Consider the following 279,183-nt stretch of genomic DNA (forward strand, 5'->3'; position numbering starts at 1 on the left):
TTTTGTTTTCCTTACTAACAAAATAGTTGGATTCTTTTTCTGAAGTGCATACGCCTTTGGTACAAGCTGTTCTGGGCTCGATACACGATGGGGACACTCGGTCAAAAAGATGTAACAGCTTTTTCAGGCCAGTGACCGTAAGTTTTTTTCTTCACCAAGCAAATGTCGGAATAGTATTTTACATACAGGTCCCAGGCCGTTTCCTTCCCCTTCCCTGGACAGTGGGTTCGTCGAGGAACGTCATCCCTTGTACGTGGCTGATTTAAGACCATAGTTGCTGGTCATGCCCGGACATAGGTATAAATGAGTAATTGTGACCGGAGAAAAGAAGTGCAGAAATACAGTATGCGCCAAAATATACAATACCGAAATGAATAACAAATAATACCTTGTTGTCACATTAACATACAAACAATTAGCGTATTAATTTACTCCAGTGTGTTTAATGTTAAGTTTCAATGCAGTTCATCGTGGCGAATGCGACATCTGCCGAAGAACACTTGTGTAATTCTCAGTTGTTGAAACTTACTGGTCGATCAGAGTACCCTTCTGTTGACATGGTACACTACGAGCAGGATGGGTCAGAGATAGAGCGGTCACCTCTACTGCGAGAAGTCCTTGGTTCGATTCTAGGGAGAGGACGCGGTGGCTCAGTGGTAGAGCGTTCACCTCCGGTGCCTGGGGTCCCTGGTTTGATCCCAGGTCGTGCCGTGTGGACTTTGTGGTGAACAAACACCGTGCTCGTGGGTTTTCTCAGAGTTCTCCCGTTTCCTCCCACTTTCTCCATTCCACCATTTCACTCATCCCTCATCATCACCGTCTCCATTAGCCTAACCGGCATAACCGTGGGACGTAAAACTTAAAAGATTTCATTTCATTTCGATTCTAGGCAGTGTTTATGGAGGACATGATGTCCGTAGCTCTTCTTGGGGGTTATCATCCCACCATTTATTTCATAACCATTCATTTTCATTATTTATCCGTCTGTTTAAGCCAAAAGGGCATGACCATTTCACTTTTTACCAAAACCGTTAAATATTGTAGTAGACAGCATAACTGTTACTTTGAACCATGTTATTAAATTTCCCTCAAAATTGTTGTTCCATCTTTTGTAAGCTCGGAGGGGGACTTGGTGGCTGAGTGGTAGAGCACTTACCCCTGGTGCATGGGGTCCCTGGTTCGATTCCAGCCCAAGTTTGTAGTAGACAATATCGTCCATGGGTTTTCTCGGGCCACTCTGTTCCTCCCACATTCTCATTCCACGAATTCTTTCATCATTCACTTACCTTAATCTTAGTTTCCCTTAGCCTAAAGGGTATAATCATGGGACATTAAGCTGAAATTTTAATTTTTACAAGCTCGCCCCCCCCTCCCCTCCCCATTCACAACCCCTTCCGTATAAGGAGAAATAAACTCAACTATAGATGCTTTTTTTTCTCGTTAGACAGACCCATTTCCAACAATTCCATAACACATCATCCTTTACACTACTGAGAACACTTTGCGCCTGGATCAACAAATGGATATCCAAGAGTTGCAGTACTGTAGATTTTGGCGTATTCCCTACCTTGTGTATATTGCTGTAGTTCTTTCGTCAAATGCCAGTAGTTAACTGTGAAATAGCAGGGAAAGGCTATCGGAACAGCTATTTGACTAGTAAACCACAGCAATACAGAATGTAGTTTGATCCTTACGGTTCGGAATTGGACCTGCTTGTCCTAGGTTGTGAAAACCCTCTTTCACCACCGATCATGTTCAATATGATGTCCTTGGCGATGAACAATTGGATGACATCGGAGCTTCTATGCAGCAGAGCACAGCCTCACCCAGTTCAGCGTACACATCCTTGCATACTTTCCTCAGTTCCTCAAATATCGTGGTTTGACGTTCTGTGACGCTCTCTTTTAATAGGCCAAAGGCATTTGAAGATTTAACAAGGTTGTCTAAATGGGATAGTCTTCATACTTGTCTCCTCTCCATTCAATTCATGTAGGCTAGTGCTTGGCGCCTTAATTCTTACCGATGATACCATATGTCTCAAAAGATTTTCCCCCTCGTCTTTTATAACTTTTCCCCCCCAATTCTGAACGGTTTGGATTTTATTTGGGTTTACATTTTTGGACCACCCTGTATATTACATGTACTTATAACAAGAGGAAAGATATAAAATATTTATGGAGATAAATTCAATGGTAATACAAAGGTGGCAAGGAAAAAGTACTATAGCAATATGAAAACTAAGGATGGAAACGAGTGTTTAAGGATTTATGGTAACTTTTGTTACCATGGCGTGGTGTTGTCTTTCACCGCTTATTTGGGTTCTACAACAGGTATTTAAGCCGTTTATTATTATTATTATTAAAGTCAAGCATAGACCAAAGAACGCCCCCAGATGCGTATTGGAACCGGATGGTCAACTTGGCAACGCCAAGTGGGAGTAGAGAGGCATGACTTTCTTTTTCTTAAGGTAAATTTGAAGAATTTTTCGCGCCCTTAGTTTCAAGATGATATATTGAAATTTTGCATACGGATAGTGTGCACCTTTGAGTAATTTTTTTTTTTTAAGATCCCTAGGTGAACCCGGGCCCGACGGGGTGATTTTTATAGAAAAATTACTGGTTTTCCAAAATTTTTCGGTTCAGTTGTAGATACGGACATGTGAGTGGCATCGTTGGAAAGGGCTCGTTATAGGGAAGAAAATGGCGTTTGAACCATGACTAGGCTAAACAGTAATGCCGCAGTAAATTTTTTATATATATAATGGGTCACCTTCAGACATTCAAAAATTTTTTCCGCCCTTAGTTTTCAAGATACAATAACTACGTATTTTGCAAAAAAAATTTCAGATCCCTACGTGAACCCGGGCCAGAGAAGCGCAAATATATGAAAAAATTCCTGGGTTTCCTTGATTTTGCCATTTGTAGTGTATAATACGGACAAGCAAGTGGTACCGTTGGAAGAACATAAAAAGAAATATTCGGAATTTGCAATCAAATAAGGAGTTGTTATAAAACTACTTACAAAGAGACAACCTCTTCGGACGCCAAGTGTCTTATACGACACACAAAATTAGCATTGTTTGTCCTGATAGAGCGACAACATGGCACATACGCGTATTTTGCTTCTCTTCCTTGTCGCCAGAATCGGCGCTGCATTTGATAGAAGCTTGTCAACTGAAGAACGCTTTCCGTTGATCGCAGATAGTGTTTTTGGAGGGAAGAAAATATCGCAACAATCGAAAAATGACACGATTGCGTCAAGTATTCTACTTCTCTGTAACGCGTTATTTTTTGTAATACATGTTGATTTATCTTCTTAAAGCCTTGGGGATAAATACGCACTTGATTATTTTACTCTTCTACTGTGTGGGGAGGGAAATGGAGACCTGTTTTATCATGTGTCATATGCGACACTAGGAAAACAACCGCTACAAAAGATGATTATTCATAATCGAGAAATACCACAGGTTTTCAAACTCATCATTTGGGTTTTATGAACATATGACCGTGTTTTAGGTATTAGATATTATTGCTGTATAGATGTATTAAGTGTGTAATACACATAGGCATACGTAGTGGCAAGGCAAGGTGGGCAAATCACTACCAAAACATCGCTTTTTCACTCTATTGGTCGAGTTCCAGTGTGTCCTATATGACACATGATCGTCACTACTATATATATACGAAGGGCATTCAATAAGTAAAGAGACAAATTGCTATAGCTCAATAAAGATTTATTTCAATCTTTCAAAACTAAGGCTATTTTTCAATATAATCACCCTTTACAGTTATGCATTTGTCCCATCTTTCTTGCAGCTTCCTAATTCCCTTGGCGAAGAAATATTTCGATTTACCCCGAAGCCACCTTTGCACCGCTGCCTTAACTTCCTCATTGTTAGCAAATCTTTTTCCACGTAGGGCGTCTTTGAGTGGTCCAAACAGGTAAAAATCAGATGGGGCGAGGTCTGGGCTGTAGGCAGGATGAGGTAAGACCTCCCAACCCAATTCTTGAAGCTTATCTCGGGTCAGCTAGGCTGTATGAGGGCGGGCGTTATCGTGCTGAAGAATAACTCCTTTTGACAAGAGTCCACGGCGTTTGCTCCTGATAGCTGGTTTAACTTTGTGTTCTAACATCTCAGAATAGTATAGGCTATTGATAGTTCGCTGATCTTCAAGGAAATCGCAATAGTTTGGTCCTGTGAGTCCCAAAAGATGGTCAGCAGCACTTTACCAGTGGAAGGTTGAACCTTGAATTTTTTGCGAACTGGAGAGCTAGTGTGTTTCCACTCTATACTCTGCCTTTTGGTCTCAGGGTCGTAGTGATGGATCCAGGCCTCGTCGCAAGTCACTATTCTTTCAAAAAAAAGCGTCTCCTTCAATCAAACTTCGTTGCGTTAAGGCTTGACAAATGGAAAGCCTTGATTCTTTATGAGCGTCAGTAAGCTGTCTGGGAACCCATCTGTCACACGTTTTTCTGTACTTTAAAATGTTCCTAATGACATTGTGAACAGTTCCAACACTTACTTGAACTTCCTCAGCTATCATTTCAACAGTAATTCTTCTGTTATCACGAATAAGTCCGTCAATCCTCGATTCCAACGAAGAACCAGAAACTTCCACTGGACGTCCACATCGGGGTTCATCACCTACACTTGTTCGGACACTTTTAAACTGATCAACCCACTTGTACACATTCGCACGGTTCATACAACTGTTGCCGTACTGTCTCAACATTCGAGAAAAAATTTCACTTGGTTTTACACCTTCTGCGACTAAAAACCTAATAACTGAGCGCTGTTCTTCTAAGGTGCAATCTTCTAGAGGACTTGCCATGATGAATTGATATTTTTGAAGTTATGTTGACATAAAATTACGAAGCAGCAGATCAGAGCATATCCCAAGGTTGCCAGCTAACACCCCTGAAACAAAAAAAAAAAAAAAAAAAAAAAATGATTAGTGTTAAAAATATAGACTTTGTCTCTTTACTTATTGAATGATCCTCGTATATATATATAATGTAATTTCTCTTACTTTTTGCATGTATGGAACGAAAGCATTAGGAAAATACAAAATTTACAAGACAAAACTATTTTGATCTACTAGTGACACTGAAGAGATTAAGACATCATTAGCTAAAATCTCAAATACATATTAGGACTATAGAACTACACTGCTGCAACCGCATTTAAGAACTCAGTAGGAATTCACAGACCTGGCTGAAAGTTGGTATACAAAACGAAGACGATGGTATTCGTAAATTAAAATATGATAAAGACAAAAATGCGTGAGTTCAATTAAACTAATATAAATATGTTATTTTATTCTCAAAATAATAAAAATAAAACTTTTTTACAATACTTTTTGCATGATGTAGCCTTTACAAGACATTATATATACAGCTTTGTTGCATACTTTAACAGTAAATTGTCCTTCAGAAAGTCGTCAAAATATGACCACGTTTATCATAAAATTCTTGGCACTGTACAGTTCATTCAAAACACTACTAATTGACAGAAAAACTTACGCTTATGAAAAACTAAATTTTCCCTTACATTTCACCCACATCGTTAAGCATCTTTGAAAGACAGGGCATGACGGAGATGCAGTGAACATTGAAAAAACTAGATACACAGGTAATGCATTTTCTTGCGACGTAACAAGTATACATAGAGCAAACAAGTGATACACACGATCGATGACACAAGAATCTCTAGGGATAAATACCCGAGCGATGAACAGAGAGGAAGCATTGCAGCCAAACATAATTTTGAATGCTTTACTATATGGCAAAGTCAGGAGAGATGCCGCGGTAGGATAGCTTTCATGAGGGCCAGATGGGGGGTAGGAGAGTGGCGAGTTGTAACAATTTCGAATGCTTACTATATGGTAAAGTTAGGAGAGTTGGCGCGGTAAGGTAGTTTTCGTGAGGACCAGATAGGCGCAAAAAAAAGAGCAGCGAACTGCAACAGAGAATTGGCAATATTGCGAATAGAATCGTCAGTTAAATTCATGTGCCGATAGGAGCTATTCCCTGACAAATATGTTCCACGTTTCGCGTAAATAGTGGAAAGTGCGTACGTCTTTCCTAACTTTCGGTATAAATTTACAGTAAGGCTCAGGTGTCAAATAATCAGAAAGTGATGAGTATCAATGTCGAAACTAGAGTTGTACGTAATTTAGAGGCAATTTAGCAAATTTCACTCAAACTACGCAAATTCGTTTCCTTTTGCCCAAATAGAATAAATCGCGCAAATATGAAGCAGAAGAAACAGCACAGACATTCACTGGATACAATTGGAAATGTTTCTGCTTTTCTAACAAATAATGACTGAAAAAGTGCGATTAACCAAATAACAAAATGCGCGTTTGAGAACAGAATGTTACCATATCCGTCCGTAGAGTAACCACATATTCTCACTTATGAGATTTCTCCTTGTTCAGGCTCGAAAAATTCCTATCAATATGGGTTAAAACACTGGAAATTAATGCGTTACCGACAACAATTCAAAAATAAAATTTTAAAAATCCATTGAGTCATCGCGACCCAAATAAAAGAACACTCCACTTTTAATTATTAGGAAAAATTAAAACACTCCACTTTCAATCACTAGGTAACAAAAGCACTCTAGTTTCAATCATAGCCAAAAAAAAAAAAAAATACCACTTTCAATCCTAGGTAAATAAAAACCATAAGAACAGTTTCAAAGTTACGAAGAAAATAACTATATTGAAATCTTACCTTCGAGTAAAGGTATATATATAAAATCCAAAAGAGATAATATCATATATAGAAACTCTCAAGCACAATGATAATGTCTTAGTTAATAGAAAAATAGAATACAATTCATGAAGAAACTGCGAATCAGTATTACTAAAATTTAAAAAAAAACTTAATACAGTATAAATATTTACAATCACAAAGGCAACTTATTTCTATTTACAATCAAACAGAAGCTAATACATTTATAGAAAAATGTACATGAACACACAAAATAATACTCGGAAATATACATTTATATTTACATAATAAACACTTGAGATCTTTTCTTCAGTCTTCTGATTTCAAGTTCTGCTTGTTAGGAGTAAATCAGATACTTCCCAGAATTTCTTCCGTGGCGTCCCTAAAAGCAAAAGAAAATAATAATGAAAATGTAATCCTTTACTACTTCCCAGTCTCTCGAAGAGTTAAATTGAATAAGCGTCAAACTCAGTCTGGTAACATTAAATTTGCGATCTAGCCTGGAAAAGTAGTGATTATTATATACAGTGGCGTATTTAGGGGGGGGAGCTTCCGGGCTTAAGCCCCCGAAACAAAATCGTAAATACGCCACTGATTATATACTAAAGTCAGGGCGCAAAATTTCAAAGTCAGACGCACTCGCCAACCCAAAAATGATGGTCACCAGTATCTCCCACGTACAAATTGAGACCCCCGTCTTCGGTTTGACAAAGAAAGAGATTACATCAGGGTATAAAATTTCAAAACCAGACAATCAATTTTGAATTGGACAATTCACATACATGTTAACATATATCTTACCTTAAGATTTCACGTTTGTGTAACACCCTGTGGAAAAGGAGGGGCAAATTACAACGTTATTAACATTTCACTTTCCATGTCTGTTGTGAAGACTTCACATTCCATGTTTTCTCTCACTCACACGGAATGTACTTGAACCTGAACCCACAAAGTGAGGGGTGGTGTATATATTTCCTGAAAGCTTGGGTCAAGGTAAGATCAAAACCGGTTACCAAAATTGGGGAGGTCTCAAGCATTCCGCTTGAGGGCAGCACGTTTCTCATTTTTATTAACACCTTTAAACGTGTCTTAAAGTCTGTTGCAACCCCGAAAAATCTGAAATGGTGGGACAAATATGAAAACAGAAAAATATTTCTTTCGTCATTTCAAAAGTATAACGTATCAAAGTAAAATAATTGTCCCAGACGGGGTCCAACTCAAAATGTTTAAATGGAAAGGGGGGTCAACTTGCATATCCTATGAAAGTTGGTTTTAAATAAAAGAAGATAAACCAAGTCGCGACTCTCTACATTAAGCCTGTGCAAAATAGCGGTGGGTCAAAATATCAACACAATCTTTATTGCAAAGTCTATGACCACTCGTATGAATCTGAAACGGTGGAATAGGTGTAGAAACAAAAACACGGATATGTCATTATTTCAAAAGTATAATGGTTCAAAGTAAAAAAAAAAGTTCCAAGGTCCCTCGCAGGGACCCAGACGGGGTCCAACTCAAAATGTTGAAATGGAAAGGGGTTCAAGTTGAGTATCGTATGAAAGTTTATGTTGAGAGAGAGAGAAGAGAAAACAAGTCTCGACTCTTGACGAAAAAGTCTATTGCCACTACTATTAATCTGAAGCGGTGAGACAGGTGCAAAAATAAAACAAAACAAAAACTAGAATGTATCAAAGGAAATGATTCGTGCCATTTTGCAATGCTTATCGAGGGTCGAGACTTGTCCAATGTCCAATTCTGTATCATTTAACACGAGCTTTCACATGCTGTGCTTATTTACACCCCTTCGAATTGAAACTTTTGAGTTGGACCCCGTCTGGGATCCTGCAGTTGAAACTGGGAATCTGGGATATTTGTTTTTTCCTTTGATACATTCTAGTTTTTGTTTTGTTGTGTTTTTACACCTGTCTCACTGTTTCAGATTAATAGGAGTGGCAATAGACTTTTTCATCAAGAGTCGAGACTTGATTTATCTTCTTTTATTTAACACCAACTTTCATAAGATGTGCAAGTTGATTCCCTTTTCCATTTAAAAATTTTGAGTTGGACCCCATCTGGGACCCTGCGGGGAACCCTGGGATAATTTATTTTACTTTGATACGTTATACTTTTGAAATGACGAAAGACATGTTTTTCTGTTTTCATATCTGTCTCACCGTTTCAGATTTTTCGGAGTTGCAACGGACTGTAAGACACGCTTAAAAGTGTTAATAAAAATGAGTAATGTGCTGCCCTCAAGCGGAATGCTTGAGACCTCCCCAATTTTGGTAACCGGTTTTGATCTTGCCTTGACCCAAGCTTTTAGGAAATATATACATCACCCCCACTTTGTGGGTTCAGGTTCAAGTACATCCTTGTCAGTGACAAATATTTTCGTGCGAAACAGAAACTGCGCAGCCCTCTGAGTTTAGAAACCATTCATACTGAACACTCGTCGCCAGCTCTAAATTTCTAGTTGCCAATGGCGACCGTAAATTTTGCGCCCTGCTAAAGTCAAAGTGATCTCTGTTCGGGAACCTAGTATGTTAAAAGGGAAAGAAAACCAGCACTGCCAGAACGAACTTAAAAAGAATTCATTTTTCTTGTTAACTTCTACAGGCTTTATGCCAATTGTTTTATGTACTTTATTATTATACTCATTAAACAATTCTTGTAATATATCTAACCATTTATAATTTCCTTCAGTACTAAATGTTTTCCACATGTTTTGTTTAAGAGTTCTGTTAAAGCGTTCTACGATATGTTGTTTTACGAAGACACATGCTCAAAATTGAAAAGTCCGCACAATACTATTTCTCTACCACTTATTCCCGAGGTTTTTTTTTTTTTTTTTTTTTTTTTTTTTTTTTTTTTTTTTTTTTTTTTTAACAGGTTTCAGATACAGCACTAGGCCATTTTACACTGAAATACTTTAACAATTTGAGATCAAGATGGTACAACACAACAGCGACATTACAAAAATAGCTTATTTATAGATGATCTGAAAGTATACTCACTTGAAAAAACGTCTACAGTGTCTGGTAACTGATTATAGGTACTGATAATTCGGTTTAGGGACCTATGGACAATATTAACTCTCGCCGCTCGAGTGTAAAAGAGATCACTAGACCGTGTTATTCTAGCGAGTACGCGAAAATTGATCTGACTTCACAACTGTTCACATGATATGTGGCCCATTTACAATTTTTTGCAAAAATATTAGGTCAGAAATGTTTCTCACTAGGGGAGGTTTGATATTGAGGGATTTTAAAAGGTCATTTTTTGGAAGTGTTCGGAGATGAGGTACTCGGTAGGATACAATGGTTAAAAAGAAATTAATTACGGAATTTAATTTTTTAAATGAGTAGGGCAGGCCTTAGACCAGATAGGAGAACAGTACTCAATAGTGGGAGCAATATATGACTTACAGAACAAGCTTAAGGAATTGGGATTTTTTGTCAGTGAAGCGATAAAGGAGTCCCAGTTTTCTCATAGCAGTACAAGATATTGTGCTTATGGATTATATCTCCCGAAATCAGAACTTTTTTGTCCAATATCTGGAGAACGGTGGCCAGTTGGCCAATGGCCACCGGTTACTACTTGGTACCAAAATGTTCACCATCCTCTTAGGTACTGGTCAATACCAATATCACCTCTCTATGACTTAGGGTTTCCGTGATATGGCTCCTTAAATCTCCCGAAATCGGAACTTTTTTTGGTCAGTATCTCGGGAACGGTAAGAAAGACGCGAAAAATTCCATTACTTCTTTGAGATTGTTTTTGACGATCTATCGAATGGAGGACTCAAAATTGAAAAATTCGCAAATATATATATTCGTAATATATAGTGAAAGATCTAGACGTAAATTTTAAATGTGGAGAGGCTAAGATTCTTTTCTCTCCAAACTGGTAAATGTATACGCAGGGCTCATAGCGAGTCACTTTTTTTTTTTAAAAAAACTAAAAGTTTTTTTTTTTCAAGTTGGTCACTAAAAGTTACTTTTTTCCAAGTTGGTCACTAAAAGTTACTTTTTTTCAAATTTGTCACTAAAAGTTACTTTTCTGGAAGGTAAAGTGACTTTTTCGTGTGATTTATGTTTTGTATTGGCAGTTTTCTAAGAAAAATATAAAAAGAAATGGAAAAAGGCAGAAACTTGTTACTCATTACTCTTCTGAAAGCTTCAGAACTTGCTGCCACATGTGAAACAGTCAGCTTTATTCTCACTTCAGCTTTTATTCTTTCTAAAGCACAATGGATGGTTGGTGGATGCTTAAGCTCTCAAGGTGGGATTGAGAACCCTTCTGTGTCTATTCTTTCTTCTATCATATCTTTTAGTTTTCTATCGTAATAGTTAACGCTCCGCTCAACGTTTTGTGTGGTTCATCATGTTCGTCTTGTGTTATGCTTCTTGTATGTTCTTCTTAAGAGTAGTTGATGAATTTGAATATTTCATGGCTTTGAGAACTCTCAATGCTAAGTTAAATATAATGTCTGGGATGAAGAACTTCGGAAATAGCCCACAAAAAGAAGAAAAGATGAAACAAAACAACAAACAAAGAGAGATGTGATGGAGAAATTGACAAAGGAAAAAAGGGGCATGATGAGCTTTTGGTCACTTTTCAACTATTTACAAGAGACCAGACCACTATGAGCCCTGTATACGCAATAATGTAGGAGGTGCATGAAATATCAACAACCATATATAAGAAATTTGAATACGTTAGCTGGATATTGATATTTCAAGGAAACGTTATATGAAATTATAATACATTGAACACTTTCAAGCATTAAGCACTATACAGGGTTAGCATAAATAATTCACTCGTTTTGAAAAGGCTATATTTTCAAAAGTATTACACGTACACTCATGTCCAAAATTATTGTCGCATGTCTATAAATATGTTGTTGTAGGAATATAATTTGATAACGAATTCGCCCTATATTTCTTATAATGTTAGTATCTGTATAATCGGCAAAGACATGCATGTGGCAAAATTCATGTCAAAAGAGCAGTAAATAAAAACAATAAAACGAAAATAAAAAACTTTCTTATCCATTTAGCAACATTTTGTTTTACTCATTCTAATTTTCGTATTTATAATTCTTTTCCTATGAAATTTACCACAAATATATATTTCCCGATTATACACATAGTATCAGCATCAAAAGTACCCTGCAAAATCATTATCAAATTATATTCTTACAAGAAGACAGTTATAGATATGCGACAATTATTTTGTACATGAGTGTACATACATGAAAGATATATGAAGAGAATCACAAACTCAGCAGGTTTGTATTGTGACAGCATGAGTCCGTTATCTTTCCGATCCGGTGTGGCAGTACGATGTCAGTACCTGTCGAAAATGGAGGGAAAGAAAGAAAAACAGTTTTTGTGTGCTTGAATATGCCAGATGTTCGTCTGCTATAGCTGTGCTACGCGCTTTCAAAAAAGAGTATGGAAAAGAACGGCCATGTAAACAAAGCATTTTGCGCTGGTATCGGCAATTCAAGACTACCCGCTCGGGAGAGTAATACTCCCGGAAGTACGTTTTTCCGCGCACGCGCTATCCTAGCCAGTTCTTTTAAGTTGGTCACAAAATTTATATCATGGAGTACAAGGGGAACAAAACGAGCCCTGCGGAGCTTCTAACCCGTTAAATCACTTTTTTGAGTATTATTTTTATATTATTTTAATTTAATAAGTGTTGTAAAAATGTAAAAAAAAAAAAAACCTTTCCTCGGGCCGGGTTTGAACTCACGCCAAAAGAGACTTTTCTTGCTAGCATATAGCGCTAGCCCACTCGGCCACGAAGACCGACAGCAGCAAGCGTTTGATTTCTGCTATTTCAATGCAACGTGGCAAGAAGTGGATAACGCCAACCAATCAGAACTGTGTTTCTCGTTTTTACTTCCGGGAGCATTACTCTCCTGAGCTAGTCCTAATTCAAGGACACTGGTTGCTTGTGTAAAGCTAAAAGGACAGGTCGAACCAAAAGTGCAGAAAAAACAGTGGAGGGAGTGAGGGATAGTTTCCTGCGTTAAGGACCTTGTATACGTACCTCCACAGCCACAGTCCTTAGTCGAATTCAAAGAACGCAACAGTGCTGCAGTGCAGACAATTGACAAGACTATGCTATAATACAGAAATTAAAATCGAATTAATAAATAAACACCGGCTATTTTGAAAAGCTACAGACCTCTACTTGAATGACATGTACGAGGGACGTTCAATTTATAACCGGATTCTCCCCAGGTGTTGCTGTCCCCAGTTTGGCGTCCGTGTCCCATCCTGTGATAGGGTAGACCTGGCACTCTTCTGCGTCAACGAGCAGTTGAGGAGATAATATCTTGTAAAGTAAATAATCTCTTTCTGCTGGCAGTGAACAGGTGAGGAACTCCAGAGTCTCAGGGGGTGGCGATGGACGATAGCAAAAAGCCTGGCAGTATGAAGCTGGCGGCCCCAGTGAAGTAAGGCCTGAAACCTGCTGAAATCTTCAGAACATTAAGTGCGCAATATGGCGAAGAAACTCTCACTCGCAAGTGTATGAGTGCTGTTCAAAATTCAGGGTAGGAAGAAAATATGTTCTCAATGTGGCCCGTACTCCACGCCGAGCTACTGCAGTAAACGAAACAAACATTCGTCAGGCGGAGCGGCTCATTCTGAGTAATCGACCATCAATGTGAGACATTTGAGTACGTAAACAAACATCAGCGTAGGGAATGTGGAAACGATCATAACGAACACCTGTACTTCCGAAAAATCACAACCAGATGGTTCCAAAAATGCTAACGCTCGACCAGAAGCAGTGTAAGGAAAACGTCTCGGATCAGCATCTGCAGCGATTTCAGAGAGAAGGCTAAAGTTTCTTTGCGAAGATAATCACCTGCGATGAGCGTGGATGCATCATTACACTCCGAAGTCAAAACGCTCCAGAATGAAGTGGAGACATCGCCACCGACGAAAAATTTCAAGGTACAAAAGTCCACTAGCAAAGTGACGCTGACGGTATTCTGGGACAAAGACGAGATGATATGCACTGATTTCCTGGCACGCAGAGCCACAATCAATGCGGGATACTACAGCAAACTCCTCCGGACCAAAGTTAAAGCTTTGGGAAGAAAACGGCCACAGACGGTGAACGATGGCGTCATCATATTTCGCGTCCTCATACAGCTACAACAATGATCACAACTATCAACAAACTTGGTTGAGAGATCTTAGACCACCCCCTGTATAGCCCCGATCTGTCGCCTTGCGACTTTCTTTTTGGTCCCCTCAAGGAGCACTTGGGAGGACAAAAGGTTCCACATCGACGACAAAGTCAAAGCGTGTGGACGAAATGGCTGAAAAACCGTCCCAAAGAATTCTATGCCAGAGGTATACGAGCACTTCTACACCAATGGGACAAGAGTGTGCGTCTACATGGGGAATAAAAGAACAGTAATTGATTCGCATGTTATCTTCTCTATGTAATAGAAAAAAAATGAAATTCCCGTTACAGGGTGTCTACTAAAATTCCAAAATGAAATTTCGTAACTTTTTCGTGACTTTTTTTTAATACCAAATCATAAAATTTCTTAACATTTTCAATAGCGAATTCGGGTGCGAATTAGCCGAATTTTCATCCATGGGATAGAAACGTACTTTGCTTGCGATTTGGTAGCGTCTAAAGCCGACCATAGACTTTTTGGTGGTGAATTCTTACGTTTTATAGAACAAAAATTTCCAATCTGTACTTACATTTGCACAGTTAAAAAAAAATCGTGACCCAAACGCTAAATTTCGTGACTTTTTCGTGACTTTCATGACCGTTTTCTGATTTCGTGACTTTTTCGTGACATTCGTGACCGATAGACACCCTGCGTTATAACTTGAACGTCCCCGTGTAATAGCAAACAATCATTATACCTAGCTGGACTGTCAAATTACGCTATTTGCCAGATGTCTCGTTTTTAGTTTTATAAATGTAATCGCCCTAAGCATGGGGAATGTTGAACTTTCGTTGGAACTATCCGAGATGCGTCCTATTATTTAATTAACCAACGAAATACCTTGCGAATGTCTCTGTTGTCTTCGTAAACTTGTCCTTGATGTAATAGCTTCACCACACATGGTACAACCGAAGGCCGACGAAGCAGTTTTTTCAACCCCAGGTACTGAAAAAAATGCAAATATTAATATTATTATATGAAACTATAAGCGTTGAATATTAAAATAAAAATTACTTATGTGTATGTGTGTTTTTTTATATATATAAGTTTCAAAACTACAAGCATGAAGTTGTAGCTTACCAGCGCCATCTTGATTTTACAGTACATTGACTTATTTTTTCTATCATTTTTCAAATTGAATGAGGTTTTACTATTTTCTAACGTAAGTCTATTTATTTAATTGTTCCCTGTTTGAAGAAAGTAAGATATACACAACCGCTCAAAAGTTTTCGAACACCACGATTTACTGTGATCCTATTATTTTGACACGAGAACTTTACCACCTTACATCAGAAATGTTCCTGCATAAAGCATAAAACTTTACGACAGTTGAATTGAGGTCTGAAAGGTACTGCAAATGATATGTCAAATTATAATTATTAAAATTGAAACAAACAAACAAAAAAAAAAAAAAAAAGACAATTTGATGTAGATATTGCATATTATAGACAAAAGTGTGCAAGGTGAGGCAAGATATTAGTTTTGTTTGGAAATGTAGACATAGAGGGTCAATGTAGTGACAAAAATTTGAAAGAGAAAGTTTTGCAGATTTTGTAGTTACCTATACCTTATAGGTATGCTGGCATTTAAAAAGCTAAAAACGCCATTCTTTGAAAAATGTCTACGATGGTCAATACACATTCTTCTCTGTTAAACTGTCGCTCAGTGAAAGCGTATATGCAATGCTCGTCGTTACTATTTCAACAAGCAACAGTGGAGCATATGAAACCATTGTAAGGACCAGTGTTCGAAGTGGGAAAAAAAAAAAAAAGCAGAGGCGATATGATTTATTACGATTTTGACTCGACATACCGGCTATCTAAATGTTGAAATGCAGTGAGGATATGTTGCCTAAATGATTGCATTTCTGTTTACATAATGACTGAAAACCATTGGAGAACTTCTCTGTAGTAACGGGTGAGGGATACTGAGAGATTTTGAATCCCCGGCAAACACTTTCTGAAAAAAATAAAAATATCCCGTTGTTCAAAAACCGAATGAAGATATGAACTATTTCCTGCGGGAAAACTCCCGGTCCCCCCACTCTACTGTGGGGGGAAAACGGGATACGGACAAAATCTCGCGGCCGAAACCTCGCCGGCCAAAACATCGCGGGACAAAATCTCGCCGGGCCAAAACCTCGCGGGACAAAATTTCGCCGGGCCAAAACCTCGCCACCCAAAAAAAAACATCGCGTGGGCAAAACCTCGCCGCGAATGAAACTTTTCTTTAAAATTTAGTCAATGAATTTCTTAATATGCAATTCCACATTACAAATAATAATAATAATAATAATAATAATAATAATAATAATAATAATATGATGATGATGATGATGATGATACAAAACATAGTGTGCGTGGGCGTTCTAGGGTTATTCCCGTTTCCTCCCACTTTCTTTATCAGATCATTTCCTTCATCCTGGTCATCTACGTCTCCTTTAACCTACAGGACATAATCAAGGGACGTCGTAAAAAAATCATATATTCTTTCATACTTTCATAAATGTTATTAGATTTTTGTTAAAATTTTAAGTTTTTGGATGTTCCAAAGTTCACGAAACTAACCCCGTTAGTTGTCATTACTTTCCTTATGCAGACTTTCTTTCCCTATAACCAGTTTAAAAACATCCTGTCGCCCTACCTTCAAATTGAAATCCTCTAATACAGAAATAGAATTTTCATATGGTATCAGGGACTTGGTCAAATACCCGTGATACTTCTTCTGAAACAGCGTCTTTTATACCGTCATCCTTATCATCTGTTGGAACATTTACATTTCGGTCAGGCGAGATTTTGGGTATGGCGATATTTTGGGGCGCGAGGTTTTGGCAAGGCGAGATTTTGGTCCGCGAGGTTTTGTCCCGCGAGGTTTTGGCCCGGCGAGATTTTGGGCCGCGAGGTTTTGGTCCGCGAGGTTGTCGCCGCGAGGTTTTGTACCCAAACCACTGTGGGGTACTCCAAACCCCCGAATGGTCCGCCCCCACAACAAACAATTCCGTCCATGCTCAAAGCACTGCATTCATAAGCATTAAGACACGATGAACACACATACATAAGAAAGAAACAATTCAATATGGTACATCAAAACAAAAACTAGGCGAACTTCTTTGAACACATTTCATTTTAAAAAGAAATGGTAGGAGAAAATAACAAAAATGTCGGAATTGTCAACTTAGGAATTGTTTCTACATAAGAAATAAAATCTCTAAAAATTGATTTATTAAAGGTTATTTAGCATGTATTTTTCAGTGACGGTATGTCTTTGGATCACTGAAAAAACAGAGGTGGTATGCCTTCATCACTGAAAAACCTGAGGAGGTATGGCATACCACCGCATACCGTCTCACTTCGACCACTGGTAAGGACTTCTCAAAATATGGTATTTTTTGGCGTTTTAAACGTTAACATATCAACAAATTATAAAGAACTGCAAAATTTGGAAAGCTACTTTCTCTTTTTGTCACTACATTCACCCTCTGTCTACACTAACTTACTACATAAAACAAAATTAATACCTTGCCTCAACTTCCACACTTTTGTTTATACAATATCTATATTAAATTTTCTTTTTTGGTTTCAATTTTAATACTTATGATTTGACATATCATCTGCAGTACCTCTCATACTTCGATTCAACTTTCGTCAAATTTGATGCTATAGGCAGAAGTACTCCTGGTGCAGGGCGATAAAGTTCTCCTGCTAAAATAATAGGATCATAGTAGATTCTTAACAAAAGTCCGGGGAATTCGAGAACTTTCGAGCGGTAGTGTATATATACTGCAAAAGTCTGAGCACTACTGATTTTTCAGCATTAAAAAAATATATATATATATATCCACACAAAACTCAGTTGGATTTGTTCTGTTCTGTAACATCATCGCTTATATGAAAAAATTACAATATATGATCCCATTTTCACTGAGAAAAAATTTATCGAGTAAGTTTGTGTTCAATGAAATTCCGACCTTTACTCTCGATAAGAGCTTTACACATTCTAGGAAATCGTTTAATTAATTTATCCAACTTGTGCGAATCCATGGGACTCCAGTAGCTCTGAAGAGCCTTCCGAAGACTTTCAGTATTTGCTGACATCTATTTACGGACTGTACTGTCAAGTTCATCTTACAAGATCTCGTTAAAAAGAACGAAATTCGGAGACTGTAGCGACTATTTTCTTTGTTTGTGATGGAAGTGTTTTCTTTGCATTCCAGATAATCACTGCAAAGCTTGGGAGAATGTTTGGGATGGTAATTCTGTTGTGGTACAAAGCTACTGCCCCAAATTCGCGTTCTTGATTAAATTCCATGTCTCACTTAAACGTCGTGAAACATGTTTTTTGTCATTATTCCATTACTTCGAACTAAATTATCAACTTGGTAGTTGCTGTAGGTATTAAATAGTCAGGGTGAACCGTATATCGATGGCTGCGGGTGAACACGCTTTTCGGGACGACGATGCACAAACTTCTAGCATTGGGTGGGTTAAAGTTGGAATTTAGGTATGTCGGTGCAGAGCGCTCTCTTTCATTGTTCATTGTTTCAGTCTTTATTTTAATTTTATTTTGTTGGCCTAGGAATATCTTTGTCTAATGTTTCCTGCTTGAAGGGATTGTTTCTTTACCGCAATCTTATCCCCAAGATCATTGTTCTGAAGACGCTGAAACACCGTCCTATTTGATATCGACTGGAAATGGCTCTTTCATAGCCCTATTGGTTCTTCCGGAGGGGTTAACATCTATTACGTTTGCTTGTTTTTCCAGTGAACTTGTCCTCAAGGGAAGTTATTTTTGGGTGTAAAGGGGGTGTTTCTGTGTAATAATTTACACCACTTTCTGACTAGTCTGACGCATTGCTCTGCTAGATCACTGAGTAGTTGTTTGGAAAGTGTGACTCTTTTCTCTGGAAATAACCATCTGCCCGTGTGCTTCGATTCATAGTTAACAGTTTCTCTTCCGCATTTTATAATATTTGCATGTTCTTCACACTATTCAACTGGTTCACGTGAATGAAAACAGTAAGATCGCATGTCAAAGATTTGTATTCAATTTTGTCTATGTTATGATACGATTAAATAGCGCATATACAACTGTTTGTTGAAGTTGGACGACAACTACTGACAAAAGTTCACACACACACACTACTAGGTGTCACTGAAAGTTGCACAAAAACTGTTGCTGGAAACATTCGTAAATGCATTGAGTTTTCCCCAGGACAAGTCCGTGACTGTTTGCTACACATGATTCCCGATGTTACCGCTTGGCGACACTATACACCCATTGACATTCGGTATACGACTTAAAGTTTTTTCAACACAGCAGCAGTCAGGCTTGTAGTTCCAAATTCGTATGTCGGAGCGCTTGATGGGTGATGAGAGAACCGACGACACAATTTAAACATAAACACAAAACTCACATCAAATTATGAATGTTTATTTATGAATTAACAAACTTTTAAAGCATAACTTTGAACTATGGTGTAAGTTAAAAGTATGTTTTTCATCTTTACTTCATGTTCCCACAAATAAAAAAAGCATTTGTTCTTGACTCTGTATCGAAACGTTGCTCCGGCTCTACTACACCCCTGCCAACGGTTATGTTCGAGAAGTTGCTAACAGTGTACGTCTATGAGAATGGCGCAAAGAAACCATATTGATGATGTCACGCGTGAAAGAATCAATGGATGAAAGGAAAGGGGTTAGACCCAGTTGGTCGCGTGAGAATGGTGTCCCACAGAGTGTCATTTGAAGGATATGGCTACGATTCCAACAGGTTGAAAATGTCTCTTGGAAGTTTGATGGGGGCCGTCCATGCAGTAGCGCTGCCTAAAACGACCGTTCACGATTAACAGCCAGGTGTAATAGACACAGTACCGCCTCAGATTCTCAATAGGGATCTTGCAGTTGTTACAGGCACCATCAATTCAGGGTTTCGAGTGTACAAGTGCTTTGCTGAGGGACACTTGTATGTGAAGCGACTAGTAACGCGTGCTTCATTGACCCGTTTGAATGTGCAGAAAACATGACGCATGAACTCAGGAGCAATGAAGCCATGTTCTGTTCATAAATGAATTCCGGTGTAATTCCAGTAGTAATTCTGGACTCTCATCTGGGGAGAGTCTGGAACGCGGTTCCAGCTAAAATTACTGAACTCACAAGGGTGGAGGATTCATGGAGTGGTGTCGGATTTTCACGAGGTCTCGCAAACCCCTGCATGTCTTCCCATAAGGTACCATCATATGTGTGCGGTATCGGGATGGCATCCTACACCAGTATGCTTGACTCTTGTAGTGTTGTGGGTCCTGATCTCATTCTAATGGATAATAATACATATCCCCATCGAGCTGGCATAATAGATGGCTACCTTGAGACACAGAACATTAGAGAATTCGGTTTACTCAATCGATCACCAGACTTCAATCCATTAGAACATGCGTGGGATATGCTTAGTAGGCGAACTGCACTTCAGCAAATGACTCTTAAATACAGGGTTAGCATAAATGATTCACTCATTTGGAAAAAAGTTATATTTTCAAAAGTATTACAAGTACACACATGAAATATATATATGAAAAGAACCACAAACTCACCAATACAAGTGTGCATTGTGTGGCAGCACGAATCCATTAGCTTTCCAATCGTGTGTAGAAGTGTTGCAATACGTGGTTAATACATGTCGAAAATGGAGGGAAAGCAAGAAAGAAAAAAAAAAAAAAAGATCGTCTGGACGTATGTCGTGTCACCAAAAGGGCATATATTGACGAACATTTGTAAAAGGTGTATAACTTGGTGAGTTTGTGGTTCTTTTCATATATCTTTCAAGTGTCACTCCCCTATCTACGGTAATTCAATAGACCATAGGCTACCCCAATCAGTACTGAAAACCAAACTGTAAGAAGCTGTTTAAAATGTCTGCTATATCTTTCACCGCATGTTTAAGTAAGTTTCTACAATTACTTGATACGCATCCTATTATGTCTCCCAGTAATAGGCCTACCACACATGTTAAGCGTACCACATCCATGAGAGGTTCTACTATAGGTTATAAAAAAAGCACGCCGGTTTTGTTACATCAAATTATGACCTTTATTTTTTCAAAACACACTAACAAAATTCATAAGCATGTTTATCACACATTCCGAGTTCAGGTATGGTAAATGACGTCGGGCACATGACCTCCTCTACTGCGCTGGCATGCAGTAACTCTGTTCGTGAAATTCGCTAGGACTGCCTGACACCGCAATGTTTTGCTCAGAACGACCATTACGACGACGCCCAGGACTTGTAATGTTCATTGTTGAACCGGTTTCAATTAACTTTTTCGTAAGTCTGCGAACTGTTGATTCATTCGGTGCCTCATTTTGCTCTAGAACCGCGCGAAGTCACCTGACAGTTGCTGCATAACTTTCTCCGTCCTGATCATAAAAAAAATCACAATTAGCACACGTTGCCCTATAGTAAACTGCTCCACGGCTAGACATAGACTGAAGAAATGCGAAAAATTCAGGCTAAGACGACATAGGAATGTTTGTAGGTAGAGCAACAATATAAAATAATCTCGGCAATCGAGAAACAAACATTTGCCAGACGATCCAAAACCGGCGCGCTTTTTGAATAATCCTATACTTCTACTGATTAGTACGAAATTAAACATGCAATTCGAAGAAAGAATAAACAAACTATTTATTGCAGTGCATCTCGAAATTTTTTACAGTCATGCAAGCGATAAGAACACATGAAGAAAATATAATAGGTTTTAAAACATACATAAACAGATCCCATGCTTAAAACACACAATTCCTAACACAATTTACAATACTACATGCAAAATTAGAATTAGGTTACTTTAGAAAGATGACATTTGTCACTGTTTTCATGCAATGAACTTTCTATTTAATCAGATGCTCCACTGCTAGCTCTTTCGCAATTATCTTTCCGAAATTGTTTAGTAAACTGTATTGAACATGCACTCTGCATTCAGTAACACAACCTAATGCACAATTTTCCCATTGTGTTTGAATAGAAATAGTCAACATGTATTAATACAATAAAGCTGGCCATTGATGAAGGCAATGTTACATTACAGAAACCATTAACACAAGTGTTTATAATATATTTACTGCTTTTGTCATCTTTGTTTTAATAGTACATGTTGAATATTTCCAAGCCTATAATGAACAATATATATAGACGATCATTTATTATACGATTTTCAATAGCAAATACCGAAATTTTGTAATCGATAATCTCACACGATAAGGATGGGGCGTAAAGCATTCATCATTACTTAAGGAAATAAAGTGGCGTTAAAAATATCAAGTTAAATTTCTGTATACATCAATTTATTTATTTAATTGCCCGAACTTTCAATGGAACTCCTACTAGCAGCGGTGACTTTCTTTTCTCGCAAAAACCTACTGTTGTATTTTGCAGCGAAATTTTTAAAATTTCTTAAAAGGTTGTTCTGATCTGCAACCAATTCGAATGAAGTTATGGAATTAACAGACTATAAATTTTAGCTTAATACCGACATATACCAAATTTTAACTTAATATTTGTAATCACAGGGGAGGTCAATTTCTCAAGTTGTTATTTAAGTTGGTTGCAAAATCACAGCAACCTTTAAGCAATTTAAAATCTTTCATTTTAACGTCCAACGAAATTATGTCTGTTAGACTAAGGGAGACACGCGATTTACGCAATTTAATGCTGATGGAAGAGCTGGTGGAAAATGAGAATGAGGGAGAAAACGGGAGTACCCCGAGAAAACACACGGACACGATGTTGTCCACCACAAACTTACATGGCCGGGGATCGAACCAGGGACCCTATGCACCAGAGGTAAGCGCTCTACCACTGAACCATCGTGTTCCCTTTTCAAGCAATTTGACACATTTCGGTGCAATATACAGCAGTGAGAATTTCGATAAAAGAAAATTACCGCTGCTGATGATGGGAATCCACTGAAAATTTAAGTCAATATTTGTAAAGTATTTATATTTCATGACACTCATTTTTCAGCATAAAACCACTCTCATATAATGACCAATTATTCAAAATAAGAGTATAGTTATTGATTTCACTGTTGTTACCCAATTACAGTGTTCTCAATCGGAGGGATGGGGAGGAACCATCCAGTGCCGTGTTATGCATCATTCCACACCAAACATTAGCTGTAGTAGATGGCAGCACAGGTTGTGGCAAAATCTTGAAGTATCATAAAAGCGGTTTTCAGATCGCATGCTTCTATCATTCTTTGTTTTCTTATTATTAACGTTTGTTATCAGGGAGAGACTTCATCCACCCTGTATTATTTTTACGGATATAAGTTTACTAATATTTTATTTATAAATATGAATCCTATAGTGTCTACTAGCAAAAACTCACCTTAATATTTCCTCGAAGCACATATAAGCGAAATATCGGTTGTATTTTAGAAAAGAACCGCCTTCCATCCTCACGTATGACATTTCTCACTTAGCATACTATGCGGGAAGAGAAGAAAGCGGCCCTGTGACCTGTATGTTAGATACCATCCTAACATCTGCCTGGTGTGAATGACGAAAACCCAGGAAAAACTTCACTCACTCAGGGTGGCTGGGTTGAAAAATCTGTTGCACGTTTTCGAGCTAATATCCTCACCGGGGACCAAACCCGGAACCGCTCGCACCGGAGGCGAGAGTTAACAACTACGCTACGCGCCGTCACAATGATCTTTTGCACAAATGTATGAACATGATAGAGAAGAATTCGATGTATTTTGTTACACAGAATACAAATTTCGAAATCTACGACAACTGACCGCGCCAATCTTTTTGTTATAGGCAAAACCTTGAGCGAGTTTGGATAGGGAGGATACACGTAACAAACAAACAAACAAATAAATAAATAAATAAATAAATGTATGTGTTCCGTGCAGTGAGCCCCAGGGTATGAATTCAATGTATTTTGGTACACAGAATCCAAATTTCGAAACCCCACAACGATCGACCGTGTCGATTTCGTTCTATGAGCGAAAAACGTGTGTCCTCTCTATCCAAAATCCCTCAAGTTTTTCGCCCATAACAAAAAATTAACACGATCGGTCGTCCTGGGGTTTCGAAATTTGGATTCTGTGTACCAAAATACATTGAACCCATATCATGGAGTCCGGTGCACTGAACGTTTTTATTATTATTATTATTATTATTATTATTATTATTATTGTGTGTGTGTGTGTGTGTGTAATACATTAGAAAAGAAACCGACATTTTATAAATAAAACTAATAAAATAACCCAACTGATCAGCAACATGAAGATTCAAAAAATGGTGGAAAACACTAACCCTCCCTCCCTCTCTCTCTCTCTCTCTCTCTCTCTCTCACACACACACACACACACACACACACACACACACACACACACACACACACACACACACACACACACACACACACTCACACACTCACACACACTCTCTCTCTCTCTCTCTCTCTCTCTCTCTCTCTCTCTCTCTCTCTCTCTCTCTCTCTCTCTCTCTCTCTCTCTCTCTCTCAAAAAGAAAGAAGAAAGTAGCTCCATTACATTACCATTTCCCTTCATTCCTGGTCAGGAAAGTAGTTTCAAACAAATGGGTAAAGATAAAACGTAGAAATATTCATAAAAGATGTAAACAATAAAAAGACTTCTTTCCTGCCTGTATGTGTGCGCTTACGTCTTTAAACTTCTTAATCTTTTTAATTAGGGTCAATGAGGGTAATTATGAGGCACTCCCTATGAAGGGTAATTATGAAACAGGCCTATTATAGTCCCTATATAGCCTATATAGCCTATTATAGGCCTATTATAGTCAACTGACAAAAGTGTTTGAATAACATCAGTAGCTATTTCCACTTTCTTTCTTGGTTATTTTCTTGTAACTCAGTCAAATATTTGTATATCTTTATGTAATAAATACAAAATAACGAAGACTTCTTTGCCTCACAATTGGACTCCTGCATACCTCAAAATATCACATACAGAAAGCTAGAGACAACAGTTGTCTCATAATTACCCTTTTGGAGAGAATTTATGAGACAGCACAAATTTGACATTTACTCATCAACTTATGAGATGACAGGAAATTTCTTGGCAGCAAATTGGCACTATAAACTGCTACCTAGGTTAACTGCTTTCAAAATTAATGTAAGCTGAGTAACGTGGAAAAGTAGTGAAATCTGTCTAATAATTACCCTCACTAACCCTATCATCTACTTGAGTTGTTATTTTATCTTGACAATGGCAGCGAACGTGATCTGCTGAATTTATAGCGTGATTTTTTTTTCTTTTCTCATGGGAGCTGTAAACTTGATATTCTTCCTTAGTAACCTAAAACTTTTCATTTCATTACTACAGACCATTTTGGAGACATAAAAATAATATATTTATAACATAAGTTTCATTTTGGTTGAATACTTACATCGTTCAACATTTTCCTTATATCTGAATCACTTTCACATGCGTCGTCATCGGACTCCTGTACTACATCAAAACTTCCTGCTTCGTTCAATGTTTCTGTGTTTTTGCAATGTTTCGTTGATTTTCTCTTTACATCATCTTCAGCGCTTCTTTTGTTACGCAAAGCTTGAGGCACCTCGGGGAACAAAACTCGTCTTGCACTTTCTTTACAAAGGTTCTCACCGGTTTGTGAGGAGCTATCACAATTATTAAGGTGTATGTCACGCTGCACGTTAAGGGCTTTTGTTACACACTGTCCTTCCTGCACTTTCAGCTGTTTGTTGCGAGTTCTTGACGCTACCACACTGACGTGTGGTGCGTCAGTCTGAACGCAAGAGTTCTCAGTAAAAAATTTTGTTTGCACACAGAAATCACTGAATTGTTTCTTTGATGACTGTTCTCCCATCGCATGAGTTTGCACGGACGAATCTTTACATCCTAGGTTCTTCTCTGCATTTCCTCTTTTCAAGTGTTCATGTTGTGTATTAAAAGCGAGACGCAATATATCAGAATCCTTAGCACGGTTATTGAATCCCGTTTTACACTCTCCTTCCTGAACTTTTATCCGTTTGCTGCGAGTTCTTGACGCTACCGAACTAAGAACATTCTCACTGCCGTGTGGTGCATCAGTCTGAATGCAAGAGTCCTCAGTAAAAAATGTTGTTTGTACACAGAGATCTTTGTATTGTTTGTTTGATGTGTGTTCTACCATTGAATGAGTTTGTACGGCCGAATCTTTACACTTGGCGTTCTCTTGTGCACTTCTTTTTCTTAAGCGTTCATGTTGAATATCGCAAGTGAGAGGCATTATATCACAATCACTAGCACGTTTAACGAATCTGTTATTACTGTTATTAGACGGTAGTTCGCGACAAATACCTATGGGTTCACATACTGGTTTGCAGTTGTTTCTCAAGTACACAGTGTTTTGTTCACAAGTCTTGACTCCATCTCCGATATATTTTATAAAATCACAATTCTTATGAGATTCTCTTTGATTCAGCTCTTCTAATCGGCATGATTGTATGAATATTCTCTTTGAACTTTGAGGCACGAAACGCGTTTGACTAGTCACTACTCCAATTTGTGAGGATGACGTCTCGCTAGCAAGTGGTGCCCACATACGCCGATTTGGGCAAAAGTTTTTATCAGGATTACTTGAGCATCCGGGTTCTAAAGCCTTTACGTTGACATTCGTTTCCGAGACTAAATTGCATTTTAAATTTCCAGGACTGCACCTTGAGTAATGTTCATTACCTGCTTCTTTATCACTACTATTACTCATCGTTAACAGTGGACATAAACTCCTGGCACATTTAAGCTGCGGCCCATTCATGTTTTTCGACGTTCCAGGGGTGGACTGCTTTTCTAAAGCACAAGCACGCGATGATGAGGGTTCTTTTTTCACATTACTGTTTTCACTTCTATCAGAAATATGTTCGAATCGAAAAGTTAACTTCCCATCTTCTCTTCTATATAGAATTGCAGATATACGGGGACGTGAGCAGGAAGATACTTCGTTCGTGATTCTTTTTTCATTTCTATCCCACACATTTCGACTGTCTAATATGTCATTATCTCTTTTATACATGGAAGCGGACTCATACTGATGTGAAATAGATGGAGTGAACTCTCTTTTTGAAGTACACGCACGTAATGACGACAGTTTACTATTTATGCTATCATCTTTTTTACCATCAACTCTACGAATTAATCGTGAAATACCTAATTTACCATCTCTTCTTTTATGTAATTTGGCATATATACGCTGCACTGGACGAGATAACGCTATATTCGGGCATGTTTTGAGTTTACCAGAATTCTCCATTGGTGTTTTGGATGTACTAAGAAAGGTTTCACATAACTCATCACAAATACGACACTCTTCAACACAAGATCCATCGTGTTCCATTTGTCTATCGATTGCACTTTTTAATTCCTCTTCGCTTCTGGTAGTACATACCAGCTCATCGGCACACTCTTTACATATGGTTCCTTTCGGGTTGTCACACGACGGAGGAACACAAAATTTACAAATATTGCGAGCAAATTTCTCACGATCTTCTTCTGTAAGACAATAATTCGCATGTTTGAAATATATCCTTTGTGGATCTTCTTGTTCACATCGCGGCCTTAGGTGTACGCGCCGTTTATCGGCATTCTGTCTGATGATGTCAGAAAGTCTTGGCTGAGAATAAAATCGGGTCCTAATCATGTCAACAAATTTTGAATTTACACTCTCACGACGAACCACTGGGCTAACACTAACACTCTGAACCTCTGGAGCGCTTCTTTCGATATTGTGGCTTGTTGGTGTTGAATTATGAATAACAAGATGTTTTACTTTAGCTTCAGTACTTTCCTCACTGGTCTGAAAGGAAAAATAAAAATAATAAATAAATAAGTAAATATAGGATTGCGAAATCTAATCGAGATTAAAAACTAATAAAGAAAAGACACGTACAAAAAAAAAAAAAAAAGTTATTTCATATAGAAGAATGTTGATGCAATTTTTATATTATTTCTTTACATTTAACCCTTGGAATCCCAAGCTCCTTTTGGTTCACGAAAGCCCAGTGGAGGTACATTTTGTACCCCAATTAATTTTTTTACCTTAATATTGCGGGGGGGGGACATTAAGATTATTATTATTTTGTTTGCGTACACAACTTTTATTGATAATTGATAAATTCAAACAATATGATACAATGTTTTGAAAAGCAAAAAGAGATTAAGACCATTGTAATAGCAGTAGATTTTGTTGAGTAAATAAACGCATGGACCTAGAAAAGCAAACTCCAAGAAACAAAAATGCAAAAGATTGAAGGAAATATCCATTTACGTTACATTTTTAAAAGTTCTCAAATGTTTGCATTGATGATGAATAACATCTTATTAATATCGCAAAGAACAGAGCCATCTGTTGCAAAAAAAAAACTTTTACATGGAAGCTCATAGGAGTACATTTTGGACCCCAGTAGTACAAACTTCCAATTATTTCAATAATTAATTACATTAACCGGGGCTTTCATGTAGAAAATGTACAAGGGCCAAAAATATTCAGCTAGGAAAAGAACAGCCAAGATCGCAGAAAAAAATACAGGAAACAGAAACCAATTTGAAAGTGTGGGGTACAAAATGTACTCCACTGGGCTTCCGAGAGTTAAGCATTAATTTGGAAAATTGTTCTAATTTCATCGTCAGGAAAAGGAAAAATAATGTATTAATCCAGCGTTTCTGTAATTTTTCTCAAATGGGAGCTTCTTTTATTAGTCAGAATATTGTATGGATCACCCTACATTTGTCGCCTTCGAAAGCAAATTTATTTGTTTTTCTTTTTTTTCTTTTTCAATTTATTTAAAAAAAAAAGTTTTGAGCATTTTGAGTATGTGGTGTGTTAGAAAAGTAATGAGACTTTTTTTTTTTTTCAAATCAAGGATTTTCCATTCGTAGCAATACTGGAAGGCCTCTGCTGGAATATCTTCCAGCTCATCGGTTACCCTTTTCTGGATATTATCCGAAGTACCAAAATTGATCCCTTTCAAGTAATTTTTGAGGAAAAAGAAAAAAACAACACGTCAAAGAGACTGAGATCCGGCAAACATCGGGTCTGAGGAAGCATAAGAGTGCTTTTTTCTCCTAAAAACCATTTATAAGACTGTCGTATAACACGGTTAACTGCCGCGGTGCTGCATACAAGTGCGTATTAAAATTTGATGGATGGTAAACACGTTCAAATTTACCTCCCTACTAATCATTCTAACCATTAATCAATAATCCGACCTCACAAGAGACTTCATCATCATCCGGTATAGAGGTTGAAGGTCCTCCCGCACGAAGTTCTTCTTCCACTTGTTCTTGGCCTTACAAAAAAAATGACTTGTGCCATCTGAATACTTGTGCTCCAGATAGGAAATGTTCTGCATGGAAGCCCTTTGTAACTTCTCATAAGTCACAGTAGCGGATTCGCCAAGCTTTGCATAAAATTTGATGGCACAACGTTACTCAAACTTCTGCGGTCTATTTTCGAAGCAATTTCACTCCAGATGCTCTGAATAATCAGGAGGCAACTAAAGCAAGTTCAAACTTGTACTGAGTCAACGAGAAGGGTTCATTTAACTGTCCTGTGAAGGTGGAGGCAGCAACGTTGTCGGTTCGTGCACTGTATTGTCAGCCTCATTACTTTCCTAACACACCACGTATGTTGACAGCAATATACTTATATTTTTAATTTGGTCTGCGAAAACCATGCTATTTCAATTTTTTGACAGGAAATCACTAAAGTTCTACAGCAACGGGACAGATTCGGACTGGGGGAATAGGGTCCCGGCAGGAGCCTCACTTGGAGGCCCCATCATCAATACACATTTAGACAATATGATGCTACGGTTCTTATATTGTTGAAATATATTCTTACTAGGCCACAAACAAAGGGCCCTAAATAGACTTTATAATACTGTTATTTTCATTCTAATAATCGGACTTAAAGACTACATTCAATGCTGGGGGCCACCGAACTCTGGGAACGGATAGAGGGCCCAGGCAGGGATTCCTGCCCTCCTGCCCTGGCCAGTCCAAGCCTGCAACGGGACTATAATGTCGTTTCAAAAATAGCAGGAGGTCGTTAAACAAAATGGTGCATATGTGGTTTAGAACATTATTTTCAAACCACAATAACTGTATTCTCAAGTTTGACCTCTAGAGGCTCAATACTGTTTGGACAACCTAATATATGGCGGAAATTACATTTTAAATATGGACAACTGTCTGAGGTGCAACGTAAGATTTAGATTCCGAATAATGCACCTTGAATCAAACATTAGCAATTATCCTATTAGCTTTCTCTAAACTAAGATTCGGTTATTTTTAACAGAACAAATTAATTCTCGAAAATCAGCGGAAACAAACCCAAGGCTAGTCAATCTCTTACAGGTATTATATATTTGAATCCTTGAAATTTTATATACTTTTAAGCGTCTTTATCCAATAAGAAAAAGATAACGAAACCTTACTTTTCCTTAACGAATCGGACGGGCGCATTCTGTTGATTTTACTTAATGAGTGTAGGTTAGTTGGTTGAAGTTTATAGAGATCCTTTTCAGTACAGAGACTATATGAAACATGGACTTACAGTTTAAAGTGGAATCCGAACCACCGTAACAACTAATTAACTTTACGGCCTATGGAAACCGGAAGTTCAATGCCTCGTTCACAACAGCTCTCCATTGACTTCTGTCCTTAGCCAACTGGATCCAGTTTCTACTTTGTATTCCTATTTCTGCGAAATCCATCTTAATATTGTCCTACCATTTGTGCCTCGATTTTCCCAATAGTCGTTTTCCGATTGGATTTCGAGTTAAAACCTTGAAACCGATCCTACTTTCTTACATACTGCCTACATGAATTTCCCACTGAGCCTCGTAGATTTGATGACCCTAACAATGTTTGGTAAGCAGTATAAAGTATGTAATTTCTCGTTATGAAGTTTCCGTCATTCCCCACTCCGGTTCCTCTTAGGTCCAAAAATTCGTCTCAGGATTTTGTTCTCAAATACTTTCAGCCTACGTTCTTCCCTCAGAGTAAACAACCATGTTTCGCAATCATGTAGAACGGCAGGTTTTATGATTATAGTTTTATATATTTTAAGCTTCAACCACCGTAATAACTTTCAAATTTGAAGCCTCTCAACAGGAAATCGAACCCAGGACCCTATACTTAATGAATATGTTGACATTTGACAGTGATAATGAAATTATGCAACTTCTGATTAGGCGAGCGATGGAAGTCCATAGCAGCTTGTCAATCTGGATTCTTTAATTAACTTTTGTATGCCTGTCTCTTCATTACACTAATAAAAAAAATAAAATAAAATAAAAGAGCAAACAAATTTCACCTACTTTCATTGAGTATGATTTCTGCTGCAAGGTATTCCAAACGTTAAGTAAAGAATCCTCTGAAGCGCCACCTTTCTCCAGCTGTGCCAACAAAATTTGTATCTCAATATCGTCACTGTACTTGAGATCATCGTAAGCTCCATCCAATATCTGAAACATTTATTTTACACTTATTATTATATTACATAATATATACGTAGACGAAGTTAGGACAAAGAAATTCCAACGTAGGCATATGAACATCAAAATAAGATACATGATACTGCGTAATGAGTTAATAGGATGCATATCTAATAATTGGTACTCACTAAAGCACCCACACAGTAAGAATGATAATCTTGACCGTAGATGTTTGACGTTTGACGACTAATCGCTTTGTTCAGTTCGAGACTTCAGATAATACGTTAACATGCTCAGGAATTTTTATAACCATTTTACTTACATACAACTGTGGTTTTTAAAAATTCCTTTCGTTTCTGGCTCCCCCTAGAGCCTCGTTCACAAAGGATAAAAATACAGGAAAGAACAATAAAAACACCCGGAAAATAAACATAACGGACCTACGGGGGTAAAGTAGTGTGAAGAACACCTTGTCTTAGCTCCCAGTCGCATGTCGAATGGTGGAACAGAAAACTATGAAATAGTACTCTCAATTGGTGTATTCTTTTGTTCAAGAAGGGAAAGTTGTCAGGTATTTTCCCCCTCAATATTGTATAACTAACTTTATGGCCTATGGAACCCGGAGGTTCAATGCCGCGTTCACAAAAGCTCTCCACTGACTTCTATTCTTAGCCAAATGGATCCAGTTTCTACTTTGTATTTCTATTTCTGCGAGATCCATCTTAATATTGTCCTCCCATCTGCTCCTAGGTCTTCCTAATGGTCGTTTTCCGATTGGTCTTCCAGTTAAGGCTTTGAAAGCATTCTTACTTTCTTCCATTCTGGCTACATGACCCGCCCACCTGAGTCTCCTAACATTGTTTGGTAAACCGTATAAATTATGTACTTCCACGTTATGAAGTTTCCGACATTCCTCTTGGGTCAGGATCTTGTTCTCAGAGTAAGTGTTTTCGAAACCATACAGAACAACAGACATGATTATCGTTTTATATATTGTATGTATGTTTCCTCAATATTGTATGCACTTTTTAATTACTATCTTCCATTCCACAACATTGGAACCCCCAAAACTCTGAAAAAGAATAACACTCAATTTAAGAGAATTTAAGAGTTATTATACCAACTCCAATTAAAAATCATGAGTTTACAAGATTTAACTTCAGTTGCCTGGAGGATTATATAGACATGACAAAAAGAAACTTAAAAATACGTTTCAAAGAAGATCTCAGAAATGCTAAAACAGAACACTCAGTTTCAGGCCTTTCGAAATATCTAAAGGAAATACGATACAATATTGTTCATTCAAGAATTTTGTCTGGAGCCAAAAATGAAAGACTTGCTTTTTGAAACTTTGATTGTTTCCCTTTTTAAAAAAGTCCAAAGCCCAACATAGATAAGGCAGGGGCGTCATTTAGAGAGGGCAGGAGAGGGCGATTGCCCCCCTTCCCCCAAGAGTTTGGGAAATAGAAATACTTAAATCGATTGTCTACTAATATACTAGTACAAAACGTGGAAGTCCTACGTCGGTGGTGCTCCTGCCTCCCCCCACAAGCGAAGTGTGAGATGAAGCCCCTGTCCATTCTAATACTTTATATAGGAGAGCCGTCCAGAAATTAACAGACGTTTTGAAATTAAAAAAAAAAAAGCAACAGCTTAAACAAACCAAATTGTATTATATACATTTGAAAGGCATACTCTTAAGCTATTTTTCCACATAATTGCCATGTACATTAATTCACTTATACCATGGCACAAGTTTTTCAATACCGTCGCGGTAGAAATCTGCCACCTGCAATTTCAACCACTGGCTTATACCGGCATGCAGTTCGGCGTTAGTATCAAAGCGTTGTGTAGCGAGCCACGTCTTCATCAATCGGAAGAAGTGGTAATCGCTCAGCGCCAAATACGGGCTGTATGGTGGATGATCGAACACCTCCCTTCCAAAACCATCCAAGAGCTCTCGGGTACGCTTGGCCCTGTGTAGACGTGCGTTATGAAAAACCAACATCTTCGCGCTAAATTTTCCCCGGCACTTATTTTGAATCGCCTGGCTTTTTTTTTTTTTCTGAACAAAAACCTAATTACAGAACGCACCTCACAAGGGGCGGGATTTTTTTTATTGCAGCGCACATTGTAACGTCACAGAAAGCACAGTAAGAGCGTCACAACACTCATGCTACCACACCTGGATACGTACTGACTGACACAAAGATGGCGACTGTATCCCCGACCACTGCCGCGATAGGCTAAAACGTCTGGAACTTTCTGGACAGCTCTCGTATTCCTTTTCTTTTATTTATTTATTTATTCCAAATGAAAATACACACTGGATAGACAAACACTATAATGTAATGAAAATACACATTGGATAGACAAACACTATAATGTATTATAATGTGCTAAGAATCAGTTATGGTCAGTCAGATTGATTAACTGATTATCATATTTTGTTTTTGTTGCTGATTTAAGTGTTCCTTCCAGCAGTGGACCTACAGCTTAACCTGGAATCCAAACTACATGAGCTCCCGCCGGGAATCGAACCTGGGTCTCCCATGCTAAAGCCGTGTACGCTAACCGCTTAGCCACGAGGGAGCTCTTATTATATTTTGTATTTAGGTTAATTGTAAATTCATTTCACTTTGAATTTCACACGCTGCTTTCCGCTGGTGCTGTAGGTTAATCACACTAAACTCTCGCTAACAAGTACATATAAACAAACACACAAATATTCAAGACATTCTTTAACCCAATGTTTCTCAAATGGTGTGGGGCAACACACTGGTATGTCACGCAATACCATAGGGTGTGTCGCAAAATTTTAGAATTTAAAAATTATTTTAAGATAGACTGTATCAGTCAACGCCTCCTGCGGGAGAGCAACAATCCACAGCACTACATACAGTCATTACTTATAGATCCTTACAGACTTAGAATATCATAATTAACGAAAAATTAGTTACTTACCAATATATTCTCCCGTGGGAAAACTAAATATTCCCCAGACGTACCAGAATAGGTACCAGAACCAACAAACTAGTTCCATTTTCAGTGGTAACGTAACAAGGATAAAAATGCATAAAAATATGCTTGGAGACAGGAATACATACTCCCAAATGAATGTAGAGGGCACGGTGGCTCAGTGGTAGAGCGTTCACCTCCAGTGCTTGGGGTCCCTGGTTCGATCACAGCTCGCGCCGTGTGGACTTTGTGGTGGACAAACATCGTGCTCGTGGGTTTTCTCGGGGTTCTCCCGTTTCCTCCCACTTTCTTCATTCCACCATTTCATTCATTTCTCATCTTCACCGTCTCCTTTAGCCTAACCGGCATAACCGTGAGACGTAAAACTTAAAGATTTCATTTTCATTTTAATGCTTCAAGATTAGGTGTAGGATGATCTTTCGGTTGAAATTTAAACATTTCATTTCCTTTTTTTTTTTTTTCAAATGAATGTAACGTAAAAAAGAGGATACAAAAAAGAACGAGCAGAGCACAGTGGACGAACGGAAGAGGCAGAGAGAGAGAGAGAGAGAGAGAGACAACAGGAAAGGAAATAAAGAAAACACAAAAGTAAGTAAGTAAGTGAATGGATGGATTGATTGATTGATTGATTGATTCAGTAAAGTGTGTCACCAGTTTTAAAAAAATTGGAATCCACTACTTTAACCAGGAAACAAGCCATGGTATGGAGACATTGTCAAATAGGATAAATAAAGCTGTCTTTTCATGTTCCTCCAAAACAGACTCAAAAGACTAAATTCAGGTAAGTTGTGGAAAAGAATATTTACTTGAACTGCGACCAAAATGATTCAGCTCACACATACGATTCCCAGAATAAACATGAAATTTTTTGAGTTTTACATCCCACGCTTAGGCCGGCTAGGCTAAAGGAAACGATGATGAAAAGTGAATGCAAAATGAAATGAAATCTTTAAGTTTTACGTTCCACGGTTATGCCGGTTAGGCTAAAGAAGAGGGCGATGATGAGAAATGAATGACATGATGGACTGAAGAAAGTGGGAAGAAACGGAAGAACCCGAAGAAAACCCACATATACGGTGTGTTTGTCCACCACAAAGTTCGAAATGAATGTAATGATGGAATAAATAAAGTTGGAAAAATTGGGAGAACCCCAAGAAAACCCATGTATAAGGTGTTTTTCACCACTAAACTCACTTGCGCAAACTGGAATCGAACCAGGGACCTCACGCACTAGAGGTGAACCGTCTACCAGTGAACACCGCGACCCCCTACAAGAAATAACTATTGTCTGCTGAGGATGTCTATACGAATAACTTGGAAAGTTTATTTGCACGGTTTAATGGACATCTTGAACGTAATAAACATACCCGTGATGAACCTCCTAATACCTGCATAGCAGAGCAACGATTGGACGTATGGGCGACTAAGAGAATAGTAGTCAATACAGGAATACTTCAAAATTTGATGAGTACATACATATTAAAATTCATATTTCGATTAATATTATTACCTTTTCAATAGCAGTAGGCGGAAGAGCATGTTCCAGCTTCTGAATAACACTTAACTCGAAACTTTCCAAAATTTCGCTTAACAGCGTATAATGATCCTTTTGTTCGTCAGGTGTTCCCTGCAATATGCGCCGACAACGATAAATAAAATATTTCCTCGCCCGCTCGTGGAGTTGTCTGTAACGTCCTTTTGATCCATAATAATCCTGAAATGAAGAAGAAACAAACAAAATGAGGCTACAAGAACTTTGCACAGCGTCATTTTATGACTAGATTAAAAAAAAAAAAAAAAGACTTAATATACCGCTATAGTAGAACACATTTTACGACCTCCTTCCCAGTTCACATTACAAAATAATCTGGATTACAGAAAAAACCTAACAACTTGCCTATCAAACCAACTAATTTTTGTGTAACCTTCAATTTTGCATACAACATACACAAAGTGCTCTAAATAACGTTCTCAATTTAAACTGCTTATTATGCAAAATGTAACAAGTCTTTCCTGCTGAAAGTTGCTTAGGAAGATCTTTCCTACTGCCAGTTTTATGTTAGCCAAGACGAAATGAAATCTTTGTTTAACGTCCTACGTTTATGCCCTTTAACCCAGGTAGCAAAATGTCAAAGTCAGGCGCACTCGCCAATCCAAAAATGATGGTTGCCAGTATATCTCACGTACAAAGTATGAGATGCCCCCCTTTCAAGGCTGTGGGTTTGACAAAGAAAGATATTACAACAGTGAATAAAATTTCAAAACCAGATAACTAGATTCAAGATAATGAATTTTGAATTGGACAATTCATATACATGTTAAAAAAATATCTTACCTTAAGACTTCATGTATGTGTAACGCTCTCTCTATCTGCATTGAAGTATCAGTTGTCGTTTGTAGTTTTCGGATCAAAGTTCTTAAGTGAAGGGCCATTGATGGAGATTGTCAGCAAATCATCCAGTGTGTCAGTCTTCAGTGAATTTCTATAGGCAGTCTTAATTCTGTGGAGACTGCTGAAGCTTCTTTCACATGAAGCAGTGCTCACAGGTAAAATTGCAAAAAAAAAAAAATGTGACAATTGAAAAGCAAATTTGGGAATCTCGTAATGAAGGAGGGCTGAATTACAACTCTGTGAAGACTTCACTTCCCACGTCCGTTGTGAAAACTTTACATTCCCTGTTTTTCTCTCATTCAGTGACAATTACTTTCGTGCTTAACAGAAACTGCGCAGCCGTGTGAGTTTAGACAGATACTATTCCTACTGAACACGGGTCGCCAGCTCTAAATATTTAGTCGCCAATGGCGACCGGAAATTTTACTTTAACCTAAAGAAGATGATAATTAAAGTAAGTGAATGATGGGAGAATTTGGTGGAATGAGAATGTGGGAGGAAACAGGAGTACCCCAGAAAACCCACGTACACGATGTTGTCCACCACAAACTTGCTTGACCGGGGATCGAACCAGGGACCTTGCACATCATAGGTAAGCTACCACTGAGCCACCGTGCCCCTACTACTAAGTCGTTACTATAGTAATCATACACTGAATGTTCACTGAACTGCGACCACCCCTCCACACAAGTGTGGCCAGCAGCCGAGTTGATTACACGACCACCGCGACTGGCAGTATTGCAGAGAAAGAACACACTCGAGGCTACATGTTGACAGATAGCATACTGTTATAATGGGAGGTGGGCAGGATTTATCCGCATTCAAATAGGGGATGATTGTAGGTACCCGATCAATAGGTGCATCAATAACCCAGACACCAATACTTGTCGGATGCCCGTTCCTGTCTGGTGCAGGTGTATAAGGAGTGGGAAGAAATAGGACGGAACTGCAAGGGCGTACGGAAGTTCAAAACGTGGGGCGAGCGTCGCGTCAAACAGCTCGTGATAGCCAAACGAACCGGTTCGGGAATTACGTAACCAATACAATGGTGGGTGGATACACAACACCCATATCCCACGCAACTATACGGCGTACACTGACACGCAGGAAGTTCCACAGCAAACGACCCTCTCCTTACGACTTATCACCGCTACTTCGTCGCGCATGGGCATAGGAACACGCTAATTGGACCGTGGATGATTGGAAAAGGGTGTGTTGGTCCGGTAAATTACGGTTTGTGCTATTTCTCTCGGACAGGCGTGTGCATGTATGGCGCCAACAGCACGAAGCTACGGATCCCTCGTGCATGGTGCGTACTGTACAGGCAGCTGGGGGCGGCTGTATGGTTTGGGATGCTTCTGTTGGTATGGACTGGGACCGTTGGTGTGCATGGTCTACAGCGAGACATTCGTTGTCTACCTGCACATGTTAAAGGATCACGTAAACCCTACAATGCAACACTTCTACCCACACGAAGACGGCATTTTCCAGGATGACAATACAAGGTGCAACCAATTCAGTATTGTGCTTGCTTAGCTTAAGAAACATTCCACGGAGCTGCAGCACATGAATTGGCCCCCTAATTCACCAGATCTTAATCCTATAGAACATCTATGGGATGCTGTGGAACAATATCTTCGCACCATGACTCCTGTACTGACATCTGTGGGCTCATTGTAAAATGTCATCAGGAATATATGGAGTCAGATCCTCGTGGAAACATATCAGCAACTACCAGAAACCGTGCCACGCCGTGTCCAAGCCGTCCTCTGCGCACAAGGTCGACCAACAAAGTATTAGGTAAGTGGTCGCAATTCAGTTAGCACTCCGTGTAGAAACGGCTAATGGACGATTTGAATGACGTCACTCATAATGTTAAAAGGAAACCCTTGAAAAAAAGCAAGTCAGAATGGTCAGCCCCATGAATCGGACTCCGGACATGCCAATTACGAAGCAAAAACGTTAATCATTCACCTATGTACGCTAAGAATTGAGTTGAGTTGATTTTAGTTTAGCGTCCCGTTTAGCAGAGAGGCTATATGAGGCGTGGACATATTGATTAACGTGGAATCCAAACTACATTAGCTCCCGCCGGGAATCGAACCCGGGTCTCGCACGCCAAAGGCGCGTACGCTAACCGCTTAGCCACGAGAGAGCTCATATGTACGCTAAGAAATGTAGCGGCAGGACTGACTGTTGACCACCAAATGGCGAATACATTGAACTAAATAGCGTTTAATTAGTCAACCCCTATACAAAAAAAAATCACTTAATATACACTTGCGAATTAATTTAATGATTTTTCTTAGTTGCTTTTTCGTTAAATATGTTAATCAACTAAATTACCGTGAGCAGAAATCGTTTCCTAACAAGTTGCCAAGTCCCATTGTCTATTGTTGGGAAGTAACATCTGCTATAAACCATACAATCATGAACCTGGGAGCTTCTTACTTTCTGGTTTACAATCTGGAACAAGAAAAAAAAAATCAATTAACTTTCTCTTTGGTGGAAATGATAAAGAAACATTTGGTCATTGAATTGATGAGGGCTCAATCTCCAACTTCCGGCTTGTAAAGCAATTTACAACGATAGTACGACAAAATCAGTTATAAATAAAGCATTTTTCGACAACTAGAACCTCTTGCTTTGTGAAACATATTGTGGTTGTACGTTGATATACACTCATGTCCAAACTTACTGTCGCATGTCTATAAATATGTTGTTGTACGAATATAATTTGATAACGAATTCGTCCGGTATTTCTTATAATGTTAGTATGTGTATAATTGGCAAAAACATGCATGTGGCAAATTTCATGTCAAAAGAGCAGTAAATATGAACAATAAAACCAAAAAAAAAAAAACTTTCTTGTCCATTTAGCAACATTTTATTTTACTCATTATAATTTTCGTATTTATAATTCTTTTCCTATGAAATTTACCACAAATATACATTTCCCAATTATACACATAGTATCAGTATTAAAAATAAACTGCAAAATCATTATCAAATTATATTCTTACAAGACAGCTATAGATATGCGACAATCATTTTGGACATGAGTGTACCACTTCGTCCTCATCGACATACCCAACTACGTGACATGTCAGGAAAACAAATTAAATGAAATCTTTGAGTTTTACGTTCCATGGTTATGCCGGTTAGGCTAAAGGAGACGGTGATTATGAGAAATGAATGAAATGAAGAAAGTGGAAGGAAACGGGAGAACCCCGAGAAAACGCACGCACCCGGTGTTTGTTCACCACAAAGTTCACTTGGCGCGAGCTGGGATCGAACCAGGGACCCCACACCACCAGAGGTGAACACTCTACTACTGAGCCATCGCGGCCCCTTTGTCAGGAAAAGGTACAAACATAAAATAAGATATCTAACAGATGTATTAGACACAAAGAAAGCTACACTGTGTACGCTGGTACGAAGGTATTTCTCCACACACAGGTAAGTATCATCATTGTTCGAACGCTTGTTCAAACGCGAAACAAGTTTTTGTATCCCAGAATCGTAATAATCTAGCACCGGCAGAATCGTAATAATAACTGGAATAACTGTTACTTCATTCCTGACCTCACCGACGCCGTTGAAGCCTTTTCCTAAATGGCAGTCACGGGTGCGAGGTCGGGGATGTATGGTGGATGTTCAAGGACGTACAATTGAAAATGAACGCTTTCCTTGTGTCTTCTAAATCCTGATCACGCTGTGCACTTCACACTTGGCGGGATTGGGTATGGCTGCTGCCATCTCCAACACAAGCTCCTTGAGCAAAACTCAGCGCAGCACTGAAGCATCACTCCCAATCTTTTTCGAATGGATGAAGGTTACTATTAGTGTTGCCAACTTTAGTATACACCCACCCACCCTAACATGCAAATATGTTTGTATTTTTCATTATCCTTGCAAGTTTTGTAGCTTTTGTGCGTATTTTGACGTTTGTATCCTACAAAGATGAATTTATTAAGTCATTATAAATATATGAGTGGCAATGATTCCTCAAGTGAAGTATCTACTGCTGCTCGATTATTTTACAGATGATGAAAGTTCGTAGAATTTGGTAGAACAAAGCATAAAACCACAGAGAAAGTGGTCGTGTTGTTGTATGCTTAATTGATACAATAGTAGTCAACTGGACATTACAAGATGGGACTTTGAGTTTCCACCAACTTCACGGCCATTTTTCCGACCGCTAATGTTATTTCATAAAAACCGCTAATGTTTGTCATCTTACGTGTTTAGATTTTTACATACTTCTCTTTTAACTTACGAACTCTAATTCTACAACCTTAATTCTTTCCCTACATCATACAATTATGATTATTATTATTATTATTATTAAAATGTTTTCTTTAAAAAAGAAAACAAATCGTACTAACCCATCACTAAAAAGAAAAAAATGAAATGAAATCTTTAAGTTTTACGTCCCACGGTTATGCCGGTTAGGCTAAAGGAGACGGTGATGATGAGAGATGAGTGAAATGGTGGAATGAAGAAAGTGGGAGGAAACGGGAGAACCCCGAGAAAACCCACGAGCACGGTGTTTGTCCACCACAAAGTTCACTTGGCGGGGGCTGGGATCGAACCCGGGACCCCAAGCACCAGAGGTGAACGCTCTACCACTGAGCCACCGCGCCCCCCTCACTAAAAAGAGTAGGGGAAGCGTTCTTACGCATGACTACAAAGAAAAACATGGGGAGCGTTCTTATGCATGACTAAAAAGAAAAAACATGCAGTGCGCTCTTATGTATGACTACAAGTAAAAGCAGAGTGCGCTCTTATGCATGACTAAAAAGAAACACATGGGGAGCGTTCTTATGCATGACTAAAAATAAAAGCGTGGGAAGCATTCTTATGAATGACTAAAAAATAAATGCTCGGGGAGCGTTCTTATGCATGATTAAAAATAAAAGCTTGGGGAGCGTTCTTATGCATGACTAAAAAGAAAAGCACGAGGAGTGTTTTTGTGCATGGCTAAAAAGAAAAGCACGGAGCATGTTTTTATGTATGACTAAAAAGATAAGCAAGGGGAGTGTTTTATGCATGACTAAAAAGAAAAACACGGGGAGTGTTTTATGCATGACTAAAAAGAAGAGCACGGGGTGTTTTTATGCATGACTAAAAAGAAAAGAATGCAGAACACTTTTATACACGTATATTATAAATTGTTGTACATAAGAGCGCTCCTCATTCTTTTCTTTTTGTCATGCATAAATAGAAATTCTATTTAGAAGTAATTTTCTTGAATAAAAAATTATATTTTTTAAAATTTTATTTTATTCTTGTATCTGTTATACTTATGTATTCGCTAACAAGTTCGTATAGCGAAGCTAATGTTGGAAAGTTATGCTGCAAGTGAATTATATAGAAAGTTACAGTGTTAAGATCTATTTTAGCTAAAAAAAAATAAACTGAAACACAAAAGATACAGCATATTAAGCAATAATAGTAATACGATTTATGGTAGATTTACACCCCATTTACGGCCTTAGAAAATACAGCAAAACAACCTGGTTTATTTTAGTGGAATTCACAACTTCGGACTTTTAATAACATTTAGATAAATGATATAGCTTTAACAGAAAGAGGCGCTGAAAAAAGAAATTGTTTCACAATATCAAAATTGGTTTTCACGTTAGAGGTATTCAATGAGAGTCCTCCTTTATCATTTGACACACATCAAATCAGTAATCAAGTTCATGTCATACACATTAAAGCATACCACGACTGATTGATGCAATGGTTTCTGTCATCCTTAATGTTGCAAATTATGTATTCGTATGGGTGGATTCTAGACTCTATCACACTCTCGTTATAAAGAACACGAAGCAGTGTTATGTGTACACCAAGTGAGAAAGTTTGGTTTGTATGGCGTGATGTTTTCTTAATTCATATTGAAACAGCACATGGTAGCAGATTTGTACCACTTCCAGTTTTAGTAGAGAGATATGGATGAAAATTAAACGTATTCTTGGGACGTTTAATAGATTGCAGAACACTCTTCTCGCTATCTATTATCGTTTGACCTCTATAGTGATCAACGTTTAAAACCAGGAATAGTTTGATTTCTACGAAGAAAATCCCTCGATTCAATAAAGATAGATGGCGAATCGCCTAAATGTATCTTTAGGAACTGTGAAACGCACCTGCCGCCAAGAACTGAATCTTGAAAAGCTGTTCAAGGCTAGCGATTATCGTCTTACCAATGCTCACCAACGGAAATGCAACTGTAACGCTCGCAAATTGTACGAGCGCCATCTGACAAACTAAGAGTGGTAGATCGTTGCTACGTTGGATGGGACGTGAGTCGGCAAATCATACAGAGAGAAAGATGTAAAGAGCTTCACAAAATGGGTCTGAGCATGTAATGAGGCTTTCCTGAAAGGGTTCATGTTGCTTACCGGCTACTATTATCGAACTGAAGATTCGCAGGTTGACGAACTGCAAAATCAGCTCACAGTGCTACGACAAGGAGATCCTGAGCCCAATCTAAGAGCAGAAGATTCCAGAAATTCAAGGAAATGAGATCAACATAATCCACATCCATCAAGACAAGGCTTCATACGTATCTTAAGACTGTCACTCGCATTCTAGCAGGGTTGGAATACACGCCATATTTTTCAACGAGATACTTGCAAAGTCTTCCGATGGACTTATGATGTGGATTTAAATTGTTTAAAAAGAGTTTGGGCAGGACATGTGTGACTACTGTGAGGAGACTCTGGACAGATGTGAAAGAGGAATGGAAGAAGATCCCCTTCGTAATCCTCCAAAGAGCGCTAGCAATGAAAATTACGTTGTCGGGTCATCCTTTGATACACGAGAAGACACATCGAGTAATATCGCACCTGGCGCCATGGATTTTCTAAACTATTTGGAAATCACAATTTGGTCACATATACATGGAACAGCCTGTGCATTTGTTTTTGTAAAGCACATTTGTCAACTGCTTTATTTTCCGCTTCTTGCCACTCTTTCGTCACTTACCCACAAGATATAAGAAAAGTCGAATGAAGGCTGCTAAACTATTAGAAGGAATGAAGAAATTCGTAGCTATTATGTAACTGGACTACTGATGGTTGCTAAGTGAACTCCAACAACTTGTCAATAATAACAGAAGATAGGAACGATGTAGGTATAAATATGCTTACCTATGTTACGAAATAGAAGCTCCTTGACATATGCTCGATGTTAAGAATGTAGTTGCAAAGCTTATGCAACCACAAACGTTCCTTTTCTTTCACATTTTTTCATACGAATTTCTGAAAGATGCAACAAAATTTTCTTGTGCTTCAGAGCAAAATTTAATGTTTACTTCAACACTTCACAAACATTTTGGGGGGAGGGGTTTGAAAAACAGGTGGTTGCACGACCACACAATTGACAGCAATGCCGAACTTGATATATTATCTGTAAGTTGGCTAATTTATACTGGATCCAAAGGTGGACAATCGAAGGTTCACTATGCACGCATACGGTAAAGATATGCCACACTGTTTAATGACAACTATCCGAAGCCTGTCCACAAAATTAAACCAATCAACTTAGATAAATACGACTCACCCATTTCTTTTGCATTTACTTACCAAAAACTTGATATCAAACAATATATGAATGCAATGTTCTAACCCGACGATGTCCACAATATTAGAGACTTGTTTTATAATCGTGCATACACTTTCCAGAAGAAACTCCAGCTCCTCCACCGACTCAAATTTACAATTCTCCTTCTCTATTTTTTCCCTAATGTATCTACATATGGCGATCGCTATGCGTACATCTTTCGACGGTATAGCTGGGACGAAATCTCTGTAGTACTCTGCAAGAGCTGGAATACAGTATAATTAAAATAATTATAGTACCCTTAACCATATAATGGCTCAAAATTACATAACTAAACAAGACAAAAGGGTGAACCTGGAAGATGTGTACAAGCTTTGGGATGTGATTCGTAACATCAAAAGACAAAAAGTCCTTTTGCATGTCCATGTCGTGTACGAGTGACAGGGGTGCCAACTTGGAATCGAAACTCGAATAATGACAATTGGAACGAAACAGAAAAATGTGTAGAGCGTACACGATGCGGTATTCGACAACATGCAAGAGGACTTTTTGTCTTCTTTTGATATTAAGAATCATCTTCCGGAGTTTGTGCACATCTTTTAGATTCATCTCGTATCTATATTGGTATACATATATATCGAATAATCTAAAACTCGCACCCATGCTCAGCGCGGGGTCATCCTAGAGGTAAACAGAAAACGAAAACATAATATAACGAATTACTATTATGAATCATTTGGCTATTATCTGGCACTGGAACACTATACTAAAGATATATCAAGTAAATTTCTTTTCCATTCTTTAATTATACTGCAGGGGGGGGCGCGATGGCTCAGTGATACAGCGTTCACCTCCGGTGCTTGGGGTCCATGGTTCGATTCCAGCTCGCGCCGTGTGGACTTTGTTGGTGGATCAACACAGTGCTCGTGGATTTTCTCGGGGTTCTCCCGTTTCCTCCCACTTTCTTCATTTCACCATTTCATTCGTTTCTCACCATCTCCTTTAGCCTAACCAGCATAAGCGTGGGACGTAAAACTGAAAGATTTCATTTCATTTTTAATTATATTGCATAATGTTTGTTTGCAACACATTTATTGATGTAATTGAAATGTGAGAACTGAGAAGGATAGCTAACTTTACTGTTACTTACAGAAATAAAATGTAATTTCAAACCCAAAATTTTCTTTTATTTATCAAAGATTAATCTAATGAAGAATATATTAGCTAGTTAAGGTAAATCTTAAATGAATAAATGTTGGTAAGCATGTAATTGGGTTCAGTGTGATTGGAAAGAATTCTGGTAACTAACCAGAAAGTTTTTTTTAATTTTTTTTATTTCTTAGCTACTTTTTCAGTCCTTCACCCACGCACCCTCCCCATTCCAAATTCTTTCGTTACTATTAAGACATTCTTTTTTTTTAAATTGCTGTTTATGGCAACATAAATTAATTATTCCGAAGGAAAGGCTGGTCTACTTCTTAGTTAATTATAACAATAAATTCAAACTTTTTATTTTCTTGTTGACCATGCACACTCTTTCCAGCTGGGCTATTTATTTTGAGGATTGATGTACCGCGACCACAGAGCCTAGATCAGAAGAAATCTTTCTCGAGCCCTGTAAATACATTAAAAAATCTTTCTTAGTATTATTTGAAGTTCGATTCATTCTCAATGCCTTTGAAGAATTTGAAATTCCGAAGAAGGTTACAGGGTTTGGGGGAAGGCGTGTCCTACTTTAGTGAAACGAGAACGACCTACAGTACGAATACATAGAAAGCTATCCCATCTTGACTAGATTTATGATAAGGGATGCTTATCCCCGTTACTTTTTAACTTCACTTTACCATATGCGATAGAAAAACTAAAGATAACAACAGTGGAGATTCTTGTATAGCGCGATGTAGAACTGATCTGAAAGGTATATGAGGTTTCCCCAGAAAGAAACCAAACTTTTTAAAAAAAATACAATCAAGAAAGCTATTTTTGACATTCTGATTGCTAGTCTGGGTTTTGAAATATTTGCCAAGCGTTTTAATGGCAATTACATTATCCTACCTTGCGTCATTATGAATCTGCGAGCGTTGAAGTAAAGCTTTGTTTCGTACTTGTAGCGATTTTATAGTATGACGAAAATTATTTATTTATAAATGTTTCAGATACAGATCAATGTCCATTTTCCACTCAAACAATGTAACAACTGTGAAGTAACTGTGTATTGGATGTAAAGTGACGATGAGATAATTGTATAAACTCTAATTTAATTCACTAAATTCGATTATTTTATTAAATTACTTTATTAACGAAAGAATCATGAACTCTTGAAAACTTATTGGAAGAAAACTTTGATCAGGATTGTACATTCTCAGACACCTGTTGTAAACACATTTTTGTTAATAAACTCGACTAGCTTCCTTCTTTCCTTTCCGCATACCTTCAAGCATAGCCTGAAACTTCCCGATTCATTGGACTCTTAGGTCATCATTCTGCAGCCAAACAAAACCACGAGGAACAGAACAACAAGGGGTATTCGTCACGAAGTTGAGGAAGGTGCTGGATCATTGGAGACAAGCAGATCCCACCATTGGAGGACGACGGATTCCATGTTTAAAGAATACCATTCTGCCGGTTCATCGCCGCAGACACTTTTGTCAGTTGAGATTAGTAGAATGAAAATGTAAAAGGACATCCTAAAGACGCATTATTGTCGAGACGCATCACGGAAAGAGTTCGACGCCCCTAGCAGTCCAGCAGGATTGAGTTCCAGTTGTTGGCTGTTACCAGAACATCCAGGTTCCTTCACGGCAAACCCTTCATCGTTCCAGATGACCAGGACGACGCCAGCCTCATTGGAATTATCAGGCTAGTGCTCATCCCTATTTCTTAGTTACATCATTTCTCTTTCTCACCTGTTTCCCATAACTAGTCATTTTTCAAAATTAGAAACATTTGAATTTTATTTACATTCAACCATAATTTTACAGTTAAGTACCGTGTTGTGCATCAGTTCCATCCCCATTTGTTTGCATTTATTCATTACGTATTTGAGCTACAACTGATGGCACAGCACCGGCACACAACGTATAAAGAAATAACAAAAAAAAAAAAAAAAATAATAATAATAATAATAAAAAAATAACAAAAAATATATATAATTTTACCATATTTACAGAGACTTTAATTTGTTTTTAAAATGATTCTCAGAATCAAAAATATCAACATCTGACGAGAAACTATTATACAATAATGCCAGCATGAAGTATAGGGAACGTTGTATAATTGGTAGTCTGGGTATTATATAATGTTGGTAGCGTATGACTGCGAGAAAGGCAAGAAGTTACGCGAAAATTGAGAACGGAAACCAACAATTCGGTGTTATTTTTCCCATTGATAATTTTATGGAAAAACAGCAAGTTTACAACCATGCGTCGAGTAACAGGAGTCTGAATATTAAGTTTGTTTAGGAGCTCTGTTTTATTAAGACTACATACTGAAGGAACTCTTTGTTTGAGAATGATAAGAAAAAAGTTAAGGACAGAATCAAAACGGGAGAAAGTTTGAAGCAGAAGCCATTTCCCATATCGGTAAGCAATATTCAATTTTAGGAGATACGAAAGCTTTGAAGAAAATACTGAGTGATTTAAGATCGCGAATTTCAGTAATCTGTAAAGGATACCCAGTATTCTCATAGCACTGTTCACAGTAACAGTGCTGTAATCAGCAAATAAAAGTTTCTCATCGAATAATATTTCGAGGTCTTTATGTGTTGCAACTCTTTCGATAGGACTATTATTAATACAATATCTGTGATAAATTTTATTATTCTTCAAAGATATACTGAGAGTGCAACAAAATGAAATGAATTTTTTGAGTTTTACGTCCCACGCGTATGCCGGTTAGGCTAAAGGAGACGGTGATGATGAGTAATGAATGAAATGGTGGAATGAAGAAAGTGGGAGGAAACGGGAGAACCCCGAGAAAACCTACGCACACGGTGTTTGTCCACCACAAAGTTCACTTGGCAGGGACTGGGATTGAACCCGGGACCCCAAGCACCAGAGGTGAACGCTCTATGAGAGTGCAACATTTTGAGGGTTTAGTTTCAAATTCCAAGTCGCACAGCAGTCAGTAAGTTTAGCAAGAAAATTATGTTGGAAGAGCAGCATGTGTGCATCAAATTTGATTTGAAATTGGGCAACAAAAACTTTGGGAAATTTCCAGAAGTGTACGAGGCAGAACGTTTGAGCTGAACCCAGTATTATGAGAGGATTCAGCGTTTCAAAGCAGGAAGAACATGCATGGAAGATCAGACAAAATTTGGATGCCCATCAACATCAAGTGATGACGTTTACATTCAGAAAGTGTGTGATCTTGTACAAAAGAAAAAAAAATGTTTTTTGTAGTCCGCAAAATAGTTGAGGAAGCAGAAATCAGTAAATCGTCTCATCATTTAATCTTAGTGGAAAAACTGAACATGTATTATGTTGCTGAAAAGTACGTCAGCTTCTTGAAAAACATTGTAACAAGTGACAAGATTTGAGTCTATGTATGTAATGTTAAAACACAGCAACAGTCATCCAAATGGATATGAAAAGCTTCCCCGACACCGCAAAAAGACATCAAAATAGCTTAAATGTTAAATTGATACTTTTATGGTTCTCTTTGATTTTTGTGGTGTAGTTCATTACGAATTTGTCGCACGTGGACAAAGGAGCAACAAAAAAATATTATTTAGAAGCGACAAGACGTTTGAGAGAAGCTATGAGGAAGAAGAGGCCGGAAGCTTAGAAAAATGAACACGGATGCTGCATCACAACAATGCTCCTGCCCACTAGGAATTTTTGACGAAGAACAATATGACTGCTGTACCTCAATCTCTCTAACTTACTGTGGTGCTTGGGGTCCCGGGTTCGATCGCAGCCCCCGCCAAGTGAACTTTGTGGTGGACAAACACCGTGTGCGTGGCTTTCCCCCGGGGTTCTCCCGTTTCCTCACACTTTCTTCATTCCACCATTTCATTTATTACTCATCATCACCGTCTCCTTTAGTCTAACCAGCATAACAGTGGGACGTAAAACTCAAAGATTTCATTTATTTTTTTTCTCTAACTTACTTTCCTGATTTGATACCTACAGATTTTTTTCTATTCCCAAAGTAGAAATCCAACCTCATAGATCACCGTTTCCAATCCACAGAAGATGTAAGAAAAGAATTTACTACGAGACCTCTAGGCTATTCCAAAAAGTTCGTGCTAGAAAAGGAATATTTTCTGAGAACGGTGTATTAATAGTGGAGGGAACTCTTGAAAGAGATAAATCTGAATAAATTTCATAAAATCTAGCCAAGTATCATTATATTAACGAAGTTCAGTTTCTTTCAGGAAGATCACGTATCGCCAACTTCCTTGTGCAATGTCCCTCGCAGAGTAAAGGGTGGATGCACCCAAATCGCTAACAGAATACGAGAACATTGAAAGAACATTGAGGCAAGGAACGATTTTTGTACACTAGCCATCCTTGCTGGTCTAGTGGTTTGTGTGCGTGCTTTAGGTGCACGAACTCCTCGGTTCAATTCCCGGCGCCAAAGCATCAAATACACTACAATTTTCTCCATTCGTTAAGTGGTACAGATCCCACTTTAAACTGGACGGCTTGTCCCGTAGACAAAGTACATGAAAATAAATCAATCCATACGCATAAAAACCTATTGTCTACGTACGATAAAGAGTACAAACATACTACTAAAATACGACGTTTAAAAGCATTAGGATCGACTGCTTGTTGACAATATTAGTATATATATATATATATATATATATATATATATATACATATATATATATATATATATTTGATAACCTAAATTTTACTTACATAATAAATGTTCCGTATAAATTTAAAATAATCCACTCAATTCAAAATGTTTAAATTAAAATAATCCACCCAATTCACTTTTCTTGCTTCAAATGATTCCCTAACATATTGTGCATTGTTTGTGTTCTCGGCACATTCTCTAATAATTGCGTATAGATTGATAACGTGACCAAACCCATGCGATATAAAATAATATTTATGGCAAAACCATGCATCAACCTGACCTCTTTTTCCCTTTAAACTTATTTTTGTCCAGCATGGCTAAATAATTACGATTGATTATATGCGTGCAATCTGATATGCTATTAATACAATTATTCATGTGAAATACAGGTACTAGTCTGTGCTAATTGGCCACTAAAAGCAAGAATTATATCTATTCCGCGTTCAGGTACAGCAAGGTTGGTTTTTCCTACGTCCGTAGGTAGCAAAGGTGTGAAGGTGGAAAAACGAAGAAAAAAGTTATCCACGAGAAAAAAACGCACAAAACTGTACTAGGAGGACACTACAAACAAAAATTCGACGGAGGTCCTCCTGCCACGTTCCTGTTGCTGACTCAGTTAGATCGAATTCGTGCTTTGTAGTGAAAACCTAGCACAAGTTGACATATGGCATATGTCGCACGGTATATTTATTCACATAAAGGTTAGAATTTCAACTTAAAATCAGTTTGCAGGGAGGGCAACCACGAAATAATATAACGTAACTATGTAAGTGTACTGCAGAGTGAAAAATTAAATTTCAAAACAATCTGTTAAGCGAAACATACTTGTCACATCTGGAGAATACATATCCCAATTCTATTCCGCGTCAGGGCAGGGCGAAGATGCATCTGCAGTGAGTAGACACGAACCGACGGTGGATATACGCAAAACACGATACACGAACAAATCTATGCTAGTTAGCTATTACAAGCAGCAGTTCGGTCGTTCTTGTATGTTGTGTTTACAAGTATCTTAATTTTATGTCCGAAGTGTTTTAATGTGCTTGACATATACGAATTAACTTCAGTAACAGAGACTATCTCCTGTAAACATTATTATACGTACTCAGAACTATCACCAAGTATACGATTTTCTATAGCAGTTCTAATTGTCTGATAATTGTAACCTAATTTTGTAACATAAATTACATTTTGCTTATACAATCCACCGTAAAATTACCATTTTAATGGTGTATGTTATAAATAAGCACCCTGAACGAATTATCTAAAATAAAATCTTGCTAGGACTTTTAAGTTCTTATCAATTATTAATTAACTTTAGTATGAATACAAAGTTAATATTGTGATCATGCCAGGGTTTGAAAAAACGTGTTTTTATTGGGGGGGGAGGAAGCCCAACCCACCTGGGCACATATAGGTTTTTTTCGGATTTAACTGGGTGTTTTCGGGTTTAATTCGGTTTTTCGAAATATTTCAATGTCTTCGGGGTGAAAGTACTAAAATGTGATTTATATTTCAAGATTGTCATTGTCACAACATGCAACATTTTTCTGTTCATTGCTTTTTTTTTCTGCTCCCATTTTGAAATTTTGAAATTATACATTGGATCGAAGAGAAAATTATACAGCAAATTTAGAATGTCTCGTGCCTCTACCCTCAAAATTTCAACTTAAAAGTCTGAAAATTGCACCCTGTAGCATGGATACCCACTGTTTTGTTAAATGGCTGCCACTTTGAAATTTTACGTTGGATAGCCGCCAAAATATGTACAGCTAATTAAAAAAAAAAAAAAAATTAAACTTAAAAGACAGCAAGTTGTATCCTGTAGTATGTGCGGTACAGGCAGCCAAACGAACAAATGTAGATTGAGTCATCTCAGGAGCCTCAGTGACGTTCGCCAAATATGAATACCAAAGATACAATTCACGTTTTATAAAATAAATGGTCTTATTGCTCAAGTTCACTTACGGGCTTTCATTTACGAGAATTTCCCGAGTACTTGTTTCAAGTCGGTTCTTTCCCGAAAATTAATTTAAAACAATTAACAAAGATATAATTCATATTTTATAAAGTAAACGTTTCAAAATGTCTTAAATGAAATTAAATATCGTCATGGGTAAAATATAGTTTTATTGTTGAAGTATTCACAGTTCCGATGTTTGGTGCGTTCAATTAGGGAATTTCCCCAGCACTTGTTTCACGATAGGTTTTTTCCGAAAATGCAGCTTTCTTTACTGTACATCGAAATTCCCACTAGTACGGAAGTTTGAATTCAGCATGAATTGAATTTAGTAGCATGCGTTACGTAGTTTTCGGAACTCCAAGCATTAAGCTTCTTAAATTTGACAAGAATTTTTAAGCTATTGCTGGTGTTGATTCTACAGAATGCTTATTTCAAGAGCGGGAACAAATGACTAAACTAAATTGTTGTTGTTGGAAAACCAAATATTACTGAATAATAGACCTACTTGGGTAATCATCAATAGTAAGAAATAATACTATTAGTTTTACTAATGTATTTACATATTTACTGGTAGTACCGGAACTTATGGCATTAAGCTCATCAAACGTATGAGGAATAACGTCCCTCGGCGTCGCCGAGTTGGTGAGCACACTATTCACGGAAAGTATTCTCTAAAATATAAAATCGCATATTTATTTCTTTGAACAGGCTATAAGCATAATCTATACATTAATTTGTTTTGTAATTATCTTATGGTAATGGGTTCACTCGAGTAGACGACTCTACCAAAAACAAAATTTATAGGTAAAATACGATGTCAAACACTTTTCGTAAAAGAAGAGGAAATGAAATCTTTAAGTTTTACGTCCTATGGTTATGCCGGTTAGACTAAAGGAGACTGTGATGATGAGTGAAATGGTGGAATGAAGACAGTGGGAGGAAACGGGAGAACCCCGAGAAAACCCACGAGCACGGTGTTTGTCCACCACAAAGTCCACACAGCCAGAGCTGGGATCGAACCAGGGACCCCAAGCACCGGAGGTGAACGCTCTACCACTAAGCCACCGCGCCCCCCGTAAAAGAAGAGGAGTGTGAATATACGTAATTTCTGTTAATGGATATCATATTGAAATACATTTTGAATGGTAGTGAACATATTCTAAGTGTAACTATTTACTGAAGCGGAAGAATACAAGCGAAGGTGGAAATAAACGGCGGGAATGTTCTGTTCGTGTCAGCAATTGATGTAATGCTAATATACGGTTCTATTACAAAGAATTCTGCGATGAAGAGCGTAATATTATAAATTTTTTGCAGCGTCATAGCATATCGAAACGTAAAATAAACTGAGCAAAGTGTGGAAAAGAAGTAAAAATTCAGAAGAGAGGCATTACATATACTTTTTTACTGTCGTAAAGGTAAGAAAGGAAGGTAGTGTAACACACTTGTATCAGCTGTGAAAGGTACTTTTTTTGAAGGATCGAAGTTAACTGTAGAGAAAATATTGGTATTTGTAATACATTAGTACATTTTGCCATATCCAACATATGAAATAATACAAAATGACCTGGAAATAACCTCATCAACTGTTAGTGACTTAAGCTCGTATTGTAGGGAAGTGTGTGTGTATTGGGCATTTCAAAATTCGCAGGTATGAATTTTTTCACTATCCTTGTTTATTTGTCACCCCCCGTCGCTAACGCGCCTGCTCCCTACGGACGCACGCCGTCAATTCGCTCCGGCCCTCCTGCCCTGACTTGGTTAGATAGCGTTCGTGCTTTTAGGGGCCACCTAGCTCAACCTGGCTCGTGGTTTATGCATTAGCTCCTCATTTAATGCATACCCTGCAAGAAGAAACCGGAAAATGCAAAAAATGTGTGAAAATTTGGTAGAGCAGTCTGCTCGAGTAATGTCAAGGTGAATTTTGTTTTGTTCATCCAATGTATTATGGTGAATGTTGTTGTATACCTTAACGTCAAAGCATCTAATTCGCTCACGGAAAGTCCAAAATCTGTTAAAAATCTATACTAACAAAAATCTCAAAAACCAATTTTTTTTTTTTTTTTTTTTTTTTATGTGGATCCAACCCGAAACGACCCGGCGAGTCTTTTCGGATTAGGCCCACTTGGGTAAACCCTGGACCATCAAACCTTTCCACTTGGGTTTACGGGTCCTTTAAACTTAAACAGAACACTACAGTGACTGATATTAAACTTACCATCCAGTAACCTTTTATGAGAAGAACGTAAGCCCTCTTCCCAAAGCCAAGCGATTATTTGTTCTTTAATTTCATTGACAGTTTCCATTTCTAAATAATATTAATAATAGCAATAATAAAAGACAATATTCAAAATTCTACATTTAAACTCAATCTACATCCGATCGGACGCAGCTGTTCACTTGTTCACTTTTTCCTTCTTAAATCTCCTGTTCCAAACATGTTCATGCTGATGAGCAATTCTAAGTTACAAAGAGAATTTAGCTTCTGGGGACCATTCTGCAACGGTTTGCGTTTAAGCAACGCAAGATGTATGTTCTAGTTTACTAGAATAAAGATAGCAGATATGCGTTTTGCGTTGCGTTTTTCAATTCTTTCGAGAGCGAGTTCAGAAATAGTCCATTTTGTTATCACGAGTGTTATGCATATTTGAAAATTTTCTAAGTCGGAAAGCTTCATTTCCTAACATTCTTCGCAAATTGGCGAACTTGAACCCTACGCAAAATTGCAAGAGACTATTTAAACTGCTGTACCGATTGTTGTAAACTAAAACACAAATTTTGCGTTGCATTGACATAACAGCTATGGAATAAGGTCCACAGAGTTGCGTAATCGTTTTTCGCAAAATTAGTAGATGTAACGAACACAAATAATACAAGAAACAGTTATTAGTCATCGCTCTCTAACGCAAATTTAGCGTTGCAAACTTTATCGGAATAAAGCCCAATGACGATTCTGATTCATAACTCATCTCTCAATACCTAAAAATTTAATTTTCTCAGCACTGTTCCAAGTTTAGAGCATATGTTTGTTCCGAGAGCTATATTTCTTATTGTACAGTATATATATGAACCAAGCGATAATCCAGGTCCAGATAGTCATTTAGGCAGAGAACCAGAATCAATAAGATGCAGGGAAGATTGCTACTTGACACCATTGGTCTTATATAAAATTCTTTGCAGTGCATATAAGATACCGAAATGTATGCAAAGTCTCTAGTGTTTATCTAGAAAATATCACATAGTAATGACGTTTACACGATTTATGTTACTACTTTATTTACAAGACGTTATCTAAAATAATATACGAATTGGATAATTTTTCTTTGTGAACTAACCAGGGGTAAAAGTGGATCTGAAAAGGTAGGGAGACGCATGACGTCACGACGTCCCCCGTGCCTATCTTTGCCGATTCAATTTTATACTCAGAAAGTTGGGGAACGCCACAGATATTTTCTGGAAGCGGGGCGACGGCGTCCCCACGCTTTCCCCCTCACTTTTACCCCTGAAAATAACACACATGATCTCTGAAACCTATATTTAATACTTACAAGAATTCTCAATTTGCATTGTTTTTATCTCTCTTCTTATTATTACTTTCCCTTTATTTATGTCAAGTAATCTGTCCTACAAAAAAAAAGAGGAAGAAGTACAAGTTTGTTTTGAAGTGTTCGAAAATAAATTACGATTTCCACTATTTTTATAATTTATTTTAATTTAAATAATAGCATGCGGAATTAATAAATATTCTTTCTATTATATATGCAATATTAACGAAGTAAATGAACTTTGAAGAGTATTTTAATTTACAGTAACTGAAAATAGTTCCGTGCCATGTTTCTACGAAAATGATGTAATGATGTCCAAGAGGTTATAGGAAGACTGGTTATAAAGCAAATAGAAGGAGTTCGTTTCTTTTTAATTTGAGGACATTGTAAACCTTCACGTAAAATAATCTCCTTTCTACTACCTACGTTAAAGAAAAGTCACTCTTGCCGAAAAAAAAGATAGTTATATTACCCACGATTGAATGGAGTGAATTAAACAGAGTATACTATGTTCTTCTAATTTTACAATTACAGACAGGCTTAAATTATATTACTACATTAGTTTATTGAACTTCTTCATATGCCGAATCAAATTCACTTCGAGAGACTTGCTTACAAATTACCTTTACACTATCACAGTCAAGCACGCATTTAGAGGGGGTACGAACCCCACTTGAAATGTGTTTGATTATTCTTAAAGTTATCTCTTCTTAATAAATAATAAATGTAAATTTAACTATGAAAATAAATCAGAAACCTAAAATGGGATTGAAGGGGAAAAACCCCTCGTTGGAAAGTTCAAAAGTTATATGAGATGACGATAGGCACTTTCTTCTTGTTTTCGTTTTGATAGTACGATTCTGAAATATGCTGCATTATCACAACACATGTTTTGTAGTATTCCTACTAAGCTGATTATAAAGGGAACTTGGGTAAATAGTGGGTTGCACAAATGCCCATATATATTGCTTATATTGCTATTGTTCACGTTCTTTCTATTCCTTTTGACAATTTATTTATTTATTTTTCCTTTTAACTTATCATTCATTTTTCATAAACTTACCATTTAGAACTGCTCAATGTATTCACTTTCTAGAAGCAATTGTTTATTGGTTATATTGGTAATATAGAATTAGTTAAAGAGGAAGAAGAATAAGAAAGGAGCTAATATCAACATTCAAGATGGCTGCTCCAGCGCTGGAGAATTTGGAAACGCAGTTGGAAATGTTTATTGAAAATGTTAGACAAATAAGAATTATAGTTAGTGATTTTCAGCCCCAGGGACAGAATGTCTTAAATCAAAAAATGTAAGTTAACCTTCATGGTTCGCCCTATTTTATGCAGCGGAGGTTAATTTTGTGATTTCCTATTGCTATTTTTAAATGTATATGTCAACAAATCAATGATTTCAGTATAAAATCCACATAATATTCATTTAGAGGAGGGTATTGTATAACCATATTTAGAGTTCATATGCATTTTTGGAATATTTTAGTTTGAACACTACATAAATTTCGTTATTGATCTCTGCAATACTGCGGAAGCCGTTGTGAAACTATCCTAACCGAAAGTAAACTGGGCTAACGTTTAGCAGAAGGCGTCCAGCAATTGTTTCTAAAAAATGTTACAATTTCAGTAATTCCTGTTCACATTAGGTGAGTTTGGGTTAGTTTAGGTTAGTTTGTTAGATTATATTAGTGTAGGAGTCCAGCATAATTTTCCATTTTTTATTTTTTTATTTTTTTTAATGGTAGAATTTCCCTTATTTCTGCTTATATTGCGTTAGTTCAGGTTAGCTTAGGTTAGATTTGGCTACGTTACGTATTTTAGGTCTAAGTCAGGGATGTAAAGAAGCACTCGCCTAGGGCGAGTGGTTCATCGGTGCGGGCGAGTATTTGATATCATACCGAAGGTAAGTAAATCATTTCTGTTGTGGGATATGGGCGAATAGCTTTTTTCTTGGGCGATTAAAATTGTGTTGCTTATTTGCATTCCTGGTCTAAGTACTTGTATCATCCATTTCGGCTTAAGCTTAGAGTTGCCCCTCCAGTTTCAAACCTACAAAATAGCAGTAAAAACATTAAAACGTGGAATTATATTATACAGACCCGTAGTAGTAGTTGTAGTAGTAGGAACAGGTTAGAAGCCCCGCAGGGTTTCGTTGGGTTCTGTTCTCGACATAAAATGGGCATGCTGCTGAATCATGAAATCTTCCGCGTTTTGCAAATAGTACCAACTTCCACACATCTTTCCTCGTATTAAACATACCTTTACTACCAAACTTACACATCTAAACATCACATAAGAACAAACTTAGTTTTCGTCTTACATATTTCTTTCCACTTTTTTTTTTTTTTTTTTTTTTTTTTTTTTAATTTGTTTGTTTCCCATCTGCACAACTGAACGCGTATTAGATATAAGGACAATGTTTAGCAGTTTTTTTTTTTAAGTTACAATCTCGATAGTTTCTGTTCACAGTAGGTTAATTTCCACTCTATTGTTCGACGGTATATTATTATGAGGTAATTCAACTGGTGCTCAATCCGTTTTTAAATGTCCAAAAAAGAAAAGAAAAAAGAAAAAGAAATATGAGTGTTAAAGGGACTACGTGATAATGACCTTGCAGAGAGATGCAAATCATGACAGTGCCCTCAATGTATATCTATAGCTGTCTCATGTATATTAAAGAAAACTTGGAAAATATCAGTAACCGAAATAAAATTCTCTGCTATAATACATGATACGGAGACGACCTCGATACGCCATATTTCAGGTTAAGTAAAACACAAAAGAGTTATAAATACACTGTGATGAAGATATGTAATCTTTTACCTACAGAAATTCGTGGTATGTGTAATAGAAACTTTGGGAAACACTGTAAATCTTGGCTCATTGAAACAGCTGGGTATAGTGTTTTAGAATTTGAGAAAGAATTAAAAAATAATAAAAAAAATAAAAAGTGACTTCTTTTGTACTTATAGATACTTAATGTATATATTTTGTATACTCTCTTGACGTTGTCTATTGCAACAAATGTTGTTTAACGACAATAAAATATTCTATTCTATAATTCAATTCATGTTAGATTATGTTAGTGTAGGGGTCTAGCCTTATAGAATTTCCGTAATTTCTATTATTATTAGGATAGTTCAGGTTACTTTACGTTAGGTTAGATTTGGTTAGGTTATGTTAGGTCTAAGTACTTGCATGTTCCGTTTCCCTCCAAAATTTTGAATTTCTTACCTACTTCTGGACCCCGTCTGCTAAACATTTACCAAATATAATACTAATATTCTTGCTTTGGGTTAAATGCTGTATCGCCGTACCAATTTTAAGAAATTTACCGGGTCAATTGGAGAATTTATTTAAGTTTATGAGGAAGAATGAGTGCAAGTCAGGTAAGAGGAATTATAAATGTTAAGAAAGTGGTTGTTTTTGATGTAAGCAGCATTGTATGTAGAGGCGGATGGACTATTTCGCGAGGGGGTACACTTGTTTTACTATACGGATTGTAAAAAGGAAAGAAAAATTTGGGCAAGTCTTTAATTTATAATTACATGGGCGCATGGGGGGGATATTCAAAATTAACAAAATATTGGCTACTTACCAATGAATCCTCCCTTGAAAAATTTAAATATTTTGACGTTTCGGAACTTTCAACTGGTTCCTTCCTCAGTATATTAATAAAGTAAAGTACAAGTACCAATACTTGCATAATCCTTGCACTTTCATATGAGCGCCAATCCACCATTTTTGGTGGAAAAAGATTATAATTACATGGGCGCATGGGGGGGGGGGCGCATAAAATGGGGTAATTAAGGAAACAAGCTTTAATTTTGATGTTTTTAATGTAATCTAGAGTAGCATGTGTCGGTATGTATATGAATTACTGGAGATGCTGTTTGAAGACAATATGTCTTGTTACACGAAGGATATTCATCTCATTTCAGATAAGAATATTTGTTCGTATGGTTTGACAGGATAATCCCTCAGCTTATTTGTTGAGAATGATATCAGCTTGTTCTGCATCTCGGATTGTTCAGGTAGTCACCCTGTAGCTATCTAGCTTGCTACAGGTTCAGTAGTACCGGTAAATGTTATTGTAATCTAATTAGTAGAGAATGGATAGCGTAGGCGTTGGTCAGATCTAAATCTGAGGTCCTTCTAACTGAGTGTGACCAGATCTAAAAATCAAGAAAATGGGACACTCAGGAGACTAGAATAATAATAATTTAACTCAATATATGAAAGCTGTAAAAATTGTACTACCATACGTAACTACGAGCCAGTATCGGGACTTTTTTTAAGAGACAATTTGTATCCTGTTTCAATTTTTCTCGGGACACTAGGCGATTTTCTGGAAGAAGAAAAAAAATCCTATTAAAAACGAAGTGTCCGGCCACCTTACTCTAACTCCTGATATTCGTAATGATATGAATTCTTCAAACTTGTTCTCCATTTTAGATTTCTGACCAGAGATTAACAAATAAAAATAAATGCTGAGGTGTTTTTGTCTGTATCATCATCATTTAACATAATTCACATGTGCAGCGCTGTGCCTTTCGAATTCACTTTATGGAATCTTGGATTGTGGAAAATTAAAATGTTTATACATACACATATAACAATACGTTTTTACGGTATTGGAAAAAAAAATCAAGGTTATATTAGATTTAATGTTCAGGTTGCATTAGCTTTAGCAAAAGAAAAGGAAAACACAACGATAAAGCTATTATTTATCATCAGAAGTTTCCAGATTCTTGTTTTGTGGCCAACCAAGAATAAGAGTCAACATTGTTCAGCTTAGTACTTTTAAGAAAAAAAAAAAAACTTCATAAATTCTAATTGTATAGATTATATTTGAAATTATAGAGCTAAATTTTTATGACTATTTATTCGTGCCAATTTATTAACAATTTACATCATAACAGATTGAAAGAGAAAAAAAAAAATTAAACATTTGCCTCCATTGTGGTATCTCTAAGATACTTTATCAACATTTTATAAAATGATATTGTTATATTGTTTTAACATATCCAGTCTCCAACATGATTCTCAAACATATCTCATTAATACATATAAAACTCATTATCAATCAAAGAATTGGCGATCCATCCCCTCTACTTATGTAGTTACAGAAGATTCTTTTACTTGGGCGTTCATTGCTTATAATGTCCCTGTCCTTCATCAAACAATATGCAAGTTATGCAGACATAGGCAGTATCATCGCTACTACAATTCCATTTTTCAATTAAATAATAAAAAAAAAAAGTACGAGTAGCATCATGTATTACTTTACGTTAGCCTATGCATCATTCGCATAATACATCTACTATGAAAGCACTACTATTAATGAAAATGATATATATATACAAATGTCTAGCGAGAACGAAAGAAAAGAAAAAAAAATCTACATATGCTCGACAGGGTCCAATTACTGAAACGCCTCTTTAAAGAATTATTATTATTTTTAACTTATTATCTCTGTTTACAACTAATTAAACTTATAGAGGGATGGATACGCTCTACTGGAGAATAGCAAGTTGAAAAACATTCCAACGTTATTGGTTTCCAACGAGGCAAATATCAATGTAGGCACGAACATTTAATTCCGCACTGTAGTTATGGCACGTTCAAAGTAAATATCTACCTAACTGAAAATAAACAAACATAGCACGAAATAGTATTTTGTAAATAGTAATGTCGAACTCCGGAGGTATGTCCAGAGTAAAGTTCTCCCACATCGGCACAGATCTATTACTCGCACTCATCAAGATACGATATTAACATCGGAGGATATGTTATATTCAATTTTTCCTAACTTACAAAACTAAATATATGGTGCAACGAAATGAGATCATACCTACGAAAGAAGATTTTAAACCACTAATGTATTAAAAGATACTATAAAAGGGCACACGACAAAATAATAATAATAGACACGTTTGAAATGCAATTTTATCGACATTACACGTATTGAATACGCACATGACAAAATATGGCAAGCACGGATACAAAAATACATTACAAATTAATATCAAAGGGACACACGACAAAATATAATAATAATAGACACGTTTGAAATGCAATTTTATCGACATTACACGTATTGAATATGCACATGACAAAATATGGCAAGCACGGATACAAAAATACGTTACAAATTAATATCAAAGGGACACACAACAAAATATAGGAAAGCACGCTCAAATCACAATTGTTACCGGTTCTACACGTAAGAAATGGAAATTTTATCTAATCTACATGCATGTATTACAAATACGATTAAAAGACACGTTAATATATATATCAGAGCACTCTCAAAGAAATTTCATCTTAATGTTTACGACTGACATACATCATGAAGCAATATTGAAGCGAATGAAATGAATTACGAAATACTTAAATTCTCAGACGCGGAATATTCGCATGTGCGTTCATGATAAAGATTTCCCAACAAAATAGCATATATCACATTGCAATATATAAAAGACACGTATTAAATTTGGAAACACGGGTAAAAGCGAATCTAACCTAATCTACATAGATATTATGGATCACACATTTGCAAAATTAGACCTAACCTAACCTACAGCAACTATTTCACAAAATAAGGCATCATCACGCGACATAATTCGAGACATAATTCAGTAATGTAGTTAACATAACCGATCTAATCTAAATATTCAAAATTTTCAAGGTACATTGCCATCGAAAGGTACGTACAAAGTAAAATATTACCCTAATATCAACATACATATTTTTCAAATTTACGTAGAGGCACACATAAGATTTAATAATTCAATTATACATGCTTGTAGCATAAGTGGATAATGACGATTGACAAGTTCAGAGACGCGTAACGCCCGCTAACTTAGTTACACATCCTGATTCTTAAAGATGCCATTTGCTGAACTGCTATACTGTTTATAAGAAAAATAAGAAAAGATGTTACCAGATTATCCGCAGGTTTCACAGAATAAGAGTTCTCAGATTGAGCTGGGCGATCAAACTTCGCAAAGTAGGTTTCATCTACTTGCTTATTTAAAATCGAGAGATGACTCCTTCGGTACACCGGCTACACACTCCACGAACGTAGAATATCTTTCCGGTCCGCCGCAGCAATCAGCTTCGATAAATTACATCTCCCATTCCATTACTGCATATGTCTAGTAATGGCGGAGATGACATTCGATGGCTTGTGGCCGAAAAAGGTTTCACTAAATTTTGACTTTTGTTAGACTCCTCCGTATCTATTTCTTCCTAAATAACATCTTAGGTTAGTCTAAACCACGATTTTTACTAGATTACAGGCCGAATTACACTTTTGGTTACAGAATTTCTAAATTTTTGAAGGAGCTAACAAGCCATCGTTTTTCCACACTGATATCTGTTAATTCACTACGTCATCTTACACTCGTAGCCAGGCCTCTATAAACGCGGTTTCTACTATTATATCTTTGATTATAATTCGCATAATTTTACCATAAATACATATCAACACAAAAATCTAACTATAAAAATCATGAATTTCTATATCTATTTTAATATCTAACTTACCGAAAACTCTATTCAATAAATAAATAATTAAAAGATTATTCTCTCCCGGCAATTATTTAGAAATTGCCATAGTAACGGAGAACTTCCTTTCACCGCCGAGCCGCCATCTTTTACACTGTTATTTCCACGTATAGCGATTCGAACGCCCTCTTGCGGCAATAACCAAAGAAATCGCCATGTTAGCAGTAATATAGTGTAACAAGTGACCATCGAGCTAATTCACAAACGAATGAAATCTAATAATAAAACTATATCAAAATATTCGGTAAGCTTTAGTTGTATCTAGTCTTACTTATACTAATTGTTCTAAAATACTGTATAAACTGTAAAGAAGCAGTCACCGGTAAGAGTTAGATTTAGAAGATTTCCGAATGTGTTTATATGCGTATATCATATCAAAATTGAGTGCGTGTATTCTTTTGGTGCCATTCCTTGTACTAACAATACAAAACAAATTAACATTAAATTAGTGTAGACTTACACGTAACGAAACTGAAAACAAATTAACATTAAATTAGTGTAGACTTACACGTAACAAAACTGGGCACAGTATTATTATGCGGGAACCAACTTCGACTTCAACCGGTACACATAACAATACGGATCCAATGTAAACAAACCAGTAATTGGTTTGTTACACACATTTATGTAAAGAATATCCCCCGTCACATAAAGGTTGCAGTATCAGCGTCTCCTATTTCATTCACATTTTACACAAAAATGGAATATTACAAATTTTAGGGCAAATTTTCAGACGGACAGAACACTTAATTTCTTTTATGCATTGATAACAATAATAAAATTTAATTCAATAGATTATTGATTCTTTACAGCATTGATAATAGGAACCATTTCAATATACGAAGAAACTGCTGTGATTTGATTTAATTAAATTTGATTGTTTAATGTACCTAGGTATTATATATTTAGTAGTGTGCTATTTATAATTTTTTAAAATTACTTTCTTTTCAGTCAAGCTTTAGTACAAGGATTGCAGGAAGTTGACAAGTTGAAAACGCAGGTTCAGGACATGAATGTACCTTTGGAAGTATTTGAGTAAGTATATTACCATCCTTGTAAAAGTTTGAAATTATTAGAAACAGTGGTGATTTTAAAGGTAACTTCCGAAGAATTCTCCCGTAGGAATTGATAATCTCCTTCGTGGAATTTTTAATTTTAGTTGACCCCTGTTGTGAACTCCCGTTTTTTCCACCAATTTCTTCAGTTCCTTTCTCAAACAGGGCCGGATCTACCGTATATGCAACACGTGCATTTGCACGGGCGGCAAAATCTGTCATAACTATATTATTTAAAATAAATATTCCTTGTTGGAAACAGGCTTCATAATGATGGTAGTTAAATTTCCTAGATGGTAGTTAAATTTAATAGATGGTAAGTTGACCTTCTATTTGAATATTACATTGATAAATCATGTTTAGGTTTAGGTCGCATTAGTTTAAGGTCACAAGGACAATGCTAAAGCAAATGGTCAAACAAATACTAGCATGAATTGCTTGATTTTTTTGTCAAATGCAAAGACTCAATTCACGATCAGTAGCGACCTGTTCCATTTGGTTAGTTATCACAGTTTTGATATGAAAACTAGTCTTGTCTTTGTCACAAAGAAGTTCCTTACCATTGAAGGTGAAAACAAGTATGTAGATGTAGATAATTTTAACAGATGTAGAAGGAAAATCAAGAAATAAAGATCAAAAGAGCTAGTTGCACTGGAATTGCAAATTAACATATTGAGATCGAAGCTCGATATTGAATTCTGTATAAAGGTTTACTATCTTTTCTCTACAGGTGTGTTTGCTTTATCATTCACTAACATAATGATTATTATTTAAGGGTCTTCACTACAGCAAAATTAAACTAACGCTAATTTTAGAGTTTTTCTGTAATATCTTCAAAACAAATAAAAATATTCAAAAAGCGGAAACTTAGTGAACTAAACAATACGATTTTGCATGTGATACCCTTACCACAACTCTTTTATAAGCTTTCGATTTGCAACTGTAGATAGATTTAGAATATTTTGTGGGTTCTGTAAATAGCGGCATACAAAAGGCAGATAGATGAATTGTGGTAAAGGTACCACATGCAAAATCCTATTGACTAGTTCACTACGTTTGTTTTTCGAATGTTTTTATTTGTTCTGAAGATATTACAGAAAATCTAAAATTAGCGGTAGTTTAATTTTGCTGTAGTGAAGACCCTTAAAGAATAAAGACAAATACAACGGATTGTATTTATAGTGTTTAGGCCTTTCTGAGTGCGAGCGCACGTTCCCTCCTATTTGTTGTTCATGGTGGAGTAGCATATTTAAAATCGTGGCTCTTAAAGTTTGCTCTTTCTGTAGAAAGGGGGGCGGCAGATTGCCTAGGGCCGGCCCTGTTCTCAGGAAAACTGGTCTCATTGCTGATCCAGCGTGCAATATCCAGGATGCACTCCTACAAATTGCAAGCTAAACATATTGTCTGTAGTATATTTTAATTTCCACTATATCATAAACTAGTTTTGAGGTAAACAATTCAATATGCTCCGCACTCAATAGTTCAAGGACTTAGTTTGAAAGTGCAGTGGCTGAGTAGTAGAACGCTCACATGTGATGCTTTAGGGGATTTGCTTCGATTCCAAGGAGGGTGAATTAATTTAAATCAATCTGATTTAAATCACTTGATTTTTTAAAAAATAAAAATCGTAGATTTAAATCAAATTCCGAAATAAATTAATTTAAAGTGAAAATAAGTAAGATCCCGTTCCTGTTCTGTTATTCCGATTATGGAAGATAATAATCATAATCCAATGAGACTCCATGTATGTACAGCACAATATGAAAACGAGTGTCATGCAGAGGATGATTAGAGAATATCCCGTTTTGAACGGGTAACGGGAAAATCCTGTTTTCTTCTCTTCGTAACATAGGGTTTTTAAATCGTTAACTATTCAGACGGAGAAATCACCATGGACGTTTAACGCGAAACTTTTTTTGTGTCCACGTCTATTTGTTTGCTTCCAGATAATAGAGGTTGTATTTAGAGGGGTCCAGTTCCCTCTCCGAAACTTTTTAGGTTTTATAACTTCAGGCGAAATTTACGTATTTTATATGAATTTCGTGCTGCAAGCTAGTTCCGACTTTTTAAAAATATGCCGCTGCCAAATATCAGTAACTTTTGTGAAAAAAATGTCACGCTGATAAATGTTGCTCTACTTTTTCCTTAATGCTTAAGAAACATTGTTTGGGATTGAAATAAGTTAACGATTGGGGATTAATTCAAACTTCAACCCCAATACTTTCACTTAAATGGCATAATTAGCATGTAATATAATTTCTTTTTCTTTTTTTTTTTTTTTTTTTTTTCAATTCGCGTCGTGTATTATACGAGGAGAAAGATTTTATTTAAATGAAGAAAGATCGATTTAAATTTTAAAAAATCAACAAAAATGATCTTTTTAAAAAATTATGATTTTTTTTCACCCTGATTCCAAGTCATGTGAGTTTATGGGGAACAACACTAGATCCGTAAATTTTCTCGTAGTTCTTCCGTTTCCACCGACCTGAGAAAGCCAGGGAATTCAACTTTAAAAAGCTAAAAATTCTGGAAAAGACAGGGAATTTCGTGAAAAGCTAAAAATCTGGAAGAAATCAGGAAAGTTGAAGTAACGGTTTTTTTGATTCGCAGAACTCATTTTGCCTTAACCTGTCTATATGGTAGGGAATATTATACGAAAGAAATTACTTTGTCTTGCAAAACCTTCTCTACCTACAAACACTATACAGGATGTTTCAAAACAACACCAAGATAAGACGAAAAGTATAGACCAACTTGGGTCCACAAATGCTTCCTTTCGGAGTTACATGCTGCCGAAACCATGAAAAAATGAACTTTAAAGGTCCATAGCTCCAAAACTATCGGATGCACCGTAGTCGGGTCAAGACTTCACTTAGGAACTAATGTGTGTCCTACCCAAAAATGCACATTTCAGAATTCTAAGGTACATCTGCAACAATTTTTATAGAGATAGTTTGTGACTACTTCAAATTATATGTCCGTAGCCAAACTCCTTCTATAAAAATTGTTGTGGAAGTACTTCAGGATTCTGAAACATGCATTTTTGGATAAGACAGACACATATTAGTTTCTAAGTGAAGTCTTGACTCGACTACGGTAGGTCCCATAGTATTGGAGCTATGGATCTTTTAAAGTTCATTTTTTCATGGTTTCGGCAGCCTCTTAACTACGAAAGGAAGCATTTGTGCACCCAAGTTAGTCTATACTTTTCGTCTTATCTTTGGTGTCAGGAATCCCTCTCAAACGTTGTCAGTGTTGTTTTGAAACACCCTATATATAGGTTTCTATACTTGCATAGTTAATTAGAAACCCTCTGCTCAAAAAACCAAACAAAAAAAGTTTGTCTTTTTACAGTATATATATACTGTTCAAAAAGTACCGAATCTGGTTGGCAAAACTACATTTATTGATTTGGAAATCCGAAACACTAATACCCTTCAAAATAGTCTCCCTGGTAATGCACATGCCTCTTCCAGCGCTCTCGTCAGTATTGAAAACACTTCTGGAATGCACCTTTTGGAATGGTGAACAACCGTGCCGTCGCATTTGCATGTCTTCTCTTGACTCAAATCGGGTCTCTGTCAGTGGCATTTTCAGCCTGGGAAATAACCAAAAGTCAGACGGAACCATGTCGGATGAGTAGGGAGCCTGATGATACACAGGAATGTTGTATTTGGCGATGAAAGCCTGAATCAAATTTCACGGACACTCATACAGAAATTCTCGTTCAAAATTGAATGTACCAATCCCATTGAATGGTTTCCGGTTGCGAATCGCCAAGCTTTTGGCAAAATTTGATGCAATATCGCTGTTCAGGTTTTTCTGTCATTTTACAAAAAGCAGAAATTCAACGACCGTTCACTACACATTTCACTCGTTGACCGACTGCGAGCGACTGACGCTGTTTGCGGGTGTGAAAAAATTCATCACTACACGTTTCACTCGTTGACCGACTGCGAGCGACTGACGCTGTTTGCGGGTGTGAAAAAATTCATGATTGCGCATGAGTGTTCCCTTTACATGTACACTGAAGAAGGTCTCCCGCACTTCATTGGTTTACGCGGGGAAAAAATAAGGTTCGATACATTTTGAACATTCCTCGTAGATCCAGAAATCCATAAATAGCGACCTGTAAAAGTCAGGGAATCTGTTCTAGCTATAACGACCACTAAATGTATATTGCTATGAAAATCACCAGTTTGTAATTAGCTTAATGATTGTTCTGCATATTTTATATGTCGTTATAGCCCTCAGTCCGTATATTTACATAATCTAGGTTACTGTTCTATCAAAATCCATCTAAACACTTCATTTAGATATTACCTTTTTTATTGTAGTACGTAATAAATTAAACATTTACACACTTTTAAATATTGTACATGTATATATCACAAGATGGATTCTCTATATATTATATGTTTTCCGTTGCTATGACGACTTACAAAACATGTCATATCACTATCACAACAGAACATCAATCATAATAACAGAAAAGAAATTCCATTTATTTCTCTTTATATTTCCTTTTTCCTTTTGAACAGCTTGTGCCTATTTTAAAAGCACATTTTGCCCGTAAATACAAGTTATTATATAAAAATTACACAATACCGTTACATAGCCAAATAAGTGGGAATCGTGATCATACAACTCCTTTAGCCTAAAGGGCATAATAATGAAGCCTTAAATTAAAGATTTCATTTCATAAAGATTACTTAAATAAAAATTTTCGTTTTGTTGCTTACAGACACTATTGAATGCATATTAAAGTATTCAAATAGACAAAAAGAGCTATAACACCCATAAAGATTAATTTCACAATTTCAAGGCATAGTCGCCTCTCCTTCCGTGTACCTGATTATGTTTAGCTGGTAAACGGATACGATATTATAGAGATTTGTGACAGAAGAAGAGCGAGTTTGCCTTGAAACTACTTGTGAGCTTAATCTTTATAGAGTATGACTAGGTTGCAATCACAAATTCAGCTCCTTGCTCTTAATGGATATTCTTTTGCCTCACTAGATTGTTTACTTGAAGTAAATTTGATTACATGGTAGATATTTTTATAAATAACGTAAGAATAATACTATGATAAACTTATTCCTTACTGAAGGTTTGTATTTTTGTCAGTTTCTTGTTTTCAATGATGGCTTTCTCTTTAGCGTCAAAATTGAAATCGTGGATAGCTATGGATGACGCTTATACCACAGACGGTAAAATTGTTTCTTTGTTAAGTATGCGATAAGAAAGTGGGCTGTTCAATGAAGTCGCAATTGGATCAGCACATGAAAACAGCTATTCACATGAAAAACAAGGTGTTACAGCGTGCCGCAAAGCAAAAACTTTTAACCCAAACAACACCAGCATCTGAAAACAGTGAATTTTACAAAGACCTTGCCAGTGCGTTCATAGCAGCAGACATACCGTGGTACAAATTGCAAGTTCCATAGTTCGCGTCCTTTTTGGAAAAATATTGCAAGAGACATTCCTGACGAATTTACTATCCGCAAGAATTATTTGGATGTGTGCTATGAAGATGCTATCAAACACATTCGAGCTGAAATTGGTGATTCGCATATATGGTTTGCGGTGGATGAAACTACAGACGTATTAGGACGTTTCGTTGCCAATCTGGTGGTAGGAAAGCTTGACCATGATTCTCCATCACGACCATTTCTGATCAGTTCAAAAGTTTTGGACAAAACAAACAATTCCACAGTTGCACGTTTCGTAAATGATGGACTGAGAGGGTTGTGGCCACAAAGTGTTCCTGCAGAAAAAGTGCTTCTGATGTGTTCTGATGCTGCGGCGTACATGTTAAGAGCTTCCGATGAGCTTAAAGTGTTCTACCCAAACCTCATTCATATGTGCTGTTTGGTCCATGGATTACATCGTGTAGCAGAGGAAGTGCGGATCAACTTCCCTGAAGTCAATGAGCTTGTGTCTTCTACTAAGAAAGTTTTTGTGAAAACCCATGGTCGTGTGGCTGCAACAATATGCTACCAAATGTGTCGCTACCACCGCAGCCTGTACTGATACGGTGGGGCACGTGGATACAGGCTGTTAACTTCTACAGTGAAAATTTTGATGCTGTTAAGTCAGTTGTCACCACATTTCCTGCAGAGTCCAGTGCAGCAGTGCGTGATTCTCAAAGTGCGTTCAAAAATCCTGTTGTTCAATGTTCACTAGCGTACATTGCAAGTAATTTCCGGTGGGTTGCAAACGTTATCGAGAAACTAGAAACTTCAGGACTTACTTTGAAAGAAGCGATGACAACAATGGATGATGTGGAGAAGAAACTTAACATTGTGCAGGGAGAAACAGGTGCGAAAATTGCCCGGAAGTTCCGGTCAGTTTTGAAGAGGAATCCAGGATACCTAACATTGAGGACTGCATGCAGGATATTGGATGGAGAAGAAACTGAGGCCCCTGAGGAAATCAGCCCTGGAAAACGTCATTTGTTGAAGTTCGCGTCTGTCACTTCCTGCGACATGGAAAGGTCTTTCTCAGCCTATAAAGGGATCCTGACTGACCAACGACTCTCTTTAGCTCCTGAACAATTGGAAAAGTATGTAGTGGTTTATTGTGCATCAGCAAAGTAAGCGCTTTTTATCTAAGTTTTTTTTCATCATATACAATAATGTGGTTTTCATTTTTCTGTGAGACAATTTCATTTGTTACTAGTGAAAGCTTGAAGTATCTGTGGCAAGTTAGTGAATATTTTGAATACCATAATATAAAATACTTAGTGGTTCATGGTGCGCTCCGAAACTAAGCGCTCATTATTTTAAATAATATTTTTTTCTATTTCGATATTCAATAATGTGATTTTCATTTCCCTACTAGACAATTTCATTCATTCTTTAAAAAAAAAAAAAAAAAAAAAAAAAATTAAACGTATTTGTGTCAAGTTAGTGACATGAAGTGTTTGAATACGCAGTTCATTATATAAAACATTTAGTGTTTTATTTTTCGTCTGGAAAGTAAGCGCTTTTTGTTTTGAAGATTTTTTTTTTCTATTTTGATATACAATAAAGTGATTTTCATTTCTCCACGAGACAATTTATTTGTTCTTAGTGAAAAGTTGAACGTATCAGTGACAAGTTAGTGACAAAGTTTTTCCATTGCGTAAAATTATTTAGTGGTTCATTGTTCGTCCCAAAAGTATGTTTTTTTTTTTTTTTTTTTTTTTTGTTTTGTTTAAATAAATATTTTTTTATGTTTATATGTTCAATAATGTGATTTTTTTACTTCTTGATACATATTTTCATTTGTTTCTCCTGAAAATTTGTACGTATCTGTAGGAAGTTATTTACACTTGTTAAGCTTTTATTACATAAATATGTTACAGCATATTTATTAGCTAAGAAAATAGCACAGACACAAAGTAAACACGAAAAAATATTTTTACATATTTTCATATTTTTAACATATTTCTTACATATTTCATTGATTTTTGTTACATATTTATGTACATATTTCGGTACTTTGTACTACATAAAAATCCGGGCCTTATATATATATATATATATATATATATATATATATATATATATATATATATCACTGAACGTTTTATCGATATACAGGGTATTCTGTTCAAATCCTCGTAATTTCAATTAATCGTAGAAAAGAAAGTATAAATTATAGGGGAATGTAATTTCAAAAATTTCAAGAAGAATTTATAAATTGTATTTTACGCAATAATACACATGTAGCCGCGTGTAGCCACATACCTTCACGTGCACCATTGGTAGCATAAGAACTGTATCTTGTCTATTAAATTTCTTGCCGTGTTTTCTCCAACGTGTCCGCTGTTGCTGTTACAATCATATCTTTGATCCAAGTTTATAACTCCTGGGTATTATTCAGTGAAATCGCGAATATAGGATACTTGACGTAATTCCAGAGAAAGGAGTCCAGCGAAGTGAGATTTGATGAACGTGGTGTCAACCATGGATTCATCGCGTCCAATCCAGCGATTAGGAAATGTCGAATTTAAGGACAGCCGAACATCCATATTCCAGTTGTAGAAACTCCATCGTGTTGGAAAATGATGCCCGGTACTTACCTTGGGACACATGAACTCTCCAATAAATACACAAGGCCTTTTACTGTATCTTCGGTGGTAAAAGAAAGAAAGAAAGAAAAAAAAAGAAAGAAACTGGACCAATGATCCTGCCTTCATTAGACCACAACAAACATTCAATTTTGGGCTTTCGCGGCTGCACATGTGTGTTTTTAAATTCCCAGGTCGGTACGTTATGCCGATTGGCAATCCTTAACACATAAAACGTTGATTCGTCTGAAAACTGGACGTTGCTAAGGAAGTGAGGATTCATACCGATACGCTGTAACATTTCCATTGCAAATTATTTGCGACGCGGCTCGTCAACTGGTTTCAATTGTTGCACAATCTGCACTTTATACGGATACATTCGAACCGCTTGTGCAGAACTGGATGTACTGTTGTTAGAAGCACATTGAATTGTCTAGATGCCTTGAAACCTCGCTCGAACTTCGTACACATTTTCATCTGACATACGACACCGAGCTCCACCAGGTTGTTTTAGGACACTGCCGGTTGTTAGAAACGTACTGACCCACAACTTAATTGATTTACCATTAGCTGCAACTCCTCCGTACACTCGTTTGAAATCACGTATTTTGTCTGAGCATCCTACACCACTATCTGTGCGCGTTGTGCGTGTTGTTCAACAGTTCACATTTTCAACGAACTCAAAAAGTTTGTTACTGAATTCTCTATGTCTGTGTGTGTGTGTGTGTGTGTGTGTGTAATTTGCGTTTTTTTCTTCTTCTTCAATTTTTAGTCCTCCATTCGATAGAGCATCAGAACCTATCTCAAACAAGTGATGGAATTTTTCGCTTCACTTTTACCGTTCCCGAGATATTGGCCAAAAAATGACCGATTTCCAGAGGTTTAAGGAGCCGTATCTCGGAAACCATAAGTTATAGAGATATCATATTGGTGTTGATCAATATCTAAGAGGATGGTGAACATTTTGGTACCAAATAGTAACCGGTGGCTACTGGCCAACTGACCACCGTTCACCCAGATATTGGCCAAAAAGTTCGAATTTCGGGAGATTTAAGGAGCCATATCTCGGGAATTGTAAGTCATAGACAGGGTGCGAATTACCGGGGGGATGAGGGGGATTTTTCCCCTCAATCACATTTTGTTCCCCCCCCCCCCCAAAGAAGTCAGCTGAAGTATCCCCACCGGGGATGCTCGCTTTCCCCCTCAAACTATGCTTAGTGTAACTCCAAATTTCACTGATTTTTGTTATTTCTTGTAAATTTAATCTTCTAGCTGTGTTTCGAAATGATCGAAACTGTTCAATTTTGGTCATTTCTACTTACCACCTAATTACCCACTATTTTCAACGTTGTTTAGTAGAACTATATTATTATGACTACGGTTATTACTTGCAACTGTACCTTCGTACCCTTCAGTTCGTCATCGTTTGTGAATTTGAATGTACTAATTGCGTATAACAAAGCCACATATAGATTTATAAATGTTCTTAGCGGTTGGCCAAGAAGAAGTAAACTAATAGCTTCTTCTACCATACTTGGTGAAGTTCGGATATGTCTTATTCATCCTCTATATTTGTATCGATTATCATCTTATTTTAATTTTTGTTATAACATGTTATTTCATTTTCCAGTGTACTCTTTGTTAGCACATGGTCTTCATTCCCTAGTAGGTTGTGTGTATGCAACTCAAAAGTTGCATTTAATTTGTGATAATTAGCATAGTAATCACTGCTTTTACAGTTTACGGAAATGAACTTTTGAAACTGTACTCAAAATCTGAGATATAGGTATTCTCTCGTAAGCATATGTTAACGTACACGCTGGGGGATACGCTCCTAGTGAGCAGACATGTTAATGAAGGTGATTTTTAGGTGAATAAGCGAATAATTCAAGATTTGTTTCAGCATTTGTTAATACGACTGGTTCTCCGTGTCATTGTCCGTGTCTGTATAAGCATTTCAACTGGAGCGGGTTTTTTTTTAAAGTTAACCCTTCATTTTTCCATCTTTTCGCTGTACAGTTTGCTGTCCACGCAATTAATGTTGTCTGAAAAACTTCAGTGTAATGTTTTACTTTATTTGAATAACGTAGCCCATAGTGAATCAACTCATCTTCAACCTAACAGTAAAGTAATTTTTAAGTGTTGACTTTCCGTGCCCATCACGGAATCGATATTTGGAGAAAAAAAGTCGTGATGAGCACAGCTTTAGCGGTAAGTAGAAGCACAAGCTCGAAATTTGAATTGAGAGATTTTAAATATTTGGCCTTCGATTTGACCTTGATGTGAGAAATCGGGACCAGCAACAATCCATTTCTTATTTGATAGGCTAATATCTAAATTTTCTTAAAAAAAAAAAAAAAAAAAAAGTCCGGTTTAACTGATAATTTTAGTGGTTTTCACAAGACTGAAGTAGGTTTCTTTTCGCAACCTGTATGTATTAATGCAAAGTGGAAGCTTTCAATATGAGTGGAAAAATTAACATGCTTGTGATCATGGCTATCGCTCGAGCCAAATTATTAACTAAATAAACCTTAGAGAGCTACGGGGACAAGAGTGAGTACAACATTAAAACACGTTCAGAAAGGTTTAGTGGGGTGTGTGTGATGTCAGACAATATATATGTGCATAGTTATTGTCGGTAGATTTATTAAATTAATAAATCTCTCATTTATTACAGGTCACACACACACACACACACACACACACACACACACATATATATATATATATATATATATATATATATATATATATATATATATATAGATATATATATATATATATATAGGGGTAAGGCATTTATTGTCTCATTTTGAAATTTGAACCTTCAGACTATGTCCTTTGGCCTAATTTTATCCCCCCCAATATAGATTATCTAATTCGCACACTGGTCATAGAGAATGATATTTTGCAAATTTTTGCGAGAAACGGAACAAGGTGCAGATAAAAAGACTTACTTTTACATGTAGGAACAATCACAGCTTTCCTTCCCACTCCATCTCTTCATTCTTTTTAAGTCCGTTCTGGCAATGCTCTTGGAGCATTCTCAACTGGTTATTTATGCGACTGTAGCAATGCATAGTGAGCAAACGGATGATCTTACCTTATTACTCTTGTCAGAGTTAAGATCCGCATATATTTTTATTACTTATATATTCCTCTTTTGATGTCAGAATAAATATTGTATAAATTTTACAGAACTTTGCATCCATAAAATAGGATTGTACCCTCATTTTCGTCCCCTAACATACAAGAAAACCCTTCATAATTTACAGATACTTTGATTTCTTGTAACCTGTACATTGTAATTTTTTTTCTTTCTTTCTAGCTATATTGATCAAGGACGTAACCCACAATTGTACACGAAGGACTGCATAGAGAAGGCCCTGGCTAAGAATGAGCAGGTGAAGGGGAAGATTGACGCCTACAGAAAGTTCAAAGCCCACATGCTGGTGGAATTGACGAGTGTTTTCCCGAATGAACTGGCCAAGTATCGAGCTATTCGTGGCGATGAACGTCCCTTAAGCAACTGAGAACTTGTCAAATAAGTGGAAGTGTGGTGGAATTGATTTCAATTATTATTATTATTTTTAAAACAACTGCATTTTGTATCAAAAAATTTCTATTGGTGTTGTAAAAGATATTTTGTATTGGTGGCGTGTAAGATTTCAAGGACAAGATCAGCTCCATTTTGTGTAATGGCGTTTGTGTAAATAACTTTTTTTTTCTCCTCTTCCTTGTTAGCATGTTGTTGAAGGAAAAGACACAAGAACAGTATCAGTTCATAGTAATTAGGACTTAAATAAGAAAATGGTTTCGGTATATAAAATACATTGATTAACATTGTAATGACCCTCCATAGTTAACTGAAATTGTATAGTGTGTGTGCTAAAAGATGATGATGAAATGTTATTTATGAAAAATTAAAATAAATTGTAAAAACTTTTTCTCTCTGTCTCTCTCTCTCAAAGAAAAAATAATCATAACATTCTAAGTTGTAAAATAGTGATGTCCTTTCCCTTGAGATAAATGTGTTTGTTAGAAATAAATTCCTTAAAAGCAGAGATATAATATACAATTTAAGAGTGTACATTTTTCATATACAGTGCATACGGAGAAATTAAATGTCGACTAAAAGCAGGGAATTCGTATTACTATTCGGTTCAAAATCTCTTTTCGTCGCGAATTCTGTCGAGGAATTTGAAGCTTAAAATATACAAAACGATAATCATGCCTGTTGTTCTGTAAGGTTGCAAAACATGGTCACTTACACTGAGGGAAGAACATAGACTGAAGTATTTGAGAACAAGATCCTGAGACGAATATTCGGACCCAAGAGGAACGGGAATGGGGAATGGTGGAAACTTCATAACGAGGAACTACATAATTTATACGGTTTACCCAACATTGTTAGGGTCGTCAAGTCTAGGAGGCTTAGGTGGGCGGGTCATGTAGCTAGGATGGAAGAAAGTAGAAACGCTTTCAAAGTCTTAACTGGAAGACCAATCGGAAAACGACCATTAGGAAGACCTAGGCGCAGATAGGAGGACAATATTAAGATGGATCTTTCAGAGATTGGAATAGAAAGTAGAAACTGGATGCAGTTAGCTAAGGATGGAAGTCAGTGGAGAGCTTTTGTGAACGCGGCATTGAACCTCCGGGTTCCATAGGCCATAGAGTTAGTTAGTTGGTTAGTGCATAAATAAGTAAATACGAAGATCATCCAGAGAATCAAGACCATTTAGTTATACAAAATGAAAAACATAATATTTATTTTTTAAAAAAGAAAACAATTCTGTTATATACTTGAAACTTCCTTCTCTTCTCTACATAATCACCACCTTCATTTGTCGTTTCTGTTCACGAACTTCAGAATTCCTATGTTACACTATACTGCCGCCAGTGGTCACTGCATTCTCCAATTCTTCATCACTTTCAGAACGTTTATCGCCCAGAAATCCTTTCAACTTAGGGAAAAGGTGGAAATCATTAGGAGTAAGGTCCGCGCTATAAGGTAAGATGATCATCAAAAATTTCCCATCCGATTTGATCCAGCAATTCTTGAGTTATAGCAGTATGTGGACGGGCATTGTGAAGAAGCACAATTCCTCCAGAAAGCATTCCTTGCCTTTTGTTTTGAATGGCTCCGTAGTTTTCTTAGTCCCACAATAACGATTTGCATTGAGCGACAAATGAAGGTGGTGGTTAGGTAGAGAAGTGAAAGCTTCAGGTATGTAAGATTTTTTAAAAAAAAATAAAATATTGTATATTTTTCATTTTGTGTAATTAAATGGTCTTTATTTTTTGGATAACCTTCGTAAGTAGTCTGTTACGGTAAAATAAAAGCTACAACTGCATCAGACTGGTAATGAACGTCATAGTTTTTATAACGTCTCAAAAATTCATTTCATTTGATTTTCTCAAAAACTGCGCATGATAATTTATCCTGAAGTGTGCCATTTTCTTCAGTTCAATATGATGTATCCATTGAGACATGACTTATCTTTGAACACCATTTTAGTTGATCATACTTTTAAATTGTATGTCATTCACCATAATGTAAACTGTCCTCTTGCTCTTGGTATAATTTAAAACTTTATTAGTGTATACATCAATATCAGTGGGATTTTAACAGGTGGCATAGTTATTATACAACATCGTTTTTTAAGTTTACAAAAAAATCGTTTGTGTGAATTTTTTTCGAAAACTGCGCCTCAGGATTGATACCCATCCACATCATTTTCTTCATCTCTACCGATCAGTGTATCTGTCATTTTCGGACATAACAATATTTTAGACTTTTTAAAATGGGCTCTGTACTATTAACAACCAACCAATAATGGGCACGGTAGCTCATTAATGGGGGTACTGACTTCCGGTACAAGGGTTCTCTGGTTCGATTTTCGATAATGAGAGTTTTGTGGCGGGCAGCATCGTGTCAGGGGTTTTCTCGTGGTTCTCCTACATTCTCATTCTACCATATTTTTTTACGAACACTTACTTTCAATCATCCATCTCCTTTAGCCTAAAGACTACAATTGCAGGACGTAAAATGGAATGTTTAATTTCATTTCAGAAACAATCAATGATATGAAGCTTTTAATTTACGTTTTTATTCCATTTTTGAACAAAATCTAAAAAAAAAAAGTTAAGTGAAAACGTTAAAGCTGTTCTAAGTTTTATAAACATTAAGAGACCTTATCACTGCGAAATTAAAATACCGCTAATTTTGCAGTAATTATGAGATATCTTAAAATAGATAAAAGATAACCGAAATGTAAAACAAGAACGCCCTAGACAATATTATTTTGCGTGAGGTACCGTTATCACAAGTCACCTAGTAGTTTCCCGTTTGCAGCCATTTAGAAACGCGAAAATAAATGCCGATTTTCAAAATGGCTGGAAATCAGAAGCAGATAAGTGAATCGTGATAACGGTATCTCATGTAAAATAATATTGTCTAGGGAGCTCTTGTTCCACTTTTCGATTATTTTTTATCTATTTAAAGATATCACATAATTACTGTAAAATTAGCTGTATTTTAATTTCGCCGTGAGCGTGACCAACAAGAAAATCGTGGATCGAAGAATATCTGAATGTAAAGGGGACTCAAGTTAGCCACCCAAAAATGGTCTTGTCCCTTCTGTCTTAGTGTTCTGGTACGGGCCTGGATAGCACAGGACATTATTAGAACAGATTGCAGGCAATATGGATATTACTCAGACGAAATAGCTTGGAAAATCAGATGAATTGGGAGTGATATCTGGGTAAATTAATATGGACATCCATGGATACTATTCAATGCAAGTAGCTTGTAAAATTGTAACTCAACACAGCACACCATAATATTGGGATACGTTGCACGCAATCATTGTGTGGTGTAGAGACAAAACCTTTAAGTGTTAGTAGTTCAGTACAGTATTACTTAGTCATAATATGTGCCGATACCTTGTACAATGGAGCGTGAGTACCCAGGGCTCAATTAACCAGTAAGCAAAATAATCACGTACTTAGGGCATCAAGAAAAACGGAGCACCGCAGAAATAGCCGAATTTACGAAGGTCCATGGGCAACAAATGGTGCGGACATGTCCATTACGCAGTGCTGTTATTCTAAATTTTAACAGCCGGTTCTGTATGGTCTGATATTGTAAGGATCCCCACATCATATAGTGAGCACATGTTTACAAGCAACATGTGCTATTGTTTATAAGCAGCAGACTATACACAAACCAGGAAAACAACACGATAAGAACCGAAAGAGAACTAACCACCAGAAGAGGGTCTATAAAAGTGGAACCAAAGAAGACGGAGGCATCAGTTCACCACTGATCGCTATTTAATAATAGCTCTGGAGGTCGCATTGGGCGAAGGGGCTCTACCTTCCCTAAAATCACTGGAGGCTGTCATGAGCCGAGGAGGTTACCTAAGGACCATAACCTGAAGTCGCTACAAGGCATCCCGGTGGCTGCCCTGAGTGAAGGGGTTCCAGTATAAAACATTACTTCCTTCACCTCTGGACATAAGGAGGAATAAGATACATCTACTTTGTAGACACTAAGACTATTTTGTATTTTGTAAAATAGATGAAGGGCTAGGATCTCGGGTTATCATTGCCTCTACCTAAACAAACTAATTACATAGTGGAGCGGAAGTTTTATACGGGAACCCCTTCGCTCATGGCATCCACCGGGGTGTTTTGTAGCGACTTCAGGTTATGGTCCTTAGGTAACCTCCTCAGATCGTGGCAGCCTTGTGAGGTATAGTTTGTATTGAGGAATCCACTTTGCTTCAAAGCAGCCTCCAGGGATGTTAGGATAGGTAGAGCCCCTTCGTCCAATGCGACCTCCAGAACTGTTATTGGTTAGCGATCAGTGGTCAACTGATGCCTCTATCTTCTTTGGTTCCACTTTTATAGGCCCTCTCCAGGTGGCTAGTTTTCTTTCGGTTCTTTTGTTTTCCTGGTTTGTGTATTGTTTGCTGCTTATAAACAATAGCACAAGTTTTACAATTATAACATGTGCTTAAAGAAGTAATACACACTGGAAGGTGGTGATCCTTACAATACAGGGTTCCTGCTGGTCCGGGAAGATCAGGGGAAAAAAATTGAATCAAGGAAAGTCAGGGAAATTTTATAAAATATATTTTTTCTAACAATAGTACACCAATTTCAGCTTAGCCAAGCATTAATGATCACAGTATGAGACGTTGCTCATTTTTTTATGGATCGTAAGTGGAATGTACGTATGAACAATTGAGTATTATTTATCTCTGTAGAATAAATGTTCTCATATATAAATATTCACCGTTATTTATTCCTTATTTATATGCCAACGTCATCCGACACCTGTCATCAAAGTCAGGGAATTTCCTACCAAAGGTCAGGGAAATAGATTTTTCCAGATCAGTAGAAACCCTGCAATATATAATAAGAGCACTCGAAGTGCAGACCTCCAGAATGGTTACGAAACTGAAGGGTGAAATCCCCCCCCCCCCCACACACACACACACTCATAGTCTAAATAAAAGCCTTAAAAGGAGAAACTTATTTGCAGTCTGTGAAATTTGTAAACTCTCTCTACAACATCAGTTGAAAAAACGCACACTTATACAGGATATTTGTCAAAAACAACCTTCTTGGCGGAAGTAATAATAATAGTAATGATAATGATTGATAATAGTAAGGAATGTAAATCTGATCAAAGACTTTGCAACTTAGAAAATGGAGAAAAGATTTCAAATATAAAGTGAAAGTATACAAAAATAAACTTTATTTTCCATCTTATTGTAAGCTTTGTTTAGCTTCTGTAAGTCAAGTTTTATTTTGGGAATTATTATTGTTCATATTTTGAATTACATAAAACAAATATACACACGCCCAGCGGCGCAAATCTGTCTTCAACATCCGGGGGGACGTGCAAGACCGTTCCCATATTTTTTAAGCGATATTCAAAATATTTATGAAGTTGAAAAACAATGCTGTGGAGGATGAGGGGAGCAGAGTTGTCTTCAACATCGGGAGGCGGGAAGATTTGAGGGTTATTCTGTGGGGAGATCAATTTAATCTCATTTTCCTTTGTGGCAATCGGACAAAAATCATCACATTTCTCCCCAAAACAGTACATTTCAAATCGGATTATTGCGGGTACAGTTCCTCCCCAGTCCCAGGGGACATGTCCCCTCCAGTGCACACATCTATATATATGGAGATACCAAAATCTTTCAAGTGCTCAGGGCTTCTGAGCGCCTTTATCCGGCCCAGTGACTACCATAGTCAAAAGTAGATAGCTCAATTGCTGTGGAAGAAGGGCTCAGCTCAATTGCTGTGTTTCTGATATTCACATCAACCTCAGCGCTATTTACGATAATCTACATTCTTGTCACTCAAATATTGACATTACGAGAGTGGCCATCTTTCTATCTCAAAAGAGTGAGCCACGATACAGTCCTACACTGAATGTGTGTAATATACAGTGTGTTTCAAAACAACACCGACAATGTTTGGGAAGTGATTCATGACACCAAGATAAGACGAAAAGTATAGACCAACCTGGGTGTACAAATGCTTCCTTTCGGAGTTATAGGCTGCCGAAAACATGAAAAAAAAGAACTTTAAAGGTCCATAGCACCAAACCTATGGGACCTACCGTAGTCAGGTCAAGATATCACTTAGGAACTAGTATGTGCCCCATCCAAATATCCAAGTTTCATGATCCTGCAGTACTTCCGCAACAATTTTTCTAGAGGTAGTTGGTGAGTACTTCAAATTATATGCCTGTAGCCAAAATCCCCCTACAAAAATTGTTGCGTGAGTACCTTAGGATTGAGAAACATGTATTTTTGGATAACGCACATATTAATTCCTAAGTGAAGTGTTAACTCGACTACGGTAGGTCGGCTTTTGGAGCTATGAACCTTTAACCCCTTCGGGATCCTATGGTACAATTTGTACCATATGCACTTTTCATGGTACATTGCGTTATTTCTCTTCTATTTGAGCTTTTTCGTCCGTTTTTTTTTTGTTTGTTTTTTTGTTTTTTTCAAGTTTAGAGGCCTTGCAGAAGACATTACGTATGGTTTCAGACCGTCCTGCGTCCAGACATAGGAGGTGATGACGTCATAAGTCAAAAATTTCTTTTCTCATTTTCTAAGCCTATGTTCAATATTTTTTGGCGGGCTTATTTTTCTACGTAGAAGATTGAAATTTTGCACAAACATTCAGTCCACGGAGTAGTATGTACCAGATTTTTTGTTCCGATGTCAGTGCTAAAACAGGGGGGAACCAGAGGGGCAAAGTGGTAAAAATAGGGATTTTTAACCCCAAAAATCCCGTTTTTCGTCATTTTCCCGCCTTACATACATGATAGGACCACGTGAGTCATACCGTCTGAAAGGCAGTTCCATTCTGAAGAGAACGACGGTCGAATTATTATTCTAGGGTAATTAGGGCCGTCTCAGTGAATTTTTATCCAAATATACTTCTGTATAGGGTAAAAGTGGGGCATGGTAGGGAAATTTTTTCTGGCGCGCCTATTTTTTCACGTAGAAGATTGAAATTTTGCACAAACATTCAGTCCACCGAGTAGTATTTACCAGAAGTTTTTTTCCGATTTCTGCGTAAAAACAGGGGGGTCCAGAGGGGCAAAAATTGAAAAAAGGGAAAATTTGCCCCCAAAAGTCCATTTTTTCAGGAATTTCCCGCCTTAGATACATGATGGAGACATGTGAATGGTACTGCCTGAAAGACAGTTCTATTCTGAAGAGAATGATTGACGGATTATAGTCCTAGGGTAATTAGGGATGTCTCAGGATTTTTTTCCCCTGAGATCATAGTGTTTTATGGTACTTTGGGGCATTGTGGGAATTTTTGATAAAAAATATCCCGCCCTTACTATTCAAGATAGAAACTTGAAATTTGGCACACACATTTAGTATACCAAGTACTATTTATCAGATTTTTTTTTGATGGCTACGATTACACAGGAGGGGTCCAGGGGAAGCCAAAGTTCGAGAAAAAAATTTTCCCTCCGAAATTTTCACTTTGACATTTTTCCCCGCTTCTGGTATATGGTATGAGCATGCAAGTGGTACCATTCGAAAGCCAGCTCTATTTTGAAGAGAATGAGGTATGAACCATGATCCTAGGATAAATAGTGACGATACAGTAGCTGCTTGACTGAAAGTCTAAAAAATAGCCCAAAAAGCCAGGATCCGGAAAGGGTTAAAGTTCATTTTTTCATGTTTTCGTCAACCTATAACTCCGAAAGGAAGCATTTGTGTACCCAAGTTGGTCTATACTTTTTGTCTTATCTTGGTGTCAGGAATCACCTACAAAACGTTGTCGGTGTTGTTTTAAAACACCTTGTATGTATTTTTTCACAAGGAACAGACTCATATCAAGAAAGGGGTGATGTAGAAGTAACTTCTCTGTCGCATGGAACAGTTCATACAATATATTAGACGTTTAAGTTGAAAACAGCATGCATACACGACAAATAATACGAACCTTGATCTTTGAATGCCAATAGGATGAAGTGTTAGTATGAACCTTACTTTTTTTTTCTCATCTGACAATGGTGGACTGACTATCATATAGCTGAATTGTAGCAAACCTAAAGAATGAAACAATGCTAGATATAGGCTAAAGAGATTCTTTTAGTAGCACCCGGGTATGCAGCGCCGAAAGTTGATATGTTAACCATATAGCAATTTTTATCTCCATTGGAATACCTGTTTCAGTGAATTCTTGCTCCATTCTATTGTTTAAGTTGAGGAACCTCTCCGTGAAATAAAATGTTCAACATTTGGCGTACTTCGAACTTATCTATTATATAAATGTCGGCTTACTGGCAAAGAAATTGTCAACTGCAAGCTGCAAGCATCAGAATGCTGCAAATGGCGTGATTGATCACGTTGAACAGTTTATCATATTGTAAGGATCCTCACATCATGACAAAAGCACATCCCCACACCACATCACAAAAGCATCCCCACATCACAAGACATTTTTTTACTGAAATGAACCCACGACTCATTTTTGTTTTATTTACCTTTTGTGTGCTGTTTTGTTTATGTAATGTAGTGAATCTGTTTGATGCTTCAGTTATAATTTCACGTTCGCATCGTATATGGAGTAAGAAAATTTTGTCTTAAAATGGGCCCCCTCGAACGGCGGGAAGTTTTCCTGGGGGCACTTGCTCTCCACAAGTTACGGCCCTGAAGGTGGAGTAAAACAATGTGCCATTAAAAAAAACTACTGAAGTGAAAGTCAAGCAATTGATGATAACTAGCCCGGATTTCCATGCACAAACAAACCCCAACATATGCATGCAAATATGCACGAAAAAATATCAAAAATATGGATTTTAAAAAATTAACATATACACTAACAAAATAAAATGTCAGTTTCTCACAAAAATATCTTATCTTAATTATCTCTGTTGCAATGAACTATTAATATTTCTTAGGTTTTCTTCTGTCAACCCTCTGCGTTTATCAGTAAGAAACGTTTTGTAGGTCGTTCTACATCAGCAGGTCACTGGTTCATATGAAAAAACACCAAAGGTCTTCCTGTGTTACGTTCTCTTCCAATTCCATGTTCTCACCATTAAGTATATTTGCAATGGCACAGATTGTTTTGTACCCGGGATTTTTGCCTAATACTTTGCAAAGTTTATCTTATGCTATTTTCGCAAGACCGTGAGTTGTTTCAGTGGACAAAGTCTGCGATAATTCACCCAAGGAGAGTGAATGCTGCAAAACATTCTTACGGAATTCCAACTGTCTGATAATTTCAGGTATTCTCGAGAGGTGGTTGTATATGTACTTAATTTTGTTCTCAATGTCACTTGTAGAAAAACATTTTTTAGACACATGTAAACAGAAGCTGCATCATCGGGACTTAGTGAGTTTACAACTGTCTTTACTTGATTTAAGAGTCTTCAGCCCGGCGAAATTAAAATACCGCTAATTTTACAGTAATTATGTGATATCTTCAAATACATAAAAGATAATTGAAATATGGAACAAGAGCGCCCTAGACAATATTATTTTGCGTGAGGTACCGTTATCACAAGTCACCTAGTGGCTTTATGTTTTCAGCTGTTTAGAAAAGCGAAAATAAATGCCGATTTTCAAAATGGCTCGAAATCGAAAGCAGATAAGTGTGCCGTGATAACGGTTTCTCATGTAAAATGATATTGTCTAGGGCGCTTTTGTTCCACATTTCGATTATCTTTTATCTATTTGAAGATATCACATAATTAATGTAAAATTAGCGGTATTTTGATTTCGCCGGGATGAAGACTCTTAAGTTAACTTCATAATATAGCACAGCTTCTAGCCACGAGCTCCACTGGTTGAGAAGGTACTGGAAAATTTTTCGCAACTTCGCGAAAGATACGTATACGCGATGGATCTTTCACAAATACTTTCTTTAAATTTGATACTTAAGCGCGTCTACTGCTAGATATTAGCATCTGATTGTTTTTGCTACGCAATCGAGACCGTGTGCAAGCCAAGTCAGGTGGACTAATTTAGGATATGATACAACACTATCTTCTGTTAAACTATACAACATTTTATTCTACATCTGCGTTTACAAAGTGAGTCAGTTCACTTTAAATATAACCTACTTTCTTGTGATATACTCTGAAATATGCTAGTATGCAGCAATAAAATTCGGAAATATGCAGTATCCTGCAAAGTTTACGAAATATGCATACACATCGAAATTCACTCAAAATATGCACTTATATGCACCAACACACGTCTCAAACGAATCCTTGCAAATTCGTCGGAAAGAAGAAAACATTTTCCATGCGTTTCTACATGTTACTATAAACATGCATTTTCATATAAATCTGGGCTGTAATGATAACACTTCATAACGACGTAATTTACATCCTCTTAATGATTTATGAAGATAATACTTTTTGCCATTTCTATGTTTGAATTTTGATATTTAGTGGTTTATTATGGATTCTAAAGTCGGAACTATTTTCTGTAGGTACCTCCCCTATATTAAAAGTGTCCCGAAACCTGTTTAACTGGGTTAGGTTCGGTTTAAGGTTCAAACCGAATGTGTTGGTTTATTTCAGAAACCGAACCGGAATTTGGTTCGGTTCGGTTCGGTTTGAAAACACACACTAACTAGATTGACACTTTTCAGAATATTCTTACATATTTTGGAAAAGTTCCGAAAGATGTAATGATTTCTTTTTAGGTTAAGTAATTGTGGATCGGCTGTTTCACTTTTGAACGAATTTACAATTTCCCATGCTTTTCTGCTAATATTTTTGAGAGAACACGTTAATGATTAATAGAAAATAGAACCGTTTTCGATTCTGTTAAACGTTTCAAACCGGTTCATATTACAAACCGCAACTGAGGTTTACGAGACTCCTCGAACCGTCCAGCTCTATCTTATATGTTCCATTTCAGTTGCTGTAGCCAAACAAGTACCAATGGACCACGTGCTTTTGTTTTGATTGAGATCACTAATACTGAACACGGTTTACAAAGATTATGACTGGTCCTCGTACATTAACAAAGCATTTCGAGTTCTTCACAATATTAATCTTATATCTATCTATATCTATATATCATCAGGAGCACAGTCCTTCATTTTGGTAACACCACTGAGGTTGAAGAGAATCAGCCCTAACTCCTCTGTTGACCATTCTTTCCCTGTGAAACATCATCCTATACCTAGCAGATTTCCAGTCAGTATCTGGATTACTCCACGCCCTCTCTGCAAACGCAGCCGTACGCGGCCACAGTTTTCCTTCTGCAGCGAACTCATCGGCCATTTCAGACCACAACACACTCTCTACACCAATAACATTTTGCCGTGCAATAGTAGAGTTTACACCAAAATTATTTAGTATTTTATACGGATTATTGTTGTAGACGATTTGCCACGGATGAAATCCGTAACCACTATAAGAAGTTCCTTTCCAATTACCAAATCCGTGATCCATGTACCAAGTGTTTTTAGTTGAGAAAATGACTTTGTATCCTTTGTTTACAAGATCTGCTGCCAAAGCGTCACTATCTTCAATCCACATTTGGATTATATAACGACTCTTGTTCAAGTAAGTCTCAACAACATCTGCACCAGTTAAATCACTTGTCCACAAAATAACAGGAATCGAAAATGAGTGATTGTTGGCTTCGTCCAAAGCTTGCAGTGCTTTGTTTTGGAATATTGACCAAGCATCTAGGAAATCTTTCTTCGTTCGCCCTAAGCCAATGTCACTCATCCACTGTACGACTTCTGTACTTGTGTTCCAACAATTAACAAACACTTCATCGCCTCCCATATGAAAAACACTCGTGTTAAACGTTTCTAGAAAATCTTTATACAATTCTTGCAGAACTAGGTATACATTTTCGTTACCTGGATTTAGTTGTCCACACGGAGGTTCAATACAATACTGTGACCATGGTTCATGATTTACACAAACCGCCAGTTTCCCTAAATTTGCTATCTCTCCCCACTGCCATCCGTTACCCGCGTGTGCTGGGGCATCTAATTCTGGTATAATTCTCACACCGCGGACGCGTGCGTATTCAATTAATTCTTGTATTTCCGTTGGTGAGTACGTTTGGTCTGTAGAATAGGCACCCCATTGACTCATCTGAGGAACCCTTTTGGACACAAAGGGGAAGCTTTGAGCGTCAGTTAAATGCCAATGGAAAAAGTTTAACTTATTTGTTGCCATAACATCTAAAACCTTTCTAATAAAATTTATACTGTAAAAATTCCTGGATGTATCTAATAGGACTCCTCGGAAAGGAAACACGGGTTTATCCTGGAGTTCTGCTTCGGCTATGATGACATGGGTTTGTGCTACAGAGTCCCATGTGACTAGTTGACTTAGCGTTTCCAAACCATGTCGAGCACCGAAAAAAGTCTGCGATCCAATAGAGGCAGTTACTGATTCATCTCTTGAAACCACTGTTAAATTATAACTCTCGTCTGTTTCCCAAGCCATAGCTTCTAATGAAGAGTTTATATTTAATTGTACACGTAAAGGTTTCAAACTTTGCTGTGTACAATTTGTTTGTTCGGTCATGCCAAGTAAATACCCTCGAAATATCTCCACAGCTTGTTGAACATAGCTTCTCTCCTCTTCTGGAACATTTTCGTATTCGAATGTTACAGTCTGAGGATCAATCGGGACAATATTTGTTGACAAATCAACTTTTCCGGTGGGGACAGGCCACAAAACTCCATTAGACGCACACGTTAAGCGACACCTCTCAAGAGATTGAATGTTTGTGTCATTTCCCGCTCTTTCTTTCTGACACTTTTGGTTGTTGCATCTCCATGTCCATTGAATATCAACCCTAAAACAAAGAGAATTTCTTATTAGTACAGAATAATTACATTAGTACAGAATAATTTCTTATTAGTACATTGAACAATTCAAGCAATCGTCGTAATCGTGGATCGACTTAAATCGAAGTTTATAGTAGTTACAGAAATCACACACCTAATGTGCTAATGGTCTAGCATCCCCGTAACAACGGGAAAATCAAAGACCTATTTTTCAAAACTAGTAGTCTTACAATGCTAGTGTTAAAGCTTTCAAAATCAGACATTTTACAGTTGTATAATATCATAAAATTATGACAAATTAGGAGTCTTAGCATTAATATTTAGAAATATAACTTGTACTATCATTGTAACGGGGCAGGATTTCTGTAGGCAGAGCAGGCTTTAGCGTAGAGCGGCAAATTTTATTATTTTGGGGGGGGGGGATAGGAAAATGTATATAAAACAAAACTTGTTTACTTATTTATTTTTTAGTACTGATATATTAGTAAATTAACCATATTTTGATATCTACAAGTAATAAATTGTCGGTGTATTTTTTTTTATTGAGTATATAAATAATACTAAACAAAAATTGAATATTGATCCGATAGATCACTATATGTTTTGAGTTCGGTATCTCACGCCTAGAATTAAATGCAGGCCAGGTCGAGCGAAAAGAAAATTGATTTTGACATTAAGAATGTAACCGATGTGGCAACTACATAGGAAGCCAGGATTTAAAAATCTGTGAGGTACTCTCACAGTTCACGACCGGAGGATCTAGGAGTTTGGAATACAACTTAAGCTTAGCGGGTGATTCTACTCCGGATTATTTTTAATTGACCCTTTTGAAAATGGAGTTTTAGGTAGGTATTTTTAAATAAAAATGGAATTCTTTCATGTTTGTTTTCTGTTATATTCTTTTTCCCACAGTGAAAAACGTATTCTTGATTAAGAGTATGGCTCCATAACCATGGAGGTTGTAGAATTCTAAGGATCTATCCTCTGATTTAAATTCTGGTCGTGCCATTTGAACGTCAACCATTTGTGACATAAGACGTGTGAACAATCTTAGCTGAAAATAGTACTAAGAAACGCTCATTTAATTTGTCAAATTAAAAAATTCTCAGCGCCATAATTCCGGAATTTTATGTGTTTAATACATTCCTGATAAGTATGCACAAACATCTCCCCTCCCCTCTCCGACCTATGAAATAGCAAACCCTAATATAATTTAAGAAATACGTGAAATACTAGAATTTCACTCTTTGTTCTCTCTTTAGTTTTCCATTCTTGTTTCTTATTTTCATTTCTCTTTTTTATTTTTCTTCCCTCCTTTCTGTGTGGGTGCTGAGCATCTTCTCTAAAGAAAATCTGGGGAGGGAGTTGGAATACTGTGCTTCATAAAATTCACAAAACAAGTAAAACTATTCAAAGTGGATCTACAGGTGTTTTGATGGTACGAGATCTGTGTGGGTCACTTGAAAACTATTTCAATTAACAAAGAAACAGCTTTGAATTCTTGGAAACAGTGGCAATGGATTTAACAAAAACTGCTATGTACGAAAAGCATGCTAAAAGGCAGTCTACAAAGAAAGTTTGACATGATGAAGTTCAAGACAGAAAGGGAGGAAGTGGGTAAAGATCGGTCATTTTACACTCTATAATACTCCCAAAAATAAGTGTTCCTAAAAGGCAGTATATCGTATGAATGAAGCTCAAGCATTAAACGTTACATCTATGTGAGATGCATATGAAATATATTGTAGCAAGAACTTCAAGCATTAAACGTTACATCTATGTAAGATGGATATGATATATATTGTAGCAAGAACTTCAAGCATTAAACGTTACATCTACGTAACATCCATACGAAATATATTGTAGCAATAACTTCAAGCATTAAACGTTATATACGTAAGATGCATATGAAATATATTGTAGCAAGAACTTCAAGCATTAAACGTTACAGCTAAGTAAGATCCATATGAAATATAGTGTAGCATAAACTTCAAGCATTAAACGTTACATCTATGTAAGATGGATATGAAATATATTGTAGCAAGAACTTCAAGCATTAAACGTTACAGCTAAGTAAGATCCGTATGAAATATATTTTAGCAAGAACTTCAAGCATTAAACGTTACATTACGTAAGATCCGTATGAAATATATTTTAGCAAGAACTTCAAGCATTAAACGTTACATCTATGTAAGATCTATATGAAATGTATTCTAACACGAACTTCAAGTATTAAACGTTACATCTATATAAGATACATATTGTAGCAAGAACTTCAAGCATTAAACGTTACATCTATGTAAGATCTATATGAAATGTATTCTAGCACGAACTTCAAGGATTAAATGTTACATCTATGTAAGATATATATATGCAGCAAGAACTTCAAGGATTAAACGTTACAGCTAAGTAAGATCCACATGAAATAAGTGTAGCATAAACTTCAAGCATTAAACGTTACATCTATGTAAGATGGATATGAAATATATTGTAGCAAGAACTTCAAGCATTAAACGTTACATCTACGTAACATCCATACGAAATATATTGTAGCAAGAACTTCAAGCATTAAACGTTATATACGTAAGATGCATATGAAATATATTGTAGCAAGAACTTCAAACATTAAACGTTACATCTAAGTTAGAGGAATATGAAACATATTGTAGCAAGAACTTCAAGCATTAAACGTTACATCTATGTAAGATGGATATGAGATATATTGTAGCAAGAACTTCAAGCATTAAACGTTACATCTATATAGGATCCATATGCAACATTGCAGCAAGAACTTTAAAGAATAAATGTTACAACTATATAAGATACATATTATATATATTGTAGCAAGAACTTCAAGGATTAAACGGTGTGTCTATGTAAAGTGCAAATGAAATATATTGTAGCAAGAACTTCAAGGATTAAATGTTAAATCTGTTTAAGATACATATGAAATATATTGCGGTAAGGTCTTCAAGGTTTATATGTTACATCTATGTAAGATCTATGTGAAATATAATGCAGCAAGGACTTGAAGCATTAAACGTTACATCTATGTAAGATACATATGAAATATAATGCAGGAATGACTTGAAGGATTAAGTGTTACATCTATGTAAGATGCATATGAAATATATTGTAGAAAGAACTTCAAGGATTAAACGTTAAATCTATGTAAGATCTATATGAAACATATTGTAGTAAGAACTTCAAGCAATAAACGTTACATCTATGTAAGATCTATTTGAAATATATTTTAGCAAGAACTTCAAGCATTACACGTTACATCTATGTAAAATCTATATGAAATGTATTCTAGCATGAACTTCAAGTATTAAACGTTACATCTATGTAAGATACATATTGTAGCAAGAACTTCGAGGATTAAACTTTACATATATGTAAGATCTATATGAAATATAATGCAGCAAGGACTTGAAGCATCAAACATTTCATCTATGTAAGATGGATATGAAATATATTGTGGCAAGAAGTTCAAGCATTAAACGTTACATCTATGTAAGATACATATGAAATATAATGAAGGAAGGACTTGAAGGATTAAGTGTCACATCTATGTAAGATGCATATGAAATATATTGTAGAAAGAACTTCAAGGATTAAACGTTAAATCTATGTAAGATCTATATGAAACATATTGTAGTAAGAACTTCAGGCAATAAACGTTACATCTATGTAAGATCCATTTGAAATATATTGTAGCAAGAACTTCAAGGATTAAACGTTACATGTATGTAAGATCCACTCCACATGAAATATATTTTAGCAAGAACTTGAAGCATTAAACGTTACATCTAAGTAAGAGGAATATAAAACATATTGTAGCAAGAACTTCAAGCATTAAACATTACATCTATGTAAGATGCACATGAGATATATTGTAGCAAGAACTTCTAGCATTAAACATTACATCTATGTAAGATCCACATGCAACATTGTAGCAAGAACTTCAAAGAATAAATGTTACAACTATATAAGATACATATTATATATATTGTAGCAAGAACTTCAAGGATTAAACGTTATGTCTATGTAAGGTGCATATGAAATATATTGTAGCAAGAACTTCAAGGATTAAACGTTAAATCTATTTAAGATACATATGAAATATATTGTGGTAAGGTCTTCAAGGTTTAAACGTTACATATATGTAAGATCTATGTGAAATATAATGCAGCAAGGACGTGAAGGGTTAAACGGTACATCTATGTAAGATGCATATGAAATATATATTGTAGAAAGAACTTCAAGGATTAAACGTTACAACTATGTAAGATCCATATGAAACATATTGTAGCAAGAAATTCAAGCATATTGTAGCGAGTCACAAAATACGCCACTGTTCTTCTAGTTTTGCCTAAAATTAGAGTATACCGGTACAAGTTTGCCAATAAGTATTAGCGTACTGTGGTTCATAAAGCGCTTCATACTGAAATTGTTGTTGCAAGTTCGGAAAAAAACGTCAACTGGTGGAATGTTAACAACCATGCTATACTTGAGGTGTTCTTTTCTTCTGACTAGCTACAATATTCTTCATACGTATTTTACAGAGACATAACGCGTTTAATGCTAGAACTTTAAATAATACGATATACTGGTTTTTTATGATACTTATACTTTTTTATAACTATGATAGGCTGAAGGGCCGTTCTTTACAACCTCCTTTTACTGAAAGAGTAATCACAAAAGAAAATAATCAGCAATCACAGCAGGTGTAGCAAGCACTGTAATTGAGATAATATGTTTATTTGCAATTCATTTTCATAAAAAATTACACATTGTGTAAATATTATTTGATTCTGTCTATTCTATTTTATTTTTCTAGTTACATCTAAGACAACTTTTACTAGGGAATTTTTTATAGGCGGCTTAAGGTCACAAAAAAGAACAAAATAAACCAGTTGACTTACGATCTTTTTGTTATTTAAATGGGACAAATAAACCATTTTCTTTTTTGTTTTGTAGTCTGCTTCATGATCTTGAGCCGTCTACAGAAAATCTTTGAACTATAGTTAAATTTCAGTCCTTACATTTAAAAATTAGATTTTCTCGTAGTTTAGTTTTAAAGTTTGCTATTCAGGCTTAAATTCCATAAATCTCGTTTTCAGATATTGGCAAAATTTTCCGAAAAGAAGCAATATATATATATATATATATTTTAAAAAAACTGTAGGGTTGGCAAATAGACTCTAGCTTATAGGTGGCAAAACTCTAAATCTAGTCTAGTCCTACATTGTAACGTTTCTGTTTCATATACTTTAATACATGTAAAAACCGAAGTGCAAGGCTAGTAGCTTTGAAAAATGGGTTGTTTCCAGGCCTATTTATAGCCCTTACCTAATCTGGAGTATTTATAAGGGGCAGCAGTGGATAGAGTATGAATGCAATTAGAGTATTTTTTTTTTAAACATGAGTCATGATCACTTTTCATTGTCTGTCTTGGATCTATGAAAATTAGAGCGAGCGGAAGTGTATACTACCAATATGATATAACAGCTCTTTTATAAACATGGATCGATAAGCATTGCATTTACAAAGACATGTGTCGGATGAGGAGGATTGCGTGCACTTCTGGTGCTATGTCTGATAAAATTTGGTACTATGTCTGTGGTAGTTCACTACCAGAACGGTCACCTGTACCAAATTGGTTTAAATGGAGCAGGCAGACGAAATGTTTTCTGGAAGAAGGTATCAATTTTTCAGTAGCAAAGTTGGCGAAAACATAGTAATTGGTAGTTCAACTTGGACGTTAGTTCCAGATGTGGTCAGAGTGACGGCTGCAGGATGGAAGGCAACTGTGAACCACCACTCTCCCCTAGTCTACCGACAGCAACAAGAGAACGTTATACAATGGTCTTTTGCAGGTCAAAATATAGTCTCGGTAACAAAATATCCCTGCATTCGAATCTCCGGGAGGGGAAGGACTATGGACGAGAGAGTAACAATGTGGGGAAAATAGGAGAGACAAGAAGACAAGAAGCAAGAACAAAAAGTTTAGAATAGGGACTTGGAACATACGTACTGTGTTACAAGGAGGAAAATTAGAAAATCTTAAAGAGGAAATGAAACAGAATAATCTAGACTTGGTAGGTATTTGTGAAGCTAGAATAAAAAAGGTAATGAGGAGTGGAAAAACGAGGGAATGTTTTCTCAGGTAATGAAAAAGATTGCCATAATAGTGTGGAAATAATTCTTGGTAAGCGGTTAAAAGAGAGGGTAGGGAAAGTAAACTTTTAATGATGATGATGTGAAGACGTAAATGAAAAAAAGGACCTAGTGATGATACAGACATACGCCCCGACCACTTCACTTACGACAGAAGAAGTAGAGGTAAATTATGAGAATATAGATGAATTATAGAGAATGCGTAATTCTCGTGAGATATTTCAATTCATTTGTGGGAGAAAAACAGGAAGGTAGAGTCACAGATAAATATGGTTTAGGCGAACGAAATGAAAGGGGACAGGGACTGGTCAATTTTTGTAGACAGAATTCACTAGTAATTAGGAACACGTGGTTCAATCAGAAGAAAAGAAGATGTACTTGAAAATTTTCAATAGCTGGCCAAAGATATCAGACTGTTATGATTCAGGACACGTATCGGAATAGCTTGAGGAACGCGAAAGCCCTTCCCGGGTCCATTTCCTCTGATTATAACCTTATGGTGGCCAAAGTGGATATTCAATTGAAAAATGTAGGCAGAAGAAGAGTAGGCAACAAGATGTTGAATACTGAAAAGTTGAAAAACGAGGAAGTAAGAAATCTTTTCGTTGAAAAATTCTAAGAAAAATACTCAAACGAGGAAAGTCTAGGTGCAGGTAGTAACAGACGACGGGGTCATAAACTTTCCATAAAGTAGGCTGCAGAAGAAGCAATAGGTTACAGCGAACATAACACTACTAAGAAACCATGGGTTACAGAACAGATATTGCTGAAAATGAGGGAAAGAAAGGCATGGGAAATAGACCTCACATTTTCTTTTGTAAAACTCTCCCTTGCTATGTATACTTTCCTTCGTAACTCGTTGCTTAACTTTCTGTACATCTTTCTACCCTCTTCTGTATCAACCTGTTTCCACATCTTCCTATGATCTATGCTGAAATCGAAAGATCTAGTGTTTTGAGTTGTTTTGTTTAAATTGTGTTACCCATTCATTTCACCCAGAGGGAGAGGACCAGTCATTGCTGCAGCAAATAGCCCTGAGGAAAGAAGGGTCCGCCATATAAACCGGGGACCCATACATATAAATTAATTCAATAGAGCCCGCTGCTATGGCTTCTGACCAGAGGATCAAGCTTCAATTGTTATATTTTCAAAACTGATGGGGAAGATTGGGAAGCAAGTAACAAATACTTTTCTGTGCCGAGGCCAACTTGCTGATTCGAGAGCCCCAAAATACTTTTCTCCGAAGACTTGTTATGGCACCACTCTTTTGCACAAGAAACAATGTATAAATTAAAAATTTACGAGTCTGGGATTTAGGGTTTAAGCAGACATTTGATCCTAAATATTAAAGATCTGAACCACTTCTCCTAATGTTCGTAGGTGATTCAGAAAGAAATGCCTCGAAGTCCACTACTTGGCCAATAGTATATTGCAAACATTCTGAACTGTTTATCATTAATGCACTAATGTTTAAGCAATAGAATGTCACTTGTTTCACTTTCCTATCTCTTCTCGTTCCAGAGTAATGGAGCAATCCATGGTATCCAGTAGTGGCATCCGGTTGAAACAGTGGCTGTCATTGAATTTCTGACTGCGAGATTCAGATGTCTAACCTGACACTCTAAAGAGACTGCAGGCCACAGTAAAGATCTAAACTTAAGGATCACCTTCAGGGCCAACGCTACAGTTGTGATGCGGAGGTGGAACAGGAGTTCGCCAGCAGCTACCGCAATTCTTCGCCAACTGCATGAAAAACCTTGTTTCGCGTTGGCTCAAGTGAGTTGCCCGTAATGGGGACTATGTTGAAAAATGATGCCACCATTTGTAGCTGACATTACAAGCCTTCCGCTGATACCTGTATCGCTGCTATCTCATCTGTCAAACACAAATAAAGGTATCGTCTTGGAGGCATTACTTTTTGAATAACCCTCGTAGCACACAAATAATACAGGGGTCCGAGAAGTCCTTCCCTGATTACAGAAATTGATAACTCAGGCTAGAAATACGATAGAAATATGAAACTGGTGTTGAATTGTTTACAAACTATAAAAGTTTTGGTCACATCAGTACACTTCCACATGAGCACCCTTGGTAGCACGTAGCACATCTAGGCGATATTCAATTTCCATCCACACATTAGCCAACATCACCGGAGGGATCGATGCAACGACTGTGGTTATTCGTTGCTGCAGGGTTTCAAGATCTGGTACACGTGTTCGGTAGACCTCATCCTTGACATAACCCCATAAAAAGAAGTCTAATGGGGTTATGTCAGGAGAGCGTGGAGGCCAAGCTGTTGGTCCATCACGACCAATCCATCGCCCAGGAAATGTCCTATCGAGCGAAACAGAACAAACCCAACACAGACAAAAACTTTTATAGTTTGTAAACAATTCAACACCAGTTTCATATTTCTATCTTATTTCTAGCCTGAGTTATCAATTTCTGTAATCAGGGAAGGACTTCTCGGACACCCTGTAAATTAAGTGAAAATATTGATTCCAAATGAATGGAATTGTGCATTAACCACAAGGAAACTATTTATTTTAGAGAAATGCAGGAGACGGCGATGAATTCTTACCGTAGTCGAGTAAAGTCAATATCCGCTTGTACTGGGGCGAACAAGAGAGCTGTTACCACAATTAGTCCTTGCAGGACTGGCTTCTGAAAGTAAAAGAAGACCATCGTTGAGTAAATCGTTCTACGTAATCCACAATTGGAGTCTGGCATAAAATAGTGTGGCAATGGAGCTCTCGGACTAATTTCATCAAGTGAAAAATATTACCTGCAAGAAGGTGATGCCCCTTCAGTTTATTACGTAGTTACCTGTTGTGGTGGACGTACAACTTCTCTCTAGGGTTGCCAAGTCGGAAAATAAAAGTACCAACATCCCTTCGAAATTCCCTATGATATAGGCCGAAGAGTGAAGTAACTTTGTTCGGACTCACCCATGGGAAGAAAATGTATTATTGTGGACAAAAATTGCATTAGCACCTGTATTCTGCATATCTCCAGTACTTTCACTAATAAGCTTAATAGATACATGGTGCTAAAAATGAGAAACTGAAGTTGTTGTGACATTTTATTGTATTTATCAGTAACTGACATTTCTTTAAAATTATCAAAACAGATGAACAAAAGTATATTAATCTATATATGACAATCTTTGATTTACAAAATGAAATTTACTTTTTGAACTTATACTTCAACTACAGGAAATTGCTTTAAGAAGTCCTTTTTCACTTTCAATAAATATAAAATATCTTACAAGTAAATTTCAAGTTTTCACAGATACAGTCCCTGTCATCTTTTTAAAATTATGTAAACATATAAACATGATATATTAATTGTTGATAGATGGTAAAAGATACGACACTTTTGGATTTAAAGAATGAAAGTTACTTTTTAAAATATTACTTCGAACTAGATGAAATTGCTTCTCACTAGATACAGATTTCAAAATACCGGTCATAAAATGTCTCGTAATAAGTTTGTACCGGTCTTAATCAAAGTAACAGCAATATTTCCGGCCAGGCTGGTTTAATACCGGTCAGTTGGCAACCTTACTTCTCTCGTTGATACAGCGACTGGAAGCTGTTGGAGAACTCATATGTTTCGGATACCCTTTAATTGTCTTTGAGCTGAAGTTCCAATCTCGGGCACAGGAGGTGACTACGTGGTAAGCTGAAAAGCATCGCGTTCTTGCACGTAATATTTTTCACTTGATAAAATTATTCTGATAACTTGGTTACATTATTTTATTCCAGACGTCAATTATGGAATACTTACAAACAACCACTTTTGATCGTGAGGATACAGACATTTTAAAATGATAAATTTTGTCAGAAACCTGTTAACCTAAAAGTGGGCGATTTCAAATCGGTTGACCCACATACGACATATGTATACAAAATATGAAGAAATCTGAAGATCTTTACAAAGAACAAACTTTGTCAAAATATTACGAAATATGAATATTTAAAATAGGCTATTTCTATTTAACATAACCATGAGACATAAGCTGCTTCTTTTCATTATCCTACGAGGTGTGATTCAAAACATATTTTATATTTGCCTCTCTCTAAGTATATATATATAGGCTATATCTTTTTTCTTATTTCTAGCCAGATCTAAATTTGGGTGGTTTAAGTGGAGATCGGAAGAGGAGTCAGACAAGGATGTAGTATGTCGCCCCAATTATTCAATATTTATAGTGAATGTTTAATGAAGAAAGCATCAATGGGAATTGAAGACTTTAAGATTGGAGGCCAGATCATTAACAAGATCAGGTACACAGATTGATACGGTTATTATAGGTAGAACCGAAGAAAAACTACAGGAGATGATTGACAAATTAATTGACACTGGGAAATTATATGGAGTGGAAATCAACATCAAAAAATCAAAAGTCATGTTCATGAGAATATCCCGTTGAAATGCGCCCTTACAGGTCAGAGTAGAACAAAGAGAACTTGAAGAGGTCGATCATTTCAAGTATCTGGGAAGTATTTTGACGAGAGATGCTTACTGCACCAAAGAGATCAGGTCAAGAATTGTCAAGGCCAAAGAAGGATTCAACAAGAAAAGGTAATTCTTAACTAGCAACCTTAATATTGGACTAAAGAAGTTTGTCAAGAGTTATATATGGAGTATTGGACTGTATGGTTCAGAGACTTGGACATTACGGAAGTTGGAGAAGAAATATTTAGAAAGTTTTGAAATATGGTGTTGGAGGAAGATGAAGAATATAAAATGGACAGAAAGTAACAAACAAAGACGTTTTAAAACGGGTAGGAGAGAAGAGGACACTTTTAGCCACCATCCTTCGTAGGAGAACAGTTGGATTAAACACATCTTGCGAAGAAATTATCTTCTTCATACCACCATGGAAGGAAAGAGGGAAGGAAAGTGAGGAATAGGATTAAAAAGAAGAACAGAAGTGATCGATGATTTGAAAAATAGAAGAAAATAATGGAAGTTAATAGAGGAAGCTGAAAATCGAGAAACATGAAGAAACATTTCCCGGTCCAAACTGAAATTAATAATAATAATAATAATAATAATAATAATAATAATAATAATAATAATAATAATAATAATAATAATAATAATAAAACTCATTAGTCCCAGGACTTGTCAAAAGGCAGAATACTTAATAATAAAATGTAGGCAACAAAACTCTAGAAACAATCCTGAAAACTTCAAATACTGGATAATTCAGTGGAGTAACTACTTACCATACTAAAGTAGTTTTCTTAACTATGAGACTAGGAGTTATACTCGAACTTTGACGCTAGTATGATTGTATCGAAATCCTTATAGTTCTAAGAAGTCGTCTTATTGGAGAAAGTTGTATTTTATCAGAGTTAGAAAACGAAACTGGTGTGAACAGATAAATCAGTTGAAATATATCGTAATCATTTTTTTGTTCTAAATCATTTTCGTGACATCTTGACATTATTTAATGAACAAATAATTTTATACTATCTCTTGCTCTCCGTTTTTTTCGTCAAGAGTCTTCTTTTGTAGGATAACTTCTGAACTACTAGCTATTTGTATAAATAAACAGTGAAATTAACAATGTATTTAGATAAGGAATTAGAACAATTCAATAATACAAGCATTTAAAGCGTGTTATGAACCTGTAATATGTGTTGTTTGGTATTTACTTTTATTTTAATTTTAAACTGATTTATTTTTGTCGTGTGAAGATAAGATGTTATTCTTCTTTCGTATATTTTGTTTAATTAGGTTAAGATGTTTATGTTCTTATTCTTATCTTGCGTACTTTATATATGTAGAACATCTCTTGGTTTGTTGACCTTCGCTGAGGAAATAAATAGGAAGTTTGTCGTTGTAGAAACACTCTTTCTGTTGCTTAATGTTGGAGACAGCTGCAGTGGTTCGGCTGAGATCAGGCACACAGCCAGAAATTTATTTCGGGAGGAGTCCAAAGCTTTTGAGAGTGTCAAAATTCAATTTGAGGACAAATTATATGAAAATTTATAAAATCACCCCTAAAATTTGACTAATTTATAGAAAAATCGGAAATTCGGAGAGAGTTCTGACCCCATGACCCACCCCTTGACTACGTCCCTGGCTGATATGTATCTGTAGTTCAGCACACGAATCGTTTGCGTCAGTCGAAACGAGGGCCGCGGTGACTAAGTGATAAGACGTTGATCTCTGTGCGTGGGGTCCCTCGTTCGATCCCAGCTCGTGCCAAATGAACTTTGTAGTGAACAAACCGTATACGTTGGTTTTCTCTGGTTTCTTCCATTTCCTCCTATTTTATTCATGTCACTCATTTCTAATCATCACCGTCTCCTTTAGCTTAGCCGGCATAATCGTGGGACGTAAGAATGAAAGATTTCATTTTTCTTCAGTGGAAGCAAACGCTATTGCAGAAGCCAGGCGCTCCCTCGCACCCAGATTTTTTTATTGAGAACGGTCCTAGCTTTGAAAGGGAAGAGGGAGATCCAACACTACAAGCCACTACTTCTATGCAGTGTTGAAAATATGATAAGTAATTGTAAAATATTTCCACATATATTTTCAGGGTGGAAAAATGATAGAACTAAACGGCGTGACAAACATCTTGGCATTTGAAGGCGGCACTCCAAGTTCCCGTTAAATGTTGCTAACAAATGAGAGTATTGCCACGTTTATTTTGTACACATTCACTTCAGTCTATTCCCTGCCACCTGATCGTGCTGTAGTTCGTCTGCTTAGCCAATTCATAGTCGCACCCCTTTATTACTTGGCAACGTCGCGTCAGAGCTTGCGTTTTATTTGTTTAGCTGAAATGCCAAGATGTTTGTCACAGACTTTAGATTGTTTTTATAACAGAAATAGTACAGATAAAGTGTAAAATCAAAATTTTCATGCTACATCAATCATTTCCCTGTTAAACAAGTATAGTTTTATTGAGAAAGTACTGTATACAAATGAATGTTGAGTTAGGAAGTTTTGGGGGTGTTATTATTGAGTCGCGAATTCTGTTAAGGAATTTAAAGTTTAAAATATATAAAACGATAATCATGCCTGTTCTTATGTATGGTTGCGAAACATGGTCGCTTACTCTGAGGGAAGAGCGTAGAATAGAAGTATTTGAGAACAAGATCCTGACGACGAATATTCGGAGATCCAAGAGGAACGGGAATGGGGAATGGCGGAAACTTCATAATGAGGTACTACTTAAGTTATATGGTTCACCAAATATTATTAGGGTTATCAAGTCTAGGAGGCTTAGGTGGGCTGGTCAAGTAGCCAGAATGGAAGAAAGTAGAAACGTTTTCAAAGTCTTGACTGGAAGTCCAATTGGAAAACGGCCATTAGGAAGACCTAGGCGCAGATAGGGGGACAGCATTAAGATGGATCTCGCAGAAATAGGAATAGAAACTACAAACTGGCTAAGAATAGAAGTCAATGGAGAGCTTTAGTAAACGCGACCTTGAACCTCCGGGCTACATACGCCATAGAGTTAGTAAGACTATTGGATAACAGTGCCTAAATGGGATCTTACATTAATTTTCGATTGTCCCACTTGTTAAAATTGAGGAGTTCTATGTGATAAGGGCACGTAACGAGAAATCATGTTCTGAGAAAATCGCGTGTAAACATTTCAAATATAGATATATTTTTTTTTTAATTTAACGTTTGTACATGTGCACCCTAGAAGAGAAACAAAGATTTATTCTTTTTCTTCCACAAAATACAAAGAAACTAACAGTTTGTTTCACTATAACATAAATATGAATGTTAGAGAGAATGACCTTGCAGGATTCTCGCGTGTATATATATATATATACGAGTATATATATATATATATATATATATATATATATATATATATATATATATATATATATATATATATATATATATATATATATATATATATATATATTTGCAAAGTAAGGAACAAAGTATAAAATAAACAGGACAATATATGTGTAACAATAATACATTAAAATAGTCAATTTATTATGTAGAAACTGGATATGTAATAGTCCTGGACACTAGAAATAGTTTATGCATTATGTAGGGCTGGTAAAGCATACTCATGAAAATCATCTCCATCACCGCTGTTTGGTTCTTGGTTTCCGATTTGGGCTTGACGGAACACTTCTTCATACCAATCAACAGCATCTGGGTCCAGAAAAGGGAACAAACTCCATGCGTATCGTTCTTTGGCTCCGTACGTCTACTCTGTAGTAAGCCTGACAGCAGGGCATCTTGTTCTTTTGAACCACTTCCGTAAAATTGAGCAAACGATTTTTCTTGTTCCCTAGCATTTAAATGATTGCAATATTTACCTTTACAACACCTGTCCACTAATGGAAACTGCTTTTCGCTAATATCTTTGCCACTAATGGCTGTATAGCTCTCATTAAGTTCCTTTTATCTTTCTTTGCATTAGACCGCATTGCCACGTTACATGAATCTTGTAGCTGTCATTTAAAAAAAAATCTTGAAACCCTACCATATTTCACCATGTAAACATAGTCCTGAAAGGGACAACATTTTCTTTTTTTCTCCATCTTGCAAGGAGTTGAACCATGTGCAACTTTCTGGGACGTCTTGCTTGCTACCTGCTATTGGCCTCCCGCTGACATAAAGGAAAAAACAGTTTCGCCGCTTCCGAAACGACGGATTCTTTTGGACAAGGAGGGAAAGTGTGCCAAAATAAACGTTTTTAATGAGGAGGTTCACTATTTGTCCACTAGAGTGCAGTGCTGCATGGCTGGAGATACCTCTCTTGCTTTCAGGAAGTTGTAACACGTAAACAGTAAATAGAAAGATTGGGTTGCAAGTTGTTGTTGTTGTTTTTTTTTATGACAGCTACAAAATTCATGTAAAATAGAAAGGTAGTCTAAGACCACTTTTTGACTGTATTGTCTGTTTCTTCGGATTATAATCGAACTCATGCTAGCATCCTGTGACAAGTTCAACGTTGTTCAAACAACTTTCCTATCAGCATAACTGCAGCAGATATTCGCTTTCGTCTCACAACGACCTCTACACAACATTTAACACACAGGCTGTGTGTCATTTCAACTACCAGCATTTGACACACAACTCCAAATGGAGGGTGAGTTGTTCTAACCAACTGTTTGTGTTATATTTTAACACAATTGTGTTAAGACATAGGCATGTCGTTGAAATAACACAACGATTTTTTAAAATGTAACAAAACTTAAAACTGTATATTTCCGTACAGGTAAAATAAAAATTAAAAAATGCAAAAATACCAGAAATACTCTTTTTTATTTTTTATCCATATCATTTATGTGCTAAGATGATTCTATAAAAAAAAGTTTCAAAAGTTTCATAGTTGTAACTTACGAGCGATGACACAATTTGTAACAAAACAAAACTGTACATATATCTCCGTACATGTAAAATGCCTTGAAAAAAATTACAAAAATACCAAAAGTACTCTTTTTATTTTTTTAACCATATCATGTATGTGCTAAGATGATTCTATTAAAAAGGTTTTAAAAATTTCATAGTTGTAATTTATGAGCAATGACATAATTTGTAACAAAACTTAAAACTGTATATTTCCGTACATGTAATATATATATATATATATATATATATATATATATATATATATATATATATATATATATATATATATATATATATATATATATATATATATATATATACAATAATTACAAAAATACAAAAAACACCCTCTTTATTTTCTAACCATACCACGTAGTGTTAAGATTAATGTACAAAAAAGTTTCAAAAGTTTCAAAGTTGTAACTTGCCCCTTAATGTTTGACAGTGTAACCTTTTGCAAGGTTTCTTAGGATCTGCTGAAAGAGCAAAAATTAAGCTTTCATTTGATACCTGGATGAGCCAAATAACTTCAAAAATAAGGAAGTTATGATAATTTTAGTTCCATGATGCTGAGTGGCGAAAAGTGAAATTGGCAGACAATTCATATATTTCAAAAATTTCATCTCGGCCCATTTTTCATACAAAAAATCGCAGAAAATTAATTTAGCATAATGTCATTGGTATTTATGAATGAAAAAAATTTGAAGAGAATCTGAGAGATTGAAGCACGGTCATGTTTTAAAATTACGTGATTTCACATGAAATGACTCTGTTGTAATTTCTATTCCAAAAAAAAAAAAAAAAAAAAAAAAGTTTTTATAAACCCTATCGCGTAATCTGACAGAGATCATTCCATAGATTGAGAAACTGTTGAAGGTCAATTTAGCAAAAAAAACTGAAAATAAAAATGTTCATTTTTGTAAACAAGCTCGTCATATATGTTTTCTTCTCCCTTATCACCACTTCAAAATAAAGAGGATTCAGCAAAGTTACTAAAGCGATATATACAGGGTGTTTGAAAACAACATAGACAACGTTTGGGAGGTGATTCCTGACACCAAAATAAGACCAAAAGTATAGACCAACCTGGGTGCACAATTGCTCCCTCTCGGAGTTATAGGCTGACGAAAACTGAAAAAATGAACTTTAATGGTCCATAGGTCCAAAACTATGGAACCTACTATAGTCGGGTGAAGACTTCACTATGGAGCTAACTTGTGCGCTATACAAAAATACATGTTTCAGAATCCTGTGGCACTCACGCAACAATTTTTATGGAGGGAGTTTGCCTACGGGCATATAACTTGAAGTACTCACCAACTACCTCTATAAAAATTGTTGGGGAAGTACCGCATGATTCTGAAACATGGATATTTGGATAGGGCACATACTAGTTCTAAGTGAAGTCTTCACCCGATTATAGTAGGTTCCATAGTATTGGAGCTATGAAAGATTAAAGTTCAGATTTTCATGTTTTCGGCAGACTATAACTCCGAAAGGAAGTATTTGTGCACCCAGGTTGGTCTATACTTTTTGTCTTATCTTGGCGTCAGGAATCACCTCCCAAACGTTGCTGTTGTTTTGAAACACCCTGTATAATGAAATTATTCACTTTTACCTTCCACGGATATGCTCTCTGGCTAAAGGAAAAACCTTTCAGTTTAACGTCCCATGATATCTCTTTAGGCTAAGAGAGGTGATGATTAAAGCAAGTGAATGGTGATGATGGAAGAATTGGTGGAATGAGAAAGTGGAAGGAAACGGGAGTGCTCCAAGAAAACCCACAGACACCATATTGTCCACCACAAACTTGCTTGGCCAGAGATCGAGCCAGGGACCCCAGGCCCATATCCATGGGGGTCTATTGGGCCGGGCCCTCTAAATTTTTCACGGTAGGCTTGCAAGAGAACTTTAATATGGATGGATGTATCGGCCCACCCTCTACATTTTTTGGCTGGCTACGGGCCAGGGGACCTCACGCATCAGAGGCATTAGCTACACCACTGACTCACCGTGTCCTCCTCTGGCTAGAGGAGATGGGTAATTACTTAATGATAGTCAATTATTGTGGAAAAAGTAATGAAATAAGAATAAATTGGAATAGATTGGAATAGAAGTCCTTCACTTGCATGTCCCACGAATATGCCTTTTACACTAAGGGAGACGGATGATTAAGGCAAGTGAATGATAATGGAAGAACCAGTGGGATCAGAATGTGGGAGGAAACGGGAGAACACAGAAAAAAGTCTTCGACAAGATATCCAAGATGTAACCAAGTTTCTGTAAGAGTATGGAAAATATCCAAATATCTTAATATCGAAAACTATCGAAATACATCAAAATATTGACATACGTGGATACCAATCAATAAAATATCCAATGTCGATATTTTGATATTTGAAAATATCACTCGAGCAATTAATATATCGAAATAACGTATAGTACTGGTGCCCAACTTGAAGTCATCATGTTGTTGGCTTAAACCTTTCTGGTGACAACAAAGGGTAAGGGCTCCATTTCCTACAAGTAACGCATGCAGGCAGTGAGGTTGATAACCTTAACAGGTTGGGGGGCGTTCTTTGACATTTTCAACTTTACAATGGAATGCAGATGCATTGGGTGATGTGAAGCAACACGTGATGGATGCACTTGTCTGGTCAGTCACTAAGTATATACATTCCGTGTACATACTATGCTTCCTAAAACCTGTTTATGATGCTAGACATGTTTTAACATATCACAGTTAGCTGTCTTATCTATTACGTATGGTGTCTTCTTTTGACAGGAGGGAAACGATGGAGTATTACAGAAAAAAAGCAGAATGATTTAACCTCGACCTGACTTGAACTTCGGACTACAAAGAAGAGGCGGTATTAGGTTCTCGAACCCGAGATCATATTCCCAGTTACATCATTTTCAAGTCACAAGATAATTTGTAACAACCTGTTTAGGCACTCCGTATGAGTCTGAATGCAAGCCAAAGAAGAAAAAAGTGTCTTTTTTTAAAAAAAATCTCTTGAGAATATATGTATATTTTTTAAAACTTTTTTTGTTTTTGGTTCCGGCTGGTGATTTCCATTCGCCCTGCAGAGGACCAATAACGGTTCAGGTGGAAGAAGGAGAGAGAGAGACATTGGGCAATTTCTTTGCACGCTCAGTTAGTTAGTTGGATGCTTGGTTTGCTGCGAGACGAGTTCAGGAACTTTTCAAGGCAAAAGGAACTGTGTAAGAAGCATAGAGCCCAGGTGCACTGGCATCCGACAGGTGCTTGTATTAAGCCCACACACATGCCAATTGGCACCTTCGAAACAAAAATTAACCTGTGAGATATTTAACTGCAGTAAGTATTGTTTCTGCACGTTTGCTTTTCTTTTTGCACGTTTCTTTGCTTGGTACGGAAAACGTTAAAAAAATACAAGAAGTGTGTCACTTTCGTTTCTTGGTCTTGATGCATGCAAGGATGCGAACTTTCACTGAAACAAAATGTTGCTAACAGCAGACACATGGCCACGCATAAAGAAAGACTATGAATCATTTTTGACCTTCATACATACATTGACAGAAGAGGCTGTCGCTATATTTAATAATGTTTCTTCAACATTTGATACCATATTACAGATTTGTCACGTTTTTATTTCTAATTTTGATTTAGACATAAACAAAAACATATGTTTTAAAGTTCTTTATTTATTTATTTATTTTTTACTTTTAAAAGGGAAAACTAAATTGTCTCTTCTTAATATCATTCGTACTGGCGCATAAACTGTAACTAGCTTTATTTTTTAAAAAATATAACTAAATCGTTGGCAAATACAGTTACAGGACATTGTTATAAAACAACGTTTTGCTTGCAAGTTTAATATATTTCAATAACAAGTGGCACCCTGCACGGTCGAAACGAGCAAAAGTTTTTTTTTTTTTTTATTTTTTTTTAAACATTTCTAAGTTCTGCGAATTTTCTCACTTGGACCTTTACCAGCAGGTTGGCGTGATCGAATGATTTAAGGCATTTAGGCTAGTGAGAACAAGATCTAGCTAACGGGCCGTAGATTCGAATCCCGCTCGCATCGGTTCGCTTTATCAATCATTTCATATAGTTATGGCCAGAGTTTGGCTCTATCATATGTGCAACACGTGCATTTGCACGAAGCGACAAGTTTCGAGGGGCGATAAAATCTGTCATAACTATATTATTTAAAATAAATATTTCTTGTTGGAAACAGACTTCATGGTGATTGTAGTTGAATTTACTAAGTTGACCTTCTATTTGAATTCTACATTCATAAATCATGTTTAGGTCGCATTAGTTTAAGGTCACATGGACAGTGGTGAAGCAGATGGTCAAATAAATCCCAGCATAAATTGCTTGATTCTTCACACAAATACTAGAACTCAATTCTCGAACAGTTGTGACCTGTTCCATTTGATTAGTTATCACAATTTTGATATGAAAACTAGTCTTGCCTTTGTCACAAAGAAGTTCCTGATCATTGAAGGTAGAAACAAGTTTTTCTTTTTTTAAAAAAAAAAAAATTAACAGATGTAGAAGGACAATTAAGAAATAAAGATAAAAGAATTAGTTGCACTGGAATTGCACACTGATATACAGAGATTGAAGCTCGATATTGAATTCTATAAAAAGAATTACCATCTTTCGTCTGCAGGTGTGTTTGCTTTATCTTTCACTAATATAGTAGATTCTTATTTAAAGGGAAAAAAACAGTCACAACGAGATTGTATTTGTAGTGTTTAGGCCTTTCTGAGTGCGACTGCACTTTCCCTCCCATTGCGTTATTCATGATAGCGTAGCATACTTAAAATCGTGGCTTTTAATATTTGTTCTTACTGGAGAAAGGGAGGGGGTGGGAAACAATGACATTGCACGGGGCGGTAAATTGCTTAGGGCCGGTTCTGGTTATGGCATAAATGATAATATTTTTCTCCGTAAATTTAGGCGAACTACGAGTCATTATTTAGCCTAAGCATTGTTTTACCTAAAATGTCAGCGAACAGAAATTTTAAAAATATCGCTAAATAAAAACAGGAAAAAATTACATTAGAAGCAAGAGAAAAAAAAATAAATTTCCTACTATGTGAAGAATTTACTAATTGATATGTTGGTTATGATTAGTGCTGTTGAATTTTTGTGACATTTGCGGTTTTCGGTTTTTGAGAAAACCGATTTTCTGAAAACCGAAAACCGCAAATGCGGTTTTCAAAACCGAAACCGCAAATGCGGTTTTCAAAACCGAAACCGCAAATGCGGTTTTCAAAACCGAAACCGCAAAAGCGGTTTTCAAAACCGAAACCGCAGATGCGGTTTTCAAAACCGAAACCGCAAAAGCGGTTTTCAAAACCGAAACCGCAAATGCGGTTTTCAAAACCGAAACCGCAAAAGCGGTTTTCAAAACCGAAACCGCAAAAGCGGTTTTCGAAACCGAAACCGCAAAAGCGGTTTTCGAAACCGAAACCGCAAAAGCGGTTTTCGAAACCGAAACCGCAAAAGCGGTTTTCGAAACCGAAACCGCAAATGCGGTTTTCAAAACCGAAACTGCAAAAGTGGTTTTCAAAACCGAAACCGCAAAAGCGGTTTTCCAAACTGAAACCGAAAAAGCTCTTTTCGAAAGCGAAAGCCGCCCGAAACTGTGCTTGCGGTTTTATAAGGGATTGTCCTTTTCAAAGCAGAAACAATGTTTGCTGTTTTTCATTACACCTTTTAAGAATTGTGAAAGCATCTATCGATCGAGACAAATGTATTGATTTATATGTGTGTTTTAACTTTTTTTATTTGCTGCAAGACTATTATGGTAATATGTGCAGCACAGTGCGAAAGGGATAGTTCGATGGTTGTAAAAGTCACAGCTAAATTAGGGTGACAAATACTGACGTTCGATCCTTAGCTTTTTTTTTTTTTAGTTATTTCTTTGACGACACTTTCAATGTACTTTTCGGCTGCAGGGAAGCAAACTGGACCCCACTTGATTTACATATATGTTGTAAATTAAACCACCAGGAACACGAATCTGAAGGAATTTTGACATTTCGAATGTAGGAACTCGAGATATTCGAACATAAATTGACCATGGAAGCAAACTGGGCCCCACCTGATTTTTATATATTTTGTAAAGTAGACCACAAGGAACACGTATCTGAAGGAATTTTGACATTCCGAATTTCGGAACTCGAGATATTCGAACATCAAGTGAAAACGGAAGCAAACTAGACCCCAACTGATTTTTATATATTTTGTAAACTAAACCACGAGAAACACGAATCTGAAGGAATTTTGACATTCCGAATTTCGGAACTCGAGATATTCGAACATAAAGTAACCAGGAAGCAAAAAGGACACTATTTGATTTTTATATATTTTGTAAACTGGACCAAAATTAGCAATTATCTGAACGAATTTTGACATTCCGATTTCCCGATCTCGAGATACTAGAACTTATACAGTAGTTTTATGTAATATGTATAAAAGTAACGAAGAAAGTTCTGTCGCTTTTTGACCTATCACTTAGAGCATCGATATGTCACCTAAGACGTACCTGGAAGATCAAAAATAGTACCCATCAGTATCAATGACCTTCTGCCAACGTTCGGGATGGGCATGGATTCCTTCGCGGTAGAACTTGGTTTGCCGTGAAGCGAAGAAGGTATCAAGTGCATTTAGCACCTCTACTACGGAGTTGAACTGGAGTCCTCTAAAGTGAGTGTCCAAGGAAAGGAACAGGTGATAACCGGACGGTATAATGTCCGGACAGTATGGCGGATGCAATAGTGTTTCCCATCCAAGGTGTAGGATGGTGTTCCGGCTCATTCTAGCTATGTGGGGCATAGCGTTGTCCCGTAATGGGGGAACCCCTTAGCGATTGAGAAGTGTTGGCTCCAGGGTTTTGAGTTTTTCTTGAACACGGCTCATCTGCTGACAGTAGACAGTTGCATTGATGTTCTTCTCTGACCGCCCGGTAGCAGTTCCCGATGCACGATGTCATGAGCAGTCCACCAAACACACAGGAGGACTTTCTGTTGCATTGCTGATTTCAGCTGTTTTGGAACCGGTTCATGGGATTTTAACCAATGATGACGGCGCCGTGGAGCTTCGTACAGGACCCAGTTCTCATCACATGTCAACATCCTGTCCAGAAATGGCTCCTTCCTCAGACGAGACAGCAAAGAATCACAAGTGTCTGCACGCGTAGCCTTCTGGCCCGGAAACAAATCATCTGGGACACATAGACCCAACTTGTAGTGCTTCCCAAATTGATGGAGGTGCTGGCGAATGGTTTCTCGACTAACATTGAATGTTAGCACCAGTTCCTCACATGTCTGTTCGGCTCAATTGCTACCTGAAGATCCTCATTTTGTACATGTGTTGGTCTTCCGGCACGTGTGGTGCGTCTTTCGTAAGTGTTTCGTCACCGTTCTTAAACTTGCTAAACCACCCTTGCACTGTCTGCGTAATCACGACACCCTCACCAAAGGCCTGAGGTATCTTCCGCCCCGCTACAGTGGCGTTTGATCCAAGTTGAAACTCGTACAGCATACACGCCCCTATGACGCTCTGTGGAGGTTCCATATTCACTCCGTCCTTACATACATTTACGTTGTAACTGAACTTCCACAACCAGGTAGAATGTCGGCTATACCCACACCAACAACTGACCTTCGCCTTATCTCCATTTGCATTCAACTCACGGTATGAGGGTCAATTTTACACAGAACTCCACAAAAACCGACAGAACTTTCTTGGTTACCTTTATATATCTCACAGGACATAATATGTTTCGTATAGAGAATATTGTGTTTTTTTCATATAGCGTCTATATTAAACTTTAAGTTTTAATATCTCGAGTTCCGGAGGTCGGAATGTCAAAACGCCTTCAGATTCGTGTTCCTCGTGATCAAGTTTACAAAATATATAAAAATCAGGGGAGGTCCAATTTGCTTCCCTGCATCCTACTTTTCAAACGAAACAGTTTTCCAGAGTGTACATTTTGCTTCAAACTCAGTTCTGCCCTGGCTAAGAAACGTAAATTCGCTTCTATAAGAGTCTTTAAAGTTACACTTGAAATTGTCGTTCGGCATTCTTGTAGCTTGTGAAGGCATGAATAATTCAAGTATGTTTGTTACAACATCTACAAACGAATATTCATTCGTATAGAACCTCCAATACATTACATAGAAAACACATGAACTATACAAAGAAAACCATTGTGCATTAGAGCAGATCTCTTATTAGCAAATGATTCTGCACACGCGCACTGCTCAGACAGTCCAGAGCCTGAGCCTGAGCGCGAGTCCAAATTTAACTCAATCGCGATTGAGATTGTCAAAGGTGTAGCGGTTTACGTTGAATATACCATACCAACACTTTATCAACTAAGTCCTCTTAGATTTTTCTCCAATCCCAAAAAGCGGGTGGTTTTTCGTGATTAAGATATGTTTAAGCGGGGGACGAATATATAACCTGAAAATCGGGTGGTACCCGCTAAAATAGGGTAATAAGCCAACACTCAATAGAAATAAGGTATATCCATATTTAAGATCACTACACATGCAACTCACGAAATTCAATTTGAAATATCATCCACTTAGACTAACATCTTTTATATTATTATTACTCTTTCCCCATATTTTTAAAAATAGTACTGCCACTCTTTCTTTTGTTAACAAACAGGCACCACCTCCCTTTCTTAATATAAAGAAAGAGAGAGAGAGAGAAAAAAAGAAAGAAAATCTCTATCGCAATACACAATTTTATTGTTGATTTGTTGCTACTCCGATAAATGTGAATGTTGTGGTTTTGCATGTGTCGACTGGCTTCTTATCGCAAGTCCCAGACACCTGCAATAGTTTATACTAGACGGAAACACCGATCATATTTTATTCTGTATCTTTTTACTTCCCAATAACGATAGCCGTGCCTCTTTGAGAAATTGCAACTTATATATTTTTTTTTTATTCTGCCAATTGTAAAAGTATAGAATTTCCCTACACTTTAGGACATTTTAAGAAAAAATACCTTCTTTTCCTTCTGCAAATTTTGATCATTTTTCCCTACGCCGCCGAGGGAAATTTCCCTCCATCTGGCAACTGTAAGCCGGTGTGGGGAAAGATTCTTTGCTGTTTTCTCGTCGTTACTTGATATTAGTGCTGTAGAATTTTTGTGACATTTGCGGTTTTCGGTTTTTCAGAAAACCGATTTTCTGAAAACCGAAAACCGCAAATGCGGTTTTCGAAACCGAAACCGCAAAAGCGGTTTTCGAAACCGAAACCGCAAATGCGGTTTTCAAAACCGAAACCGCAAATGCGGTTTTCAAAACCGAAACCGCAAATGCGGTTTTCAAAACCGAAACCGCAAAAGCGGTTTTCAAAACCGAAACCGCAAAAACGGTTTTCGAAACCGAAACCGCAAAAGCGGTTTTCAAAACCGAAACCGCAAATGCGGTTTTCAAAACCGAAACCGCAAATGCGGTTTTCAAAACCGAAACCGCAAATGCGGTTTTCAAAACCGACATTTCGGTTTTATGAAATTTCACTTTTTTCAAAAACCGGTTTTCGGTTTTTTCAAAAACCGATTTCGACAGCACTAGTTATGATATTGTATTGGCGCAGTTTTTTTTCTCTCTCTCTCTCTGGTAAGTTTAATCTTCGTAAGCTAAACTAACGGAAAATGAGACGCTATTACGTTCTTATTGTAACGAAGCCTACTTTTATTTCCTATTATGTGTCTAAAGTAAATAAGTAAATAAATAAATTTAACGTCTTTCTAGCCTCATTCACTCACAAACTCGCTTTCTTTGGACACACTAACTCAGCGTTTCCTAACCGGTGTGCCGTGAATGGGCCGCTGGTGTGCCGCGAGGAATCGAAACAAAATTATTAATTTTATAGCAATCAAATTGCAAAACGTAGGGAAATGTGTATATTTGTATTTCACCTACTATGAATCTACAATTATAAGTTTCATACAGGGTTACTGTTCTGTACATTTCTAATGTTGAAAAAAGTATTTGTTATCATTGTTATGACGATTATTGCTTCTTTATTGTTGCAGACTATTTCGTAACTTGAAAATTTAAAATATCGTTAAATCCTTTCGACAAATTACCTACATTTGTGTTTTAAAACTAAAAGAGATTTGTTTGTTCGTTCGTTATTTAGTGATCTTCCTTCTTAGTAAAAGGTTGGATACAGTTTTTAAAAAGAAAGCGTATTTTTAAAAACCTGAATCCAGAATTTCATTGCAATTGTTTTCTATTTTTAAATTAGAATGAAAAATAAGCATAATGATTTACCAGGGGGGAAGGGGACAGTGAAAGAGCTTTCTTCTTTGTGAGAAGGAGATCAATAATCACAGAAAAAATACCACTGTGTTTTATATTTATAAATAATAATATCTATAAGTGTGCCGCGAGAGTCCAAGTAACACTCGTAGTGTGCAGCAAATTGAAAAAGGTTGGGAAACGCTGCACTAACTGGTTCATTTTTTCTCAGTTTTAAACCTAAGAAATAGAAGATGATTCGTCACACGTAATCCGGAACATATTCCTATTATGACATGACCTTGGATGTAGAGTATTTCCTATTCAATAACAAAAATATACCGAAATCTAAATGAGTTATGTTTATAAATAGGGATGCGCACGAGTCAAGTCGAGACAGGATTTTCCTGAGAAAATTCGAGTCGAGACACAGCTCTTCCAATAGAAAAATATACGTTTTTCGAGTCGAGATATCACTTTTACAGCACATGTTAGAGGGTTCACCTCTGGTGCATGGGGTCCTTGGTTCGATCCCAACTCGCGTCAAGTAAACTTTATAGTGGACAAACACTGTGTGCATGGGTTTTCTCGGGATTGCCCCCTCTCACTTTCTTCATTCCACCATTTCATTCATTTCTCATCATCACCATCTCCTTTAGCCTCGCCGGCATAACCATCATACGTAAAACTCAAAGATTGCTTTTCATTTCATTTTTCCAACCGGAAGTAGGCTCAAATTTTGCAAACGGTACGAGATATTGAAAAAATAATCGAAACAATCTCCCATTTATGGTACCCCTTGCCGATTTTTCTGAAGACTTCTTTCCTTTTGTGTCTGTAAAGGGACATGTACAGATGTTGTGAGGAATGACAAGGAGATTCATGCTCATATGTGAATGATGCCCTCTGTAGAGAACGCAGGTTCAGCTAGTACTTATAGGGTCTATAATTCTTTTAGACTTACCTTAACCAAGCTTTAACACAAGTATCCGATCAATGAATACGAATGTCATCACGATTCTCACATCAACTCTGAGGGAAAATGTGGATAAATACTCCGTACGAAATCTCTTTAAGCTTTTTCACTTGCACAGAATATAATTTAATATTTTGTGCAGTCCACTTACAAATAGTGTACATATGTATTCCTTCCTGTATATGTATAGTGTATATATACTAGGAATGGGCAAAACCGGTTTTTATAAAAATCGCAAACCGTTTTCTAAAAAAACCGAAACCCGAAAAACTGATATTTCGGTTTTCTCCAAAACCGGTTCGGTTTTTCACCGAAACTAGGTATATATTAGTGGTGGGCACAAAAAACGGTTTTTCGGTTTTAAGAAAAACCGGAACCGGTTTTTAAAAATTTTGAAAAAAACGGTTCGGTTTCTCACCGAAGCCGGTTTTCGGTTTTCTTCAAAACCGGTTCGGTTTTCACCGAAACTGGTTTCGGTGAAAACTTTTGGAAAACATAAAACTATTTCTGTGGAAACGGATTAGGTTTCCGGAGAAAAACAAAACACTATTCTGGTCAAAAATAGAACAAAATTGAAAAAAAAAACAATCGGTTTTGAAGAAAACCGAAACTGAATCCGGTGAAAACTGGACCGGTTTTGAAGGAAACCGAAACTGGCTTCGGTAAGAAACCGAGCCTTTTTTTCAAAATTTTCAAAAACCGGTTCCGGTTTTTCTTAAAACCGAAAAGCCGGTTTTTGTGCCCACCACTAATATATACCTAGGTATATATTCCCTTCTTCATCCACAATTCATGAAAGACACTTAGCAAGCACAAATTGAACTTTTACAAATAAATAATTTTTTTTGTTGTTCATATAAACATGTTGTATGCTTAATTTTGTACTGAACATACAGTGCCTTCTTGTCCTTGTTTCTCAAAGAACCAAATTGCTATTGCCTCTACATTTTGTTCTGAGAGCAGTGGCGCAAATCTGTCTTCGACATTAGGGGGGGGGGTAAGACCGTTCCTCTCTCTCTCTCTCTCTCATATATATATATATATATATATATATATATATATATATATATATATATATATATATATATATATATATATATATATATATATATATATAGATATAGATATAGATATATATATATATACCCTAATTATAACACTGGGGTCCACAGGACCCCACCAAGAATCACTTATTTTAGTAACTTCTTTATTTATTATTTAGTTCCTTTTTCCATCCACGTAAATTTACTTGGCAACACTAGGTCATCAATGCATGACAAAACTTATTTCAGTTTGCGCCGGGAAACTTACAGTGAACAGCGGAAGTGTGTTTGGGGTCTCTCTTACCCCAGTGTTATATTTGCGGTTGCGTTTACTGAGCTAGTGTTGTTGAGTGTGATTTTAGTTTTTGCTCAAAAATGAACAAAAATATTGCAAATAACGTTGATGCCATAAGACAGCAAATAGAAGAATCTGATGACAGTTCATCCGGCGATGAAAGTGTTTTTGGTAATGATGATTCAGACATGGATTCTGACTATGTTTTAGAAGAAAGTGAACAAGATGATGAATCAAGTGCACAAGACGAAGATAACGTTGTATCGAGTGCTTCGCAAGGACAAAGTGCTTCGTTGAAAGGAAAGAATCGTTACCGTTGGTCATGTCAGGAATCGGATCGCAGAGGTCGGCGACTTCAAAGAAATTTGCATTCTCATTTTCCAGGCGCAAAGGGTCCTGCAAAACTGTAAGTACTCCAGCTGAAGCTTGGCGATTGTTGTTTGACGAAAACATCATAAAAGAAATTACTTTGAGAAGTAATTAAGAAATGGAAAGAAAGTGGCAGAAGTTAGAAAGGCAGTCATACTACAACAATACAAATGAAACTGAGATTTTGGCCTTTTTTGGTCTTCTTTATTTCTCTGGTGTAGAGAAAAACAGTCGAAGGCATTTGGCAGATTTGTGGGACACAAAATTTGGAGTTTCCCTTTACAGCCTGACTATGTCTTTACACGATTTAAATGGTTGTGTGTGTGTTTGAGATTTGATGATAAATCTACCCGAGAGCAAAGGAAAGAAAACAACAAATTTGCGCCAATTAGAAACATCTGGGAACAATTTAGAATTGAGAATTGTAAGAACTTGTACACGCCTTATGAGAACTGTACTGTAGATGAACAACTTGTTAGTTTCAGAGGAAGATGTCCGTTTAAAGTATATATGCGATCAAAACCAGACAAATATGGTATCAAGATTGTAATGATAAATGACTCAAAGACTTATTACATGGTAAATGTTATCCCTTATGTTGGTCGTGTTCATACTGAAAAGGGGGAAAGTGTACCGTCATTCTATACCAAAAAACTTTCTGAGCTTATTCATGGAACAAACAGAAACCTAACTGTTGACAATTGGTTCGGATCTGTTCCTCTCTTCCAAGAAATGCTAACTGAACATAAATTGACAATGGTAGGCACACTGAGACACAACAAACCAGAAATACCACCTAAGTTCTTAGCTAAAAAGCGGCAAGGGGAATGTCTTTTTGCATTTGACCAAAATAAAACACTGGTATCTTACAGCCCAAGAGAGAAGAAAAATGTTTTTTGCTGTCATCTATGCACTATTCTGCAGATATTGACGAAACTACAGGAAAGCCAGACATTGTTCTTTACTATAATGCCACAAAGGGAGGAACAGGCAAATTTGATGAGCTTTGTAAGACATTTAGTGTTTCGCGTAAGACAAACAGGTGGCCAATGAGAATTTTGTTTGCAATGCTGGATCAATGTGGTATAAACTCTATGGTCTTATATAGTTTGAACATGCAGAATCCGCGACTGCCACGTAGGAAGTACCTTGAGGACTTGGCTATGGCTTTGATCAAACCTTGGCTACACAAAAGACTGGAGACGTCTACACTTCGAAGAAGCATTCGCTTAGCAATACAAGATATTCTAAATCTACCTTTGCCAGTACTGAATCAAGGAACACTCCAAAGGAAGCAGAGATGTGGTCTGTGCCCACGTTCGAAGGACCGCAAGACAAAAATGCAATGCACCAGTTGCCTTATTCCTATCTGCGATTAGCACCGTAGTGTGTTGTGTATTGATTGTTCTCAGTATGAACAGATGACTCTCAATCCTTTCCCCCTAAAAAGGAACTTCTAGTTTCGGTTTGATTTACCTTGCGTTTATTAGATTTGTGTAAAAAGCTTATAAGTATTCTTTGCTTATAAGAGTAGACAATGCAAAATGCGAAGCGCATAACAAGGTTCAGCACAAGTTATGTAGCTCAAGAGTTTTGGGTGCCACATATTTGGAATAAAGTTAATGTATTACCCTTTCATTTTGGTGGCGTGTGCTGTTATTTTATCAAAAAATTCTGAATGTAACAGAAATAGTTTTAGATTTTGGGGGTTTTAAAACAGTAGAATAGCATTATCTACATATAATCAAATTTCTTACTCAAAGATAGTTCACATTTTTGAGTAATGTCATTAATATACATTTACAATGAAACAATTATATATATAAAATATTTCGTTTACATAAATATTTATAAACATGCTCATGAGAATAAAAATAGTAATGGGGTTCCTCAGACCCCAGTGTTATATTTGCGTGACAATTTATGAAGTGTTATAAAGGAGGGATATATATATATATATATATATATATATATATATATATATATATATATATATGTGTGTGTGTGTGTGTGTGTATGTGTGTGTGTGTGTGTGTGTGTAGGATCAGGGTAGCAGAGTTGTCTTCACACTGGGAGTCGGGCAGATTTGAGCCTCATTCTGGGAGAACATCAATTTCATCTTACTTTTCTTTGTGGGGGGAGGCGTGGTGGCTCAGTGGTAGAGCGTTCACCTCTTGTGCTTGGGGTCCCGGGTTCGATCCCAGCCCTCGCCAAGTGAACCTTGTGATGGACAAACACCGTGTGCGTGGGTTTTCTCGGGGTTCTTGCGTTTCCTTCCACTTTCTTCATTCCACCATTTCATTCATTATTCATCATCACGGTCTCCTTTAGCTTAACCGGCATAATCGTGGGACGTAAAACTCAAAGATTTCATTTCATTTTTTCCTTTGTGGCAATCAGACACAAATGATCACATTTCTTCCCAAAAACACATTTCAAATTTGATTATTAAGGGGTAACAGTCCCCCAGTTCCAAGATTGGAGGGGGCATGTCATCTTCTTCCCCCCGGTATTTGCGCCAATGTCTGAGAGACTTTTCCTTCTCACTGTCACCACAACATTGTACTATGAGAAAGATCTTTCAGAGTCACGTTCAAAGCACAATTCCAAGTGCACACTAATTTTCCCAAAGGTTTACTTTTTTAGAGAAACATAGGTTTCCATTAACTTTTGAGGTGAGATTATCTCCATTCCCCTTACACTTTTCAATCGATATACAATTGAGGCCTATTCCGGAAGAAGGGCACATAGACCGTTTCCGTGAATGGAGAAAATGAGCCTTAAAGATTTTATCAGAGCATATAACAGTAACATATGCTCTAATAAAATCTTTAAGGCTCATTTTCTCCATTCACGGAAACGGTCTATGTGCCATTCTTCCGGAATAGACCTCAATTGCTGGTGTTGAGTCTCTTTGCAGAATAGATTGAATATATCATGTAATAGTTGAAACAATTCTTTATAAGGATCTGTTTCCATAAGAATATGCAGCAACGTAACTGTACCTTTGAAGGTGCCAATAAGTTTGTCCTGTACACTGAGATTTGTCAAAGCTTCATCGCAATCTTTTTGTCTTGAAATGCAACGTTTATGCACACTGTCAAAAATAAATCACCATTTAAGCACTTTTAGTACAAATGTTGAGGCACAATTAATCAAATAGTGTTTATAAAGTGTGCTTGGTGTGTACAAAAGCGTTAATTCTCCGAAAACTGTATCTAGTATGACATATTTAAATCACTTCTTCTGAGCAAACAGTTCGAAAACAAAATTACGACATACACGTTGCACATTTTGTACAAACATCTGGAACATAGTTGGACAACACAGTATCTACAAGGAATGAGTAATTGTCATCTGAAGGTGTTCAAAGAGTGTCGATAATGTGCACAGTGTCCTACTGTGTCTAAAAGTAGTTTCTTTATATTTTGGAATGCAGGAAGTATCTTCAGCTGCCAATTTCTTCAGGTATCTCTCTCGCAATGAATGTCACGGGAATCTAAAACATAAAGCAAGATTAAAAAAAAAAAAAAAAAAATAGAAACTTACGTGAATATAAGCGTTGCATATCGAATACCTACAAATTACAACTACTGTAAAAAAAAAAAAAAAAAAAAATGCCAAGTGCATACTTGTCTCTTAAATTTGGGACTATTTAACATTGAATTGGGAAACTTATTAAAACTTCTTGATTGAATTTAAAGTAGAGAACTCAAGTGGTTTGGACAGTAAAGTGTCTAAATGAAACCACCGACTGTTAGGGGCGGATCCAGGACGAACTTCTGGGGGAGGGGGTTGTAATACTGCCACATAGAGCTACTTTTAAGAGTTCCAAACTGTGGGATGGGTGTTGTTCATATATAAAACAAGAAAAAGTTTCCTCTTCTGGGGAGAATCCGCTCCTGGATCCGCCCCTGCCGACTGTTCGATCGTAAGTACGAAAGAGCAGTCTGAGTTTTGTACTGATCACACCATTTCATTGAGGTGTGAATTGATCTTGTGGATGTGGACCCTCTTTACGCATAATCTTTCGGAGGAGGAATACATAATTCTATATTTTTATTTCAATATAACTTCTATGTTGCAGTTTCCGGTGAAACCAGAAACATCCCACAAGTTGAAACAGAAGTTAAATCAAGTCCATCTACAGAAATAAAAACCATGTACCAATAATTATTGATATTGATCAATAAAATGTAATGTATGAAGTAAAGGAGAGGAAAATCCTAAATCGTACTTAGATTGCTTAGGATTGGATTGCAGTTTATCGCCCTTTTCAGCACTGAAGCTATATTAGACATGGACCTACGGTTTCATGTGCCATCTAAATCGTATTGGTTCCTACAGGGAATTTAACCCCAGTCTTCCGCGCAAGAAGCGCATACGCCAAGCACGAGAGAGCTCTAGGTGAAATCTGAACAATTTTAATACACTCAAATTTTAATGTTGTTCCACTTGGAATCAAATGTAGGATTCCATCTGCAGTAAAGGCGCGCGTGTTAGCCACTGGTCCAACGGAAATAGCTTTTTTTTCTTTAACTAGACCATTGATTGTAGAAGATAGGGAAGATTAATGCGTATATCTCTCTCTTGGTAGATCAGGTGGAGCAGCAAGAGGCCAAACTGGAATTCTTGTTTCGCCTACATCTAAGCAGGGCCGGCCCGTAGGCAATTTGCCGCCCAGTGCAATGGCATCATTCGCACCCTTCCCTTTCTCCAGAACGAACAAATCTTAAAAGACACGATTTTAAGTATGCTACGGTACAGTGGCGTATTTAGGGGGGGGGCTTCTGGGCTTAACCCCCCCCCGAAATCTTACTTACTATAGTAAAGTACAGTAAATATCTTGCAGAATTTTCACATTTTCAGGCAAAGCCCCCCCGAAAGAGGAAAAGCCCCTCCCGAAACAAAATCGTAAATACGCCACTGCTACGGTATCATGAACAATGAAGGGGAGGGAAAGTACACTTGCACTCAGGAAGGCCCTAAACACTACAAACACAAACTTGTTGCTTTTTTTTTTTTTTTTTTTTTGCTTTCTTTTAATACAATATATTATGTTAGTGAAATATAAAGCAAGCACACCTGCAGAAGACAAATGATAATTCTTTTAATATAATTCAATATCGACCTCCAGTCTCAATATATCAGTTTGCAAGTCCAGTGCAACTAGCTCTTTTAGCTTTATTTCTTGATTTTCCTTCTACATCTGTTAAAAAAATTTAAAAAAAAAAAACTTGTTTCCACCTTCAATTATAAGGAACTTGTTTGTGACAAAGACAAGACTAGTTTTCATATCAAAATTGTGATAACTAACCAAATGGAACAGGTCGCTACTGTTCGAGAATTGAGTTCTTGTATTTGACAACAATCAAACAAATAACGCTGGGATTTGTTGAAATAAAAGGATGTAGTGTTGAAATAAAGGGTCAGCTTAGTAAATTTAACTACCATTATTATGAAGTCTGCTTCCAATAAGAAATATTTATTTTAAATAATATAGTTTTGACAGATTATGGTGCCCCGTGCAAATGCACGTGTTGCACATTTGTTAGAGCCGGCTCTGCATCTAAGATGAGGTAATTTTCAGGAGGCTGTAGACGAAACAACAAGTCAAACAGAAAGACGCCCTCTTATACGCTGTAGGATGCAACTGAATAAGAATAGAATAATTGATGTAATCAGAGAATGCAAGGAAGGGGAGAATCCCGAGAAAACGCACAGAAAGGATATCCACCACAAATTCATAAGATTCAGAGTAAGTCATGGGCCCTTTACAATGGCAATGGACTCTCCACAGCTCACTACAAAACCACGGTAGACCTTGAGTCTTCTGCAATAATAATAATAATAATAATAATAATAATAATAATAATAATAATAATAATAATAATAATAATAATAATAATAATAATAATAATAATAATAATAAAACTACTGACAACACTGTCTGGTCTCGAAAATGTATCATGAAACTTAAAGAGCGTATAATGTTTCTATCGGAAGAGCTGTCTGCTCTCCAAATCTCGTCACGAGATTCTGTTTTGTCTCATATAGTGTGCAACTCCGTCCACTAAGGATGTTTACACGTGGATGTGGACAAAAAATAAACTCCAAAGATCGTTGGGTGAAAAACAAATGAAGACGTACCTCGAAATTGAGCAATTTGTAACTCCGTGAAATGAAATCCCTAAGTTTTACGTCTCATGGTTATATTGGCAAGGCTAAAGGAGACGGTGAGGATGAGAAATAAATGAAATGGTGAAATGAAGAAAGTGGGAAGAAACTGCAGAACCACCAGAAAACCCCCACATACGGTGTTTTTTCACAACAAAGGTCGCTTGGCGCGAGCTGGAATCGAACCAAGGACTCGATGCACCAGAGGTGAACGCTTACCACTGTAACTCCTTAAAATACGAAATACAAAATGTATTTAAAAAAAAAAAAACATTTTCCAAGTATAATGACGTCCAATGTCGTCTGCAGTCCGCAGTACTTTCTTTTTTGTTCATTTTTCTTAATCTTCTTTTTCTTCTTCTTTTTGTTGCGTATTTGCAGAAACATGAGATACATGTGCTAGTGTGCTTAAATAACTTATTGATGTCGATACTTTTCGTTCAGTCCTCGTATAAACACTTTATAAAGGAATAAAAAGAAATTGCATAATTCCAATACTGAACACGGAAAGGAAATAAAGTTATTTGAATTACCAGATAAGATCTTACGTTTTTTTCTTCTTTTGTACGGTATTATACCTTTATCTTCCTGTTACTAGCAAATGTCCTTGAAACCGGTTGGTTGTTCCAGATAGTTATCGAATAGTTCACTGTTGTGTTGTGAGCCTCTCCCCTCCGATGCACCCCCTCCGTTTATGAAACACCTGAGTTTTCTGGTCGCAATGTAAAAATTCCTTTGACAGTATGTATGCTTTCTTTGTCTGTGCGCGTGTGAGTGTTTCTAGATCGCTTGGTTTGCTATACATGCTTAACCTACACATCATTATTCAACGCACGAAGTTTACTTTTCCTATAAAGTATTTATCCGTTAATGACTCTTGATGAGTGCAGTTTTCTGGTTCACAAATGAATCGCAGAAGTCACAAAATTATGAGGCTGTATTCTCTTGTGAGTTATTAATAGTTTATATGTGATTAAATATATATTTTTTGAGTCATTTTATGTTCAATTTAAACCTCTTTAACTTTTCTTCCCTGTCAGTTTGTCCGTTTGAGTCGATATGCCGTATTTACCCGACTATAAGACGACGCAGGGGCGTCATTTGGGGAGGACAGGGGACAATTGCACCCCCTCCCACGAGTCTGAGGAACATATGCTTTTTTAATAATTGTATACGAAAATACTAATAAAAAGATGAAAGTTGTATGTCAGTGGACAATGTTGCTCTTTCCCGTGGCAAAACCTAAGTGACGCTACTGAATCGGTGGCGTGTTGTTTGCCACGTTGTTGTTGACCACGACTCGATTTTTGTGTTGTTTGTCACGATTTTGCCACAATCTTTGCATTCTGATCTTATCAGATCTGATTATCGTGAAGATATGTACACACTTGGAGTGAAAGAAAGGGTTGCCAGGCACTTTTGTTTTTGATTCCCTGGGACAAATGGTAAGTGTTTTCGCCTTTGGAACGAGAGAGATCTCATTAGACACGCTGCAGAAAGAGAACATCAAGCTCCAAACAAATGAACAGAAAACATCATTAATATCACAATAGCTTAGTAAAGTGATAGCCCTATAATTGCATTTTCTCTTTTAACGAATATCTTAAAATCATCTCCTGTTACATAATGTTCTGTTTTTCGTTATGCTACACGACTGAAGAACTGAATATTGTTATAGTTAAGAAAAATGAAATGAAATATTTCCGTTTTACGTCTCATGATTATGCCGCGTAAGCTAAAAGATATGATGATGATGAGAATGAATAAAAAAAATAGTGTATTGAAGAAAGTGGGAGCAAAACAGAACGCCGAGAAAATTCACGTACATGGTGTTTGTTCACCACAAAGCCCACTTCGTGCGAGCTGAAATCTGACCTGAGAGCCTGATAGTATGAAACAACAGCAAGCAAATATATGTAGAAAAGCTCAATAAACACAAATGTAAACGGAAGATCACACTTCAAACTGATGAAATGGAGATATTCCCTTGCATGACTATAAACGCGAAACAGTATTCCTTCTGATTTTTTTCATACTGTGCTTAAATATAAATATATCTGAAAAGAATTAGCCTAAACAAACTCATTAAAACATAAACTAATAAGCAGTCGAGTGTTGTCTAATGTCAAACGACCAAAAATATAAATTCACTAAAATGGCTTACAGTCAAATTCAGATATAATTTAAATTTTGAGAATAAACTAAAACACTCCTAAAAGTCCCTTTGGAGAGAAATGTTTAATGAATACTCAAAACTTGGGTTCGGAATAGGAGCAGTAACCCAATAACGTGTTTGGGACCGTTGGTATTGTATGTATTTTGTTTATAAATATAATAGATTTGATCGTTATAATATAGTCATCTGGCAACCCTCAACTTCTGAGTCGATTTTCTATAAATATTCACGATTATGATATAAGATAAATCAGAGAGAACAATACCGTGGCAAACAACACCAAAATCGAGTCGTGGCAAACAACGCGTAATCACTGAGTCGACCCCCTATTTTGAAGAGACTTGAGAATATTCACAAGATATTCTGAGTAATCAAAATTACAAATGGTTTTATTGCACAGGCGGCTCTAGAAAGTAAAAACTCGGGGGGGAGGCAGTCAGAATCCAGACTATGATAGGTATATCATGAGTTTACTATAACTTTCAAAAAAATATAAATAATAGCCTGAATTATTTTTGTGGTTCAATAAATTGAGGGGCTTGGGCTCCCCCCTGCCTCGGGCTAGATCCGCCACTGTTTTACTTGTATAAAATATTTTCAGAATACCAAAAGAAAGTCAACATTATATATTGTAAACTTATGCTAATTATTGGTTGCCTAAATTGTGATAATAAAGGAACAAATATCTCTAAAATACGGTACCACAAAGAAATAAACAAATACTTTTGTTTACGGTACATGCACTTTTCCGGTAAAGTTGACGGAAATTGCAACTACTAAACTTAAAATCAAAACAACAAAACACCGAGTTGCTTCTTTATAAACTCTCTGATTGATATAACATTAATGGCAAGATCCTTTCCTTCCTAGATTGTTATCTTTCAGAGAGAGAACAACATGTTACTCTTCCTCGATTCCTGTCTTCAATTAGTCCCGTTTTATTCGGAGTGCCACAAGGTAGCGTGATTGGTCCACTTTTATTTTTAATCTACATTGACGACTAACCTAGTATCTTCTCAACCTTTTCATCAAATACTTTGCTTTTCGCTGAAGACTGTAAACACTTTAGAGTTATTGACACCGTAGATGATGCTTCTTCACTATAAGTTGGCATAGATATGTTAAGAGGCCTCATCCCGGCGAAATTAAAATACCGCTAATTTTACAGTAATTATGTGATATCTTCAAATAGATAACAGATAATCGAAATGTGGAACAAGAACGCCCTGGACAATATCATTTTACATGAGATACCGTTATCACGACCCACTTATCTGCTTTCGATTTCGAGCCATTTTGAAAATCGGCATTTATTTTTGCGTTTCTAAACGGCTGAAAACGGAAAGCTACTAAGTGACTTGTGATAACGGTATCTCACACAAAATAATATTGTCTAGGGCGCTCTTGTTCCACATTTCAATTGTCTTTTATCTATTTGAAGATATCACATAATTACTGTAAAATTAGCGGTATTTTAATTTCGCCGGGATGAGGCTTCTTAAGCAACTGGTGCTTACCCAAATGGAATCGGTCTTTAAGCCCCAACAAATGTTCCACTCTCTCTATCTCCGTAAGAAAGAATGTACGTCGTTAGATATATAATGTCAACAATGTACCCGTCAAACAAGTTTCTTCTCAGAAAGATCTATTCGCTGTCTTTGACGAAAAACTTCCCTTTGCGGATTACACCATGTCGACCTTATCCAGAATTTTGGAGCTACTTGGTCTACTTTTTAGATTTCTGAAAATACAAGATCTTCCTGCCCTTACGATGTTTTATAAGGCTTTCATCTCCTCGAATATTGTTCACCTGTGTGGAATATGGCTGTACCTACTAATCTTTCTCGCATTGTCTCGGTTTTAAACTTTTTTTCTTGCTATAATAATTAGATTTAGAATTCCTGAGTTACGTGATCACTCGAAACAGGAACTAGTCTCTTGAATGAATTCAAGTACTCCTCACAAACGACGTCGCGCTGCTGATTTACTTTACCTATTATATATAAGATCAACAATGGTAAAATTGATTCGGAATTCTTATCACAGATTAACTTTCATATTCCTCCGCGGCGAACTCGTTCTCTAAATTTACTAGCGTACTCTTAGGAGCGATAGGCTCCTAGGTTATCAATTGTTCATTCATTCATTCATTTCGGCCTCCAATTGGACACCTTCTTCATAGGCACGACCGTTCAGATCCAGATGCCTTCTTCCTATTTATGTAATAAATATAACTGTAAAATGGTAACATTCGAATTAGTGTTTCACATGAATCTTTGATCTTTAGAATTCCCGGGATTCAATGGGTTAATTTCTGTAGGTTTGAAAAATTGTATTAGATAAAGTTGTTAATAGCACTAACTTGTTGCAATGAGTTTGTTTTAGTGTAAATAGTAATTTCCCGGCTATCCTTTTTTTAAAGGTGGTTTATTATCTACAGTTCTTGCAAATGTACTTTTTTTTCTTATAAATTTATATTGTTGTCTTGGATGAATTGTAATAATTTTTTAATTAATTCCCAATTTTTTGTGTATAAAATCATATTTGTGGAGACTGGAAAAGTATGGAAATAATTAAGAAGATGTTTATTAAAAATATTTCTTTTTTGTTGTAACAGTTCACATTGGAATATTAGGTGGTTGATGTTTCCTATTTCTTTTCCACACTAGCACTTGTTTGTTTCTCTTTTTTTATTATTATATTCAACTTATAGGGCGTTAAAGCAGTATTAAATATTAAACGGTAATATAAAATTATTTTTGATCTAGGCCAGATTTTGAGAGAATCCCAAGTATACTCCTTTGTTATGTCTGTTAGGTTCCAATAATGGATGCCAGGTCCGCGCTTTCTTTTACAAACTAGCGTATGATTTACAAAATACAGCTTCAACAGGTATACCAACGTTTTTACTTCTGAACGAAACTTTAAAACTCAACTGAAGAGAATATTGTAAATTGAAAGGTGAACTTTCTTTGTTTTTTTCTTTTTTCTTTTTCTTATGTTGTTCAGTTTCGGCCAAATGCCCTTGTACTGTATGAAACTTAGTGAATAAATAAATACATAAATAAGTAAATAATGACCTTAACTACTGTCTTCACTACAGCGAAATTAAAACAACTGCTAATTTTAGAGTTTTTCTGTAATATCTTCAAAACAAGTAATAAATATTCGAGAAGCAGAAACGTAGTGAACTAGACTATACGATTTTGCATGTGAATCCGTTATCACACTCTTCTATCTGCTTTCGATTTGCAAGTGCAGATAAATTTAGTATATTTTTTTTTCGGGTTTTGTAAATAGCGGCAAACCAAAAGCAGATAGGTGAATTGTGGTAAAGGTATCGCATGCAAAATCGTATTGTCTAGTTCACTACGTTTCTGCTTTTCGAATATTTTTGTTTGCTTTGAAGATATTACAGAAAAACTAAAATTAGGGGTACTTTAATTTCGCTGTAGTGAAGACCCTTAATCTGCGAGTATAACACGATCTCCAGTTTTCGAATCACAAATCTTGAAAAAGAACAAAAACTTGTCTTGTCTTCTAGTTGGGGGGGGGGGGGACAATTATCTTTAATTGTTAATGACACAATTGAGTTTTAAGTACAAAATAATGATGCTTTTACGAACGTTAAATTAAACAAAATTTAGTCTGCAAATCAAATTATCAAGGTTTTATCACAATCACCTCTGGCTTCCTCTATTACACATTTTTCGGAAGTGGATTGAAATTTGGGGTGATTGCGCCCAAGTACTGGGGGTAATGGGTACCATTGCGTCAATTTGCGTAATTCTGGTTTTGCCTAATAGCCTACTTTATTAGCTGCCATTTACAGATTAAAAACATACGGTATCCGTCATTTTAGACTAAATGCGAGTTCGCATTTGGGCTAATTCTTATTCCGCCTAACGATCTTATCAAGGGCGAAATACGCAGTGACATCAGGTTTAATTTCTTCGGGGGCAAGTGAACTGGTAGAGAATTTTTTCGGGGATATCCATTTTTTATAGCCTAACGAAAATAATAGTTCTATAGGATCTACCGTACAATATAACATGTCTGGGGGGCAGTTGGGTCAGGAAGCAGAGAATACCACCGAGGAAACCCGACCCATTGCCCTTTCTAGTGTCGTTAACGGAAATACCCTTTATATAATTGATCTGACAGCTTTTCTATAGACCCATAGTTTTCCACTCACTAAACACTAAACTAAATCACTAGGATTACATTATTGCATTTCCGATCTTCACGTGTTCGGGGAACAACTAGGTGCCATTTTCGCACCAAGCAAAGGCAATACGATCCAGCTACGGAGTGCAAATGAAATAGGTATAATTACCAGTAGCAAAAGAAGAATCTCACATTCGCAGAGCACAACTACCTGTACTTATAATGTTGTTTATGAGATACACTTTGCTTATCTTGTATCTAAACGACTTCTACTAGAAGCACAGGAATAATATAATCCCACAACAGACTTCTCCAACAGGTTTTTGCGTCTATTTACGTTCATATTGATACATCGCATGATCCTCTTCTCATTTACACCAATCGCATCAGCTTCAACATGGCCTCTTTTAAGATGGCGAATGTTCCTTTTATCACTTTTAACAGATCATATCTACCATCTCGTGTCCATGTATGCTTATTTCGTGTCGTTGCAATGACAAGTTTTAAAGAAAAACGTGTATTTTCTCACCATATTCTTAATGTACTGACGTTCCACTTTTGATCTTTCTCGAGCCCTAGTGTCCCAATGTCTGGGACATTGCAGCTACAATTTTGGCTGTGGGAGTTTCCCGAGGCACTCTCTCTATATACAAAGTTTCATGATCATCGGGCTCTGATAGATACCTAGGGTTTCCTTGTAAGTTTTTGCAAACTGCAGGACACAAAACGCTTTCTGTTGAGTGGACGCCATCTTACTTCTGACTAACTGTAAACTGAGAAGATGCATTGACTAACATGCACTGAAGTCTCTGACGTCTAAAATTTGGACGGGGACATAAAAGAAAGTGATTTAGACCCTAAATGTATTACCTAACCCAACTTGTGTATTATCTTCGATTCCATTTCTTACTTTTCTGCTTACCTTCACGGATGCGTCTCCCTCGTCCCCTCTAATATCTCCCATGTTCCGTAATTATTACCGTTCAAAATCAAGTTATTCTTCTTGAAACACGGTGTATTTATATTAAATACCATAGCACGATAGTTTATTTACTGTAGTTAATAAGAATAGGGTATATGTATGTAAATAACTGTTGTTTTGCATTATACGTATATTATGTTCACGCATGCATTCAAGTGTATGTGTATTCGTGACTGAGCTTACGTGTCGAATTTTTGATCCCATTGGAACTGGTCTTTTGACCCTGCATGGAAAAATCCTGCAGGCGCCCCTGTCTGTAACTTAGGATTTGGATGTATGACGCGATCCGCCAGTAGGGATGCGCAGAGACAAGATTTGTGGCTGTCTCGTCTCGAAAAGGTGCTGTAAAAGTAATGTCTCGACTCCAAAAATGTATATTTTTCTATTGGAAGAGCCGTGTCTCGACTCAAATTTTGTCAGGAAAATCCTGTCTCGACTCGTCTCGTGCGCATCCCCATCTCCCAGAACGTTCATAACAGCGTAGTTTCCAGGTGAACAGTACAGTTAGTAAATAAATGTAACACAAAATGTATTGATAAAACTTACAGAATACTGTCGTAGGAAAAAAAAAAAAAGAAGGTATTATAAAATAAAGAACAGTATTATAAAAGTGTAAACTTATCGTTTTTAGTTGAGAAACGTCGTGACCATGTCATAACGTCTTAAAGTTACCATGTCACATTTCCGAGCTGAACAAACCGTGAATGAGCTGACATCTATTATGAAATATCAGTGCTGCTTTCAAACACTATCAGAACTTTATATATAAGTGGCATTTCCTCCTTGATTAGATAGTGAGGCGAAATGAAAATTAGGGCAAATGTCAATTCGCATTTCGCCTGAAATTATGGATATAGTTTTTAACTATGAATGTTAGATGAAGAAGTGTTATGCTTAATGAAAATTAGACAAAGTGGAAAGACGCCTTGAACCACAGTTTTCATCAAATACGTCTAGGATGTCAGCATTACTGTGCCCATTCTCATTAGAATTGATCATGACATTCCCTCCACCTGCCGAAGCTCTGAAGGTAGGGATAATGTTGAAGTAATGAGGCTGAAGTCCGCAGCCAGAATCCATCCATCGTTATGTTGCCAAGTTTCGTCCGACCCTGAACCTGTGTACCCGCCCGCAAAGACTCCAAATGATGTAACCCGGGTTCGATTCCCGGCGGGAGCTCATGTGGTTCGGATTCCACGTTAATCAGTAGGTCCACGTCTCATATAGCCTCGCTGCTGAACGGGACGCTAAACTAAAAGATCAAATCAAATCAAATCCAAATGATGTAATAAATGCAAGCAAGCAAAAAAAAAAAAAAAAAAAAAAAAAAAAAAAAAAAAAACAGTGTTAGTTTTTGAACAATAGCTAAACACTTTTCCTTCGTATTGTGAATTGTTCAAGTTCTGTAGTATTCGGAGTCCAGGGCGGGAGAGACAGTACTGGAAATCTTAATTAATATTACGAGAAAGCAAGCAGGATGCAAACATATTTATGTCATCGCCATCTTCATATTTCTCCTTTCGAAAACCTGCGTGTTGTCATATTTTGCTTTCATCAGTGAAAGCTTCAAGAGTAATTGCACTCCAGGACACATGTAGTTTTTTTTTTTTTTTTTTTTGCCTTCACATCTCAATAAGATTTCCTTTATTCTTCTATAATATGTTGTAACCTTCCTTACATACGCCATTGGTGTTAATAAAGATTTAAATCTTTGTATAAAAGTAACGTCTGCATTTGACCTCTGACGACAATTAGCATTTGAGTTGGAAACAGACTATGGGATTTGAGTAGAAAATTAACTTATCATCTGGTAATATTGCGTGAATAACAAACACTATTTTGAGAAGGAAAACTCCCAGTAGATAAGATCTTGTTTTGATAGCTTATCGTATCTGAGTAATCGTGAATCCTTAGCAACAGTATGTAATTAGGTCATATGTAAAAAAATTATTTGTAACTCGTACATGTTTTGCTCAAGTAAGGCCAAAACAACTTACAAAAATACTTGAGTGAGTTACTGAACAGTATACTATATAAACATACTGTATCTAAGGTTTTGTCAAACTAAAAGTGTTTTTGTGTTTTGCTTATTGAACGAAGACATTGAACATCAAATTACGATCTTGCTATTGCAGAGGAGGGTTATCTAAACGTAAGTACTTCTTCATAGATTTTCCGTGAATAACCACACGAGGGACGCTCAGCCGATTCTCATTTCTATAGACAAGGAATTTACGTCTTTCAGCATTATACAGTTAAACCTGTCAAAAAGTTGATCTCCTGCCTGAAAAGTTGATAAACTATCCCTATCTTATGGACCCTGTGTTTTATTTTCTTTTTCATATGACTTGTGTACCTCATTACTCTGTAAGATAGGCAACATTGAAACTGGAAATGATAGGAAATTTCTATCAGTTGCGGTAATAGTACTGTAGAGAGATAAGGAAGAAGTTGGGACGCAGTCGCGGATCTAGCCCGGAGCAGGGGGGAGCTAGCTCCCAAGTTTTTTTTTTTCAGTAACCAAAATAATTTAAGCTATTATTTATATATTTTTTAAGTTTATAGTAAACTCATGATATATCTATCATAGTGTGGATTCTGGTTTTCTTCCACTTTTTACCCCATGTGTAAGACGTAGTCGGATCGACCGTGAAACGTGGCGGTCTGCCGTCAAAAATTTGGTGCGGCGGTACCGTTACGAAATTACACAAATGCCACAATTTTACCGCCATGGCGGTAGAGGTGCGAGGTCTAGAAAAAAACTTTTTCAAACCGCGTTTTTTCCACAGCTTTTTTGCCTGGGAAAGTTTTAGTCTTTTTTTTAAAAAAAATCAATTTTAATGAAGAAAGAACAGTATGTTCTGTCTTTCTTTTTTCATCACACTACGAAATAACACACTGTTGATGAAGGAAAAATCCACGAAAAATTTAAGAATCAAAGAAAACTATGTTGTTAAGTAGGAAGGGAAAAAAAAGACGAAGGCAGTAGATTTTTCAAGTTGTAACGAATTGCTTCTACAGCTTTAAATAGTAATTTTCTTAGAGACAAAACTGTTTTAGTAAATATTTTCATAGTGTTTAGCAACAACTATTCTCAAAATGGAGTTGTTAGGTTTTTTGAAACAACAACATTTACAATTTATGTACAACATTTACAATTTAAGCACAACAACATTTACAATTTATGCATAAACGAAAGCTTCAGTTACCAACATTTCAAGAGCTAAACACACATTTTACGAAGGCGATAACGCGAAATAGGCCTATACGTAACATTTATAGAGGTTGTTAAAATTCACGGGCGGGGAAGAGAGAGATATAAAAGAGCCATATCCAAACCAGTTTCCTATTTCAAACATTTTCGAATGATATAACAATCATGGCCGACTCTTATCATTTATGCAACACGCGGCAAGTTTCGAGGAGCTGCAAAATCTGTAATAACTATATCATTTAAAATAAAATATTTCTTGTTGGAAACAGACTTCATGATGATGGTAGTTAAATTTACTAAGCTGACCGACCTTCTATTTGAATACCACATTCATAAATCATGTTTAGGTCACATTAGTTTAAGGTCACGTGGACAGTGCTAAAGCAAATGGTCAAACAAATCCCATCATAAATTACTTGATTCTTGTCAAATATAAGAACTCAATTCTCGAGCAGTAGCGAAAACCTGTTCCATTTAGTTAGTTATCACAGTTTTGATATAAAAACTAGCAAACTGATATATTAAGATTGAAGCTTGATATTGAATTCTATAAAAGGATTACTATCTTTCCTCTGCAGGTGTGTTTGCTTTATCTTTCTCTAATATAATAGATTATTATTTAGAGAAAAAAAAACACAAGGAGATTTTATTTGTAATGTTTAGGCCTTTCTGAGTGCGAGTGCTTTCCCCTCCCCGTTCGTTGTTTATGATGGGGTAGCATGCTTAAAATCGTGATTTTTAAGATTCGTTCTTTCTGGAGAAAGGGGTGGCCAATGATGTCATTGTAGTGGGCGGTAAATTGGCTAAGGCCGGTCATGATAAAAGTAAAGGAAGTGCGAGTTCTGTAAATAATTTTTACTTGCGTTATTTTCACATTATACTCTAAATTGCCATTAATATATTTAATTTTGTAAAGTGGTCTTAAGTTATTCTAGGTTCTAATAGAATGTCTGAAGCTAAAAATAGTACTTCATACGGACAAGGAAATGCAAACGAAATTTTATATGGAAACCAAAAATGTGTATCTATTTGTAAATTTTATGACACCTTTTACTTGTCTGCTAGTTTGAATTTAGGTAACCCGCAAAAACCTATGTATATGGCAAGATGCATAATTTACATGTACTTGATTAGGTGCTTAGCAAACCAAATTGACACCATGAATATGTTGGGTTGCATAACTATACTTTCTAGCACCCAAAGAAATGCCAGTATAAAACATCAATCAATGTAACCAGTTCCTGGCGGACCATAGGATTCACAATTATAAATATGCCACATTGACTTGATCCCTAGTCTTCCGTAGCAAGCAGCTGAAGGAATTCCACTCGCTTTCTCTCGCTTAGCAACAGCTGAACCCTTATTGGCTCAACGCGTGGGTGTGTGAGGGTATGAGCTTCAGTTCGCATTTTTGCCACGGCTTAAGACATTTTGGCAGCACTATAGTGACTGTTATTAAGGCACTTTCTCAATAATTGTAGAATCCAGTGCAGGGTAACGGAAGTGGTACTTGAATAAGAAAGTCACAGAATCTTTTTCTTTTTTAAATGCCTACTTTTTATGAAAAAAAAACCTATATCCAGCAAGAGTCAGTATTTTTCCATGTTTAAACAAGACTAAGATGTTAAAACACTTGTTTTTGTTAAATATCGTTCGGTTCTACCGAGCACAGGTGCGCACCCAGAAATTTTTATCAGGAGGGGTCCAAGCTTTGGGGGAGGGGGTATACAATACTACAAGCCACTACATGTATGTAGTATTAAAAAAGTATTATTCTGCACTCGAAAAGACGATACGTAATTGTAAAATACCTCCATTTATATCTTCAGAAAGAAAATGATAGAACTAGTTTGTTTTTATAAGAGAAAGAGTACAGATGAAGTGTAAAATTAAATTTTCATGCTACATCAATCATTTCTCTATTAAACAAGAATAGTTTTATCGAAAAAGTGTACAAAAGTATGGTGAATTAGTAAGTTTTTTTCTGGGCTGTCCGAACCCGGTAAACCCCCCGTAGCTGCCTCCCTGACCTCAACACCATTAATTAAAGGATAGCCCTTTAATGTGTAGGAAAATACTTTTATATCACCAAATTGTTTACCGCACTTTTTTTTTATCATTTCTGACTTGACATAACCAAAGTAATTAAGACAAGAACATAATTTGAAGAATTTCAAGGCTACTAACGCCTGTTAACGTAATTAATGGTTTGTCCTTGTAAAATCTCGACTTTCTGTTACTGTATAGCAGTGGTTGTCAACCATTTCTGCTGACGTATTACCATCTCCATTAAATATTTTTTAAAATATGTATATGTAGTGATGCGCACGAGACAATCTGTCTCGTCTCGAAAATGTGCTATAAAAGCAATGTCTCGACTCGAAAAATGTATATTTCTCTATTGGAAGAGCTGTGTCTCGGCTCGAATTTTGTCAGAAAAATTCTGTCTCGACTCGTCTCGTGCGCATCCCTATATATATATATATATATATATATATATATATATATATATATATGTTTATGCAGTAGCGTAGCCAGGATGTGTGTTTGGGGGGGCCAAGTGCTGTTATAGGGACATATAGAAAAACTATAAATAAAAAATATATAAACATAAAAATATATAAAAAATTACAAACATCACAGTACCAAAGTACATTGTCGGACCTCTTTGGGGGGCCCGGCCCCTCTGGGCCCCTCTTCCCTACGCCACTATGTTTATGTGTGTCCGTCAGCAGATTTTCCCATAGAGGAATCACCTACAGGTACCAGATTTTATAGATAGATAAATATTCATCAGATCTATAATAATCGTGACGACTCATGAAGCCTGGGCTCTACACGAATCATAGAACTGCTTTAACTCACATGTGATAAATCGGAAGAATTCGGTACAATTCGTAGAACTGCCTTCCCGAAGGGACACGTCAGAGAAAGTGAAACAACAGAAGCGAACCAACAACGTCGCAAAAACACAAGACATGGTGAACGAGCAACAAAAACCATCACTAAAAGGTCTATAACACAGACACTAACTATTATTCCAATTAAAGTGTAACAATAATAATAGCAAATGAATAAAAAACAATAAAACTAAACTTAGTGACAATGTGAGGACAATGCACCATCAGATGTTCTCTGTTTATCGCGAGAGACAAGACTGGCAAAATTTCATTGCTGGAGGTTGACTACCGGAAAACACCCTCACATTCTATTGGCTGATGAAATTGGTAAATCTAGATCAAGCTTCATGATTCCTTGCGATCACTATAATTGTATATGAAATCCTTTTTTTCGATTTTTGACTCGAGGGAAGATTGGAGGATCGAAATTTACGGAAAAAAATATATAAAGTACATATATATGTACAGTGAACCAAAGTACGTGTGACGTAATCAGTCCAACCGTTTACCTTGTGGTCCGTGTTGCATACCTTTCAGATCTTTGAGGGTTATTTATTTATTTATTTATTTATTGCATTAACCCTATTCTCCCCGTGCAAAGATCTGGCATAAATCAGCTGAGACAATATCATGGGCGCCGATCCAGGGAAGGCGAAGGTGATCCAAAATTTTCTTGATCACCCAAAAGTCTGGATATATTTGCATGAATATCTGAAAACGAAACATACATACGATCTCGCTCTCCCTGGAAATTATACACAAAGCTGCACCGTTGGACAATACTGAAACTATTGCTCGTCATTCTATACTTCATTCATTCATTTACTTTCAAAAATTTTGCATAAACATTGTTTATCCCGTGACATTTCTACTATTATTTACATATAGAGAGTATTAATGTACTAGTAATCAAACATATTCTACCAAACCATGCTTTCTTTGTTCCAGGAGCAAAATTACACACTTGTTCACGCATTTTGTAACTAAGTAACTATATTTGTATATTTAGTTTATTTTTAGTGTACATATAGCTACAGGGGGAGTTTTTAACTTGAGTCTGCAGAATATCTATCTATTTATTTAACAATCACCAGATACAGCTCAAAGGCCATTTTATACTGGATATCTAACAACAACAATGGAAAGGATTTGGGAAGGTATCGGACAGGGCCTGGTGAGTAGGTACCATCCCGGCATTTGCCTGGTAGGACTGAGGAAAACACTGGAAAACCCCAGTCAGGATGGTCGGCAGCGGGAATGGAACCCACGATCTCCCGAAGGCGAAGCCAACACTTTACCACTTGAGCAATTTCGCTTTCTGGAGAAATAATCATCGGGTGAAAAAAAATCTGTATTTTTAAGGAGGAAATTTACCTGTGAGGGGAAATACCTTGAAAACACCTTATTACACTAGTGAGAACCACATCAAAATGTCACGTGGTCTAAAATGTAAATTTCCTTTTTGCTCCCGAAACGCCATTACTACCCCAAATCGCAGAGTATATAAGTCACAGCGAAATTGGCCTAACGTCATTTGAGAGTTGAAGCTAGCAGATGTGCAAATAGTGTTAGAATTCTTATAATTATACGTAAGGTATTGCGCTACGAAGATTAAGTGAAATTTCCCGCAAAATTGCGCTACATTTGGCAATTTTACTTCGATAACGTTAGAAGTGTTGCACAGGCCTGAGAACACATTTGTGCTTTGTGTTGGCAAGATACGTTAGCAGAAGCAACAGCTAAAAGACAATTCATTCGGTTTCATTCGGGAAGTTTCGATGTTCATAATGCTCCTGGCAATAGGCTATCAATCACAGAAAAAATGGATGATATTCTGGTAAAAGTTTAGCAACACCGACATATAAACAGTGATGACATCGCCAATAACCTAATACCCATCATTAGTGTTAAGTCATTCAGAGAAAGTTGGCTGGAAAATGTCATTATCCCGTGGTTTATGCAACCCACCTTACTTTGTTGAATTTCTGGTTGTAGTATATTTTAGGATATTTTCTCAGCCGTTGTAAAAATTATTTGATTTTTAAAACTTAATTATTACTTTTTTTTAAAAAAAAAATATGTGTATAAATCTTCGTTGGGAATAGCTTTTTCAATTAGTGAAGACCGCATCAAAATATGACCAATGCTTCTTCATTTGGAGATAATCATTTGGAGGAAGCGAGCTTAAAAGTGTACTTCCCACTTGCTTGCATGCAACTCACTTTACTTTGTTGATTTATTTTTGCGGTATATGTTAGGATATTTTCTCAACCGTTGTAGAAATTATTTTATTTTTAAAACTTAATTATTACTTTTTTTCAAATTTTGTATGTGTTTAAACCTTCGTTGGGAATAGCTTATTCCAGTAGTTCTCAAAGTGGGGTTCGTGGGACCTAGCCAGGGGGTCCGCGACGCCTTAATGTTGAAATCTGATGTAATAAAATGGAACTCACAGTTGTTATGCAAGAAGTATTTTTTTCAGTTACCAAAAACAAAGCTATTAGAAGTTATGCCTATGTTTGTAAATTTAAATGTTTTCCTACTTTACTAAATTTCTGCCCTGAAGCCGGTCAACCGTTATATAGGACTACTTCAAGTGAGAGAAATTCTTTGTTAGGGCACTTTTTCAAAAGCTGTTGTACATTAACTACATGATGCCTCGGAATTTCATGGATTCCGTCTTCAAGTGGCGGAAAGCTCCCACCACTACTACCAATTCCAGACTTTTTTTTTAAGAATTAAATTTAGTCATTCTTATACTTATAAACATAAGCCCAACACCATAACTTTGATTTTTCTGGGGGAGGGGAAGCAGTAATAATAGTAAAAGTTGTTTTTCTAATTCTTGGTCCCCCTCTTTCCATGTTTCTCTTACTCTTTATGAGCTCCCCGGAGCATGTGGGCCCTTCCGCACGGCAAGGTCTGCAGGGCCGTTAGTTACGCCCCTGGGCCCGTTCCATACATGACAAATTAATTAAGGGGACAATATTGACAAATCTCAAAGCCATATGAATAAATATTATTTCTAGGGTCCCTAATTGTAGACATTTTTACTGAAATGAGCCTACGATTCGTTTTTGTTTTATTTACCTTTTGTGTGCTGTTTTGTTTATGTAATGTAGTGAACCTGTTTGATGCTTCATTTATAATTTCATGTTCGTACCGTGTATGGAGTAAGAAAATTTTATCTTAAAGCAGGCCCCCCTCGAACGGCGAGAAGCCTCCCCGAGGGGCAGTTGCCCCTGCCCCCCACAAGTTACGGCCCTGCATAAGCCTCTCCCCTAATTCTGGGATTTCTAAAAAAAAAAATCTATGAGAAACCCCTCCCAAAATATGTTCCTAGATCTGCCACTTCGAGTAACTCTTGACCCAAATTGGTTCGCGTGTGCGCTGTGAGTATATCGAGTAGTCTAAAAAGGGCATTGCAACATTTGATGCCTTTCCCTACTACATATTTATGTGAGCAGACCTTTTCTGCTCTTTGCAGTATTAAAACTTTAAAGCGAATTCGTCTTAATGTGAAATCGGACCTAAGTTTGATGGTGATAAAAACTTATTCTAGATTTCAATACAAATATTTAAAAACACAAAGAATTTCATTCCTCACATTAGTGACCTCACATTGGAGAACATTGTTTATCAAGTGGATTTTCTTAGATAAAAAAAAAAAAAAAAACCTGATTCTCAGTCTTGAAAGTTTGCTGTATTTTCAATTGCAATTTCATTCATTAGGAAATAATCACGTATCTTTAGAATAAATTACTTATTGCATTATTTTTCTTGATCTTTTTCCTTATCAGTGATAATTCTAATTAGTATATATATTTTTTAATGCCATGTGAAGTTTCAGATAGCATTGCAGATCACTTCCTGAGTGAATAGGGGGTCCGTGTTATCGGAAAGTTTGTGAACCACTGTCTTATTCAATTAGTGAACCGGTTCTGGAGATAAACGAGTACAAACAAACAAACAAATATATATATATATATATATATATATATATATATATATATATATATATATATATATATATATATATATATATATATATATATATATATATATAAACATACATTCATACACGTTAAACTGAGAATCTCTTTTTCTTATTTCTTCTAAGTTGCTGATTAATAACTTAATATACTTATTTGTGATTATGACACTTCACAAAGCCTTCTCACCTCTCGAAGCCCTATACTCCTATTAAAATTGTATCATTTTTCTGTTGTGATAATTCTACCTAAGTGCTGCTTGCAATAAAGTGCATTTCGTAATTAGTTTTCGATATCATGAAGGGATCAAATTTCGGAAGGCAAAACGATGTACATCAGAAAAGAAGTTCTTTTTATGCACTATGTAATAAGAAACTAAAGTTGAATTAATGGTCCTGCAAAACATAAAATAATTCCCTGAAGAAATTATCCATCGCAATCTACGTCCTCATCACGCAACGTCATCAATATTGCACTAGTATCAGTCGCTGACTGTGACCAATGTAACGATCACACACGCCATCTACACCCGTGGTTTCGCATAGAACATTGGGGTCAAGGTTTTTCTCTTCAGCCTTAGTTCACTTATATGTCAGCTCAATAATCATAAAATCATCCATTCTGTACTTCACGCAAGCATTGATTTCATTCTTGTGTCGGAGGAGAACATACGACGTACGAGCTTATTACATTTCAAAACTATGGCAAAATCGTAAGTAACGTTAAAACTACAGAAAGGCTGTATCCGACTGTCCGTCCGTTTGTTGAGATATAATAGACTTGCACCACAAATAGTAAGATATAGCGAGAAATGATTTTGTTAACCCTGCGTTACCCGCGCTAGAAAAGTTACACTAATACCCGCGCACGGACTTAGAGACCGTGTTTTCTTTTTATTGCTAAAATTGGGTTATAATGAAAAACAAACGTTGAAATTTATGGCAAACTTTAATATTACATACGTACTATATATACGTATGCTAGTGGTAATTGCATGTTTTACGTAATTACATGCCTACAATAATAGGTGTACTTAAAAAATGTCTACTAAAAAAACTTGTAACTAAATACAAGTATCTAACTACAAAAAAGCTTTTTACTGAAAATAACTTATCAAAAAACATTGCTTTTGGGCCCGTATGCTCCCCACAGATGTATTTACTGCATCTGACACTTGTAAATCTGATTTTTCTGTTCTGATTCCAAGAGCAAAACGAACATCTTGCAGCGTTACCTTCGACAGAGGTTGCTGATGATCTGGAACTCCAGCGGCTCTTTGAACCCTCATTTACAGTTCACGAGTAAAGGCCAACATACACTAGCGTATTTTCAGCGCGCATTTTCGGTCCGTAAAATGATGTCGTAAATTTCGGTCCGTAAGTTGGCCCATACACCTAGCGTAAAAATAGGCGCGTAAAAGAAGAAGGAAAAGAAGCGGTCAGTTTTCGCTCTTCCTTTTGCCTGTTGTTTCAGCACGCGGTCGTTTTCCAGTTTGCTCAAGTTGTTTGAACAGGACAGATCTATGTTTTAAATGCAGGTCCTATAAACATTATGCTATTAAGGAAACGAATAAAAAGAAAGAACAAAACAATAGAAATATTTGGACTAGCAAGTGATATTCAATGTAGGAGTACATTTTATTTCTTTTCATAGTATCGGAATGTGAAAATTCCCATAGAATGTTTTAACAAAGTTAAGTCAGACAGATTTAAAAAAAAAAGAAAGAAAGAAAGAAAGAAAGAAAGAAAAAACAAAAGCTAAATCCATGATTTTGCGAAAGCAGTAATTCAATTTAATAAATTTTCTCACTAAAATTGTTAGATTTCTCGAATAAATAAATAAATAAATCTACTCTCTGTGGCGTAACATATCTCATGGAATCAGGGCCTACCATCCAGCTTGTGCCACTTATGCCTTTAGGGCAGGGTGCGAATCCTGGGGCGGAATTTCCTTCTATTTTGTTTTAATCCCTTCCAAAAGCAACAAATTGAAACATTGGTCCCTCACAAAGCAATCAACTATCTCCTGTTAGGAACTATTTTATCCCCCTTCAAATATATACAACCTAATTCGCGCACTGCTATTGGGTAATATATGCTCAGCACATCTGCTGCTCTTGTAGAATCTAGTCCTTAATGAAAGGGTTAACAAAAAGAAGGAAAGTCAACCGTCTCCAAGTACAAACAAACCAAGTTTTAATTTCGAAGTGTGACTTGACAAGCTATTTAAAAGTTACAAAGAATATCTAGAATAATTAAAATTTTATATTTAGAAAACGAATTAACACTTAATCTGGGATATAACCAAATGAAAACAATATCAATTGTATTGTTGTACTTTACTAATATGAAATGCGGCAATTAATTCACTCTCCTGTTTTCTTTCACAATCTCTGAAGCATAGCATTTGTTCTAACAGTGACGATATTAATGCACCATGCTACATTACATTGGATAGTATATACATTTGCTCATAATAAGAAGTTTTTGGAAGTTAAAATATCTTTTAATACAACTAATTTTTAAATATATAAGTGCTTGCGTTATCCCTTATCCATTTAGCAACTGTAGAATAGATTGCTTTATATTTAGAATAGTTCTCATCAGAGTCGTAGCTAAGTTGGGGGGCCAGCGGGGCGGTTGCCCCGGGCGCTGATAGCAAGAGGGTGCCGAAGAAGCAAGAAGAAAGGAAAGTATTGGAAATGAAAATAGATTTGTTAAAAATTTTCTTGCTCGCTACGCCCGCAATCCAAATGTTTCAATAACAGTTAGAACAAGTTTTTACTTATTACTTTAAAAAAAAGCTATTATATATGATTTCTTAATGACGATGTGACATACATGCTGCCAAGTAATGACTTACAGTGTAAACAAGAGCGTTTTCAAAATCAGAAACGGTCACTGTCTTACATACGTACGTATTCGGCATTTTGATGATGATGAGTTTGGTTAGTTAATCACGTTTTTCTAACCAATCGTTTTAATCATGACGGTGAGAATAAAGGTATGAAAAATGAAAGGAGTGAAGAGACACACAAGTTGTTGTTTGCGCGGGAATATTAAAAATGAAGGTAAACAAGGAGAATAATAACGTTCTTGAATGTGAAACAGTTGTAGAATAGGATCTTAATTGGTCAGAACTTTACTCCACGAATTTCGTCTTTTTCAAAGACTGATCGCTACCAGTGTTTTTTTTTTTTTTTTATTTCATTGACATGAAATGCTTCCAATGTAAAGAAATTTATTGGGATCATTTCTCCATTAACTACTTATATCGCCAGGATTCTTTTTTGTGCTTACATATCTAGTTGTGAGATATTTTTTATTTATCTACATACATACAAAATACACACACACACATTATATATATGTGTGTTTTAATATTTTTATTAATAAAAGTAACCTTAAATTCAGAATTTTCAGTCATTAAGAAATTAAGTAAGTACTATAATTTTAAACATACACTATGTGATCAAAAGTATCCGGACACCCGGCTGAAAATGACTTAGAAGTTCGTGGCGTCCTCCATCGGTACTGCTGGAATTCAATATGGTGTTGGCCCACCCTTAGCCTTGATAACAGCTTCCACCCTTGCAGGCATACTTTCAATCAGTGCTGGAAGGTTTCTTGGGGAATGGCAGCCCATTCTTCACGGAGTACTGAACTGAGGAGAGGTATCGATGTAGGTTGGTGAGGCCTGGCACAGTCGGCGTTCCAAAACTCCCAAAGGTGTTCTATGGGATACAAGTCAGGACTCTGTGCAGGCCAGTCCATCACAGGGATGTTGTGGTTGTGTAACCACTCCGCCACAGGCCATGCAGTATGAACAGGTGTTCGATCGTGTTGAAAGATGCAATCGCCATCCCCGAATTGCTCTTCAACAGTGGGAAGCAAGAAGGTGCTTAAAACATCAATGTAGGTCTGCGCTGTGAGAGTGTCATGCAAAACAACAAGGGGTGCAAGCCCCCTCCAAGAAAAACACGACCACACAATAACATCATCACCTCCGAATTTTACTGTTGGCACTACACGTGCTGACAGATGACGTTTACCGGGCATTCGCCATACCCACACCCTGCCATCGGATCGCCACGTTGTGTATCGTGATTCGTCATCCCACACAACGTTTTTCCACTGTTCAATCGTCCAATGTTTACGCTCCTTACACCAAGCGAGGTATTTACCTGCGTGATGTGTGGCTTTTGAGCAGCCGCTCGACCATGAAATCCAAGTTTTCTCATCTCACGCCTAACTGTCATAGTACTTGGAGTGGATCCTGATGCAGTTTGGAATTCCTGTGTATGGTCTGTATAGATGTCTGTCTATTACACTTTACGACTCTCTTCAACAGTCGACGGTCTCTGTCAGTCAACAGACGAGGTCGGCCTGTGCGTTTTTGTGCTGTACGTGTCCCTTCACGATTCTACTTCACTATCACATCTGACACAGTGGACCTAGGGATGTTTAGGAGTGTGGAAATTTCGCGTAAAAACTTCTGAAACAAGTGACACCCAATCACCTGACCACGTTAGAAGTCCGTGAGTTCCGCGGAGCGCTCCATTCTCCTTTCTCACGATGTCTAATGACAACTGAGGTCGCTGATAATGAGTACCTGGCAGTAGGTGGCAGCACAATGTACCTAATATGAAAAACGTATGTTTTTGGGTGTCCGGATACTTTTGATCACATAGTGTATGTAGTAGCCAAACTACATTTTGGATTTCAAGTACGAACATTAAACATATTCTTTACCTCCATCGATCAATATTAAGAAATTCGCAAATACTGTCTCTTCAAAGTTTCCGTTACATTTCACAAAATATTTTTGACCGTAAAACGATCAAAATTAAAATCATCTTTATGTGGTCACATACAGAATAAAATTACAAAAGTTTACAATTATTACTGGAAATTGATGCTGTTACCCATTTCGAACATTTTTAAATCACATAGTTTCTAACGTATTAAAATTTCATTTCTTATATATAGTATGAAACGTAAAAAGTTGTAAATTTTTATAACTTTTCTCAAAGTGGATTTGTGTACAGCAAAGCCAATTTGGTAAGTTTAACAAAAAGTCCAAAATAAGCCTCTTGAAAACAGCTTTTATTTGTAAAAGAATAGAGAATGATCACTTTCAGTTGTTGCAATAGTCTGTGCAAGCAGCGTGATAAAAATTCAACGTAGCATAACAAGAACAGCTGTTTCTCTTATTTGTAAATAAATAAATAAAGGCAGGAAGTTTGATAAGGTGAGTGTAGGGGCGCCGAATTCTACTTCGCCCCTGGCGCCGAAATCTCTAGCTACGGCTCTGTTTTTCATCCACCTTCTAAATATTTGTATTGTTTACTAACACTTATCGATTCGACTGTGATATTCCTCATTATTGTAATATATATTATTATACAATATATATAATAATATATTGTATTATTATATATATATATATTATTATATATATATATATATATATATATATATATATATATATATATATATATATATATATATATATATATATATATATATATATATATATATATATATATATATATATAATTTTTCGAACTTTTAATATTCTCCTACACCGGACGCAAATTCTTATTAATTAATACACTGAGAAAAGTCCGTTATCCGGACAGCGGTATATTGTACAATTATACGGAATCATTATGTTTACTACAGAAACCTCCACGGAGTATACGTTATCCATATGCTACAGACTTTCCCCGCTTAGATATTACATCATGCCGTTGCAGGATGTATGACATCTAACAGTCTTCCATATATCACATACGTGTACGTCTGTTACATACGCCAGTTGTATGTTACATAAGTATATCTGTATGTGAGATCCTGACCACCTATATACAGTTCTTTCGTTCGTACAGAAAGTACGTTTATTCGAAACATGTATGCGGAAAGTATGTATAAAATGTACTTTTTTCAGTTATACATTTGCTGTACGTTAAGTCCTAAAACTACATGATTTACACATGTAACCTACGTTTTTAAGTACGCCACATACATTTTTTCTGAGTATATAATTTCACAATACGCCCTATGTCCGCCTCTCATGTTAGTGTATAAGATATAAGAAATTTACAGCATTCAATGTAAGGTCTACTGAAAAGCTTTTGACACAGTAAGCAGACACTTTTGATCGGTGTAAACCAACTTTTAAATTTAAAAATGATTGATTCAAATGACTGGACCAAACCACATATTCAAATTAAATATAACAAATTTGGTGTTTTTTTAAAAAAATAATTTATTTAATTGTAAACAAATTAATTTAAGTTTTTGGCCAATGTAATGACTATTAGTGAATATTCTACGTTTGAACGCATCGTTGGATGATTAACAGTTAATGAAAATATACTGAAACTAATTGTAAATCTGAAGTGAAGTGATTCAAATAAAAGCGTATAGTTCTAATTAAATACAATTAAAATTATTCCTCAACAAAGTCTTAAAATTCACTTAAATTAGGAATATTATTAACAAATGTGCTGTCCATCGGCGATTAGGGGCGTGAAGGTAATTGCTGCCCCCACTTTTTTGCCTTTACACTATAACTTAATTACATGCCCCTTACTATTAGTAGTGTTTTGTCCCCCTTTTTAGTGTTCATACTCAATTGCCGTCACTGGTACTTTCCATTGCAAGCGAATAGATCTGTGTTTTTGCGCAACTATAATTGATTACGGAAAGTAAGATAAATTTAACGCTTGATTAAAATTATTATAGTTATTTAGTATACTAAATATTAAATTTGTCTTTAAAAAAAGGTTTGCACGTGTATGTTATATGGGAACATAAGAAACTGCAAATAATAAAATGTGGAGTTGTTACAACTGATTATAGCTGTTTCATGAATTTGGCATAGCTATGATATTTGGCATATCACGAAGTTTTACCACAATATAGACCTTAATTTATTTAATTTTGTACTTTGTCAAATTCGGTCCAAACATTAGCTATTCACAACACTCTATTCTCCAATTCAACTCAGATTAGTTTTTTTTCAAACAAAGTTAAACTATTCTGAACGACTGGTTTGTTTAAATTTCACTACATGTTGGTACAAACATCCAACTGCTTATTAAAATTAACTGAGCTACCCAATCTTAGTTCAGATTTCTTTTTCAAATGAAGTTTAAACTGTTAACTCATTAAAGACACTTTGAACCAAATCCATTCGTTCGTTTAAATTTATTATTATTATTATTATTATTATTATTATTATTATTATTATTATTATTATTATTATTATTATTATTATTATTATTATTATTATTATTATTACATTTGTTTCACAACTTATGAACCAATGATTTGAATCAATCTATGTCGGAAGAGTTTCCATTTACTGGTTCAGAAAATAAACAGATTTGTTTTATTTTAAATTTTCATTTTTCTCAGTGTAAAGATCCGTCGAATTGTATGTTTTTAATACCGGTACTCATAGTTCTTGTATTCATTGAATAAGACATATTTCACTGTAAGAAAGCGTAGTTATAAGGAATTAAGCAGAAAGTAAAAAGAAAAATGTAAACAAACTTGTATGTTATACGAAACTGAAAACAATTAAATATCAATTAATTTCGAAGCTCTAGTAGTAAAAATGACACTATTAAGTAAGAAGTTGTGTCAATTATTATATAAATTCTCCTGACACTGATGGACATGCTACTTACAAACATAATAAAACGATTAAGTTGAGTTGATTTTGAATTTAACGTCCCTTTCAACAGCGGGGCTATATGAGACGATACTTACTGATTAACATGGAATCCGCACCACATGAGCTCCCACCGGGAAGCGAACCTGGATCTCCCACGCCAAAGACACGCACGCTAACCGTTTAGCCACAGAGGAGCTCAGTAAAATGATTGAGTTGTTCGTGAAAGAAATGATTTAAGTGTCAGATATTCATTGTTATTTAATATTTTGTGGTAATAGACCTTAAGTTAGCGTTTATCTGGGAAGAATTGATAGTAACCACACCACAAAAGTTGAGAAATGCTTTAATGGCATACTACAAGTTAACATGAACTATTATGAGTGTAATCCTGTTTCCTGCAAATGGGTGTAATTTCAATTTTGGTGTTAGGTATATTCTGTTTTGAGTCTACTTAAGCTTTTCAAATAAGTGTTGGTATAGTCCCCATCATGACGAGATATAATAAAATGTTGAAAAATATTCAACATAGCTGGTACCCTGGATTGAACTAGAACTTTTAGGCTGAAAAGCAAGCACACTAAAGCGAGCAGTACAATGATTGTGCTATTTAGACTTAGTATGTCAGCATTAATGGTGAAATAGGATTATTAGGTATATTAAATTTAAATATATGTACAGTCTGAGGTTTGAAATAATTCACAAAGAAAGAAACATTAGGCCATGTATTGCGGTTTCACACATTTTCTTTTTCACGAGCAATGTTAAGATCACGGGGAAAAAATAGTGACTTTATGAACCTACAGTATTTTGTTACAAGTTCTTGTAAAATTGAGAAGATACTTAAAATAACAAGCAGCAGGTGGTCGAAATAGCAAAAAAATTTCACCGAATTTCGATAGTCAAACGCAATTTTTTGCTGTTTTATCAGGCAGATATCGAGATAATACAGTATCTTGTTGAAGGTCAGGATTATTACTTTTTATTCTTAAATATACCTAGTAAGTACCTGTAGCCTCTATGCTGGTAGTGATTTCTTTCAAAAATATTGTACGGGTAGCGTGGGACAAAACAAAATATCAGAAAGCTGAATTTGAACATTGTTTGGTGAAGGAGTGTTCTTCATAAGAGTGAAATGTAATTTATCTTTGCTACTGGAGACATTTTTATTCATATTCGACCGGAGAGAACCAAGTGAACGAGAAAGTATGTCTGGAAGTAACATTTTATGTTGGTTGCCAGGGACGTACGCAGGGGATGGGTCCTGGGGGTTCGGACCCCCCCAAAATTACGACTTTTGTGTAAATTTAGCCTAATTTTAGGAATTTTAATATAAAACACCCTCAAATTGAGTTTGGACCGCTCCCGAAATAAATTCCTGCGTACTCTACTGTTGGTTGCCCTAACTTTCTTTCCCTTCTCTTGCTTTCTCTCTCTTTTCTAAATAGCATGACATTTTTAGTTTGGCGGGAATTGGTCACATGCTATTAAAAGTCATGTTATACTTCTTTTTTTAATATCAGAATATGAGCAACTCTAAAGGTGTGACTTCATTTTTATAACCATCTTGACCTCTGTGTGTGTGTGGGGGGGGGGGACTAATTGTCAAATATTAAATTTAATGTTAAATTCGTAGTCGAAAGACATTATGTTCGATTGGATTGGGTTTGAATTTAGCGACCTCTCAGACAGCGAGGCTATATGAGAAGTGAGATCCAAACTGCGTGAGCTTCTGTCGAGAATCGAACAGGATGTCCTGCGCCGGAGAAGCTTACGCTGACCATATAGCCAGGGAGGAGCTCTCATCATTTGCGAATTCTAATTAGAAAGTATTGGATTTAAATACCTTTTCCTCTATGTACTGAAAATTAATTATGAATTTTAATTAGGAAATAATGTCTCGTTTTGTGCAATAGAAAATATTAATTTAGCCGAAATCATGTATTGTATAGAAAGACTGAAACTAGATTGGAATGAAGATTTCTGGTGAGTCTACCAGCAAACCTCAGCAACGATTCGCGAGGACAACTCAAGAACAGGTTTTCTCTTCTGAAAACAATAAGACCAGACCAGGGAGAAGGCCGTGGAAAGGGCAAGAGACCACCTGCTGCTCGAAAACCCTTTCATCTGAGCCGTTTTTACGCGCCGTATTTACGCTCGAAGTTAAAAGCAGCCAGACTTTTCAAGCGTATAAAAATTCGGTACGTAAACGTACGCCAGGTCCCATACACTAACGTATTGACAGCTGCTAACAAGACTAGCGCATGAAATTTTATGGCTACGACTGAAAAATACGTCAGTGTATGGCCGGTGTTACACCAGCCATACACTGACGTATTTTTCAGTCGTAGCCATAAAATTTCATGCGCTAGTCTTGTTAGCAGCTGTCAATACGTTAGTGTATGGGACCTGGCGTACGTTTACGTACCGAATTTTGATACCAGCCATACACTAACGTATTTTTCAGCCGTAGCCATAAAATTTCTTGCGCTAGTCTTGTTAGCAGCTGTCAATACGTTAGTGTATGGGACCTGGCGTACGTTTACGTACCGAATTTTCATACGCTGGAAAAGTCTGGGCGCTTTTAACTTCGAGCGTAAATACGGCGCGTAAAAACGGCTCAGATGAAAGGGTTTTCGAGCAGCAGGTGGTCTCTTGCCCTTTCCACGGCCTTCTCCCCGGTCTGGTCTTATAGTTTTCAGAACAGAAAACCTGTTCTTGTGTTGTCCTCGCGAATCGTTGCTGAGGTTTGCTGGTAGACTCACCAGAAATCATCATTCCAATCTAATTTCAGTCTTTCCATACAATATACGATTTCTGCTAAACTAATATTTCCTATTGCACAAAACGAGACACTATTTCCAAATTAAAATTCATAATTAATTTTGAGTGCACAGAGAAAAAGGTATTTAAATCCAATACTTCCTAATCTGAATTCGCAAATTATGAGAGCTCCTCCGTGGCTATATAGTCAGCGTACGCGTCCTCTGTGCGGGTCGCCCTGTTCGATTCTAGGCGGGAGCTCATGCAGTTCGGGTTCTACTTCCCATATAGGCTCGCTGAACTTATCGAACCTGATGTCTTTCGACTAGGAATTTAAGATTTAATTTAATATTTGGACATTATTATTATTATTATTATTATTATTATTATTATTATTATTATTATTATTATTATTATTATTATTATTATTATTATTATTTTACACAGGTAAAGGCGCATATAAAGATGAAGTCACACCTTCAGAGTTACCCATGTTGTGATACTGAAATGAAATCTTTGAGTTTAACTTCCCACGATTATGCCATTTAGACTAAAGAATACAATAATTAAGGCAAGTGAATGATGACGAGAGAATTGGTGGAATGAAATTTGGGAGGAAACGAGAGTACTCTGCGAAAACCAACGGACATGATGTTGCACACACAAACTTATTTGCACGGGAATTGAACCAGGGACCCCACGCACAAGAGATAAGTGCTTTAGCACTGAGCCGCTGTGGCCCTCAGTGGTTAACACCGGGCGACGGTAATTTTGTCACCGGAAAATTCGTCACGGTAATTTCGTCACCGGTAATTTTGTCACCAAAATATTACCATATAGGTAATTTCGTCACCGAAAATAATGTCACGATAATTTCATCACCAGTGTCTTTTAGAACATAATACAAGTACAGTGAATGAACTCGAAAAAGTTTTTGAAATTGTTTTCTTTAATCTTCAACTGCCAAAACTGTGCAGCATAATCAAAATATATTATTTTTATTAAATAAAGAGTTACATATTTTAGATATTGTATTTGAGACAAGAGATAAAAGTTTCCAGTAATTCTATCACAGAAATATTGTCATATAGGAAATTTTGTCACGGTTATTTCTTCACCTTTGTTGAATTAAATAGGGACAAAGCAAACGATCAAACAGATTACGTTATTTTAATAAAACTTAGAAAACAATTCAGTTGGTGTTGAACTCTGCAAAATTGAAGTTTCTGGTACTCGACGCAAGAACAAGCACCAGTAGGAGAAAATAAGGTCTGCTTGAGCAAATGTTAAAAGCACAGGCAACATGGGGCACTAATGGGTTCATTATTCACTATTTACAAATATTAAATTTCGCGAATATAAAAATTTCAGAACAGAAAATAATAAACAAATATGGGAAAATACGCCAATCTGTTAATTTTCCCGCAGAATAGACGAAAATTTTCTTCGTTCTAGTACCGTTCTCTGAGTTCAAACTCTTGGACCTTCCAAGTTAACAGAGTCATTTGAAAAGAGTGGCCTTTTTAAAGAGCTATTAAAAGAATTATATTATATTTGAACTCTGAGTAAACATTGGCAAATTGTTATTGGATATATGTGGAGACCAAATTTCTATAAAGGAAGAAAAACGTATAAATATTTCTGGATGTTTCCTTTAAATATAGCCTTATCAACCTATTAAAAAGTGAAACATGGATTGTGAACGCAACTTTTCAATGGCTCAAAAAAAAAAAAAAAAAAAAAATGTTTGAGGTGAGACTTTCTTTACTAGGTATACGCCCTAATGTAGACCAAGACACAAAATTCATATGAAGAACTGTTTCGTGTGGTGGTGCATCAGTGCAGTGAATTTAGTGAATATCCGGACCTGTAACTATGCTAATGGATTTTATTATAGTGTAAATGCAACTTTTGGAGATTCAACTCGTTTATAGCGTTACTTTTTTCACCTGACTCAGTCAACATGGAGGAAGGTCCAAGAGCTTGGACTCTTAGAACGGTACAAGAGCAATTAAAATTTTCGTTTATTTTGCGAGAAAATAAACAGATTTGCATTTCTTCCAATAGCAGATGTGCATCGATTAATACAAGTGACTTCGGAGGAAGAGCTGGAACTTCTGGACTGTTTTGATAGCACTTACGTGTCAAACACGTATCGCCGTGTTAAAGCTCGGTCTGGGAATTTTGTTTGCGTAATGTGCCCCGTCTATATCCCCCAGACAATTGGAATGTTCACCAATCTACCTTTAACAGCAATTCTAGGATAAATAATATTTATGAATTGTGGAACTAGAAGTTTCATCATCTAGTAGGAATGTCCCACGCAACTATTTGGAAGCTTATTCATGAAATTCAACAAGTTGAAGCAACGGTTTCAGCTGTCCTTCATCAAGATGCTGTGGGGCAACCACCCAAACAGCAAACTAGAAGAGTGTTTCAGATTTTTCAGAAACGGCTCTAATCTTTGTGCTTAACGTATAACACTGGAACTAAATGTTTGAAAAAAAATTGCTTGTTGTTTCCTATCATGTTATGAATAGTAGAAAATGAACATGTAAACCATTTATTGCATTACTACAAGTTATATTTTGTTTGCTAATTTTCTGTTCTGAAATTTTAATATTGCCAAAACTTAATTTTTGTAAATAGTGACATATAAATCCATTACTGGCCCATTTTGCCTGTGCTTTTAACATTTGCTTGTGTTATTTTGTTGCTGTTTGTTCTTGCTTCGAGGATCCGAAACTTTGATTTTCCAGAGTCGAACACCAACTAAATTGTTTTCCAACTTTGATTAAGATAAGGTCAGCTGTTTCGGTCGTTTACTTTGTCTCTACTTAGTTCAACAAAGGTGAAAAAATGACCATGACAAAATTTCCTGCATGCTAATATTTTGGTGACAAAGTTACAAGTAACGAAATTACTATGTCGAAATTTCCGGTGAGCGAAATAACCTACATGCTAATATTTTGGTGACAAAATCACCGGTGATGAAATTATCTAAATCCGCTAACACCTAACCTTTCAATAAATAAATATTTAAATTATTTTTAACAACTTGATAAAAACTAAATGGCAAGATAAACTTTAAAATAAAAAAAAGGTAGGTGGAAGCAACGGGGAGGATTCCTTCAACTTACAAAAGCCGAGGCAACAAGGATCAATCTATTTATAAAGAATGGGGCTGGAGGTAGTTGTATAAGTCTTGTTTTCTCTTTCTGGTCTATTTTTGAGCTGTGGATAAGGTAGTAAAAATTGGTATTCCGTGAGGGGATAATTTATTCTATTTGTTACTACTATGGGGGCGCGGTGGCTCAGTGGTAGAGCGTTCACCTCTGGTGCTTGGGGTCCCGGGTTCGATCCCAGCCTCCGCCAAGTGAACTTTGTGGTGGACAAACACCGTGCTCGTGGGTTTTCTCGGGGTTCTCCCGTTTCCTCCCACTTTCTTCATTCCACCATTTCACTCATCTCTCATAATCACCGTCTCCTTTAGCCTAACCGGCATAAGCGTGGGACGTAAAACTTAAAGATTTCATTTCATTTTTTGTTATTACTATATTCTTCGTTAATATTGTAAGAAAGAAAAAAAACGAAAGCTGCAACCATTAATAAATCATATTTTCTTTAAATTGAATTTATCATTCAGTAACCCACTTTTTAACGACCAAAGTCAACAGTCTAAAACATTGTATAACAAAAAAATTAATCAATTATTCAACTATCGGAACACTCCTTTACTCCCTTATTTTTTGTAAACTGCAGTTCCAAACAATAGTTTTATTTCGGAAGGTAAGAGGAAATCACACATCAAGCTCGTTCAGATTGTATTAAATCATCATTGTGTCTGTTTAGAAATTTAAATGTTTCCAATCTACATCGTAAAAAATTGAAAATGAAATGAAATGAAATTTTTAAGTTTTACGTCCCACGGTTATGCCGGTTAGGTTAAAGGAGACGGTGATAATGAGTAATGAATGAAATGGTGGAATGAAGAAAGTGGGAGGAAACGGGAGAACCCCGAGAAAACCCACGCACACGGTATTTGTCCACCACAAAGTTCACTTGGAGGGGGCTGTGATCGAACCCAGGAACCCAAGCACCAGAGGTGAACGCTCTACCACTGAGCCACCGCGGCCCTTCGTAAAAAATTCAATATAACTTTTTCCCTGTCCTGTGTCCTCCTCCTCCGAAGTATGATTTATATAAATATTTAGTGATCTCAGATCACTAAGTACAATGATCTAAGATTGTACCAAAAATAGGCCAAATGGATTGAGTTGCTTGGACGTAATATAGATAAATGTGAATTTTTAATCCTCTTCGGCGTGGCTCCCAGTCTGTCATAGGCGCCCGAAGGGGAGGGCAGGATGGTTCACGAAAATGTATACTTAATATAGCAAACCATGTATATTAAATACGAGACATAATATAACAACCATGGAGATGGGTCCCGCTCTAGAAAATTTTCTTCGGGCGCCCCTGCAGTCTGTTTATTTCATATTGTGACGCACCACTTTGACAAAGCTTTGCTGCAACAGTGTATTTCAGATCATGTTTAATGGAAATAGTATATTGAGAACAACGTGCTCTCTACTATGAGCAGTGAAAAAAAAAAAAAAAAAAAACACCCTTGCAATTGTTTGACATGCTGTTGTGTGTATAATATGTTCGTATAGTTATCTACAAAACTTGTCGGTGTGATTCATCCAGCTGATTATTTATTAGTGTAATTATCAGTAATCATTAGTATATTATTTATTGCATTATCTATCTATTAACATGCTACAATACCAACTAAAATCCATTTCCTGGTCCAAATCTTTCTGTTTCTTCTATGCTTTCTTTTTATTCTTTTACTTTACAACACAATGTTTATAGCACCTGCACTTAAAACCATGGCCTCAGACAGATCCATCTTGGTCAAGCAACTTGAGTAAACTGGAAAACTACCATGTGCTCAAACAACAGGCAAGAGGAAGAGCGAAAAATGTCCGCTTCTTTTTCTTCTTCTTTTACGCGCCTATTTTTACGCTAGGTGTATGGGCCAACTTACGGACCGAAATTTACGACATCATTTTACGGACCGAAAATGCGCGCTGAAAATACGCTAGTGTATGTTGGCCTTGACAAGTCTGGCTGCTTTTAACTTCGAGCGTAAATACGGCGCGTAAAAGCGGCTCAGATGAAAGGGTTTTCGAGCAGCAGGTGGTCTCTCGCCCTTTTCACGGCCTTCTCCCTGGTCTGGTCTTATTGTTTTCAGAAGAGAAAACCCGTTCTTGAGTTGTCCTCGCGAATCGTTGCTGAGGTTTGCTGGTAGACTCACCAGAAATCTTCATTCCAATCGAGTTTCAGTCTTTCTATACAATACATGATTTCGGCTAAATTAATATTTTCTATTGCACAAAACGGGACATTATTTCCTAATTAAAATTCATAATTAATTTTCAGTACATAGAGGAAAAGGTATTTAAATCCAATACTTTCTAATTAGAATTCGCAAATGATGAGAGCTCCTCCGTGGTTATATGGTCAGCGTAAGCTTCTCCGGCGCAGGACATCCTGTTCGATTCTCGGCAGAAGCTCACGCAGTTTGGATCTCCCTTCTCATATAGCCTCGCTGTCTGAGAGGTCGCTAAATTCAAACCCAATCCAATCGAACATGATGTCGGATTCCACGTTAATCAGTAGGTCTCGTCTCATATAGCCTCGCTGCTGAAAGGGACGTTAAATTCAAAATCAACTCAATCGTTTTATTATGTTCATAAGTAGCATGTCCATCAGTGTCAGGAGAATTTATATAATAATTGACACAACTTCTTACTTAATAGTGTTATTTTAGTGTCATTTTTACTACTAGAGCTTCGAAATTAATTGATATTTAATTGCTTTCAGTTTCATATAACATACAAGTTTGTTTACATTTTTCTTTTTACTTTCTGCTTAATTCCTTATAACTACGCTTTCATACAGTGAAATATGCCTTATGTAATGAATACAAGAACTATGAGTATTAAAAACATACAATTCGACGAATCTTTACACTGAGAAAAATGAAAATTTAAAATAAAACAAATCTGTTTATTTTCTGAACCAGTAAATGGAAACTCTTCCGACATAGATTGCTTCAAATCATTGGTTCCTAAGTTGTGAAACAAATGTAATTAATAATAATAATAATAATAATAATAATAATAATAATAATAATAATAATAATAATAATAATAATAATAATAATAATAATAATAATAATAATAAAGTTAAACGAACAAATGGATTTGGTTCAAAGTGTCTTTAATGAGTTAACAGTTTAAACTTCATTTGAAAAAGAAATCTGAACTAAGATTGGGTAGCTCAGTTAATTTTAATAAGCAGTTGGATGTTTGTACCAACATGTAGTGAAATTTAAACAAACCAGTCGTTCAAAATAGTTTAACTTTGAAAATAACCTAATCTGGGTTGAATTTTAGAATAGAGTGTTGTGAATAGCTAATGTTTGGACCGAATTTGACTAAGTTCGAAATTAAATAAATTAAGGTCTATATTGTGGTAAAGCTTCGTGATAATATGCCAAATATCATAGCTACGCCAAATTCATGAAACAGCTATAATCATTTGTAACAACTCCACATTTTATTATTTGCAGTTTCTTATGTTCCCATATAACATACACGTGCAAACCTTTTTTTTTTAAAGACAAATTTAATATTTAGTATACTAAATAACTATAATAATTTTAATCAAGCGTTAAATTTATCTTACTTTCCGTAATCAATTGTAGTTGCGCAAAAACACAGATCTATTCGCTTGCAATGGAAAGTACTAGTGACGGCAATTGGGTCTGAACACTAGAAAGGGGGACAAAACACTACTAATAGTAAGGGGGCATGTAATTAGGTTATAGTTTAAAGCCAAAAAAGTGGGGGCAGCAATTACTTCCACGCCCCTAATCGCCGATGGACAGCACATTTGTTAATAATATTCCTAATTTAAGTGAATTTTAAGAAATTGTTGAGGAATAATTTTAGTAGTATTTAATTAGATCTATACGCTTTTATTTGAATCACTTCACTTCAGATTTACAATTAGTTTCATTATATTTTCATTAACTGTTAATCATCCAACAATGCGTTCAAACGTAGAATATTCACTAATAGTCATTACATTGGCCAACTTAAATTAATTTGTTTACAATCAACTAAATTATTTAAAAAAAACACCAAATTTGTTATATTTAATTTGTACATGTGGTTTGGTCCAGTCATTTGAATAAATCATTTTTTAATTTAAAAGTTGGTTTACATCGATCAAAAGTGTCTGCTTACTGTGTCAAAAGCTTTTCAGTAGACCTTACATTGAATGCTGTAAATTTCTTATATCTTATACACTAACATGAGAGGCGGACATAGGGCGTATTGTGAAATTATATACTCAGAAAAAATGTATGTGGCGTACTTAAAAACGTAGGTTACATGTGTAAATCATGTAGTTTTAGGACTTAACGTACAACAAATGTATAACTGAAAAAAGTACATTTTATACATACTTTCCGCATACATGTTTCGAATAAACGTACTTTCTGTACGAACGAAAGAACTGTATATAGGTGGTCAGGATCTCACATACAGATATACTTATGTAACATACAACTGGCGTATGTAACAGACGTATACATATGTGATATATGGAAGAGTGTTAGATGTCATACATCCTGCAACGGCATGATGTAACATCTAAGCGGGGAAAGTTTGTAGCATATGGATAACGTATACTCCGTGCAGGTTTCTGTAGTAAACATAATGATTCCGTATAATTGTACAATATACCGCTGTCCGGATAACGGACTTTTCTCAGTGTATTAATTAATAAGAATTTGCGTCCAGTGAAGGAGAATATTAAAAGTTCGAAAAATTATATATATATATATATATTACAATAATGAGGAATATCACAGTCGAATCGATAAGTGTTAGTAACAATACAAATGTTTAGAAGGTGGATGAAAAACAGAGCCGTAGCTAGAGATTTCGGCGCCAGGGGCGAAGTAGAATTCGGCGCCCCTACACTCACCTTATCAAGCTTCCTTTATTTATTTATTTATTTATTTATTTATTTATTTACAAATAAGAGAAACAGCTGTTCTTGTTATGCTACGTTGAATTTTTATCATGCTGCTTGCACAGACTATTGCAACAATCGAAAGTGATCATTCTCTATTCTTTTACAAATAAAAGCTGTTTTCAAGAGGCTTATTTTGGACTTTTTGTTAAACTTACAAAACTGCCTTTGCTGTACACAAATCCACTTTAGAAAAGATAAAAATTTACAACTTTTTACGTTTCATACTATATATAAGAAATGAAATTTTAATACGTTAGAAACTATGTGATTTAAAAATGTTCGAAATGGGTAACAGCATCAATTTCCAGTGATAATTGTAAACTTTTGTAATTTTATTCTGTATGTGAACACACAAAGAAGATTTTAATTTTGATCGGTTTACGGTCAAAAATATTTTGTGAAATGTAACGGAAACTCTGAAGAGACAGTATTTGCGAATTTCTTAATATTGATCGATGGAGGTAAAGAATATGTTTAATGTTCGTACTTGAAATCCAAAATGTAGTTTGGCTACTACATACACTATGTGATCAAAAGTATCCGGACACCCAAAAAACATACGTTTTTCATATTAGGTACATTGTGCTGCCACCTACTGCCAGGTACTCATTATCAGCAACCTCAGTAGTCATTAGACATCGTGAGAAAGGAGAATGGAGTGCTCCGCGGAACTCACGGACTTCGAACGTGGTCAGGTGATTGGGTGTCACTTGTGTCAGAAGTCTGTACGCGAGATTTCCACACTCCTAAACATCCCTAGGTCCACTGTGTCTGATGTGATAGTGAAGTAGAAACATGAAGGGACACGTACAGCACAAAAGCGTACAGGCCGACCTCGTCTGTTGACTGACAGAGACCGTCGACTGTTGAAGAGAATCGTAAAGTGTAATAGACAGATATCTATCCAGACCATCACACAGGAATTCTAAACTGCATCAGGATCCACTCCAAGTACTATGACAGTTAGGCGTGAGGTGAGAAAACTTGGATTTCATGGTCGAGTGGCTGCTCATAAGCCACACATCACGCAGGTAAATACCTCGCTTGGTGTAAGAAGCGTAAACATTGGACGATTGAACAGTGGAAAAACGTTGTGTGGAGTGACGAATCGCGGTACAAATGTGGCCATCCGATGGCAGGGTGTGGGTATGGCGAATGCCCGGTAAACGTCATCTGTCAGCACGTGTAGTGCCAACAGTAAATTCGGAGGTGATGATGTTATTGTGTGGTCGTGTTTTTCTTGGAGGGGGCTTGCACCCCTTGTTGTTTTGCGTGGCACTCTCACAGCGCAGACTTACATTGATGTTTTAAGCACCTTCTTTCATCCCACTGTTGAAGAGCAATTCGGGGATGGCGATTGCATCTTTCAACACGATCGAGCACCTGTTCATACTACATGGCCTGTGGCGGAGTGGTTATACGAGCACAACATCCCTGTGATGGACTGGCCTGCACAGAGTTCTGACTTGAATCCTATAGAACATCTTTGGGATGTTTTGGAACGCCGACTGTGCCAGGCCCCACCAACCTACATCGATACCTCTCCTCAGTTCAGTACTTCGTGAAGAATGGGCTGCCATTCCCCAACAAACCTTCCAGCACTGATTGAAAGTATGCTTGCAAGGGTGTAAGCCAGCGTTTCCCAACCAGTGTGCCGCGGCACACTGGTGTGCCGCGAATGGGCCGCTGGTGTGCCACGAGGAAATCGAAACAAATTATTAATTCTGTAGGAACCAAATTGCAAGTCATTATGGAAAATGTATATTTGTATTTCACATTACTAGGAACCTCTATTATAAATCTACAACTTTAAGTTTTATAATGTGTTACTTTTCTGCACATTTTTAATGCTGAAAAACGTATTTATCATTGTCATGACCATTATTGCTTCTTTATTGTTGCAGACTATTTCGTAACTTGAAATTTTAACATATCATTCAATAAATTCAACAAAGCAAACATGTATACAAATTACCTATATTTGTATTTTAAAAGTATAGGAGATTTGTTTATTTGTTCGTTATTTAGTGATCTTTCCTTTTAGTTAAAGGTTAGCTTCAGTTTTCGAAAGAGAAAGTGGATTTTTAAAAACCTGAATCCTATATTTCATTGTTTTCTATTTTAAAATTAGAATGAAAAATAAGCATGATTTACCACGGGGGAAAATCAATAATCGAGCTTTCTTCTATGTAAGAAGGAGATCAGTAATCACATAAAAATACCAAGGTATTTTATATTTACAAATAATAATAGTAATTATATATATACCGTAAATACGCGCGTAATTTTCGCCCTCGCATAATTTTCGCATCCCAATTTTGAAGGGCATCTTCTGTATATTTTATTTTCCTGCCAACAATGGCTTTGCTGCATTGTCAATTGTTCATTAGGTACCGTAATTTGCGCAAGCGGAAACTTTTTGTGAAACCATTTCTCCAGGAATCAATTACGGAGCTAATGAACAATTAGCCACGCAGCAAAGCCATTGTTGTAAGGTAAGAAACCAAACGACTTCTTAATCAATTTTTTAATGTTATTTTTCTACAAATTTAGAATTAGTTGTTTGTTGTCAATTCTTGCTACAAAGAAAATGTGTACCGGTATTTTCGTGTTATTTTGACTGGGGAAAAAAATAGATGATGTTCACTGATGTGGCTAATTTTTTTCCCCGCATAATTTACGCACCCTTGTTTCAAAACAACTTTTTTCGTCTAAAAAAGTGCGAAAATTACGCGAGTAAATACGGTATATATATAATATGGGTGTGCCGCGAGAATTCAAGTTACACCTGTAGTATGCCGCAAGTAGAAAAAGGTGTGGAAACGCTGGTGTAAGCTGTTATCAAGGCTAAGGGTGGGCCAACACCATATTGAATTCCAGCAGTACCGATGGAGGACGCCACGAACTTCTTAGTCATTTTCAGCCGGGTGTCCGGATACTTTTGATCACATAGTGTATGTTTAAAATTATAGTACTTACTTAATTTCTTAATGACTGAAAATTCTGAATTTAAGGTTACTTTTATTAATAGAAATATTAAAATACACACACACACACACACACACACATATATATATATATATATATATATATATAATGTGTGTGTTCCCGGCGGGAGCTCATGTGGTTCGGATTCCACGTTAATCAGTAGGTCCACGTCTCATATAGCCCCTCGCTGCTGAACGGGACGCTAAACAAAAAAATCAAATCGCACATCATAATGTGTGTGTGTATTTTGTATGTATGTAGATAAATAAAAAATATCACACAACTAGATACGTAAGCACAAAAAATAATCCTGGCGATACAAGTAGTTAATGGAGAAATGATCTCTACAAATTTCTTTAAATTGGAAGCATTTCATATGTCAATGAAATATATATATATATATATATATATATATATATATATATATATATATATATATATATATATATATATATATATATATATATATATATATATATATATACACTGGTAGCGATCAGTCTTTGAAAAAGACGAAATTCGTGGAGTAAAGTTCAGACCCATTAAGCCCCTATTCTACAACTGTTTCAAATTCAATAACGTTATTATTCTCCTTGTTTATTCCCGCGCAAACAACAACTTGTGTGTCTCTTCACTCCTTTCATTTTACATACCTTTATTCTCACCGTCATGATTAAAACGATTGGGTAGAAAAACATGATTAACTAACCAAACTCATCATCATCAAAATGCCAAATAGGTACGTATTTAAGACTGTGCCCGTTTCTGATTTTGAAAACGCTCTTGTATACACTGTAAGTCATTACTTGGCAGCATGTATGTCACATCGTCATTAAGAAATCATATATAATAGCTTTTTTTAAAAGTAATAAGTAAAAACTTGTTCTAACTCTTATTGAAACATTTGGATTGCGGGCGTAGCGAGCAAGAAAATTTTTAACAAATCTACTTTCATTTCCAATACTTTCCTTTCTTCTTGCTTCTTCGGCACCCTCTTGCTATCAGCGCCCGGGGCAACCGCCCCGCTGGCCCCTCAACTTAGCTACGACTCTGATGAGAACTCTTCTAAATATAAAGCAATCTATTCTACAGATGCTAAATGGATAAGGGATAACACAAGCACTTATATATTTAAAAATTAGTTGTATTTAAGGTAAAGTATTTTTTATCTTAAAAAAGATATTTTAACTTCCAAAAATTTCTTATTATGAGCAAACGTACTATCCAATGTAATGTAGCATGGTGCGTTAATATCGTCACTGTTAGAACAAATGCTATGCTTCAAAGATTGTGAAAGAAAACAGGAGAGTGAATTAGTTGCCGCATTTCATATTAGTAAAGTACAAAATACAATTGATATTGTTTTCATTTGGTTATGTTATATCCCAGATTGTGTTAATTCGTTTTCTAAATATAAAATTTTAATTATTCTAGATATTCTTTGTAACTTTTAAATAGCTTGTCAAGTCACACTTCGAAATTAAAACTTGGTTTGTTTGTACTTGGAGACGGTTGACTTTCCTTCTTTTTGTTGACCCTTTCATTAAGGACTAGATTCTACAAGAGCAGCAGATGTGCTGAGCATATATTACCCAATAGCAGTGCGCGAATTAGGTTGTGTATATTTGAAGGGGGATAAAATAGTTCCTAACAGGAGATAGTTGATTGCTTTGTGAGGGACCCATGTTTCAATTTGTTGCTTTTGGAAGGGATTAAAACAAAATAGAAGGAAATTCCGCCCCGGGATTCGCACCCTGCCCTAAAGGCATGAGTGGCACAAGCTGGATGGTAGGCCCTGGTTCCATGAGATATGTTACGCCACAGAGGATAGATTTATTTATTTATTTATTCGAGAAATCTAACAAATTTAGTGAGAAAATTTATTAAATTGAATTACTGCTTTCGCAAAATCATGGATTTAGCTTTTGTTTTTCTTTCTTTCTTTCTTTCTTTTAAAAATCTGTCTGATTTAACTTTGTTAAAACATTCTATGGGAATTTTCACATTCCGTTACTATGAAAAGAAATAAAAAGTACTCCTACATTGAATATCACTTGCTAGTCCAAATGATTCTATTGTTTTGTTCTTTCTTTTTATTCGTTTCCTTAATAGCATAATGTTTATAGGACCTGCATTTAAAACATAGATCTGTCCTGTTCAAACAACTTGAGCAAACTGGAAAACGACCGCGTGCTGAAACAACAGGCAAATGGAAGAGCGAAAACTGACCGCTTCTTTTCCTTCTTCTTTTACGCGCCTATTTTTACGCTAGGTGTATGGGCCAACTTACGGACCGAAATTTACGACATCATTTTACGGACCGAAAATGCGCGCTGAAAATACGCTAGTGTATGTTGGCCTTAAGGTTTGTCTTCACTACTCTGGGCTGGGAGGGGCAGAAACGGAAGCTATACGGACTGGCCGCATGTGTTGTCAACTTATAGCGATGTAATAACTAAAAACCCCTACGCCCGGAACGTGAGACCGTACGCGAGTAACGCAGGGTTAATATGGGTTCGGAGTCTTCAGAGCAGGCTCCAATCAATGTTACTCATAAGCGATGTTTCTTTCAGAAAGCATGTGCACGGAGGGACTGTAAAACTACGTATACGTATACTATGTAAAAAATGTAAAGTTACGTATAATATATTAACAAAGCCTACAGCTGCTTGTCTTATATTTGTCTGAAGTACGCGCAACAAGACGTTCAATTGTCACGTATCTCTTCGAGGTTGGTAATAACAGACACAAGGTTCCACCTAATCTCTAAATATGAAAACAAAACAAAACACAAGAAGTAGCTTCAGCCCGAGTTTTAGAACACTTGGTAAAGCAGCAATATTAAAATATTTATTTATTTATTATATAATATTTTGAAACTATTTATCTTTTTGCCGGTATTAGGATATTACGTGTGAAATTTATCTCTTCCGGACGGCACTGCCATCGATGAAACATGCCTACCCACGAGATGAAAACTTTCTGGTTTCGGACGAAATGAGCGTTAGACCGAGAACTACCTTTCGTAAAAACAAATCAAGACGAAACTAGAAACATGACAGTTCTCGTATCTTTTCAAAGACAATACATTTCATGGGTCTCGTGGACAATACTATTTGTGCCTATATATATATATATATATATATATATATATATATATATATATATATATATATATATATATATATATATATATATATATATATATATATATATATCGGGTGATTCCGTTAGTCCGTACTAGTTGCAAAGGACAACAGAGCGAAGTAAAAAGTTTCGTCCCAGGGTCCCCCGCGGGGTCCCAGACGGGGTACAACTTAAAATTGTCAAATGGAAAGAAGGGTCAAGTGGTATATCGCTTGGAAGCTCTTGTAAAAAGAAAGAAGCTACAACAAGTCCCAATTCTCTACGATCACCCTATGCAAAATGGCGGCGGGTCAAAATGTCATCAAAATTTGCATTGAAAACAGCATGGCCACCCCTATAAATCTGAAACTGGCAGCCAGACGAAAAAACTGAAAAACAAGTGTCTCATTATTTCAAAAGTACAACATATCACGGTAACCAGTTTTAGATATCCAGGCAGTGTCCATCTCCAAATTAGCAGTTGTTTGATTGTGCTGAAGGGAAGACCATGAACATTTTGAACAGCTATATTTCCTTGGAAACATACGTTTTCCGGGTACAATACTACAGAGACTGTTCAGTCCTCTTTCGTGACACTACTGAAAAGTGTTGTCTTGTCTCGTCTCGTAGTCAACACTGGTAACATACACAGTATGGAAATGGGAGCGTTATGGTGGACAAGTAAGCATATTATATTGAAACGTCTAACGTTGTTCTAAGAATTAATTTACCATCGCATAACGTACAAAGGATATATCATATTTACCTTGGAGACGGCTGCTGTCCGTTATGTAACAGATGTACACTTCACACAGCACGTTTTACCGAAATTGTCGTCCATGTACAGCAAGATAACGGTCCAGACGGCGATAATAATTATAGCCCACAGCTTCAAGCTCTGCCTCTCCTATGCTTCGAAATGCGGTCATTATACGTTGCCTCATATCTTCTGGTGTAGTTGGTCTATTCGTGTAAACAAGCTCCTTGAGTCGACCCGAGAAATAATAGTCCATGCACATAAGGTCTGGAGAGCGAGGAGGGAAAGGATTATTGGACCCTCTTCCTAACCAACGGTGCGGAAATAAAGTATATAATGCACCTCTGCATATACGAGCAGCATGTGCTGGACAACGATCCAATTGCATCCACATCTTATGCCGCACATGAAGTGGGATGTTTTCCAGCAGTTGCGGTAGATGTTCTGTCAAGAATTGATGGAACAAGCCGACGTTAAATTTCCATCAATAAATCAGGGCCCAATTACATGTGTTCCAATGATACCACTCCACTCATTGATACTCCAACGTCTTTGCGGGCGATCTGTAGTGTCCAGTGCGGATTCTCCGCAGCCCAATAATGCGCATTGTGTAGGTTGACAGACCATCACTTGTAAACATTGCTTCGTCTGTCCACAGCACGTACATACTGAAAAAGTTGGGTTTGTCCTCAATTTCTGACGGGCCCAATTACAAAACTGGAGGCGCTTATTGCGGTCGGCATCTGTTAGCACCTGGCACGAGGAGATATGATACGGGTGGCGTTTATGGTTCCACAGTATACGCAGTTCACTTGTTTGACTAATTCTGCGATCCCGGGCAATGACTCTTGAGGATGCATTAGGACGTACGTCGACAGCAGCCAAAACATCAATAACGACATCGTTGTCATCTACAATTGGAGCATGTTTGTAACCCCCATATTGAGGTGGTATGCGCCCTGTTTGTTTCAGACGATTTGCTAACCGTCGAAGTACATTATGAGAAATTGATTGTCGCTGTGGGAACCTTGCGTTATAAATTCGGGCTGCAGCTCTATAGTTTTGCCTACATTCCCGTAACACCATTAACATGTCAAATGCCTCCCCGTTCGTATATGGCATTATTCCAATACGATGCTATCTTTAGCCGACACTGCACTAACACACGATATTAGGGTAGCACGTGCCACCTTCTACAGTGAAATGGAAGCCTTCTGACACACACAGACACACACACACACACACAACTCAATTCGTAGCGTGTATTACTTTTGCACAACACAAGTACTTCACTACAATTCGTACTAACGACCCTTCAACAAAGCCTGCTCAACTTAATGTGGAACAAACTGTGTTCCAGCGTACCTCACGTTCGTGCCTTTCAATTCAAGGTTGTCTGCGACTGTTTCTCTCGAAAGGCGTACTGTATGTTTTGTACAACAAACATAAACCGGCAAACAGCACAATCCAATTGCAGTAATCGTTATCAAAGATGTGTATGTTTATTCATTTCGGTATTTAATTTGAACTTACACGTTTCACGACATTGTCTCATGAAGTTCACTTTTACACGACGCATAGGGAAGAAAAGGGTAGGTAAGGATAGGGTTGGAACCTTGCGTCAATCCCATTATTCGCCTGTTGTTACTAAAGAACACTGAGCTTAAGATAGGTATACAGACGAACCAGGCTGTGACATCATTCAAACCTAGGTCGGGAATTGGAGGGAAAATGCATTCTCGAACGGAAATAACACAATAACTCGGAGAGAGTCGCAACGTGACACTCGGGGATTGGCAAGATTTATACGTCATTGGATAGCACACGGTAAGTCCAGAATACAGATCTATTTATACCGCCGTTTTGGGTTCTGGGCTGAATGCGGGCAAATGGTGCAAAACAACATGTCCCAGGGGAATGTTCCGTATAATTGCTGTACCCTGGAGAGTAATAGTGTGCATCATGGAAACAAATCATCGCGTAGTGCACACAGCCGAAATATTTCGTCCGTTGCACTGGCCAGTCGGGAGGATACAGTGTTCAATTTCCTTGATTTCATAGTGTCGGAGGTCTGGGAGGGGAGAGGCCACCCTAAGAAGCAGCATCACAACTACCGACAAACGGCTTTCAAACACACATCCTGTGCGGACACCAAGGTCAAGATCTGGGAAGAGCACCAGTCCTCTTACAAAACAGATGCAGGAAACATTGGTAGAGCATGCTTGCTTTGTTCCACATCTCGACGAATTCTGTGCAAGCAAAGTGAAAACAGTTGTTTTCTCCCGACCGACTAGTGTCATTGACTTAATATTTCGGCTGTGTGCACCACTCGCTGATGCGTTTTTATGATGAACACCACAACTCTCCAGGGCTACTGGGCACTGTCCAACAATTTTACCGCCAATTCCACTGGAATATGTGTTTTTTCACATTCATTTCAATGCAACTTTTGATGACATTTTGACCCGCCGCTATGTTGCATAGGGTGATCGTAGCGAATCGGGACTTGTAGCTTCTTTCTTTTTAGAAGAGCTTTCAAGCGATATACCACTTGACCCCTCTTTCCATTTGACAATTTTAAGTTGTACCCCGTCTGGGACCCTGCGGGGGACCCTGGGGCGAAACTTTTTACTTCGATCTGTTGTCCTTTGCAACTAATGGGATACGGGTTTTTCAGTTTGTACATATCTCGGACCGTTTTCGATTTAAAGGCCTGGTACGGACTAACGGAATCACCCGATATACACAGGGCCGGATCCATGATTGTCTGAGGGGGTGCACCAATAAGTACCGAAATAACCAATCACACTGAAACTCTTCTCAGTGACATGTGACAATATTCTAGAAGGGAGGAAAGTATTTTAAAGAGGATCACAAGTAGAATGCAGGATAAAGTGTTCTTCTCTCCTCTTGACTTCTGTTTACTTCCATACTTGACAAGTGTTACATTGTTTTGCTTGGTTAATCCTTTCTCTTAAATCTTTAGAAAATTGACTTAAACTATTGCTCTGCAAAGTTCTTGACTTTGCAAAGCTCTGTTTTCTTTTAAGCCCCTAACGGAAACATGATAGCAGAAACTTTCGGAATGTGTTGCTATTTTCAGTGCTAGCTTCTCGTTTTAGATAGTGTATATTTACAACGAAGGGGGCACACCTCCCTAAATACAGCGCTATATATATATATATATATATAAATGAAAGTGACTCTGTGACTTCTTATCTCTTGAATCACGCGACCGATCTCGATCAAATTTTCAATAGATAAGGTTCGGGCCTGCGATTGGTTTTTGTAATTGCACTTTGATGGTGATGGTAGGGGAGATTTAAAAATGATCGAAAATGGCTTATATTACTATCGAATCCATAGTTTTTGGGATCGAAAGTGACACTTCCGATACCGTTTAAATCCAAATTCAGTCCCGCAACTTGGGAGAGGGTGAGATTGTAATGCGCCGCTAATTTATACCTACACCTCAGCGCATTACTTAATATTTGGACAAGGGGCAATTTGGATGCTGGTCTGTACCCTCAGATACTAAAATTAAAATCCACATAAATTATTTTTTTTCTAATCGATAAATATAAATAGATAAAATAGTTGATGAATTTAAGAAAATTGAAGATTAATTAAAATATCATCCTCAAGAATAACTGCTCAGAGTTAAATATATCTGTTGAAGGTTAAAAAAAAATGCATAATATTATTTGTTTTGTGGCAGAATATAAGAAATAAGTAAAAATGCATTAATTTTAAATCTCAGATCTGGGAGACTTCTCTCTCGCCTGAACCGTTCTGCTACCGATTACCGATAAAATGATGATGTAAATTTTAGAATATAAAACAGAGCTTATTTTCAAAATTTGATATCTGGAACAAAACCTCTAAAACTTAGTACTTCATCCATATACATTTAATAGCAACGTAAAATTAATTTGATTCTATGCACTAACAAACGTACATTGTGATTAGCAAAGTGTTCTTAAGTTGGGTTTCTAACACAATAGTAACATAGCTAATTTATTACAGGGATATCATTTTCTGGAACAAATATATTTTAATGGATCCAAGCTACATACATTTTGTATGATCTTCTTGAACATACATGACAGATGAAACCTCGCGTCTCTATATAAGATATTTCCTAGAATGTATTATAGTGATATTGTATTTGTAGTCAACGAACCTGCGAATAAAGAAAAAAATTAATAATATAGTAATAAAAGAGAGTGAAAGACAAAAGGAAGGAAGAGAAGATAGAAGGAAGAAATAATATATGTATATATAAGATCAAGGATCTTATAACATCCTTGTATAAGATGAATAAATGATATATTAATTAATTGTTGGGATTGAGTATAGCCCGCTCCCCCCAGTGATTTTTAACGAATCATAGTGATTCTAACGAATGATACTAGTTCATAATGAATCGGAATCGCATGTTATAAAAATTTAAGATGTAAATCTTGTGGTAAGGAAGCTTTAGTATAAGTAGTAGTAGTAGTAGTAGTGGTAGTTAGTAGCAATAGTAGTAGTAGTATCTAGTAGTAGAAACGGGTTAAAAGCCCCGCAGGGGTTGGTTAGGTTCTGTTCTCGATATAAGTAATAGTATTAGTAGTAGTAGTAGCACTAGTAATAGTAGTGACTTCCAGTTCCGGTGAGAAAGAACTGGGGGGAGCGGGCTATACACAAGCCAATTGTTGTGCAGGGAAGGTAGAATATTTACAATACTTATTAATATTAATAATATTTTTGGAAGGATGCGATGTGTAGAATCTTGATACAGCTAGAAGATAAAAGGGTCATTAAAATATAAATATATATTAGCAGAAAAGGTTTAACTAAAGGTTTGGGGGCCTCCCGCAGACAGCGTGGAGTGGGGCCCCTTCTCCACGTCCAACTTCACGATTTGGTGGCCCTTGATGGCTTGAGGCCCCCCCGCAATGCGGGGTCTATGGGGCCCTTATTTACGCCCCAGTAGATTACTGAATAAAACCAGTTCAATACTAATGCTCAGAACTAGAAATACGTCTGTTAGAAAATCTTACGAACAGTAAGTGTAATATGGAAATGGAGCTATCTTACATTTAAGGTTTCAAGGAAAACATAAATAAAGAAAGCTAAACACATTTTGGAAGTTATTACTTACCTGTATTTGTGACGATCTATGTAATATGTACTAAAGTTTGAAGTGATTATTAACCAAAGTTCACCATAATTATAGTACCAGTTTCATTTCCAAATAAGAAAAAAATAGTCACATATATACTTATATACAATTAATTTTGTTTAGATTTCTACGTTTGGTCATACTATGCTGTATATACTCCCCAGATGTTATCATTGTATACTTGTCCAATCTTCTGATCCTTCCCGCGACACGAAGTAAGCGGGTGGTGACTCCGTTCCATTGGGCCAAACCTTGGCTCAGTTCGTGCAAGAAATTGTTCAACGTGTGTCATTGCAGAACCGAGCCCATAACTACTGTAAAAGGATATAACATAGCTACCTATGAAGTCAAACAGCTGTGTAATGTTGTTGTTGTACTGCAAAGGAAATATGGAATTCCAAATAACATATGTATACGTCGACGTTACAAAAATGCATATAACAGCAACTAACGTTTTCTTTAGGTAAAAACAATAGTGTGCAAGTTTTACAACCCTAATATTTGTACAGTTCAGCAGAACACGGTATTGGGCAGTGAATAACAGTAATAAAATTAGTAGTAAAGAATATAGAAAATGTTATTTTACTACAAGATATATATAGGATTTTTAGGTCCCAAAAAATTCAAATTAGGATTTTAAAAAGTGAATTTTAGGATTTTATAGGTTTTTAAAAACACGGTTTAGGATTTTTAGCGTTATATTACTGAAAACGGAATATTACTACACTTTGTTAGCTATTTCATATTTAAATGGTAACCTTAAATTAGTAAGCTTTATGCTAACCAGTCTTCTGCGTAATAAAAATAATAAAAGTCTTCTTACCTTGGATCTTTTTGATAGCTGAAATATAGTTTAACATATGTATGGCCTATAGTAGTAGAGGTAGTAGTTTTTTTTTTTTTTTTTTGGTCAGTTTTCTTATATTTGAAATTTTATACACCACCACAAATATCATTTCACTTCTCTAACGATATACTGAGGGAGTACGAATGTTCAAATATTGTTTGTCCGACACTTTTCATGTTTTCTATAGCGCAAAAAGTGGTCACTTCACTGTCTGTAATGGCACTGAACAACAGAGAGTGAAGATTGGCAAGATTTTCTGTTGTGAACTTATTCTTGTCGTCTGACAAAATTCTCTTGAATGCAGAAAAACTGCGTTCCACATCACACGTTGTAAGAGGCGCATATTTCATACTGGCTAATTCCTCGGAATTCCATAGCAAATTTTCTTGGACATTGTCTCCACGAAGAATTTGGCCCACTAGTTGTATCTGTGCTAAATCAGGACTGCGTTTCAAAACCGCCTCCAACTTGTCCGCAATTTTTGTTCCAACTTTCCCAGATACTTTTTTCTCTTTCACTTCTTGAAGAATTTGAAGAGCTTCTGTTAGTGGAAGAGACTTCTTCTCCAATTCAGTGATGGCTTGAGGCAAATGAGGAAAGTTGGCTTTAATGTAACTTAGTTGTTGTACAGCAAACTGTGACTTCAGTGCTTTTTTTGCAGACGTGATTGAAGCGGCTTCAATCTCGTCGAGCGAACCGATGACCTGAACAATGCTTTCAAAATTATCTGAATAGTACAGTGCTGCTGAGAGCCACGTTCCCCAACGGGACACAACGGGCTGTGGTGGCAGTGGTGTGTTTGGAAGCATATCCTTGAAGGTAGCCACTCTGTTAGGAGCTTTCAAGAAAACCTTCTTTACAGATGAAATTATGTGGTTGACGATTGGGTGTAATTCTCGAATGATTTCTGCTACGCGGATCGAATGACCGCGCACCTGTTCTTGCTAAAAATAAACTTGTGCCCCGTTTATTCACAATCGCAGCCGCAAATTACAAAGAAACATGCTGTGTGAAGGAAACCTTGTTATTGCATTGTTGAAAGCTGGTTGACTACGTGTTTGAAAGTATTTTTCAAGTTAAAAATAACTATAAAGAATCATTTAGGACGTTACAGGTTCTAAAAGCTAATTTAGGATTTTTTAGGTCCTAACCCCCCAATTAGGACATTTTAGGTCCTATAAAACTAATATAGTTCTACTTATAGCAACTTGAAATGTAAAGAAAACACAAATTTTTTGCACTCACTGTACAGGAATAAAATAGGTTCGAACCTAAGAATCCGGAGCCTACTGATCACTGTAAAGGAAAATAGTAATAAAAGGAAGTGGCTTTTATATGGACAGGGCGCTATCAGGCGTCAGTAACTCGCCTCTCGTACGAAAATTCCCCCTCGAAACTCCCCTGTTTCGAGACATTTCTCTAATCGTCCTTAACCTCTAATCGTCCTTACAGTACCGGTAGTGCTCGAAATATTTTCTTCTGACCTAGGCGTTAGTTCTGAAAACCAGCTGAGGTAATAATACGTACAAATCCAACCTGATACACAATTACCAATATTTTTGTATTTCTATTTTCATTCCCTCCCTGCTCCTTGTTTATTCAATTCATCCCATCTCCAGAAAAGCTCTTCCGAATTCATCATTAACGTTATTAATTAAGGTTGGAAATACCACGAATACAAAAATTGTGTGACAGTGGCTTCTGGTTTCATTACGCAGGTAGATACTTACAGTAGTTACTTGATATTAAGGTCAGGCTTACGCTGACCATTGTCTTCAAGGTTAATTCACACATAGTGTGCCGTGGTGTACAAAGTATCTTTACAGACTTGAACATTGAAAATTCATTGGGTTGTCTTTTTTAATGTACGTATGACGTGCCGTATCCCGACAGGCCGCCTTGAAGAGAAAACAGCCCGGTCGTGGCTCGTCGGTCGCTATCCATCGGCTTTCTTCGGAGCACACGAAGTTGACGAGAACCAACGGAAATAGCGTAGAAAGCAGTAACGGCACACTATGTGTGAATTAACCTTCACAACGTTGAAGACTTCTTTGACTAGCATGTACCGTACGAGGATTTACTGCATTGTTCTCAGTACCGTATCTCAGTTCAGTTGTCCTGAGGTCAATGAGGTCAGTGTGCAGCCAGCCTAAGAGAAGACCTCCGTCGAAGCCCATACTGGTACCCTAAAAGTAATTTCAGAAGGAGTAAGACCTACTTTTCTTTAAAAGAAAAGATACTTAAAACGCCATTCTCGTCCATTAAAGCAGTGGTTCCCACTGGAGTGTTACACGGCTCCGCACAGCCGAAATTTTACAATTTAATAATCATGAAACTTTTAATAATTGGTTAAAAATCAAGCCAATTACGTCAGTGACTGCAACAAAGCTCAGTACTACATAAAACACTACTTCATAATTTATTCTTCCATTATCATTTAACATATATTATTAATAATAAAGAAACAAACAAGTGTGCGTCACGATGGCGTGAGAGTTCATTAAAGTGTGCCATCAGCCAAAAAAGATTAGGAATGACTGCATTAAGGGTTAAACTAATGAAATATCCCCTAAATTACTTATTCGAAAGACGGGATATACCTTATTCGCATTTCTCGCACCCGAAAAACAACAGTTTTTTTTTTAATGAAATGAATTCGGTGGTTTTAACTACGTCCATTATTATTTACTTTAGGGTAACGGAGACGGATGATTAACGGAATTGTATGAGTTTGAAAGAATTTGTTTAGTGAGGATGTGGAAGGAAACTGGAAAACCTCGAGAAAATCTACTGATATGATGCTGTCCACCACAAACATAGTTTTGGGGGTCTGGTAGGCATATGAGATTGTCATGATGTGTTACAAAAATATACTAAAATAAATATTGTAGTAATAAAGAAGGGAGTATGTGAAAACAGAGATAAAGATGGAATTTTAGATGCATAATAGTTTTAGATTTATACCAGGATTCGAGAGAAGTTGGCGTCAGGATTTACTGGACTGTCTCGAACTCCCATTTCGTACAATAATTTTATTTAATACGTGTTGTTTTCGATTCATTTTCTTTTGTACTCAATGTTTATAGTGTATGGACGTCCCTGGCGTCAATATTTTTGTTATCTTCAATGGATTTACTTTGAACAAACATATCATTTAGTGCAGACGGATTCGGGTTTTGTGCCCCCCTCCCTATTTTGGTTGCGACTTGTGCCGCGACTAAAGTTCTTTAGTGCAAATAATTTAATGCAATTTTACACCTTTGAGTTATAACACTGCAATAGTCGACCTCGCCAAAGTGCTGCAACTTAAATTTTAAAAACACAATTGTTGGTAACATTGATTATCCTGATGAACCACTCCCTATATTCCTAATGAAAATTCAAATCGTTGCCAGAATGCAACAAAAGTGATTAGGCGATACTACCGGCTAGAGTTGTAATTGCATCGTCTGCTACTGGCAGTAGCTAAGTATATCATTGGCCTTTTAGTAGTTCGTAGTGCTCAACTTCCTTGAGTTGCGGCGCCACAGTCTCCACAGTTTCAGAGGAAAGAGCAGCTGAAATCTCATACAATATTATTACTATACGGACGCCCTGCTCGTGAGAGTAATGCTCCCGTCTTTTTCGCGCGCTACCCTAGCCAACTGTTTTACGCGCTATCCTAGCCAGTTGTTTTAAGTTGGTCACAAAATTTATATCATGGAGTACAAGGGGAAGAAAACAAGCCCTATATCATAGAGTACAAAGGGAACAAAACGAGCCCTGCGGGGCTTCTAACCCGTTCCTACTAGCCTACTACTACTACTTATCTGCACAAAAGTAAGTAACTCACTTTTTTGAGTATTATTTTAATTTAAAAAGTGTTATAAAAATGTAAAAAAATGTTTAAAAAAACTTTCCTCGGGCCGGGTTTGAACTCACATCAAAAGAGATTTTGCTTATTAGCACAGCGCTAGCCCACTCGGCCACGAAGACCAACAGCGGCAATCGTTTGATTTCTGCTATTTGAATACAATATGGCAGGAAATGGATAACGCCAACCAAACAGAACTGTTTTTCGTGCCTACTTCCGGGAGCATTACTCTCCTGAGCTAGTCTTCTATACGGTTGGTAATGAAAGGGAAAACAAATGAATGACACCAAGAGAGTACAAGAAGAAAGATAAGAGATGGCGCTTTAACACTAAGTATTGGGGTGCTTTGCTCTAATTTTTTATTCAATTTTTACTATTTACAATTCATTACTTTGGACAATTTTATTATTTGTTACAATTTATTATATACGATTGTACAGTTACCCTGTATCACATAGTGTCTGATGAAGCCAAAGAGTTAGTTGGCGAAACTGTAACACGTGTTGAATTTTAATGAAAAAATATATAGTTTTGTTCAACAAATAGTTAGTTTATATTTAATTAGTTTATATACAATTTTCATATACTATATTTCATTTTCAATATGTTCATGCGCCGCTTATCCTTCTGTACTATTACATTAATAGTGTGATAAACAATTTTATTTAAAACAGGCAAATTCGGCCATTTTGGCTCGTGCCATTTTAGTACATTATTTCAAACAATTTATAATTAAAACAAATATAGTGACGTAGCCCACAAGACCCTAAGGCTGGGACTTTTTTTTATAAATCTCCCGTAAGGGAGGTAACTGAAAGAGAGAGAGAAAAAAGAGAGAAGATATTGTGATTTTAGGAAGACTAAGAATACAATTAGTTCATGATGGATTAATACTGTAAAAAGACCCTTGAAGAAACTTATTTTAAAAAATACAGCTAATTCTGTATAAAATGAAAATTCAGGCCATACAATTGAGTAGAGATGGTCTGATCTATGTTAAAATGGTAGCCTACTGTTGAGCCGTTGGGTGCAAGGTAAGAGTTTTGAGGTTAAGTAGATAGCCTGGTGCAGTGATAGGCATACTCTTCTAAGAGAGGGACAAAGAAAGAAAGAAAATTCTTTCGGTGGTCAAATATAATTTGGATATAGTATACATGAAGCTGCACCAGTTCCCGAAGGAGCAGGACGCTCATACTTTTAGGGGTTATTCATTGAGTATGTACGAACTTACAAAGGGGGTAACAAAGCGACTTTTATTTACTTATCGACTGATGCAAAAATAAAAAAGAACGTACCTGTATTTCATATCTGCATGTGTAGTGCCCTTGTACTTTATCTATGACTATGTGTGTGGGGGGGGGGGAATTTAATGCATATCACATGTCTTGTGCACATGGATACTTCTTACTATTGCACTACGTAGAAAATTTATGGTATTTCATGTAGAAGTGGTAATAGAACACAGAAGAAACGCAGATCAGGGGGTTCTCATGTATACTATTACCTATAATTTATTTAAAAAATAGCTGTAGCTAATTGTGTATTTTCTTAGAAATGACAGCCATAACAACAACCCAACCCAAGTCATCCTAGTATATTACTCCCTTATCGAAAAGTATTAGGGTTCAATAGGACCTACTGTACCAGAGTTAAATGCTCCATCACTGAATTACCATGCTTCCATATGTAGCATACTGCATGCCGTAAGCGTCGGTGGACCATCGATGGGCAGCTAGAGACATCTCGCCAAAAATTTGATGCTTCCCAGCGACTCTCCGCAATGCCCTACTTTCGTTTTGAAAATTATACCACCAGCGGCAGAGACTCTAAAAAAACGCCAATGAACCGCAAAATTACTCCCCCAAAATATGCTAAATCGCCTATATGCATGATTTCTTTACATTGAGATAAGTCTAAAAAGTACTTTAAAAAAGTACACTAGGTGGGCATGAACCGGCAACCTTATGATTACTAGCCACGTATTTCTCCGACTTCGCCACAGAGGCGACGAAAAAAGCCTTCCTTGTACAGGGATAAATCGTTGAGGTCTTTTTAACTTGGTCAGTCAGAGTGCTCCTTTAATCGTGTATATTCGACGATAATCGTTTGGAATAAGATAAAATGCGTTCGTCATGTAGTTTCATAACAGAATGACGCGCGTCTATTTACTTTATTTCATAGTTCTCCCATATTCACTTTCTAATGATCGGCGAAAATTGCCATCTAAATTCATATAATTATGTGCACTCATCTCAAGATTTTTCACTTCATGATGTAGAGGCAGGAGTTACTCTTGATTCCCAGAGTTCACTTCAGGAATAATTGGTCAGGAAAAAATAATATACAGGGTGTTTCAAACCAACGCAGACAACGTTTGGGAGATGATTCCTGACACCAAGATAAGACAAAAAGTATAAACCAACCTTGTAACCAGACGGTTACAATCGTCTGAAATTTTATACTTCATTTATTTTCATCGCTACCTCCAGTCGAAATCAAGAAATCACCCTGTACAAACTTTTAAAGTATTGTTGCTAACCAAAAGTATAGTACCTTTTTTATCCCTCACTTTTGCAAAGGAGCATTAATTCCAATTTGCGAAATTTCTGCCAATCTAGTATTAAAAAAAAAAAATCATCTTACCCCTCGCCCTTGAGCATATACCTACATCTTAGAAAAGTGAGAGATCCGGTTTTAACTATTTTGGTGCGATGTTAAGTAGCTAGTTGGCGCTAGCTATCATTCTTCTTCATGGCTACGATTTGGTGAGCATCAATGATACACGACGGTAATGAGCACGCTTACAAACTAAAAGGTAACGTGTACTTGGAATAATTAATTAAACAGTAACAAGCTAAAGTGGTGAAAAGGGAAAAATAACTGTTACTATTTCAAAAATTTAAAACAAAAGCTATACAAAAATGTTCTCTTGAAAATTATCAATTGTTGCCGGACCGCCATATTAGTTAAGAAAGGGAAGCCAAGTGGCCAGTGATATAAATTGACAGTATTTAGTGCTACAATATTAAACTAATAACGGAGATTTCTTCGATATTAGTGATTTTGGTTTTAATTTTGGAAGTTTCGTCAGAAAGCTAAATTTTTCCAATTTAACGTAGCCTGTATTGGGGGTAAAAGTTCATGTAATTAATTATAGAGTTTGTGTTAGGACTATGGCGGCAGAGTATGTTTTCTTATTAAGAAGTTTCATTCTCATTATGCAGCATTAATTTCACAACGATCGCTCCTGTACGTCGGGATAGGTTGAAAAAAATTCGGGTTAGCCTCTGAAGGGTTCCTTTCACTCAGGAAGGGCCTGGGAAGAGTAAAAGTTTTCACCTAGGTAATAGTGATGTAAATCAAATACCATAGCCCTCCTTCCCCCACGAAAGCTGACATTACAAAATAAAAATATAATCTTTTAAATACAGGTTTGTAGTTAAAAATTTTATTAACCTAAACAAGTTAAGTTCCCACAATTCATGTATACGTGTATCTATGTTTTAAGTAATATGTATATATATAATAAATTGCATGTAACCGTGTGCTGTATGTTCAGTGTGTGTGTGATGAGAATGCGTTTTGTTGACTTGTGAATACAAAAATAGAAGTGAATTAGTATCTGCTAAAGAAAAATCGTTCATCTCGAAATATGGGAGATTTATTTTGTTTCTTTATTCTTTAAATTGCTCATTTATAATCAATACTAATATCAAAAAATGCAAATTACTAAACCAATACGTCTGGCTATGGTCCGTTGAAAGTCAACCTGCACGTAACAAGCAGAACACAAGAATAATTTCGAGCGCCATCTATCTAAAATTATCAGTAGTACAGCGCAAGTCGTATTCGTTATTTGTTTACAAAAGCCATGCAGCGAAATTAAAATAAAAGGCAATCTTAGAAACACTTATTTTTTCCATTTTTCATAAATATTTGGTAGTTAACAGGAATACAAAAAATATATATATCTAGCAAAACAATAGATTGATTTATCTGGTAAATTTTACTAGTTTAAATGTTTTAGTTTGTTAAAAAATCAAAAATTTAAACTTTCGGTCTTGCGTTAACTAAGTGATGCCAATTCCGTGGTGTAAACAAAAAGCTATATCAAGCTAATATCGTAACATTATATTGTTGCAGTTTTAAAATGTATTTACTGTTTTGAGTCAAAGTGTTAGTGCTAATATTAAAATTATATAAAAAAAATACATTTTCTAACTTACAATTTTTCGCTCATACGTATAAAAGATGGAAATTAGGTACTTAAAATATAATTAGGAGGGTTGCAAGTGTTTAGGTTATCCAATAAGTGCAGGTTTAGTATAGCAACTAGACGTTTCGGCGTAACTATTACTTTAATTAGGTTTCTTTAATTTACCTCGTCCGTTAGGAAATGGTTTTCACAAAACCTAAGAGATAATTACATATTATATGAATACCATAAATAGTAACCTTTTCAACGTAAAGTAGTTGATACTATAGCACAAGGGTGCTAACAAACCCACATATGGTTTGTTTACTTTCGGTGTCTCAAGGTGTTTACCTCCAAGGTATACTAGGTACAACGGTGGACTGAAGTATCGTCCTCCTCAATTTTTTTTTTCTGAATAAAGGCGCCGTAGTAAAATTGACTTGTAAAATCTTTTGTGATAATTTTCTTTTATTTAAAGGTTACTGGTATACATGCAAAAAAATATGTAAAATGTTAGTGAAAGAGTATAAACGTCGCCCTATGTTGCTAAACTTATGCAGTAAAATAAGTAGTAAGATTAATAGCTGGTATACGTTTCGAGTACCTTTTCTAATTAGAAATTCCGTATATTAATTCTTTTTAATCAAGTCAGCGCTAACGTTTAATATCACATTTCTAAAAAAATTAAAAAAATTTAGTTATTAATATTGCAAATCGAGATAGCTTTCTGGTGCGATTATGGCGGTAATCACCTTAGCAAATGAAAATTTATTAAGTTAGGCATAGCATATGCAATTGCATGGACACATATCCGTGTTCTGATGTACAAAATGGTTTAAGTAAACAAACGACGCGCGAGAGTTGAAATACAAGGTTACAACTCATGTATAAATTTGCTTTAATAAATTTTACAATTAAATTTCCCGCGTTATTTTGTTATTTTATACACCGCTGGTCACCCAGTTCATATGAAACATTGCGTGACGTCTAATGGTTCTTCCAATTTTTTTTTCTTCGTTGGAGTTTTCGTCCCAAACGCCTTTGTCCCCCTCCCCCTTATTTTCAAATTTCTTTATTTCACTATAATAAATGTAAAAATTGGAAGGCGTTCAGAGAGTCACGACTCTGCGAATTGGGATGTGGCTAGTAATGTTTGGTTCATAGTAATTGCTAGCGCAAAATTTTCTTTTTTTTTCTTTTTCTTAGTTTCGGCTGCCCAACTGCGTAGACATTTCTCTCTTTTTTTTTTACTGTTGGGGCGTTGGATAATTTTTTTTAGTGTTAGAAATTTCTAAAGGCAGATTCCTACTACACTGGCCGAGAAATTCGAAGAAACCCTGATGGGTTGGGCCGGATTACAGTGAGTATTGATATATTTATAGGGACTATGTTCTCCCTATAAACGTATTAATCGGGGCACAGACTTGCTTACCTTCTTATCAGGGGACTTATCAGCGTGGCGCTATTTTAAGCCCGCCCTGTTTCGGTAAAGAGTTATGTTTCGGCCTTGAAATCGACGCTTGTCATAATTTTTTTTGATCCAACTTACCTGGCAGTGGTCTATCTTCCTTCTATATTTTTTTTATTTACCTTCCCCCCCTCCACTTTACAAAGCTTACAATTAACTTTTATAAAAAATATTATATTTTACATTTTTTTAAACCTTACTTTAAATCTTAGTAGTTTTCAAAAAAATATATTTTTTGTTGTTTCACTAACCGTGCAGAGTGTTAGCCCGTAGGATCAGATGCTTCTTGTATATGTCCGAGAGACAGTTATAAATAACTTTAAATTTCGGTTTCATCTTTTGGATTTCCTTGCACTAGTTGTCGTGCATCCGGAGCGATGATCTTTTATCCGCCTGTTTTGGTACAAGCTAAATATTCTTTTTTAATTTTTTCCTTCTTAAAACGTGTCTCCTTCTGGAGCGAGTCACCTATTTTTTTGCACAAAATTATAGGTCCCACTTAGAATCCAATGGTTCATAGTTCAAAATAGCATAATTCAAATATAAACTCAGTAGTTTAAAATTGTGGGCCCACAAATACATAAGTTTATAATTTTGCAGTAATGTGAATTTTAGGTAACATAAAATATATCGATTTTTTTTTTCTTTCCTAAAATACTATGTTAACTATACTAGCATAAAATATCTTAATCATTTTATTCATTAAATTCCAAAATATCTAAATTCCATTTGGGATTACTTTATCAACCTGCTATTAAATGTGTTTTTTTTTCTTTTAAAATGTATTATACTTTAAAATAGTCCTCTTATTAAATAATAATATTTATTTTTTTATGTTTTGTCAAAATATATGTATATATGTTTAAAAATATAAAGTAAACAAAATAATTTACTATAAATTGTAATACAAAGTTGTATTCTTATACACGCAAAAAAATATAAATAAATAAATATATAAATATATCTCAAAAATATATATATAAAAATATTTTGTTAATTTATTTTAGTGAAAATTATAAATATATAATTGAGTAAAGTTTCTTAACAAATAGCGTGCCTATCTTCAATAATGTCAAAAACGGTCCCGACCTTCTATTATTTTTTTTCTTTCTTTAATAAAATGCCATATTCAGTAATACTAATAAAATTGTATAATTTATGTTATAAATGTGTTTATATTAACCTTATGTGTTTAACACCCCCAATATAACTAACATACATGTAATTATTTAAATAAAATAGCAAGCTACAATAAAAATCTTTCCTTCCACAAACTTAATAATAACAAAGTAACTCAATAATCCAACATTAACTTCATTCTCACGTCTTTTTCTATAAATATAAATCTCCAAAAAAATAAACAATATATTTTTAGTGTAAAAAAAAAAAGCTTCAAAATATTTCTTTCAAAATTATAACTAATCTAACCCAAAAGTAATAATGTAACTCCTCAAAATTCCCAATGTAAATCGCTCCAAAAAAAATTTAAAATTCGTCACAAGGTCTATACCTTTTAAAAACAATATAAAAATATTGGTATTTGTACCAAAAAATTTGTTTTTTTTTCTTCAAAAAAATGGTAAAATATTAAAGTAATTCAAGGTCAAAGTGACCTTTGCCAACATAATAAAATAAATGTTTTTTCCAATAAAACAAAACTCAATAACGTTAAATATAAATCTATAAAAATAAGCAAACTAAATTAAAAAACAGTTTAATATAAAAATTCACATACAAATTTCCAAACATTTTCTTCAAAAGTAATATACATAAAAACTACAAAATTTATTAAAACCTTTTTTTTTCTTTCCACATTTTTTTTCTTGCTTTTAATCCTTATAAAATATATAAAAATATGTTAAACTATCTACAACTATTTTATTGGTTTATGTATACGTAGTCTCAAAAAGCTAATACGTCACACTTAAAATATTTTTTTTTATTTTATAATAATTAAATTGCTACCAAATTTCAAAATGTTCATTCTTTCAAGTTGTAAAAAATAATGCTTATAATAATAACTCTATAGGGGTTTCGTAAAATAATAAATCTCACAAACTTAATATAAACAATAGTTAATAGTGTTTCTAACTAATTTTTTTTATTATTATAATAAAACCTTTGTTACCCTGTAAATAAATTTCTTTTTATTGCTTAATGTACCCTATAAGCTTTGGTTTATGTCATAAATAAAAGTGGTATATATGTAAATGTCATTTTAGGTTAAAAAATACATTTAATTATATGTAAAAACCTAACTTAAATAATATTTATTTATCAGCTAAAATCTTCAATCTCTCATATAACAAATAATAAACTGTTAAAAATAACTAATAAAGTTATCTGCATAATAACAATAAAACTACAAAATTTTTCTAGTAAATCTCCTCAAAAAAAAATCATAATTAGTAAATAATATAGTTTTCCATTTCCAACAAACTAATCTATCTACAACAAATCAAAAATGATTTTTTTAAATTTTTTTTATTTAATCACTAAAAATAAATTAACATGTATCAAATTACAATGGGGTTTCATCCCAAATTTAACCTTTTTATCTCAAAATAAATTCTCTTTTTTCTTCTTAAATTTATTTCTCATTTTATATCACGGGTGTTTAAATTAGTTTTTCTAATTCTCGTCTTTCTCTAGTTTTCTTTTCATATCTTTAAACTTTCTTCTCGTCCTTCCTCTTTTTCTTCTTTTCTTGTCTATTCTCTTCCTATTTTCAAACTCCTCATAATCAATAATAACGCAAATATTGTTGTCTTTCAAATACACAGTCAAAATTAAACTAATTCAAATATTAATCTTAAATAAAAAAATAATTATCATTAAGCTGATAATAAATGCACTTGTTAAACAGCAATATTTAACAATTGGTCATTGCATGACTTACAAAGAGTTCTGGCAATTACAACCTGGGTGCACAAATGCTTCCTTTCGGAGTTATAGGCTACCGAAAACATGAAAAATTGAACTTTAAAAGTCTCCAGTTCCAAAACTATGGGACCTACCGCAGTCGAGTCAAGACTTTATATAGGAACTAGTGTGTGCCCTATCCAAAAATACATGTTTCAGAATTCCATCGGCTTGGAGCTATGGACCTTCAAAATCCAATTTTTCATGTTTTCGGCAGCCTATAACTCCGAAAGGAAGCTTTTGTGCACCCAGGTTGGTCTATACTTTTCGTCTTATCTTGGTGTCAGGAGTCACCTCCCAAACGTTGTCGGTGTTGTTTTGAAACACCCTGTATAATAATAACTCGTGATTGGCGATAGTTCGTGTTGCTCCCTTCACGATTCTCTGCGACGAATCGAAGTAGCGCGGACCAAAATGAAGTCCTCGCTGCTATGCGATGGTAACTTTAACACCCCGATTCTAGATATCTGCTTCAACTCGACGAAACCCTGCCACCAGTGGCACACTAGCGGCAATCCTACGACGTGTCGCTATATCGACGATCGACATTTCCCGGCAAGTGGACCACTACCTGTAGGTGTTGGCGTCGTTTACGGTATGGGGTAAGGTTTCTCATACACGAGATCTCGGGTTCGATTCCAGGTTGGAAAGCCTTGAAATATCAAACGAATTACGAGGATTCGGATTCCACTTTAAACTGTAGGTCCGCGTCTCATATAGCCTCAATACTGAAAAGGAAAGTTTAAGTTCAATCCAAATAACGAGTACGAATGGTTATATTTGATACGAACATGCTGTGGCGAACACAAGGATGGGTTTCGAGGTTTTAACCCCTACCTTGAGCAAAATATCATTCGAAAATAAACTCTTACCATATATATGAGGGGTATAGAAGCAAAACCTGCTAAATCCATTTTTTATTTTGTCACCAAACGAAAACAAAGTGACTCCCTTATGTTTCAGAATTGTTGAACAGTTTTTATTTCTTTAGTGGTCACTACGTAAGGCAGATGTGTAAAATCTTCCACTAAAGAAGAAAAAAAATGTTCAACAATTTTGAAACATAATGGAGTCACTTTTGTTTCGTTTGCTTATGAAATTGAAAAATGGATTTAGTAGGTTTTTCTTCTATACTCCTGATATGTTACAAACACCTAAAATTATATGAACCTGGGAACTTGAAACTCCCTTGATGAACTTTTGGATACGTCAGTGCGAACATGTGAATAATTTTGCACGAACTCTCAGTATCCAAACCGCGTTGGGACGAAAGCAAAACATTGTCCGCGATAAAGTTATATTTGCAAATAATAATTTATTAACTTGTTATCGCCATCTTATGTCAGTTACATCCTTCAAAATGAAAATTCACGCCATAACATTAGATAGATGGTCTGGACTAGTATGTTAAAACGGTAGGTCTACTGTTGAACCGTTGGATTCAAGTTAAGATCTTTGAGTTTAAATTTGATAGCATTGGTGCAGTGATAGGCAAACTCTTAAGAGGGAGAAAGAAAGAAAGAATATTATTTCGGTGGGTCAATATAATTTATTGAGGAAAAAACTGACAGCCGCAGCAATACAGGGGAGGGCGAGGCCGAAACTGTTGGATAAAAGATAGTACACTGTAAATTTTTGGTTGGCCAACATTTTCAACCATACCGACCATTAGCCCACCAACTAATAATGCCGGCCATTAGTTTATCAATTCCCACATGCCGACCATAAGCCCACCAACTCCTAACCATACTCGACCACTGGTCTACCGATTTCAAACCTTTCTAACCATTTTACCAATTCCCAATCATTCCACCATTAGTCTACCAACTTTCAACAATGTCGACCATTAGCCTACCAACTCACAACAATGCCTACCACCTAGGTTTTTTTTTTTTTTTGGAAGGGGTATATTCACTTTAAACCGTCCAAGTTAGATTGGAATGTGAACTAATTGTCTCTTCATCAGACACATAAGGCACAGTTAATGTGTTGAAGCTGTTATGTTTTTTTATTTATTTATTTACATCACATTGCCTTGCTCAGTGTGTTTGTGTATTTAGTTTGACAACACGGAAATTTTCTATGAATAATAATACCGTCAAATGGGGTGAATAGAAACACATTTTTGGCTATATGAGTATATAAGTCTGGTGATGTTAAAGATTTCACGTATCAGATTATTCAAAAAAAAAAAGTCTTAATATGCTAATGAAGTTCAGTAAACGTCATATTAATTTATCAACTCCACTTTTCTTCACCTTGATTTTTCTTAATGTTTCTATTCACCACATGGGTAGGGGTGAATAGAAACAATGACTTTATTTTCATTGTTGTTTCTTTTATACTATTGGAAAGGTAAAAAGAAACAGCGTATTTGTTGAAACGAACTATTTATTTGATACCTGCAAGATATAAGTTCAACTTATTTAATAAGACCAGTATTACATAAGTTACAAACTTATAAAACAATAGAATGCACAATATAGGTACAAACGACCATACAGTTTTGATGATATAAGATTTAAACCACTGAAATCACCAGGGAAACTTATCATGAGGGGTTAGTTGTTTTTGAGGTTAACGTCCCGTTCAGCAGCGAGGCTATATGAGACGTGGACCTACTGATTAACGTGGAATCAGAGCCACATGAGCTCCCGTCGGGAATCGAACCTGGGTCTCTCGCGCCAAAGACGCGTACGCTAACCGCTCAGCCATGAAGGAGCCCGAAACTTATCATATACTTAAAGCGTGCTGACGAACTCCTAATAAAACCCAACAGTTTCGTAACAATATCCTCATGTAGTAAGAACGATTCTTCAGAAGTTTCTGAAAATTTCATTGTTTATGTGCTCTCTTATAAAACACTCCCACATATCCATCATGTTCACATTTTCGCACTTGGGTAGGGAATAGTCTCATCGAGTTTTAGCTTCTCATAAACCTTTACCACAGCAAAATTACCAGCTTTAGAAAAGCACCATCTAGTTCGTAATCGTGTGGAATGTTGTCTTCTGGAGTGTTGTCTTTCTCCTCTTCCGACAATACAAGGGTAGGTTGAGTTTCCTTGTGATTTGATGAAAATGTATCATTTTCAGAAAACAAACCAAAACTCTTACCAGAAACATCTATTCGTACTCTCTTCTTCCCTTGTTTAATTTTTTCATCTTCTCTCATGCTCTTGAGAAGATCCATAAGGGAACGGTTTACAGTCTGAGATGTCTTTTACTGTTCTGTTTCTTCTCGTTCATTGTCTTTTTTGGCTGCATCCTCAGTATTTGGTCTCGACAAAGGGGAAAAATTCCACACTTTTCAAATCCAGCCCTGATATTTTCCTCCTTCAATTTGTCACACATTTTTTTTTTTTTTTTCAGAAGACTTGGAAATTTGTTCTTAGAGATTGTTGATTCATTGCTGCCCTTTTTTCCGCTTCTCAAGAATTTTCCACTCCTCAAAAAGTGCTTCTATTCACCCCACTAATTAAAAATCATAACAATAACCCAGTAAAGTTAAATTTTGATTAAAAATAATTTACAAAAGGAAAACTTTTACTATGAACGTCAGTAAATGAAACAACAAACTACAAAATAGGCATATGTTCAAATGCAACAAATATGAAAATGTCATACTTACCAAGAAAGTTTGAGGAGCGCTAAAATACCGTGTAAGATTTCAGTAACACATTAATGCTACTGCCGTCTACCTCAGTGTTCCCAACTCAGTAAAACATTTTGTCCCTGAACACATTAGCCGTATAAGACTATGTTAAGAAATTTCAATTTTCTTGATTAATTTATCGTCCAGATAAATCCAAAACTAATCTGGGAGTTTTGTTTCTATTCACCCCCATGTTTCTATTCACCCCATTTGACGGTACATCATTTTATTTGACAAACTACTGGGTTTATTTCTGTCTACCTAACATTTTTAACCTTTTCTTTTTTTATCTTTCTAGCATTGCAGAATCGTCACAGCTGTCATGGCTGCTATCTTCTTGCTGATCTGTTTCATTCTTGGATCCTGGAACATCGAGGATGCAAAGGCAGATGTACCACGGTAAGAAAATCTTAGGTGAAAATTTTTACTTCTTTTAACACCACATAACATAAACTCGGAATAGTAATCTATATTCATTTTTATTAGATCTTTTGTCTTAATTACCACCAAAATCATCTTTCTTACTCTCTCTAAGAGCGAAGCTACTATCGCTGGGGATTGCACACATTGCTGGGAAGGAGGGCTCGCCTCTGGGAGTTTAGTTTTAGCGTTGAAGGCATCTTTCAATGTTAATGTGTTATAAAATTATTTCCTTAACACAGAGTAAGAAGTTTCTGTGTAGAATTATGTATTTCTATTTTTTTTAATTTATGTATATACTCTCAAGAGTTATTCAGAGTAGCTGTTTTTTTTTTTTTTTCCTACGTGGAACCTGATCCATAATCGCTTGTAGAAAATGTCTGATACATCAACCGTATGTATAAATTTACCAAACGCTACCGTATAGGATAATATAACAATATTTGTGTGTAATTTTAGTTGTTTTCCATTTCATAGAATCAGTGAGGTATTTACGATTTTGTTTCGGAGGGTTTCGCTTGTTTCGGGAAGGGCTTTGCTAACTTTATTCCTAGAAATGTGGAAATTATGTAGTATATATAAAACAAAAAAACGTTGCGATAAAATTTCGGTGAGTGCTTAAGTCCGAAAGCCATCTTCTTAAATATGCCGCTGCATAGAATTCTATATTAAATATCTTGCGTTGCTTCAAATGAAATTCCTTCTGAGCATTAACATTTCTACTAAAGTCAATATCACTAGATGCATTAATTAAATGCAGTATTGTACTTACTTGAAAGTGAGAGATGCAAGTAACAAACGCTTATGCAGGAAATTTGACAGCTAACTGTAAGAATGTACTTACTTTTTGTCTCTCTCCATTTTCAAATATGCAGAAAATGAAAACAGCAAACGAGGAGAAAATTCCCCTACAAATCCCAGACAGAACAAAATATAAATCGCGCTTCAAAATATTTGTAGTGGAGCTAAATGGGAATATTCCATTAATACATATTGCGTGTTTTTCTCATGTAAATATATATTTAATAATAATAATAATAATAATAATAATAATAATAATAATAATAATAATAATAATAATAATAATAATAATAATAATAATAATAATAATCTACTTTCCGTCGTACAACTCTTGTCATTTAAGCAAACAGTTAATAACCAAGAGGAAAACGCTACTAGTATAGCAAGAAAATTCTTTAAAATAAATAATTTGGTAGATTTTTTTGGTTAACTCAATGAGGAAAATAGATTTCTGATTATAATTTTAAACATTTTATGATACATTATATGTTATTTGTGTTATTAGTTTATCGGGCCTACCCTACTTTTGGGATTACGCTTCGCCACTTTATATGCCAAACCACAAAGAAGACATTTTGAATTTGTATTTCATATATTTTCATTTTTACAGACAACGCATGCGTACGTCTAGGTTTCCGTAGTTGCCACATTTATTTTTCTCGCCCGATGTATTGGAGATTTTTAATAGTTAATCATACCCTAATCAAGATATTAGCTGAACTCCAAGCAGGCTCTAAATATCAAAAAGTACACCCTCCTCAGTACAGAACTAATACAACGCTAACTAATTGTGTGACAATTGCTTGATTAACGAATTCTCTGGGAATACCGCCCAAACAATTTATTTCCTAAAACTGCTCAGGTAAGTTTCACATCTAATCACAAGGATTGTTTTCAACAGATGTAAATATCATAATGTCGTTTACTGTAATTTTATATCTCAACGTTTTAAAACAATTATTGCTTTCTTTCCTTCTCTTCTAAAACATTACAATAATTTTTGGTAGATATCGTATAATTACTGCACATACATATTTTTTGCGCTCGACTCTAGCCATGGGAACTAAATAAACGTTTTGGTTGGTTGGATCTGTTAGCCCTCCCCCGTAGTACACATATTAATCAAAGTTGCACCACCCGAGTGTGACGTTAATGTCACGTGGTATTATCATGACGATAAAGGTGGAATAAAACAAGCCTTGCAGGGCTTCTAACCCCCTTCGCTCGCTCAGTTATGTTTCGTAACGTAAGTAAATCACTTTTTTTTCCATCAATATAGTTGTGTGGGCAAAATGGACTAATTATCACGTGACATTACGTCACTACAGTGTATTGCCTCTTCAATACATCCTAAGGAAGGCAAGAAAGCGTATGCCTACCTTTCTCCCTGCGGCACCTCTCCGCTCGCTAACTACCCCTCGTTTTGCGAGAACCCCACTTCTTACTCTTCTGTTGGTTTATAACGTTATTGTATAATCAGGGCTATCAGAAATCTCTAGGTAAACGGTGGAAAAGCAGAATTTATGAATTATATATTATGTAAAGGGCAAATTAGTATTATTTTCATCTTATTTTAACGATAAAAATGTTATGAAATTAAAAAAAAAAAAGAAATTTCCTTGTGCCGGGTTTGAATCCACGACAAAAGCTACTTTTATTACTAGCCCACTCGCTAGCACACTCGGCTACAAGGACCGACAGCATTTGTTGTTTGATTTGTGTTATATGTATGCTACGTGGCGAGAAACAGATAACTCCAACCAATCAGAATTGTGTATTTAGCTCCTATGGCTATAGTTGAGCGTGATTAAAATATATCCACCATACTTCTCGAAATTACATAATTTTAAGCAATGTTGCAAACGTTACAGGTTTTTGGTATAGATGTATCTACGGAACGGTTTGAAATTTCAAATTGTAAAAGGCATTACAATATTTACATCTATGGAAAATCTGTGAGTTTTACGTCCCACGGTTATGCCGGTTAGGCTAAAGGAGACGGTGATGATGAGAGATGAGTGAAATGGTGGAATGAAGAAAGTGGGAGGAAACGGGAGAACCCCGAGAAAACCCACGAGCACGGTGTTTGTCCACCACAAAGTTCACTTGGCGGGGGCTGGGATCGAACCCGGGACCCCAAGCACCAGAGGTGAACGCTCTACCACTGAGCCACCGCGCCCCCCTTTTTACATCTATGGAATACGTGGTTGAGTGTGGTACTTATCTGAGCAGTTTTAAGAGATAATATCTTTTGAAATAAATCAAATGTTCAATCCTTTGTAACTTTGTTTTTATTCATCAGAAAACCGTCATATCGAATGATAGGTATCAGTGGCGAATCTAGCCCGGGACCGAGGGCCTAGGCCCCCCCTGCTTTTTGAGTGACAAAAATAATTTAAGCTATTATGTATATATTTTTGAAAGTTTACAGTAAACTCATGATATACTTATCATAGTCTGGGTTCTGACTGCCCCCCCCCCCTTCCGGCAGTTTTTACCTTCTTGATTCGCCTCTGTATAGGTATTCTGAATATTTATTCCTCCGTACGTCTCACTTGCGTAATTTCCACAGTAGAGGCCTCCAGAATTTGGATGTTTCTGACAGTAAATTTTCATTTAACATGTAAATTTGAAATATGCAATAACCTGACGTAGTGTCATTTGATATATATATATATATATATATATATATATATATATATATATATATATATATATATATATAAAGAGAACGCACAAAATCCTTTGTCCGCTCATCACGCTAATACGGCTGAACCGATTTCTTTCATTTTTGGGGGGTTGTTAGGATTTGGACCCTAGATGGTTTTTATCATATCACTTTAATTTTCAATTACCAGTGTCTTGAGATAATTGACCAATCAGGTGTGAATACGTAAAAAAAATCCTTTGTCCGCTCATCACGCTAATACGGCTGAACCGATTTCTTTCATTTTTGGGGGGTTGTTAGGATGTGGACCCTAGATGGTTTTTATCATATCACTTTAATTTTCAATTACCAGTGTCTTGAGATAATTGACCATTCAGGTGTCCATACGTACAAATCCTTTGTTATTAGTTCATCATAGGTATAAAAATAAACGTATTTATATGCAACCCGCATGACCCTGTGACTCGGCGGGTTAACATAACTGACAGGCGCTATAAATCACTTGAAAGCGAAAAAGTAAAAATTATCTAAGTAATAAAGTTTATTGCGTTGCGGGGTGACCGCAGCGAAGCGGGGCGGGTTAACATAAATGACAGGCGATATAATGTTAACATTTACTGCAATCTTCTATGGTTTTTATCATATCACTTGAAAGCGAAAAAGTAAAAATTATCTAAGTAACAAAGTTTATTGCGTTCCGGGGTGACCGCAGCGAAGCGGGGTGAACGCTGCTAGTATATATATATATATATATAACTTTACGTTGAGTAAGTAGGTGCCTATTTGAAGCGTTCGCAAATCGTTTTTATTGCTCATGCGTATGCTTGGAATAGGCTGACCATGTATGTAAATGTAGATGGTTAATCACAAACGCGAAAGCAATAAAAAACGCGGAGAAAACGTCAGTTCGAGCGTGTTTAATGCGTTTCGAAACACTAGATCGCTTGCTGTTTAAAATATATCTAAAGGAAGAAAAAAGAAGGAAAGAAGTGTTGCCAAGCAAAGGGATTTTTAGCAAGAAACAGCTTCTTGGAAGATCCTTTGTGCAGAGTATTGGAACTCTGTTATTATAGACGTGGATCTGGCAAAACAGACCTGGAAACCCTGACTGGCTCACAGTATGATTTATTTATTTAATGTACATCACAACAGGCTTAATGCCCAATTACAGTGTTGTGTACATACAGTAAATATTACATATATAAATTTCTTAATTATTTCTACAGAAAATTTCTTGTTTCACGTATGATCGAAACCTGTTTTCTGATAAACTAAATACATCCACTTTATCAAGCTTATTTACAATATCATTGTATAATTTACACAGCCTCCACATAGGGGATTTATATAATATATTGCTCCTGGCTTTCGCATAATAAAATGTTCCTGTATTCTCTACTCTGGTTTTGCAAGTGGGAATCCGCAATGATATTCTCGAGAATAACTCCATACAATCAATATTATTTAGTAACTTATATAAGAATAACAAGTCCAACATCCATCTTCTTTTTTCTAGAGTTTGAAAATTAAAGTTGTTTACTAGGTCATTGTAGGAAAAATATTTGGGATAATAATAATAATAATTATTTTTTTGTATGTAATTATTTTCAAGAATTCCGTTTGGATGTTTTCTATTTCTTGAGAGAATTTTTTTTATTATTGGGGGTCCATATAGTAGAACAATATTCTAATTTTGATCTATCATATGTAAAATAAAGTGTTGTAAACGTTGTCTCACTGAAGAAGTCTTGCCCTATTCTGTAAATTAAACCTAAGTTTCTATATTCGCGCTGTTTGTTATCATATCTATGTGTTGATTGAAATTTGGTTCAGGATCAAAAATAACGCCTAAATCTTTGACAGTACTTGATTTAGACAATTTAGTTTCTTTTAGTGTATAGTCAAAGGTGATGGGATTTCTTTTTCTCGTAAAATAAAGGGATTTACACTTGGATACATTTATTACTAATTTGTTTTCATTGCACCATGTTTGAACTCGCTGTAGCTCTTGTTGTAGTTGTATACAGTCTTCAGTTGAATTAATTCTAGAATATAATTTGAGATCATCATCGAATAGGAGAATCTCAGAGTTTTCAATAAAAAGCGGAATATCATTATTAAGTAGGAGAAATAGCACAGGACCGAGATGAGATCCTTGAGGAACCCCAGACAGAGTAACAAACTTTTTCGTGGCATGCCCCTTGTATAGAATAGATTGTTTCCGGTTACATATATACGATACAATATATTGTATTGCCGACTTTGAAAAGTTTAGGCTTGCTAATTTTGCCACTAGAACATCATGATCCACAACATCGAATGCCTTACTGAAGTCGGTATAAATAACATCTACCTGGCCGCCTTTGTCTAACTCCGTTGCTATATAATTTGTTACAACTGCTAGGTTTGTTGCAGTAGATCTATTGTGTAAGAAACCATGTTGATGTATAGATATAACTGGCTTTACGTGATTCAGAATTCGTGTATATAAAATACTCTCAAGAATTTTGGAAAAAGGACATAATAAGCTATAGGTCTGAAATTTTGTATTTCGCTTTTATTTCCAAACTTTGACACTGGACATACTAAACTTTCTTCCCATATGTCCGGAAAAGTGAATATTGTTATGGACATATTGAATATAGTATGGAGCGGTTGCTTGAATATATCAATACAGCCTTTGACAACATACGGAGGAATACTATCAGGTCCACATGACGCTTTTGGTTTGAGTGCCTTTATAGCCACTTCAATTTCTCGCAGTTGTGTTTCTCCAAGTTGAAAGTTGTCCAACAGGCTAATGCATTCCGTCTTGTTAGATATAAAACTGTCTACGTCATATTTTGCTGAGACATTGTTATAAACAGATTGAAAGTAATGCGCGAAGGTCTGAGCAATCTCACTGTCCTTGTTTAGTTCTTTCCCATTGTAAGTCAAGGAGGCAGATAACATATGCTTGGTTTTGCTTTTGACAAAACTCCTAAGTCGGCCCGGATCATTATGAATAGAAAGTTCAGATTATAGAATGAATGTTTTCTACAATCTATAACTCTGGCGAAAGTAAAATTACCGAGTAGCCACTTAAGTCGCGTTCGCTGCGGGGAATAACGCATCAAAAACGCATTCTCGTATAACCATGCGCTTAACAACACAATTTACTTGGTGATATCGCAGCTTATGATATACATTGTATCTCTGTGGATATTTGTATGGTTGAAAACTCGTAGCATTTTGTATCTATTAGTGTAAAAGGTTAAAAAGAAATATCAAAGTAAATGGTCTAATCTATAGACATTATTATTATTATTATTATTATTATTATTATTATTATTATTATTATTATTATTATTATTATTATTATTATTATTATTATTATAATTTTAAGTTTGGGATTGGAAATGTTTCTTCCGCGTTTTTCTATCTTCAGCTTCTTCTTTCAACTCCCAGTATTTCTTCTATTTTTCGAATCAGCGATTAGTTGAGCTCCTCCGTGGCTAAGCGGTTAGCGTACGCGCCTTTGGCGTGGGAGACCCGGGTTCGATTCCCGGCGGGAGCTCATGTGGTTCGGATTCCACGTTAATCAGTAGGTCCACGTCTCATATAGCCTCGCTGCTGAACGGGACGTTAAACTCAAAATCAACTCAACTATTTTTCGAATCAGCGATTAGTTGTGTTCTTCTTTCTATTCCTCGCTTCCCTTCCATCTTTCTGTCTATGTCGGTATGAAGAGGACAATTTTGTGCAGATGTGTTCAATCCAATTGTCCTTTCTACGAAGAATGCTGGTTAAAAGCGTCCTCTTCTCTCCTATTCGTTTTAAAACATCTTCGTTTGTTGCTCTCTCTGTCCATTTTATCTTCTCAATCTTCCTCCAACATCACATTACGAAGCTCCCTTAATATTTTATCTCTAGAAGCTCTCTAAATATTTCTTCTCCAACTTCCGTAATGTCCAAGTCTTTGAACCACATAGTCCAATACTCCATATATAACACTTGACCAATTTCTTCCTTAGTCCAACATAAAGCCTGCTAGTTAAGAGTGATCTTTTCTTATTGAATGCTTCTTTAGCTATGGCATTTCTTGACCTGACCTTATTGTTGCACTAAGCGTCTCTCGTCAAAATACTTCCCAGATATTTGAAACTATTGATATAGTCAGTGGCGGCGGTTGGACGTTAAAAGTGAGGGGGCAAGACATGATCTGAATATTTGTATATAAATGTTAGTTTTCCTGGTTGTTTCTAACACTTTGTTTGACGAAAGGTTGTATAACTAATAGGATACTATCTTTTTCAGTTAAAATACCGTATATAATATTTCATATTTTATTAAGTGAATTGACAAGAGCAACGCAAGTAGGTACTAGCCCTTTGTACTCTTAAACAACGAAAGTGTAAGAAGAGATTTGATTTCTTGCTCATGAATACCTTAAATTCTGTCTGGAAAATTGTGTAATCAGATTATTTAATAACAAATTTGCAAAACAAATAAATAGAAAGGATAATATTAATCATAGTAATGAATAATGATGCTTGTTTTGCAAAAGTTATATTGAAACTGAGGATTAATAAAAAAAAACTTAATATTTAATTCCACACATGCTATTAAATGTATGTTATTATTCTTAGAAAATGAAAGACAGTAAATACTACAAGCATATGCTACAACATTTAAAGAAATATTTGCTTTTGCAACTTCCCGAAACATGTTCGTTGCCATTAGGTGCAGTTTTCACTTTCTTGGAACGCATCAAAACAACAACAATACTTAGAATCAATCCACACTTCATTTATACAAAATAACCTTAAAACCTACAATTATGTTTAATTTACTAAATTTAATTGTATATACACTCGTACAGCCCTAAACACAATACTTCACTCGTATATTACACTACAAAATAATGGAAAAAAGTAGAAGTTGTTTCTTATTACGCTCTTTTTAATCAATATTCCTTACTTTAGAAAGAAGAAAAGACATCTTAGGAATTGTCAATTTTTGTGCAATTAAAGAATAACTTTTTTTTTTTTTTTTGCATAATGTTCTCAGTTAGTTTCAAAGCGGCTGACTAACATATCGAGCCCTTGTAAGAAGAAGTGAAAGTATGCTGGAATTGTGCTCCAATAGGTTATTTTTTGGGGTTATTTATTGTGGCAATTAAAATGCATATTCCTGTAGCTTTCTTTACTCCATGGGAAGACAACCAATACGTATTCACGCAACGGCAAATATTATATGGCACCATCTTTTCTATGAACCAGTAACACATACAAAAACTTTACATTTCCAAATGAAACTATATACATTAATGGGTTACTTCAAAAAAGTGCGGGAGACATGCCCCTCTTTGCCCCCCTAATCGCCGCCCATGGATATAGTATATCCTACAGCAATTCATTTTCTGCTCACTTGCAATGACGTAGAAGTTTTCTGTTTTAAATTTTTTCTTCTCTGCCTCCTTCTTCCATCACGTTCCTCAAAATTGATGAGTCAAATGATTTCGATACGTCCGCTCTCAACCTAAATGCAATTACCCAATAGTCAGGTTTTTGGTTAAAGAATATGTCTGCTAGGTAAAGAAAAATCTCTCTTTTTTTTTAAAAAAAAAAAAAAAAAGTTGCAATTATTCTATGTCTTTCATTAACATTCTAAGTCAACGCAAAACATAACCACTGTAAATTCCATATGTAGCGTATGTTTTTGGAACCCGACAGATACAAACGATGACAAAAGTACTGGCAGAAATACGTTATACTTCGCCAACCATACAATCTCCTAAATCAATTCTTGATTGTTATTTTCTCTCTCGATATTTTTACATTAACCTCCGTACGTCCGCATACATTTGAACGAAATCATAGACTGTCCCTGCGGACCCCCTAATTATGACAGTCATGATTGATACATCGTTGGAAAGCTTATAGAATACAGATTCCAACGAGGTAACATTTATGCAGACCAATTCAGTGTAAAGATATCTTGTCTTATATGGAACCGTCCTGAAAATAAATTTAATTTACGTCAAAAACTGACTCAAAAAAAAATGGCAAACTTTGCCCCCTCTTCTTTCCATATAAGCAACAAGTACACATATTGGGTATTACCATGTAGTGGACTACTTGATTGCTTTACATGCCAATTTTTATGAGTGTACCCCCAAGGCGTGAATGGCTCCAAAAAAACCTGATGTAAAAAGACAAAAAAAAAAGAAGAAGAAGAAGAAGAAGTTTACCCTTCCCATCCATCGTGGTACCTCCATATACATAAAATTCATATCGGCGTAAAGCGTTGTCCTTCAGGAACACATTGATACCAAACTCATTTTCCTAGCTCAATTAGAGCCTGAGGTATTGGGTATTAAAGCATTGACGCAGAAGTTACGTCAATGGGCGTTTAAATGTTAAAATATTGAATGTGCATTCCATTTTAACCGTATTTCAATAATTTGTCTTCAATATTATTATACTGTTTGTCATTGTTAGTTTTAAGGATTCATGTATCAATATTATATCCGCTAGATGATATTTAAAATGTTTATATTTTCCTTGTTTCAGTTTTGATCCTGTGTGGACGTGGAAGTGTCAAGAGTCTCGTTGTGAGAAAGTCCTCCTCGCCGAAGGAGAAACTGCCCAGAACGCCGAAGGGTGTAAAATGATCTGCAACGATGGAGGAGTTTTGTGGCCTCTGCCAACAGGAACAGTGAATCTTGGAAAGTCTTTGATACCTTTAAACACAGACAGCATTACCTTCCAGCTTGCAGGAGGGACTGGTGACCAAGTTGGGAGCCTTGTACAGGGATTAGAAACTATTTTCCTCGGCTACCTTTCGAAGATGAAGGGTAATTTTTCAGTGTCGAACCCGGAAAATGCACGATCCCTGTTAGTGAACCTGAATATTGAAAACAGAGATGTGATTAGTTTCGCGTCAGATACCGACGAATCGTATGAACTTAGTGTGTCAGACGGTGATGATTCAGTTACTGCCAATATTAACGCTCGGACTTACTTCGGAGCCAGACACGGTGTCGAGACATTGAGTCAGTTAATAACATATAATGAGTATGTCTCCCAGTTCCAAATGCAAACTGCCGATATCACTGATGCACCCGTGTTCCCTTATCGAGGAATTCTGCTGGATACATCAAGGAACTATTTCAGTGTTGAATCCATCAAGAGAACGATTGATGCCATGTCGTTCAACAAAATGAACTCATTTCATTGGCATATCACGGATTCTCATAGCTTCCCTTTCTATTCCGAAAGCTTCCCGAAACTAACGCAGTACGGCGCTTACACTCCTGAAAAAATTTATTCTCCAGACGATATTCGAGGTATCGTTGAGTATGCGCGAGTGAGAGGTGTTCGTGTGGTTCCTGAGTTCGATGCTCCGGCCCACGTAGGAGAAGGATGGCAATGGACTGAACAAGAGGGAATGGGCCGAACAGCGCTTTGTGTAAAGGCAGAGCCTTGGTCTAATTATTGCGTGGAACCTCCGTGTGGGCAATTGAACCCAATTAACGACAACGTGTACGAAATACTGGAAGGAATATATCGTGATATGTTGAATGTATTTGACAGTGACATTTTCCATATGGGAGGGGACGAGGTTAACTTCAACTGTTGGAATAAGAGCCAAGAGATACGAGACTGGCTTCAGCAGCAGGGACAGACGGGAACAAAGGAAGAGTTGATCGCTCTTTGGGACACCTTCCAACGCAAGGCTCTCGAGAGGTTGGTGACTGCAAATCAAGGCATAGAACTTCCAATCGTCATCTGGACTAGCGATCTCACCCAGCTTGATAGAGTGGCGAGATATTTGGACAACAACACGTACATTATTCAAATTTGGACAACCGGCGTTGATTCTCTTATTGGCGATCTTGTTAGAAATAATTACAGAGTTATATTCTCCAATTACGACGCATTGTACTTCGATTGTGGCTTTGGGGCTTGGGTTGGCGAAGGCAACAACTGGTGTTCTCCGTATATTGGTTGGCAAAAAGTGTACAAGAACAGCCCTTACGAACTCCTATCCAATCAAGGTGTCGATGAAGAAAAAGCCAGGAAATATGTTCTTGGAGCTGAAGCTACGTTATGGACTGAACAAGCTGACGACCAATCTGTGGACAGTAGATTTTGGCCTCGCGCCTCAGCTGCTGCAGAAAGACTTTGGAAAAACCCTTCTACCTCCTGGAGAGAAGCCGAGAGTAGAATGCTCAATCACAGAGATAGAATGGTTGAAAGAGGAATTCGAGCTGATTCTTTGGAACCAGAGTGGTGCCTTCAAAATCAAGGATATTGTTACGCTTAAAATCTATCCCAATTGATTATTCTTTTCATTCGGCCGTTAGTAAGATTTTTTTTATGGATATTTACCTACGCTTTATGAACATCATGACAAAGCCTTGTTTATAAATTCCAGCACAATCTCTCTGTTTATTTTTATAATTGTTATCGGTGTATGTGTGTGAGCAGTATTTCTTCCAAATAGTGGCGTGCGCCAGCGTGGTTTTCTGGTTTTAACAACTTCTCCCTTTTAGCAAGATATTATGCAAGAATAAACACTTGCCACAAGATATGTATACGAATACTTGAAACGATATGAATTTGGGAACTTGAACCTCCCTTAATGAAATTCTGTGTACGCTACTGCTTCTAGACATACCTCTGGGGGGGGGGGTCGGTGTTAGCAAGCCGCTTCCCCAGAGTTAAAACAAATTATATTGTAATTATATCTCACTCTTGTGCAGGGCACGTTCGCAAATAGTGTCGAAGTGCAGTCCCCTTCGCTTTTTGGTTTTGTCATTCCCTACGAACAAAATTTCTTGGAAGAAATCCTGTATGTCAGAGCATGGGCGCCCAAAGGGCGGAGGTGGGCTCCCTCTGGTTCTCGAAAATGTATTAAATTTGTTAAGAGTTTCTTAATACCAATTTAAAAAATACCAAACATAATGTAGCAAGAAAGGAGATGTCCCCCCCGCCGTAGAAAATTTTCTTTGGGCACTCGTGTGTGACAGATATTGATTGAGATGTGTAACTGAATATAATTGTATTATTTGATTATGTATTTGAATGGATACTAGAATATTAATGAAATGCGTATTTTGTTTTATAATGTGTATCTTTTATTTGAGTTTATGAACGGATATCCTTTTACCCAGCATCTTATTTTAAGAAAAGAAATAAACTAAGTTAATTACTTTCACTACCTTATTTTTTTAAGAAAGTGATTAAACTACTGACAAACTATTTATTTTCACAGCTTGATTAATACAATTATATTGTATTGTATTGTATTGTATTTATTTACTCCATTTGAAACCAAGATACATTTGGTATTTGGAGGGTTCAGACAGTCCTCTTTCTTACAGTAAATACACTTAGAAAAAGAAATATGTTACTACTATTTAATATACATTATTGTAAAGATAATCTGCTACGCTGTAATATACTTTATTCACCAGGAATCTCTTGAGTTTCTTTTTAAAAACATTTATATTTTCTTCATTTTTTATTTCTCTGGGCAGCTTATTGTAAATTTGTACTCCCATATGGCTTGGGCCTTCCTGTACTAATGTTAGTTTTGTAAAATATTGTCTTCTTTCATTTTGTTGTCTGGTATTATATACGTGATTTATTTGGGTTCCATCTTTCAGTTTAGCTGAATAGATTGCAGTTTCATATACATAAATAGATGGTAGTGTAAGGATCTGGTGCTTTTTAAATTTTTCTTTGCATGATGTTCTCATGTGTAGACCAAATATTATCCGTATTGCTTGCTTCTGTTTCATGAAGACTGCTTTGCTGCTTGAAGATTTGCCCCAGAAAATGATGCCGTAATTTAGTATAGGGTGTATAAGCCCGTAGTATACTTGGATCAAAGCTTTAGTATTTAACGTTTCTTTTAGTATCCTGAGTGCATAAAGTCTGGAATTTAATTTTACTATTATTTCTTTAACGTGGGTTTCCCAAGTTAGATTTTCATTTATATGTAATCCTAAAAATTTAATTTCATGGGTGAAATCTAATTTTAGATTGGTCAATTTATTTTTGGTTTCTTTTATTTTCGTGTTTTGTTTTGTGTGAAAAAGTAGGTATTTTGTTTTTGTGTTGTTTATGCATAAGCAGTTACTTTCGAACCATTTTTTTGGCTTGATCCAATACTCTACATGTGTTGTTCCTTAGCTCATAAACATACAATTATTACAATCATCATCATAAGTATTCTGCCATTATTGACAGGTCTCTTGCTGCGATTGAGAAGCTTCCATGCCCCACGGCTAACCTCTTCGTCTTCACGTACGCTTTTTATTTTCAACATTTAAATGGTTTTTGGCAATGCGAAAGTGATGTTTTATTTTTTGAAAATACGAGGGGCGGTCAAGAAGTTACTGGAATTCTGTTGTAGCTCTTTCTTACTACCATATAAGTACACAATTATATAATAGCCTTCAAAGTAGGTACCTTCAGAACACACACATACACACTTGTTCCACCTCTTTTGCGATTGATGGAAATACAGAGGAAGGGTCTCTTTTGGTATCTTCCCAAGTTCAGCCGACGCATTGGTTTAAGATCTCTTCTACGTTGACGAAACAAAAAAGGCCCCATTTTTAGCTTTGAAAAGAGCCAACCATCTGATGGTGCTAAACTGTTTTTAAGGCTATCAAACTCTCTGAATCAGCTTTTTCCAATTTGCAGTCCAGTGATGCTAGTTTGAGGGAAATTTCCCGCGGCATAGGAAGATTTTAACAAAGATTTTTTTTAAGGAGGGAAAAGGTAGATTTTACGAATATGAGATAAAATGTAGGGAGATTTAGCTTTTCAACAAATGTTAGTTACTAAGCACTGCGGCGATATGACGAAAGACGGTGGCATTCTTCCCAGAATCCAACACACAAAGAGACAAACTTCTTTTTTTTTTCACGAGTCTTTTGCGACCTGGCTTGAGCATGTCATTATACAAGATATTAAAGTAATAACAGAAGATCAAAAGCACAAATGTATCTTGCAGAGATATGAGCACAGTATAATAATCCATAGATACGCAATAATGCTCTCTTTAAACAATCATATATAGTGAACGAAAATCAGGGAAATTTTATCCTAAAAGGGTAATTTTTGAGCATTCTTGAGGGAAATTTTATCCTAAAAGAGAATTTTTGAGCATTCTTGAGGGAAATTTTATTTTAAAAGGGAGATTTTTGAGCATTCTTGAGGGAAATTTTATCCTAAAAAGGGAATTTTTGATCATTCTTGAGGGGAATTTTATCCTAAAAAGGGAATTTTTGAGCATTCTTGAGGGAAATTTTAACAGGACCTAGCATCATTGATTTGCACATGAACTTGATGTTTGTGCGTTGCCCGATCTGTGAAATTGCGCCGACTGATTACTACACACTCCTATGTTGAGCTATATTCCTTATACACTGCTTGTTATGACTTCACATTTGTCAATTCCATAATTAGCCAATCTAAGGACTGTAGTGTACAGGATTGTGATTGCATCACAAATGACAAAACTACAACAGCATTCCGGGAACTTTTTGACAACTCCTCGTATGTATAATTTCATAACAAATGTTAGAAAGTGACATTCCTATTGCTATAGACAACATTATGATGTACAAGTGTATTACAAGACCATCATATCAACAAGAATAATTTTATTTACACAATAATTTCAGTTGTAGTTGACATAGACTTAAGATCCGCAACTGTATCTCAATGTCTTGCAAGAAGCTAAAATAAGTATTATTTCATTCAATAGCAAATTATTACAACTGTTCAGAGGCGAACTGGCTCAGCCTGCTACCTTGCACTTGCGAGACATAAGATTCAACACAATTTTAGGTAGACATGAGCCCCATTAAACCTCAGAGAGCAGACTAGCATGAAAAAATATTTCTAGTCAACTTATACTCCACTGACTTCAGTTCAGTTCAGTTCTCTCCCTTACGGGAGATTTATAGTCCCAGCCATATACCCACGTGGACTGCTTCATTAAATTTGTTTTGAATAAAATTATTTGAATTAAATATATGTATTGAAGTGGCACGTGCCAAAATGGCCGAATTTGCCTATTTTAAATATACTTGTTTATGACACTATTACTGTAATAAGGAAGGATAAGCGGCGCATGAATATAGTAAAATTGAAAGACATTGTAGTAAGATTGTACTAAACAGTAAAATTGTCAAAAGTAATAAATTGTAAATATTAAAAGTTGAATAAAAATGGAGAGCGAATGCTCCCCAATACTTAGGTTTACAGCGCCATCTCTTATTTCAGTAGTCTACAATCTTTGCTTCCCAAAGAACTAATGGTCATACCAGTAATAAAAAAATAACTGCTCACACGTCGATACATTTCTAATTCTTATTAACTGAATCCATTGAAGCACTTTTATACAAATTGAAGGATACTGAATCCATTGAAGAAATTTTTAATACTAATTTATGGATACCGAATCCAATAAAGCACTTTTTATACTGATTTGAGGATGCTGAATACGTTGAAGAACTTTTTATACTAATTTAAGGATTCTGAATTCATTAAAGCACTTTTTATATTAATTTTAAGATACTGAATCCATTGAAGCACTTTTTATACTAATTTGAGGATACTAAATCCAGAGAAGCACTTTTAATGCTAAATTAAGGATGCTGAATACATTGAAGCACTTTCAATACTAATTTAAGGATGCTGAATACATTGAAGCACTTTTTATACTAGGATTCTAAATCCATTAAAGCAATTTTTATACTACTTTGAGGATACTAAATCCATTGAAGCACTTTTTATACTAATTTGAGGATGCTGAATACATTAAAGCACTTTTTATACTAATTTGAGGAAGCTAAGTACATCGAAGAACTTTTTATACTCATTTAAGAATAGTGAATCCATTGAAGCAGTTTTTAACACTAATTTAAGGATACCGAATACATTAAAGCACTTTTTATGCTAATTTAATGATACTGATGCCCGGTTGCGCCAACCGAGGATTAATCCGGGGATAGGGATTAAACTAAAGTTAACCCTTAATAGGGCGCATAAGGAAAAGTTACGTAATAGGGCGCGTGGCGTACAAAGTACCACATACACTCATTTGGTCCCTGAAGACATATTTACTGTAATTTTTCAGTCCTAAGTTGTTTTTTAAACTATTTATATGTTAAAAAATTTCAAATTTGACATTTTTTGAACAAAATTTATTTAAACTTATCATTTTAAGCAGTTACAGGTAAAAAAAAAAAACTAAAAGTTAGGAAAACTTGACTTTATTACAAGAAATGAATATAAAATGGAACGTTTGACCGACATTGTGGAACGAAAGTACTCAATTCCCAGTCCATCGTTTGCCCATAGATCTTCCATACGTGTATGCGAGGACTGCAGCACACCGGCAAGAAATAACAAACTCATAACAGCATTCATTTCTAATTGGTCAGTCTCTTTAGCGTCCCTTTCACGAGCAGAGTTTGCTCTATTTGTCCGTATCCAAACATTGGTGTACTCAACAATTTCGTCAATGAGCGAGTCAGGGAAAAGTAGCTTCCAAGTTTCGTATGGGGTTTTCGTTGCCAAAGCTTCACCTTTTGGTGTACGAAGACGCGCTCCTATTCTTTTCGCTCGAATAATATTTTGTCTGCACTCTTCCACGTAAATTAGCAACATTCATGTGAGCATTCCATTCAGTTTTCTTGTCTTTTCCAATTAACACATTCCGGTTTACTGTTCCATCACTATCATCTTCTATTGCAGTTTCTTCATTAGCAGACATTTCTGACTCCGTATCGTGACCACTGTGTTCCAATTCATCTTCGGACTGATCAGATCCTTCCCCTTCGATGACATCTTCTTGAGAAGGTTCATTACTTCTAGTATCATCTTCGTTATTTGCAAACAAATTTAACTTAAAAAAATGTAAATAAATAAATAAATAAAATGTTTGTGTTTTTTGTATGATGTTCCCTTTCCTTGAGATTACATGCTATGTTGAATGTATCACTGACTAGTGACACCGAACCTACTGGGCCCGTATGGGCTCGTCATCAACAGTCACTGATACACTCACCAAGCCAATCATCTACGGAAAATAGAACTCAAATCTGGCCCGAAATATAAAGCTTCCAAACTCTCTTCCATCTCGACTCACAGTCCGATATCCAGGCCTGCAGTTCATCATCCACATCCCATCCGAAAATAGGTTGTGAACCACGACTACAGACACAGGACATCGACCTACGAGTGGACCTGGCAATGAGCACAATGAAGATCTTAATGTTGTCTGTGAAAGCCCTATCTGAATTTTAAAAAAAAATATCTTGAAACAGAATTTTGTAACTTAAAAAAAAATCCAAACTGAGATTTTGATAGAAACTGATAAAATGAGAAATTTTCTACAGATTCGGTTGTTTTCAACTCGGTCACACTAAGGAAAAGTCTCTTCCCTGAATTTCACAGCTATTTCATTTCCCCAGTAAACTTATTCTGTACGTACTGCTCTTTGTTTTGATCATGCTTCGCATGCATCCCAAAAACATCAACTTCATATTTCTATCACTTCTTAAAATTACAAGATAATTAGATTTTGTATTCGAAAAGAAAGATGTTTTCACGGCTAGTAAGTTTTATTCTTTAAAATATTCATGAATATAGTGTTGGACAAAATATTTGAAAACAGAAGCAAATCTTTACATTAAACTGACATACCCATCTACGAAAATTAATACGATCGATTTCTATATCTTTCAGAGCCAAAAACATTGTTTACTTTGTACATATATTCCCAAAATATTCATTTAATATTCTTAGCTTTCAAGACATTTACACTGAATCGACACGCAAAACAAATGAAAAGACACAATATAAATACATTACACAAAATGATACTTCACTGCCTACTGTTGTGGTTAGCTATTTTTACTTTGTTTTATTTCTTTGGTGCTTAAACTTCTCTGTGCATGGAGATTGTGGCCGGCATCGAGGATTTACGCTCTTCGCTACCTCTCTTACAGCTCGGACTCACTGGGCAATCTAGCACAGGTAAACATTCACTTACATATTGACATAACTTAAACCTAAATCCCTATCCTAACTACACTAACTTAACCTAAACAAGAATATATATATATATATAAAAATTCACACATATTTTTCATGAAGCACCATCCTTATTTTGCATTTATATTTTGTTTCTGTTCCGCTACCACATTCATACCGAAGACGCAGTGGTTACTTGCATTCGTGTCGCTCTGAAACTTTTAAGTTTCTTAAAGAAGAAGAAAAGGTATTTACTAGTTATTATTAAAAAACTGCAATTTCTAAACTTGATGGGTATCAGATTTAAAATATTACGAAGGTTTAGCCTATTGCCGAAAGTTTTCAGTTACCGGTACGCAAAATTCATGTACCCTTGCACTTAACTGTAGCCGTGAAACCGACACTTATTTACAAGAAAATCAACGTTTAGAATCATTTTGTTTCAAAACCAAAGAAACATGCCAAAATAAACAAAACTTAATTTCGAGCAGTGTTACCGAAAATGAATAATTTTCAAGATTTTCAGGGAATCTAAACATCTTTTCTTCACTGGAGGAAAATGTGTGTGTGGTACACACATTTTCTTGTGATTACAACAATCGCTCTGTGCTGAGATTCTAGCTTTCTTCTCCCCCCCATCGAATGAAATCACGATGTCACATTGCCCGAATCTGCATGTGTGCGGCGTTGAGGGAAACTTTACGCACTTAACACTTCATGATATGAATTTCACACATGCACCAGAAAATATAATCACACATGTTTGTTTGTCGAGACAAGGAAATTTTGAAGCCAAATACCTGGAGTGAGTTTTCACTTGCACTGGTTCCTACTTACGTGATTTCATCTCTTGAACAGAGACTAAACGGATATATTAAAAAAAAATTACTGACGAACAAATCCACTCGAGTCTTCTGGGAGACTCTTCAACTGTGGTCCCAAAATAATTTGTTGATACCACCTCCTGCAGCACCTATCCGGAAAAAGCCATCGAGCGTCGCTTGACTTCTTCTTCTTCGATGCCTGCACAACGACTCGATGTTTGCTCTCCGTCACCGTCTCCTCTAGCTTCTCTTACGTTCTCTCGTTGACCGAGAACGTAAAATTTGCCGATGGGCTCAATCCGTAACGATAGACAACTTCCATGCTAGTATCCCTTATGCAATACGAAATCACTTCACAATTTTGAATATTATTGGTTTAATAATTTTGTTAAAACACCAAGCACAGCACGTTTATCTCTGCTGACAATTTCTAATACTCGCCAAAACGAAGAATTTATCACAGTTTTAACGTAACCACAAATTATTCCACAATTTCTGCAGACGCTGAACACTGTACGTCTGTCTCCTGAAATGGCTGACGCCGTAAGACAAAGAATTACATGAAGATGATCCCTAATTGGAAGATAATCGTGACGTAACTATCGGATGATAGGCTTCTGTGTGAAGATCAAAGAAAACCGAAATCTCAGCCGCAGCTGTGATTGTGGATTATCCAATCAAATAATTTACTTCGAAACAAAGAGATGCACCAAAAAGAAATTATGGCTGACTTTCTTAATTTGGAATTTTGAAGAAGATTTTACGAAATAAAATTTTTAGCTTTCTTGTGAAGATTCCCTATGCCGAAATATGAATAGAAATAAACTGAAAACCATTGAAAAAGCTGGAATATACACTTATTTGTCTAAAATAACGATATATTTATGGATAAATACGTAAAATATACAAAATATAATTATTAATCATGTAATCTTCATATACTATCCATTGAAACGATTTGTTTCACTAAAACTACACAAAATCTTCGACTTATGGTTTTCCTACTATAAAAAATAAAAATTTCTCTTACATTCTAAATAAAATTTTAAAATTTCCCTGCCAATATACAAGGTGCTCAAAAGCACCGGGCCATGTTACGTTATGCTGCGCATAAGGTAACACAAATGTCTACGCAAAGTCTCTATACCAGATTCAGCATTTCTTTCTTCTTCTTGGATTTCTTTCTAAACGCTATCAAGTAAAGAAAGCAAACGATTTCTTTCTTCATTTTCCATTGTAGCCAAAATATCTTTACCACAAAATTCTACAAAGTAATAGGTCTATTTACATATTCAAATTATAATACATTACAAAAACACAACACACGGCGACATGAAACGCAAAACAAGACGATTTCACTAAAACAAGTACGTAAAATGTTTGTAAAAACAATGCCGGTGTAGGGCGCGCGGCGTACAAGTGTCCGCACAAAAACTCACACAATAGGGCGCGCGGCGTACAAAAGACAACACTTCTCCCTAAAACCCCTAACCTAGCCAGAGCTGAGCGTCAAACTGGTTCTCCCTCTAAGGGTCAGGTAGAGGGGTAGTGGGGGGTAGATAAGGTGGGAGGTGAGCAGCGGGGGTGCCGCATTGTGTCTCATACAATACTAAAAGTATTTGCTGCGGAACTTTGTACACCGTGCGCCCTATTGCGGGTTAATCACCGAAGTGTGGATAATGTGTTGCACCAACACTGATCTGAAGATTATATTGCCAAATCGTCGAATTAAGATTAGCCATCGAAAACGAGAGTTTAATCCTTGATACCGTCGTGATCAGCTGTGAGTAGAGTGAATATGCTTGCAAAAGATTTGGATATTTTAGATGAATCTGAAGCAGTGTTGTCAGATAGCGGGAAATTTCCCACAAAACGGGAAATTCTTTACATTGGCGGGAATGCGGGAAATTCTGGTTGGAAATGGGAAATTCTGTCAACTGTTTTTCCCTTTCATTAATGTCGTCCCTTTCTAGCTCGTTGTCTTGATCTCTTTTTACATGGAATTGAAGCGTTTTTGAAGGTTAGAAGAACCAGAACAGGAAGAGAAGTTTACAAACCGAACCAAATAGAACCTGATTGTTAATCGGGAAGGAGGGTTTTATGGCCCTTTGCTTACAATATTTGTTATGGCCAGTCATTCAGGGAATGTTAGCATGAAGGGAGAGGTAGGAAGAATGGATATACTTGGAAGTAGCACACACAGACACCCACACAAAATGTATATTTCTGTCTATACCAAATAAACTACATATAGAAAATAGAAGGATGGCCCTATGAGAGATTTCTCCTCCCGCAGGAAAACATGTACTTCTGATTGATTGCTCATAGTTACTTAATTTTAACTTGAAGTTATTAATATAATGATTAGTTAATTAATCATTAATTAAATTAATTAATGATTGATATTCTTTCTTGGCGGGAAATTTTGCAAGCAATCGGGAAATTTCAGGGCTTTGAACGGGAAGTTTGTTATTCTGAGTCTGACAACACTGATCTGAAGTGCTCGAACAGATAGAATATGCTATCCAACCTAGAAGAATAATGAGACAGGAAAAATCCTTTTGAGTACTTCAACGATGATGCATTTTGTAATCGTTTTCTCCTGTCGAAGTACTCTGTTTTGTTGCAGGATTGCTTGCAGAAGATTATATCAATAATTTGGCTGTTTATGTGGTTATGTGGATATAAATGGTGTTACTGTGCTTATTTCAATTGTTCCTAAAGCAAGAAAATGATATTTGTATCAATAAATATCTGTCATTAGGACCGATTAAAGTAGCATACTTGCACTAATTCATTATATTCATTGACTTATTTATTATAGTTTGTGAATTGAAGAAGTGTAGTTTTTAGTGGCTACCTAGTAGAGTTGGACATAATAGGTTAAATTTAAGTCACATTTAAGGTAATTATATTTATAAGATTCGACCTTGCTGCAAGACTCTCTTGGGGTTAATTATATTTTATGGTAAACACTACAACATTCGTTCATTTAACAGGTCTATTGGCATTTTAAATCTTTACAATTTTGGTTTATTTGGGTTGAATATGCCCTTGTATATTACACACTGAAGAAATAAGTGTGAAAAGAAAAGTAATAAACCGAAGCAGAATATTGGAACATTAAGTTTGTATGTCATAAACTAGAATTGCTTCCATCCTTACATTAAATCTGCTAGCATGTTCTAGCAAATTTTACAATAAAAACTATTGATTGCTGCCATTGTGCTTCTACCAATAATCGTGACCCTATACTTGATGTGTATATATTTTTAAAAAATGTGAGCAAATTTTCGTTAGAATTTCCGGTGCACATTTACCTGAAGACATCCCAAATAGGCTACATAGCTACATAAAAATATATTAATGAAAGTCGAACCTGTTATTCGCGGACAAGGTTCTAGATTACTGGTCCACCTTCCCATTGATCAGTAATAAAGACAGAAATCAACGTGCCGTGCGGGGCTCTAACCCGCCTTCACTCGCTGACGCTCGCTCGGCAGTACTGTGTAAATTAAATGTATAAACTTCAGTACAGAAAGAAATCAACCCAGCTACTAACCTACATGGGGGACCAGTAATCTAGAACCTTCCCCGTGGACTTTCCTATAAGGTAGCTATTAATCATAGTATATGATAATGTGCTAATTCATGCTGCGCAACGACAAATGTCTAAGCTTAAGAGGTTCACAACATAATAATGAAAATTAAGTTAGTAATGTGTTATGTTAATTTGAGCATTTGTGCTGTATCGCCGGACTACACGAAAATCGAAACAAAAAAATACATTTCGTTAGATTAGATTAGATAACATTACATTAGGTTAGTGTTAAGTTTAGAGTTACCCCTCCTTTTTTATATAAAAATTAGGAAAATTTACAGGAGAAATGTGGTAAGAAATGATGATTTGGAGTTTTTATGCGTTGTTTAGGTATGTAACTTTGCCAGTAAAGTTATGTTTAATACGAGAAAAGATATGTGGAAGTGGGTCCTATTTGCAAGACGCGGAAGGTTCGATGATTCAGCAGCGTGCCCATTTTATGTCAAGAACAGAACTCTTCTAACCCGTTCCTACTCCTACTCTTACTACTACTACTGCTTATACTATGGATCCGGATAGTAAAACTGCACGTTTTGATGTTTTTACTGCTTTTTTGTAGGTATGAAACTGGAGGAGCAACTCTAAACTTAAGCCTTAGGTTAGGTTAGGTTGAGTTACAAGTCAATTATTTTGAATACAGATACGTATAAACTTTTACAGCTTGGAATTAAAAATCAATATATTCGTATAAATATGGAGTCCGGATATAGATGGGCATAAAAACTAAAGTGCAAAACACATAAAACAACTTGTGCTAGGTGGCCATTATAAAGCACAAATGCTACCTACAGAGTTGGGGCAGGACGAAGCTAGTGGACCCACACGATAGCGCAGAAGTGTATCCGGAAGGAGTTAGGAGCGGAGCGGCGTGTACGCGCGCAAGCGAGGGTAGTGAAAACGTGTGAATTTTGGTAATGATACGAGTTTCAATAGCACTTGTCATGGGTTCATACTAATAACTATCTGCACTGTTTGCAGAAACACGTTGTCGTAGTGGCCACCTAGCAGGTTAGGTTGGTTAACTTACATTTAGTTAGGATATAATTCGATAAAACTCAAATATGAGTGTCTGAACTTTGACACATACGCGCCATTTCCACACTGCCTTATCTGCCACTAAATCATAGCAAGTGTACCTATCCGCCAAATAGTCCCTTCCGCCTACATGAGTAATGCTGCTTACATAAGTAATTTCCTAAAACTGGTCCGGCGATAATTACAGCACTTAACCCTTAATTTGGAACACAAATATACAAGCAATAAAAAATCGGGATATTACCTGTAACGTTTTTAGTAACGAACAAATACATTATTCAACATGTAAGGTAATTTGATGCTATATATAGTGTTTGCACTATCCTCGTTTATATCTATATCCACCTTCTCTAACGCACACCCTCGCTACCGATCGGGTCACTCCTCTGCGCTCCTACCGTAACTTTTTTAGGTAGCATTCATGCTTTTAGTGACCATCTAGCAAGAGTTGGTTAGTGTCTTTTGCGCAATAGTTCTTATCGTACACATACACTGAAGTTCCCCTAAAATGAATCTGTACAAGGGAATGCGAGTCCTTACCTAAGAATAATTAAGATACAAAAAGTCGATTTACTGAAAGGGAAGTATATATATGCAAGAAATTTGTACTGGATCCGTACGTAAATCTGCACCGTATCGCCAATTGGTAACATTATGCAAACCCGACAGTCAACTACTAAAATAAACTTTACTTTATAAAGATGGCCATATTTACGTACACCAGTGCTACTTTTTGGAATGAAGTATAACCAACTGGCGACGCAAATGTAAACTTAAACCTTCCTTTTTCAGCGGAACTGGCGAGGCGATGTAGATGTAAATCTATATCAAAATTTGGATTTTAAAAAGGTGGTCCGAACAGAGTCGTGGGGGGCGAGACGGGGACATATAACCTCATTGTTGATGTCCCCGTTATTCCCCCACTCATACTTATATAACTGTTAAATACAGTGTGATGGTTAGACACGGCAATATGATGAGTTAACCTAACATAACCTTTCCTACTCTGCCCTACACTTCAAAATAATGGCCTAAATATTGATTGTAAGGTAACCGAACGTAACGTAACCTAACTTACTCTACCCTACATTTGGAACGCTTACCTCTGGTGCGTGGGGTCCCTTGTTCGATTGCAGGCCAAGTAAATTTGTTTTGGACAAGATCGTGTCCGTGAGTTTTCTCAGGGTACTTCTGTTTCCTCCAATTCTCATTCCACCAATTTTTCTATCATTCACTTGTCTTCCTTACCCTAAGTGGCATATACGTGGGACGTTATACTTAAAGATTTCATTCCAATTTTCTGCCCTACATTTTAAAATAGTGGTTAAACATTGACCTAACGTAACCTAACCTACTCTACCCTACCCTACATTTGAAAAAAATGGCAAAGCCTTGAGCTAACGTAATCTAACTTACCCTACACTACTCTACTCTACGCTACCGTACTCTGCCCTAATATGTTCTACTTCTCCCAATCCTATCCTATACTTCAGTGCAAATACCGAACGTTTTATTTTAAACAAGACGGTATTTGTGTGAAGCTTAGCGTAGTTTGTAGTCAAAAATTATTTAAGAAAAATGGACTACCCACCCTTACTTGAAAATGCCTCTTAACAGCCGGATAAAGGAGTTTGATCTGCTAGAACAAAGCTATTTTTCTAATTTTTTCAATTTAATATTTGGACCCTAGATATCTATATTTGATTTGGTTTGGAGTTTAGCATCCCTTTCAGCAGCGAGGCTATATAAGATGCCTTCCTACAACTTAATGTAAGATCCGAACTACATGAGCTCTCGCCGGCTGATCTTCCACGCCATTCCGCTTATCCAAAGAAAAAAAAGCGCTAGTGTATATATTTAATATGACTTTTTTATTATTATTATTATTATTATTATTATTATTATTATTATTATTATTATTATTATTATTATTATTATTATTATTTGTTAAAGGATATGTTTGTCCAAAAGCATTAAAACATATTTGCTTTCCCGAGCAGTCAACTTCACCCGCTTTCTTCCCATATCTAGTACAAAAGTTACCACATGCTACGCGAATCAGTTTTCAGTTGTTACTACACTGTTTTAGCCAATCAAATGCATAATATCGCATGACGTCATGTCATAAACGTCATAGTTTTATACAGCTTCGGATTACTCGTGGATAAATTAATCCTTTCTCACAAACTGTTGGTGCAACGATGTAAGATTCTTATCCAAAGATAAAAATAATCAATGGATTATCTTATCCGATCTTAATCTTCGGTTGGTGCAACCGGGCATGAATCCATTAAAGCACTTTTTATATTAATTTAAGGATATTGAATCCATTAAAGCACTTTTTATACTGATTTGAGGGAAAGTACACTGAAGTACTTTTTATACTAATTTGAGAGTGCTGAATCCGTTGAAGCACTTTTTATACTACTTTGAGGATACTAAATCCTCTGAAGCACATACTAATTTGAGGATGCTGAATACATTGAAGCACTTTCAATACTAATTTAAGGATACTGAATCCATTGAAGCACTTTTTAAATATGAATTTAAGGATATTGAATCGAATGAAATTATTTTTTAAACACATTCGTTCACGGAGTCGCGTGAAAAATGATCTCAAAGTTGTGACCTTTGAAGTACCACTTATGTCAAAGGTAAAAAGTCCTCACACTTGGATGTATATTTTTATGTGATCCTTCTTGTACGCCGATTAGAGGATGCTGGATCTAAAAGAACTTTATCTGTCCATGGAGTTAAAGGAAAAATGGCCTCAAAATTCTGATATTTATATTTATGTATATCCTGGATTTGAGATAACTTTTCTAGGAACCAAAGAGTTACCTTGAATTCAGTGTCCTCAAATTAGTATTCGAAAGCTCAATTACAAATCCATCCAAGCCTTGGTACTTTTACAATTAGCTAGCGTTCTTTGTAGGACTAAATTTTAGACTGTCTCTTCTCGAAAAAGTGTAGTGAAGGTCTCAGGCGTCGAAGTGAAGAAAACATTGAAGCGAGGAGGAGGGCTTAGGACGGCTCAAGAGACGAGATTGCTCCAGAGCTCCAATAGAAACAAGTGCACTTTCCAAGACACTTTCAGAACACTTTTTTTCGAGAAGAAATACACAGAGATAAAAGCGTATGCGGCGTACGTAGGAACGTAGGTTACATGCGTAAATGCTGTGGTTTTGAACTTAACGTACGACCATATATAACAACCTGCAGAAAACGTATGTTTTATACGTACTTTCCGTATAAGTGTTCCATCTATACGTACTTTCTGTATGAAACAATATAAGCGGTCAGGATCTCGCATACAAATGGATGTATATAACATACAGCTGACGTATGTAACATACGTATACGTATGTAATATACGGAAAACTGATAGATATCAGCCATCTTGCAGCTGCATGATGTTAACATCTAAACGGGAAAATTGCAGTATTTGGGTAGCATATGGATTACATATACTCCGTATAGATTTCCGTAGTAAACATACGGATTCCGTATATTTGTACAATATACATCTTCCGGATAACGGTTTTTTTTTCTCAGTGTAGCCTCAACGCTTGTATTGCAGATGTTGGAGGAATAAAAATAACCTGCCAAAGTGCTTTCGTAAGTACGCGATTCAATTGTTGGAACTAGGACTATTTTCTGTCTATAATTGTTGATTTAGAAGAACCAGTTCTGTATGAAGATTTGGAGCAAACAAGGTCGTGTAGTAAAGAAAATAAATAAGTGTAGTAAAGAACAGCAACGTAAATCTGCTTCAAAATTGGAGATGATGGGTAAGACCGTTCCCATATTTTTTTAAAAGCAACGTTCAAAATATTATGAAGTTGACAAACAATGCTGTAGAGCAGTGTTTCTCAAAGTGTGAGTCGCGACCCATAGATGGGTCACGGGCCGTTTTTTTGCTGGGTCGTGAAAAGTTTTGCCTTTTAATTATGAATATTTTATTTTGATGCAGAACCATATGTTGTAAAGTAAGTATCATTCAGGAAATGAACATTGGAAGCGTTTGTTAATGAAATGAAGAGTAAGTGGTTACTCAGAACCCTGCCCTGTTGTACAATCAGTAGAGATGTTCGGTTAGGACGGAAAGAGAATCGATGAGTCAAAATCTGTCACAAGGTAGGGCATTGCGTTGTGAATAGCATTAGTTCCATGTTACCTTTCTATGGAAAAATTAGCAATATGATTTACAGAATTTAATAGGTTTGAAATATATCGCCATTACATAGAATGACAATGTGTAATTGAATAAAAGGAGGTGGGCCACAAAGTATTTTTTAATATTTAATGTGGGCCGCGGTAACAAGTTTGAGAACCACTGCTGTAGAGGATCAGGGGAGCAAAGTTGTCTTCAACATTGGGGGGCGGGCGAACTTGAGGCTCATTCTGGGGCGACATCATTTCATCTCACTTTCCTTTGTGTCAATAGGACACAAATCATCATATTTCTCCCCCCGTTCGGAGATTGGGGAGTACATCTTCCCCTGATCCCCCCAGGATTTGGGCCAATGGTAAAGATTTATAAATAAATGTACAAGTTGAAGCCATAAATAATTCGTTTGTTCCACAAATTAATACATTATTAAATTATGTTAAGTTTACTTCTGATTAGAGTTGAGTAAAGTAATTTAATTACAAGGTTAAGTTGTGGCTTGTTCTTTTATCATTCGCTTATTTCGTAACTATTATAACGTTTTAATTGATTACGCTTCGTGAAACAACACTTATCGCAGTTTAAATATAAATTCACGCTTCCAGATAAGCAGAAGAAGTGAAAAAGTAACAGAATAAACATGGCCTTTCGCAGTGCCGTAACTAAAGACTTGGGGGGCTCCCGCAGACAGCGTGGCGTGGGATACCTTTTCTACGTTTCACTTCACGATATGGGGAAAACCCCTGATGGCTCCGGGCTCCTCATCAATGCGGGGTCTGCGAGTCCCTTATTTATGCCATTGGACTCTTTCTTCTTTGGAATCTTTCACTGTTGAAGTAGATAAAATACAGTTATACTTGCAACGTTTTCAACAAATGTGAATATTAATGGTCTTGCTATAATATGGAAAAGGGGTAACTTTTTGTTGCTGATAGAACCTAAAGCTTATGAAGAACCAACGATTTCTGTGCATTGATTTTGTCCTATGGTAAGAAATTTGAAGAGATGGAGTTAGAGATTCATTCACGTACTGTACTATTTCTCTTATATATAAAAAATCTACTTTTATCACTTTTTTTTTTTCTGAAAGTGTATGAGGAAGTATTTTACAATTTTTGTGTCTTCAAGTGCAGAATAATATCTGTTCAATACTACCTGATACACAAAGACGTGGTGATTTGTAGTACACTGAGAAAAAATGTAGGTGGCGTACTTAAAAAGGTAGGTTACATGCGTAATTCCTGTACTGTAGTTAAATTACTTTACTGTAGTTTTTGGACTTAACGTACAGCAGACGTATAACTGAAAACACATGTTTTATAATACTTTCCGTATAAATGTTCCATCTATACTACTTTCCCTATGAAACAATATAGGCGGTCAGAATCTCACTCACTAATGGATGTATATAACACATAGCTGAGGAATGTAACAAGTATATGCATGTGATATACAGAAAACTGTTAGATGTCAGACATCCTGCAACGGCATGACGTTACATCTAAGGACAGTACGTATGTAGCATTTGGATAACGTATGTTCCATACTGATTGCTGTAGTAAGCAAGAGGATTCCGTATATTTGTACAATATACCGCTGTCCAGAGAACGGATTTTTCTCAGTGTATTGAACTCCTTTCAAACTTTGGACCCTTCCCGAAAAAATCTGGGTGCGCCCCTGAAAGGACCTGATGCTTGCATATTTTGGTGAGAAAACATGAAATTGTAGAAAGGTTTCGTTTCCAAAATTTTAAATAAATAAAAAAAAAAAGTATCTTTGTTCACTTAGTATTAATCCTAAGCAAGTAAGAGTCGTATTGCAACTAAGGAGCTTATTTAAAACTAGGAATGGACAAAACCGGTTCTAGAAAAACCGAAGTCCGAGATACCGACTTTTCGGTTTCTTCGACGAAACCGGTTTCGGTTTTCTCCAAAAAAGGTTCGGTTTTTCACCGAAGCCGTTTTTGGTGTTCTTCAAAAACCGGTTTCGGTTTTCTTCAAAACCAGTACGGTTTTCACCGAAACTGGTTTCGGTGAAACTTTTGGAAAACACATAAAACTATTTCTGTAAAAATGGAATCGGTTTCCGGAGAACAACGAAACACTATTCTGGTCAGAAATAAACCAGTTTTGAAAAAAAAACGAAACCGGTTTTGAAGAAAACCGAAACAGGATCCGATGAAAAACCGAACCGGGTTTGAAGAAAACCGAAAATCGAAAAACCGGTTTTTGTGCCCACCACTGCTTAAAGCATGGTCTTGTGGGACAAATTTGTATTTGAGGCTTGTAACGAAACGGGCCGAAGTACATGCTAACTGCATAAATAGTTAGCATTTTAGCAGATAGTGGATCTAGCTAGTGTGGTAGAGCAGACGGAAGCTCAGTTGGGGCTTAAAACCAAAAACTTCGCTTCTCAAGACATGTAATGAATAGAGATGGGAAAGCAACAGAGGCAAATGTCATAATCACAGTTCAATTTTCCATCTTCATCAAGCTCTACGGTACTTTCAGTCAGTGGCGGCTCGTGAGTATATGATATGGTAGTGCCAAAACGTACACAATAAATAAGCTCATATCCGTAAAAAAAAAAAAAAAAAAAAAAAAGAGTAGGCCTACATGTAAAGGCACGAGTAACATTATTTTATTAGTCACACACACACATACATTATATATATATATATATATATATATATATATATATATATATATATATATATATATATATATATATATATATATATATATATATAGAGAGAGAGAGAGAGAGAGAGAGAGAGAGAGAGTTATTTAGAATGAAGTTGTTTGTGCCTACAGTAAACTTATTATAAACATAACACAGATTTTGTCCAGCTTGCGAACCCCCCCCCCCAAACAACACACGGAAAACAAAATAAAGGATTGGATGCATCACACCACAAATTCGAACTGTTTTTCAAATATATGTTCATGTTAAATTGATGCAATCTTTCCTTATTACAGATCACTTGCTTAACACACAATTTTAAATTAGGCATTTGCTTTCCGAAATTTCCTGCTTCCAGTTAGTTTGTCGTCATATGATAGGCATGAAAACGGATATTTCACTAAATTACTTGCCCCACTCATCGTACTGTATTGTTCTAGTTTCACGGAAAATAGTTACAAATATAGAGAAAGAAGAAAACAGCACTACACTTAAATATTCAGCATCAAAACTTCTCAAAAATATATTATAGGTCTACACACACCACATTCAACACCACAAACACTCAGGAGCACAATGTGTTTATGTTTCAATCAGGGGGGGATCATACCTGGGTTGACAACACAATAACGAAATAAATTCCAAATCGATTTTTGGGAGGGTCAAATCTAGATGGTACATATTAGTATGTAATAAGTAACTAGTTTGGAAACACTGCAATAGGAACAAGTGAATCAGGAGTCACGTGTTAGAATTCCAGGCGACTTAACTCCAAACCAAAGCCCCCTTTCCTAGAGCATTAAAACATAAGACGAAACGAATCTCCCGCTTCGAGCCACCTTTGATCGTGGCACAAAACGCTAGTTATTTCTCCGTGCTTTCCTCCTGCTCGCTAACTAACGAGCATGCGCACAAACCATTTTTAGAACAGTTGGGAGAGCACGGGAGAACTTGGCACAACAGAGTAGAGATAGGCCTATGTACTGCTAGCGTGCGAGTAATTTTGAGCGCATTCAATCACTGAGCGCGACTCAAACCAGCTTCTCGTGAGCAATGATGACGTTGCAAGTAAAGTATTGTGCATAAAATTAAAAAGTTTGTTATTTAGTAAGATACAAATATTATTTATATTAATTTTTGTATTATTTGTGGTAGTGCCACGGCACATTGGCTCCCCTTCAGCGGCCGCCGCTGCTTTCAGTAGTTGCAAGCAGATACTACTCACTTTGATACCAAAGAGATGTAGAAAACTTCACTCCGAAGGATAAGTACAGCTCGACACAGAAGTCTCTGCCGCGATACAAATGCTTCACACCCCGCCCTTCTTACATGCATTTCTTCGCCCCCTTGTTTCTAGCACGTGCTATGTTGCCACAATAGTCAGTTAAATTCTTGACACCGAGGAGGAAAGATAATTTAAAAGTCTATGCGAATTTATGTTCCATATCATTCTCTCTCCTTTTCGCTGAAGTAAGTTTGGCAACTGCGCATGACACCTGTCATTATGACGCATATTGTTCTTTCCATGCTGAACTATAATTCGCTGAATAAAGTGTAGTGTTGCCAACAGCAGACGAAAGCAGCAAAAATATACCTTTCAGAAGCAGAAGTATTCTGCAAGATTTCTTTCTAGAAAAATCATTGTTAAAAAAAAATATATTAGCATACGACAATAGAGATTAGTGGTGTTGAAGTACCTTTTTCTAAGTGCGCGCGTTTTTCGAACTGTGGTGAAGACAGCCTTTTTTTAAAAAAAAAAAAAAAGCTCGGAGTGTTTTTTTAGTGTTGAAAGTTTTGTAGATAGCCTATTCCTAGTTTTTTAAGTTTTACGCTTGTAAAAACGTTTATTTGCACAATGCCTCCAGTGTTGTCTAAATTGAAAACAAAGACTTTACATAGCCAAGCGAGAGAAATTATGACTAATGTTCATTCATTTCTGAAGATGGAAGCTAGTGAAGGTGTTAATATTCCAATTAAACATTTTGGTAAAAGAGCGGCAGCTGCAACCGGGGTCCCGGAACGAACAATTCGAGGAATTGTGAAGGAAAGAGAAGTTCTTGAGTCGTCAGAAGGGCCCTCCACATCATTCTCTACTCCTGGAAAGAGAAGACCAAAACCAGCACCTAAATCTTCAGTGGACAATTTCGATGAATGTGTCATCCGTAGGTGTGTGTATGACTATGCTATGCGTGAAAAGCAAGTGCCAACACTTAGCAAATTGCACACGACGTTACAAGAAGAATTAAATTTTGCGGGTAGTAAAGAGAGTTTGAGACGCTTACTACATAAGCTGGGTTTTAAGTGGAGGAAGACACCAAATAATAGAACCATTTTAACCGAAAAGCAAGAGATTCGTGCTCAAAGAACGCGGTTCTTGAGACAAATAAAGCATTTTAGGCGGGAAGGACGACCAATCATATATGTAGATGAAACATACTTACATAGTTCCCATACTCCAGAATATGGTTGGTCAGACGATTCTGGCAAATGTTTTCGGGTGACTATGTCCAAGGGACGACGTCTTGTGATAGTTCACGCCGGAGGTAAGGATGGGTTTGTTCCTAATGCTTTACTAATGTTTAAATCTAATTCGAAATCAGGGGACTACCACGATGACATGAACAGCGATAATTTCATGAAATGGCTTCGAGAAAAACTAATCCCTAATCTTTCACCCAGATCTGTTATTGTTTTAGACAATGCCTCGTATCACAACCAGGGGCGTCATTTAGGGAGGGCAGGAGGGGGCAATTGCCCCCCCAAGAGTTTGAGTAATACATATACTTTAATCGATTGACTACTAATATACTAGTACAAAACGTGAAAGTCTTCTTATGTTGGTGGTGCTCTTGCCCTCCTCAAGCGAAGTCTGAAACGACGCCCCTGATCACAACGCGCAATTAAATCCTGCCCCCACTCAAGATTCTTTAAAAAAAGATATGCAGAGATGGCTTCAAGAAAAGGGGTTACTTTTCATGCCTGACATGACACGACCTGAGCTGTACGAGTTAATCAAATTACACAAACCTAAACATGTAACCTACAAAGTTGACTCCTTGCTAAATGAATACGGACATTGTGTATTAAGATTTCCACCATATCACCCTGAATTAAATCCAATAGAAAAAATATGGGCACTAGTGAAAAACTGGGTGGCATATCACAACACAACCTTTAATTTGGATGCGGTCATGCAGCTCGCACAATGCAAATTTGAGAGTGTCACAAGCGAAGAATGGGGCTCAAGGTGTCGTCTTGTCGAAGAGATCGAGAATGAGTTTATGGAGCGCGAGGGCCTGATAGATGAATATGAAGATAATGCTGCATCGGCACCTTCCATAATTTACGTGGACCCTGAATCAACTGACACAGCCTCGGAGATTGAGGACTTCTCAGGAGATCCTGAATCAACTGACACGGCGTCGGAGATTGGGGAGAACTTGTCAGGAATAGAAGAATTAGACTAATTAATGCGTGAAGTGTGCCATTAGTCTTAGCTTTAATATGTTTGTAGCCATTGGAATAAGGTAAGCTCTCTCTTTATTAATAGGCTGTACATCTTATTCATTTACGTTAGTATATATTTTTTGTACAATGCTTGGTAGTTATTCTTTTGGATACTTAGATTGCAACACTGTGCTGTGCAACGATCGCGGCAGAAACAAGTGTGTTGGACTCTATCTAACCTGACGCACTAGAAAACTATTTTGTTTAACAGTACAACGTCAAAGAAGATCATAAGAGCGGTATACATATAGACAATGACGGAAAAATTAAATCTTCGCTCTACGCCCTACGGCTATGACGTGTAAACTAAAGGATACGGTGATAATGAGAATAAATAAAATGGTGGAATGAAGAAAATGGGAAGAAAGAGTGGAACCACGATAAATACCCACACCCACGGTGTTTAGCCACAAATCCTACTTAACGCGAGCTGGGATCGAATTAGGTGGTAACTTAGTTCATCATGACATACAGGGTGTAAAGAATGTATTGAGGATTCAAGAAGTCCAAGATTTGTTCAACCTACTAAGATTAGATTCAGTTGAATTCATATCGGGGAGGAAAATGAATATGAAACATTTCACACGGATGGAGCACATCTTTTGGATCTTTGCGGAGGTTTGAACAGGTCATTACCTGGTATTGGTCACGGAGAAAAGGGTACTGTATCTTCACATAAAGAGTTACCGGATGCAGATATCGGTAAATTAAAGGCTCCGCACATGTACTACAAAGCTGGAAGAAAGAAAAGAGTGAAGGAGTTACTCGTAGCCCATAAAAGGTCCGCCTACAAGTAGTGGTCTCTAATAAGTGTGAAGAACAGGCTGAAACGGAGCAGAAAAAGACGAAGTGAACCAAAAGTAGAAGAAGAAAAGAGGAAACAGAAGTAAGAGGAGAGCAGAATATAGGAATAAAGCAAGATATGGGGAATCGAAAGTAGTAAATTCAGGAGACAAGAACGGGAATAGACGAAGCAATGTGGAACAAGATAAAAATGATAAGAAACAACTAGCTGAACCTGAGCTCCCTACAGAGCGAATCATTCACATATAAGCATGAACCTCCTTGTCATTCCTCACAACATCTGTATATGCCCCTTTTAAAACACAAGTGAAAGACGTCTTGATAAAAAATCAGCAAGAGGTATCAAATGGTTACTCTTCGTTTTTCATTATCATTAGACCATGAAACAAACACTTGAGAGGTATACAACCCCTTTATACAATCATGTAGTGTTGGAATGCATAACTCATAGGATATGATCCTTTTTAAAAAATCAAAACCCAGTGTACTCCTAAAAGCATGTAATAAAGAAATAACGGTCATGTGTTTTGAATATTCAATTAGAAGTGGACAAATCTGCACAAAATTTGGAATCGACCAGTGAAAACGGCACGTTTGTAGCACTTGTGATTTTCGAGATGTCATTGTCGAAAGCATTGGAGATAAACATATAAACCTAGCATTTTAATATAAAAGGAATGAAGCAATGAGCTAGTTGACAGGAAATATGGTTCGTTACTATAATAATGGAGCATTATCAATTATTCAAGAAGTTACTTTAGAAGAGAAAAAATATATATTTTTCTTCAGTTTGACATAGACCGTGGAGTCTCGACAGAATGAAATAATCTGCGAAAGTGTTTTTGTAATTAGGAGATTCATTTGCTCTAACTAGGAGAGTTATCTACCTACATTGGTAATCTAGAAGATTCTACTTGTGTATAAAGATTTCAATACAGAATAATAAATAAATGTGTAAGGTAAACTGATAGATGATTAGTTTATTCTACAAGTTAATACGTTATCGTATTCTATTAAGATTAACTGTGATTAAAGTTAACTAAAGTGAATTATTCATATACTAGTTCTTCTATCATTTGCTTAATTCTTAACCACTAACACGATCCTATGTCTCGTAAATAACAATCGGGATCCATAATAATAAGGAAATTGTTACATGCTAGGTTGGTTAATTGAAAACCAACTTATCGTAATCAACGCTGGACTTCAGTCTGAGCCCTGCTCTCATAGAAACAATGTTGACCTGCTTAACGTAGGGCAGCGTGTCCCAACCGATGTGCCGCGGCACACTGGTGTGCCGTGAATGGGCCGCTGGTGTGCCGCGAGTAAATTGAAACAAAATTATTAATTTTATAGCAATTAAATTGCAGGACATAGGGGAAATGTATATTTGTATTTCACATTACTATGAATCTCTATGAATCTACATTTTTAAGTTTCATACCGCGTTACTTTTCTGTACATTTTTAATATTGAAAAAGGTATTTGTTATCATTGTTATAACGTTATGACCATTATTGCTTCTTTATTGTTGCAGACTATTTCGTAATAACAAATTTTAAAATATTCAATCCTTTCGACCAAACAAACATGCATACGAATTACCTACATTTGTGATTTAAAAGGAAAAGAGATTTGTTTGTTCGTTCGTTATTTAGTTAGTGAAAATTTGGATGGAGTTTTCGAAAAAAAAAAAAAACGTATTTTTAAAAACCTAAGTCCAATATTTCATTGCAATTGTTTTCAATTTTTAAATTAGAATGAAAAATAAGCATAATGATTTACTATGGTGGAAAATCAGCGATGGAGCTTTCTTCTCTGTGAGGAGATCAGTAATCACAGAAAAAGATACCATAGTATTTTATATTTAAAAATAATAAAATCTATGAGTGTGCCGTGAGAATTCAAGTTACACCCATAGTGTGCCGCAAGTTGAAAGAGGTTGGGAAACGCTGACGTAGGGGCATTATTTGGGAAATTGACTCCTGTCTGAGCAGTGGCGGCGTAAGGCGAACTGGGGCCCGAAGTCAATGACAACCATAATTTATCCACCTACTGACGGCGACCCCTCAGAATGTGGGGCCCTGGGTGATGACACCCCTTGCCCTACTCTTATGCCGTCACTGCGTCTGAGAAAAATATGTTGTTTTTTTTTTTTAAATATAAATTGTGTATAACACTGATTACCTTGATGAACCACTTCCTATATAACTAACGGAAATTATTTTTTCCCCACAATGCAACGAAAGTGATTCTGCGACACTACCGGCTAGAGCTGTAACTAACTGCATTGTCTGTTACTGGTAGTAGTTAAGTGTATCATTGGCTAATTCTATCAGACTCACGCGCTCTGAATGATTTGATTCGTTCTTGCTTTTAGTAGTTCGTAGTACCCAACTTCCTTGAGTGGTGGCGCCACGGTCTCCACAGTTTCAGCGGAAAGAGTAGCCGAAGCCTCTTATACTACGTATATAATTACTCTATGGTGTATAATATACTACTAAACCATGACATTTCTTATGTTGATGGACAGTCTTGCTCCCCCGCCCCCTGGCAAAATCTGAAATAACGCTGCTGGCTTAACCCTGCCAATTCTTCCATTTTTTAAAAACTATTCTTCCACTCGTCCTATCCATTTCTGATATATATTTCTGTTCCCCATTCCTGTGTATTTAACAATAAACAACTGGCAGCTTGTCACATTTCAGTTGCAACAGTGACAAAGAAGATTTATTCACTAATTTTCTCGTTCTCAGTACAAATAATCCAGGTTTTTTTTTTTTTTTTCAAATTTACGCAGTTAACCTGTTCACAATTAAATAACAAAAACATTTTCAGTTTGACGTCCCACATAGGCTAAGGGAGATAGTTAAGGTAAGGAATGATGCAATGAGATAGTGGGAGAAAGCGGGGGAACTCCAAGAAAACCCACGGACACGATATTGTCCACCACAAACACACTGTGCCAGTGCCAGAGACCGAATCAGGGACCCACATACCAGAGATAAGCGCTCTATCACTGAGTGCTCTCCCTTATAAGACTCTCCCTAATAACTAATAACTCCCTAATAACTAATAAGACTCTCCCAAATAACTATTAACTCCCTAATAACTAATAAGACTCTCCCAAATAACTATTAACTCCCTAATAACTAATAAGACTCTCCCTAATAACTAATAACTCCCTAATAACTAATAAGACTCTCCCTAATAACTAATAACTCTCTAATAACTAATAAGACTCTCGCTAATAACTAGTAAGACTCTCCCTAATAACTAAAAATAAGAAACTACATTAAAAATCACAATTCTCTTTCAGAGAATCGAAGCAGCAACAAATTATCATAACAATGTTCTTCTTTTAAGACTATTAGTAACCAAAACGCCAGAACGACAAGAAATCTTGATGAACACAGTCTTTCGGAACGGGAAACAAACAAGTCGTTATAACTTAGATATTAATAAATTGAGAAAACAGTTGACGATAGAAGCAGGAAAAGAAAGAAAAAAGATAAAACATACAAGGAAATTTATCTTCCCACTAATACAAGTCCTGAAGAAAAGAAAATAGTTGTATGGGGACACTAATACTAATTATATAACCTACAATAGATATACATTTAAAATAAAAAGTAAATAGTACATTGTGCATGCTTCTAAAACGAAAATTTAGCTGGGTAATCATTAAAAAAATAGTCAGCAAGAGAAATAAAAACACAAAAATGATACTGATACATTGGGGGGCTCAGTCCCCTTCAACGACGTTATTGGATTGCTTAAGAAGTCTGAACACCGAAGCTCTGGTGCCTATGTGGAGGTATTTTCTTGTCTCGAAAAGCACATTTGTTTCTTTTAGAAGGTCTGTCTCGTCTCGTCTCGTCTTGTAGGAGACATTACCATTGGCATAAACAGTGCTTCCAAGATCCCAACTTTCATTTTTTTTTTATTACCCCATGGTCGAATATATTTTAAAATTCTCCCATAAGATTCAGCACCCTCAAAGTAGCATATTATATGCGGTAAAACTAATTAGAAATTTACCCAAGCGTGGACACGTTTTACTACTGGCGTGACTGTTAGTTCTTACTATAAATTCTGTTTACTGTCTACTGGCGTGACTGTTCCTATTTTACACCATAACAAAGTCGCTCGTTTTGCAAACACCATTCAGGCTGCAGTCTGTCAGCAGAAATTCCTCTTTGGACCATCCTTTGCCTATGGTTGACCATTCGAATTTCTGCCTCTTCCCATCCGGTCGCAGGATTCGACCACAACCTTTCAGCTAAGGCAGCACCTCTTGGCCAGAGCTTCCCATCAAGCGTTTGCTCGTCCACTTCCTCTGCCCACAGAGCAGCTTCACCGCCCAACACCATGCTTTTGTCCAATTCATGATTTGCAAGGATCTTTTGTGGATCATTCATATAGACCGTTTGCCATCCTTTATAAGGAGAACACCAATTGTTACCCTCGCCTATCCATGCACCATAACCACAGTCCAAATACCACGAATTATAATTGGACAAGATCACTCGGTACCCTTTACGTACAAGCTCTGCAAAGTCATCTGCTTTTTCCTCTAAGTTATCCCAGAACTGAATAACATAGAGGTTCTTGTCTAAATATTTCTCAATAACACTCGGATGGGTAAATTCACTACTCCAGAGTATGTATAATAACGGAACACCATTAGAATTAGTTTCATTAACCAATATTTCATTTGCCTTTGTCTGGAAAATATTCCAGAGATCTAGATAAGTGTTATTCGTGTTGCTGAGCCATTCTTTAATATCCGGTTCACTTAACCAACAACCTGCATGCACTTCATCTCCTCCCATATGAAATAAATCACTGTGAAATAACTGAAGCCATTCGTGGTAAATTATTTCCAGTACTTCGTACACTTTGTCATTAAGTGGATTTAATTGACCGCAAGGAGGTTCAACACAATATTCATACCAAGGACTTTTATCTAAGCATGCTACCATTTGTCCCATGTCTTCAGTTGGCCCCCACTCCCAGCCGTGTCTTACATGAGCTGGTGCGTCTAATTCGGGAATTATCTTCACTCCTCGATCCCGGGCATATTTGACAAGTTCTACAACATCTTCTTGAGAATACACTTTCTCTTTCGAATACGCACCATACTCGGTCATTTGGGGTAAAATCTTAGACTCTATGGGAAAACTATGGGTGTCAGTGATGTGCCAATGAAATATGTTTAGCTTATTGTATGAGAGGGCGTCAATCGTCCTTTTCAGAGCTTGCACTGACATGAAGTTTCTCGCAGTATCTAGAGAAATACCGCGATGTCGGTACACTGGCCAATCTTCAACAGAAATGCTGCTAAGAGTTTGTGATTGTCTGACGATGTCGTTGTACACAATGAGTTGACTTAATGTCTCTAGACCGTGACGAGCTCCAAAATACGTATCAGCTTCAATACTAACCACTAAACTTTCACCGTCAAACTTAACTTCTAAGGAGTAGTTTTCGTTAGTGTTCAGTGTAAGTTCCAAACTAGAGTCAGTAACTTGAATTTTAACATCCATTGAATATCCAGAGGTTTCGTTCACGAAAGGATGTGTTTTCCTCACGTTTGTTTTAAATATATCTCCGGCAGTTTTTAAAGCCGATGCTATTTCTTCACTTACGGGTTCTACAGGTTGAAGATTAAGATTGTTCAAATTTACTGTACGAAGCGTGGTATCTGTTCTAACAATGCTTCCTGTAACTTGAGGCCAAATGCCAGCGAAGGAATCGCAAGTCAACTTACATGCTTGAATAGACATACCCACCTCTCCATTTGACCGTTGCTTGATACACGTGTTGTTTATACAAGTCCACATCCAACGAAATTCACTGCAAAACGAGAAAAAAAATATCACTGAAATGTATTATTTAAGTTCCTAATTATACTGATTGCTGAAATTCTAAAAAGTTTACTAAAAATCTTGTTAAACTAAGATTGTTCGGGCTTCATTCACTTCAAGTAATGAAACGAAATATTCTTTTTGGTTTAGCACGAAACATTTTATTTACGTTTCTAACCTTACTGATTGCTAAATTTGTAAATTTTTTCTAAATCTTGTGTAAAATTACGAGGAAGGATCAAAAACTAAGGTTACAAGGCAGATATTTCTAGAGTTTTCTCTTTTAGAGGAATGAGGAGTGTGCGCTAATTGTAATACATGGAGTTGGCAACTGTGCAGTGTTTCATCCACACGCCACCGACGGCGCTAGTTGTAGGTAAACACAAATGGCGACTCGTTTACAAAACTGGCCTCGCAAAGCAGTCTGCTCAGTTATTCAATTTCTGTGGGCGAAACATATAACCGCGACTGAAATTCATCGGCAGATGGTAGAAGTTTACAGAGAGATTGTAATGTCTCATCAGCATGAAGCAGAATGGTGTCGAAAGTTTGCGAGCTGGTAGAGAAAATGTCACCACGCTGTGGAAGCTCAGAGGACGACAACGCTGTTAAACCAGTTTCGCTGGGATCCCCTCCCTACAGCTAGGACCCCACTCTAAGCGACTTTCACCTGTTCCCGCACTTGAAAGAGCACTTTAGAGGCCGTCTCTTTGTTTCAGACGAAGAGGTAAAACACTTCGAAACAACGTGCCTGAACACGAAAGACAGAATTTTTACTAGGAGAGAATTTTCAAACTCATCCCACGATGCGACAAGTACCTCAACCTGTCTATGGAGACTATCTCTACGGAGAAAAATAGCCTAATGTATGTACTATCTATTGGTTGTTTTAATTGTATTAAATAAGATATGCAAGTTTCACTGCAGGCTTTGTAACCTTTCTTTTTGATCACACCTCGCATGATTGTTGAGGCTTCATTTCAAGGGATGTAACGACACTCTTTTTATTTTAACATAAATAATTTTATTTACGTTCCTGATTTTAATGATTGCTGAAATTCTTAAATTTTACTAAACTTGGAAAATTTTACATTGACGACAATTCACTGCAAGAGACATAAAAAGATATCCTTTCATAAAATGTTCCTATGATTACATAAAATGTGAAGTGAAGTCTTTCCTAAATTTTAAAACAAATATTGCTGAGGCGTCACCGTAAGAGATGTAACGATACTCCCTACTTGGTTTAGCATAAAATATTTTGTTCACTTCTTAAATGTTAATGATTGCTGAAAATGTGAAGTACATATGTTAAATCATCTGTAACGCTTAGATAAGAGATGTAACGAAATATTCTCTTTGGTTTACCCATGAAACATTTATCTACGACTCTAATGTTAGTGATTGCTGAAAATGCAGAATATTTAGCTACACTTTTAGTAAAACTAAGATTGATGAAGCTCAGCTTCATTAATTCATTTTTATCTGCTTTTCATGCAGTTACAGCATATAATTTTGATATGTCAGTATATATACACCACATCTCTCACTAGCTTTCATTTTCTTTTCTTCTACATCTGCCGACAAGCCGCTCGAGGCTTGAAAGCTGAATATCTTTGTTCATTGCTTTCAGTGTGTTCCTTTATTCTTTTACTTCAATCTTCATATGAGATTGCTTTGATCTAACTTATACATAGATTTGAACATGTATTTATGTACAAAGGATGTACACTGCTGTTTCTAAAACTGAAAATCAAGAAAAATACACGTGAGTAGAGTGAAATTTATCGCATAGAACTGTTACATGATTGAACATAAATTACCAAGTCCTCAAGTTAAGCAAATTCATACTTAAGTAAGAAATTTTCAATAGAAGTAGGGCCTCTAGAATTTTTAGACTTAAAAAACGGAACACCCTATGAACATTTAGAGTATGTCCCAAGTAGAAAGAGAGCTTTCGACCAGTTGGCGCATGCTTGGCTTTTGACTTTCTACGCTTGCACTTGAAGCGCATGCTTTCATGCAATCTGCCTTTTGTTGTACTTACAAGCGATACTTCAGATCCTTCGCAGAACGTCATAGCATCACTGGCAGTTCATTGGCTGCTGACTTGCCTCCAGTGTAAAACGCCTGTGTCAAACTTGAATGGAACACTTAATATAAGGTTGTCCCCATGTAACTTCGTTACTGGAATCCAGCTTGCGGCATGGTTGCACGCTTTCCAACCAAGCTGGATGCAAGCTTGCCAACTTCCAATGCAAGCTTACAGCAAGTAGTTTGCAAGCTGTCTCTGCTACTAGGGATATTTTTATTTATTTATTTATTTATTTACTTATTTATTTTACCATTGTCGTTGTAGGAACGTAGAATTCTATGCCCTATTAATAGAGCATATGAGTTTTTGTATTACTAAACAGTAATTTTTCGAATTTTTTCGTATTCTTTCACAGATATTTGCGACAAATCTTAGGTTATGATTCGACTTACATGAATTTTAACTTAGACAAAGCGCCCTAGAAATATTAATTTACGTAAGTCGAAGACTGTCTGTATTACAATTTCAAGTATTGCAATTAGTACTATTACACAGGGGTGCGACCAAAAAACTGTGTGGGAGGTTTCCTCTGATTCTTATAGACTTTTGCATGTTGAATACTGGAAAAGTACTGAAAAAAAAAAATCCATCACGTCAGGTTTTCTTGCAAATCTAGGGTGGACAATTTCGGCGTCTATCGTTGAAAGAACAATCTTGCGAGCTAAAAATGGAATTTAATTTCTAGTGTAACGTCTCACGCTTATGCCCTTAAGGATAAAGGAGACAGGTGATTAATAAAACTGAATGATTGCACTATTTATTTTTTATGTTCTCCCACTGGAAGTCGAATCCGGACCATGTACACCAAAGGCAACGCGCTAGCCAATAGACCAGTAGAGATGGATAATATGAGTTATTGTTGAATAGTAATTTCTGTAATCAGCAATGAATTTTAAAATGTTGAGAAAGAGTACATGGTAAAAAAAGCAATGAGGGTGAGGGAGAATGATATATGGATACAGTGAGGAAAGGGGGATTTGAGCTAGCGCACAGAGTTAATCGTGTCATGACTTGTTTTAATTCATTTTGTTCGTTTGTTCCGTCGTAGAAGTTGTGATGAACATAGAGGATACAAGTACTGATGTGAGGTAGAAAATTTTCCGGAAAATTTTAAGTAACAATTCCTCATTAACCATAAAATTGATTAATTTCTTGTATACAAATGTTAAAAAGTGGAAGATCGTTTAAAGAATTTGAAAATTTTCATGAGTCAGAAAATTTCCGGTACTATATAGGAACAAGTGAAACAATTTTTCATGAATCGAAAAATTTTCTGTCGTGTATGGAAAAATTTAAAATCTTTTTATAAGTAGAAAAATTTTCATCATTTTGAAGCAACAAGTAAAACAACTATTTATGAATTGGAAAGTTTTATTTCTCTGTAGAAACAAGTGAAAGGAATGTTCATGGTTCGGAAAATTTTCATTATGATGTAGAAACAAGTGGAAAAACTTATCATAACTGGGACAATTTTGAATATTATGTTTAGTGATGATAGGTGGAAAATTTATGTCTTATGTCGGTGTGTATGTGTTTTGCAGGGAGATCACACGTACTTGCGAATAAAATTACTACGCATACATGCATGTATATATATATTGTAGTACACATCCATATAATCACATGTACTTACTTTTGTTTCTTTTCAAAGGGGAATTTCATGCTCATCAGCTCAGTGAATAGAAACTTGTGTACAGTATTTCAATATTAACCTATATAGTATTTATATTAATAAATAATGTATAAACTGTATAAGGTACACAATAACCATATGAGTAATCTAAATTTGTGTAGCCTCTTGTAATGGACGCCCCTCATTACAGATAAATGATCATCTCCCATCAGTGTCCTTTATTCAGAACTTTCAAAAGTCTCATTAGTGTCCACTATTCAGAACTTTCAAAAGTCCCATCAGTGTCTACTATTCGGAACTTTGAAAATGTTGCAGCAAATAAGCTAAATTACATTTTGCACTAAACAAGTTAAAATAATTTTTAATTATTTTGGTTTGTGTGTATAAAACTAAGAAGTAAAACTAGATGTCAAATTCCAGTAATTTGAGATGATTTTTAACGTTTTTTTTTCAGACCATAAACTATGTAGATTTTTTAAAAATATATCAATTGTTTTTATTAGTGGACAGATACTTGATACGTTCTCGATAGGCATCATACTGAACTAAAATGTGTTTACTATGAAATTCTACTAAAAAGAATAGTTTTTATGTCTTCTTTAGTAGCATCAATTGACAAAATATTAAGAAGTATGTAAATTACACTAATTTTAGGTATCTTCGAATTTTTTGTTGGTGACTATCAGAAGCTGCTATGCATTTCAATAATCTTCCTAAACACTTCGACATTTTAGCGATTTCATATTTATAAATAAAAAATGAAGCAAATAGGCCAAAGTTCTCAGCTAAAGATCAATGGATAGATACAGGTATAGATACGAAACTGTCTTCTGGGAGACTTCGCCAAAACTTCAGAACTTATTCAAACAACAAATATGTGTCATAAGAATCATTACAAAATCACCGAAACACACCAGTTGTAGGAGGTAATAATTATATAAGTAAATTTTGAAGTTTTTATTTCAATTCCAAGTATCTAAAACATGAGATTATAGGTTTAAAAAACATCCATTTAAATAATATGGAGAATTTCTTCATCCTTCCTTTAGACCCCTAAAAATTAAAAATATTCACTTTTGGCAATTTTCCTGTGAGTTAGTCCTGGAAACCTATAATCATGCCGAATTTCAACTTTCCCACGTCAACCGGAAGTACCTCTTTAATTTACCATTTCACGTAGTGTTATATATAGTTAGGATATAACCTCAAAATATGAAACTGAAAATCGAAAACAAGCAATTATTTACTTACAATCAGAGGCAATTAGGGGAGTAGGAGGGGGCAATTTTTGAGGAATAATACATATACTTTAATCTAATGTCTACTAATATAATAGTACAAAACGTGAAAGTCTTATGTCGGTGGTGCTCTTGGCCCCCCTCAAGCGAAGTCTGAAGTGACGCCCCTGCTTATAATTACTTGAATTCCAGCTCGGTTCGTCTTTCTTTGCGTAGAAGCCTCTGGATTACTGTTTTAGAAACAGTAATAGGGGGCCCGAAACCGTAAGTCTTGAGGATTAAAACTAGGGAAAATTAGGGAATGAAAAGCAGAATGGAAGACCGTTCTGAGCTTAACGTACAGGCTTTTTTTTAAACATCTATTGACCCTGCGAACGCAACTTTATTGGATCGAGAGAAAAATTATTATATTTCTTTTCACCAAATTCCTTACATGTATTTTAGCAAGAAGTCGATTGCACCCTTAACTTATGAATTGAACTATGTTTTTAACAATAAAAAAGTGCGTAAATCATATTCCCTCCTCCCCCCAAAAAAGAATTCCGTATTGCCATAAAATATCTGTACATCCACTGATAAATCTACAGACTTGGCAACGCTTAAGAGAAGCAGAACTCAAGACGATTTTCCTAAACAACGCCTTGGATCACAGAAGCACGAGGTGAGAAACACGAAGCGCATGCGCAATGTGAGTCTTCTAAAGCAGTGAAAATGAAGCCAAAGTGTTGCCAACGACTTACTCGCAGAGGTGCCTCCTCAAAACATGACGGGGAAAGCACAGTACTGCTCGATTCTTCTGCACTTCAACAGTTAATTCTGCCTCGTTGAAAAAAAAATCCATAGTTCAGACTATCCGTTTAATTAATTTAAAATACTCTTTTCTTCATTTTTCGTTGGGCGTTAACACACGACTTGCACACTCAGAGAACACGCTACTGGCCCTATACCATTTTGTACAAATGCACATGTAATATGATCCATAGAATGATTAATAAATTTAATCGAATCCCAGATAAACAAAGAAAAAGAGTTACTAAACTTGTATTATTACAACTAACAAAGTTTCTAAGTAGTGAATATCAATGAAATTTATATAGTAAATTTTTAAGAAAATAACAGTTTGCCAGTTAATAGAACCTCTTCAGCTGCACGAAATAGTAAATGAACTTAACCAATTAGTTTTCTTGATTTATAGATTATAGTTAAGCTAGATACAATAGGAAAACTAGGAGAAAAGATTTCTAATAAATTAATCTTATTATAATTAGTTATAAAAATTAGGAAATATCTATTAAAACGTGTAAAAAAACATGTTGAGTGCCATAGGGCAGGTAGTACAGTGTTTGGAAGGAGACTAACTGATTCTTAAAAGAATAATATAAAATGAGATTTTATTAGATATGCGTACATAAGGAATAACCGTCACCAAATAGTTAGGAAGGAAATGTATAGCATTTTAAACAAATTGTAATGCTCCATTCGGTATGGGCATTACAATCTTGTTATTATTGTGAAATATTTAATTTAATGTTAATTTTGTTGAAGATGCCTTGTTCTCAATCTAGTTACAGAAGCTGTGTTAAGGGAACTTGGAATATGGTCTGGACCATAATAGAAATCAATGTTGATAGAAGAAGAAAAGGCACAATATTTTAATAGTTTTTTACATAAGAACTTCCTGTTATAATTGTGTGTATTATTATTCTGTTAATTTCATGACGGAGAGAAAATACCAGCAGATTATGTGTCTGTAAAAGTAAGTTTAGGGGCTCCGTCCCCCTTTCTCTAATAATCCGGGATAACTACAAAACACCAAATTCATGTAGCATTTTATCTTTACATTTAAATCTCAAAATTAATGGTAACTTCAAGTAAGCTGCTTGTTTCGATGATTTTCCATTTTGTGATTAAAAGTGTCAACTAGTTGGTTCAGAAAAATTCATATTACATGCACAATAAGAAAATTTATTCTAACACTATAGTAACATATGAGAATAAAGAGCCAAGTAGTCACAGTGGAAATCTTTAATGTTGTTAGATGTATACAAGTAAGGTACGATGGTTTGGTACGTCATTTCTGGAACAGCTGATGCATGATAACATGAACGTAAGGAACAAGAATTAATATGTACCGGTAAAAGGAATTGTAGTACTTCGAAAGTAAAGTCCAATGGAACGATTTATGTAAAGAGTATTAGTTATTGTTATTATTAATGAGAATAAGTGATGATGAATTGATCTATATGAAAATAGTACGAATGTTGTTAAAAGTAAAGGTAACTCTTTACTTTGGGCAAGGCAGTGATATACTGTCAATTACATATTATTGCCAAGCGAGCGTCAGCGAGTGAAGGCGGGTTAGAGCCCCGCAGGGCACGTTGTTTTATGTCTTTCCTTCTTGGGAACTGTAAATATAACTGCGGGAACCAGTTCAGATTCATTGCTTATTGTCACTGCCTTGCCCAAAGTAAAGACTTGCCAAAGTAAATAATGCTACGCGCAATATATAAACAATTTAATTTACCTGGTCATATTTAATTCGTTTCAAGAATGATTTTTTCCACCGTCATCTTGTAATAAACACGTATTAAATACTATTGTCCTTACGTTAAGATGAAATACGACGTTCTTATCATTAACCTACTTCTATCTAATATATATCTAGCAAGATCTTCTGATTCCAATTACGTCACGGTTCAAAATTTTCACCACCGTGCTTTGTGATATACTTAAGATTTCATCATGCCTCTCTAGATTTCAAGGACTTGGATGCAATATCGTATGCTTTATCACATTTAGAGGATACACCTCTATGGCGACCATGGGCCTACAGTTTCGCGGCGCATACCCATGTCGCCCGTCGCGAGACTGTATCAAAGTAAATTTGTTGCGCAATAGGAAGAGAGAAAGAAATCCGTAGAGCTCTTACAAAATGAGTATATGGTAGAGACAACAAATAATATTTCGAACAACTCGGGGTACATATTCTCGTTATGAAGTTAAGTCTGTCGTATGCATATTTCATTACAATCACTAACAGAGTTTATGGATGCGTACTTACATCTGATAGTAGTGCATGGTTATACAGAGTCAATCGACGGCAGAGTCCGTATACCATTAACACTAAAATTGCAGAACACCACTGTAGACGAGGATGGGTAAATGCATTGTAATGATTTGGTAAGATTTTCTAGAGTTTATATACTTATTTCTTATACTTTCATTTTCTATTTCTTTCGTCTGTTTAGGGAATTGAGAAATAGGATTGTTTATGAAAAATGGCTTGTTTTCATCTTTGCGAAGGTCTTCCGTGTTTAATAATGCATGTTTTCACTTTCACCATGTTTGCAAGGGTGCTTTAAACACTTTATTTTAAAATGTTTCGCTCTCACTTATTATTGTTTGTTCTATCCGAAGGATTAAGTAAGTACATCAGTTTTAATAACACAAAATAGGGAATGTCTTACTATTAAATTTGAATTTACCTATCTCCATGTTTCTTTTAGTTACGAAATTCTTAGTAGCTTCTAAATATTTCGGAAAACTACTCGGCTATCCTTCCTCAGCAGGCCATGGCTTCTTAGTCAAGCATATGTAAGATTGCTAAATTTTGTAAACGAAAAACCGGGACACCAATCTCAGGCTATATATAAGCTCAAGTTTCCTATTCATCTGGTCAGAATCAATAAACTACTCGTCTTTTCAAGTTCTTACTCACAATTTTCCAGTTTATTAAGTACATAGTGAACACAAATGAAGCCTCACAAGGGATGTGTAAAGAAAGTGTAAAGGTAACGTAAGAAGAGCTGCCTGACATCCCTTATTCCGAATTCTGATTTGTTGCGCTTAACAGATCCTAAATATTGCGACAACACACTCTCTCCCATTTGTGATTGAAGGGATATATTTTTTTCTTTTTTTGCGTCATAATCTGAATCAGAAACACTACTCTAACAGAAAAACAAATTTAGCACTTAACAAGAAAAAACACATTTGAAGTACAAAATTACTAGTAGTTAAAGCCCGTCACCGAGAAAGTGATATTCAAGAGATTATTGCCATCCTATGCCCCTCATGAATATTTTTAAATATTTTTTTTTTTTCTGGAAGCGAAACAACTCGTAAGACGAAAGAATAAATGTGATTTTCAAATTCCTTTTTTGTTTAGTAAAGTTAGTTGGCTACACAAATCTTCCAAAAACCTTCCGTTTGTAGGTGACATACTAGTTCTTGCAGGTTGAATTTTTATGAATCTGAAGAAAGAAAACCGGGACAAACAGGCGTCTCGAAAGCCTTTTTCGGGACAGTTAATTATTTTATTAAAAACCGGGACTGTCCCGGAAAACCTAGTGATGGTATAGTGTCACATATTAATTAGTAAATCAACTTCTAGTGGAATTATTTAGATTGATATATTTCTTAGAGCTTAGAGATTGATTTTTTCAGAATATTTACAGGAACAACTAAATAGCATTGACTAGACGCTTCGCTGGGTTGAAATAAAAACTTTAAATGTAAAACTGCTTATGTCATGTGTTGGGTAAATATAACAGTAAAAATTAAATATTACTATTGTGGGCTGAAATTGGATGTAAACGGCATCGAAAGTGTCACTCTTAATCTCAGCGATTACGAAAACTATGGATTCGACACTAATATCGGTCATTTTCGATTATTTTGATATATCTTCCCCTCCCCCAAATTTGCGGGGCTGAATTTGGATTTAAATGGCATCGGAAATGTCATTGTTCATTTCATTGATTCCGAAAACTATAGATTCGATATTAATATCGGTAAATTTCGGTCATTCTTAAATATCTCGCCCTCTCCTCACCCTAAGTTGCATCGTCAAAGTGAAATGATAGAAACATTCCCAGAGCAGAATCTCATCTCATCTATGTTGAAAATTTGATCGAGATCAGTCGGATGCTTCAAGCGGTGCGAAGTCACAAACATAGTCACTTCCATTTATATATATAGACCAGCCTTTGGATAGCTGGGGGCTCCGCCCCCAAACCCCCGGGTTTGCTCGACCTACGGTCTCGCATTTATTATCTATCGGTCTTTGAATCAACAGTGAATTTCGTGAACTTGCTCCTTATATTTTATGAATTTGACCATCCGGGGGGTTCGCTCCCATACACAGTCTTTGCTCGGCCTACGGCCTCGTATCTCTTGAACCCACAATTCTATAATTTTTTTTTTCCTATTTCAACTATCTAAAAGATAAGATTTTGTATCCCAAGAAAACGCCCATTTAAATAGCATGGGAATTTCTTCTTCCCCCTTTAGACCTCTAAAAGATTAAAAATGTTCACTTTTGGCAATTTTTCTGTCGGTTAGTTCCGGAAAGCTACGATCATGCCAAATTTAATCATTGTAGCTCTACAGGAAGTGCTCAATAATTTATGTCAGCTCATGTAGTTCTATATATAGTTATGATTATGATATGATATGATATGATTATGATTATGATTTGGTTGTCAAAAATAGCAAACAAATATAACTAAAAAGTGAGTTTTAGGCCTTCTATTCACATAGCAAAAAAATTGCAACAACTACGAGAATTGCGTTGTAAAAAAAATGATAGACCAGATCAGATAGTCCCAGATCAACATGATAGATGTACTGTGACGATACATATATTGGTATGACTAAAATGAAGGTAATCAAAGGCTGCGGGAACATTAGAGAAAATCTGAAGTTCACAAAGAGACAGCTTCTAAACATCTAAAAGACTCTAAACAAGCATTCAAGACGTTACAGTATTGTACGGTTATGCATTCTTAATTGAAATGAGTGTATGCAAATCATATCACGTAAGAAGGAAGAATCTGAAATTTTACACCGAGAAAGGGTAATTTGGACAAATTGGGATAACATAATTAAAAATTTCATTAATAAAAGGAAAAATACGAAGAAAAAATTTCCTTTGTTGAAATTTACTAGTTGTTATAATAAACTTATAAGTTAATAATACTTAAAATTATCAAATTTCAGAAATTTTCACCAACAAAGATAAATTCTTGCCAGAAGGTTGCAACATTGATTCACATAGATCTATAGCTAATTGCTAATTTGCTGTTTAAATTGAAAATGTATATGTTCTTTCTTTTGAATTTCGCATTGCATCTAAATACTAAAATTTATTTCTGATTTATAACGAAAATTTAATTAAATTTAATTAATGCGTGAGTACGAAACACAAAGGTGGACCTACTTAGGTATTCTGTATTTATACCTCCTTTGTTATATTAAAGGGTTAATTTTGCTACTACAAACAAATAATCGTACGCAGAATATTCCTATTTCGCTCATATTTACGTTTCTACATAATTCCAATAAAAGTTGATTCAGGAATTAATATGTTGGATTGTTCCATCATACATTTGACTAGAAGCCTTGTCTATTGACGAAGGATAGCTGAGAGCAGCTTTCCGAAATATTTGTAAATTATTACAAATTTTCCTACAAGTTACATAAAGTTAATTTCATTATGTTATACTGTGACAACAACTATAAAAATCCGAGATATATAGGCAGTCGTAGCTTTGTACTAATTGAATTTTCCCTTTGTGTGAGATACAAAATTATTTTATAAAAAAAAAAATATTCTAAAAGCGGCAACTAATGTTTAAAACATTAAAATAGTTATAAGAATATGCAGTATCAAACGAAACACCATGTAAAGATTCATTTAAGAAATTAAATGCAATTTAATTACCAAGTGCAATTTGTTTAAAAGTTTACTTCGTACACAAGATAATAATAATAATAATAATAATAATAATAATAATAATAATAATAATAATAATAATAATTATTATTATTATTATTATTATTATTATTATTATTATTATTATTATTATTATTATTATTATAAACTTAATTTTACGTGCTGAGAACAACTGAAATGCACTAAAATACAGTACTTTGTCATATTCTACATTATTTTAACATTATAATACAAGTAAAAGAGGTAAATAATTATTAACTTTTTAACTTGAAAATTGATAATAAGATAAATTCTGACAGTGGAGTTTATGTCAATTCCTAAAATACTGAGACGTCAAAAATTAAAAGTAAACATAAAAGTAACTACTAAAATGTATTAAACATTCTAAAATAAAGTCACATTTTAAGATATGCATTATTATACCTTGTTAACATCCTAGAGATTAAAATATGTTTCCTATCATGTGGTTGCAATAAAATTTATACCCTTGTACCGTATATTGGAACTTTAAAATCCACATTTTTTAAAAATATAATCCGAGTTACACCGGTTGTCAAGTATCTTTTCTATAAATACAGAGTCAATTAAATTTGTTCTGTTAGCCAGTCGTTCCAATTTAAAGTATATTATCCAATATTCATACGTACTACAGTAATAATCCAGTCCTAACTTAAAACAAATTATTCTAAGAAAACTCTTTTGGACCATTTCAAGTTTGTTCACGAGAGTGTTTGTTGGGCTGTTGCAAATCACCATGCATATTCTAGTTTTGATCTTACCAGTAATTTATATAAGAGTACATATGTGTCAGCAATTATTTTTCTTGCTTCATTACATATGTTCTGCATATGATCACTAAGGCGTCAAATGTTACACCTAAGTCTTTCATTATGTCAACTTTTTATATTATTGTACCTTGTATTTCGTATTGCCTCACATAGTATTGTGATTTGTTACTGTTAGATCATACACTTAGTTTTTAAACAATTGATATTCATCTTTGCACCATATATTGATAATAAATTATTATTATTATAATTTATTATCAATATTCCTAATATCCTAATTTATTATCAATATTTATCATTAATATTCCTAAATCTAAACCTAAAAAATCTAAATTTCCCTTATGGTATTCAAAAAAATTGATTTCTTTATAGAAAGTAAAAAAATCAGGCTCATAAAATGTACAAAATTTCTTAATGTAAAAATGATTACGTAGTCTTTTCTAATTGTAGAAGAGCTTTCAAAACTTAATTCAATGTGGACAGGCAAATTTATTTTAGTAAAGTAGAAAATAATCTTACAATTGCCCCTGAAAAATTTTGGAAATATGTAAATTGTTCAAAAAATAAGGTAATATCTGGTATTATTGACAATGATGTTTTGTTGACTGATGACAGTATGTTGGCTGAAAAGTTTGCTAACTATTTTTCATCAGTCTTTCAGACCTTCTCGGTCAGTGCTACGAAAAATCAATTTTCATCTGTAGAATTTGGTCAAGGTAAACCCCCAGAAATTACTACTCAACATGTATTGGAAGCTATCAGAACTTTAAAGATTAAATCGTCAAGTGGGATAGATGGTATTCCAGCTTTCATTAATAAGATAATAGGTAAAATAATTGCACCAATATTGTCTTCTTTGTTTAATTGGAGTTTATCCACTTGTAATTATCCTGATGTATGGAAAATAGTTTCTGTAACACCCATACCTTAAACCAATGGAAAGTCTATTAAGGATTTTCGATCAATTTCTGTTATGAAGGTAATTCCGAAAATCTTTGAGAAAATAATCTATAAATATGTTTATAATAAAGTAAAGAATGAAATTAATATAAACCAACATGGATTTATGGCTGGTAAATCTGTAATAACTAATTTAGCAAGTGTTATGCATTATACGCTTCCAGTTATTTGGGCTGGTGGTCAAGTTGACGCTATTTACTTGGACTTTGCTAAGGCATTTGATAAATTACCACATCACTTATTAACAAACAAATTGAAAAGATATAACTTGCCTAACTGTATTATTATTTGGTTGATTTCATATTTAAATGATAGGAAATTTGTTGTAAAATATAAAGAGAAATTGTCTGCTATTCATAGTAATACCTCCGGGGTACCCCAGGGTTCTAATCTTGGTCCTCTATTGTTTTTGCTGTATGTTAATGACATTTGTGTTGATTTAACTTGTAAATATCTGTTATATGCTGATGATATCAAAATTTTAAGTCAAATTAAGTCCAAACAAATTCAAGATGCTTTGCAAAAGAATATAGATAGCATAGTGAAATGGTCCATATAGAATTCCCTACCCTTAAACTTTAATAAAACGGAAGGAATAACATTTTCGAGGAAAGTTAACCCTTTAATCTACAAATACAGGATAGAAAATCAACATATCCAATTCGTTAAGCATGTTAGAGATTTAGGAGTAATATTAGATGAAAAATTGCTTTGTCAGAAAAATCTTCAGGTTGCAATCTCCAAAGCTAGGAGGAATTTAACAATGCTCAAATGGATATGTCGAAACTTTGCTAATATTAACACCTGCAAAATTCTATATATTTGCTATATATGTGTTAGGTCTCATCTTGAATATTGTACTGTAATTTGGAATAGTGAAGCAAAATATTTTAGTTCTTCGATTGAATCAGTTCAAAATTAATTCCTAGTCTGGTTAAAATGGAAGTTTAGAGAAATGGGAAAGGCGAGCTTGTCAGACATAACGGTGGATCCTAATCTTACCCTTCTGGCTGACAGGCATCGGCTCTTTGACTTGAAATTTTTTCATATAATTCTGCATGGAAATTTTTTTCCGGATATCATTTCTCCTTAAAAATTCCTCACAGAAACATTAGGAATGTGTTCCGTTTATTAGTAAATATTTAATAAGGTCTTCAATATATAAAAGTATAGAAACAGCTAATATTATCCGGTTCTTGATTTGTTTCATAAGAGTTTGAAGAAGGTGCGTAATTTTTTTTTAATTTATTAAATAAAGTATGAAATTTCTCAGTATTTTTAGGCTTGCAACTGATTGTCTTAATTTTGTCTTGTATTTTCACTAAATAATATATTGTTTTTTTTTAATCAAATTGTAAGAAACTTTTTAATTTTGAACAGATACACATATTTGTTTCTTATTTTTTGGTATTTCTAGAGGTCATTTTTGTGAAGTATTACTTCGTGAGTTTTATTTTTTTTATTAGTATTATGGAACAATAATTTGTTTTTATTATTATTATAACCTTCATTTTTATATCCAGTAATAATCTGCTTTTTATTTATGTATTGCTATTCTTTGTTCTTTTCTTTAATATTTGTGCTTCCTCTGTGTCTCTATATTACAATGTATAACCCTATGTATAATCTTATGATGTATTAGTATTGTATGCGTTTTCTTTCTTTTGGCGCACTTGTGGTTGTATGCTGTTTGCTGTCGAATAAACATTTATATATTATTATTAGTTAACTTATAAGGTGCCATTTGAAAGATCCTTTTATGTTTTGTTAGTTTTTTTAATTCTCTCCTCTTTTATTTTCTTATCATCTTTCTCTTCTTCTATGTTTAATTTCTTCTTTTCTATGGATACTGTCTTTTTTTCTTGGTCTTAAATTTTTTATTTGTCATATGTATTTTTTTTTTGTATGCTCATTTGATTTTCGTCATTATTATTACTAATCTTATGAACCAGTGTATTTTATTTTATGTGTTTAACTTAGAAATATTTATTTTCAATCTGTAATAGCAACTACATAGTGTCTTTCTGAACTTTATTCTTTCAATATCTTGTAAACGGTTTCAATTATACGGTAAATAATCTATTTTTGTATTTTATACTGTATACTAATTCTATATGACATACCTTTTCTATATGCATGTTAATTATGCTTATTTATTTTTTTTTTTACTATTGTAATTTTTGTATTTCTCAGTTTATAACAGATACGGCATGTTTTTATGCCATTTTTTCTGAACTAATATTTTATCCATTTCATCTTATTTTTATATGATCAGTTATATGTTGTTAATTCTATTTGCATGCGCCCTATGCTTGTAAAAGAAAAAATCCTTTGGGGCACTTGTGGCTGTAATGCTGTTTGCTTCCAATAAACAAATTTCAAACATTATTATTATTATTATTATTATTATTATTATTATTATTATTATTATTATTATTATTATTATTATTATTATTATTTATTCTTCTCGTTAATTAATAAAAATAATCTAAATTTTATGTCTGATTAAATTAACAGGAACCTCTGGATGTAATAGAAACAGTAGTTAAGGTAACTAAGTAAAACCTAATAAACATTTGTTACATTTATACTATCCAGATAGAGAACATCTTCAGTATGACCTAACCTTGAATCGCCACTATACGTATAACATACTATCCGAAAAGAAATGTCATATGTGCTTTCGCTGAAATCTTCATCAGACAACTCGAGCAAGCACTATTGTTAGGTAATTTGTTGTAAATTAATATTGCTGTATACTTAAGGCCTTTTTGATAAAGTGTTGTACTATGTGTAGGAAAAGCAAAATATCTTTTCTTTCTAGTATTGTAAGTATGTATACTCATGTCCAAAATGATTGTCGCATATCTATAACTGTTTTCTTTTAAGAATATAATTTGATAATGAGTTTGCAGGGTGATACTATGTGTATAATCGGGAAATATATATTTGTGGTAAATTTCATAGGAAAAGAATTATTAATACGAAAATTAGAATGAGTAAAACAAAATATTGCTAAATGGACAAGAAAGTTTTATTTTCGTTTTATTGTTCTTATTTACTGCTCTCTTCACATGAAATTTACCACATACATGTCTTTGCCGATTATACATATACTAACATTATAACAAATACCGGGCGAATTCGTTATCAAATTATATTCCTACAACAACATATCTATAGACATGCGACAATACTTTTGGACATGAGTGTACGTCACTATTGTACTTAAATGACGGTTTGGGATTTTTTTTTTTTAAATGAAAATTGCACTCCGTAATATGTAGACACAAGGTAGTGGAAGAATTTTTAGTTCTCTGAATATTTTTCTACATGATGCTCTTGTTTTAATACCTTTATCGTTCGCATTACTCTTTTTTTAATTTTGAATATTTTTATCTGGCTTTGCGCTGAGGTTCCTCAATGTACTAACCTATATGAAATCAGAGTTTCAAACTGACTATGGTAAATTATCTTAAGTTCTGATATGTTGAATAAAGTTTTCACGCTTTTTAATACATAGTGTACTTTACAAAGTTTCTTTTGTAGTATGTTAATGTGCTTATCCCACGTCAGGGTGTCATTTACTCAAAGTCCTAAAAATTTAGTATCATTTACAGCTTTTATACCTTTATTTTTGATGTGAAAGACTGGATTATTTACGTTAATGTTTCGGGAATGATGGAAGTGTATTACTGTCGTTTTATCAATGCTTAATTTTAATTTGTTATCTTCAATCCATGAGTTCAATTCCTCTACAGTTGTCTGATAGTAGCTTGCATTTCCCTATCGGTGTACTCAATAAGAGCTAAACTTATGTCATCAGCGAACATTGTTGGTTTTGCAGTTTTAACATATACTGGAAGATCATTTATAAAAATAATAAAGAGAACTGGCCCTGGAATAGAGCCTTGCGGCACTCCGCATCTTACTCGTTTTACAACCAATTCATAACTGGTGACTGCACCCTGCTGATTAGTATAGTCAATTACCATTGCCTGACTTCTATCTTCTAATTAGCTTTGAAACCATTTATTCACAATTCCTCTTATACCAATATTATTTAGTTTTTCAAGCAATATTTGATGCGAAACTAGATCAAACGCTTTCGTTAAGTCTAGGAATACTCCCGTACATTTTTTCCTATTATCTAAACCGTCACGAATGTAATCAAGGTAGTTGTATATTGCCATGCCAGTTGATTTATTACGTTGGAACCTGTTTTGCGTGATATCTATTACAGTTTTCAAGGTGCATTAACGAACGGTGTTGCATTGCTGATTCAATAGTTTTTGAGAAAGGTGATAATAAAGCTATAGGCCTATAGTTATCTACCCTATCATTTTCATGGATTGGTTTAACTTTAGCTAACTTCAGCTTTTAAGGAAATTGCCCTAAAGTAAAGGAAAGGTTTATAAGGTAAGCTAGTGGTACTTCGATATATGTCGAACTTTTTTTCAATATAACCATGAAGATGTCGTCAAAACTTACTGACCACTTATTCTTTCGCCTAGAAATTAGTTTCGCTACTTCACTATTTGTCATTGGTTGAAGGAACATTGTATTCTGCGTTCTTTTATGCGCATTCCTTATTCTCGATTGTGTAGTTGTATCATTTTTGCTTCCGATGTTTATAAAATAGTCATTCATAACATTTGCAACTGATCGTGGGTCTGCTATTTTTGTTTCCTGAAAGTAATTCAATATTTATATTCTCACTGTGAGGTGTTTTATTATTTGTTTCACTTTTAACAATTTGCTACCGGGTTTTTGTTTAATCTTTTTGAGCACTATATTCTTTAGCCTAGTTCCGTTCATTTGGCCATTTTTATCACGTTTTTGTTTATGCGTTTGTAATTCGCATAATACCTATCAAGTTCTGCATTTAATGGATTTTGCTTAACTAATACCGTTAACTCTCTCATTCTCATGCTGGATATTTTTATCCCTAAAGTGATCCATGGTTTTTGATTACATGTACTTATTTTTTGTGTGATTTTTTTTTTGGGAATGTTACGTTGTAGCAGCAGCTGTATGTGTTGAGGAAGTTTTTCCAGGCTGTGTCTACTGTATTTTCAGTGTGTGTGTCTTCCCAAGTTTCCCCACTTGAAAGATAGTTAAAATAATTTATATTTTCTTGAGTGAACTTTCTTTTTGTAATGGTTCTAGGTACTCTTACAAATACTTAAATTTTGAATGGTAAAGATTTTGAGTTTCATAGTCTGAAAATCCCATATTAATGACTTTTACGGGATATTCTAGTTTATCTTCATTTAGCAACATTTGATCTATTGCACTTTTTGTTGTCCGTGTTATTCTGGACTGGTAGGTTTTTTTACTACTGGTATTAGATAGTATGTGTCGAAGACAACTCTTAACTTTGTGTTTACTTAATTTGTTAGAAAATTTATATTTAAGTCCCTATTACTATTACTTTCTTACCTAATGAGGTTTATTTTTTTTAGTATCCCTTCTAAATTATAGACTAGTATCTTGATATTGCTATCTGGTGTTCTATATACGCATATTATGTATAATTTTTGTTTGGGTAGCTCTACTATACATGACTCAAAATAATTAATTTCAAGTGCATATTTATCAAGTGACTTATGCTCAACTTGTGCACATTAATCAGGCAGTAAGTAAAGTTGATCTTTGCATGAGATTTTTTTCTTTTCTTTTCTTTGAGTATGCATATTTTTTCGTTGTTACATAGTATTTAGAAAATACAAAATATAGTATATATGGTACCCAATAAAACCTTCCAAAACACTCCTCACGTTGCAATCTGATGGTAGTTTTAACTTAACAAAGAAACTATGAAGCAATAGTTGTCTGAATCTTACTCAGTAATGTGGATTGTAGGTCCAGTAACAGTATAATTAAATAACTGAAATGCTTACCTCTGTTGGTTTTTCTTGCTATCATCTTGAATTCCCAATGCGACTCCTAGTGCCACTCCTGTTACAACTAGTGCCAAGCCACCACCTATTGCCCCATACTTATACTTGGATTTCATTTTTACTTTTGGCTCCCTCTGTGGATAAAAAAGACACTCTCCAGTCAAATAGAATGGGAATACAGTGAAACCTGTCTATGTTGGCCACCATCGGTTCCATTGAAAAGTGGCCAACTTAGACAGGTAGCCAACTTACAGAAAATAAGTATGATTGGTGTATTTATAGAAAAGGATTTCTAGTATTACTTGATTGTAAAATTTTAATAAGCAATGGCACGACAGCTACTTTTAAATAATGTATCATAATAATATACAGTACTAGAAAACATTACTACAGTATGTTTAATATAGTATATGTATCTTTCTCTTCCTGAAAACTGGTCTGGTACACTGAATTATTCGGATTGAAAACACAATAACACAAACAACCATAAAATAGAAACATATGTACGGAGTTTATTGAAATTGATATTGTAGCACACTGAGTTATTCAGATTGAAAACGAGAAAAGCAAAATTATAAATTGAACAATTCATATGCAGTTTATATGACTTTTTTTTAGAAAATAGAGAATCACTTATTATTAATAACAAATTTATTCATGGTGCTTCATTCTAGACATTTCTTTTATTCTTTTTGGCACATATACACATTCTAATTTTGTAGTTAACTACCTCTTGTTAATGAGCAACAAGTGTTTCCGTCGGAGCAAAAAATGTTTTGAGAAAATCTTAAGGGAATTCATCTCAAAACCTCCACTACTATTCGACAATCTGTCAGGTGCCAATAATTGACAGTTGAGATGGGTAACTTGAATCTTGAGAATTTTTCGGAATTACTAAAGCTCCCCACTGATGAAAGAAGGCGATATAGCTATGGTTTAACCAAAAGAGACAGGTTAAATCAATACATGCAACCAGTGGCTGATCCAAGATATGATCAAGGGAGGGTCTAAACCATAGTTTGCAGCTTCATCCAATGTAAAGCAGGATTGAAGCCCATTTTATCCAGTGTATACCTGAGCGTCAAGGGGGGCTATAGCCTCCCTCCTTGGATCCGCGCCTGCGTACAACCATTTCCTCAATTCCTATACGGTGAATGCTTTTCCTTGTTCACATCTTCCTTCACCATTCCTTTATCAGGGTAGTATTCTGCTCTTGACCTCTAAGAACAATTTATGGGAATCCATGCTTCATTGTCTCCAATCACAAATACAGAATATCAGCCTCTCATATGTAAATACGAAAAAGGTAAAAGAAATAACAAAATGGTATTTTGCGTGGCCAAGATACGCAGGTAAATTTATCATTATCATCATAGGGTAAACATTCCTTCAATACGGCCAACTTACAGAGTAGTAAGTAACGAATGTCAAGACGAAACCAGGCCAAGATGAGCAGGTGGCCAAGTTGACAGGTTTTACTGCAATAACTAATAATATACGAAGTTAAGATTCAAATTGGAATAGCAGTAGTTTCAGATTCCGAGTATGAAAAGGAATTACCAATATGGCCCCTAAAATGGTTAGTTCCCAAATTACAATTTAACCAACAACAGAGAGGTTTTCCTTGTCGACATCTTTCTAACACGATCCTCTACGTCCCCAGATTATCATAGTGTGATATTAGTTTACACGTTACAAGAGAATAGATCCAAAGTTTGCATTATTCATTGACCTTACATACCTAAATCCAGAGGGCGATATTAGGTTTAGAATCTCCGAAATTCTCAGGTTTATAGTAAATACGATGGCCAGTCAAAAAGTTCCCGCAATGTTGTTGTAATTCTAGCATTTGTGATGTAACCAAGGTTACCAAATAAAAAATAGTCAAGATACGGGACGGAGTTTCAAATAGGTATTATGGGGAAGGATTTTGATAAACATGATCTAATGGTAAAAAATGAGCCAGGCATCAAATATAAAGAGTAATCATTTTAGATTGAAAGAAATACAAGAGTATGAACTGATACAAAGAGTTAATATAAGAAAAAAATAGGTAAATCTTACTTTTAAAGCATTGAATTTAGGTTATTCAAACTTCGTTCAAAAAATCGTACTTCACACTTAACTGCACTTATAATCTTTTTCAAGTTTGAATTTTTCTTTAGGCTGTCGAAAAACTGCTTTAATCAACTGGGTAGAACATCTATTTCTTGTGTCAGTCCATTTGAAATTCATATGTGAGAAAACTGTTTCCACAAATGAATTTGACGGTGGGATGCTTAGGAAAAAGGAGATGACTCCAAAAAATTTTGGCAACTCAGAGTTTTTCTGAAATAGCATTTGCCATTTACTGCACCACACTCATGACGACTCATTAAAAATTGCGGGCTTTGAAGTCGTTGTCTGAGGCAAATTTGTCATTTTGGGCAAAATACGGGACTTTTGCCGTCCCGTATCGAAGCTCCCCGGGACGCGGGACAAAATCATAAAACAAGGGACTGTCCCTTAAAATCCGGGACATTTGGGAACCCTAGATGTAACCCACAATGAATCGTGTGCAATACAGTCCCTAGGTTGTGTAATTCTGGATTTAACAAGTGTGAACATGTCTTAACAGCAGTATACGAATAGTGTGTAGTAATAAATTGGTGTAATTCACAGATCGAGCAATGGGCAAACATCAATTTCATGTGGAAAATGAGGAATATCTGAGAGTTTGGTAGCCTTAAAAACAGTTTCGCACCATCGGATGTTCAACTCTTCCCAAAGCTAAAAATGGGTCTTTTTGTTTCGCCAACGTAGAAGAGATTTTGAACTCGATAAAGTAAATGAGTACTTATATCGTAATAATAAACATTTACAATAGAATTCCGAGAACATTTTGACTGACCCTCGTAAAATGATATATTAAGTAATTTTCCATTCTTTCATATAAATTTCTTTAAAAATAATAATAGTAAAAAATAAAGAAATAAATAAAAATAAAGAAATGACACATTCTTCTCAACACCACAACCGATTTAATTTTTTTCTGGATGCGTCATTGCATTAGACATATGAGAAAACTAAAATTTGGAAGATGTATATATTAAAATTTATACAAAATCGAACTCCTCTCTTGATTGGAAATCGATTTTTGATATATGTAGGCTTCAGAAAGTCTTAATAGATGGTATTCTCTTCTTTAAGTTGGTGCACCAACTGACAATATTGTCAAAGGCAAATAATTATTACATTTATTTAGTTAGTTTTTTTTTTTTCTTTCCTTTTACAACTTTTGTAGCCTTTGTTTTTCGTAAGACCTGAGTAAGTGAACTATAAGAGTTTAAACGCCGTATAAGTCACTTCAGAATGATAATCTGAAGTCGTACAGCATTGTGTTAAAGTGTTACCAATTTCTTAAAAATAAAGTTTTATTCCTAAAATGTTCAATAAAAACCTTACTATCTCATAAATTAAAAAGTTCCGACTTACTGGTCAACGTATCAGGAATTCATTCCTAAGTGGCATTGAATATTGTTCAAACACTCTTTATGTGTCGAAGCAGGCACATAGCCAGGATTTCATGAAGGGGGGAGGGGGTCCGCGACATGAAATACTGTGGTCATCACACCTGGGGCTCGATCATTCTAAACTATTGTACCGGAACGTATATTGGTTCGTTTAGCCAGGATTTCGTAATGGGAGGGTGGGACATGAAATTCTGCAGTCCCAGGAGCTCGATCAATCTAAACTACTTTACTATCAACATCTATTGGTTTGTTAGGACAATAAAATGAGGATATGTTGGTAAATATTTTAATAACAAACTATGAAGAAATATCGAGTAAAATAATAAAAAAAACGTATTGAAAATTTTAAAATAATAAAATAATAAAATTTAAAATAATAAAAAGTGCATATTCACTATAATAAAGAGTACATACTCAATAATGTCTTGTAAAATATTTTACTATATCTGCGTTCGTTTCTCTGTTGAATCAAGTCTTAACAGAACTTTCTTTCCACATAAATTTTTGTTTTTATTATTCCGTCAACTATACTGTCTGTTTCAATGACAGGTTAAAGGAGCAGTATAAAAATTGTTTTTGAAATAACATGTTTGACACTGCAAGGATGCGATGACGAAAAGTTATGATAAAAAATGTCCTCGCTCTTCACAACAACACTATGCTTTCGGAAGCTTGAAATATCTCTGACTAGTAGCAGAAATTCTGAGAATTCCGTAACTTTTCTAGAAATTTCAAATTCTCTGACTTTTCCAGGATATCTCGCTCACCTCGCCACCATGTATTGCAAGTAATATAAATCTCCTCATGAGGAAGAGCAACCAAAAGCTTCTTATAGTTTTTTTTTTTTTTTTTTTTAATTTTTAACGCTGATCCTTCTTTTTCTCATTTCATTTTGTTTCATCGTTCCTTAATTTTTTTTTTCATTTCTGGTCTCGAGGGGGGTCCGGACCCCCCCCCTCCTGGCTACGTGTCTGGTCGTAGTGTGTTTTAATTGTATAAATTTTGAATTATTTACAAGTAAAGACAATGCAAAGCCACGCTCATGAATTCTAACTATCATTCTACATACAAATTTCTGTAAATCCTGAATTTCTTTTAAGCTTCCAATCTTTCGACCTTCCCCTGGAGTCTTGGTCACGGAGGATAGAAACAGGAAGGAAAAGAATACAAACATCAGTAACGTATTTTCATACAACACAGCTCTTTCCTTGGTAAATCAGTTGCATTTTTTTCCCTTGATGTTTCTATTCTTTTTCTTCCTGTTTTTAACCTCCGTGACCAAGACTTCAGGGGAGAGTCGAAAGCTTAAAAGAAATTCCGGGTTTACAAAAATTTGTAAGTAGAACAATATTTACGAGTAATTTTCTACTTATTTCTCATTATGAGCCTTGTGACTTTTTTCTTCAATTTCCCTCAATGCAAATTCAAATTGACATTTTTTTTTCCTGTCGGTTCTAAGAAAAAGATTAGTGTCCATTGATGCAAAAACAACCTCTACATACCAATAGTTTGAAATACATACACTAAAATAACTAAACTGAAGGACGATTGTAACTATTTAAACTCAGAAGGACATCTACATTTAGACATGGCCAAATGAAACTTTTTTACTAGAATCAAAAAACATTCAAGAGAAGTTAAAAAAAAAAAAATCAAACCATTGAAGCTTGTCAAAATATCTTAATGTTTGAATACAAAATTAAGGAAAAATTAAAGTACTATACCATACTAAATCTTATGTGGAATGAAATTTAAAACACATTTCTGACCAGAACAAAATGAATTATTTAATAACTATACGTTTTTTGTTACAGTTTCAAAGACCTAACGTCCTCTTCATCAGACATTGAGAAAAGACAGATGACAGCAAATCTTATTTCTTCCTCAGCAAATCTTATAAATGAATATGCTAACTAACGGCTGAGGAAGATATAAGATTTGCTGTCATCTGTCTTTTCTCAATGTCTGATGAAGAGGACGTTAGGTCCTTGAAACTGTCACAAAAAAACGTATAGTTATTAAATAATTCATTTTGTTTTGGTCAGAAATGTGTTTTAAATATTATTGTGATTATCCAGAACCATGGAGTTTATTTATTGGAATGAAATTGTATATGAATTATGTAATATTTGAATATGAAACAAATCGTGTTTTTGTTCTAATCACAGGAAAACAGGTAATCCCATTGAAATTGATTTTTCGATGTAATAATCAATTACCTTGAACTGGGTTTTTATCAATTCGCTTTGATTAAAACGTGTATCCTGATAGAGAAGCGGCCATCATAATTTATACAAATAAAAAATTTAGTATCTCACAAGCTCGTCAACCTAGTGAGATGAGACTAGGTATGTAAACTCCTCATTTTGTTTTTTTAAAAAAAGTACTAGTAATACGCAAACAGTAAAAAAGTGCATGACTAGGACTCGAACCTTTGATCTTCGGCGTACTGGGCCGATGTGTTAACCACTACACTACCTTTTTCTTTTTTCTTTTTTTTTTTTTTTAAAAAAAAGATCAACCGATCATTCCTCTGTTGCCTGAGCACCTAAGTTTTCCTCGTACAGTTTTTTTTTAAAAAACCCTTACCAAAGTAAATAAGAACACGAAAAAAGAAAACATGTCCAGGATAGTTAAAATTCCAAAAGCTGTCGAAGGGAATCGAACCAGGTACCACGTACGAGAAAGGCAGACGCGTTAACCACTAAACTAGCGGGTAGGGAAAACCCAGTTCACTCCTAGAAGTTACACATTCTCCCACTCTTCAATGCTTTTTTACTCAGACCATGTGGCTTGTACCACGACTTTGCTGCTGTGCTTGGACAAATCTAGTGTCTATGTTCAGAATACCGCTAATGGTTGTATTATCATTATATTCATGAAAAGAGGAAACAACACATTTTAAACTTATTTTTACACACCACATCCTCTGTAGGTTGGTGCGAATTCAATAGTATCCAATGAAACGGACTGGGTGGCGTAGTGGTTAAGTCATCGGCATGATACGCTGAAGTTCCTGGGTTCGAGTCTCAGTTCAGTCATTGACTTGTTCATTCTTCGTGTATTATTGAATTCGCACATGCAGAGGATTTGATGTGTAAAAACAAGTTTAAATTGGTTATTTTCTCCTTTCATTAATACAACGTGCAAAGCCGTCGCGTGGGCGGGGCGAGACGGACGATTGCCCCGGGCGCCGGGACGAAAAATAAATAAAATTCAAGTAATTCAGATTCTTTTGTCATTTTAGTAAATGATTTTTTTCTTTTAATTTAATGTTAATTCAGATATTTTATAAATGACCACGTCACGGCTAAGTAAAATCACTGGTAATGTTAATCTAGGATTATTCAACTGAAACTCTCTCCAGCCCTCTGTGCGAAGAGTTTTTATCTTGGAAAACTGACCGAGATCTGCTACTACTTACTTCTCATCCGTAAGATATTTGGGTACAAACTGAAGAAACTTCAGTAGAATTCAATTACATTTCTTTATTCCTAATTCGTCCAAGAAATGCTCAAATAACACTATTTACGCTCAACAATGGCCCAGGAAAGACTTAATTCATTGGCCACAGCAGCTATTGAAAATGATGAAACCAGAAAGTTAGATTTCAAGAAGATATTGTCCACATTTTCTTACAGAAAAGTCAGGAGAATGCCATTTAGTGTTTGAATAAAGTATGTGTATGTCATTATACAGTTAATTTTGCTCACTTCTATTGTAATTTATTAGTATTTTTTTATGTTATGATCTTTACACTACTTGTTTTGCAACAACGTATCGTTAACATAATCTTGCTGAACAAACATTAACAAACCGCACATTTTGATTTTGAACATAAATTATAATTGTAGGATTGAATTGAAGCAAATACTCACAAATAATTACAAACGTCACCTGAAAAAGTTACTTTAGTTATCCAAACGCTATGATAACTTTACTGAAAAAATTGTGTTAATCGCAAGGAAAGAAAAGTTTATTTTGTTGGATTTTAGCGAAAGTCAAAAACTACAAAGTTTTTGTTATCACTTACACATTGGGCTTTAATATCTGTATCGTTATTTGTATATTCTATGCTATTATTAAATCTAAGAGTGCAGCATAAACTCTGGTTGTTTTTCATAACACAGTGCGGAGATGGCGCCTTGGAACTCTCGCCCTGGGCGCTTACAATCCACGTAACGGCCCTGACAACGCGTCCTAGTGTTTATAAAAATCCTCCACTTAAGGGGGGCAAGGCCGCATTTTATATATACATTGAAATCAATGTTGTTTATTGTTTGTAATCATATCACAGAAAAATGGCTGAACAGCTTGAAATCAATTTTGCATTGTTAGTACCTACCTTAAGCTGGGTTTTTATCTCTTCATTTTGATTAAAATAGAATATCTTATGGTTTTTTTATCAATACATTTTCATTGAAATTCGTATCCTAAGAAGGGTGCAACATAGGGTTCAAATACTTTCCACAAACCTATTTTTCCCGTGTGAAGAACGGGTATTTCAGCTAGTATATCCAGCGGCGCAAATCTGTCTTCAACATTGTGGGGGACGGGTCAAACCGTTCGGATAGTTTTTTTTTTCTTTTAGGGACGTTCAAAATATTTATGAAGTTGAAAAACAATGCTGTGGAGGATCAGGGCGGTAGAGTTGTTTTGGAAGCAGAGTTGGAATCAGGGGAGCACTGGGAGGCGGGCAGATTTGAGGCTTATTCTGGAGGGATATTATTTTCATTTTACTTTCCTTTGTGACAGTTGGACACAAAGCATCACATTTCTATGCAAAAAAACACATGTCAAATCGGATTATTGGGGGGACAGTCTCGCTCAGTTCCAAGATTGGAGAGGACATGTCCCCCTCATCCCCTCGGGATTTGCGCCACTGAGTTTAACATAAGGGTCAAGTATCCAAGTTAAATCTAGATAAAGGTAATATAGACAAAATATGGAACCATATTTCTAATAGCCAACTGAACAGAAAAATGAACTGAATCAGTGAAGTTCTGCTTTCTTAAATAGCACTTTGGTACCAACACAAAAGCGAATTTTTAATAAATTTCACTAGGTCTATTCTACTAAGAGTGCTGTTTCATACATTTCCATTAAATTAAAATACTTGACATTTCTAATAAAGCTTTGAATGGATTCAGGTGAGTTGAACATGTGTAGTAGATCATCGAATCAAGAGGACCATGACTAAAAGAATCTTCGAAAATCAGTAAATCAAATCAATCAGCACAGTTTCGAACTATTAGTGAAAATGATAAATCAGATGTGTATTTAAAGCTACTCTGGATATTATAAAATATTTACTGAAGCATTTTTTTTTTAAACTATTTACTTTTTCCAGAATGTTATTGGCAAGGATAACTATACCCAAAACATTTGTTTCAAAATTCAATTCAATCCACAGTAAGTGACTGAAACAGGAACATTTGTGTATTTGAAATTATAATGTCCATCATTGTATGGTTTCTGTATTTTGTTCTCGGAATATTACACGTAAGCTTAACCATAGCTAAAATACCGAAGATGAGAGTACCCGTTGAAAATTTAGACGCACTCCTATATTTAATTTAATGGTTTAGAATATAGTTGTAATAATAATAAAATATTCTATCTTTATCTAGTCCTTTGAGGTGGAACTTTGTATGTTTCCTGCAAATAAAAATGTTGATATTCTGTGTATCAAAGTACTTGCTTACTTCAAATTTCGTGTCTAGATATCCAAAGATTTAAAAAACTTTATATCATATATTTATAATTGGAAAATTGTGGTGTTTGTCTAATTTATTTTATGTTTAAAAGTATCGGAGTATAATCAGTATAATCGGGGTATAATCAATATAATCATCAACAGTAATCCCACTATTATCAAGGCACGTATCAATGGTCAATCACAATATTTCTTTCCAAACTTCAAGACTCTTTTATACTACATCACCCTAAGATCTCTGAACAAGAGTACTGCTTCAACTGGAACCAACATGCAAGGGCGCCGATCCTGGGAGGCCAAGCTCATGTGGACCCCCCATATATTTTTATGAATATGTATTTTTTAAATACGTATTTGTTATTATTATACGTATTGTTATATGCATTTTTTTTTTATAAATTTCCCCCCGCCCCAAAGATACAGAGAAATCGGCGCCCTTGCCAACATGGTAGCTGTGATTTAATATTACAGTACTCGTTATTATTTCACCATAAGTCTAATTTGTCTGTGCAAATGGCGCTTAAGTCCTCAGTCTTCTAAACATTGTAATGCGTTTATACTCTTGTGAAAAATTCCAATGATTTCCATAAATCACAGACTTAATTAATCAACAACTTTCAACCCATGAAGATTAACGAAGTGTCATTCATTCTTTTAATTTCATATCACATTCACTATAAACTTTACTGTATTTTGAAAGTATATTTATTTTTGTGTGTTTAAATCATGTAAAATACTAACATTAATGCAGTAATAATAAACATTTGATTGGGCGTTGTCAAATTCCACATCTTTCTCTTGTCCTGCTACGAAGTATCACATTTTAAGAAGTTAACACTGATTGCTGGCTTCAATAACTTATATTATGACGGTGGTTACCATATTGGATCCAGGTTCTTTGCATCCATGCTTCTGAGATTCCAGGGCAGTGGTTGAGGACCATTTACGTCAGTTTGTAAAACGAGTGAAAGTAATGTGTGGTAATGGAAAAATCGGGCAAAACTAAAATAAAATAAGTGTTTTAATAAAAAAAATAATAAATCTGAGAAAGCAAAACACTTTTGTCAAGGCTCCCACGGACAACAGAGCGCTGTTCTTCAAATAGAGCGAAAATCTTATATAATAGTATTCCCTCCGGGAGTCTCCTTCAGCCGCTAAGGAATCAAAAAATTCACTATGTCCCAACGTCGCAGATTTAATTTTGAATCATTAGCATTATTCTACAAATCCATCAAGCTCATACATCGATTTGTTACGTTAAAAAGGGTAGTGTCAACATCTGTCTATTCTATCTGGAAAGAATCGATGTAAATATTTGATGGTTTGGTAGATCCATTCTATGGTTCTCGATCTGCGACGTTGCCACATAGTGCAATTTGCATTCCCAGATGAGGATCAGACAGGTTTACAATTATATATCGTTTTCGCTTTATTTTGACCTGTAGAATAGTGCTTTGTAGTCCATGGGTGCTAGCTTTAGAACACTCGATATATATATAGAGTGTAAGGTAACTCCAGCGAAAAACTTTGGGAGGTGATTCCCTATATGAAATAAACGAAGAAAGTTTTCACGTATCGTAAAACGTCTCCTTACAGAGTTATGAACCGCGAAATATTAGAAAAATCACGTTTCAAAAAAAAAAAAAAAAAAAAAAAAAAAGTATTTTGAAATTTGAATTGCGGCTCTCGTAATTGAGTTAGAGAGCTGGTTGAGGTGTTATTTTACAGCATTTTTCGTGCTGTTTCCTGTGGCGTACATCAACATATAGGTTAATACAGAACTCGTTTTTCAAAATCAAAGTCAAAATTTTACTTCAAAATTTTGCAAAAACAACATATTTTAAAATTTTGAAATTAATTCCATAAATAGATAGTATTGTTGTAAAGCACCTGGCTTAGAAACTATATTGACCTATTCCAAGCAGTTTAAGGAATGACACAGGAACTAATATGCCCTCTGTGTAAATAACCATGTTTTACCATCCTCGGCGAAATGAACTGCAAAAAGGAAGTTGAGATATAGAGATACTACTTTAAGTACTGATAGTGCATTCGTTTCACTGGTACTGGTGAATTCTGAAACATGGTTATTTGGATACAGCGCATACTAGATCCTGTGTTATTCCTTAAACCGCTTGGGATAGGTCCCATAGTTTCTAAGTCAGGTCGTTTTGAAACGTGATTTTTCGAATATTCGGCGGTTCATAACTCTGAAAGACGTTTTTCGACCCATGTTTATTAGAACTTTTTTTCTTTTATTTTATATAAGGAATCACTTTCCGAAATTTTTCGGTGGAGTTACCTTCCATCTTGGAATATAGAAACAAAGATATACTACAATACGAAAAGAAAGAAACTTGTTAAGGGGCGGGAAACTAGAAAACAGTAAATAAAAGCATTGAAAACAGCAATAACTTAAAAACTAAAATTACTAATGTAAACTCATGTGCAATATGATTGTCGCATATCTATAACTGTCTTCTTGTAAGAATATAATTTGATAATGAGTTTGCAGGGTACTTTTAATACTGATACTATGTGTATAATCGAGAAATATATATTTGTAGTAAATTTCATAGGAAAAGAATTATAAATACGAAAATTAGAATGAGTAAAACAAAATGTTGCTAAATAGGCAAGAAAATTTTATTTTCGTTTTATTGTTATTTACTGCTCTTTTGACATGAAATTTGCCACATACACGTCTTTGCCGATTATACACATACTAACATTGTAAGAAATACCGGGCGAATCCGTTATCAAATTATATTCCTACAACAACATATTTATAGACATGCGACAATCATTTTGGACATGAGTGTACATACGATATGTACGTATCAAGTGTAGAAGATCCTGTTTCTATTATTACACTTAGGATTTAGAATTTATAATCTTGAAATGTATATTACTATGTACCTGAACAGTGCACTATAGTAATAAGTTTTAAAATACTAAGCAAGTTGCATTGCTATGATCCCATAGGTAAAATCGTCCAACTTCACTTCAGATGCGTGTGCACTTAATAAAATGTTCATAAGCTAAAATAAGTTAGGAAAAGAATTTGTTTTTTGATTGACGAGGCTTAACTGATAATATTGATAGTAGTTATTACAAACATTTTATAACTTTATTGTCTGGTTTTCCTTTTAGCTAGATAATCCAAATTCTGCTAGCTAGATAATCCAAATTCTACTAAATCCTTTTAGTTATTTGGTTTTCCGCCTTTATCAGCAGGAAAAATATTGTTTCGATTCGATAATTTAAATTAACTAATTCAATGTAATATATACCGGTACTTTAAGAAAATAATTTGGGAAATAAATTTCAGTTTTTTAAAAAACTTAAGAAATACAATATGCGTTTTCTTTATTTTAAATTTTTTTTCGAAAACTTAGAATTCTGATTAACTTTCACTATGTTATACAGGGTGGTGCATGAAATGTCATACTACTTGTTTTGTTCGTTACACATGTATTTATCATCAAAATATTACGAAATTAGTGCAGAATTAATTGTATGAGCATGGAAATTTAGTTCAATATAGTATGTGTTCAATGTGATCACCATTTTGTCTCACAACCTCTTGCAAGCGAACCTTTACGTTTGTTACAACCTTCCTGGATTGATGTCAGGGCTATGCGGGGGGCCACTGTCTCCCATCTTGTTGAAGCTCAGGAAGCCCATGTGTCATCAAACATGCCATCAAACATGCCATACAGGTAATCAAGAACAATATTTGCAGTGTGTGGGCGGGTTCCGTCTTGCATGAACCATTGAGTTTGTAATGGGAGACCTATTGCCAAGAATTCTGGAATAAATCTGTTTTCCAACATATCCTTATATTGATCTTTGTTTACCGTCTTATCAAAGAAAATGGTCGGATGATTCCATGGGATGAATCGGATGTGAGAATGTTCACTTGCCCAGAAATTGACATTTAGCTTATTCATTTAAATGAAAATACCCCTCGTCAGTAAACCACGTGTTGTGCAGAACGTGATCTTGCACTAACCATGAAACGAACTGAGGATTTCGTTGCTTGTCCTCTGCTGCTAATTAATGGACAACTGTTATCTTGTAAGGGAACATATGAAGATCAGAATACAGAATCCTTTGGATGGATCGACGAGATATTCCGAACTCAGCAGCCGCTCCTTGTTGATTTGCTAGGATTTCGTGTGTCAAAGCAACGCGAACTGCTTCAATGTTTTCAGGGGTGCGAACACTTTGTTTACGCCGTCGATTCTTCTCCACCACAGAGTCAGTTGTTTCAAATAGACAATACAATTTCTAAATAGTCTGTTTACATGGAGCCCATTTTGTACGGAAGTGTGCACGAAAATGTCTTTATGTCGCTACAAAACTTCTCGTTTCTGTGAGAAACAATACAACTTTCACCTTCTGTTCAACACTCAATCTGCTCTCATGCGCCATCTTGAAAATTGCTGTTTGGCGCCAAGTAAATATTCAATATTAATTTCTCATGACATCTACCGGATTTTCCATAAACCAAAGTACACGAATACAAGTTTTCAACCTTCCATCTATAATATTACAGGAACAAAACAAATGGTATGACATTTCGTGCGCCACCCTGTATATACTTATTTTCACCTTGCGTCATAAGGTACTATGACGATATCAAAGAGGCTTTTGTTGCATTTATATTATCAGATACATAACACAAAGTCATAAAAAAAATAGTTCTCTTTACCTTGGTACTAAGCTGGAGTTTTAGAAATGAATCCATCCACATCTAACAGAAGTTCTTGAACATTAAAAATAAACTAATAAAAAGAGAGAAATTTATCTTTATTGTGCGAGCTGTGAGAGATCTGGAATTCATTGCATTCTGATGTAACTGAGTGCAGAAGTTTGTTAGTGCCCAAACGTAGGGTAAAGGAGTTTTTCTTTTTCTTTTCTTTTTTCTTTCTTTCTTTCTTTCTTTTTTTTTTGTAATAAAGGAGAACTGATGTACTTAGACAGTAGCAAATAAATTACTTTATCTTTATTTTGTAATTTATTCCTATTCATACTAGTACAACGAAAACGAATGGACAAAATCGAAGCAGTCGAATCAGAATGACAGAAGCGGAAGGGATGAAAGAGAAAGATAAATCGTACACTCAGCCAAAGAAATATAGCAAAATCGGGGCGAAATGCAGTGTCAGAGTGTCTACTAAAATTTCAAAATGAAATTTCATGATCTTTTCTTTACCAAACCATAAAATTTTGTAACATTCTCAAGATCAAATTTGGGTGCGAATCAAGCCGAATTTTCATCCATGCGACAGAAGCGTGCTTTTTTTTTTTTTTTTTTTTTTTTTTTACTTAGTCGCGTTTACAGCCGACCACAGACATTTTTCCGGTGATGAATTTTGACGTTTAATAGAACAAAATTTTTCCAGTTTGTACTTGTATTTGTACAGATAAAAAAAAATCGTGACTCAAAAGCTAAATTTCGTGAATTTTTCTTGACTTTCATGACTGTTTTCTGATTTCGTGACTTGTTCATGACTTTCGGTGACTTTCGTGACCGATAGATACCCTGAGTGATTTTTTTCCTTCGATATTAATATGGAAATTCAAACAGTGCTGTCAGAAAATCCGGATATTGGAATATTCGGGCTTTGAAAAATTCGAATTCTGGGTATCCGGATTCAGATTTAAATCTGGATTTCAGATTTCGGATTTGAAAATCAAAAGTCATGATTTCTAATTCGGATATCTAATCCGAATCCGGTTTTCGGAGTTACTAGTAAATCGGGCAAGGGCGAAGGGGATGAAACCCCCCACATAGATCTGTTTCAGTTTCGTAAATGTATAAAGGTGTAGGAAAAAAAGCTTATTCAGTGCGGGCACCACCACTGGATACCATTCTGTTATTCTTCAAAAAACCAGGCAAAACGGGAATCAAGAATCCAAAGAATGATGTGGAAGCTTTGCTATGATTTGTTACTATTGTCAAGCAGCAATTTTACAAAAATGTGCGGAACACAGCTGGTTTTCTTCTTCTTCTTCTTCTTCTTTTTTTTTTTTTAATCTGTGCTCCCGGATTCTGAAACTAAAATGGATTCGGGACCTTGCAGTTTCCAGATTTTGTTACCTACAACGCCCAGATTACTGATATTGTGTCTTCTCGTGTGTTGCGATACATAAGAGTTGTCACATATGTCCTTATGTGTTCCTACTGCCCTTTTCCTTTTCACCACTAGTTTAGGTTATGCAATAACAAGGTAAATGCTCACTTTTCCATCTTCGTTTTTTATTGCTTCACATTTTCGGTATTCGCCATTTTATGATCCAAAGCACAGACCAGGTACTTTTCTGCATAACCATATATACACAGATTTACTCGCTGTTAATTAGCACGTTGCACTTTAAGTTTATAAGCTTTGTAACTCAGAACCTCCATTTTTCACTTACCTTGTTATTGCAGAGGGCCCTTCAATTACATTATTATTATTATCAAATTTCACTGTTAGTTTTCTTGACTTGTGTATATGTGTAATTTACATGTGTTTTCGTGATAATCCAAACTTTCAACATACGGGTATCAGTCGCCTAAATTTTCGTAAATAGCTATAAAGATGATTCTAAATCTTCCAAATAAGTACAGATAACGATCACTAAAGTTCATAATTGACTTTTTGAGAACATGCAGGCCCTAATTTATATATCACATGATTACTTTTCCATTTCAAAAGATATCAGATTTCAAAATGTCGGATTTCAAGATGGCGGCGGAGGTTCGTGATCTATTGCCAATATGTGAAGCTACCACCATTTGCATTGTCTACCTTTCACTCTTTTCACGATTCAATAGTTTATTGTTTGATGTTACTTGGGGTCCCGGGTTCGATCCCAGCCCCTGCCAAGTGAGCTTTTTGGTGGACAAACACCGTGTGCGTGGGTTTCCTCGGGGTTCTCCCGTTTTCTCACACTATCTTCATTCCATCATTTAATTCATTACTCATCATCACCGTCTCCTTTAGCCTAACCGGCATAACGTGGGACGTAAAACTCAAAGATTTCATTTCATTTCATTATTTGATGTAATTTCAATAACATAGCATAGTCCTTCTACCACCAAATTTCACCTCCTCTCCCTCAGTTTCTTGTGGCACTCAGCCGCTATAACTTTGCACACAGAATATACATATTTTCACATCCTCTATCAGGCGCACTATGTCTCATCCCGAAACTCGATTCATCCATTTGTACTCTTTATTCGTGAGTCGTCAGCTTACAGCGCAACCCCAAGCAACAAAACGCATTCAAATTCGGAAGATCGAGGGCTTGTACTCCAAGGAATCGAACATACGAAATAGAGCTACATTTAGAAATAATATACATCAAATTATCGAAACAGTGATCAGAACACAACATATTATTGTTATTAATTTGGCCTGTAACAAAAATTGATTAATATACAAAACATGTACATAAATATATCTACAAATAAACATAACATCACATTATCTGTACCCAATATTTAAATATTCTCTCCTTTTTCGGATTCACTGACTATCTTCGATTCGTCCATAAATAGCAGTTTCAGTGATGTACAATGCAAGATTTATAAGTAATACAGGTGAGTAAGTTGTTTTGCAGTAGTTTCTTACAAGGGAAGCATCAATGAGCTCATATCGAAACCTACCGTAAAATTTCACTCAGAGAAAGTAAGTCCCACAGAAAGACCACACACAAAAAAGCAGCTGCGTTTTTGAAGTGGAATAACCCAAAATGGCAGATCGAAATGTCGCGTATCCATGTTGACAATTGCACAATACGTTCAGCACCACCCCTTATAAACTGCCTGTTAATAATAAAAAGTCAATAACAACAATATGGGTACATACTATATCTAAGGGGAAGTCGTACGGTAAGGTGAACCTTGGCGGCAGCCATCTTGAAATCCTCCATCTTGAATGCAGGTCAAGATTAGTAAATAGGAATATGATACATGATTTAGGGCTAGAATTTAAGCAGAAAAACAATGGTAGCAATAGTTTTAAGATGGTGCATTTGATAAAAAGTTACAGGCATATTTATTCTGTATGTTTTCATGTGCACAACTCACGAATGAAGCAGCTGTCCAAAAATAAGTTGTCGCTATTGAAATGTAACTCCTACTCGATAGTTCCACAATACATTTCAATGAGGGAAGAAAGAAAAGCAGAAATGAGGCTCATCGATGGAATGAGAGAAACACAAATTCCGTGGACACTAGGCACAACGTATAAGCACTTTGTTCTCACACTGACCTTCACATTCGTGTGTAGTGGTCTGGAGGCAATATTGCATTGGCACTATGAACGCAGGAGGCCGCTCTTGTGTGTACCCAGTTGCATACCATGAATATAAAATCATGTCCCTGAACCGCGGAGAGGAAAATTGGAAATGAATGCAAGACTGCAGTTTCAGTATATTGTCTCTGTGGTAAACTTCAAAATGAATATCTTCCTCGAGATCAAAATTTCTGTCAATCGACGGTTAAAAAGACCCTCCACTGCCAAAAAATAACTTGTCCAATGACTGGATTTTTGGACCAAATTTGCCGACTAATCTCCTACAAGTGTGTGGCTTTGCTCAACAACATTTGGAACAAATTGGGAAAATATAGAGGGTGTTTCCTATATTTTTGTATTTTACAAATTGTTGGACAGCTGTTTCATTCGGAAGTTATGCACATGGAAACACACACAATAAATATGCCTGTAACTTTCTACGAAATGCACCTATCTTAAAACTATTGCTACCATTGTTTTTCTGCTTAAATTCTAGCCCTAAATCATGTATCATATTCCTATTTACTAATCTTGACCTGCATTCAAGATGGCTGCCGTCAAGGTTCACCTTACCGTACGACTTCCCCTTAGGTATAGTATGTACCTACATTGCTGTTGTTGACTTTATTATTAACAGGCAGTTTACAAGGGGTGGTACTGAACGTATTGTGCATATTGTCGACATGGATACGCGACATTTTAATCTGCCATTTTGGTTAATTCCACTTCAAAAACGCAGCTGCTTTTTTGTGTGTGGTCTTTCTGTGGGACTTCCTCCCTCTGAGTGAAATTTTACGGTAGGTTTCGATATGAGCTTATTGATACTTCCCTTGTTAGTATTATTAGCTAGATACAGGTCATTAGATTTATTAGTTTTAATAGGGTGGTATGAGACATATAAATAAATGGATAAGTAATTGCATAGATCAGAAACACAGTTGTAAGTGAACCAAAATTAACGCACACAAACGTGCTAATTGTAAGTGATTCATATTGACATGATTTGATAGAGACCTCGTGTATAAACAGAGAAGTAAAAGTCATTAATATCTAATATGAACGTCTATATTAAATATTTCAATACTGTGATATTTCTCAATATCGAAGATATTCTATAAAGGTATCACACTTGACATGGGATGCATTTCAACAAAAGCAGAAAGAAGTTTCTGATGTGATAAACTATATGAAATGTTGAACTTCTTACGTGCAAGTCTCGGAAAATCAGTTCTCCCACATTTATTGATAGCAAGGGCATATTTTACAAACATCAGCAGATAAATTCTGAAACACCAGGAAACAGAACACTAACTTCGGGGATAATGAATGCAGTTTATCTCTTTGACAACGAACTAGTGGTTTAACTTTAACTTCGTGAAACGCAGACAGCGTTACCCCCAAGTCAAATCGACAAAGGTAGCCTCTCAAAAAGTTACGGAATAAAGATTTTTTAAAATGTGACAAAACAGCTTCTTCTTCTTTCTCACCTCAATCATAGGTTGGTGGGCAACATGGAAATTTTGAAACTTTTTTCTCCCTTGAAAGAGCTGTTTTATATTTTGAGAAGGTCTCTTCTTCGTAACTGCATCTAGATATTCTATCCTTGGTCTTCCTCTTCCTGGTTTTCCTTCTGCCTTTCCCTCTATCAACACGGTGATCCAATCGCAGTGCCGAATAAGATGGCCAAGCCTGCTGTTTCTTCTTTTTCCTTTTATCTTCATGATCTGTCGTCCTTCATTAGCTTCCTTTAGTACGTCTTCATTCTTTTCCTTTGGGTCCATAAAATGCGCAGCATTCTGCGCCAACACCATATTTCAAATGCTTCCTGCTTGGATATTTCAACTTTTCTCAATGTCCAAGTCTCTGATCCGTAAAGCGCCACGCTCCATACCAGAATATTAATAATTCGTTTTCAAACTTCCAACGACACATTTCTTGATGTTAGCAATCCTCTTTTCTTATTGAATACTTGTTTAGCCTACGCTATTCTGGAACTTATGTCTTTTTCACTTCTTCAATTCGAGGATATTAGACTTCCGAAACAGGGGAAAGTTTTAAGGTCTTCGATTTTCTCTCCATCTGACCATACTTTTGCCCCTTCCTGTCCTGCTCTTGTGCACTTTATCACTTTGGGTTTCTTCTTATTTATCTTCATTTTACATGTTTTTTCCAGTTGGTCTTTCAAGTTTGTAACTGCTTCCTGCAAGTGCTTTTCGTCCTCCGCTATCAGTGCTATGTCATCAGCAAACCTTATTGTGCTGAAAACCTGACAATTTACTTTTACGCCTTTCTCGTTTTTATCAAAGAATTCTTTCGTAGTCTCTTCTATATAGACGTTGAACAGGAGAGTGAAAGTCCACATCCTTGCCTCACTCCTTTACTTATTCTTACTTTCTTCTGATCTCTTCCTATAACAGCTGTCTGGTTCCTGTAAGGCTAGTATATTATTATTCTATCTCTGTAATCCACCTTCAGATTCTTCAACGCTCTGAACCTGATATTGAAATCTAGTATATTGTCAAAAGCTTTTTCTATATCTACAAATGCTATCACAATTGGTTTGTTTATTCTTCAAGTTGAACATAGAACTTGTTCAGAGAAAAGAAAGCAATTCTTAAAGAGAAAAAAAAAACAATTCTTCATATAAATCAATAGGCTAAGATAAAAGAAAAGAAAAACCGGAGTGGATATTTACACTTCGAACCACAAAGATTTGAGAAAGATAACAGCCAATTTGCTTTTAATAGTTAATGTTTTAGTTTTGGTTGATAAGACAAAAATCTTGATAAACTTGATTTTAGGCTGGCCAGCTTCAATGACAACTGAAATCCTTTCATTTCTCCATTGTCATATTAACATGTTACAGAAATAATTCAGAGCCAATTCATAAAACCTGCGAATATTGTTTTGACTCTAGCATTTCTGAACTTGACGGTTCACCATCAATATTTTTCTCCCCTTAAAACTATTTAAAAGCCTAATTTCATACTATTTAATATTAATATACACACATTTTGTTTCACATACTGTTATACTTAAATTTTCTTCAAAAATTAGAACTAGCTCCATACATTTCTTTTCTCAATAACTTTGGAAGAAAAGAATCTAATTTGAGCGCAATTTTCTGTGATACACCAAAGATAAAATGTTCCTTTTATGTCAGAGAAAAGTGTACCCATATTGAATGGTTTATTCAAGAGTTATTGTCAAGAATTAAATCCTCAGTAGAAAACGTCACATACAAATTACAACAAAATACTACCTTATTATATACTAGTATGTGCTTTTTCAAAAGCTTTTATTTAATATGGCCACACACACACACACACACACACTTTTAATTCTATATTCTAGGATATGTTAAGTTTTCTTGGAACGAAGTTTTCTTTATGTGTGAACGATTTTTTTAAAATTGTTACAACTTTTTTAAAACGATTATCAAGTAATTAACTCCTGTCAAATTTAATTGCCTAAATAAAAAGTTTTTAACTGAAGTAGTGTAACATTCAGTAATGTGATCTATTAAAAAGACATTGAGACATTAGACGTTGATCAGTGTGACTGATGCACTGAGAGAAAGGACAAAAAACATATATCAAAAAACATTTCATTTACACTTACCCATGCAGCTCCATACGGAGTCATTAGCTGTATTTAATTGCCGTGTTTACTTGCGTAATAGTCGCATCTTAAGTTTGAAGTAAAAATATTTGCCAAAAAAATTCCCCGCATATAAGTCGCAGTCTACGGGATTTTTGTCTTTGTGAACGAGACTTCCTTTCAAGTTCTTTATCTTGCGCGAATCCGAGCAAAAGAACTTTTCATGTTTACTGATACGTAATATCGTGACCCGTCTGACAACAGAGATCAAGCATCCTACTTCCTCCCTCCATTTGATATTGATACAATGCTGTATGTATCAAAATTCGAAATTGTTTTGATCAGAGCGATAATTGAATAGCACCTTTCCCCGCGTAATAGTCGCAGTTGGTTTTTCACATTAAAAATTGGTACAAAGAGTGCAACTATTACGCGAGTAAAGACGGTATTTTCATTCTATCTCATAAGCAAAATCTTTACCTTTACTTTCTGCCAACAGGATGCGTCATCTAAGTTACCGTTATTAGTGCACCCTCACATTTGCTTTCGGACAATACAAATACTTGTATTTTAATAACCAAAAACTTTATAAGGATATTAATTATTATTATTATAAATTAAAACGAATATTGTAAGGTTCCATAGCGTCACGTGTAAGCAACTACTATAAACACATGCTTCAAATCACGAACACATGTTATTGTGTTCAAAACATAACTACCAGCAGGCGATGGAAGGAGAATACCAGGAAGACACGAAGTTGATTCGGAAGGAGGCCGAAGATGGCCGGCCCTCTCCTCACGGACCTCCCTTTCAGAGGATATCCTTAAAAGAAGACTTCAATTGGACAAAGGCATCAGTTCCAGTGCTGATCGCTAACCTTCCTAAACTATCTCCCGAGACCGCCTTGGCCTACGGAGAGTTCCTTAAATCCCAACTCCTGAAGCCGCTACGGGAATCAATAAGTACCTACTCTGGAAGCTGCAATGAGTAAAAGGCGTAATCCTTAACTATACTTTCTCCTGAATCTACGATGAGTAAGGGAGATAGCTTTTGAATCACCTTTCGATGCCGCTTTGAGACACTTTGGGTAGAACATTTTACCTTTTGAATCTAAAGCCAGTTCTCGTGTGCTGAAGTTTTGTCTTCACACTGGAAAACATCTTATAAACTTTGTATTATTTGTAAATTTTATAAGGTACTATTTTTTATAATAAAACGGTGAAGAATTCCCAGACTTTTTATTAGACTCTACCAAGCAAAATATTGCAATATAAACAAGTGAACGGAATTACAACATGTCGATGGCCATCCCTCCTTTCAAACAGTAATTTCATTCATTTATGTTGTGGATCCAAGTAAATGGCAACATTGCATTTTCATTTAACATTGGACGCATAAAGAGCCTACAGCCCAAACGCTCGTCCGATTTAAGGAATTACTTCATTTTAGATTGTAAACATTATATTTGGAGACGGTTTGCACTCATAAATTTTGTTGTAACTCTGATAACAATTACCCTATGTCAGGGGACTTCTGGGACACTGTATAACTGGAAAAAAGGAAATATATGCAAATCGAGTAAGTTCCCCTAATAATTCTTATCAGTTATTTCTGAATCCATTCTGACAAGGGTTCTTTTGAACTAATGCCTTTGACCGTATAACATATATATCTACATTAGAAACATTCTTTGAAGAAAACAAGAATTTACTAGGAATATTAACAATATCATACATACATAGGGCTCCAAGATTTTCAGACTAAAAAACTGGAACACCTAATGAAAATTTACACTAAAAACCAGGTCACTCTTAGGGTTGCCAACTGGCTGGTATTTGACTAGCCTGGCCGGAAATATTGCTGTTATTTTGATTAAGGCCGGTGACTTACTGGCCGGTACAAACTTCTTACCAGTCCCTTTATGACCGGTATTTTCAAATCTATAACCCAGAATAAAACATTAAAATTATTCAACAGTGCCTTTAAAAATACAAATTTCCGTTATATTAAACATTAAGCTACATATTTTTAAATCTATGGCAGTTTTTTCCACTTATTTAGTATAAGAAATTTGATAACAATTAGATTTCATTTTGAAACATTGTTTTCAACAATAAAGAGAGAAGTCTTGAATTCATTAGGGAGGTAGGAAGACGCATTTATTGTGTTTCCGGTGAAGTTCGCTCCACATCTTATCTAAAAGAGCGCATATCCGTTTCTATCCAACGTGGTAACGTCTCGTCGGTCCTTGGCACTTTACCACCTGGCAAGGAACTGGATGAGGTGTTTATACTCTGAGAAGAATTGTTTTATATATAATAGTTTCTGGACAATAGTTTTTCTTTTGACGTTATAATTACATATTTAAATTTAAAAATTTAATGGTGTTCATATTTAACGTCAAATAACAATGAAATATAAGTTCTATTCCAAATAATGATTCAACAATGTATAATGGAATCTCAATAATGTTCTCGATTGCCGGCATTTGCAGAAATAATAGAATATATTGTTATACACCATATAATAATGTTTGTAAATTAAGTATTAACAATTATATGTTTATCTTTTGTTCATCTATTTCCATAATTTTAAAGAAGTGGAAGTTACTGGTAAATACAATAAAATGATTAATCTTATGATATTTATGAAATTGTTTTTTTAAAAAAAATTTAAAAATTACAACAAATTAAAAAGAGAGAGAGAAATGTATAATTTGTCATAATTGTGCGGCAGAAACATAGTGATAAATTAAATTTGTCCATCGATTGTTGGCAAATAGGCTAACTCTTAGGCATTTCGTTAGTATAATGTTTGTTGGATTGTTTGTTTGTTGCAAGTCCCTAGCTGCTGCTTATGATAATTTTCTTTAAATTTCAAACTTACTTCCTTAGGACTTCTTAAAGCAATTTCCTGTAGTTGAAGTATAAATTTAACGAGTAAATTTCATTTTGTAAATCTAAAATTGTCACGTAAGAATTAATATACTTTCGTTCATCTATTTCGATAATTTTAAAGAAGTGGCAGTTACTGGTAAATACAATAAAATGATCAATACCAACCACAGTTTCCCACTTTTAGCACCCCTTATCAAGTTTATTACTGAATGTACTCAGAACATACAGAATACAGATGTTAATGCACTTTTATCCACGATTTTCTTACCACGGATGGTTCCAAACAGAGATACTTCATAGGTAATTTTGAGGGTGTGCTGGTAATTTTATATTCCAGAATTGGCAATCCTAGGGATCCTATGAAAATTTACAGAATAATATATCATAGATAATGTGCTTGCATTAAAAAAAATGTAATTAATTAAATTATACGTCAACACTCATCGAAAGTTAATAACAAAAGCTGAAATTTGTAACTATTATACGAATGATATTAAGTTACGTTTGAAAGAAAAATTTAGACATTTGCAGCCGTATTCAGAGATGTTTTGACGTGTGTTTAGCGTCATGCTAGAAGTTTGACTAACCCGTGATGCTAACTTCTGTATTTAGAAAACACATTGGTTATATTGTTAAGGTGTTTTAATATTTCATTTTCATTATTAAAAATATTGTATATGTTAATTTACAGTTTTAAAAATATAGGTATATGAAAGTTTGTTTTTGTTTTGGGTTTGATATTTCAGTTTCATAAAAAAAAAAAAAAAAACAATCTGTAAATGTTGTTAATATTGTAAATTGTTTAAAAGGTCTTCTGTAAATATAAGTATTTTTTGTAATTTTATGTTCTGTTGTTAACACAAGCACATTGCATCAAACAGCGTTATGTAAGTTATGTAAAATTCAGAGTGCTAACATGACACTCAATCTTAAAAAAAAAAAAGAAAAAAAAGAAAAGAAAATGGTTAACTAACTAAGATTGCTTCAGAGAAATCTCATATGCACGAGTAATGATTTCAGCTCGAATTTTGGGAGCCACGAGCTGAAAAGCAGGCCTCTTTGTTGTATAAATACTTTAGTTTATTTTCACAGTCAGTCAATCAAAATTAAAATTATAGGCTACAATTAAATATTATGGTTCCAGTTCGATTAAAATTACTTTAATAATTACCAAAACTTATCACGATAGTTACTTCAATAAATTAAACTATTTTTGCTACTTTTAAACTTTATATTTCCTTAATACTCATCATTCATTTTGCAGAAATTAAAAATACACTTCAATCACTTATGGTTTCCTCATTTATTATATCTTTAACAGCATAAATAAAACAAGTTTAGACACAAGGTTTGTTATCATAAGGTACGGACTATTGTCCTGGTTGCCTATAAAACTAAATATACATAAACGTTGTTGTTGCAGGTTGGAATAAAACTTCAAGTAACAACCGTCAATATTCAACAACTGTAAATCTTAGTTGCAGTCAGTTATCAAAATTTAAAATCAAATGTTTATGAAATCATTCAAATAAACCTGTTGTTGTACATCAAAACTTGTTGCATTCAACTGGTAAATTTCTTAATTTTGGTTGTTATCATCATCTACGTCAGGTATAATCCATTTAACCTATCCTCTTTTAGCCTGAAAATTGTCTCGCTACACAAACACACACTTAAATTCATTAAAAACCAGTTGAGAATGCTCCAAGAGCATTGACAGAACTAACTTAGAAGAAATTATTTTTTCTTATTAACTTCTACAGGCTTCATACCAATTATTCTATGTACACTCATGTCCAAAATTATTGTCGCATGTCTATAAATATGTTGTTGTAGCAATATAATTTAATAACGAATTCGACAGGTATTTCTTCTAATGTTAGTATCTATATAATCGGCAAAAACATGTATGTGGTAAATTTCATGTCAAAAGAGCAGTAAATAAGAACAATAAAACGAAAATAAAATTTTCTTGTCCATTTAGCAACATTTTGTTTTATTCATTCTAGTTTTTGTATTTATAATTCTTTTCCTATGAAATTTACTACAAATATACATTTTCCGATTACACACATAGTATCAGTATTTAAAGTACCCTGTAAAGTCATTACCAAATTATATTTTTACAAGAAGACAGTTATAGATATGCGACAATCATTTTGGAATGACTGTACTTTATTATACTCATTAAATAATTCTTGTAATATATCTATCCATTTATAATTTCCTTGAGTACTCAATTTTTTCTACGTGTTTTGTTCAAGAGTTTTGTTTAAACGTTCTACGATATGTTGTTTTACGAAGGCAAAAAACATTACAATTGGATTTATATTGCAAAGTATAAATGTAATTACAAATATATATGATGTTGTATTGACATTTTTTTCAGCATATGCATATTGTGCTCCGTTAAAAACAAAGAAAGGTCCTGAAATTGTAAAAGCAATAATAATTTTTTAAAAAAAGTTGTCCGTATTTTAGCATATAAATAGATGTAGGTGGTGAATTTATAATCAACATATAAAACGTCTGAATATGAAATTAATCATTACATTACCCAAAATGCAGGGCTCAAATGTGAAAAATTTACAAAATATAACGTCTCTATGACTTACGGTTCCCGAGATATGGCTCCTTAAATCTTCCGAAATTGCAACTCTTTTGGCCAATATCTCGGGAACAGTAAGAGTGACGGGAAATATTCCATCATTTTCTCAAATAGTTTTTGATACTCTACCAAGGGGAGGGCTCAAAATTGAAAACGCACATAACACACAGACAGACAGACAGACATAGAGAATTTGGTATCGAACTTTTAAAGTTTGTTGATAAATCAAAATACACATTAACTACTACTTTAAATTGTATTTCTCATTTACACACTCAAAACTCAACAAAAAATATCCCTCAAAATACCTGATAGCACATTTTAGGTGCGTTTATTTAACAAACAAATACAAGTAATTTAAAATATACCTTATACTAGTGCTACCAATCTGGGTATACTCACAATACTCTAACTAACTAACTCACTCTATGGCCTATGGAACCCGGAGGTTCAATGCCGCGTTCACAAAAGCTCTCCACTGACTTCTATCCTTAGCTAACTGCATCCAGTTTCTACTTTGTATTCCAATCTCTGCGAGATCCATCTTAATATTGTCCTCCCATCTGCGCCTAGATCTTCCTAATGGTCGTTTTCCGATTGGTCTTCCAGTCAAGACTTTGAAAGCGTTTCTACTTTCTTCCATTCTAGCTACATGACCCTCACAATACTCTATTAGTAAAAATGAATATTACATCCCAAAGTAACTTTTTTTTTTAAGGAACAACACAAGTTAACAATATGTATTATCCATAATTTATATTGATAACGACTAGCTATTACTTTTCCGCAAGGTTGTCCAAATATAGGGCCTATTAGGAGAAATTGAGGTAAGAGAATAATCCAGAGAAATTTGGACAAGTCTGCGGAAAACTTGTGGTTGCCGTTTTTCGATATATATCGTGGATGATATAACCAGTTTCTAAATACAGGAGTTAGTCAAATTCTTAGCCCGACGCTAATCACACGTGAAAACATCTACGAATCGGCTGTTGTAGGCTCGGACTGACCAGGGCAGGAAGGCAGGGGTCGCTGTCGGGGCCTCCTGTCTCTCATATATAATAATGAATATTGAATAACATGGAAGGAAAGTAAGATAAAACATGGCTGCTGTGTTGGAGTATAGTTACTCGTGGTAGTTTGTTCCGTTCCCATAGTTTGGTTGCCCCTGCATTGAATGTAGTCTTGGGGACCCATTATTGGGATGAAACTAACAGCATTGTAAACTCTTGTTTGTGGTCTAGTAAGAATGTATTTCAACAATGTGAAAAATGGGGCCCCAGCATCATATTATCTAAATGTGAATTGGGGCCCCATAAATGCCGAAATGTGACTGACTTTTATAAAGTCCTGCTAGGGCCCTTTGTTAGTTCTTTGACAAGTTATTGGAACACCATAAAGAAACAGAACAGGTCACCACCCTGGGGCCCCATTACCACGCGTAAATGAAGTTGACAGCTTTATGAAGAAAAGCTACCCCTTCATGGCAAAGGTTTTACAAGTCTCTTAAATTTGTACTACTACTACTACTACTACTACTACTACTACTACTACTAATAATAATAATAATAATAATAATAATAATGTCGGTTCCTCAGTGAGGCTCCTAACGGGGCCCTATTACCTGCAATCCGAGACTGGGCTGTTGAACTTTTGAACAGTGTTCGTAGGTTCCCTTAAGAAAATTTCCCTCGACTGACTCAAAATTTCCCTCGACTGACTCGAAATTTCCCTCGACTGACAAAACTTCCCCTTTTTGTATCAAATTTTCCCTAGTTTGTTGTGTTCCAATTCTTATGACAGAAGTTATGTTATAAGATTAATTTAGCTATACTCAGGGCCGGCGCGAGGGGGGGGGGTCGAGCCATGCCACCGCTCAGGGCGGCAAGTCTGATGGGCGGCAAAATTTGAAAAAGAAAAGAATACAGGGGCGGCAAAATTTGAGAAAGAAACTAATACAGGGGCGGCATGTGAAAGCACCGTCCAGGGCGGCAAAACTTCTAGCGCTGGCCCTGGCTATAGTAAAGGAAGTACCAACCACAATTTGTTTTATTCATTTGTTTTTTGCTTCTATTTTTTATTTTTTCCTTTAAAACCCTTAAGTACTCTGGGCGGGGTGTTCACGGACTCCCAAACATGTAACTTTTGTGTTGCTACCCGGAAGTCCTGATGAAAAAATATTTTTAAAAAAGTCTCAAAACGGGTACAAAAAAAATCTAATTGCAGCAAATACTTTTAAAAACGTCTAGAGTTATGTTACATTGTCTTAATTATTACAAAAATATACTTTCTATTGTAAAAAACTAATACTGTGAAACCTCTGAATAACGGACACCAATGGGACATGAATTTTTGTCCGTTATTGAGAGGTGTCCGTTACAGAGAAGTTACAGACATTTAATTTCTCACAACGTTAATTGTATGCTGTAATATACAATAAATACATTGTGTATGAACGTAAGTACGTACAGTAAAATTCAATATGGAAATATTCTATTTAGTACGTATTTGAAATACTGGGAGGGATGAAGGAGAAATTCATTTCTGTTAAATAATAATATTGCTGGGGGATGTATTAATATGATCGCATACCGGTATTGCAAAAGATAATGCGGGTATGTTAACTTTCTTAAGTACATGTCATCACCCTGTAAGCGTTTCTCATTTATTTCAAATTCTCAGAAACTTCTCAAAAGATGCGTTAGGAACCAACTAATCGGCTAAACTCGTTTGTTTATCGAAAAAGGCATACTTTTTCCTCTACAAGAGTAAGTGTCCTCTTGGCGCGGTATCTTCGTTGGCGGAATGGGTGAAAAGACATATGGGAGTGGATATGTTTATTGGCCCAGCTCCAATCACAAAGAATATTCTCTTAGACAAAGTTGCAAAGGAAGCCGAGAAAACTCCAATCCAGACTTGTTCGAGTGTCATAATTAAAAGAAAAATGTCGCTTTTCCAAAAATGTAAGAAAGGAAACATTGCTTGTTGAAAATGTTACTATAAAACAAATAGTGTTTGTTCTGTTACCTATGAAATTGTCGGGAAAGATGCAAGGCCCAGAGGCAAATGGACTAAAATGAAATGAAATTAAATCTTTGAGTTTTTCGTCCCACGGTTATGCCGGTTAGGCTAAAGGAGACGGTGATGATGAGTGATAAAAGAAATGGTGGAATGAAGAAAGTGGGAGGAAACGGGAGAATCCCGAGAAAACCAACGCACACGGTGTTTGTCCAGCACAAAGTTCACTTGGCAGGGGTTGGGATCGAACCCGGGACCTCAAGCACCAGAGCAAAAGGACTAAATTTGTAAGGGAAGGGATCTTTCGCATAGAATCCTTGGCCATACGACTGACCCTGCATGAGTGTTATTGCATATTGAAGCTTTTCTAGGATTTCCAC

At 35.8% G+C, this 279,183-nt stretch overlaps 4 protein-coding genes and 1 pseudogene across 10 annotated transcripts; 2 read left to right on the forward strand and 3 right to left on the reverse strand.

Annotated features, from left to right (window-relative positions):
• Window positions 1-5,223: 5,223 nt before the first annotated feature.
• On the reverse strand, window positions 5,224-54,572 carry LOC145675646 (uncharacterized). Of its 3 annotated transcripts, XM_081746203.1 has the most exons (8): window positions 54,373-54,572; window positions 44,401-44,642; window positions 39,152-39,271; window positions 35,924-36,127; window positions 31,318-31,464; window positions 25,383-27,791; window positions 14,789-14,893; window positions 5,235-7,120 (listed from the first exon to the last, which is right to left on the reverse strand). In XM_081746203.1, exons 1-8 carry the CDS (start codon window positions 54,458-54,460, stop codon window positions 7,076-7,078), a joined length of 3,360 nt encoding a protein of 1,119 aa, XP_081602329.1. In that variant the 5' UTR covers window positions 54,461-54,572; the 3' UTR covers window positions 5,235-7,075. The 3 variants fall into 3 exon arrangements, with proteins under 3 accessions (XP_081602331.1, XP_081602329.1, XP_081602330.1); XM_081746205.1 differs by lacking the exon at window positions 31,318-31,464 and having other exon boundaries at window positions 5,224-7,120; XM_081746204.1 differs by lacking the exons at window positions 5,235-7,120; window positions 14,789-14,893 and adding an exon at window positions 21,105-21,359.
• A 2,276-nt stretch (window positions 54,573-56,848) lies between these two features.
• On the forward strand, window positions 56,849-76,338 carry MED10 (mediator complex subunit 10). The gene is made up of 3 exons (XM_081746225.1): window positions 56,849-57,006; window positions 64,232-64,315; window positions 75,720-76,338. The coding sequence occupies exons 1-3, from the start codon at window positions 56,882-56,884 to the stop codon at window positions 75,922-75,924; spliced, it is 414 nt and encodes a 137-aa protein (XP_081602351.1). The 5' UTR covers window positions 56,849-56,881; the 3' UTR covers window positions 75,925-76,338.
• Window positions 76,138-100,289, reverse strand: LOC145675658 (chitooligosaccharidolytic beta-N-acetylglucosaminidase-like). Its single transcript, XM_081746224.1, has 3 exons — window positions 100,156-100,289; window positions 97,500-97,582; window positions 76,138-88,743 (listed from the first exon to the last, which is right to left on the reverse strand). The coding sequence occupies exons 1-3, from the start codon at window positions 100,156-100,158 to the stop codon at window positions 86,997-86,999; spliced, it is 1,833 nt and encodes a 610-aa protein (XP_081602350.1). The 5' UTR covers window positions 100,159-100,289; the 3' UTR covers window positions 76,138-86,996.
• A 7,130-nt stretch (window positions 100,290-107,419) lies between these two features.
• Window positions 107,420-201,378, forward strand: Hexo1 (beta-hexosaminidase 1). 5 transcript variants are annotated; one of them, XM_081746173.1, is made up of 3 exons: window positions 107,420-107,615; window positions 188,674-188,774; window positions 198,819-201,378. In XM_081746173.1, exons 2-3 carry the CDS (start codon window positions 188,698-188,700, stop codon window positions 200,572-200,574), a joined length of 1,833 nt encoding a protein of 610 aa, XP_081602299.1. In that variant the 5' UTR covers window positions 107,420-107,615; window positions 188,674-188,697; the 3' UTR covers window positions 200,575-201,378. The 5 variants fall into 5 exon arrangements, with proteins under 5 accessions (XP_081602299.1, XP_081602298.1, XP_081602300.1 ...); XM_081746172.1 differs by lacking the exon at window positions 107,420-107,615 and adding an exon at window positions 124,192-124,350; XM_081746174.1 differs by lacking the exon at window positions 107,420-107,615 and adding an exon at window positions 132,710-132,880.
• A 26,239-nt stretch (window positions 201,379-227,617) lies between these two features.
• LOC145675041 (chitooligosaccharidolytic beta-N-acetylglucosaminidase pseudogene) lies at window positions 227,618-229,724 on the reverse strand (annotated as a pseudogene).
• Between the last annotated feature and the right edge of the window lie 49,459 nt (window positions 229,725-279,183).

Source organism: Thermobia domestica, chromosome 18 (assembly GCF_964235325.1).
Source record: "Thermobia domestica chromosome 18, izTheDome1.hap1.1, whole genome shotgun sequence".
Taxonomy (NCBI): domain Eukaryota; kingdom Metazoa; phylum Arthropoda; class Insecta; order Zygentoma; family Lepismatidae; genus Thermobia; species Thermobia domestica.

What these genes read in the sequence shown, in the direction of transcription:
- LOC145675658 (XM_081746224.1), bottom strand. An exon ending in ATTGACTTTACTCGACTACG is followed by an intron (nt 88,744 to 97,499) that starts GTAAGAATTCAT and finishes TCTTTGTTTTAG; the next exon opens with GGTTGATATTCAATGGACAT.
- LOC145675646 (XM_081746203.1), bottom strand. Translation starts at nt 54,460, where the DNA reads ATGGAAACTGTCAATGAAATTAAAGAACAAATAATCGCTTGGCTTTGG. An exon ending in TGTTTGATATCAAGTTTTTG is followed by an intron (nt 39,272 to 44,400) that starts GTAAGTAAATGC and finishes TTCTTGTTCCAG; the next exon opens with ATTGTAAACCAGAAAGTAAG. An exon ending in TAAGGAAAATGTTGAACGAT is followed by an intron (nt 14,894 to 25,382) that starts GTAAGTATTCAA and finishes CATTTTTTTCAG; the next exon opens with TACCTGGGGTTGAAAAAACT.
- Hexo1 (XM_081746172.1), top strand. Translation starts at nt 124,309, where the DNA reads ATGAATCGCAGAAGTCACAAAATTATGAGGCTGTATTCTCTT. An exon ending in TTATGAGGCTGTATTCTCTT is followed by an intron (nt 124,351 to 188,673) that starts GTGAGTTATTAA and finishes TTATCTTTCTAG; the next exon opens with CATTGCAGAATCGTCACAGC. An exon ending in GCAAAGGCAGATGTACCACG is followed by an intron (nt 188,775 to 198,818) that starts GTAAGAAAATCT and finishes TCCTTGTTTCAG; the next exon opens with TTTTGATCCTGTGTGGACGT.
- MED10 (XM_081746225.1), top strand. Translation starts at nt 56,882, where the DNA reads ATGGCTGCTCCAGCGCTGGAGAATTTGGAAACGCAGTTGGAAATGTTT. An exon ending in AATGTCTTAAATCAAAAAAT is followed by an intron (nt 57,007 to 64,231) that starts GTAAGTTAACCT and finishes CTTTCTTTTCAG; the next exon opens with TCAAGCTTTAGTACAAGGAT. An exon ending in GTACCTTTGGAAGTATTTGA is followed by an intron (nt 64,316 to 75,719) that starts GTAAGTATATTA and finishes CTTTCTTTCTAG; the next exon opens with CTATATTGATCAAGGACGTA.